Consider the following 260,253-nt stretch of genomic DNA (forward strand, 5'->3'; position numbering starts at 1 on the left):
TACACAGGTAAAATTGATTTGAACTTATTAAATATATTATTAGGAATTTTTAAATTTTGTCAGAAGACTATGGCTGCTATGAACATGACCATATTTTTTCTATTTGGCCCTATCAATATGTTAAATTATATTGATAGATTCCTTAATTGTATGCCAGATTTACTCTTTTCCTTTTCTCCCTCTCTCTCTACCTCTCTCTCTCTTTCTCTGTCTCTGTCTCTCTCATACACACACAGAGACAAAACTAGTCCTTTCCAATTCATATACTACCTTTAATTGTTTGCTGTGCTGTGATTACATTGGCAAAAATCCCCTAAATCACTGTTAAACATTAGTGAAGAAGGTGAGCATCTTGCCTTAGCTTTAGCACATAAGGCTTTAGTGTCTCCCTCCTAAATAATAGGCTAAGTGTGGCTGGTTGTGTTTGCTGGAAGCAGTCATAATATTTTCTCCCCTCCAAAATTCATTTATGCAACATGACCTTACCAACCTCCCATCAAGGGAAGGAGGCTAATTTCCTTCTCCTTGGATCTGGGTTTGCTAACCAGATACTACAAAAGTAGAGCTGCATGACTTCTGAGGTCAGATTAAAGAAGTCGAATAAAGCTGATTAGCTCTTGAGATGTTCCCTGTCATCATGCACATGCTCAGAACCCAGTCACCAAGCTCTGAGAAGTCCAACCAACCAAAGAGGACACTCAGCATTCTGATTAGTGTCCGCAAGTGGGCCTGGCTTCTCACTTGTCTTAGTCTAGATGCCAACCCTGTGAAAGCAGAAACCCTTTGATGATCCCAGGGCCCTGCCTTTGAGTCATTCTCACCCATTCTGGTCTCCAACAGAGATGCAGTTTTCAAGCTGTTGGAACAAATCACCACTGTGGCTGGTCAGCATTACTGAACCACAGGATTTGTGAGTGTCATGAAGCCATTAGTTTACACAGTAATATTGTTTCTTATTTCATTAAATTCTTATTAGGAATTGTTAAGTTTTTCTCAAGACTGTGAACTTCTACAAAGATGATCATTTTTCTCCTTGTATCTATCAATATGTTAAATTATATTGATAGATTTCTTAATACCAAACTAGCATATTTATGAAATAAATCTTACATGATATATTATACATACAATTGATTCTATTTGCTATTATTTAATTTAGTATGTTTGCATTAATATTCATATTGTTCCCTGATTTCCTTTTATACCATCTTTACCAGTTTCAAATACCAGTGTTACACTTCTTCATATGAAGTATTTGAACAAATTCCAAACTCCAAAGAAATTTCTCTTTGTCTATGTTCTAGAATAGGTTAAGTAACACTGGCATCATCTTGTCTTTGAGAATTTGTACAAATATATAAGCCTGATGCTTTTCTGCTGGAAGGGTGAAGTTAATGATTAATAATTTATATTGGGGCTGGTGCTGTGGTACAGTGGGTTAAAGCCCTGGCCTGAAGCGCCGGCATCCCATATGGGGGCCAGTTCTAGTCCCAGGTGCTCCTCTTCCAATCCAGCTCTCTGCTGTAGAATGGGATAGCAGTAGAAGATGGCCCAAGTCTTTGGGCCCCTGCACCCACATGGGAGACCCAGAAGAGGCTCCTGGCTTCTGACTTCAGATCGGTGCAGCCCTGGTCCTTGCGGCCATCTGGGGCATGAACCAGTGGATGGAAGATCTCTTTCTCTGTCTCTACCTCTCTCTGTAACTCTTTCAAATAAATAAAATAAATCTTTAAAAATAATAATCATAATAATTTGTATGGAAGTTACTATTTTTGGAACTTTCTATTTCTACTGATGCCAATTTTGATCAATTATATTTTCCTTGGAAATTAGCCATTTTAACAAAGTTTTTAAATTCATATATGCAAGAATATGCAACAATGTTCCCTTTATAAATATATATTTTGTTTCAGTGGTGCTTAATGGTCATGTCTTACATTGTTTATTTCTCCTTCTTGATTAATTTGCCAGCAATTTGCCTCATCTGCTTATTTTTTAGTTTATTTTTCAGTTCTACCGCACTTTTCTGTTTTCTGTTTAATAACTGCTGGATTTTGTTATATTATTTACAGTCTACTTTTAAAATATTAAATTACTATTTTTTGCTTTTTGAGTTTAATATTTATTTCCTTTATTAAAGTCTTTATTTACTTAATTGTTTATTCTTTTTCTTGCTGCTTTAATAGAATCCCCAAGATTCTGTTATGTAACGTTTTCATTATCAGTATTTTTGAGCATTTATATCTCCAGTTTCACCCAAAAGCTGCTTAATAGGGAGTTTGATGGGTTTCTAGATAAGAAAGGCCATTGGAAAGCTCTATTATTAACTGTATACCCCTCTACATTTGTTCACAGAATGTTATTCCTATCACTGCTCTTTTATAGAACTTGGTGAGACTTGATTTACAGTCAAAATTAATGTGCATTTGAAAAGATATTTTCTCAATTTTTAGGTGCCAAATTTTAACATAATTCATAAGATTAACTGTTAATTTTCTGACTTAGTCTTCCACAGGATTATATACTTTTTATACTTAAAAGGACTGTGGGTAGCATGCATAAAAACTCATATTTAAAGGTGTCTGTCTTTGCATGGTCTGTAGCGATTGTGTTACTTGGCACATATATATCCATAAGGATAATGTATATTTTTATTTTGACTTGTAGCTTCGAAGTTAACAAAAGTTCTTTAATGATTTGTTTAGCATTTTCTATCTTGCACTCAAGTTTGTCAAATATCTAGAATACAATCTCTGTTTTGTTGTTGTTTGAGTTTTTCCCCTTGTCTAACACCAAAAACAAAGCCTGAGACAAACCCTCCCACAAAGCTGAAGTAAATGATGGGTAAAATAAGGAAGGAGGTGAGGACAATAAAGTCAAATTATGTTGACTTATCAAATTGGTGTTAGTTACACATAACTGATCCTTAATCCTGCAAGACATTCTGAGGAGACTTGTAGAACCATGTCATATGTACTCATTTAAGAGCTGAAGAAGAGAATCATTTATATATATATTCACCCATTGGCCCTTGGTCGAATGTGGATCCACCAGTATTAACTCCCATAAACTGGATTGTTCCTGAATGCTAAGCAGATTGATTTAGGTTGTCCTTCCATGGTATTAGAGATGACCTTGTGTTAGAAGTCAGGGAGGTCATACAGGTTTAAAGTGAGGCACTGCCAGGCTCCAATAAGTGAAAAGGCTAGTTGGAGTTCATATCCAGAGCCATGATTACAGTTAGGAGAAGAACTGATAAGAACAGAGGTGGGACACAAAAGTGCCTAACACATGAGTTACACCTTTGCTAATATTATTTATTTGTAATAATTTGAGTCACTTAGCTACAGGTGCATCACCTGCATTTGGCAAACTTCAGTTTTGCACTGAAAGCCAATTTACAAATCTTTTTGAACAAATGGTTAATCTCATTTACATATTTTAATATGATTGACATATTTGAGGTCAGTTCTGATAGGCATCTATAGATTTTTACTATTTACTGTACTATAATATATTTAGGTTTTTTTTTACAAAGTTTCTTTTTTAATGCTCTTTATTTTTGTATTATTTTGGTAGTTAAGATGATTTGTATTCTTTCCTACAGATTATATTTATATTAATATTTTTGTCTGTTATACCATTCTTCCATTTCTTTCTACTTGTTTTTTAAAGTTGTATTTATTTGTTTGAAAAGCAGAGCTACACAGAGAGAGGCAGACACAGAGAGAGAGGTCTTCTCTCTGCTGGGTTATTCCCCAGATGGCTGCAACAGCAGGGGCTGAGCCAGGCTGAAACCAGGAACCAGGAACTTCATCCCAGTCTCCTACATGGGTGCAGGGGCCCATGTACTTGGGCCCTCTTCACTGCATTCCCAGGCCCAATAGCAGGGAGCTGGATTAGAAATGGAGCAACCTAAAATAGAACTGACACCCATATGGGATGTCAGGCAAGCAGCAATTTAGCCTGCTAAGCCACAATGCCAGCCCCTTAAGCTTCTATTTGGATTCTCAGCATGAAATAATAATTTTTGATTACAACATGTTACATGATACTTCATAGGCTTTTCCTAATTTACATTTTCTTTTTAGTTGCATCATCTATACTTTTCTAAACACTTATGGGAATTGTATGTGTCTCTTCCATATTTATACTCATTTAAATGTTTTCAATATTCACTATTTGCCAAAAATTCTTGTAACCAATAAAGTTTGATAAAAATTTGCTCCATAGCAGATTCCTCACAAAGGAATTGTGAGCCTAAATCTTTTTTTTTTTAAATTGCTCATGGTTAAACTGCTTTTCTTTAGCGTTATTCTGAGAAGACAGCTTCACTGGGTACAAAATATATCTTTTGTTTGAGAGATTTTGGAAAACAATGTTTCATATTCATGATTTCCATTATGCTATTAAGAATCCTTATGCCAAAGTAGCTTTATTTCCTTTTTAAAAAGTGACTTTCTTTAAAATATGAAAACATGAAGCTTTTTGTTTATTCTTAAAGTCCAACAGGGCATTTGGTGTGGTGGTTAAGAAGGAAGGAAGGAAGGAAGGAAGGAAGGAAGGAAGGAAGGAAGGAAGGAAAGAAGGAAGGAAGGAAGGAAGAAGGGAAGGGGCAAAAAGAAAGAAAGAGGGAGGGAGGAAGAGAGAGGGAGGAAGGGAAAGGGAGAAAGTATCATATAATGAGAATTGTATCTATGAACTACTTTGAATTTGTTCATTGTATTAATGTTACAGTAACATGAGAATTGGTGTTATTACTTTATCTTTTACTTCAAGTATGCCCTGAGTTCAGTCAGTTATTCTGCACTGTTCTGATATGTGAATGATTTTCTTTTAAATTTTGTGACTTTTTATTATTCAAAATTGTTCAGATTCATAACTGAGCATTTTCTTATTCCCACTAGCTTTTTATCAGCAAGTGTTTTCTTTCACAGGAAAGATTTTAATTAATACCTCTCACTTCTACATTACCATTCTCTTTCTTAAATATAGTTTCTTCTCCAAGACTTCCCCTCTTCTGGTCCCGAACACTTCTCAAGCCCCTTTCTTTCATTTAATCCACCAGTTAGCAGGCTAAATATTTTCCCATTGGATGTGAGACTCTGTTCTACAAAGTTAAACACTAGCTGATATGATTGGGTTGTGCCCCTAATAGGATTCCTCCTCACTTTTCTTTCTCTGTTCAATCCTTGGTTTTCCTGCTTTCTTGAAAATCCCTGTGCTTATAGGCATCTGTTTCTTAGTATGGCTAGCCATGGGCTATGTGTAACACTCTTTACTGTTGTTTATTTGTATGGATTTTTAAGACACTGAAGAAAATTTGACTTAAGGATTCAGCAATTATCTTAAAGGAATTATGACATTCCAAGCAATACAATATGAATATTACCCTAGAACATAGGTATTTAAAAAAATTCCTTTATTGGGAGAATGGATGTTTGAGTATTAATTGATTTAAACCTGATCTATAAAAGAGAGTAATAGTTTACCATTTTGGGGTAGTACAAAAAGGTTTTGAGCAACAAATTAAGTTAATGTAGTCACTTTTCACATAAGTCAAGAGAAAAATTGTATGTAAAAATGTATTAAATTTGAAAACAGGGCCGGTGCCATGGCTCACTTGGTTAATCCTCCACCTGCGGCGCAGGCATCCCATATGGGTGCCGGGTTCTGTCCCTGTTGCTCCTCTTCCAGTCCAGCTCTCTGCTGTGGCCTAGGAAGGCAGTGGAGGATGGCCCAAATGCTTGGGCCCTGCACCCACATGGGAGACCAGGAAGAAGCACTTGGCTTCTGGCTTCAGATCTGTGCAGCACTGGCTATGGCGGCCATTTGGGGAGTGAACCAACAGAAAGAAGACCTTTCTCTCTGTCTCTCTCTCTCTCACTGTCTATAACTCTACCTGTCAAATGAAAAAAGTTAAAAACAAAGCCAATATTTTAATTTAATAAAAGGCAGCAACTTCAAATGGCATTGCTCTTATTTAATAGATTGTTTATAATGCCTATTGATGAATTTTCTCTAAGGGTGTGATAGTAGACATATATTAAAAATTCCTACCACTATATAGGAAATATGGTAATCAATAAATGCATTCTCAAACCAGGGACTCTAAATTATATTTTAGCTTTGTTACATAAATATTAAATGTGTAACTTCTAAATATAAAATAACATTGAAGTCAAGGAACACTTTTTTCATTTTTTTATAAAATATTAACTGAACAGTGATAAAGTGTTGATATTCCCTAATTAATGCTGCTGAAAACTTGACACTCAATTTCTACCTCAGGATCTGCTTCTTTTCCACACTCCAGTGTTATAATTCAACACACCTTGACCACACTCTGAAATCTCATTTCCAGGACTCTTCATATGCATCTTCACCTTCTTTAGAATTTTTTTTTTCATTCTTATTTTCCTGGTGAGGTGTCACTCATTCATGCAGTTTTTGTTTAATTGTTTTCTTATATGTTGTGTTCCTGGTTTGATTTCCCCAAATTCGAAGATTTTGTTTTTCTCCAAGACTTTGGAGACTAAAGTATTAAAATTCTTTGCAATAGAATGCACCTTCACAAAGTGTATCATACAGAGAATTACTATTTAGTTATCATATACAACATTCAATTGAATTGATGAATTTATTCAAAATATATCACCTAATAGTGTTAACATCTATTTGATAATACTCAATCTTCCTTTTCTTGGGCATTATTGTAGAAAAATCACTCCACTGTTAAAAAATTTATGAATATATGACATCTGACTCACAACTTTAAAGTCTAAAGTACAGTTCTCTGAACCCATCACATTCCATGTTGATCAGAAGAAATCACTAATTTATTGACTATGTAATAATACTATCTGTACAATGGAATAGAAGATACTCTTTAATCTTATGGGGGAAAAATATACCTGTTATTTGATTATTACTGCCTCCCATGCCTCCTCCTTCCCCCATCCCTACCCTACTTCCAGCAAGTATCTCAAGAGTCCAGCATAAGGGTTGAGAGAGTTGCTCCTGATTCAAAGGTAGTTCTTGGTCTGAGAATGTCACGGAGCTGGCATTTTTTTAACCTCCTCCCTTAACATGTGTCTCATGGGCTCTTTTCTGTTCTGCTTTGGTTCTCTGCTCACACTGGATTCCTTTTGTGGTTCCCAACCATCTCTCAAAAATTTTGCAACAGGTATTATATAAATATGAGCTGAACATAAAGCAGGGTAGGAATCAATAGAGGACTATGAGCAAATTTTTCTTTTCTTTTCTTTTCTTTCTTTTTTTTTTTTTTTAGAGATTTATTTATTTATTTCAAAGGCAGAGTTACAGAGGGAGACAGAGAGGGAGCCCTTCCATTTGCTGGTTCACTCCTCATAAGGACACAATGTCCAAAGCTGGGCTATTCCATAGCCAGGAGCCAGGGGCTTCTTCCGGATCTCCCATGTGGGTGCAGGGGCCCAAGGGCTTGGGCAATCTTCTGCTGTTTTCCCAGGCACATTAGCAAGGAGATCAGTCGGGACTTGAACTGGTGCCCATTTGGGATGCCAGCACTGCAAGCAGAGGCTTCACCCACTATGCCACAGAGCCAGTCCCCCAATTTTTTAAATAGAGATTATAAGTTGTAAACATAATCCTGGGCTTATTCATAAACATTTAAAATGCTAATGATCCAAACCAAGAAAGAAATTAATGATCAGGAAATCTGAATATGAGAACAACAATGTGGCTCAGGAGAATTCCCCACTTTCAAAAAATGAAGTACTGGTTTTTCAATTTGCAGAAGAATCTACTGAGCTTCAAAAATGGTAAACAAAATGCCAAAAGCCTCACTGGAGAAGGAAAACATTGCCTCAGCTCCTGTGCCATTTTACAATGCTCTTACCCCTCTACCTCTAACACAATAGTCACCTTAGTTTAAAATCAGTTTTTAGAGATAACTTCTTAATGTGTTATATACTTCCATGTTAGAAAATTAGAATATAGCAAATAAAAACCAATTTGTTAAACCCTACCAAAGATACATAGATCCTACTTATGAAAACTATTTTAAATAAAAGTTGTGAAATAAAAAGTACAAACACTTTTTTATTAAAAAAGGAAAATGATGTTTACAAAAATAAATTCAAACTGAATTTTTTTTTTAATTTATTTGACAGGTAGAGTCATAGACAGTGAGAGAGAGAGAGAGAGAGAGAGAGAAAGGTCTTCCTTCCATTGGTTCACTCCCCAAATGGCCGCCACAGCCAGCGCTGCGCAGATCTGAAGCCAGGAGCCAGGTGCTTCTTCCTGGTCTCCCATGTGGGTGCAGGGCCCAAGCATTTGGGCCATCCTTCACTGCCTTCCTAGGCCACAGCAGAGAGCTGGACTGGAAGAGGAGCAACCGGGACAGAACCTGGCACCCATATGGGATGCCTGTGCCGCAGGTGGAGGATTAACCAAGTGAGCCACTGCTCCAACCTCAACCTGAAATACTATTAACATGTGTGACAAATGTAACTAAAATTCAGTATTTGAAATGTGAATTTAATACCTTAATGGCTAAGAAGTTAGGACTTACTCATTTTAAAGTATATTAAGAAAGTCATCAAAGAAGGATATCAACAAGGCTACAAGGTGGATGCAGAACTAGTTGACCAAATTAATTCATGATGAATCCAAATGTAGTTATAAAGAGTAATTTGTTACCCTTAATAATATAATATGGGCAACAAACACAAAGCTCTATATAAATGGCAATAATTCAGGCTTAATGTATAATTTAATTGAGAAAAGCATTGTCAACATTTGCTTTATTGTCTCAGAATTAAATGCTAAATGAATAAAATGTATTTAAAACTTACAGTTAAATTATATCAACTCAGTGAGTACTATTGTTTTGGATGGTTTTCTTAATGTCAAAAATTATCATCTCAAATTTTAAAGTATTCTTTTTTTAAACTCTTGAATACCGTGAGTTTTTAGTTTAGCATCTTTGGGTACCTTACATAAAGAAAAATGTAATTATATGCAAAATTATTGCAGACATATTGGAATTTAAAAACAAAGAATTCCAGTGAAATAAAAGTCTGTTTTTGTCTCACATTATACAACCTCTACAAAAAGAAAACAATGTGCCCTGTCCTATAACTAATAGATTCACTTTTAAATAACCGATTTGTGTAATTTGAATTACTAGTAAATAACTTATCAAAGCAACTGACTCCTTATTATAGGTGGTCATGAAACCATGCATTATGATTTTTAAATTATTATTTCTTTTAGAAAAACATTTAACTCCACATTTTTAAAAAGAGGAAAAGGAGTGCTAGTAGTTTTCATTTTATTTATTTATTTTTTTGACAGGCAGAATTAGACAGTAAGAGAGAGAGACCAAGATAAAGGTCTTCCTTCCGTTGGTTCACCCCCCACAAATGGCTGCTACGGCCGGCGCACTGCACTGATCCGAAGTCAGGAGCCAGGTGCTTCCTCCTGGTCTCCCATGCTGGTTCAGGGCCCAAGCACTTGGGCCATCCTCCACTGCCTTCCCGGTCCACAGCAGAGAGCTGGACTGGAAGAGGAGCAACAGGGACAGAATCCTGTGTCCCAACCAGGACTAGAACCCAAGGTGCTGGCGCCGCAGGCAGAGGATTAGCCTAGTGAGCCGCGGCGCGGACCCAGTAGTTTTCATTTTTAAAAATCTTTTTTTTTTAACTTTTATTTAATGAATATAAATTTCCAATGTACAGCTTATGGATTACAATGGCTTCCCCCTCCCATAACTTCCCTCCCACCCGCAACCCTCCTCTTTCCCACTCTCTCTCCCCTTCCATTTGCATCAAGATTCATTTTCAATTCTCTTTATATACAGAAGATCAATTTAGTATAAAGATTTCAACAGTTTGCACCCACATAGAAACACAAAGTGAAGCATACTGTTGGAGTACTAGTTATAGCATTAAATCAAAATGTACAGCACATTAAGGACAGAGATCCCACATGAGGAGCAAGTGCACAGTGACTCCTGTTGTTGACCCAACAAATTGACACTCTAGTTTATGGTGCCAGTAACCACCCTAGGCTGTCGTCATGAGTTGCCAAGGCTATGGAAGCCTTCCAAGTTTGCCGACACTGATCATATTTAGGCAAGGTCATAAAAGACAGAGTGAGGATAGTAACCAATGATCCTAAGAGTGGCATTTACCAGGTTTGAACAATTATACAGCATTAAGTGGGAAGAGGACCATCAGTACACACAGGTTGGGAGTAGAGCCATTGGTGGTAGAGGTTATGATTACAAAGGAATGAGGCCCAAGTGCGCTAGACAGGGTCTAGAACAAAGGACAGAGTCATTATTAGAGGAGCTAAGAAAGGTGCTGTCTAAGCTACAATTAAGTTTTCTGATTGAGAGGCAAATAGAACCTGATAGAAGGGGCTTGATAATAATCTGGTGGGCTTTAGGCCTTGTAAGTTAAGAGGCCCAGACCTACCTATCTCTTCACATGGGGTATATCCTAAGGGAGGTGTGACCCTCCTAGGGGAAGGCACTCTGTTGACTTTCATTACTTGGCTGGCCTGGGAGGAGAGCTGGCCAGGTAAAGGCAGGGGGCATCTCTAACAAGAAATTTGCAGTTCTGCCTGCTATGTTGCTGACCCTACTTGACCATCCCCTCAGCTGCAGTGGTCACTTTGGAAGTTGGGCTGAGTGAAGGGCTTTTCAGCTTAGAGCCAATAAGATCTGTGGCTCTGACCTGGGCATCCTTCGACTCCAGGGCAGGTCCATTTCCAGTGATCCAACTCTTGGCAGAGCTGCCAGGGCTCTTCACAAGCTGACTTCTGCTGAAGCCCAGGCTTACCACATTGAAAGCCACTGCAGTGGACTGTTTGAAATGCAGAAAGAGAGAGGGAGAGAGAGACAGAGACAGAGACAGAGAGAGAGACAGAGAGATCTCCAATCCACTGATTCACTCCCTTATACATCCCTCAACAGCGTGTTCTTCACCAGGCTGAAGCCAGGATCCCAGAATTCAATCTGGCCTTCCACGTGGGTGTCATGGCACCACACAACTGAGTTACCATCTGTTACCTCTCATGCTGTACACCAGCAGGAACCTGGAGATTGAGCGATGCCAGGACTCTTATTCAGGACTCTAATACCAAGTGCAGACATCCCATGTAACGTGTTAAAAGCTACACCAAACGTCTTCCCCTGAACTCTAGTGGATATTTGTGATTTCCAGAAAAAATATGAAGTGCAATAATGATACTATGGCAAAGTTGGCATGTCTTCCATTCAGAGTCATGTCACTGAAGCAGGCACCACTGAGACTTTTTAGTAATCTGCAAGAAAGTATTTGAGATACACAGATAGCTAAAAGCCTACTACTGAAGTAGGAGAAGCACACGCTAAAATTAAATAACATTTTCAAGGCAAAATCCACAGGAAGTTAAACTAATACAGCATTAAATTAAAAATGACATGGGTGCATCAAAACTGAAAGAATAGGTATATATTATGGTTTTTAAATATGATCTTGGAGCAATTTTCTATTGTCACTTATGTGTCCTGTGGGGATTTGAACATAATAGCATTTCCTGGGCTTTTTTGAATACTACTCCGTGAGAGTCTTCTTTCCACACATATTTACTATGCACTCTGAGAGACATGTTCCCTGTTCTAGAAAAATGCATTCCAAACTTCTGAACCTATCTCCTCTGTGTTCTTAGTTAATTTTTAAAATATTCATTTTTATTATTGCATATTTGACTACATTTCATATTACATTGAATAGTTTTTTAAAGATGGAGATTCTAACACTTTCATTCAAGTGATAAAGCTTTGTACAAATCCAAACCAAAGCCTGTTACTGGACCTGTGGTGTGAGGATTGTGGACTTCCTGGATGGCTGATTGAGCCAACTGATTGATAAAGGAGCTGATGTTACTTAGCCTGAGAAGGGTGCAACTAAAGAGACAAGAGTAGCTAAAATAGGCATGGAAGTTTGCTGTTCATAGTTGAGTAGCAACCAACGCATTTCAAACTTTTCTGGAAACAGAGTAAAAAGAAACATTAAAATAGATTAGGACTGTTTTACAACTAAGGAAAAGCAACAGACATTTATCATTAGGAAAGTAATTAAAACAGACTTAGAAATATTTTTGAAATCTAAAAAAAAGAAGTGTTATATATATATATATATATATGAATCCCATAAAGAATAGTACTACATTGTCTCTATTTCACATTTTATAATTTTGAACATTAATTGATGTATTTGATCAAAAAATATTTGATTTTTCACAGAATCCCTGAGCAAAAGAAGGGAAAATGGAGACTATGGCCATCTCATTTTTAGCATCTGCCAAAGTACCCCAGTTTAGATGAAATTATGCAGATATCATAGGTATGAAGTCACACTGAAATCTAGATGACTGAATATATATGTCGAAAATAAAGACCTGGAACCAACCCAAATGCCCATCAACAGTAGACTGGATAAAGAAATTATGGGACATGTACTCTATAGAATACTATACAGCAGTCAAAAACAATGAAATCTGGTCATTTACAACAAGATGGAGGAATCTGGAAAACATCATGCTGAGTGAATTAAGCCAGTCTCAAAGAGACAAATATCATTTGTTTTCCCTGATTGGCGACAACTAACTGAGCACCAAAGGGGAAACCTGTTGAAGCAAAATGGACACTATGAGAAACAGTGACTTGATCAGCTCTTGTCCTGGCTGTTGATGTACAATGTAATACTTTATCCATTTTAGTATTTTTTTGTTCTAGTACTAGTGGTTGAACTCTGTAATTAACACACAATTATTCTTAGGTGTTTAAATTTTAACTGAAAAGTGATCCCAGTTAAATATAAGAATGAGAAAAAGAGAGAGAGGAGATGTACAATTTGGGACATGCTCAATCGGACATGCCCCAAATGATGGAGTTAGAAACGTGCCAGGGGATTCCAATACAATCCCATCAAGGTGGCATGTACCAATGCCATCTCGCTAGTCCATGTGATCAATTTGAGTTCACAATTGATCACACTGATAGGTCTAAGAGTCAAAGGGATCGCACAAACAAGACTAGTGTCTGCTAATACCAACTGATAAAATCAAAAAGGCAAAGAATGATCCAACATGGGAAGGGGGAGACACAGCAGACTCATAGAATGGCAGAGGTCCTAAATAGCACTCTGGCTTCAGAATCAGCCCTTAAAGCAGGCGGATCTGGCTCAAGAGCCTATGAGAGTATTTTAGGCATGGAAAGCCAAGACACTCTGGAAAAAAAAACAAAGAAGAAGAAGACCTAAATGGAAGATCTCAGCAAGTGAGATCCCAGTGGAAAGAACGGGGCCATCAAAGTAGGAGGTGCTTTTCTCTAAAGGGAGGAGAGAACTTCCACTTTGACTATGACCCTGTCGGAATAAGATCAAAGTCAGCGAACCCTAAAGGCTTCCATAGCCTCAGCAACTCATAACTAGAGCCTAGGGAGATTACTGATGCCATAAACAAGAGTGTCAAATTGTTAAATCAACTTCAAGAGTTACTGTGTACTTAGGTCCCATGTGGGATCTGTCCTTAATGGGTTGTCCAATGTGAAGTAATGCTATAACTAGTACTGAAACAGTATTTTTACACTTTGTGTTTCTGTGTGGGTGCAAACTGATGAAATCCTTCCTTAGTATATACTGAATCGATCTCCTGGACATAAAGATAATTGAAAAGGAAAAAAAAATCTTGGTGTTAAATTGGAAATTACATAGAAAATTAATCAATTTTTTAAAAAAATATCATGTAGGATCTCTGTCATTAATGTGCTGTACACTGTGATTTAATGCTATAACTAGTACTCCAACAGTATTTTTCACTTTGTGCTGCTATGTGAGAGCAAGCTGTTGAAATCTTTACTTTATATATACTCAACTGATTTTCTGTATATAAAGAGAATTGAAAATGAATCTTGATGTGAATGGAAGGGGAGAGAGAGTGGGAAAGAGGAGGGTTGCGGGTGGGAGGGAAGTTATGGGGGGGAAGCCATTGTAATCCATAAGCTGTACTTTGGAAATTTATATTCATTAAATAAAAGCTTTAAAAAAAAGAAAATAACATAACTGACATTTAATAAATCTGTGATTCCTTAGTGTTAAAGATACCGTTTTGCAAGGAATAGAACTAGATAATTTTCAGAGTGTATTTTAATTTTTAAACACAGAGATCTTTCCTAATAGCATCGGTTGTCTTTGGTAAGCAAGTTTTAAAAATTTTACTGTAAGAAAAATTTGGACATACATCAAGAGTCAATTTTTGTGGACTGGCCAATTAGAAATGACTAAAAGGAGACTCTTCCCATGCTGAGGTGACTCTATGATCAGTGACGTTGAATCTGGGTGGGCACTGTAACTGCTCTAATAGAATATATCAGAAGTGTTCTCAAGTCAGTGCCCAGTTCAAAGCCTTGAGTCTTCTTGACTTCCTTCTCTAGGAACACTTTCTCCAGGAGCTTTTAGCTGCTACTGTGTGCAGCCCGTCTACTTGAACATCTTCATGCTCACAAGTACAGATGGACACATTGTATTCAAAAGTTCCAGATGAGAGGAGCTAATTGGTCCCACACACACACATCTGGCTGGGCATCAGACACTGGTAAAGAGCCATTTTAACCCTCCCCAGCCATCCTGTGCGCTGGCTGATGCCTACCAACTGCATCTTTCAATACCAGATAAAGCAAACCCCACATATGGGCCAGCTGAGTTCTGCTCAGATTACTGACTCACGAAATCATTGTGTTAGTCTTCTAAGTTCTGAAGTAATTTCCTATGTTGTACTAGATAACTGGGACAGGATTTAATGCCTAGTTAGTGTGCTCTGATAACACAGATTTTAAAACCTAGAACATAGACTGGCAGTGTACAGAAGTCAGGGGGAACTGTTTGAGAAAACTTGAATGGCCTGAGGGAAACTATTAGACCTTCAAGGACAATCATGGAACCATTACTGGAGGCTGGTGAAAAGGGCAGCTAAGTTATACACAGTTAGCAAAACTGTGGCCTACAGCAATATGGAAAATAGAAATGCAATCTAATGATCTCAGAAATCTTGCTAAGGAAATTTTCAAGAACAAGTTTTTCTAGTTACCCATGACAAAATGAAAGATGAGAAAGACAAACAAAAGGACAAACCTTACTGTTTTTTAGCACAATGGAGAGGGACGACTAAGATCTCAGGACAGCCTTTCCAAAAACAAACAAACAAACAAAAACCGCTAAAAGTCAGAAATAACCTCATACAAAAATATCAAATTCATATTCCTCTCAGTAAAGCCTGGTCTGCAGATAAGGACAAGATAAAGAGTGAAAGTGAAAACCTTTTTCAAGACCTTACATTTAAGGTGGTGTTTAATGGACCAGTCCAGGTGGACAAAACAACTCATAAGGACAAAAAAAAAAGCCTTTTTAGGCAAATCTTGGGGACTGTCCTTTTTAAGAAAAATATTGGACTTCTGAGAATTTTGAGGGCATTGTATTAGCCTCATAGGATGTCCCTATTAAAGAACAGCCTATTTGGAAGATATTAATAGGCGTGGTGTTGTCTATTGGAATGGATTGTAAATTAATACATATGAGGCCTAGAAAACTTTTTAAAGAATGATAGTGTTTATATTTTTAAAATAATGATATTATAGAATGAAAGAAGCATTTGGACCTTTAATTGTCTACAGGCAAAAAGAAAGCTGAGAAGACTATTTAACTACAAGTACAGACTATTTCTCATAGAAAGGAAAGGTGAGTCCAATGTCAGAACCAAAATCTTACAATGAGAAGCCTGAGAGTTATTTCCATGTAACAATAACAGATTCAGTTTTGAAAAAGTGGCAATGTGCACCTGACTGGATTTTAGGGTTGCTAAGGACCAGTGATGGATAGGAGCTTTCTGGTTTTCTCCTTTTAAACAAGGGAGCCTGTTGTTGTTATCTTGTGCCAACTCACCATTGTATATTGTGTGTGAAGAACAGATAACTCATCTCTTGTTCATAGGTCAAGATCAATACAGGAAAGAAGCTAATATATTCTTGCACTTGATTTAAAGGAATCATATTTTGAAATTCACTATAATGTAACAGGATAAGAGTCTGTGGGATTTAGAGAAAGTAGATGTATTTTTTGTACTGAAGAACTATAAATAATTCATGATTCAAGACAAACCATGATGGGTTTAGGATGGTTGCATATTCTTCGAAATTCTTATTCTTGAAAGTGAGTCATTTTTTTTCTCTTTGATTTAAGTGGAATCTGGCATTGTTTTATGAGTTTTAATTTTTTTGACTTTTGTAATTTTCAATTATTTATTTACTTACCTATTAGAAGGAGGGAGAGAGAAGAGAAGGAGAGAGGGGGAGAGAATGAGACAGAGAAAAAGCTCACGTTTGTTGGTTCACTCACCAAATGTCCAAAACAGACAATGTTATACCAGGCCAAAGTGGCAGATGGCAACTCATTCCAGATTTTCCACATGAGTGGCAGTGCCCAACTTCTTCAGCTCTCACGTTCTGCTTATTGTGGTGCACAGTAGCACAAAGTTGGAGTCAAATCCAGACCTAGCACTCAAACCCAGGAATTCTGATATAGGATGCAAGTGCCTTAACCAGCAGCTGAACTGCTAAGCCAATAACTGCCTCTCATTCTTTTAACTCATAGAATTCATTGGAAGTGACACTAGGACTATTTCAACTCACTAGACTTTTTCAAATCAATAAAGAACATTGGCAAAAAGGCCTATAGTAAGCATCATATCTAGTTGTGAAAGAATACATACTTTCCCCATAAGGTTGGGAACAAGGCAAAAATATCCTCTTGTTCTACTCCTTTTCAACATCATCCTGAAAATTATACCAGTTTAATAAAACGAGAAAAATAAATAAAAGAATAAATAAAATGATGAAATGATTGCCACATGGAAAATTCCAAAGAACATTTAAAAAACAAAACAAAAAAAAAACCTTGGAAATAATAAGTAAACACCTCAGGTTCTAAGAAGACAAGGTCAATACACAATACCCAAAGTAATTACTTTCTTATATCCCAAGAATAAACAATTGGAATTAGAAATTATAAAGCAACAATATTTCCAATACAACCAAAAATGCATTATTTAGGTACAAATTAAAAAAAACTATGTACACTGCGTTGAAGTAGAAAACTACAAACCAGTGATGAAGGAAATCAAAGAAGACCAAAAAATGGAAAGATATTCCATGTTCATGGATGGGAAGACTTAATATCATTAAAGTGCCCATACTTCCAAACTTGATCTATAAATTCTTCAGATCCCCATCAAGGTCCCCAGAAGCTCTTTTGTAGATATAAACAAACTGATTTTAAATATTTTATGTAAAGGCAAAGACCTAGATTGGTGGAAAAATATTGAAAAAAGAATAAAAATAAAAAAATGACACAAATTTCAAGACTTACTATAAAGTAAAAAAATTTAACACAGCATTGTGTTGGCAAAATAATAGACATATGAAGTGCTGTAACCAAATGTAGAACTTAGAAGTCAACCTTCACATATATTGCCAACCAATGTTTTATGAAGCCTCAAAGGCAATTCAGTGAAGAAATAATTTTTCGACGAATAGCATTGAAAGAATTGGATATCTATTTGCAAATAAGATGAATTTAGATAAAGCCCTTATCTCTTACACTAAAGTTAACCTGGGAACTGGGCAGTAATTAAACAAGATGAGTTTGGAACATCGTAAAGTAAAAGAAGGAAGGAAGTGCTCATGCCATAAGAAGAGTATGTTCAAAGGTACAGGAACCAACTAACAGAAGTCCCAATGGCCAAAGCTAAAAAAAAATTTGAGCAAGAAAATAAAATAATTAACATTTGAGTATTAACCAAAGTATAAAATAAATATTCATGTGCCCATACTGATATAAACAAATGATTTCATAAGCAAATGGGACAGAACATCCTAAGTGGAAAATTTTCTAATAATTTGTTGTAATACTCTCTTATTATGGAAGTGGAATTTAATGAAATCAGGAACTCAAGGTTAATACCATCCATGACAAGTCACATTCACCAGATGAGCCCTTGATATACATAGATACATTGATAACCTTGATGGGTAAATTACATATACAGCACATACTCTTGATGTGAAGAAAATGGCATTTTACCACTGTGTCTTCTTCCCAAAAACCACATTATATCCATGTAATCATGAGTATTTGAGATATAATCTAAAAAACACATGATGAGTACAACTCAAAATTTTCCTGGGGCTGGCTTGTGGCACAGCAGGTTAACTTGCCACCTACAACACCCAAATCCTATATGAGTGCTGGTTCAAGTCCCAGCTGCTCCACTTCTGTTGCAGCTCCCTAATGAGCCTGAGAAAGCAGCAGAGGATACTTAAGTACTTGGGCCCCTGCACCTACATAGGAGTCCTGGAAGAATCTTAGGGTTCCTGGCGTCGTCCCTGGCCATTGCTGCAATCTGAGAAGTGAACCAGAGGATGGAAGATCTCTGTCTCCCTGTCTCACTCTCTCTGATGATTTCTTTCTGTGCGTAACTCTGACTTTCAAATAAATAAATAAATTTTTAAAAGAAAAAAACTTTTTCTCAAAAGTCTGGGAAACTGTATTGTGTAGCCAAAAGAAGCCTAAGTAGACATAACTGCTAAATGTTATGTCGTATCCTTCATGGGATCATGTAAAAAAAAAAAAAAGCAAACAAAAAGCACTGGAGGAACACTAAGGAAATGTAAATAATGTATAAACATTATGGAATAATAACATATGAATATTATATCATTAATTGTGACAAATATACCACTCCAATGTCAGATACTAATGATGGGGAAAATTCCATGTGGATATATGGGAATTCTCTGTACTATGTTCTCGATAATTCTGTACACCTAGAAGTATTTTAAACTAAAAAGTTTTGTTTTTTTTTAAGTAAGAATAAGTTTTCAAACTAAGATCATGACAAATGGAGTTAATGTAAACTAAGGAGCTATATTAATTTAAATAATGTGGTATTAACATTAAGATAGACACACAGAACAATGGGACAAGATTAAAAAGTCCAGAAATATACTCACATTAATATAGCCCATTGATTTTCATCAAAGGTGATATGGAAATTCAACGAGAAAAGATTCTTTCAACAAATGGTGATGGAAAAATTGGAATATACATGTGAACGAAATTGAACCTTGATCCTTACTTCCCATCTCACATAAAAGCTAACTTGAAATGGATTATAGATTAAATTATGTGAACTTAAATAATTAAAATTCTAAGATAGAATATAACACAAATGTTTCCTTCAAATGTATATATAAATTATGATGATATTGATGTTGGTACACATAATTTTTTTTTAATACTTGTTTATGTGAAGAGAGACACTCATCTGCTGGTTCACTACCAGATGCCTGCAATGTCTGGATTTGGGCAAGACCTAAAGCCTGGAGCTGGAAATTCAATTCAGGTCTCCTATGTGTGTATTAAGGGACCCAATACTTAAGCTGTAACTGATACCTCCCAGGGTCTGTTTTGGCAGGAAACTGGAGGCAGGAGCTGAAACCAGGAATCGAAGCCAGTTACTTTAATGTGAAACATGGGCATTGCAACTGGTAAATCAAACACTCACTCTTTTTAGAGAAAGAAATTAAATACTGCAAAATATTAACAATTGGAAAATTAATCTATAGGGTATATAGGATTTTTTTTTCATTATTCTTGAACATTTTCTCTAGGTCTGAAAGTTTTCAAAGTTGGAAGTTTGATGTGGGGAGATAATAAAAGAATCAAATCAAAACTGGAAGATACTATATTGTGTGATTTGAAATAATTAAATTTGGTTGTGTTAAATATTGTAGCTGTAGCAACAAATGCCTTAAAATAAGACAAAAGAAAGTGGGAAACAGTGACAAACACACAAGAGATTAGAGTAAAATGAAGACAGCATAAAAATCCACTGTATCTATCCACTGGAAAGCCATCAGAGATTTAGACTAAAATAGTTTTAATGGGGTAGTGAGAGTAGAAGCAAAATTAAAGTGGACTGGAGTGTAAATAAGCATGGAAGACATGGAAACAGCCCTGTCACAAACCTTCTAAGAGATACAGCACACCACTTCCTTTGTTACAGGAGGAAAGAGGAGGAAATAAGCGCAAAAGTAAAATAAGGGCTTGGACTATGCTGGGGAAATGACAAATTTTGCATGCATTGAATGTGGTTTTTTTTTTTTTCAGTGAAGATTAAAATAAAGGTCTTCATCTAAAATTAATCTTTTGGGATTTATTTATTTATTTGAGAGGCAGAGATACACAGAGAAGGAGAGTCAGAGAGAGAGACCTTCCATCCACTGCTTCACGCCCCAAGTGAATACAATTACCAGGGATGGGCCACGCCAAATCTAGGAGCCTGGAACTTTATCCAGGTCTCCCACATGGGTGCAAGAGCCAGAGGCTTTGGGCCATCTTTCTCTGCTTTTCCCAGGCCATTAGAAGGGAACTGGTTTCGAAGTTGAGCAGGCAGGACAGGAACTGGCACCCATACGGAATGCCAGCACTGCAGGCCTAGACATTAACCTACTATGCCACAACGCTGGCCTCATTCATCTGAAATGTAGTCTGGGAAGTTGGAAAATTTAAAAGGGTAGGAAGTTAGGCTGGCGCTGCGGCTCACTAGGCTAATCCTCTGCCTTGCGGCGCCGGCACATCGGGTTCTAGTCCCGGTCGGGGCACCGATCCTGTCCCGGTTGCCCCTCTTCCAGGCCAGCTCTCTGCTGTGGCCAGGGAGTGCAGTAGAGGATGGCCCAAGTCCTTGGGCCCTGCACCCCAGGGAGACCAGGAGAAGCACCTGGCTCCTGCCATCGGATCAGCGCGGTGCGCCGGCCGCAGCGCGATACCGCGGCGGCCATTGGAGGGTGAACCAATGGCAAAAAGGAAGACCTTTCTCTCTGTCTCTCACTGTCCACTCTGCCTGTCAAAAATAAAAAAAATAAAAATAAAAAAAATAAAATAAAGAAATTTAAAAAAAAGATTTAAACACCTAAGAATAATTGTGTGTTAATTACAGAGTTCAACCACCAGTACTAGCCATCTGCACATTAATGTTTATTGCAGCTCAATTCACAATAGCTAAGACCTGGAATAAGACCTGGAACCAACCCAAATGCCCATCAACAGTAGACTGGATAAAGAAATTATGGGACATGTACTCTATAGAATACTATACAGCAGTCAAAAACAATGAAATCTGGTCATTTGCAAAAAGATGGAGAAATCTGGAAAACATCATGCTGAGTGAATTAAGCCAGTCCCAAAGAGACAAATATCATTTGTTTTCCCTGATTGGCGACAACTAACTGAGCACCAAAGGGGAAACCTGTTGAAGCAAAATGGACACTATGAGAAACAGTGACTTGATCAGCTCTTGTCCTGGCTGTTGATGTACAATGTAATACTTTATCCATTTTAGAAAGTAATATTTTTAGAGAAAAATTGATATTACAGATCATGCGAAAACACAGAATTGATATGCAAATATAAGAAAAATATTCCAAATACAAATTAAAATCAATTGCAGTTATTGTAATAAATAAAAGCAAAATTTTCAATAAAACGGATGGGTTTCTGAGTGAGGTGTTTAGTCCAGCAGTTAAGCTGTCATTTGGAAAGCCCATATTTCATATCAGAGTGTCTAGGTTTAGGTACCAGCTCCACTCCCAATTCCAGATTCCTGCTGCTAATACACACCCTGGGAGGCAGCAGGTGATGGCCCAAGTACTTAGGTACCTGACAGCCAAATCAGAGATATGGATTGCATTCCTGGCTCCTGGCTTGGGCCTAGCCCAATTTTGGCTATCATGAACTTTCAGAGAGTTAAGCAATTCATAGCAGATCTCTCTCTCCTTTTCTCCCTCTCTCAGATAGATAGATAGATAGATATGCATAGAAAGTTATTATATTTCTCTACTTGTCAAACAAAAAAACTTATTTTTTTCTGTGATATTATTAATAAATCCCCAAACTAGAAAATCTGAGCAAAGCATTAACCAAAAAAGGGAAAAATGTATCAAAAATTAAACTTAATGTTCCCATGTCTCCATCAAAGCTATGTAGTGTTAAGCTAAAACTCTCTTGTTGTTCTCCATATTTCCCTAAGCTTACAGCCAATATTCATTATTTCTGGAATCACAACCAAAACATCAATTTTTGTGAAGAAATAGTCCCAACCAAGCTTCTATTAATATTATTAATTACTTTGGCCTTTGCAAGCCTGCCACCTCAGTAATTTAAAATAACACATTTTTTTAAAAGAAATTGTCTTCATTTTTCAAAATAAAGAAGCTTTCCCATTCCTTGGTGAATAGATGTCATGATATGTGAAGGGAAGTTACACGTGCTTGGGAGGAGAAAACTAGTTTGAGAATATCTTAAGCTAACCAAGCTTCTAGAGGCTTGAACGATCGCATGAACATGAACCCCAGGAATTGCCAAGTGAACCTGTTCAAAGAGCTTGTCTCCAAGTTCTCCTTCATCACTTAACAGCTCTGTGCAAAGAAATGTCAGATGACTTGAAGTGTTGAAATAGAAACTCCCTCAGCAACCTAAGTTGTGTTTTCTCAGATTTAAATCATTCCCAAGTTTCTGACAAAATAAGAGGAAATTTATTTTTTCTCTAAACATAATGAAAGTGTAAAAGGGAAGATATATTTGCTTCACATATGCTGACAGACAAGCCTCTAGTTGTCATCAATTAGGGGACACAAGAACGTCTATGATTGAGCAAATGCATTTCTGAGGGTGTATACGGTGCTGGCAAAGGAACTACAAGGAGGTACGAAGTCATTTCCTTAACAGAAAAAAAATGTTTTAAAAATCTGGGAAGAAAACCACAATAGCATGACAGAAAAGGAAATGCTAGAATCACCTAAAAGCATCCTCGGTTTTTGTTCCCCCTTTTTCTATATTAAAGCTTTAAGAATGAAGGGTAGATTTCAAAATTATCTAAGATAACAAACAGATTCAATTGATAGAATCTGAAGATTTTTTTAGTGACTGCAGGAATGGAGATGAGAACCAAAGCAAAGCCAGGTAAAAGAAGCAAAATCAAGAGAACTCCATGCATCTTTAGCAAATGAAGACCGAGGGACAAATACTAAGGAATAAAGTTTGAGTATGAGGGATTTCAGAATGTATAGACTATTCACTGAATAAGTATTTGCCATGTGTTCTTTATATACACTAAGTTCCTTTTTCATGATGGAAACGATATGCTAATGAGAAGAATCTCCAAAGATCCTGAGAGGGGAATTGAGGTTGGAAAATTAGCAGGGGAGAAGCCAACAAACCTCATTCCTATGGGTAAACAGACATGGACTTTTAGTTATGGAATTTGATTCTTATCACATATTGTGTTAAATTGTCTCAGATAACTGCAGTATACACAATGTTTTAAAAATATTAAACAAAAATATTTTGGCATAATGTGGCAAGAACAAAAAAGCAATAGAAGGGTTAGCTAACCATCACATACAAGAGTACCATTTAAAAATGAGGTTTGATCATAAATTTTCAAATGAGTCCTATATGGGGTAGGATTTAACAATATTCTAATATAGGATGATGATATAATTTACAATTTTAATAACACACATGGCAAATTACGAAATACTAGAAACAGGTTCCTAATATCTAAATCCAAGGAAAGACATGACTTTACTCATCCACCAAATATTTACTGAGCACTAATGCATATCATAGTTCCTATGATAAATATGGCAAATTGAAAGTGAAAAAAGATTTATTCTGACATGGATTCAATAGACTAAGACAGCAGTGACCATAGTTTGGAGGAAAACGAAACACTTCATTAGGGTTGGAAATAAAACATTAGAATGTCTCTTAGTGTTTTTACTCCAGAAATACATAAGATGTGAGGCTCTGCTAATATTTAATAAACAAATTGGCAAGGACAGCCTCATCGAGCTCACATGTGAGACCATCTCAAGTGCTATGCGGTTTATCAGGACATCTTGTTGTAAAAGGAGTTCAAAAAAACAGGTGTCCTCTGCTCATGCTTGAATTACTTTAATTTCAGTGCACCAGTTAAGGAGATGCACAGATTATATTGTCTAGTGTTGACAAAATTCCCCTTCACAAAATGAACAAAAATTTAAAAAGACAAAAGTATCCACAGATGGAAGCCAATTCTATTAACACAAAATACAACTGAACAATTAGAAAGTGGCAGTGCTAAGATCTCTACTCTGCCTTAGGCCTACAGCTCTGCGGGTTAACGCCCTGACCGGAAGCGCTGGCATCCAATATGGTCACCGGTTCGAGACCCGGCTGCTCCACTTCTGATCCAGCTCTCTACTATGGCCTGGGAAAGCAGTAGAAGATGACCCAAGTCCTTAGGCCCTTGCACCTAAATGTGAGACCCAGAAGAAGCTCCTGGCTCCTGGCTCCTGGCTTCGTATTGGTGCAGCTCTGGCCATTGCGGCCAATTAGGGAAAGAACCATTGGATGGAAGACCTCTCTCCCTCTCTCCCTCTCTCCCTCTCTCCCTCTCTCCCTCTCTCCCTCTCTGCCTCTCTGCCTCTGTGTAACTCTGACTTTCAAATAAATAAAAAATAAATCTTAAAAAACAATATGTTCTGTGCAAATAGGTGTTTTATTATGTTGTTGAAGGAATCATGGCTAGGGAAAATGTCAATCATGTTTAGTACTAATGCAATTTTCTTATTCCAAATATTTTCAATCTCCAATTGGTTGAACACACAGATACAGAGGGTCTACAGTGTCTTTGAGTGTATCCTATTGGCTCTGTTTCTCTCAATAATTCTGATTAACACAGTTCCCTCAGCCCCAAATCTCTAAGGCAGTGTGATCAGTATCTGTGACATCTGCATATATAGTGGGGTGCATTACAGAAAAGAAATTTTGAGTTTAGGGAACCTGAATATTTTACATGGAGTGTGAGCAACTTTGCCTGACCTTTCCCCAGTCGGGGAATATTATCTTTATTATACTGGACAGTAAGTAAACCTGCCTTCATTCCAAAGGGAAATAGATACTAGCTCTAACTTTAAAGGCTCTTTGCTGTGCAAACATCCTTGAGAGGATAGTGCACAACAAAAAGGCAATAAATGACTTTGCTCAGAAGACACACAGAAACGTGAGAAACACATAAAGAGTTGTCTCCTCACGTGGCCAGCTTCTCCCCTTGTCTGCTTTAGCCCATCCTCTATCATCTATTCAAGAACCTTGCTCAAGGCAGGCATTTGCTGAAGCAACTAAGTTGCTGCTTGGAATGCCTGCATCCCATATTGGAGGGCATGGAATAGAATATCAGCTGTACTCACAACCCCAGCTTCCTGCTAATGCATGTTATGGCAGGCAGCAGGTGATGACTTCAGTATCTGGGCCACTCATGTGAGAGACCCAGATTTAGTTCCTGGCTCCTCATGTCAGCCTGGCCCTGTGCTGGCAGTTTCAGGCATTTAGGGAGTCAAGCAGGGGATGGAACTAACTGTCTAACTCTGTTTTTCTATCTTTCACATAAGAAATGAAAGTAAATAGATTTAAAAAATGAATTTAAAAATACTTGCATTTATAATTTCCTCATATCCTTCATGTTTTTCTTTCTTTGTTGGTCTATTTCCATTTATATAAATTTCTCCCATCTTAAAAAGTATGGAATTATTTTCATTTCATTATAAAACCCATTTTTCACCTTTCTTTCATAGACAGTTCCCTGCAGAGGATTCACTGTCCCCAAGTTGTCTTCTCCTGTCATCTCCAGAACTCACTCTAATTAGGCTTCTCCTTGCCTTCACTCCACCAACCCTCTCCTCATCAAGATCCATTGTTCCTAGCCCAGGCTGTTAAGACAAAACGCCATAAGCTAGGTTGCTCTTAAACAACAGAAATTTACTTTTCACAAATCTAGATTCGGGGAAGTCCAAGATCAATGTGCAGACAGATCCAGGATTTGCTAAGGGTCCACTCTCTCGTTCACAACCTGTAGACAGCCCAAGCTGGTCCTCTGTGCTCTTTTTTATAAGGGCACTGATCCCAGTATTGGGGGCTCTGCCCTCATGATCTAGTCACAGGCAATGGATACCACCTCTTAATACCATTATCATGGGGGTTAGGATTTCATCAAGAATTCTAAGGGGATACACACTCAAATCATAGCCATCACCAGTGACTTTTATGATGTTAAATCTAATGGTCAATTTTTAGTTCTCATCTTGAATTTCAGCAACATTTGAAAGAAACAGTTGTGACTGCGTTATTCACCTGGTTTTTAGAAAACTACCTCCACCACGCTTTGCACAGGTCTCTGGCCATTCATCTGCAGTTTCTCTAATCTCTAAATGTAGTAGTGCCCCAGGGTTTAGTCTTTAATTACTCCCATATCCTGTCTTCACTCATTCTTTTTGGTAATTCATCTAGTTTCATGATTTTAAATAGCATGTACTTTATGCTGTTGACTCCGTAAGGTATGTTTCTGAGCAGCATCTCTTCCTAGAACACCAAACTCATACAGGTATATCCAAATGCCTAGATAGTATTTTTTTCCCTGAATATTCACTTGATCTCTCAAACTCATAATCTCCTTACATTTCTTCCGTACCTTATTCCTTCCATACTCTTGCCCATTTATGAAAACAGGAGCTCCATTCTTTAAGTTTAGCTCAGGCCAAAAATTTTTAGGTCATCCATGACTTCTCTCATATTCTGCATCCTATTCTTCAACTAATCCTGCCTGCTCTTCCTTCAAGAAAATCCAGAAGAGAACTTACTTTTACTCCTTCTACTGCTATTACCCTTATCCTAGTCCAAGACATTAACAACTTTCCACCCCACCCCCACCTTATCCCCCAGAAAACCAGATTTTGTTCTTTTACTCATGACCAGCTTTGGTTTATTCTCAACACAGTCCTAAAATAATCCTATTCCAGTATGAGTCATACCACATCATTATTCTACTCAGAACCTTCATGGGCTTTCCAGAGAGTTCAAATTTCTCACAGTGACACACTAAGCCATATTTTCATTCTCAAATTCCATCTTAATCTCCTTTTTGCTAACTTCAGCTTGGCTGTACTATTCTCCTCTTGTCCCTTCAACACATCAGGTACCTGGTTTTCAATCTGTTCCATCCCTTCCAACTGGAATGATCAACAATAAAAAAAGTCAAATTGGTCACTCTTTTGTTGATCTGGATTTCCTATTTCACTTTGCTTTACATTTTTCTTTATAATGTATTTATTAGCATTATATATACAAATAGATATAATTTATCATAGTTATTATATATCACAAGTCAGTAAAATATCTTCTTTTATAGGCAGAAACATGTGTGTTTTATTCATTTCTCTATGTCCAGCACCTACAAAGAGCTGGAATATGGATGGCAATCAATATTCTTTTATGGAGTGGATTCATATATCATTAAATGGGGAACGATTTAATAGAGATGCTTTAGAGTTGGATGAAAAAACCATAAAAGACATGCATGACATGATGTTAAGTGAGATAACCAAGTCACAGAACAAATACTGCATAGTGCCATATATAAGAAGTATCTAAAGTAGACAAACTCATGGAGGCAGAGAGTAAGATGGTGGTTTATAGGGTCTGGGAGTAGGAGGAAACATGGAGTTGCTTTTCAATGGGTATAAAACCTCAGCTATGCAAGATGAGTAAGGTCTAGAGATTTGCTGTACAACACAGTGCCCATAATTAACAAAACTATGTTAACCATTTACAAAATTCATTAGAAGGGAAATTTCATGTTAAGTATTTTCACCGCCAAAAAAAGTGTAGGCACAAGGAAACTTCTAGAGGTGAGAAATATGTTTATTACATTCATTGTGGCAATGGTTTCAAAATCATGTATAAATTAAATATATACAGTGTGTTGTATACCAAAGTCCATTTTTCATAAATAAAATAATTGAGGCTGGATAGTTTATAAACAAAAGAGATTTATGTAGCTCACAGTTTCATAGGCTCAAGGGATGGCAACAGCATCAGCTCAGCTCCAGTCACAGTGGCAGGGCTGTGTGTGTATGGGAGAAAAGATCACATTTTGAAACAGGAAACCAGAGACAAGAGTCCCATAAACCCTTCAGTTGACCTAAGGAACTCTCACTAGACCCACCTCTTAAGGGTCCACACACCTCAATACTGCCATACTGAAGACCAAACTTCCAGCACATGAACCATTGAGATACACATTAAACCCATATCCAAACCTTAGAACTCAGTCAGTTGTTTTTGTATATCTATGAAAGCCAGAAGAAAGCTGATTTGGTCGCTGTCTTGCAATTCCCCATGTATAATATGTTTTTGGACTCAGTGCTTCTTCTCCTGCCTCATTCCCTTTGTCCTGCCATTCATTGCAGGTTTCAGTTACTACAGCATATCTCTTTATAAATCGATTACATTCTATGTTGGAATGCCTCAGCAATATGTTCATACATCTACTTTTAGTCTTACTACAACATGCTGTAATTATTCTCCTTGTCTTTCTTCTTATAAGTTATGAGCTCCTGGATGTTAAGATCCATGTCTTTCATACCCTATATTCAGATTTATATTTTTTCAAATGAAGTGAATTTATGTTTTATAAAGTAGCTAAGCAAAATAAGTTAAACCAGAAAGACAAATATCATGTTTTCTCTTGTGTTTCTTGCATTAATACATAGAGAGAAAGAATACACATTGTGTGGAGGTCATATTACTTGGTATATAGTTAAAAATATTGCTTCAGGGGCTAGTACTGTGACGTAACAGGTAAAGCTGTTGCCTGCGGTGTCAGCATCCCATATGGGCCCAGGCTTGAGACCCAGCTGCTCCACTTCCAATCCAGCTCTCTGCTGTGGCCTGGGAAAGCAGCTGAAGATGGCCCAAGTGCTTGGGCCTCTGAACCTGTGTGGGAGACCCTGAAGAAGTTCCTGGCTCCTGGCTTTGGATTGATCTAGCTCCGGCCATTGTAGCCATTTGGGAAGTGAACCAGCAGATGGAAGATCTCTCTCTCTCTCTTTCTCTGCCTCTGCCTCTCTGTAACTCTGCCTTTCAAATAAATAAATAAATATTTTTTAAAACTATTGCTTCACTGAATTATATTATGCATATAAAAATATACCCTTCTTTCCCCATTTTATGATCATTGTCATTAATCCTATATCTTGGAATATTAATATCCCTGTTTGCAAGACAAATAGTATATATCTGTATTGTATAATATCTACATATGATGTGAACATGGTAAAATGTTAAAAATTTCCAAGTCTTAGAGAAATACTTTTTTAATTTAAAAACTAAAATACATTGAAAAAGTATCTAGAATGATCTAATTTCAAAAAAACTTTAGCATAAGTCAATATCCATTAGCTCAACTATGGGAAACTGGATTTCTAGTACTGTGCACAAGACACTGCCACATAAGAGTGAGAGCCTCCCCTCACTAGAAGCAGTTGTGTACAGCCTGGAAGACAAAGGCTCAGGGATCCTTAAATCACAGCACAAGTTACACTAAGAGAGCCCTCACAGCCTCTACAAACCCCAGTATCTCATTCTCTGTTTCTTTTTTTGTTTTTTTGCACTTTATAGGAGTCTGTGATTTTTAACATACTGTACAACCATTTGTAACTATGTACAATTAGGATAGAATGTAAGGATTTTAAAAGCTCAAATATAAATCTGCATTAGATATAAGTAATCTGAATGATTTTAAGTCAAAATATATTCCAAATTGAAGGATCTCTCAGGGGGAGGTTTTGTGGCACAGCAAGTTAAGACATTGCCTGGGACACAGGCATCCAATATGGGCGTCGGTTCAATCCCAGCTGCTCTACTTTTGATCCAGCTCCCTGCTGATGAGTCTGGGAAAGCAGAGAGAGATGGCCTGAATGCTTGGGCCCCTATGCCCATACTGGAGACTCTCATGAATCTCCTGGCTCCTGGCTTGCACCCAGAGGTTTTGGCCATTTACAGCAGTTGGAATGTCTCTCTCTCTTTTTCTTTCCCTCTCTCTGTAACTCTGCCTTTCAAATAAATAAATAAATCTTCAAAAAACAATTGAAAGATATCAATCTATTTTCATGTCAATCTACTTTTTTATTATAAGGTTATATTCCAAATAATACAAAATATTTTTGTTATTCTCAAATATTATACTGATAATGCTTTCCTGTGTTCTTATTCCTTATTTCTCCTCCTCTCCATTTTCCCTTTGTCTAAATTTTAAATTTAAATGCATTTTTGTACTTCTGTACATGTTTCTATGACTTAAGAATATTTGGAATAATAGAAGTATCATTTAATATGGAATATTCTTTTGGAAAACAGCATTTAAGTATTATAGTATAAGACTTTATTTTAGAATACTTTAATGACTACTAAGACATAAAAGTCTTGCTGCTATTAATACTTTAGCATGCACCACATTTTACTAAGTAATTACTATATTTTCTCATTTTCCACTAAGAATAATACCAATTTAGAAAAGACAGATTCTGAGGTCTTGCTTTTAAAATACTTGTGCAAGATCACATCCACATCATGGCCGACTCAGAATTTCTCCTGGTTTTAGCACAGAATCCTGTGCAGCTCAAACTTCCATGTCTAATTTCCAGAGCCTATTTGATGGGTGGGTATTCTTTAGAATTTCCATCAATTTAGTTAAGATAGAAATGTTTCATGATATTTTTTCGTAAATCAAGCAAAGAAAAGGTGTTTTGTATTTTTAAAGTTGAAATTCTTAAATTTACTCTTTATTCACACAGCAAGACTCGACTCTTAGTCAATACAGCATTCTGTGCTTGAATTGCAGTGCCCCACCACTACATTGTTTTTTTCCTTCAAGTTGCCTTCCCCTGCATCTCATCTCCGGAAAGATGCCTTCACATATGAATTCCTGCTGTCAGGACGCTTCACCTGCTCCTGGCTAGAAAGGCACTTGACACAAGTCTAAATCATTCCAATTCCAAAAGTACATTTAGGTTATTTGAGAAAACTTTCTGCTTTTTAAAACAATCAGGAATGCAATGTCTTCTTTATTTTCATATAAAATAACTCAAATCACTCTCTGAGAATCAGTCACTATTACCAAGAAATGCACAAAAATGTGCCATGACTTTCAGCTGCTAACACAGTAAGTATTCTCTAAGGGCTCACTTTTGAAGTCAGGCAACTTGCAGAAACTGAGAAAATGTTCCTTAAGAGTACACGTCTTACGATTTCAAATTCCATTTACTATGTGACCAATCCATATGCATTTTCTACAAGACATTTCCATCACACTTATATGCATATTTTTCTGTGAATCACATAATATGAAGATGATGATGGTGGAAACAAAGATTTTAAACCTGATAGCTATGTATGTTGCCATTCACTAAATCAAAATCTCCCTGAATAGAAACAGAATTCTATGAGGAAATTTCAATCATTCTATCTAGAAAGATTAAACATGACCAGAATCAAGCTTTAGCACAATTTGAACATTTGTAATTAAGAAACCCAAAATCCACAATACTACAAAATTCGAACTTTTTGAGTGCCTTTAGAACACTAAAAATTTTGGATTTTGGAGATTTTCAGATTTCACATCTTTTTATTTCAGATGCTCAATTGGTAATGTTTATGAAAATATATCAAAATCTGAAAAACTCCAAAATCTGAAACTCTTCTGGTCACAATTATTTCAAATAATAAAAAGAAATACATAAACTGTACTTGAGTACTTAAGCTAGAGAGCAATTAACAAAATACAGTACCTGATCATCTAAATAAGGTTTTCATATGGAAAAACACATCTCAAGAAAGTGTCTTTTTTTGAGCTTATGTGCAGGGGTACTATAAATACTTCAAGGAAAGTGGAATTAAAAAGATAAGTTCATTTTGGTGCAACAGATTCTGAAATGCATGCTTACCATGGGTCTTCAAAAAAGCTTTGGAAAAATGCATATTACAAAAAAACTTTACATGGAGTTCAAAAATGTTTTGCATTAATATATTTTAACTATATTTTAATGAATTTTTAAGGTACCTTCATAGATACATATATTGAAATGTATATATATATATATATATATGTATATATGTATGAGGAGGTCTTCAGAAAGTGCTTTGAAAATATGCATTGTCATTTAGTTTCATTTTCCATGAACTTTTTGAAGTCTTCTTGGATACTAAAATATCATTTAGAAAACATAGTTCTCTCAAAACTGAGACATTCAACATGCTTGCTTATTTAAAAAAGAAAGTGTTCAAAATTCTTGGAGCTTAAAAATCTCCTTAAATTTTTCACTGTACATAGAACCTGTGTGAATCATGTTCACAATACAAATTTTGCAGAAGTAGGCATATGGTGATTTCCTGTAATTCATTAAGTGTAACATAGAGGTAGTACACACCTTTCAATTCTGTAGGTAACTACCACGGAAGGAACCTAAATCACCAAAGTGGCATTTTATAATGTTTATGTCTCAATAATGACGATGGAAGCTAGGAAAGAAATCATTCATGCCTTGACTGTTTGAATCAACTGAAACATTCTAATCTCAGGCTGTATGTGGCACAAGGAAGGACGTACCCTGAGCTTCAGAGGTTTTGTTATTTTGCCTAGGTTTGTTTCTTTCTATTTTTTCTTTTTTTCTTTCGTGACATTTCTTTTGTCCTTCCCCTGTTCCTTCATCCTTTTTTCTCCTTTTTCCTCTCTCCTAATTAGGCCACTTCTTTTTTCTATCATTTTTGCTCTAAGTGTACTTGCTACATCTATCTCTCTCTTGCTTCTTTTCCACATTATCTTTTTTTAGGCACAATGCCAGTGCCATTTTTCTTGTGATTTGTGAAAGTCTTTCTTTCGTCTGTCCCTGCCCAGGCCTCCTACCCCCTGCCTAAGCTTTTCCTTTTTCCTCTATTATCTGGTAGGCTCTCTGTTATATTTCTAGCCCTTAAAGTTCACAGGGCTTGCAAGAAAAGAAAACTACAACTGCAGTGAAACAACAGAGGTTTGCCCAAAAACTACCTTTGGATATTTGGATGTCGTTTACCATATTGCTTCTAAACAACAGTTTAATTGTGTAAGAAAAAAAAAAAAAAAAAAGCAAAAGCCCTAGAGAAAGCACTTGTAATCTGTTTATCCTCAAGTCTTTGGGCTTGAAATGTGTCCCTATCCCTGCCTCCCTGTGATAAAACAGATACATTGACGTTTCCCCCTTGTTTACAGTAGAATTGGAACAAAAAGCTTCTGTCCATCCAATTACATCTCTTAGAAGTAATGAGGTAACAAATGATGCCATTCTAATCTGTAAGTGACAAGTATAAGAAAAACACTCTTAATCTGAATGGGATATCTGCAGTCTTACCCAAAACACTGGGAAGGTGATCAAGTATCGGCTGCCTGAACTTTAGTGCCATGTGGAGAATCTCATGGGCTGAGAAACTCCCTGAGGAGAATTCTGGAAAATGATAGGCAGTTTGGGTTTCTACATGTGACTCACTTCTTTGCTGAGATATGCAATGATTTTAAAGTCTTTAATTGTCACAGGATTTTGTTTTCCCATAACATCCTCTAATGTTCATTTTGATGGCTTGTTTAGTTGCCTAAAAATATTTTCCTTATTGTATTGTGTGTAGGTACAAGATTCCAGGTGAATTCGCTTCAGTAATGATAAACATCGTTATTTCCATTTCACAAGGAAATACTTTTTTATATACTTAAAAAAGAATAAGTACATTTAAAGTCTTACTAGCCAAATTGATCATTATAAACATAATTATGTCTTTTGCCTTTCAACTTTCATTCCAAATGCATCAGTAGTAGGCTACTGAGGTGCTGACCTACAGAGGAAAAAAAAAAAAGATCTTTATGATTATAATTGGAAACATTAAAATTTCCGTATTTTCAAAATCAAAATCACCAACAATGTTAGCACTGGGAATATCAAATGCAATTCACTGTAGGCTATAGCCAGAAGTTAACAGGACAGTGGCAGTTAATGAAACTGAAGTTTTAAACAGAAACCTTTCATAAAACCACACCTGAATTAGTCTTCTGGGATGGAAAGGAAGTAGATAATATATAGATTCTAAATAGAACATTAGGAAATTAAATATGGTCAGAATAGCAAAGAAAATATATGAAGAGGAGAAAATAAGAAATAGAAGTGCTGCTATTTCCTTAATGCTAACATATAGCCATGAATGCAGTACAGATAGAAATTCATACTCTAAGAATGTTTTGAAGAGAAATACTGCTGTGATAAGAGAAAATAGAGCATTAACTCTGACCAGCTTTTTAATAGTCATATTTTGCCGTATGAAGTTCTGTGAAAAGTGCACTGTTCTAGTAATATTTAATTGTAGCATAAAAATTAAACACCATTTACTTGATACAAAATAGGGATAGTATGTAAATGAAGTAGGTTTCAATTCATGTCTTCTTACTCACATCTGTTGGCAGTTTAAATAGTTTTAGTGTCATTAATTGTTATAAAAGTGCAAGATTTGCTGTATGCTTGCCACTTAGGACCAAAGGCACAAAAGTCTAATTGAACTAAGTAATTAGTAATTTGTCATTTCCTATTGTCAGCAATTACTTTCCATTAGAAATCCTCACTGAAAATTCTAATTTGAAGTGAGGTTTGCATTTTATTGCTGTCCATCCAAATTAGTTTAAAATTGACAGCTACATTTTCATTTAAAAATTTAAAGATATTAAATATGCTTGAAGAAACTGGAGCATACGCAGCTCCACATAAGCGCACATAAGCACATGCACACACACACACACTCAAAGGAAAAGACAGCTAACACCAAAGGAGGTGCCTTTCATTTCCCAAAAGGGGGTTGCTGTGCACATATAAAATCATCATTGCTTCTATAAAATCTCAGATTTCTGACTTTCACATTTACGCACAATCCCCTGCCGCGGTGCTCTCACCTGCACGCAGACGGAGAAGGAAACAGCGTACTATTAGACTTCTTTCTGGGGTTCCAAGCTCCCTCTGGGAGATGGCAGTTGCATGGTTTTTCATTTGTTCTTTCTTCATGCTCCACTAGCCAATCAACACTTTCCTTCCCCTAAGTTCTGAGCATGGTATAACGCTAAGGGGGAAAGTATATCAGCCCTGAAAAAAACCATAATACTAAGCAGGGGTTTTATAGTTAGCATGAGTCCACTGATCTACTTTAACTAAGGGCAACTTGGTGAGTCACGCTTATGCTTAGTTGCCTTTGAAAAAGTTGGAGCACCACATGTTTTTCCAACTATGTACTCTTCCTCTTTTAACACCATGTCTTTTCCCCTTAAAGTACAGCTGGGGTCCTTTAACAAATGGACTAGGTTTTCAATTGTCAAAATTAAGAACATAGAAATGAACATATATTCTTCTCTCTAAACCATGGCTAAAATTCTGAAATTGTACAACAAATCTTTAAAAAACTTGAGTTAATATACATGTACCCAAGAGCCCAGAGTCTTAAGTGAGGCCAGAAAAACTGCTTGGGATGAGGCATTTTCATATATTTGTTATGATAAAACCAGCCATGTCCCTAAAGAACAGATTTGATTTCTTAACCTACAGTTAGAATTACATTAAAGGACAAAAGACAATGAAATTTCATAACCACAGATCTGATAATTCAATAACTAATAAGGGTGGGGTTGAATCCATCTCTATATTAATTTAAATGATATGGTTTACTAATTTCCTTTTTCCTAAATCATGTACATGTTAAGATTGACTTGTAACACTGGAAATGATAATGAACTCTTATTTTTTAAAATGACACTCTAATCATTACTGTAAATTCATGTACTTTGACAGAATGAATTTTATAGTTACCCCTTTAGCTACTAACTAGATATATCACACATCTGCAACACTTAAGTGAACATTAATTAGTGCTAATTTACAATCAAATTCCAACGGAGAAGCAAATTATGCTTTCTTGAACAACAAAAGTCTTTATCATGACCATTATGATGAAAAATACCAGAACATCTTAATTATTTCTGCGTGTAAATAATGTTTCCCACAGACCTTCAATGCACAGAGTACTTCAGAAACCTAGGGAAAAATGCTACTCTCATTATAATTTGATTTTAACTTGGTACTAATCCAGTTTATTTCATTGAACATCTTGCAGTCTTTCCTTCATTGCAATAGAAAAAAGATTGCCTGAAAATTCAAGTTCAAATTTTCCAATGGGCATATTGTTTAAGATCTATTAAAACTGATATAAGAAATTTTAATACACTGATGCAATATTTTACTACATAATTTCTAGAGTATCTATAATTTACCAGTTTTATTTGAGCCCGAACTTATTTAAGCTCTAAAACATTTGCCTCTTTCCACATATCGTAATTCAGTAACCTCACGTAGTTCTAAAGCAATAGGTTTCACGGAAGCAAAAGCAGCAACAGACATTGAGAAACTCGTATTCAGCTCATTCAAAAATTGTGTATAATTGCCAATAAGGCACTGAAGGGAAGAGAGAATTAAATTAAAAGTTCAATAAACACTGATCAATATGCTTGTAAATACCGACTCTATAAAACGATCTTCCCTTTAAATGTAGTTATACCACAGGTGCATGTTCTGTATTTTGGAATTCGAGGGATCATTTTTAAATCTCGTTAAATTTATGTCTAATAGAAACATGCCAGAAACCGAGGAAGACTGCCTGAGAGGATTTTTTAAAAAGCAAGAAAGAACACAGCCGTCTGGATTGTCAAACTCTTGCTGTTTCGTGGTGCAGCATTAGCTCACAACCAGCTGAATAAAGAAGTCATCTCTGTCTCAGATGTAAATAAATCACAAGCCTCAGTTACTTTACCACTAGCTGTTTGTCATTCAGGAAAATAATGGTTAATCAATGTCTAATCAATGAAGATGTGTAACATATTAGTTTGCAGTCCTTCATCATCCTATTTTCTTCAATTGCCTGGGGGTTTGTGTTCAGTACTTACAGAATCGATTACAATTGAGAGTGATCATTCAGCTCATGTTGAGAGCTGTCAGCTGTGCTTTCCACGAAGCAGCTTTGCTCTTGTGTTTAATATGAGATGCTAATATTTAGCTGCGTCTGACAAGCTAGGTTCCATGGTGGAACGTTTTATGAGAAGTGCTTAAGTAACTAATTGTATCACTACATGTCACTTGATGAAACTAAACTTTTCCTGACTTCACAATAATCATAAGCATTACTGGCTTGCTGTGGAAAATTAAAGGGAAATAGCTGTCTGCTTGAGTCTGATCATGCCTGCAGGGAAGGTCTGAGAAAGGCAACTAGCAATGACGCCTTTATAAATAACCACGGGTCGGGGAGATGACTCCTCAACTTCCATAGAAAGCAACACTTTCCCACACAAGACTGGGGCATCCTCATGTGCAACTATCCTTCAATGCCCAGAACGTCTCAGAAGCACTGTGGGAAAAGTTGGACTCATAGCCTCTCAATTCCTTTCTTTTAAGAAACAATCTTTTGTGGCTATGCGCACTAAAATTCCTCAGAAAATGTTCTTTTCCTGACAAGTCCATTTTGCTCATCATTTATAAAAATGCAACACCAATCTATGTATCCTGAAGAAAAAGTGCGAGCTTATTAAAAAAAAAAAGGGGGGGAATCTTGACTTCAACCACAAATAATTGTCAAGTTTGGGGGTTCCTTCACTGCTGTGCTGGTGACAGTCACAGAGCCCACTGTTAAACGCCATTAATGATATAAGATTGCATTTGGAATATTTTTGGATCTTGATAGTACTGATTGTGAAAGAACAAGTTGAGGCGTCTCATTGTCAGTATTAGTTCCAAGAGCACCCTCTAGTGCCCACAGCTTTGAAGATCCTCGTGGTAGGGAGAGAAATAATTTGTATGCAATTTGAGCTCATTGACACTTGCTTTACAGCCAATATTAAGAAACTTTAAAAAGTATATCTATCATCACAAGTGACTTAAATGTGCTCTTAAACTTAAAAATGTTTTAATATCATTCTGTGATCAAGCATACTGGAGAAAGTTAAAATGATCTAAGGTTTTTTTTTTTTTTTTTTCTTAGTTGTTCAGAGTGCATTCATTCTATCAGAGTATAGCTTCAGTGATCGTTGTTAAATTTTATGGAAATTTCAGGATACATTTTCATTATTTAAATTGCTGGGATAGCTGAGAAAATCTAAACTAACGGCAACACCATAACGAGAAAGGCTATTTCATGTTCAGTACCATAATGTATAATGAAATATTAAATTTACATTGTTTCCAGTAACAGTGGGAAGAAAATGAACTTTATCGCTGAATCCAAATTTTAATAAATCTGGCTTTTTTAAAACAATCCATTTCAAAGGTGACCAAGACAGCTCCTATCAAATAATTGTGTTAATTTTGTTTTCTGTTAGTTTCAACTTCCTTCATTTTAAAAATAAATCCCATTATGGTGTTGAGTACATCTGACCAAATTGGTCTGATAAACTTGAAAGAGCATCTGCTAAGCATTGGCTTTAATAATATTTTGAAATAGGATTTCATGGCCAAAAAGAACACATACAGAGAATACATACATTCAATTTTAAATAATGGATAGATCTTTCTGGGATGATGGGCTAATGTGTAGTGAAGGAATTGAAAATCATGAATTTATAGTAATAATTTAGGCAGGCATAAACAGTATTCATCTAAAAAGGCCACTTAGATAACCCGACCTAAAAAGCAAACAGAAAGCTCACCCTTTAAGTGAATTAAAACTGTCAAATGATAACAGACTCGTGCTTGGAGACATCTCAATAAGAGACTAAGGTCACAATTGCTACAGGCACCCAATCCCAGAGAGATTCCCAGTCTACATATTTCTAGAATTCTCCCAAAATATAAATGATGCTGTTTTCCTAATCTACACTCAACTTTCTCATGGAAAAACAGTTCCCACATGTACATCCTGTAAATTTTACTAAATTGTTTCTTATATGTCTTCCTAGTAACAATTAGAAGACATAAAACTAAAAAAGCCTAACATTTATCCAGTGCCTTATATGTACTAGTCACTAGGCTGGTCATAAATATATGTGTTATATCACACAGAATCAAATCAAAGTCTGCAAATCACTGGATCAACATTTCCTAGAAGTTACTCATTTTCCTACCACTCACATTACTTAGAATGTGGAAAACCCTGTTAGCTGGATATGCCAGCTGGGATCACATCACTGGCTGGGCATGTAGCTATAGACACCTAAAATTACATTTTTACCATCAGTGGTTCCTAAATCAAGCACATACATTAAAAAAGGAAACCACCAAAGAAACAGGTAAAAGATCTTCGTTCTATGTCTGAAGGGCTCCAGGGGAGGTATGTTAGCCCCATGACTGAAGCACTCTGATATGAGAGCTGTGGTAATGATGAGGAGTTAATAGATTTTTATCCATATCAACCTGATGATCATAGACTTAGCTATTTTTATTATTTTTTATGAAGGGGATTGGTGCTATGTGAATATGAAGGCGTATATTCACAGAATTTCTTAGATTTAGTGGTACAGGGGCTACAAAGCCTTCTTGCCATCCTGAGGTAGATAAATTGAGTTCCATGCAGTTTACTATGTAGGGGTCTTTCAAATGAGACCACAAAATTTCAAATCCTTCTCTCCTGTGTGGACATTAAAGATCCGGTAGCAGTTTTCATAAGAGAAGGGGCTTGTCACCATGCTACTGCACAAATTCCTGGGACCCACCTTAAAGTCTGGCCGCTTGCTAGCTTCTCTCCACAGGGTATTCATATATCAGATACCCTGAAAAGTTCAGTATATTTACCCAATTTATTAAAAATGTTCTCTTAGTGGTCCTAAGGTATCTTTTTTTAAGCAAAAAAAGGAACCAAAGGTCTCCTTAGGTGAAGATACAGTAATGTTTGTTACATGAAATCAAACTTCCTTCCAAAATATTTGATTAGTTCCTTTTGAACAGAAATGCCTACAGTATTAATTTTATTTAAAACAACAAAAAACAACCAATATATAATAAAAAAATCTTATAATCCATGATCCATGCTTTCTGATACAGGTAATGTAAAATAAATGATATAATCTACAAAACAATGACAAATGAAAGACTTGGAAAAGGTTATGGTTTGACAAGGTAACATTTTTGAAATCTGGACACCAATCAAATTGATGTAACTATTGGTGATGCAACAGACTCTGGCACTAAAGTCTTTACCACTGTCTAAAACATATAGAAGAGCCTATTTTGATTGTTTAACGTCAGCTTTTGTTCATAAGCTCTTTCATAAAACTGAAACCAGGAAAATGATTTAAAGCAGTTCAATTTGTCTATTTACCTTAATCTTTAACTATTCCCATATGTCTAGCTACATGATGTATGACTCTTCATAAACCAATTTTTCAAAGATATACACGACAGAAAAAAGTCAGGCTCCTAACCTTTTATGTGCTGAACTTTTATAGAGCTCTGGAAAACAAAATGCTGTTAGGTTAGAGAAAATGAAAAAAAAAAGTGGATATCTATGCGGGGAGGGGTCTTTTTCTTGTTCTTTCTTGTAAATGTGTGCATCAGTGAAAGCACATCATGTACTGTTTTCTGGGGATGTGAGGAGTCCTTACCAAGATTCCACCCATAAACATCAACAGTAGAGGTCTTTGTTTAAAAAAAAAGAATTGCTTAAGAAATCGGGATCTGTAAATGAAGATCATTAGGTTCCCACTGGTGCAGTAGTTGAGGTAGGATTATTGTGCTAGGTATAATAACATTTGGCAAGGGAAGACAGAGATGCAGATGAGGGATTCCGTAGTATAAGGAGCGTGAGTCATGATCATATTGGAAGTGCTCTAGCTTCAATCTCAGAAAAAAACAGTAATTGAAAAATTTTGGGCCGGCGCCGCGGCTCTATAGGCTAATCCTCCGCCTAGCGGCGCCGGCACACCGGGTTCTAGTCCCGGTCGGGGTGCCGGATTCTGTCCCGGTTGCTGCTCTTCCAGGCCAGCTCTCTGCTGTGGCCCGGAGTGCAGTGGAGGATGGCCCAAGTCCTTGGGCCCTGCACCCCATGGGAGACCAGGAGAAGCACCTGGCTCCTGCCATCGGATCAGCGTGGTGCGCCGGCCGCAGCACGCCTGCCGCGGTGGCCATTGGAGGGTGAACCAACGGCAAAGGAAGACCTTTCTCTCTGTTTCTCTCTCTCACTGTCCACTCTGCCTGTCAAAAAAATAAAATAAATAAAATAAAATAAAAAAAGAAAGAAAAATTTTGTCTATGTTGAAATAGTGTTCTAATTACTTTGGAAACATCACAAGATCATTACAGCGATTTTCAATTAATTTGCATGTCTTTATAAAAGAGGAAAATAAGAAGACATATGGAGTTGTCTTCATTCATTCGTGTAACCAATATTTATTGAGCACTTACCGCGTGCTAGGAGCTGGATAAACAACTGTGAACAGGACAGAATTCACAGCCCTATCATCTGGGGCCTATTTAGTTTTAAACTGAATGAGCAACTTCAGAACAGTTACTACTGGGTTATGATTTTGAGCCAGGGCAGAAATAAACTTTTCCTGTTACTTTCTGTTCTCTAACCCTCTTGAGCTCAGTTCTTAGGCAGATTTTGTTATATAGTCTGTTATTTTTAAGGTACACTAAAATTTCCCAGCTGGTTTGCCTAAATTAGAAAATGTAGTGCTTTCTCATAAAAGGCACACAACATTGGAATCAATTTGATGAATATAAAATGCAGAACAGAGGAAGAAACTTAGTATTCGCTACATATCTTACTATGTGTCTAGTCTAATCCCAGACACTTTGCACATGTTACATACAGACGTGCTCATAATATGCAGACATTAGCATTTTTACTGCAAACATTCACAATTTTTTAAAAGATTTATTTATTTATTTGAAAGTCAGAATTACACAGAGAGAGAAGAGACAGAGAAGTCTTCCATCCACTTGTTCACTCCCCAATTGGCCGAAATGGTTGGAGCTGCCTCTATCCAAAGCCAGGAGCCAGGAGCTTCTTCTGGGTCTCCCATATGGGTTCAGAGGCCCAAGGGCTTAGGCCATTTTCTACTGCTTTCCCAGGTCATAGGAAGGAGCTGGATTGGAGGTGGAGCAACCAGACTCAAATCAGCACCCATATGGGATGTCTACACTGCAGGTGGCAGCTTTACCCACTATGCCACAGAGTCGGCCCCTACATCTTTAAAAAGTAGATTAAAATCAGCTAAAATTTCTTATTTCTTATAAAATAATAATGATACAATAATCTTCATCATAAAATAGGAAAGCATCAAATATAAAAAACATGAATCATTAAAATAAACTGTCATTGTGTTGTGTGAGTCAGTAACTCAAATCATACCACCATTTCTCCATCTACACTTAGTAAAGTTGTATTTTTCTTATGCAGATTCTTTGAAGGAGTTTTTTGTTTTGTTTGTTTGTTTGTTTGTTTGTTTTTGACAGGCAGAGTTAGACAGTGAGAGAGAGACAGAGAGAAAGGTCTTCCTTCTGTTGGTTCACCCCCCAAATGATTGCTACAGCCAGCACGCTGCACCGATCTGAAGCCAGGAGCCAGGTGCTTCCTCCTGGTCTCCCATGCAGGTGAAGGGGCCCAAGGACTTGGGCCACCCTCCACTGCGAGCTGTGGCACCAACCTATTCCATGAAGGAGTTTTAAAAAGCTACTTTACTGATAAGCCATAAGATTTAATGAAACTTCCCAGAATAGTAGTTTATATGCTGAAAAAAGGTAAACCAATCAAGCTATGTAGAGAAAAAAATCACATTTGAATTATTACTGTTACCATCAAACACTTCTGAAGTCTAACATATAAAGAAATTGCATGCCAAAAATCAACAGGATGCTGTCTAAGGATTATCATAGGATGCTTCTGTGATTAGTCCATATCATTTAGACAAATAACCGTAAATGACGAGCTATGATTTTAGCACCAGTTTCTAAGGTGTGTGGAATTTATGTCTCATTTATATGTTTAATATCCCCCAAGTGAAATATTGAAGATATATCTTTGTACATAAATATGCACACCGAGACATTATCTATCTATATATCCATAATATTTATTATCATACACTTAAGTATTCTTGCAGTTCTTAAAATGCAAATGTACTTATCTTTATAATTTTGAAATTAAAAAAACTAATATTTACAAAATGCGTGCTAAAATTTATCTTAGGTGATTCTATTTCAGTGTGTATTATCAACTTAATAAAGTTTTGTGAAAAGACTCAGTGAATATATGAGGAAGACATGATTTTTTTTTTATTATCAAGTTAAGTGTATTCCAATTTATGCTATTATTTCTATTAGTAGGAATACTAATTTCTAATCTCATTTCAATTTCAAACAAACAAAGTTGTAATCTTAACACAGTTTGTAATAGCTACACAAATGGAATAATCTATAATTAAAGAATGTAAAGTTGCTGTGTATTTTAACAAAATATACTGGCAATTCTCAGAACGTAGGAAAAAGCAATACGTTGGTGTGACATTTGGTAAATGGCTATACTCTGTTTACACGGAAATCTTGCCACTTTTATTCTGAATCCATTCATAAAGGATAATAAATGTAACAGAAATCAGGCAGCACAGGATTTGTGTTTATACGTGGCTGCTGGCTGCTTGATAATCAGAGAATTTTAAGAGAGTAAAGTAGATGAGCAGTTAGCTACACTTATGCAAATAGAAATATTGGTAAAAACGTCAAATTAGTTTAAATTATTTTAACACTTTTAAGAATGTATTAGATTATTTTAAAAATCAAGTAATTTTAGATATGTCTAACCTAAAATATGTGTTTAAATTTTTCCATTCAGCTCATTTAAACTGATATATTTAGAAGTATTTCAAACCAACACAAAATTCGTTTAAAATAGATTTTCAAAAATTCCTTGCCTGTTTTGAAAACGATGCTTTTTAAAACTTCAAGTAGGCTTGAGAAACTGACTGTGGATCATGTATACAATGTAGGGTCAATGCTGTATTGAATTTCCAGACCATTTTCAGACTACCTTCTGGCAATGGAAGCATTTTGACCACTGACACTCCCTATGGGTATATCTGACTATCCTGGTACAATACACCATTCCCCATTATTGAATCTACAACAAACTGCTGTAGGTTATTCATTGATTGAGTGTTTAAGTATATTCTTTAGGAGCAAATAAAGAACTAATCTGTAAGCCATCATATAAAATAAAAAAATCAGCAGAATTCCTGCTTCAAAGATGCTTTGAGCTATAGTACTTAATTATGTGCATTCTTTGATTATATTGTGTCACATTCAATAAAGATATATAGAAATTCCATTTCTCTATATCACTGTAGATTGTTCTCAACACTTCATTGTACCATCCAAGGAAATTAAGAAAGCACCTGCCAATACAACCAAACCAAGTTAAAGCATACCTAGTCTCTTTTTATAGTCGTTTTTTGGCCTGGATCAATCACAATATTTCCCAGATTCAGACAGACAGTGATTCTATAGTTACTAATATACATAAAACCAAATATCAGATAACCGCAGTCTCAAAACATACATAATTATAAACTCATAGTCTATATTTTAAGCCAGTTTATATTTCAAGAATTAGCTTAAGGATCCCTTGCATGGTCTTTTTAAACAATGCAGAACCTGAGTGTGTGTGTGTATGGTGGCATGTGTGAGAGAGCAGACAGATCTGCAGCCCCTCTCTCCATCTCTCTGTCAGTGTGTATTTAGGGCAGCTTTTTTAATGTGAAATCAGCTCAGTGGCAGTGTGGATTTTAGGGGGTTCTGAGAGAGAGAGAGGAAGAGAGAGGCACAACACTTCAACTCCTTCAAATACATTTGCTATTCATCATCTCTGAAAACCAGACTGCATTTTCTGATTTCCCAAAGAAATGACTTTTTGAGAAAATATCTGCCTTAACTAACTGACGTCTTCTTTTTAAAATTATGTCGGTAGGTTTTGTATATTTTAACAAATAAATATCTGGAAATGTTTAAGAACAGAGCAAGATGTTTCCAAGATAGATGCTTTCAAAAAAAAAAAAAAAATAGAAAGAGAAATGTATACCTCAACACTTGGCTTTTCAAAAAAGGAAGTATGGGAAAAAATGCAGTGGAAAAATTTTTGACAGTGAAATATCATGTAAAGAGTTCTGTTTTTCTTTTGTAAAGTGTACTTTTGGTTGGTTATGTCTTATCTGTTTTGTTTTGTTCCCTGCCAGGAAAACTCATTTAATACATTTACATCACAAAAGGAAGAGAAAATAAAAGAATTAGTATCAATAAATAAATACTGAAAGGCAACTGTAGCACTGCTTTGATACTGATGGTTTTTATTTACCTGTTTTCCCTGTAATGGCTACTTGGAAGGCCTGTGGAATAAGCTGCCACTGACTGTTGCCTTGTTAATGTGAGCATTCAGAAAAACCTAGAGTTTATTCCAACTAATGAAGACTTAGTTTTTTTTGAGAACATACTAACTATGGAAGTAGTTAATTTCTAATAAAACATTTCTGTAACACTGTTTTTAAAATGGAAAATAACCAGGGAATAGAAAACAATTTTAAAATACAAGCAAACAAACAACAAAAGAAGAAAATGCCATGGCCAATGTCACATTTGCACTCACCTCTCTGATGGAGTTTACAGAGCTCTTCAAGTGTAACAATTAACGATTCAGGTCAGTTAATCTGCGTGATTATGCTGTGGGGATCAGTATGTATAAGAAAATGTGGCCCATTCACCGAGGACTTTTCACTGCGGAATAAGAACATAGAAAAGGAAGTCAGTTGCTTATAAAATAGTAAAGAAAAATGCTTATGGTGTGGGAGGTTAAGAAAAAAATGCATGCTATTCTCTAGAGCTGTTCCCTTTTAACTTATGAACAATGTTAAAAGTCTAAGAAAAAAAAGGGAGGAATACAGTGCAAGTATTTTTATAATCTTTTTACAATCACATTTAGAGGTTTGTTTTATTCCCTGATAAGTTATACTTTTGGTTGGTTAGGTTTTGTAATGATACTGGTAATAATTTCCAACTTGAGGTCAAGCTATTACTTCTATATTTAATATTTTTATTGTATGGAATTTATTAACTATGTGTTTTATATTCTAAACAAAGGCATACATTTAACCAAGATACTCACTCAGAAGGGCATTGGAAATCTCCCCAATAGTTTTTAATAGAATTATTTTGATCCTTCCAAGGAAATGTCTTTCTTCCATCTAAGAAAGACTCTTGCTACCACTTACACATATATAGAAATATTCACATCAAACAAAATTTTAAATTGGAAAAAATATCAACTAACATTGTTCTACTGACATTTTTGTTAACACCATACTTACACACTTATCAGTATGAATTGTCATCTTTTTATATCCCTTATAGTAAATAATCAAGGCTTTAAAGACTTGAACCATATTTCATTCACGGGCCGGCTCCATGGCTCACTTCATTAATCCTCTGCTTGCGGGTGCTGGCATCCCATATGGGCGCTGGGTTCTAGTCCCAGCTGTTCCTCTTCCAGTCTAGCGCTCTGCTGTAGCCTGGGAGGGCAGTGGAGGATGGCCCAAGTGCTTGGGCTCTGCACCCGCATGGGAGACCAGGAGAAGCACCTGGCTCCTGGCTTCAGATCAGCGCCGTGCGTCGGCCGCAGCGCGCCAGCCACAGCGGCCATTGGGGGATGAACCAACAGAAAAGGAAGACCTTTCTCTCTCTCTCTCACTGTCCACTCTGCCTGTCCAAAAAAAAAAAAAAAAAAAAAAGTCTAATTCAAAGAGAAACAAGTAAAAAATTTGCGATCAGTGTTTGTGGAAGAAGAGAATGGTGAGGAATGAAAAGAAAAAAGGAGAAAGGTAAATGGACTTGAATAAGAAAAGGAGGAAGATGTAGACCCAAAAGAAAAATAATAGTATAAAACATCAAACAATATTAAGATAAACTGTCTTTTCTATCACACATGGAATAGCATTAATCTGTAATTGAGTAATGCAGAGATAAATATTTGCTGAGCTAACAAATTATCAATTACGAAGAAATTCAACATGGAGTATTTTATGATATAAACTCACTTTAATAAAAAAGATTATTTATTTGAACGAGTTACAGAGAGAGGAAAAACGGAGAGACACAGAGATCTTCCATCTCCTGGTTCACTCCCCAGGTGGTGGCAATGGGCTGGACCAGGCTGAAACCAGGAGTCAAGCATTTCCTTCAGGTCTCCTATGTGGCTTCAGGGGCCCAAGCACTTGGATCATCTTCCACTGCTTTCCTAGGCACATCAGCATGGAGCTGGATCAGAAGTGGAGCAGCCAGATCTCGAACTGGTGCCCATATGGGATGCTGGCATCATAAGTGGCAGCTTTACCCGCTACACCACAGTGCTGGCCCCCAAACTCAGTTTTCTACTGTAATACACAATGATATATTTTATGAGGGTGAGGTTTTTTTTGTTTTTGATTGTTTTTTCAAGTAGAGAGATCATATTCCCCCCATCACTGTCTATTTTCTGAACCGCAATGTTACACTTGAGATTCCCTCAACAGCAGACTCATGAGAATACATGAATCATAAGTAAATGACTGTCTTGGAAACTGTGGGCCAGCAGCAGCTGCAGCACACCTGGACCCACAGTCCTGCTGCATGAGGAGGTGCTACTAGCCAGTGTGTCAGACCCTCCTCAGAACTTGCATACAACAGGCTATACTACAGGCAGGATCATCGTCCCGGTACAATGTGGAAAGGAGTAGCCCTTGGCCACACCAATGAGCAGTCTTTATGCGTTCCATGAATGACAAAGATGGCAAGGTGTTTGAGTCCTGGCTACTCGCTTCAAATCAAGCTCCCTGCTAATGTGCCTGGGAAAGCAGGAGATGAAGGCCTGAATACTTGGGTTCCTGCCAGCCCCATGGAAGACTGGGATGCATGTCCTGTCTCCTGGCTTCGGACTGGCCCAGTTCTGGCTGTTGTGGCCAGTTTGGAATAGACCAGAGGACAGAATATCTCTCTATCTGCCTCTGTCAATCTGCCTTTCAAATAAATATATACATATATATATATATATACATATGTATCTTTTTAAAAATCCCAATGTTTCTATATAAAATCTATTAGTATATTAAAAGGTGAAGATGTTACAAAAGTATAAAGGTTTGGGAAAAAATATTAGGGTAATTCTACAAACTCAGATAAGAGAAAAGATATCTAACATACTTTGAATCTATGAAAAAAGAGCACAAAGGAGTTTAATTATATGTCTGAGAAGAGAGGAGGAATATATTTAACTTCTTTTGAGTTCACCTAGTTCTAGTAATCTTTAGACAGATTGGGTAATTTATAATACAAAATCATTTATTAAACCCTACAGCTCATGTAGGTCAATTGTATCTCGCTTGAGAACCGGGCACTTTTTTTTCTTTCAGTTTCTGGTCCTAATGCTATGTGTACACAATACAGGTCTTGCTGAATTTGTCAAGTTTATTTGAGTTGAATGAAATGTTGTGTAGCTTTCATCTAGTTCACAGATGATGATAATGCAAGCTAAAAATAGTGCAGATTTTGAGAATTTGTTTGTGAATAGAGAGAGAGAGAGGTTGAAAGGAAATCATTAGCCAGATAAGCTTTAAGCTTAGCTGAGAGAACCTCACTAAAAGATTTCATGAAGGTTTACTTGGTATTGACAGAGACATGTATTTCCCTCTCAGCTGGAATGACTCCAAAAGGGCTGTCACGGTTGGTTGAGTAAATAATACTTGCTTTAAAAACAATTATAAATCTGTATTCACCTGATGGACTTTGTATTCATTCCAGCCAATTGGGCATATAATACTCGTTTAAAAAATAAGTACATATAATGCATTAAAAACTGCTTAAACGCCCATTTAACCGGAGGGGCCAGAATGGCTCTAAAATGGAGCATGTGATTAACGCTAATGGAAGTTATGCATATGTAATGAAAGGAGAACCCCAAACCCTTTTAAAGAGGGTTAGGACAGGAGAATGACAGCTGGGAAACACTAAGATTTAAGGCTTCTGTTGCTTTCTAAAACAGGCTTTACCCTCAAAGCAACCAATAACTCCCAGAGTGGTGAATCTTGGGGCCCAAGACAATAAACGTATTGATATTGAAGGTAAAACAATGCCAGGGGGAATGGCAGGAACAGCCTACTGATAAATAATGCAGCTCTATAATTGGATTGCATCTCTGTACTTAAACAGTTATTCAGACCTCTTCAAAGTCTTACCCATGATTCCTTCTTTTTAATGTCAAATACAAGAAAGAGCTATATTATATTTTAAGTGTTTAATGAGTATAATTTCAAAATTATCTCACAATATTTTAGATTCACAATCTTTTAAAAAGAATAGAAGGGCATATGCAACAGTTGGCATTAAAAGCAGATAAGATTCTGTCTTTGGTTGGAGTTTCAAGGTAGTATTTCTCAGTTGGCCACACAGATGTTGAGATTTGCAAAGCAACTAAAAGACTGTCAACCAAATTTCTCTGTTAGTGTGAACAAAATGTTTGAAAGGATCAATAGAGGTCCTTTGTAGGGAGTTTAGATGGGATGACAGAGTTTCCCTATTGGAATACAAAGAGGGGCTGGCATTGTGGCTTAGCAGATAAAGGCACTGACTGTGACCCCAGTATTCCATATGGGAGCCAGTTCCTGCCTCAGTGGATCCACTTTCAGCTCCCTGCTAATGGCCTGTGAAAAGCAACAGAAGATGGCCCTGGTGTTTGGGCCACTGCTCCTCCTGTGGGAGACCAAGCTAAAGCTACTGACTCTTGGCTTCAGCTTGACTCAGCCCTGGCCATTGTGCCCACATGAAGAGAGAGTGAACCAGCAGATGGAAGATTCTCTCTCTCTCTCTCTCTCTCTCTCAATACATGTATGTGTGTGTGTGTGTGTCTCTCTATTAGTATTTCAAATAAATAAATAAACCTAAAAAATGCAAACACATTACCTAACATAACAAGTCATTCATTCATGAGTACTCCCCACCCCATACCTTTACTTCCCAGATAAAGTATCCATGACCTAGGGAAACACGGTGTCCTTTTATGAGGATGGGCTGCAAGTCAGAGCAGGTCAGACAAGCACCAAGTTCAGGAAATTTATAGTGCGTTCAGAGGGAAGACAAGAGGAGGCTGTGAGCAGTCAACAGGCAGAATGAAAACATGGAGCTGTCTCGAGCAACCCTAAAAACACACCTCAGTACTCCAGTAGGTGATTTTGTTCATCACCTTAAAACTAATATCACTATAGAGTATTAAGCCTGTGATTACAAAGTAAATTGAAAGTACATTATTGTAGAAATGTAACAAAAAAGGAAGGGGAAGAGAGGGAAGTATTCTTATGTTCTTAAAATTATATCTTTGAAATACATGAAATATGGTATGCTTATATTTTAAAAATTACAAATAAAATTTTAAGAGTAAAGGAAAAAGAACCATTAGTCTAAAAAAAAAAGAAAGAAAAGAAAGAAAATGGAAAAAAAATAATACCACACTGGTAGTTACTAGAATTCTATCTTAGTCTCAGTATATATTTAGTATGTTTTTGCAGTAATTTATATGTTGCAAGACCACAAGTGTCTTGAGAGCAGGGACTTTTATGTGTATAGTATTTAGGCATTATTAGTATCATGAAGAATTCCTGAAATGAAGGAGATGCTAAATGAATATTTGTTAAATGCATTAATTGAACTAAAAAGTGAGTGAACACTCTCAAACTATGCAGAAGTACAGGATGACTTATTAATTTCAAAATAAAATGATAAGTCTTAACCAACAAAAAGAGAAGAGAGAAGGCTAGAACAAAGGCTGGCATGGAGTGCCATTAGCAAGAGAACACAGAAAGGAAGATACACAAAGTTCATTTCAAGATTCCTGGATCTAGGTCCATCCTCTGCAAAGCCTAGCAAGTTATGTTCACTAGCTTTGTATTCCCACGAGGTAAATGCTGCTTCCCCAACTGCTGGGTAAATCCCTATAACCTGAACCTGGCAAACTCAAGTTCTTGGACCTGCAGAAGTGACAACATATGGATTCCACACGGAGGACAGAGGATATCCTTCCAAATTCTGTGCCACTTTTTATCAATCAGAGACAGTGCAACCCTGAAGAATTCTTCCACTTCTGCTTCTTTTGCTATAGTCCTCTTAACCTAAGCACAGAAATGTGAATTGGCAAAGGGGTTGAAAACGTAATTCCATTTCATTTCCCATTTTCCTCTACCCTTTCTATGTTATGCACTAAATTTCTCCTCTACTGGTAAGAAAATGTAGCTTCAAAATTTAGGAAAATAAACAAATACTGGAGGGTAGACAGTGAGGGAGAAATATAGTAATCTAAAATAAGAATGACATAAAAATGTTTCACTATACAGCATCATCTCATGTAATCCTCACCACTTCCCTAAGAAGTTACCCTCATCTTGTTTTCTTAAAGATTTACTTATTTTTTGAAAGTCAGAGTTAGAGCGAGAGCGAGAAAGAGAGAGAGAGATCACCTACCTGCTGGCTAACTCCCCAAATGGCTGCAATGTCCAGAGCTGAGCCAGGCTGAAGCCAGGAGCCAGAGCTTTAGCGTTCTCCCACCTGTGTGGCAGGGGCCCTAACAACTGGGCCATCTTCCATGGCTTTTCCCAGGCCATTAGCAGGAAGTTGGATTGGAGTGGGGCAACCAGGACGTGAACTGATGCCTATATGGGATATAGATGTCACAGGTAGCAACTTCACCTGCTATGCCACAACGCTGGCCCCATGAAGTTACCCCCATCTTTGAAATGTGGAAATGAGGCTAACTTGAGAGAAAAACTAACTTGCCCAGGAATGCATTGAGCACCTTCCTATATGTTAGCACTAGACATCCAACAAAGACAATGTTACTTGTCCTCATGAGACATATTAAGTAGAGAAAGTAAGAAAGAGTGTAAAAAGTAATCATTAAATTGAATTAAATATTCTATAGAAGTCAACAGAGCTTCTAACTCAGTTTAGGGCAGTAAGAGACAATGTTAGCTACAATGAGTTTTAAAAGATGAACTGGATTTAGTCAAGCAAGGAGGCAATGAAGAAAATCCATGTAGAGGAAATGGTATGTGGAAAGAACAGAGATAAAATGAGCAAAATTGCAAGTGTGGAAACTTGCAAAATATGACACTGAAGAAATTAACAATGTCCAGCTCATTCAGGAACTTGTAGGTCTCAAAAAAGGAATTTGGACTTTATCTTGAGGACAATGGAAGACCATGAGAAGGGGCTGGGAAGGGCAAACTGTGATTAGAGTTGTGTCTCTGAAATAATTCTCTAATTGGAATGCAAAGCAAATGAATTTGATAGAGAAAAATGGAAAATAATTTAGATTGGATTTACATCTTTGTTAGTATATTATTTTTATTTGGCAAAAGTGCTTATTTCATCTGGTCCTGCTTAATGATTACACAGCTGTTCTTCATACTAAAGTAAATGCAGACAGATTAGAAAGATGTGTGTGTGTGTCTGTGTGTGTGTGTGGCTTCTGCAGTTCTTTGTGAGAAAATAGAGTGGGCACTTGAAGACTGATAAGATGTGGCTAAGGGAGGGGAAAGAGATATCCAGATTGACCCTCCCACTGAATTTCTACTTAAAGCATCTAGGTAGATAGTGGTGCTAACCATCTTTGTAGGAAAAGGGATGAATGAACAGGGGAAGAACATGAAGAAATGGATTGGAAAGAGATTAATTGTTTCAGGAACTCACCATACGAACAGGAGAGAAAATGCTTTAAGATGAAAACTGTGATTTAACAAAATGAAATAATAAGTTTAAAAAATGAATGATGTTGTTAACGTATCTATCAACTTTTTTAATACTTAAAAATAAAACCCTTAAGCTAAATTTCCAAGCCTCATCTTTCTATAAAATAGGTTTCACTCTCCACCTATTAAAAAGTAGGCTTTTATTTTTGCATAGATTCATAATTTGACCTTCTCCAGGTTGCGACAGCCTAAGAAATAGCTTCAAGACTATAGATTAACCTTTATAGGGTGTACTTGACATGAATTTTTAAGAGATATAGTGTCTTCAAATAAATGATTCCAACACAAATTCAAGATTCAATCAGCATTAATGGTGGTATTAGAAATGATAACTTCAATTATAAGCATAATGCATTTTCCTTTGGGACATAAATTTATGTAGAGTAGGTACTTGGAGTTTGGCCTGGTCCAGCCATACTTCAAACCTGCTTGTGACCAAGGAAAGGCATTTGTGCAAACTTGATTTCAGATACTAGGAAATGTTTGAAAAACTTAATGTTATATAGCATTAATAGGTTTTCTGGAAAGTTATTGTTGCTGGCCATATGAAGAAAGGAAGTGTAGGTTAAATACTAAAGCAAATAAGATATGAAATTAATAAAGAATTCATAATTAGGTCTTTGTGTTAATTTTATATTTTTATTAAATCTATTTTCAAAGAAATAGCCATAAAATATTGTGCTACATAAGAATATAACAGCAAATTTACTTCAGTATTATTTTTCAATTCACTTTTTGAAAGAAAAAGCTTCTACAAGATACATAATGGAGGTCGACACTGTGGTGCAACAGGTTAATCCTCCACCTGCAGTGCCTGCATCCCATATGGGCGCTGACTTGAGTCTCAACTGCTACACTTTTGGTCCAGCTACCCTGAAAATGACCAGGGAAAGCAGAAGGTGACCCAAGTGCTTGAGAGACCCAGATGAAATGCCCGGCTCCTGGCTTTGGCCTGGCCCATCCCCAGCCATTTCATTTGGGGAGTGAACCAGCAGATGGAAGATTCCTCTCTCCCTTGCTCTCGCTCTCTGTGTATTTCTATATATTACATATATAGAAAGTAATTTTTAAGGTTGTTGAAAGCTGTTTCATAATGGTTTGCGGGTTCTCCTGAAAATGAAAACAAAGGTATCTATAACATTAAACTTTTCTAAACAGAAAACTTAGAAAAATGTTCTTCTCTACATAATCTAGTGAAAAAAAATTCCTGGAGACTTCAACAAGACAAAGTAGAAAGATATACTATACAACATATGGATACTACAAAATATTGCATGTACTACACAGAGTACACTATTAACTATATGGAATAATATATAAGCATATTATAAATATATGGATTTTATTCCATATATTATTTTAAAATAATGTTCAATTAACATAATTAAACTCTAGAAACCCTATATTGTTAATAATTACAGGTAAAATTTATTAACAATATTTTTACATGCCATGAAAACTATATCAAATGTGTTAGATTATTTGAGGTAGGTCCACTTACTAATCTCATTTATAGATGAATAAATGAATCTTGGGGTTTAAGTTGCTCCTTTGAGTTCTCTCAGAGGAGCAGTGTCCAAGATAGACCTAATGCCCATTTGTGTGACCCTAAAGCATGAGCTAAACTCCAGCATGGTATATACTGCCCCCCAGGAAATCCTATATCACTGTTTATTTTAGATTACTCTGTATTTTCACTGACCCTACTGTGGGAAGGGATGGCACTCAAGATGAAAATGGGGAGGTGATATCAGTTACACATCTGCCTTTCATGAGTTTACACCCATTGCATCATGTATGAATTCAGGTTTTCCATCTGTAGAATGAGAATAAGCCCAGATCAGACAAGTGCATCATTTAAAGTGAATGATATTTTGGATGCAATTATACAGATTCATCAAGTTATTTTAATTATTTCAATAAAAACAGCTGCATAAAACTTCAGTTTCAAATAGTCCAATATAATATTTATTAATTCATCCAAACACATACTCATTAAATAGTCAAAATACTTAGGCAGATACTTTGAGAAAAATCAGTCAAATAGTCTATGATTTCCATGAAATAACAATCTCCTTGGAAAGATACAAAACACATTCAATCAATACAAAATTGCTAATAAATATGCAAGCCAGTACAAAAATAATGTTTTAAAAATAAATAAATAAGTTCACCTAAGTAATGAAGAAGCATGGAAGAAAGGCATAGTTGTGGCAGTGGAAGAAGATTAGGAGGCTGGATTTTGAGCCATAACATCAAGAAAGTGTTGAAAACACATATCCTAAGAGAAAAAGTAAGGAAACATGAAAATTTGTATTTGGGGCTAATAACAGTATTAAAAAACTAAGAGCTGGAAACTTAAGAACAACTTATAGATGACCTTGAAGATCATACAATGTAGGTTTAAATAGAATATTACCAAATTTTGCTTTGTAACTTGTAAAATAAAAGCTTTAATCCAATATAGTGCATATTATTTTCCCAGAATTTGCCTATACTATCTGTCAAATCAGTGTTTTGTGATTATTTGAGTTTCACATTAAACATATTAAGTGAGAGAACCAAACTCATATATTACTAATGCAAGTTGAAAGGTAATTATTCTGAGGCCAAAGATGTCTTTGATATGCATTGGTAGATACATAGATAGATAGATGATAGGCAGATGGATAGATCTATTTTTTACATAGACACAGACTTTTAGATCTTAAAAATACATATTTTCTGTGGTCTGCTTTGTGGCACAATGGGTTAAGCAACCACTTGCAACAATAGCAGCCCAGATCAGAATGCTGGGTAGAGTATTGGCTGCTCCATTTCCAATCCAGCTACCTGCTGGATGTCTCAGAAGTAAGCAGATGATAGCTCCAGTGCTTGGACCCCCACCACCCATGTGGGAGATCAGGATGGAGCTCCTGGCTTCTGGTTCCTGGCTTTAACCAGGCCTAGACCTGGCTATTGTAGCAATCTGGAAGTAAACAGCAGATGGTCCATCTCTGTCTCTCTCTCTCTCTCTGTCTCTCTCTCTCCCTCCACCCCTCCCTCCCTCCCTCTCTTTCCCTATGTCTCTCTGTTGCTCTGCCTGGGAAATAAATAAATCTTTTTTAAAAATATACATTTTTCTCCATCTCACTTTAATGTTGTCTTAATAGCAGTTGTGTTTTTTGTTTAAATTAATTTCCCTTGTGTAACTTTTAATGTTTTCTGCAAAATTCAACAGTTCAATCAGGATCGAAAGAAACAAAACCCTGATGACTCTTAAGGAGTTTAAGATTAATACAGGAAAAAATTACCTTGATTAGTCATGCCTATTCCTATTTGTAATCATAAATTTGCTTTTGCTGAAGAAGAAGTAGGAGTTTGATGTGAAGCCAGGACTCAGTGGATTATGTTACGTGATTTGTTTTTTAATCACTGAATTAAAGAATTTCATTTTGAACTATTATATTTTATAAATGCTATCAAATAATAGCAAATAATATAGAACATTATGGGGCTGATGCTGTGGCATGTTAGGTAAAGCTCAGGCCTGCAGTGCCAGCATCCCAGCCAGTTTGAGTCCCGGCTGCTCTATTTCAAATCTAGCTCCCTACTTTGGCCTGGGGAAGCAGAAGATGGTCCAAGTCCTCGGGCCCCTGCCCCACCTGGGAGACCCAAAAGAAGCTCCTGGCTCCTGACTTTGGATCGGCATAGTTCCCCTCATTGTGGTCATCTGGGGAGTGACTCAGCAGATGGAAGACCTCTCTCTCTCTCTCTTTGTCTCTCTCTCCCTCTCCTTCTGCCTCTCTGTAACTCTGCCTTTCAAATAAATAAATAAATCTTTTAAAAAAAGAACATTAACATGCACAAAGTAAACAGAGAAGAATATCATTCTTACTTGGATTGTATTAACAAAACATGAGAAGACTTTATTTTTCAGAAAGCAATTTAAACAAAATTTTAATGGAAGTCCACATATTAACTGACATGCATTTCTTTCTAAATACAAATATTTTGGCCAGCTACTGAGCATCCAGACATCTGTTACACTGGGGAACTTGTAATTGTTCTCCTAGAATATGCTATGAACACTGCAGTGTTTAATCAATTAATCATGAAGCTGCTTTTGTGCAAACCTTCCACCAGTTGAGCTGTGAGCGCATCAATTTTATGTATATGAACTAAGAATGAAAACACCAAAAAATGTCTCTTTTAACCCATTTATCCTTGTTCAAGGCAAAAGATGGCAAGGCCACCTGGAACTCTGAACTAAGAACATTCACCCACACCATTAGAGAATGAATAGCATCTCCTAATATCTGTCTTGTTTAATATTTTTATCAATGGGTAAAAATAATATCTAGTATCTATGATATACCAATACCATAGAACCTCATTATTCCCACTGTAACATTATTAAAGTGGTTCTCTACTGTAACCATTCTGACCCTAGGAAATATTTGGCAATGTCTGGAATCACTTTTGGTTGTCAGAACTTAGGGAAATTGGTTATTATATGGACATCTAACACATATAGGCCAGGGATGTTGCCAAACTTCCTTCAATGCACATGGCAGCCCCCACAACAAAGAATCATTCTGTTCAAGATGCCAATAGTGTGAAAGTTGAGAAACTCTGCCCTAGTTTTATCTTCATTTAACAAATCAGAAAAATGAGGCATAAAACGGTTAAGTAAATGGCTCAATGTCACAGAGCTAATGAGTGGCTGAGCTGGGACTCAAACCCAGGACAATCCAACTTCAAGCCTACACTTTTCCACCAGAACAATCCAACTTCAAAGCCGACACTTTCCCACCGTATCACACTCTTGCTGCATTAGACCTCATGGTGAAGTAATGTGTCTCCCTGCACACAATTTCATATTGCAGCAAACCTAGGGCTTTCAGTCAGAGGTCTTGTCTTTTTGCTTAGATAGGGCTGCTCACTACTTTGATTTTCATGAGTCATTCAGATCCTCACCAGCAGTTTGCAGCTAGAGCTTTCCTTTTTCAATGATGTGCCTTCTAGAAAGGTTACCTGATTGTCTCTCCTGGGTGTTAGATGAGGCTTCCTTTAAGGCTTTGCTCTTACTCTGTTCTCTGCTTCTCAGCAAGTGGCAGAGGATTCCCTTGAGTGCCCTCAGTCCCCAACTCTTCCATCTTCTCTGTGGACTAGAATCGTGCCTTCAATGATGCCATGGACAATTCTTCCACCCCCAGGGAACAACCCAAACACCACTGGGGAGGTAAGGGAGATTTGGCACTGCCCTTTCTCTCCAAATGTCTGTGGAGCATCAGACATTCCATAGGGAAGCCACTAGGAGTTGACTCCCACTCCCACTCTAAAGCAGTAATGATTCCTAGGGGAGAGGATTCACAGCCTGACCTCCCAACCAAATAGCTGAGAACCCAATGTGTGTTGCTCAGTTACCTGCATGCACCCCAGGGACCCATCTAAAACAGCCCAAACAAAGCTAGCAGTCAGCATGAAGCTAGAGTCATCATGCCCTGGGTCATCTTATTTTTACACACATTACAGAAGTAATAAACATCCCCAAAATAGCAATTTCACTAAACCACCACAGCAGGAGCTAGGACTTGCCTCTAAATACAGATTTGAAATAAAATAAACAATGCTTCCTATTGCTTGTCCTTTTGAAGATTCATTTATTTCTGTGTAAAATGGGTTGGGGATGAACATGCTGGAATGCATGAAGTTATCAAATGAAACCACACCCACTAGTGAGGAATCTGCTCCCCAGCACTTATAGATCTTATTGCCAGAAGGATTTCTGACTCGAAACCTACCTACGAGGATGTTTCAGTCCCAACTGAAACATACCACCTTCACCCACTGATCAAGCCACACATACTAATAATAGAAAGGTAGAACATAAGTAGTCATCAAAACAAGGTAATTGAAATTTACAGCAGAACCTAAACATTCACATTTTTTTAACCTCTTTAAGTCTATTAGGCCTACAAAGCTCCAAATTATCCAATGTCAACTATATTTATTCTGCTTTTTTCCACCAAATCAGCTTCTCCCCAGGGATTGTTCTAATGAGGATGAAATTCCATGTAGCAGAATGAGAGCACAATAGGAAACTTAAAATATCTAGGAACTTGAAATTTCCTGTGAGTTAGTGCAAGTGAATTGTATCATAATTACCATGCCATGAACTCTCCCCTATCTATTTCTTCCCCCACTATCTCCACCAACCCGCTCTGCTTCCTTTGGCTTGGTTTGTGTTTTAATCCTTTCCGAGAGAAGCAGGGCATTGCTTCTTGTAAAGGTCACTACAGTTCAGGAGTACAGGCTTACTCCTCATCAGAAAAACAATCGAAGATGAGAAGATGATAAGCGCCTCACCTCTAGCCATGTTACAGTCAAGTCCCCTGCATCCCTCAGATTAGGTGAGTGAGTGCTGAGTGTAGTGTTACTGGTTAGACTCAAAGTGGCCCCTCCTTTGCCTCAAAGTCAATCAAAGGCCTTTGAATTAAAATACAAGATCTCTCTATTCTTTCAGATTTAGATACTACAGAATTGGAATTAACTGCTTCTAACAGAAAAGCTAATTTCATTCTAAATCATTCATTTTTTTCCTGACCTTCCCTATCTAACACATTTCCTGAACACCCTCCCCCCCATCACCACCACCACCACACACACCCCCAAACACACACCACTTTTATTTCCAGCTATTTCCAAATATTCAAATGGAATGAAAGTGAGCTGGCAAAACCAGACTGGAGCCTAAGCAGCTGAAGCTGTCACAGAGCTATCTCCCCCTGACATGTAAGTCAGCCAAATTGCCATAGCCCACAAGCAATCATTTGTCTTTTCCCTCATCACCTGGGAGCAAAGGCTGATGTTTGGGGTGGTTTGAGAATATGAACAGGGTCCCCACAGCCCGAAAAGACATATGACACTTCCCTCTCCCTCCCCTAAGCCCTGTGCAATGCATTTGACTCCTCTGAGGCTTGGATGCAGGTCTCGAGAGGTGAAGGGAGCATGGATTAGCCCACTGTGCTGCCTTGCCCACAGCATAGTATAATATTAATTAGTCACCTTCCTTATTATTCAGTCAAAATATGCCAGACTGAAATAAATTACATTCTTAGCACATATTTCACACCCCTGGATCAAGTCTTGCAAGGGTTTTCTTTTATTATTTATAAGATCATGTGCTGTCTTCCTGTGGAAAATGAGATGGCCTGCATGAGGAAAAAGGTAAAAGAAATGCAGAGAAATGAAACAATCAGATATTCCCTAATGATATTTAAAAATAGAAAATTTGCTACTGTTACATACAGCATGTTCCATCTTTTGAGATTTAATGGCTCTCTTGTGGTTTAATGGAGAATTACTTTCAGTAATTGATTATTAAAATTTAAAATTGCTAACCATCTTCATTATTAGATGAGCGAACATGTTATCCTTGTAATTAAAAAAGCCCGAGACTCACTTTCATCCTGTTGACAGAGCGGGCAGACTGTCTCCACACTCAGACTGGATGGTTTCAGGCTTCTTGTTTGACAAAAATAGCCAGCCAGTCATTTGATGATGAAAATGCAGAACATCCACCGAGACTGAGCAGAAAATATAATGAACAAAAAATAAAATAATAAAAAGCCCTACAAGCTAATTAAAGTTTTCAGTCCCGACTCATTAAATGTTATGCATCACTTATGTGATATTTCAATGTGCTGTGCTCAGGTAACACAGGATGCTGTCACATTTTTTTCAGCCTTCCCAAACGTGCCCTCAAAAAGCAGCATAATGGTTCCACCTCCACAAGCAACAGTGCTTGCCTTTTGGCATCTAACCTCCAATGTTTACCATTACAAATTGTTGGTTTCAGCAACACACTGCACAGAGTAGACCAAAAAAAAAAAAAAATCCAATTTGATTCCCTGTTCTGTTGAATGTGTAGAGGGGTCCTTAGACTCTTGCCTGGAGAGCTCCAAGGCTTAAGTCCCCTGCTGAGTCAAAAGGGGGGTACCTCCAAATTCCTTGTGAAGTCACATCCTGAGAAGCAATGTTGCACCACTCATCTGGGCTGTGAGATTTGTCTGTATGGCACCTTGCATTTTCTTGAAAGTTTTCATGATATTAGAGTGTTCATTTTGTAAAGGCAGCAGTCAGTGAATTCCAAAAGGAAATGTTACAACTGTCAATGAAAAGAGCCTATCAAAAAGGACATTTGTCACCACTCAGGTATTAGACAGACGTCAGCCTTCAGGAAAGGAAAGGGAAATCTAACAGACAGAAAAAGCACAAATATGAGTGAAGTGAAGATTTTTGCACATGAAGATATATTCTGTGAATCTTGGAAAACCTAGAATCAGCATTCCTATAAAGTCTCATTCATTTAGCTCATAAAATCCCTGCTTCCAATTTCTTAACATTCACTTATCCAGTGGCTTGCCAATATTGCCTTAAGATCCAGACCTTCAAGGATGTCTTCTTTGATTCAACCCAGCCAACCTTGATTATTCTTTAATGTAAATCACCACTCTATCCTTTGTCCACATTCAAAGACTACTTTATCATTGGGCAATATTTAGATCATGCTGTAAAGCAGTTCTCAGAAATGTGTCCTTGTGTTTGTCTTTCCAATTAGATTACATGACCCTGAGAGTAAGAGCTATCCTTTTTTTTTCTTTTGCTGTGTTCACTTACCTACAGCCTCTTAGCTGATGTCAAACTCAACAGACATCAGGTCTACCACCCATCTTATTTGCTTAGTGAGTTCGATGTGGAGGTTTGACAAGAATCTGAGTTCTTTTCTAATTAAATATAACCTTGAATTTAGATTACATATAAATATAACCTTGAATCTAGGACCCCTACAGATTTGATCAGCCTTCTTTAACCATTGATAATTTTCTCAGTTTTCCCAAGGATGATACACAGCTAACTCCATTCTAGATACATCTGAGGTAAGTAAATACATTACATACGATGAACAGTAGAATTCTGGGACTGTCTTGAGAAAGCCTGGTCTAGATTGTTCTTTTAGACTACCTTCAAAATTTTCACAAAATTATTAACAAGTAATAAAATGCCTTCCTCTTCCATAATCTTTCTGGAAGATGTGAGAAGTTCATCCAGGAATATAAAATGTCAACCCATTTTAAGGCCTTTTCACATGCCACCCCCTCCAGTTACTTTCCTAAATCCAGACATTAGGGCACCTTTTTTGTTCAAATGAATCCCATTTCTACCCTTTACCAGGTAAATATTAAATTTTATAGTGTTAATGGCTTAATTCATATTTGAACACTTTTCTGTTTCTCAGAACCCAACAGAGTGCTTATAATGTGTGAGAGTTGTACTTTTATTAACTGAGTGAATGAGTGAAACCAAGATAATGGCTTACCCTGTATTTTTCCCTTTCTCAATTTCCTATCTTAAATTTAAATTTAATGAAAATAATTACTTAAAATTACACTAATTAACAATTTAAAAAATATTTCTTTGTCCTTATGTATCACAAATTCACATCTGAAAATAAATGCCTGATCTTCCCACCATAATTCATGGCAATGTCAAGCTTTCAGTTTCTCAGGCCATAACCACTGAGTGATCCCATACTTATTTCTCATATCCTTTATCCACTCATTGACAAATTTTTCAACAATTCTAGCAAAATAAACCCAGACCATTCCTCATCATCTCCATCACTATTCTTGTGTTGCACAATACCATTTTCTATCCCCTGAACTATTCTAATTGGCTCTTAACTGGACTTCTTACTTACTACAGAAATATAGTACTAGAGTATCATTTGGCTAAAGTAATTCTATTGCCCAAACTCTCCAATGATCATCTATTTCATTACAATGGCCTACAAAGTCCTGCTCCTTCTTATCATTAACATAATTCTCTCCTACTTCTGTCATCAATGCCAGGTACACTGGCCTCTTGCTATTCCTTCATCATTGCTCTTTACTTCCTCAAGAAATGCCTCAAGAATTTTGCACTTGTTCTTCCCTCAGCCTTGATGCTCTTCACCAACATAAGTACCAATAGAGGCTTGCTCCTTTGCACTCTTCAAATTATTATTCAAATACTACCCTATTATTAAGGCATTCAACTAATTTGTCAAAGCAGTTTTTCTTTAAAGATTTATTTATTTATTTAAAATTCAGAGCTACAGAAAGAGCAGGAGAGACAGAAGGAGAGATCATCCATCTGATAGTTCACTCTCCAAGTGGCTATAATGGCCATGGCTGAGCCAGGTCAAAGCTAGGAGCCAGCAGCTTTATCCTGGTCTCCCATATGAATGCAGGAGCCTAAGTGCTTGTACCATCTTCCACTGCTCTGCCCATGCCATTAGCAGGGGGTTGTATTGGAAGTATAGCAGCAGATACTCTAACGGGCACCCAAATGAGATGCTGACATCGCAGGTGGCAGGTTTACCAGCTACACAACAACACTAGCCCCAAGCAAAGCAGTTTAAAAATGGAGAAATAACTAACCTTGCAAGCTGGTTATTGAATAGTATATTTCAGAAGACTATCCAAAGGTTGACATTAGGTGCATAATATGAGCATATAATATGGAAGCATATGATTTCCTAGGAGAGGACTGCTAAAAACATGTTTTTCTGCTGTAATTTTTTGTGTCTCAACTTTGATCTTCCACAAATGATGAGAAATAATGAATTCTCAGAAAATTATTGACTACCAATAGATATGGTTTATAATACACCAAACTAGTTTCTATTTTATTTGATTGACTCTTTTCTCTATAAGGGATAATGCTGATCAAATAAGGTTGAAAGGAATAAAGGGAGGAAGGAGTTGAGGGGAACATTAAAAAGATAAAAACTTTTCATTTGTTATCTCTGTGTGGACAGACAAATCAGAGTGGAAAAAAGCATCCATTAGCAATGAAAGATTTTCCCCAAACTTTTATTTTTGTGTATATTCTTAGTTTTCACTGGGTCTTCCCATACTTTATAATGTCTTGGGAACAGTACAGTTAATAAAAGTATGTGGCAATAAAACAATATGTCAGTTTTCCCACATTCCTACAATCTAACATGACATGGGGTGCTGAACCAAAGTTAATTCTTATGTCTGAAAATAAGTCTTTGTAGTAGAAACTTTTCTCTTTTCTCTATAAGACATTTCATATTTTAAAAAAATTCCATGATTTTCTGAAAATTAGAGTTGGCTGACACACCGCCTCATTTTACAGATGAGTCCTCAAAGAACCCGTGAGAGTGGATGATTCGCCCATGGCATGAGGTTTTTATCAGCAGAACTGGGAATCAAATTCAAGCTCCATTGGTTCATTCGGCTGTGCTGTTATGCGCCTTGCTCACAATTGTGACATTCTTCTACTCTCAGTGAAAATCCAACAATGTCAACCCTGTTACCTTAGAAGTAATAACTCAAAATTTTAAAATAAGCAAATAATATGAAAAGTTACACATGTAATTTATAAAATGTATCTTCCAATGTCTATCTTGTACTCTTCAACATATTGTCACATTTCTCACCTCAATTTATCCTCTAAAGAATGCTTTACAGATTATATAAGAGAAAACATCAGATACACATTAACAGCTACCAATTTAAAAATCCAGTAGGCTCTATGGGGTATGGGGATGGTCAGGAAGGCTCAGTCACTGTGGCTTTTTATATGTGTGAATGAAATGGTGCTCTCACCACTTACACTAACTTGGTTTGATGCATCACCATTTCCATAGACATATATATATATTTATACAAATGTATGTAATCCCTCCATGTGTAATTTTCTTCTCTGTTCTCATATTCCTATTTGGAGTTCACTAATGCTCTGTGCTATATTCCATGTGTCAGCATAGATGAATGCCATCTCAGAGCTCTGGAAATGGCAGACAGTGAATAATTAAGATCAGGCATCAAGACATTGACATGTCATTCACTAGTAACACAGAGGGACGGGATGCCAATAGTATTTTTTTAAATATGCCTCCAATGGAGGGATTTTCTAGATCCTTAATAAAATTGGCCCCCATACATAATGGATACTACCCATCTGTACCTGCTTTCCACTGCATAGCTTCTGTCAAAATTATGAAGGGGATAAGAGAAGGAAATTACATTGTACTTTTGCTTATAGAATAGACAACTCTCTGTTTTGTGAAATGTGAATAGAATCAGGCAGGGCCTCTGGCCAAAGAGTATATCCTTCAATATCTGTCACTCTGCCTGAAATTCCATCATCACTGACTCAATCCTTGGTGTCTTAAATAATTTTTAGGCCTTAACCAAACCCATTAAAATACATATACTCTTAGGGGGGCCACAATCTTCTCATAGATCACTCTTAATTAAGGAGACCCAGGATAAAAGAGAGATAAGGAGAGTGATAGTAGAGAGTTTTTAAAATAATACAACATAAATATATTTCTGTACATGCAAAATTTTCCTAATCCTATCATACATATTAGAATGCTGAGAGGGACTTCTTTGGTTGCCTCCAAGTGAGCACCAGGATTCACCACTGAAAACAGCAAATAAAAAATGTCCAAACTCTAAAGAATTAACAAAAGTCAGGGTCAGAGAGCCAGATGCCAGGATCACAGGAATTTGGCATACAAATAACTACCGGAGCCTGCCTCTGGGGAAAGGGATGCACCATGTTAAACTGGTCTGCCCTTGTCGGAGGGAGGAAGGCCATGATTTTTTTTTAACCTAGCTGAGTCTGAGGTTCCGCACACCTATCAATGAGTTTTAAGAGCCGATTGTGCTGGAGCCAGTGTTGTGGCACAGTGGGCTAAGCGGCCATCTGTGTTGCCGATATTACATATGAGCACCAATTGGAGTCCCGTCTGTCCCCTTTCCAATCCAGTTTCCTGTGAATGTACATGGGAAAAGAGCCAAAGATGTTGTCAAGAGCTTGAGCCCATGCCACCCACGTGGGAGACCTGGATGGAGTTCCAGGCTCCTTGGCTTCAGCCTGGTCAAGCCCTGGGCATTGTAGCCATTTGGAGAGTAGACCAGAAGATGGAATTTCGATCTCTAAGTCTCTCCTATCTCTGTAACTCTGCCTTTCAAAAAATAAACAAATATTAAAGAAAAGTTGTGCAATCATGTATACTCCCCCTTTTTTTTTCTCATAAAAATAAAATGTTGTGACAGGCTCACCAACTGGATAGACCTAACTCTAAGCTTACTCAATACCATTAATGATCAGATTCTTAAAATCTACTAGGTTTAACTAACATGTTAATGCTTAGATCATAGTCACTAAATAGTGTAAAATTAAGAAGACAAGGGGAAGGCAGAGGTGGTCATTTAGCACAGGACTTAGGACCCCAGGGGATGCCTGCCTCATCTTTGAATGTCCAAGTTCAAATCCTGGCTCCATTCCTGATCCCAGCTTCCTGCTAAAGCAGATCCCTAAGAGGCAGCTGGTGGTGGCTCAGGAGGTTGAGTGTTTGCCTCCCACATGGGAGACCTATATTGAGTTCCCAGCTCCTGGCTTCACTTCTCCACCCTCCCAACCTTTTTGGATATTCCGGAAGTGAACCAGTGGATGGGAGCTCTATGCATGTGCGTGCCTCTCAAACGAATACAATTTTTTAAAAAGAAGACAGCATAGGAAAAGAAATGCTATGAAGAAACACTCTGAGGAGGACGTAGCAGTGAAGTCATTGTGAGAACTGCTGTGATCACACTACCCACCAAACCACCATGTGTCTCCCAAGGTTGTGATCTCAGCGGACTGTGCAAGGGGACTGCAGAGGCCTGGAAGACACTAGCAAGCTGCTCTGCTGGCCAGTACAGAGACAGGAATGAAAAACTCTACATTTCACTGTATCTGTTCATTGAAGCATCAGTGAGTGGGAGAAAAATTTTGTCCCAGGCCCTCAATAGGGAACTGTACTTATAATTGGATGCTCTTGGCTGGGTTTGAGGAAAACTCACAATATTGCAGAAAAAGAAGGAAAAGATAGTGAAAATCTGAAGTGCTACGCAGCCTACTACATACACACTGCTTCTGGAAAACACGTCAGTGATATTGAACTGTAATGCATCCCAGGAAGCAGCAGCTCCTTTGGAGCAAAGATGTTGTATGACCCCCAAGGGGACAGTATTGCCACTAGGGACAGATTCTACAAACCCAGATAGAAAGAATGGGGAAAGGCTCTATTCACTCACTAGAATTTCCTGCCTCTTCCATAAATGTCAATAAACACTGGTCTAAGGGGCATATGATGTTCCAATATATTTTGATATAAAGTTGTAACCAGGAGAGTCTTAAAATAAAAGTACTGGGGTGAAATGGGTAAGTCTATTGAGGAAAGCCAGGACATTCTGAAAAGCAGTATGTAACTGCTGAGGGGTGCTCCAGTCCCCCAAAGCCAATTGAATAATCTGTTTCATTGACACAATTATTAAATCATTGATTAGTGTGCTGAGTGGTCTGTATCCGTTGTCTTTATTACAGGTGAATTGTAGCCATTGCCAGCTGTTTCTGTGGCAAGTTCTTCAGCTGCAGAAAAGCTGGCGTTGTGCCCAGATGCAGTCTGGGAGCCTCACTGCTTCAAAGTGTTTTTTCTTTCCCCCAGTGAGCGCTTCTCCCTGTCATTACATGGTTTCCCTATGCTCTCATCATGACAACAATAGAATCCATAAAACCAAATGCAGAAACAGAGGGATAACTTATTGGCACGTAATGAAACTTAGAAAGATTGCTCATACCGTATAAATGAGAAAGGGCTTTTAGCCAGTTTCAATGATCTACTCAGGTTCCATCGCCCCATTGTTAACACAGGCATGAAGGCAGTGTCTTGACTTTATAAAAATTATACCATCTTTGCCTTTAAAGTTTGCTGTTATTGCCACTGGTGTTTTTGGAATGCTACTTTGCGTTCTGTCTACTTGTCCAAATTTTACCCAGCAATCAAGAGAGACTCACACCTAATTTTCCTGAAAAAGTTTCCCTGAGCACTTCAGACTCTGCTGAGCTTTCCCCCATTTCTCCAATAATTTAGGTGTGTGCACTAAGTTAGCAGACATAGGAATTGTTGAGAGTCCACACTACATCACAACTAGAACAAAGCACGTCCTTCTGATCCCAGATGAGCTCTGAGAAACTTTCTCAATCAACATTCCAATTACCACTATCAATGACCCAGCATTGACAGACGGGATAAAACCTGTTTGCTCTCCCTGGTGCTGAGGGAATGCAACAGGCCTTGGTGTCAGACCAAAGAGATCTCACTCCAGATCAAGAGCTTTCTGGATGTGTGCTTTTTGCTTTTGCTTCTATAATACCCTTAGATTCACATTCGGAGTTATAATCTATAGAATAGAAATGACATCATCCTTGTCACAGTGAGAGGTGTGCCCAGTACCTGGTACACAATAAACAGATAATTTATGAACATTTTCTGTGCCCTAGACCCTTACCAACAGTGCTCATTGTCATGCATTGCTAACCATACCTTATCTATCCAAGAAGATTGTTACTTGAAGATAGGGTTACAAAATGTTCTCTATTGTAAGACAAAAGTGAATATATAGAATATCGTTTGTAGCCTTTTGTCAAATTAGGAGGCATAGCAAAGGTATAGAGTATAAAATATTAGGGATAATGTTGTAGTGTAGTGGATTAAACTACTGCCTGTGACCCTGGCATCCCATATGAGCCCTTGTTCAAGTCCCCGAGTGCTCCACTTCCAGTCCAGGTCCTTGCTAATGTGCCTGGGAATGTAGTGGAATATGGCTGGAGTGCTTTGGCCTCTGCCACGCACATGGGAGACCCAGATGGAGTTCCAGGCTCGTGGTTGAAGGCTGGTCCAGCTCTTACCTTTGCAGCTATTTTGGGAGAGAACCAGTGGATGGAAGATTCTCTCTCTCTCCACCCCCTTTGTAGGTGTGTGTGTGTGTGTGTATCCTCTATCTGTATCTCTGCATTTCAAATAAATAAACAGCTACTTTTAAAAATCACCTAATGTCTGCTGTTTTCCCAGGCTCATTAGCAGGGAGCTGAATCAGAAGTAGACTTGAATTGGCATCCATATGGGATGCTAGCTTAAGCAGCTGCACACAATGCCAGCCCCAATTTACATTATTTTATGAATAAAAATATATTAATGAGATAATGTTTTCATATATTTGATTCCAGAAATATAATTGATTTCTGTAGATGTTATGATATAAAAAAGTTATAGGATAAAATAAAGCCTTGCCTATTTGTGGCCCACATATATAATAGCCTTAATCTGGTTGTAGATTCCTATAAGATAGTTCTGACCCATTGGTTTAATATCCTGATAGATTCTGTTCAGATTTGGGGAAGATCATCCTGATTTGATCAGGTGCAGTTTTGACAAAGAATATGTGAGGGACATATCTACTGTATTAGTTTGATGTGTTTGTGTCAAATTGTGTTTGAGAATCATTTTGAAAGAGATTTGGAGTTTTAGCACAAACACCAGGTTATGTATTCAAGAGAATTAACCCATCATGAATACAAAATTGTTCCTCTAACCAGGGCTGTAGGGATTTTCAATGCGTTAATGCTCCCCGCCATCTTGTCAGGGTGCCACTAAATGGGCAGGTTATTGCATGCAGCTCAAAATAAACCAGATATCAATTTCTTTAATTCGAGCATCTTTACCCTATCTCTGTTTTGATTTCAAGCTTTTGACTCTAATAAATTTCAAACTTTTCAAGTTAAGTTTTCTTTGTTTCCATTCTACATATAGTAAATGCAAAACCTCCAGCAACTAAGAAATATATTAAGTAATCATCGAGTCATAGAATTTTCAGTGGTGGAAGGGACCTTAAAGATCGTGTAGTCCAACCCCTTCATTTTAACAGATGAGGAGACTGACGTCAGTGGAGAATTAGTCTCAAGGTAAGGCGAGTTCATTAACTCATCTTAGGAAGGAACTGTTTTTGTTATTAGAATAAAATATTAAATGATTCCAATTTCATGCCATCTCCTTTATTCAGAAAGTTTACCATTCGCTTTCTCCTTTTGTCCGTGTAACCATGACAATTGCTGGGAATAATATAGCTATCAGTATAAAAATAGCCTCATTAGCATCCACAAGGAGCTCACCAATCAGCTTGAACCTATTAAAGGACTGATAACCACCTCCTCTGCCTTCCAGTTTGCAACACACACACACAACACACACACACACAACACACACACACACTTGCTGACTCTTCCTTTAGGATGGCTCTCTCCACTTCTGCAGTGATGTCCGTCACAGTTTGACAGCAGGGATTTATAAGTGGAATCCTACCTGAGAAAGCCCTGCTCTCAAGCAGGCTCAACTGGATCTTGCTCTGGGATTTCTGGTCTGCCTCTGCTTTTCAGAACCCCTAATGTCAGGTCTAAAACAAAAGTGAACATTCTCCCCACTATGTATACCACAAAGGATAGAGAAAAATTAAATAATTTATAAATGGACACCTTTATTAGCAGGCATCCTTTAGAAAGGGTGTAGCATTTTTGGGTTCATTTGATTTTTTTTCAGCCCACCATGATTAATTTGATGGTTTGTGCTAATTTCTGTAGGTTTGTAGCAACAGAAAGCTGACTGCCAATGCATTTCCATCATTTCTCTACCCTATCCCACAAAAAGCACAAATCCAATAAAATGAAAACTGGAGGGCAGACTTGGGGAAAAAGGAAAAATGTAAAAAAAAAAAAAAAGCTTTACACCATTTTATATTTTTAAATGTATGCATTTATTTGAAAGAGTAACAGAGAGAGAAAAACAGACATACAGACAGAGAGATCTTCCCTCTACTGGCTTACTCTTCAAAGGGTTACAATAGCCATGTCTGGACCGGGTTGAAGCCACAAAACAGAAACTTCATCTGGATCTCCCACATGGGTGGCAGGGGCTCACGTACTTGGGATACCTTCCACTGGCTTCCCAGGCACATTAGCAGAAAGCTGGATTAGAAATGGGATATCCAGGACTGGGACTAGCACTCCCAGATGCCATCATCACAGGTGGCTGCCTAGGCTGCTGCTCTATAGTGCTGGCCCATTTATACCATTTCAAATCATTGGCTAAGCTCACTTTGTCTAATTTCACTAAAAAAGGAAAGTTAAATTGAGATGTCCAGCTAAATGGAAAGAGGGGGAGATTGACAGAATGGCACTCAACAAACTCACTTGAGAATTAAAAGCTTTCAAAATTTACTGTGGCCTTAGAAATAGACAAATAGAATAACGGAACTAAATGCAAGAGAATCCAGAAATAGGTCCACATATATATGATCAATTTTTTACAAAGATGCAAAAAGCAATCAATGCAGAAAAATGCTATCAAAACAATTTAATATCCATATCCAAAAAATAAATATTGATTCATACCCTTCAAAATATTCAAAATGGATCATAGAGCTAAAATAAAATCTATACAACTTCTCAAGGAAAATATCAGAGAAAATTTTATAATCTTGAATTGGGAAAAGATCTATGAAAGACAAATTTGATGAACTGGATTGCATCAAAATTACAAAATTTTCTTCAAAAGATATCAGAAAGAGAATGAAAACACAGCCACCTATAATATAGGAAGAAAATATTTGTAGCAACCTTTATAGTAAAGGATTAAATAAGTCTCATAATTCAACAGTAAGAAAATAAAACAATCTAATATTTGGCTTCATGAATCAATCCTCTCAAGAAGATGCTTGCTGCAGTATATGATCTCCCCTTTGTGCAATCTGACACAACACATCCCACTACAAAAATCCTTAACGGAGTTCACTATGCAGGACATAGGTAGAATGAGAAAAGTTTTCTTATCCTGATAAGAAAATTTAAAGACACATTAAATCATATATAAACCTAACCTAAGTAAATAAGCAAATATAGCAAGTGAAGATAGAGAAACGACAGACACTCAAGGATTCCATGTACAAGTTTGCAATTTGTTAACTGTACAAAGGCATGTAAATAAAGGGGCAAGTGTGGGTTCATACCCCAATTCCATTTACCATTCTCTGGACTGTGCCCTTGCTCAGGACTTCACTGACAGAGAAAGAGCCCTTAAAGATGTGCACAGAGCTGAAACAAGCTAGGAGTGGCTTGATGAACAGAATTCCTTTGTTTGTCTTTTGTTCTCCTACTGTCTTCTAAACTCATAGCATTATATTACTGCTTTCCATTCTGCATAATTCATGTCAAATAATCTGCTAACTAATGTGTCCTAGAAGGCACAATCTGAACCAAGGTAGCTCACATAAAAAGGAAAAAATAATGGCATAAATGATAAATGAAATAAAGATTTTTAAAGAAATTTTATGGTATTTAATTAATCTACCAGTTTTACTAAGTTGCTTTCAAGTGAAATGGCTCTTTACCAGAGCCTTTTGAAAAGGTTAGAAGTGAATTCCCTGAGCTACAATCATTAGCATATAGATGTCTCTAAGTGTTAATTTCTGTTTTCACTGAATGAATGTAATTTAAAATGAGGCCCTTTCAAATCAGTTAACTTCGGCCATTTGAGAAAGATAAGAAAAATGGACTCAAGCATGAACCCCCAGCAGAACCTGCTTCTTTGGGATAAGTACCATGTGTCACAGCCACGCATTACTTTGGGAAATTACAGATCTGCTCAGAAAGAGAAAGAGGGTTTGAGGTGAGAAGGTTAAAAGGACCCCAAACATTTGCTTTCGATTTTCCTAATCATGAAAAGGAAATTGAAAATGAGTGAAGAAATCAATCTGAAAAATATAGCTGTTATGTCCCAACAGAAAAACTCAGTAATATTGTTGATAAAACCCAACAACATCCACCTTTCTATTTCCACACATGCTGGGCACATAAAAGTTTACACAATACCCTTTTGTTGAGTTGCATTATATAATTTCAAAGAGGTATCTAATGGTGATCTCAGAGATTGTAGTTTCTAATGTTCCCTTTTCATTCTGTCTTAATCTCTTTGTGCTGCTAAAACAAAATACCTGAGACCTGAAAACAATAGAAAAGGAAGCAACAGAAACTCATCTGTCCAATACTGGGTACTGAGAATTCTACGTATGATGTGTTGCTGTGTCCTTACACAGCAAGGTAAGGTAAGGTCAGAGAGTGCAAAAAGGAGATCCTTAAGTTCTCATCTGATAGAAGAGCAGAAAAACCAAAAAAGGCCCAAGGAAGTTCAGTCCAACTCTCTTATAATCAAATAAGCCATTCTGAGTGCAGGGACCAAGGCCCCACCACTTAATGCTATTAACCTAACCCTAAATGGCAAGATTTGCTGTAGAATCCAAAAACTGGGTGTGCTCACCCGATGCACAAGTAGCCAGTCACTGACATCAGGGTGATGGAAAAAAGCCAATGTTTATTGCAAAGCATACATTAGAGTCAGGCTGCTGCTGATTCATTCTAAGACTCTCCAAGGGAGTAAAGGCAGTGAATCTCATATACAAAGCTGTATCTAAAAGTGCATCATCAGTTCCCATGTGGGCCTCTGGTGGGTGTACAGTGGGTGTGGCCTTCTGTGGCGTGCCAATGATAGGGCTTATGTGATTCCTTTGAAATCGGACATGACCCCCTAACATTTCTACAAAAATGTGGCCCCTTATAGTTCCCTAGAAGTGCTATCTGGGGTGCCACATATGCTACCGGAATTTGAGGTGCCATACGATTTCACCATATGCTTATTAATAAATCCCCAATATTAATAAGCCCACAAGTGTTCTTGCCTAATATTTAGAGAAGAATTCTAAATACCGGCACAGATAAATAAGGCAGCATGGCACATTTAAAGCTTTATTTAGTGTGAAAGATGCATAGGAGAGTGAGAGCTTTATTAAGAGAGAGAGGTAAATATAGGTTCATACCAAGCACCAGGAACCAGCCACGTGGAGGAGCATCCAGGCCAGGAAGCCTAGAGCACGTGGCCCGAAGGCCATGCGCCCTGGAAGCACAAGGCTATAGCAAGCCCCCTCCCGGCAAGAGGCCAGGGAAGAAGGGCCAGACACACAGTGTCTGGGCTTTTAACCCGCTTCCAAAGGGGAGTGGTTAATTAACCTGACTGGCTGGTGGGCACCCAAGTGTGGCCAGGTAGGGGCATGAGGTCACACAGGAGCATGGCGAAGGTATCAGGTAGGGTGTGAGGTCACACAGGGGTGTGGCGAAGGCGAGGTCTTCCAGCTCACAAACCTAATCAATTTAAACCTATATGCCTGCCTACTTCACCTTTGGAATGGCAAAGGTGGGACACTGTTTGTTTGGTTCTGTGGGGTGATGGGCTATTACTTTCCTTGACAGTGGCAAAACTGTAAGAATAGAAGACAATTTTGAGAAGTTAACTATAGGGGCAGTTGAGTCTCTATAATTCATTCCCAAACCCTTGGGGAAGAGATATTGGGGATCAATAAACACCAAAGGCATTAAGGGTAGGTGTGTGGCTTCATTCATACCACAGTGAAGAAGATCAAGTTTGAACATAGAGATTTCGGAGAATATATTCAGACCATAAGACAATCCATTCTAACTTTCTTTAAAGCAATCCTTTAAGAAATGTAAATCAGGGGTCTTAGCTGTGGCATAGCAGGTAAAGCCACCGCCTGCAGTGCCGGCATCCCATTTGGGCACTGGTTTGAGTCCCGGCTGCTCCACTTCCAATCCAGCTCTCTGCTATGGCCTGGGAAAGCAGTAGAGGATGGCCCAAATCCTTGGGCCCCTGCACCCACGTGAGAGACCCGGAAGAAGCTCCTGGCTTCAGATCAACGCAGCTCTGGCCATTGAGGCCAACTCGGGAGTGAACAAGTGGATGGAAGACCTCTCTCTCTCTCTCTCCTCTTCTGTGTAACTCTGATTTTCAAAAAATAAATAAATCTTAAAAAAAAAGAAATGTAAATCAGAGCCTATCAATCTAATGCTTACAATTCTTCAACAACTTCTCCTTGCTCTTTCTTAGTATAAAATACAAATGCTGAGCCCCACTGGCAGGTCCTCTGAGAAGTTCCTCTTTGACCTCCTCTCATTTCTGTCCCTACTTGACTCAACTATACCAGCTTTTCTGGGTCTTGCACACATGGCCCTGTGCTTCCTAACTTTTACCCCTCTCTGGGTGGGAGGCTCTTCCTCTCACTCTCCCATGGGAAGCTCACACACAGACCTCAATCTCAAGTCAGATGCCACCTTCCCTAGGGAAGCCTCTCCTCATTAACCATCCTACATACAGTGATCTCCACCTCATCCACTAATGGTTCCGTGTCTTACCATTCTCTTCCCATCAAAGTACTTGCCAAAATCCAACATTAATATGCTTATTTAATGTCTGCCTTTCTCATGAAGGCAAGAGCACCATGGGAGCACAGAAACCCTCTCTCTCATTCACAGCAAGGCCCCAGTGCCTAGCATGGATGGCACAGCCCTGATCTTTTGTAGATCAAAAGATATTCCCTGACTTAATGGGTAAGTGAATGGCCCACAGATGGATTTACCAGACCATGAGGTAGATTTTAGAAATGGCATATAGATTTTAAGGATAAATAAAGCCCGTAAAGTAGAAAGAGTATAAAATCACTGCCTACAAAATGTTATTTTAAAAAGCCAAGTAAAGATTAGCATTGTGGGATAGTGGGTAAAGCTACCACCTGTGAAGCTGGGGCCGGTTCATGTCCCTGCTGCTCCAATTCCAATCCAGCTTCCTGCTAATGGCCTGGGAAAAACAGCAAAAGATGGCCCAAGTTTTTGGGCCCCTGCCACCCACATGGGAGACCCAGATGCAGCCCCTGACTCTTGGCTCTGGCCTGGTCCGATCCTGGCCATTACAGCCATTGGAGGAATGAACTAGCAAATGAAAGATGTATATCTCTGCCTCTGTCTCTTCTTCTCTCTATAACTCTGACTTTCAAAACAAATAAATAACTCTATTTTTAAAGCCAAGTAGCATCCGTATTCCCCCATATCACTTATAGCAAACATTACTTAATGCTATCTACCACACTCACACTACACTTCCTGCTTGTAGGACCACTCCCAGATCCTAAATTACAAGATGTGTCAGGGAAAAAGATCAGATCTTGCTCACTTTGTATCTCTCAGAGTCCCCTGCATATAAAAATGCATATTAAATTTTCAATGTCTCCACCTTTACCAGAATTCAGATACACTGCCATGTGAAAGCCCTTCTCGAAATTGGCTTTGCATTCCCTCCTCTGCCAAGAAAAGAGAATATTGTAGAGGCATTATTGATGGATGCTCATAAAAATAGGAGGTTACTGGCTTAGGGCTCCAACACATGCAACTGATTCATCTAATAGATCTCTATGAGAGTAAATTAGAAATATCGGCTCATTCATTCTTCATTCAAGAAATGTTATTGAACACCAGTAAACACAGTATGTTCTACGAAGTATGCTGTTTGCTATGCTGTAATACAAAAGGCAGGTTTAGAGTCCCTCTTTGAACTTACAGCCTATTGAAGAAGAAAGGCCATAGCTAGTATCATGAAACTTGCACAAATCACAATTCACATTGCAAAGAGTTTTATGAAGATATTAATAAGACTAATGGTTAAGCATAGGGTGCACAAAGGTGAGGTGGCCAGGAAAGGCCTCTGAGATGAAATTTAAAAGGAAAACTTAAAAGGATAATGAATGGAGTAGGCATTTGGCATAACGGATAAGCTGCTGCTTGGGACATGTGCATCCCATATTAGAGTGCCTGGTTTCTAATTCCAACTTCCAAATACTATGCACCCTAGGAGGTAGCAGGGGTGGCTCAAGAAGTTGGGTCCCTGTCATCCATGTGAGAGATTTTGATTGTGGTTCTAGGCTTCTGACTTTAGCCTTGCCCAGCCTCAGTTCTTATGCTCTTTTGGGGGGTAAAACAGCAAATATGTCTTCTATGTGGGTGGCAGGAATTAAAGTACTTGAGCCATTAACCAGGTTCCCCAAGGTCTGCATTGCAGAGAAGCTGGAGTCAGAAGGCCCTTCAAGAAATCAAACCCAGGCACCCTGAAGTCAGACATGGATATCTTAATGACTAAGCTAAATGTTTATTACTCAATGGCATTTTTTTAAGGCAGAAACTACAGACCCTGGGCCAGAACTGTGGTGTGCTGAATTAAGCCTAAACTTGCAGTACTAGAATCCCTTATTAGAATGTTGGTTTGAGTCCTGGCTAACTTTTAATCTTGCCAATGCACCTGGGGAGGTAGCAGGTGATGGCTCAAGTACTTGGGCTCTCACCACCCATGTGTAAGACCAAGATGAAATTCCTGGCTCCTAGTTTTTGTACAGCCCAATAATGGCTATTGGGTCTATCTGGGCAGTGAACCAGCAAACTAAAGATTCTCTCCCCCCCCCCCGCCCTCAAATAAATAATCAAATAAATCTTTAAAGAAGTTTAAGATTCTATATGGCCGGCGCCGCGGCTCAATAGGCTAATCCTCCACCTTGCGGCGCCGGCACACCGGGTTCTAGTCCAGGTCGGGGTGCCGGATTCTGTCCCGGTTGCCCCTCTTCCAGGCCAGCTCTCTGCTGTGGCCAGGGAGTGCAGTGGAGGATGGCCCAAGTGCTTGGGCCCTGCACCCCATGGGAGACCAGGAGAAGCACCTGGCTCCTGCCATCGGATCAGCGCAGTGTGCTGGCCGCAGCGCGCTGGCCTCAGCGGCCATTGGAGGGTGAACCACCGGCAAAGGAAGACCTTTCTCTCTGTCTCTCTCTGTGTCCACTCTGCCTGTCAAAAAAAAAAAAAAAAAAAAAAGATTCTATGATGGCTTTTTCTCACTACAGTTCTCACGTTGCTTTTCCAACCCTTACGGACAAATGTAATGTGAGGGTCACATTTCTGTACACATATACACCCATACCATTTGAGTGGTAGAGGAAGAAAACCAAGAGTTTTATAGTTTTGCTCTGCTTTTGTCAAGGGAAAAGCCAGAATAAAATCAAATCACGAAGGTCAGGCAGCAACTTGATGGCTCAGCTCACCACTCTACGATAGCTTCTTCCTTCTGCTTGAGGAGCTATTTAAAAGACAAAATTTGGTCAAGGTCCATTCTTCCTTCAGTTGAGAAAATGCCAGTGTATAAAAAAGCATATTTGTTCCCTGTGTGCTAAATAATATCATAGGTGGGTTGAATTGATGTGTCAACTAAGATGACAAATGGATTACCAAGGAGGACCCAAAGCAACAAGATAGCATAGTTATAGGAGGAATACCTCTCTGTATTAAAGGTTAAGCTTCAGAGTTCAGGAAACAATCTGTCAGTAGCTGGTAGACTCAGAAAGAAGTCTGTTCCTCTGTGCAACAAACACACATCTATACTAAGATGTATATATAACATATATCTATACTAAGGCAGAACTAAATTTAGAAGATATAGATGGCTATTATTATAATAGCTAATTTACATTGAACAATTATGTGACAATACACTTAATTCTAATCTTCTAATAAACATTTAACATAAATTTTAATTATAATTCTAATATAACTTTATAATGAATCAGCTGCTTTTTTTTTTTTTTGAAGACTTATTTTATTTGAAAGGTGGAGTTACAGAGAACGAGCAGGAGCTACACACGGAGAGAAACCTTTCAACAACTGGTTCACTCCCCAAAAGGCTACAACAACCAGGGCTGGGCCAGGAGGAAGACAGGAGCCAGGAATCCCACCCAGGTCTCCCAAATGGGTTCAGGGGCCCAAAGAGTTGAACCATCTTCCACTGATTTCCCCTGCACACAATCACGGACATGGATTGGAAGTAGAGCAGCTGGGACTTGAAGCTGAGTTCATATGGGATGCCAACACTGCAAGCGGTGGCTTAACCTATTACACCATGATGCCAGCCCCAAATCAACTACTATTATTCCCATTTTTCAGATGAGAAAAACCCACCTAAAATAGGTTCGATAATTTGTCAATATCACATTTTTAATAAATTGTAGTCTTAAGATTGAACCCCAGGTCTGTGCCATCCTAGATCCAAACTTTTAATGCTATGTAATGTTTCTTATTGAATTCAAGAAACTCACACCGGGATAAACTACAAAGAAGTCTATTAAAATTCACCATGGAGTATTCCATACATAGTGATCTGGTGCGTGCTCAGAAAGAAACTACCTGACCAGGAAAAGACTTGTCAGAACAAGTAATTTGGGCTGAATCCCGTGGGGTGCAGGAAAACACAGAATTCACAATATCCTGCTTAGGAGATACATTGTCGGGGCTTTAATCTGGTAATTTGGCTTTGTTTTCCTGAATAAACTATTTAATATTTCAATGTTTTACTTCTCCCATTTATCAAATGAGGGTGATAATACTGCAAACTTCAAAAAAAAATATTGCATACTTCACCAGTTAGTAGGAGAATATCATGAGTTAAATTAAGTCATGTGCTTATAACAGTGTTTAGCATATAGTAAGCATATAATAAATTTTAGTATTTTTAAACAAAAAATGTAGGAAGTTATAAGGGTGGAGTAGGTATATGCAGGAGGAGGCATTCAAGCTGAAGGAACACATACAAAGGCCTATAACAAAGAGTGTGACAGAGTCAAGGAATTACAGGTTTCTATGTATACAGGAAGGAAGTATAGCCCGTGACAGAAGAGGGAGGCAGCAATGTGACATTAGAATGATCTTGCATGTAACCTACAAATTAGAGAAGAACTTGTGCTTGGTTTTCTCATCGGTCAAATGGCAGAATTTGATGGGGTGATCATGCAAAAGCCTTACAGCTCTAGTAATTACCCACAAATACAATTCCAACTCTATCGATGTAAAGTTATTTTAGAATGCATTACTGAGTCTCAGTCTAGCTGGCCACTTGGCACCCTTCTATCAGAATTCTTAAACTATTGAAATAAATAGGTAATTTACACTTAATGTCAACAAATTTAGTAGTGATCATACACCTGTAAATAGACAAGGTTGAAATTTTTGTGACTTTTCTGTTTTGGTCAAATTTCTGGTAATTACATTTTTTTTACTGAAGTATTGTTAATCTTATCTTGAGATCTTCTTTAAAAATAAGTCTGTGAGAAAAATATAAGTAATTATTTTAGAAATAATCACAAAGAGAAACACTAGGGACATCCAACACTAGCATTAGTTAATGTCAAAGAGTAATGTTTACCTAACAAATATGCGCAGATTGTTTGACGTTTCCCCGGTATCAAATTTTATCATTTTTGGCACTCCAAGTGCATTTAAATAGTAAATTTGCTTTATTCCTAAAATGTTTGCATTCATCATAAGTTCATATACATCTTGTTTTAATATCACATTGACACATTTATTAGAGATGGATCCAGCACCCTATATCCATCCAAACTCTGCTCTAGGAAAATCATTTGTTTCCAGTCAGTACAACTGGTAGAAAAAGAGGTATTGCATTATGTTGTTTATGAAGTGCTGCAGTGGAACAGAGTAATGTCATCCATCAGTATCCAATCAGCACTGAAGTTGGCAGAGGGAAGTGGGGTGTACAAGAATGCATTGGCACACACCATTTAAACTGGCAGATTCTAGAGCTTGAACTTGGCGGTAGTTTTTGAAACTAATTTATTTGTTATTTGCTGGAAAGGGTTACCACTTTGAAACACACTCGAAAAGTTTCCAATTTCAAGACATTGAAGAATCAAACAATGCAACCAGTATTCTTTGTGATTTCCTCCCAGCACTCTTTTCTCCATCCACATACCTGATAATATGTCATTTCATTCTCTGCCATGGTTACATTTTTTTGCTCATTTCCTATTTCTGTTTTTAAAATTGAATCCTCTCCAAATTCCTTTCCATTTTTAAACACCACCTGCTCTTCTTTCTAAAGTACCTCCAATACAGGTTCACATTTCTTGAGAATGCCATTAGATTTGGAAGTGATGCATACACGCTATTGTTCCTTAACATTAAAAGATAGGGTATGTACTGATTCTTTATTCAGGTACATTACTACAATGTAAGAAAGTCAAAATGCCATGGACAACTATAAATTCAATGCAATTCCAGTCAAAAGTACGGTAGAAATTTTAACACACTTTGACAAACTGATTCTTAACATCATCTAAGAAAACAAAGCTTCTAAAACAAGCCAAACATTTCTGAAAAAGAACAAAGAGCAATGAGGTCTTGTTAACTATAAGTGAAGATTTTTATATAAAGTTGTGGAAATAATAGAATGTGTTTATAGAATAGAAAGAAAGACAACTTGATAAATGGAAAAGAGTCCTAGAGACAGAATGCACATAGGTGAACTTGCTTAATGCTAAAAGAGGCATTGAAAATATGCTATCACAAAACTATTCAAAAATGGCACTGGTACATTAGCTTCCCATATTAAAGATAATTACAAAAATAAAATAGGATTATTAACCACTCTATACACATGTAAGTTCCAAGATGATTAAAACTTGCATATATGTGCACAATGCTTGGGACATTTATATCCCATATTGAAGTGCCTGTGTTCAAGTCCTGGCCCCACATTCAATCCCAGCTAATGGAATAACATGAATGCAAAATTTCCAAATTTTTGGTAAAGCACATCCTGGGAGCAGTAAATGATGACTCGAGTAGCTGAGTCCCTGCCACCCATGTGAGAGACCCAAACTGAGTTCCTGGCTCGTGGCTCCTGGCTTTGGCCTGGCTCATCCCTGGCTATTGAAGGCATTTGAGGAGTGAACCAGTGAATGTAAGATTTTCTCTCTCTCTCTCTCTCTCTCTCTTTCTCTCTCTGTCTCTGTCTTTTGAGTCAATCAAATGAATTAATTTTTAAAATCTTACATATAAAAACAAAAAATATTTGTGGCTTTGGCTGTCAAATTATTAGGAGTTACAAATGTATAGATGGGTTAACTTGGACAGATCAAAACATAAACTTATGCACTTAAGATCTATAAACAAGGCCTACAAACACATCAGGCACTGGAAAAAGACATCCGAAACACATATCACAAGGGAGAATCGAGAAAATATTTTTGAACTCCTCTTTGTGATATAAACATAAGAAAACAATAACATGAGTAAAGGATTTGACAAATCCCAGAACAGGACAGTTGAATTTCAAGTTAACATTAGTCCCTGAAAACACATTCACACTTAGTTTTATTGAAATACAAACCTACATCAGACTTGCAAAAAAGGTCTTTTAGCACTAAATGTTGATCAGGATTTAGGTCATTCTCATACATTGCTGGTAGTCACAAAAAGCATAAGGACCAATTTGTAAAGTGTTTTGGCTGTCCCTTGTAATACAGAAATCTTCAAAATCTACAATCCAGCAATTCAGCTCCTAGATAGATAATCTAACAGTAATAAAAACAGCACAAACAAAACTATCATAAGGGGGCTGGCACTGTGGCACAGCAGATTAACGCCTTGCCCTGAAGCACCAACATCCCATATGGGCACCAGTTCTAGTCCTGGCTGCTCCACTTCCAATCCAGTTCTCTGCTATGGCCTGGGATAACAGTAGAAGATGGCCAAGTCCTTGGGCCCCTGCACCCACATGAGAGACCCAGAAAAAGCTCCTGGCTCCTGGCTTCGGATTGGTGCAGCACTGGCAGTTGCAGCCAATTGGGGAGTGAACCATCGGATGGAAGACCTCTCTCTCTCGCTCTCGTTCTTGCTCTTCCTCTCCTCTCTCTGTGTAACTCTGACTTTCAAATAAGTAAATATTTTTAACAAACTATCATAAGAAGATGCAACTTAAAATATTCTGCAACATTATTTGGAACTGCAAAAACTTTGAAGAAAATCTAAATAAATAGCATACAAGAAATGGATATATTTTGAGATAATCTTTTTGTTTTTTACTTAGAAAACTTTTATTTAAGGTATAAAAACTTCGGCCGGCGCCGTGGCTTAACAGGCTAATCCTCCGCCTTGCGGCACTGGCACACTGGGTTCTAGTCCCGGTTGGGGCGCCAGATTCTATCCCGGTTGCCCCTCTTCCAGGCCAGCTCTCTGCTATGGCCCGGGAAGGCAGTGGAGGATGGCCCAAGTCCTTGGGCCTTGCACCCGCGTGGGAGACCAGGAGAAGCACCTGGCTCCTGGCTTCAGATCAGCGAGATGCACCAGCCGCAGCGGCCATTGGAGGGTGAACCAACGGCAAAAAGGAAGACCTTTCTCTCTGTCTCTCTCTCTCTCACTATCCACTCTGCTTGTCAAAAAAAAAAAAAAACTTCCATAAATTTCATATATTCAAATCTAGGAACATACTGATTCTACCCACCCTTCCTCCTCCTCTCTCTCCTATCTCCGTTCTTATTTTCTATAAAGACCTATTTTCAGTTAACTCTATATTTATAAAATTAACACTGCACTAAGTAAAGAGTTCAACAAATAGTATGGAAAAAATACACTGTTCTTCAACAATCGAGTCAAGGGCTATTCGAAATCATCGCATCTCAAAGTGTCAATTTCACTTCTAAAGATTACCTTTTAGGTATTCTATGAACTACACACATACAGCTAGATAGAATGATAGATTAATAGAGTTATAAGAAAATAGACAATCAATATAGAGAGATCTCAAATTAGTGTTTAGCTTTTTTGTATAGTAGTTATAGGATATATGTGTAGAATGATAGCATTACATTTTTTTCAAGCATGGAAAATAATATATCTCTTATGAATAGGTCCATTGTAGCAGTAAACATAAAAAGTACACATTAAATTTGTGAATGTGATTGCTTTGGGAAAAGAAACGACATAAAGAGTTGTAATGTTTTATTTCTTCAAAACAGCATGAAGCAAATGTGACAACATGTTATTTATTAATTTTGGAGGGTGTGTTAAATGTCTGCAGTGGAAAATGAAATTGAAGGGAGGAAGTACTAATAATTCTTCTTCTCACTCATGGGGTTTGTGTTAGCATCAGGATTCACTTTCCCAAACTAGAGTTATGGTTATTTTTCATGTTAATTCTTGAATAAATTTTACTTCAAAGTATTTGCCATAAGAAGCAATTGAATCCCATATGTGGTGCCGATTTGAGTCCTGGATGCTCCACTTCTGACCAAGCTCCCTGCTAATGACTTGAGAAAAGCAGAGGAAGATGGTCCAACTCCTTAAGCCGCCACATGCACATAGGAGACAGGGATGAAGCTCCTGGCTTCATATCATCCCAGCTGTGGCTGTTGCGGCCATCTGGGGAGTGAAGCAGTGGATGGAACATCTTGCTCCCTGTCTTTCCCTCTCTCTGTAACCCTGCCTTTCAAATAAATAAATAAATCTTTTTAAAAAATAAGAAGCAATTGAATTCTGAGCTTACACAGACATGGCTTGGGATTTAGGAAGTGCAAGCATTTTACTGAAATTAGACAGAAATGAGGAAGGACTTGGCACTTTGAATTAACTCCCTCCACCAGCAACCATTGGTCTCTGATACTTTACTAAGTTATTTCATTGAGTGACAGTGTCCTTATTCCTAATCACCCTGGCTTTTTTTCTGTCCATCACCTTCTTTTCAACCACCAAGGGGTAGCTGTATGTGTTATCATTTTCATACAAATGGAATTTAAAAAAAAAAACAACACCTTCCTAATCTAAAGGGGCAGCCAGACAACAGTAAGCTAAAACTGTCTAGTGTATAGGATGAGTAAGGGGTATGAAATATCCTGTATCAGAGCATTCAATAATTAAGTGGAACTAGGTTTTGTTTAGTAGAAAAGTAGCCTAAAATAATATTAACAATCTAATTGGTTAACATAAAGATATTTCTTTCTTATCCATGTCATAGGTGCAGAGCAGATCAATGAGGGGCTCTTTTCCACCCAGGAGTCCAGATGACAAAAGTGTCACCACGACTGTGCTAATGTCATCTCCATGCCTTTGACAGGGTCAGGAGTAAATGGAATAAGACACACAGGCTGGGTCCCGTGCTGGCACAGCAGGTTAAGCAGCCACCTGCTGCTCCAGCATCCTATATGGGCACTGGTTTGAGTCCCAGCTGCCCCACTGCTGATCCAGTTCTCTGCTAATGTACATGGGAAAGCAGAGGAAGATGGTCCAAGTCCCTCAGTCCCTGTGCCCATGTGGGAGACCCAGAAGAAGCTTCTGGCTCTTGATTCTGTCCGGTCCAGTCCCAGTTGTTGCCACCATTGGGGAGTGAACCAGCATATCAAAGATTCTCTCTCTCTCTTTTCTCTATAACTCTGCCTTTCAAATAAATAGATAAATAAATCTTAAGGGGAAAAAAATGGTGCAATAGGCTTTTCACCACCATGCTGCTTCTTTCACCAGAAAGAGTTCCAGTGTTCACTCATTTCAAGGATTTGTCCTCCATATGCCTGGCAGGGGAGAAAATTGACTGTTGATGACTGCTAGTAAATTCTACCAAGGTTTAGGTCTGTGTTACTGCTGGATGGAGGATGACAAGGACACCATGGGAGGACAGTCAGCTTAATGTTAGAAACAGATCCGAGAAGGCACAGAAGTAGCAGACCACAAAATCCCTGCCAAAAGTCACTTCATAGATTCAAATACACATAACCTGGGGTTAGGTAGGATAGCGTTAATCCAGTGCAATTGGCATATAATGTTATGTGTACTACGTACAACATGCTCTTAATCAGAAATACAGAAAATGCATTTCCAGGGCTTTTTTTCCTCAGACAATTCAAGTCAGATATATTTTATTTTGCTGATGACTACAAGGAGTAAATAGGTGCCAAGTTTTCCATCATTTAATAGATTTATGAGAAAACACAAAATCGAAGAGGGATGATTCATTCTCATTGTTTCATTTCTCTTTATTGGATGCAGTATAAGAAAATGAAAATTTGTTGAAGCCCTTTGTACAGACTTAAAAAAATCTTATAAGGTGATTATTTTGTTTATCTGCAATGATGCCAGTGTTTGTACAATTATGTCTAAAAATTAATCACCTTAGGATGAGTCCTTTATGAAATTCAGTTACCATACTGTTGATTCCATAATATATTTGATTCTCTTCTGGCTTAGTTAAATTGTAATCATCTATATTGGCAGTTCTCTATGTAAAGCTGTATACCAGGTATTTTAAAATGCAAAGCAATTTAATGCCAAAATGTATCCATGTTCTGTAACAAGCAACTCTTATGGAGCTTGTCTGCTTCCTTTATCTTTCACAAAACTATTGGAAGCTGCAAAAATAACATAATCTGTCCACAGATACAATATTTAACTATTGATTCATAATTTTATTAAGTTTGATGCAACAAATGAGTTCGTATTCAAATTCTGCATTCCGAATTGAGAACTAGAGATTAAATAATCTTCTTATATTCCTGTTCATAATTAAAATGCAAAATAATGATATCAATTTGATAAAGCATGAGTTATCAAAGAAATTGCTGTGGTCAGCCATATCTATATAGTCTTGATTGTGATGGCAGAGATAGGATTCCTGAGGAATTATCTTCTTACATTTATTTTCAGGCCTGTCTTTGATCGCAAACCCAGAACACCCCCCCCCCCCGTTTCCTTTTTGATAGAGAAAGAAAACAAAGTAAACGAGCAGCCATTCTACTGGAACAGGAGCAGCCGGGCCTTTTAAAGGACCTTCGTTATTTTATATGGTAAGTGTTCAAGCTCTCAGGTTTATTGGTACAGCTGTCAACATGTATATTAAGTTTGATACTAATGTTCCAGCATAACGAGGCCTCTTGGAATTATTTATTATTAAATTTCATTACTTTCTGCAAATGTCCGTGCTGATTAAGCCCACCCTCTCAGGCTCTGCCACACTTACACCAATTACAGTATGACGAGATGGTGAAATTTAAGCTACTGGCTGAACACAGGACTTTTCAAATCTTTAAATATATTTAAACTTAAATTGTGTGTTGATGTTACTATGGAAAGTGGAAAAACACATTTACAAAATCAAACATCCACACTTGAAGTGCATCGGCACTCCTTGACGTGACAAGAACTGCTTAAATATTTTGGACGGCCTTTGTGAAGAAAGAATTACTGTGTATGCCATTTGCCAAATATTCTGTCCATTGTACTTGGCAATGAACATGACAGATCTTTGCTGAAAAATTTACTCCTAAAACTGATATCCACATAAAAATACATTGAAAAGCATCAAGTGATACAGAAATACTTATATAATTCATTATTATCTTAACGGGTGCTGACATTAAGAAAATACTTTGTACAAATTCTTGATGATTTTGTACAGTAATAATAAGGGCACATCATAGGAATATGTTTGCCACAATGCCACACAAGGGAACATAGAGAGTTTTCTGTGTAAGATGGAGAAAGTCTGAATGAAGTACACACATACATATGCACACATATATGTATATGGACATATACATATGCATATGTTCAAAATGGAATATTAAAATACTAAAATTTTCTGAACTAATTCAGTAGAAAGTAAAGCATGGAGATAAGACAAAGTGTATATTCCCACTGCATCAAGACCTTCGTGGATAAGACCAATTTATTTTGAAAATAATGGCAGGGGCCAACGCTGTGGTGCAGCATGTTAAAGCCCTGGCCTGAAGCAGTGGCATCCCATATGAGCACCAGTTCAAGTCCTGGCTGCTCCAGCTCTGACCCAGATCCCTGCTAGTGCACCTGGGAAAGCAGCAGAAGGTGGGCCAAGTCCTTGGGCCCCTGCACCCGCATGGGAGACCCAGAAGAAGCTCCTGGCTCCTGACTTCAGATCAGTGTAGCTCTGGCCATTGCAGCCATCTGGGGAGTGAACCAGCAGATGGAATACCTCTCTCTTTCTCTGTCTCTACCTCTCTCTCTGTAACTCTTTCAAATAAATACAATAAATCTTTAAAAAACAAAAAGAGAAGAATGGCAGCCAAAATCAGACTAAATTTTCCCATTTGGGATGTTTCCCTTATACCTACTATTTCTATCACTGTACCAATCATATGTTCATACTTATCTGTTAATAGATTTGTCTTCCTCACTTTCTATGAGTTCTTTGAGGACAAGGGTCTTGTCTGTTTAGTGTTTCACTTCCTTAGCACCTAGAAGAATTCCTAGGACATGGGAGATGACCTACAAATGTTATATAGATTTATTGGAGTTTAAAGCAATCATGGACAAAAAACAACTTTGAAGATTTCCTTACATAAACATTTCTTTCAAATTACTTTCTTATCCCTCAGTAAAGAGAGAGAGAGAAGAAAAAGGAAAGTAGGATTGAAGGAAGGGAGGGAAAGTAGAAAGGAGGATGGAAGGAAGAAAATACTGGTAAAGATGGAGAGAAAAAATAGCCAAAATTACTGATAAAATTCTGAAAAAATAGTTTTATATTATTTCTTTCTGATATGACTTGGTTGGAAATGTATCTATTATTTAAATCAGCAAATATTTGAATGCCTAGCTTACTAGGTAGCATCAAGGGGACAAAACATACCATATGAAATACATTCCCTGCTCAAGAGGACCTCATAGTCTGTTTCAAACATATGCTAATTTGACAAAGCCCATCTCAACATATCCTCAGAAATGTAAAATTGTGAGAGAACTGCTTGCTGTATGCATCTAATTTTTTTCTTGGAAGACTTCATGGAAAAGGCATATTTTAAGTAGTACTTTGAAGTACAGCAAGATTGTGAACAGTGAAGGAGGCCTTGGGTGAGGAAAAAAGTCTACATCTAGGAAAGCAGATATGAAAAGTGGGGCCATGAGAGTCTACCAAAACAAATGTAGTAATCAGTGGAAGCAAAACTCATAGAGGTTTTTGAGACAACAGGATCACGGTTTTGAAAAACGTAAGGCAGCAAAGGAATTTGATAAGGATGGAAATGACAATGAATGGATTTAAAACTTGCTTATGCATTTGTAATAGTTTATCCTTTTTTTTTTACATTTTTTAAAACTTTTATTTAATGAATATAAATTTCCAAAGTACAGCTTATGGGTTACAATGGCTTCCCCCCTCCCATAACTTCCCTCCTACCTGCAACCCTCCCCCCTCCCGCTCCCTTTCCCCTTCCATTCACATAAAGATTCATTTTCAATTCTCTTTATATACAGAAGATCAGTTTAGTACATATTAGGTAAAGATTTCAACAGTTTGCCCATATAGCAACACAAAGTGAAAAAACTACCATTGGAGTACTAATTATAGCATTAAATAACAATGTACAGCACATTAAAGACAGAGATACTACATAATAGTTTTTTTAAAAAAAATTAATTAATTTTCTATGCCATTTCCAATTTAACACCAGGTTGTTTTTTTCATTTCCAATTCTCTTTATATACAGAAGATCAATTCAGTATATAATTAGTAAAGACCTCATCAGTTTGTACCCACACAGAAACACAAAGTATAAAAATACTGTTTCAGTACTAGTTATAGCATCACTTCACATTAGACAACACATTAAGGACAGATCCCACATGGGGTGTAAGTACACAGTGACTCCTGTTGCTGACTTAACAATTTGACACTCCTGTTCATAGCGTCAGTAATCTCCCTAGGCTCTAGTCATGAGTTGCCATGGCTATGGAAGCCTTTAGAGTTCGCTGACTTTAATCTTATTCTGATAGGGTCATAGTCAAAGTGGAAGTTCTCTCCTCCCTTCAGAGAAAGGTACCTCCTTCTTTGATGGCCCCGTTCTTTCCACTGGGATCTCACTCACAGAGATCTTTCATTTAGGTCTTTTTTTTTTTTTTCCATGATATCTTGGCTTTCCATGCCTACTATACTCTCATGGGCTCTTCAGCCAGATCCGAATGCCTTGAGGGTTGATTCTGAGGCCAGAGTGTTGCTTAGGACATCTGCCATTATGGGACATGTACTCCATAGAATACTATACAGCAGTAAGAAACAACGAAACCCGGTCATTTGCAACAAGATGGAGCAATCTGGAAAACATCATGCTGATTGAATTGAGCCAGTCCCAAAGAGAAAAATATCATTTGTTTTCCCTGATCGGTGACAACTAACTGAGCACCAAAGGGGAAACCTGTTAAGTGAAATGGACACTATAAGAAACAATGAACTGATCAGCTCCTGTCCTGACTTTAGATGTACAATGTAATACTTTATCCTTTTTAGTATTTGTTGTTGTTGTTGTTGTTCTAGTACTAGTGGTTGAACTCTGTAATAAACACACAATTATTCTTAGGTGTTTAAATTTTAACTGAAAAGTGATCCCTGTTAAATTTAAGAGTGGAAAAAGAGAGGGAGGAGATGTACAATTTGGAAGATGCTCAATCTGACTTGCCGCAAATGGTGGAGTTAGAAATGTGCCAGGGGATTCCAACACAATCCCATCAAGGTGGCATGTACCAATGCCATCGCACTAGTCCAAGTGATCAATTTCAGCTCACAATTGATGGCTCTGATAGCTCTAAGAGTCAAAGGGATCACACAAACAAGACAAGTGTCTGCTAATACTAACTGATAGAATCAAAAAGGGAGAGAAAGATCCAACATGGGAAGCGGGATACACAGTTTATCCTTTTAATAAAATTTATTGAATGATCACTATGTTCACAAAAAGAGAAAAGGTAAACAAAAGGATTTTTTAAAATAATATTTATTGAGTTATTTAGTTCTAGGTCCTAGATCTCATGTTTTGCATATATGATCTCAATTTTTATGACAATTAATTTTGTAAAAGGAAATAGAAATACAAAGAAGTATTCTATCCAAAGTCACCCAGGCAGGAAGTTGGTCTTCCTATGCCTAACACTCATGATGTTTTCATTTCACCCTCCCCAACGCATCCCCTGACACATACTGCTTCCCACGGGAGCCTTCCAACTGAAACAACCAGAGACAGGTTTTCTCAACATAAATTATAGATGATTGATAGATACATAAATACATAGATAGAGATACAGAGGTGCATATATAGATTGGTGTTAGATAACCATTAAATAATAATTGAAAATTGCATGTATAAGCAATTGCAAAACCGCTTTTTCAAAATACTAGACACCAATAAACAATCCTGAAATAGGAAGGAAATGCAAACAAATTATGCCACCAACATATTTACTCTATAAATCTACAATCTTAGTTCCTGAGTCATTTAACCTTGGTTCCTAATCATTTTAAATCATTTTACAATTGACATTTCATTCACACACAATGTGTACCAACAGGTATAATTGTATAATTCTATCCTATGTTTAGGATGATGTGAGAGCACATAGTTAATGATAACCTAGGGAGAGGGGAAACCCTGTGGTTATGAAATGAATCTTCAGAAAAATGATCAGACGATATTCAGGGCCCAACATATAGTCACTGCTAGAGTTAAATCTGGACTCTGCATATGGCCTTGAGGCTAATATTTACATTCATCATGGTTGTTTCATCTCTCAATAACACTACAAGTATCTTCTTCAATTTCCTGTCTTCAATAATGCTTCAAAGCCTAACCTGTAAACATGAATGTTTTACATGGATATGACTCCACAGTCTCCAAAGTAACTATATTCAATTGTGCAGTCAGCAAAGTCTCAACTCACTTTAACAGACAATTACAAGAAGCTTGGCAGCTCTGATGCTCACACTGAGGTGAGCACTCCCAGCCCTAAGTCGACTTGGCATATTACTCAGTGAGTGTATTCAATGCCAAACCTGGGTCTTAGACAGCATGGCAAAAGAATCAGCTACTGAAAAAGAGTCCATCTGAAAAACATCTTGGGGGTAAGAAACCCAATGTTTTCAAAGAAAGCTTCTGCACTTTATTTCTCTGTTTTCTCTTTCATGACATCAGAATAGCACAATTTCCTTTGCACGACTTTTAAAAAATGATTAAATGAGGTAAACTAAGCAGCGCCTATAGTGCTGCCTCACACTGAGCATACCCCTTGCAATGATTGTTATCCCTGATGCGGTTCAATTTGCCAACATAGCAAAGAAACAGAGGCAGAACCAGTTTAAATGTCATTTGTGCTATCACACAGTGAAAACTCCTAGACTGACTTCAAATTCACATGCACAGCACAGAAGAATCCACGATCTAGAGAAAAATGCATTTTGAAACTTAATTTTGGAGGTCAGAGTTGCTTAGGGCAATTTCGTAATCTTATAATTAACTAAAAATAGCTTTTTGTAGGCTAAGGGATCTGAGTAACAGCCTCAGTTTGATCTGGACATCTATGCTTCACTCCTTAGACTTCACAACAAACCTTCAAATTGCAAAATTCACTGAAGTAATTAAGATTTTTAATTGGAGATAAAGGTATACAATTCACAAAATGCATTTAATTAGCCCTCAGACCACTCACTGAACCAAGTAATTTCCAAAAACAATTGTAGAATTGAAAACACAGAATTTGCTAAAATGGAATCATATTTTAAAGAAAAAATAGCTAAAACTACCCTAAATTGCAAGTGTGTTCTGATCAGGTGATGTTCTTACCTCTCGGCTTTACCCTGATTCCTTTTAATGCATCACTTCTTTCTTTCACGTTTTCAAGCTTTTTTTTTTATTAATTATACAAATCATTAGTATCAAAAGGCAATATAATAGTTTCAAGAATAGCTTCACACATTATCTGCATATTTAATCAACTGCCTCTAAATTTTTAATCATTTGAGTGCAGGTTCTTGTCTTGAAGCTTAACTTGATAACAAACCTACCAACTGGTAGAACTAATTGGCACAGAATCTGTCAATAATTCATAAGGAACAGAAAAAAAATAATGCATATTGGGAAGGTATAAGATCAACAGCCAGTTATTCCTGGCTTGGTTCTGCAAATTCATGGTGCACTGGTGACATCCACTGGCTGTCCCTTAACATAGTTCTACTTCTTTGGATTTATAGGACAGAACTTGAAAAAAAAAATCATTAAGCTTTACATATGCTTTTCCATAATATTAACTTTAGTTGGATTAACCAATACTACATTACATTTAGTGCATCAATATTCTAACATTTAAAACTTTGAAATTCAATAATACATGAGAAACATTCCATATATGCTGTGTTAGAACAACTCCAATAGAGATCTTCACCATTGCAAGGTTGAGAGAAAACAACTGCAGTGCAGTGAGAGGAAAAAACATCTTCACTGGCTCTGTGACCAGTGAAACAAGATTCTGCCATTTTCCACTAACAGGAATCTGGTGAATTGATTTTCTTGATAATTTTGAAAATTGTGAAGCATTTAGAAAAGACAGTCACTGATAGGAATAGTCATGTGTGCTAAGTTAGTGGTTCTCAAAGTTTGGTAAGCATCAGAATCATCCTAATGCTTATTACAAATACAGATTTGAGGGCCCCAGTTCAGAGTGATGACAGATTCTTTGAAAAAATTTTTGATGCATTTGAATAAGAAATCATGCTTTCAGTAACACTGCACTAAGATTGAATCTCATATTCAGTACTGATATCTTAAAATTCCAAACAGGATGCAAACACAGTGTTTTAGGCACCTTATTGCAAGCAACATGAACATTTATCAGAGGGATACATTCTTCACAAATAATGTCTTCAGCATTTTGCCATTTCCAAAAATTTCACCATCAAATTAATAAAAATATATTTTAAAGGAGAAAACATATCCTCACATCTTCCATGCAGTGTACATAAGACAGGAATAATATATGATTGCTTATAAGTCAAATGTCCAGAAAAGAATGAGACAAAATGGATGTGAGATTGCTAATATAAAATGTCCAAGGAAAATGTAGAATTCATTTTCACCATAAATATAATTTTGTTGTCAATGTTGTATTTGTTACGGGTTGTAAGATTATAGATGATTTTTTGCTAATGTCTAATTTTTCAGTAATGAAGATACACCATTTAAGATGTTTATTTTATGTAAACACACGCTACAAATTCTTGGGGAAACCATGGTTGTAAAGAAAGCGCTCAATGGTGCATTCAGCAGTCTTGATGATATTTAACCAATCATGATCAAATCTCTAAGCCCCACAACTAAGCTTTCAAAGAACCAGAAGCCTCATGGATGATTTGAGTTATTACACAAAGAGGTTGGGTATTTACTTGGAAGCCTTGATTTAATAACTTTAAGTTAATAATTGTGATATGGAGTAAAGAACAATTTTGAAAAGCACCAAGAAGCTAAGATACACAAGGGCAAGAAAGCACAAAGGCTAAGCTATTTTCAATGAGAAACCAAAGAAAAGGTGTTATAAGGATGGGGTCATCAAATGGTAAGAGCAGGAGAGACAGCATCTAGCACTTAGAAGGGAGAAAAACTATTTCCCATTTTTTGGAGGGATGAAAAATCTACCAGGTAGATTGTAATTCCAGGTAAATTACTTTCTTTTACCATAGTAAAATGTTACAATATTTAACAGACAGCAACAAGAAAGTAGTGCCCTTTTAGAAAATATGCTCAAACAACCTTCAGACGCCCCAGGACCTGTGTAGTAGTCATGTATGTCTAAGATAACGCTGCTGGAAGAGGACTAGGGAGTTTGATGCTGAAGCCACTTTGTAATCTTTACCAGTCAGTCCTTCAGGATAAAACGTGGGAGCTAGCCTAGCCTCGGAAGATAAAAACAGGTCTCTTTTAATGAAAAATTTCTAGTTTCTTTGAGTTACAAGGACTACAGCTTACGGAGACAGCCTAAATTTAGACTTCTTTCCTGAAGGAACAGGCGAGATTTTACCCAGATGTGTATTCTTTGTCCATTGATAATTAGTGGGGAATTATTATGAATCCATATGTTTTGTCAGAAGAGCAATGTGCTTAGATTGAACTAATAGGTTGGATGGACAAGAATGCAGATATGTATTTTTCTAGAAAAGAATATCAGTTCACATTAAAAAATAACCAAAAGTAGTGAAATGTAGGAAATTGGAGAGTATAAAAAGACTTAAGTGATTTTTTCCTATGTAGAGAGTCCCTCTTTTCCCTAAAATGAAGTTTTTTTTAATTGTAGAATGTATACTAATTCATAAATACTGCATATAAAAATGACCAAATGAAATATAAATTCATCCCAATATCTCACTGATTTTATATGATGGGGGTGAGTGAGTTCAATTCTATCTACTATATTTTTTGTGAACATTCTTCCAGTGTTTGCACACACACACTCACATACATAGCTACCCATCCATGACATACTTCTCAAAAATTGTAGGAATTTTCTCATATCAGTATATGTAGATTATGACAGCCTATTATGATTCAGAGTAATCCCCTATTGAAAAGTATTTGTTGTTTTAAAATTATTTTTGTTATTATAAAGGATGCTACAGGCAGCATCTACTTCCATTTCCATCCCATTATTTACAAAGCTCCCAGAGTGAACTTGTCCAAATATAAATCCTGTTTCATCATTTTTATTTGCTTCTTTATAACCCATTAGTGACTTTCCATTACCCTTAGAATTACACCCAAACTCCTTTACATGGCTAAAAAAGGCCCATAGAATCTGAATGTTACCTGTACCAGTGTCTTCACTAATATGTGCAACAACTCCTCCTTACCCAACTTACTCAGTGATGATGGATCTTCCTTTTGTTCTTCAGATATTTCATTTTATTTTTTGTCTTGGAGTTTTCATACATATTTTCTTATGGCTTGGAAAGTTCTTAACTCACACAGCTCTCACATGGCCAGATCTTTTCAACGGTTTGTCTCCCTTTAAACGGCATGATCCTAAGAGTAGGATATCTTATCTAACATACAATTGCCATTCTCTTGTTTTTGTTATTAGTTCCTTTAAAGTAACTTTTAAATATCTTAAAAATGCTTGCTATGGTTTACCAGAATGTAAGTTTCATAAGCTCAGTGAATGTGCCTTACTATACATTAGTGTTTTTGTAGTCAAACATAAAGTGGACATTAACAAAATATCCACTGTGTGAATGAGTTAGTGAACAAATGAATCAATTTATTTTCTCCTTAGAATAAATTTCTAGTAACAGAATTTCTTGCTAAAAGACAATCCATATAAACTATTTTTAAAATACTATATTTGAAAGACAGAGAGAGGGAGGGTTCCCATCTTCTGGTTTACTCACCAAAAAATGGCTAGGGCTGAGCCAGGGCCAGAGTCATGAATCGGGGACACAGCTAGGTCTCCCACAAAGGTGGCCAGAGTCAGTACATAGGCCATAACTGCTGCATCCCATGTTCCTCACTGGCAGGAGGCTGCTATCAGGAGCAGTCAGGTATAGAACCAAGGAACTTTGATATGGGATTTCTGAAGTGCCGATTATCCATCATAACTTAAAAATGGATTGTTTTCTAATTCCATGAAGTGTCTTAATTCTTTTCTCTATTTTTTTCCATTTTAAAGAGCTAGGAATTTGCTCAGTGGCACCTGAGTACAATTAATTTCATGTTATTGAAATTCAAAGCATGGTCCCAGATAATGAAGGCTGTAGCTGTATATATATATATATATATATATATATATATATATATATACACACACATATATATATACATATATACATATATAAAGAGAGAGATATACATATATATATAGAGAGAGAGAGACTATATATATATATATATATATATATATATATATATAGTCTGTTTACTTTCTCAAAGGCCATCTTCTCAGTTCCAGGCTTCTGCTATCTTATTAGGCCCTTTGAGTCACTCTCCAAATGCTATATATATATAGCAATAAGCACCATTTGATCTATTTGCTGAAAACGTTGTATCAGATGGATCAAATGTGTCATCTGCCATCACCTCACCCTTGGTACTTTGGACAGTCACATTTTAACCATGCATTCTATCACAGAAGCCCTGGTCTCAGCTCTCATCGATAAAATACTTGGAGGCTACTCTCCTAGGCATCCTCCTATCATCCACCTAGCCACAAAACTGTGCACAGAAGGGATCCAGATTTCTAATTCTCAGGAAAGCCCAAGTGACCACCTTTTCCTCAATTTCACCTAAACTACAACTTTCTCCTTTGGTTAGGCCACTTCCACTTGTTGTAGTATAGAAAGATCATTCCACCTCTTTGGACAATGTAGATGTTAACATCCTTCAATGGTCCCAACAGATAAGCTTTTACTATCTCCCTTGAGGTTGATAGGTGACAAATGTGTAAGGTGGCACAGCTGTTTACGATCATGATGTTCGTCTCTACTTCCTGAAGTCAGGACAGGAAAAGGAGCTTTCTTCTCTGTAGATCCCTCAGCAACAACAACAGAAACCTGTCAAGTTAGCTGATTTACACGATGACCATATCATTCTATTATAAAATCATTTTTGTCACTCTTGCTTAACAATGCATTTTAATTAATTTTTGTAGTGACAATCCATCATTTTCTAAGTGTTCCTGTATATTTATTCTTCTAGAAAATGTTAAAAACATTACATCCAGGGAAAAGCTATGTTAGGATTTATTAATTGTTGTATAGATTTCATAGATTTGGAATCCTTAGACACTAGCATTTTTTAAAACAGAATTGAAAAGATACTTTATTATTGACCCAGGAAATGTGATAGGAATTCTTATGTGTTTTTACTGGATTAAATGTGAAAGTAAATTTTAAATGAGGTTTAGTTCATCATAAATTTTCAATGGAGGAAAACAAAGTAGGAAAGGAGGGAAACTGAAGTCATCATGATCATGATCAAGTGAGTGACCACAGGGTACATTTGAATACTGATTTTAATGTGAGATCTATTCATATCTACCTATGCACACATCTTCACTGTTGGAACAACTGGCCAACATGACTTCTTCTACAGAGTTTTTTTTCTCTCCGTTTTCCTTCCCTCCTTCCATTCTTTCTTCTTTTATTTTTTGTATAGTTTTATATTTCCTTTCCTCTGTTAAGCTTACAATCACATTTACAAAGGCCTGGTGTCATTTTCTCAAAGGTATCTAACCAGGAATCTCAGTTTCAGGAGGTCAAGAAGTGACTTCATGTTCTTTGCAAATTCTACTTCTTCTCATCATAGTGTGAATTCATTTAACACATCTTTATTGAGTACTTAATAACATCCTTAGGCATTTTCCTGACTTCTGAGCTAACAATCATGAACAAGATAATCTTTATTTGCCAGGAACTTATATTTGGTAGGGATAACAAAAATTAATAAGTAATTTATTAGAGTATGATGAATGCTACTGAAGAAAAGCTGGAAGGGCAACTCATCTTAACTTGTAGTCGAGGAAATTGTTCTAAAGAAAGTGGTGTGTTACATAAAGCTCTGAAAGGTTAAAAGAGTTAACGGGATCAGAAATAAATGTAAAGAATTACAATTACATTGAAGATAAAGGGAACTAACTATATGTGTCAAAGCCACAGTTAAAGAAACACATTTCAGAATAGAATCTTTTCTGGAAAATAAAATCTTTTCTGTAAAGAAGAGTGGCTAAGGGGATCTTGAAAATTCAAAGGCCAAAACATGGAAAAACCTAGTGGAAATGATAGGAAGAACATACTTTTTCCAATGGTAATGTGGCACCATAGAAGCTTTCAGGTAAGAGAGTACTATGATGAGATGAGTATTTGGAGAGATCTTTTTGCATTAGAGTGGAGGAGGAAGTAAAGATCATTCAAAGAGTCTTCTATCATTGTCTAGAGAAGAATGTGGCCCAGACTTATGTAATGGCAACATAGGTGGAGAGTAGTACCTAGCTGTGACAACGATACAGCGCATGGTGTTCTTTGGATGTGAAAGGCGGTCATCTCTTAATGCCTTCCTGATTTTTGTTTGGGAAACCGAATGGTAATGTTGTGTTTACTAATACTTGAATACTAATACTCTGGCGACCAGACTTGAAAGGGAAGAAAGAGAGACCCACAGAAATGTGGAGTTTTATATAATTATAAACTGTACCAAGAGAGATTTTGACAAAGTAGCTGAACACATAGATTTAAAGTTCTGGAAGATGTGCAGGTTTACAAGCTATTTAAGATATACCACATAAGATGGTATTTAGGGCCATAAGTATAAAGTAGAGTCTACAGGTGTAGAATAAAATGAGAAAGGAATTAAGCCTAGGATATAGCTAAGCATAATAATAATATTCAATAGGTGAGTAGGGAAGGTAAATTCTATAAAGGAGATTGAGAGTAGGTGTCCTGAAGGACAGGAAGAATATGAACACCTTGTTGGCATGGAAACCAAAGGAACAGGGGGGTTCAAGAGAGATTAGCCAATGGCACCAAAATTGCTAAAAGGGCAAATAAGAAAAGTCTAAAAAGTTATCTTTTATACAGCTTCACAGTTTCTTTAGGGTTGAAGACACATCAATGATTTTTAATTGGTAGTACAGAGATGGTGATGTATAGGTAAGTGAAGGAAAACATGAGGTCTGAGTTAAGAGTTTTTGGTAAGGCAATCAATCAAAGAGTGATTTTTAAATATATATATTATTACAGAAAGGGCAATTTAGGAGCAGGTGGGTAAGATCCCCACATACTGCCATCAGAGTGCCTGAGTTTGATCCCTAGCTTCATCTCCTGACTCCAGCTTCCTGCCAATGCAGATTTTGGGAGGTACCAGTGATGGCTCGAGTAACATGGTTCCCACCACCCTTGTGGGAGACCTGGATTTTAATCCTGGCTTCTAGTTCCAGCACTGGCTCAATTCTAGCTTTTGGGAGCATTCGGGGAATGAACCATTGGGTATGAACTCCCTTCCTCTTGCTATAGGTCTCTGTCTTTATCTCATATAAATTTATATATAAACTATGAGTAGTTTATAAAAAAGTACAAATACATGCTAGCTGAGGGCAACCTGTCTATGCTAATGTATACACTGGTTTTAGTTTCTGTTAAACTTTGTCCATTTGGAAGACCAATGATAAAATCATAATTTCTGTTACTTGGTCTTGCACTTTGGATTTCTTATTCCTGCCAAACTTTCAGTTGCCTGTGTTCCACCTTTACATACCACCTGAATCTTGAGGTGCAAGATGACTTTCCATAACTTCTTCTTTTTTTTTTTTTCAACACCACTCTCTTGGGCATTTTTTATGTGCAAGGACTATCATTTCTCATTTCTCAGGTGTGGAAAGATGAAAGGTGGTTAAATTATAGTACTACATAGTAAAGATCCTTAAAAATGTGGACACAGTACCCCTGTTCTTAAGAATGTTTTTGCCACTTAGTCTGTTTACTTTCTCAAAGGCCATCTTCTCAGTTCCAGTCTTCTACTATCTTATTAGGCCCTTTGATTTACTCTCCAAATATCTCCCTTCTTCACCTCTGTGTCCTAATTCTTAACTTCCTATGAAAAGTATTCTGTAATTATTTTCATTACCATCAAGACTTAAGACCTAATCTACAAATAAAAGCAATTATTGCTGTAAGAACTCTGATGACATGTGGCCGCCCCTGTGGCATAGCAGGTAAAGCTGACATTAGCAGTACTGGTATCTCAAATGGGCATTGGCTGCTCCACTTCTGATACAGCTCTCTGCTTATGCCCTGGGAAAGCAGTGGAAGATGGCCCAAGTGCTTGAGCCCCAGCAGCCACATGGGAGACCTGGAAAAAGCTCCTTGCTTCAGATCAACCCAGCTTCAACTATTGTGGCCATTTGGGGAGTGAACCAGTGGATGGGAAGACCTCTCTTCTCTCTCTGCCTCTGCCTCTCAAATAAATAATCTTTTTTTAAAAAAAATTCTGATGTTAAAATCAACAATTTTCACCCATATAAATATTAATCCTCTTGGTCTCTTTGCTTCTCAATGACCCTTCTTATCTGTTACCTTATGATAGCCCTGAAGAGTTTCCCTCTGGAATATCTCTTCCATGTCCATGGCTCCAGAGCAGGTTCTTCTGTTTGCTGCCAAGATTATTTCAATAGCTCCTTGCTGGGTGATTGTCTTTTGGTTTCCTTCCCCACCCTTGGTTATCTTTATGCACTGGTGCCCTTCTAACTATAGCCATTATAAGGCTACTTATACTCTTCAACCAGAAGTAAAACAAATTCACTCATTCATTTAATATGTATTTTGGAAAATTTATCATGTGCAGGGCAGAGGCAAAAAGCTAAATAAAGTCCATTCATGGTTTCAGCCAGGTAAAAATTTAATGGGCAAAACATTGAAGTACCTCACTATAGTTTTCCTTAAATATAAACTGCTTTTCTTAGCATTAAAGCTCTCCTTAATGCAGCAGGAATTTGCCTTTCCAGTCTCATTTGCCATAACTCTCCTCTTTTGTTTTAATTCCCTCCATATTTCACTTACAATAAAGTTATCATTCGCTGAAAAACTCTTAAATTCAATTGGTGCCCTTTCCACATTGCCAAAGCATTTCCCCTCTCCTTTGATGACAGCATACAGTCCTTTCTCCAGGGCTTTGTAAATCTAACTCCTAGAGATCTTCCAGGAACCTACTTTATTCCTTCCATCTTTCAGCAAGTGTAATCAGTATCCCTCTCTCATTGTATTCATAGCATAACACTTGCACAGTCTGCCTTCTAAGATAGACAGTTGTAGATCTATACTACTATTCCACTTTGCATCTCCAAAAGTGCATTTCACGTGATAGGCACACAATACTTGTGAGAGTGAAGTTAACAAGCACATCAGGAAAGAACATCATCTGCAGCTCCCAATTTCTAACATTAAAAGAGCTTCTGATGTAAGCAAGAGCTACTGAGCATATAAGCAACCATACAGCTGTGTGAACCAGAGGTTTATTAATTTCTTAGAGATGTACCAATCACCTAGGAAGTTTCTTCATCTTCCCCACCCAGCCACACATTACTCAGTTTTTCACACTGTCCAAGCAGGTTCTCTAAAATGAGTTTCAAACCTTCTATATTTTCCATCCTATCTACCATTGCGATTTTGGGGAAGAGCTCTAGAGTGTGAGAACCCGAAATCACATTTTATCTTCTTAAATATCAGGTGAGAAAAGAAGCCTGGGAGTCTATAGGATTTGGTACAGGTGTGCTCAGTACAGTTCTCCACACAGTCCATACAGATGGACTGGTCAGCTCTCCACTGTAGTGTTCTTGGTTACTTATATAAAAGCAGCCTTGCACGAAAGACTATACCAAGGGCAGAAGCATAATATATACTGTGCAATGTCACATTCTTGGCAAGAAGGGCAAATCAGAAGTAGCACAGTAAAGGCACTCAATGAAAGGGGGACGTGGAGGCCCTGGGAAATGAAGGCCCTAAGCACATAATCATTAGTGCAAGAAAAATGCCTATCAATTAATTCTAGGCAAGTCACTTCATATGAATGATATACTTCACTGCCAAGACAACTCAAGGAAGGGTGACGATGGTGGTGGTAGTGGTGATCTCCTCTATAGAGGTGAAGAAACTAATTTGTCCAAGGCTACATAGTTACTGAGTAATGGGATAGAATTCAAATCCATCAAGAAAGATGGCAGAGCTACAATCTTACCTCCAGTTTCTAATGCTGTATGTAATACATGGAGTTGAATTAGAAAGTGATGAATTATTTATACTTACAAAGGATATTGGCATGGCAAAGAACTACTCATATGATAACCCAAATGCAGACACAAATATTTATGATGGTTAGAAATTCACTTGGAGGATCTCTGAAGTGTACATTAGGTGACTATATGTGTTCAGCCTATAGGTTGGCCTTTCTTTTGTGTAAATCTTTAACTTGTGGCCTCAGAAATACGCTGTTAGAAACATTATGAGCAGCTTCTCAATTATGAACATGCCTAAACATCACAGAGGGTAAAAGTGTAAGAGCAGAGACTGGCACAACTTGATGCATCCCATCAAAGGCAGACACAGGTTTCGTTCAGTCAGTGTTCAATGAAGGTTACAAGAACCTTGCACCTCGAGCAAATTATTGTACCCCACTGGCAGTTTGGGCAACTTTGTGAATCATCCATCTGGTTCCCTACAGAAGACAGAAAACTGGACACCTTACAGGATCAACAGTCAACACAGCCAGGAGATACAGCAGGTAAAAAATAGAGCAGGATTTCTGCCTAGGATTGCCACGTACACATGCACTCACAGAGTTATGGTTCTATATAATTAATTTGCTTAGGAGTTCTATGTATTTATTTTAAACATTTAAAGATACTCTGTGCAGTGAAGCCTGGGCGACACCGGGCTACTGAAGAGGTCCACGGCACAGCAAAGATTCATAATCCTTGGCAGTAGAGAGGACAGCTTTCTAAATGGTGAAGTCAGCTTGGGGCACCTAGCCTCAACCACTCAGTCCCCAGTGCCAATCTTTCCTCTTTGGAGAAGCTGTTATCCACGGAAGTCTGACATCACCATCAGAATCTGACCACCATGTGTGGAAGTTCCAATGTTGTATTTCAAAAGCCAGAGACAAAGGTAACTCTGATTAACTGACACTGACCAACTTAGAACAAAACAAATATCTCCATATAAACTAATCAAACCAGTCAAGGTTTATACTGTTATACAAATGAAGCAAGTAATTATTCTGAATGGAAACATTCCTATTAATTATTTCCTGTTTGATTGGATTCTAGATGCTGGGTCTTAGTCCACCCGTACAAGGATGGACTGGGTCCGAGGAAAGGTAAGTGCACCGCTCGCCCGTTCCCCAGCCTCCCGATCCCGGAGACAATCAGACGCAGCGGGGAGCCAAGTCTAGCAAGGACTCATTTACTTCCTGCGAAACAGAACCTTTTATAGCACAAAACTGCAGAGTCATTGGGGCAGGGCTAAGGACCAACCAATCACTTAAACAGTCATTTTACGAGGGGATTTCTATAGGACTAGCCATATGTCTATACACTTGTTACTAGTTTTGTTACCTCCCCTGATGTTGCACAGCCAATTAGTTTTAGTGGTAAACAACTTTGGATTCCGCCCACCTGACTTCCTTTGGGCACCATCATGTAACTAATTTCCCCACACTAGATGTTTCAAAGAATTACCTAATGCTTCAATACTCATACAAAGAAATAAAAAATAACATGGACCAAGTGGTCTGCTGAGTTCTTTCTGGTAGAGTGAAGCTCCAATATGTGAACAAAACTGAAAGAAAACAGAGCTTACTTATTCAATTCCCCATTCAAGATGGTACAAAGTAACAGAATATAGCCAAGTCCAGTTGCAAAACAATCTAAAGGTTATTCACATTTTTCTAAGGAATGCATTTTAATGCTGTAGTTAATGGTGATGTGTCTAACATTCTCAGAGATAGTGCCATATTAGACTTATGCACACATACATGAGATCCTTTTTTCAGAAAGAAAAAGGAAAACAGTGACTTCCAGCCATCAACCTTTCTTCAATAATTTTTCTTGATTCATGCTTTAAGACCAAAATAAGAAATTATATACAAAATTTAGGTCCCACAATAAAAAATTAGATTATGAATGTTAGAGAAGCAAGTAATAAAGACAACCACAAACTGGTAAATTGCTGAGAATTTAGTATTTAAAATATTTCATTTTCAGACTCTGCCTATTTAAACTGGGTACAAAATAAGAAAATGCATTCCATTTCAAAACACAAACCATTTTTATAAATTGGAAATACTCTGGGCCATTCTGAGAGGTTGAATGGGGCAAATGTGTCTACCTCCTGCTGGTCCACTTAGAAGCCATAAGTGTCCTCCAAGTCTTGTGGATACCATACTGGAAGTTTATAATAGAAAAATGTTTCAAGTTTCAGTGTTTAAGAATTGGGTTTTCGTTGGTTGAAACTAAACTTAATATTTTAAAATTCAACAATTATTTTTCAGTGATAACTGATTTTATTAGCATTTTCTGAATTTTTCATGTTTTATTTTTTAAAAGATTTATTTATTTATTTTAAAAAAGCAGTTACTGAAAGAAGAAAAGATAGAAATCTTCCATTCACTGGTCCCCTTTCCAAATGGCCCTAAGTGTCCAGACCTGAGCTAGGCCAAAGCCAGGAGACAGAAGCGCTTTCCAGGTTTCCCATATGGATGCAGAGGTCCAACTACCCTGGGCATCTTGCGTTTTTTTCCCAGGAGTATTAACAGGGAGCTGGATTGGAAGTGCAGCAGCTGGAACTCCAAACTAGTGCCCATATGGGATGCCAGTGATGCAGGCAGCAGCTTAACTCACTACCCCACTATGCTGGGCCCTTTATATACTTTATTATAAACAGTTTATGGCTTTGGCTTAAAAGCCAAAAGTATGCATTTTGAAGTAATATATTTTTAAAGATTTATTTATTTAGTTGAAAGAGTTACACAGAGAGAAGGAGGGGCAGAGAGAGAGAGAAGTAGAGATGTCTCCCACCCACCGGTTCACTCCCCCATTGGCTGCAATGGTCAGAGCTGCGCAGATCTGAAGCCTGGAGCCAGGAACTTCTTCCAGGTCTCCCACATAGGTGCAGGGGCCCAAGGAATTGGGCCATCTTCTACCGTTTTCCCATGCCATAGCAGAGAGCTGGATTGGAAGTGGGGCAGCTGGGACTCAAACCAGCACTCATATGGGATGCCGGCACTGCAGGTGGTGGCTTTACCCACTAAGCCACAGTGCCAGTCCCTGAAGTAATATTTTTAAAAAAATTTTTTAAATTTCCCATGTTATTGTTATAAAGGGCAGTTAGAGGAGATAGTATTTTGTATGACTTTAATGCTTAATTCATGTTTGCTTTTTCTATTTTTTTAAAAAAAATGAATACCCTCAACACAATACAATGGAAACAGTCATCACAACCTCAAAATTTCCCAGCTGATCTCACAGAAGTAAGAAGGAAATGACTGTTAAAGCTTTCAAAATGTGTGGCTTCCATATTGAAGCGGCCATGGTAAGAAACTGAAAAGCAGCTAGGCAATAAGAAAACAAGCAGTTATCTATGCGGATCTTTCTAGATTTTGAATCTTTCATTTCACCTGTTTTGATTGGGTTAATATTCTGTTACTGACTGTCTAAAGTGTTCTGAAAGTTAGAGTATGGGGCAGATGTGAGCTATCCAAGATGACAATGTCATACTGTCATAGATTACATGCTATACCTATGTTCTAATAGGCAGAATACCAGTACAGATTTCATAGTATAATAATTCAATAATGTAATAAGTTATCCAGAACAACTCTATATATCTCAAAATAATTTTAATATACTATGTAAAAATATGATGCTATTTGAAGATTATAATAAATCAGAAGATACATAATTTGAAGTAGTTTAGTTTTATTAACAAGTTGTGGATAGCTCTTTTTAATTAATAACTCAAGTTTTTCTCATAGTTCTTAATAATAAAAAATAGTATAATTAAAGCTCAGTCTGCAAATAATTCATTTTGAACCCCATTATTTTTTCCTAGTTTGCATTTTAAAGTTATAATATTATATAGTAGAGAAGGAGAGATAGATGTACATCTGTATGCATATTTGAAAAAAGTATAGTAATGTAAAATAACACAGGAACACATCAAGCCAATTTTTTTCCTAAGGTTTAATTTTAACTAATGAACTTTAAATGATGAATGTAATGTCAATCCAAGTCTTTGCTTATTTGCAATGTATAACTCTTTCTTGTAACTTGAGATGAAATACATTCTTTTCCCCATGGTTAAAATTTTCACCCTTATTTATGGTCTCTCTCTTAATTTTCTTCTTGAGTTCTTTTTCCTTCAATAGTTTCACAAGTCACTTCTGGTTTGGTTAAAGAGCCATCCTAGCACAATAATGCTTCAATTTGCAAGGAAGAACACCCTTATTGAGTTGATAGAACTCCACCAGCTGAATTAGATCTGTAAATCTTGTGTGGCCATCATCCAGTGTATGGAACATTGCACCATCATCTTCAACCTGCACGAGGAAAATCAACAAACTGGTCAAGATTTGGTCAAATTACCCAGAAGGACAATCTTATTTTATTGCACAATTTTTCCCCATGTTTTACCATGCCAAAATTGATAAGTTCATATAACTGAATGATAGTGAAAAGAATATTGTGGCATGTCCAGTTCTTTTAGGTAACATCAATTGCATTTAAAAGAAATATAATCTGATCCTCATTTAAAGCAGTGTGATTCCACTTTATTAACCTATAATTACGCCAACATTCTGTGTAGTTAGGGTAGTATGACTATTTTGAGTCAACAAAGAGAAAGCTGTAGTACCCAGCGCAAAAGTAAACAGAAGATTTTAATTCTTCCATTTACAAAAATTAATTTCCATTTCTAAGTGTGGTCTACTTAACAGCCTCACTTAGTGTATTTAAAATGAATATTCACATAATTTCCATCAGCAAATTGATTCTGACACAATCAAATATTACATTAATGGAATGTCAATTGTCTTCTTTTTGGCAGTGAAGTCATCTGGCATTAAACAACTCACACTTGCTGGGGACATTGACCACATACTCAATGAAGTAAGGAGGATATTGTTATACCCTTTATATAAGTACAAAAAAAAAAAAGCAATTCAAAAGGATGCATGAACAATTTAGTAATCTTAAGAAACCCTATCATGGGCCGGCGCCTTGGCTCAATAGGCTAATCCTCCGCCTTGCGGCGCCGGCACACCAGGTTCTAGTCCCGGTCAGGGCGCCGGATTCTGTCCTGGTCGCTCCTCTTCCAGGCCAGCTCTCTGCTGTGGCCAGGGAGTGCAGTGGAGGATGGCCCAAGTCCTTGGGCCCTGCACCCCATGGGAGACCAGGAGAAGCACCTGGCTCCTGCCTTCGGATCAGTGCGGTGCGCCGGCCGCAGCGTGCCAGCCACGCCGGCCATTGGAGGGTGAACCCCGGCAAAGGAAGACCTTTCTCTCTGTCTCTCTCTCTCTCTTACTGTCCACTCTGCCTATCAAAAAAAACAAAACAAAACAAAACAAAACAAAACAAGAAACCCTATCATGAAAGTAGACGGAATCTTTCATATTACCTGGTTCCAATATGAAAGTCACATACATACACACACACACGCGCACACACACACAACAGTGGTGGCAGCAGCAGCAGCAAAAGCAACAAAATCCCATAGCAAACTGTGGCACCCAGAGGCAGAACTACAGAACATTTTAAAATGTGCTCAGAATAGTTTCAATATCCCATTTTCATAGCACCTGTGTTTTTATCCATAATGATTAAAAACAAAACAATGAAAAATCAATTTTGAGAAAATGGAACAGAAAGAGCTTTAAAATAATGTTTTCTAAAGAACCATTAGTAGAATTTAGGAGAACGTATCTTTAGTGGCCTTTTAACAATAGGTGGCATGGGGTCTATACAATATTGCTAAATCATATTTCATGGAAAAAAGAAAATTTAATTTTTACAATTCCTGTATTTCTTATATTAATTCAGGCTCATAAAACCATTTCTGCCAAACTTAACTTTAGTCAAAGCACAAGCTTCCAAATTATATTTAATAAAAGGAACAAAAGAAAACTAAAGTTTCCAAAAGCTTATGCATTAAGATCATCTCTAATATACAAATGTGAAATCACAAATTACTTACTGGTATAATTTGAAAGTGCTTTATTTTTTGTCCATGACTCATTGATAGTACGAAAGTTTTGGGGTTACTCTGACTATCCCGTACCAAGAAAACTCTAAAAAGAGAGAAGAAATTTCAATATGTTTTTACATTTACTCATGGGTTTCACAGAAAACATATTCATAAATTATAGTTGGGGATCCTTAATTGTGGGTGCAATGGGTAAGATTACCCAAGTTGGTAAATGATATGGTATAATGTATAATAGAATCTTATACTTTAATACTGGCTTGGGTGCTATACAGCTTTAATAGGACAAACATACAGCCCATTTGTCACACTGTTTGCTCCCAAAAACCAATATAAAAATATGCTAGCATCAGTAATTAGTACTATGTCCCTTTTCCACAGGAAAATTGGATACTCACATATAGCTTTACTCACAGACTAAGATATTAGCACATTGTTATTTTAACTTCTGGGTCACATTAGGCCCCCTTTCAAAGAGATGGTTATTTAGAATTAAGTCACTTTATTCTACCCTTTCCTGTACACTGGATACTCTTTCTTCATTTAAGTCTGATTTCCACAGTTACATACACAACACAAAGTAAGAAAAGAATATATTCTGAACAATCAGTCTTGAGATCATTTATTAAGTATTTAAACACAAATGTTTTAAGTAAAAGAAACACCCAAATAACATGCATTTTAATCTGGAAGAATGCAGTGGAAAAGCCTCTATGATGTCAGGCTGGACACAGCCTAATGATCTAAGAGAAAAAGGCTGCCAGACACATATTCTTATTTACTGGCAAGGCAGCATAAAATCAGTCTTGTACTAATTGTTGGCAAACACACTTTGTAAATGGTCCCCACTGGTGACTCCAGTACTAATCTCACTGTGCCTAGGCAGAGAGGAAGCCAAATTTGAAGGATCACATATGTCTGAAGAAATTACCCATTTCCTTTGTGCTGTGTTAGATTCTGACATTGCACCACTAGGAGTTGGGACAAAGAGCATTTCACTGGGAAATTAATCTGCAATTCTCTCTCCATTCCCAAACAGAACATCACTACCACCTAGTGGACCACTTGACACCATCTTTCCAAAGGATTGCCATTAAGAAATAAAAATTTAAAAAGTTGTATCATTCTTTGGATAATTATTTAGTTCAGTTTACAAAAACAGGGCTCAGAAATAAAGGAAATTAGAATCCTCCAAACATTTTAATAATTCTTTGTGATTTCTTTTCTTGGTCTCAATAGATTGTAGTTATGCTCTTGTTCAAATTTATAACCAAAAAGACTGCACTCCATGGAGAGAAGCATATTAAAATCTTCTCTTATTTAGAGTCTAGTGAAATGCTGACTCGCTATTAATAATCTTCCATGTGAAGATGCATTTTTATCCAAATGTCAGTATTAAATCACTTCAAAACCTTGTCATCATCTTAAGCTAACCTTTGAAGATAAAAGATCCCATCATCACTTATTTAAATTGATATTGGTTTTACTTCTCATCCAAACCTCAATAAAACCTCCCATCTTTGTTCTGCACACAGGAAGGAAATTTAGCAGGTTTTATAGAAAGCTTCCGAAACACTGAGAAATTTGAGAAAGAAATTAATTTTTCAGATTATAAATATTCCATTTTGTATTCATTTATGTTACTTTATAAATTTGTGTTAAAATTTAGACAAAAGACTGGGAGGTGCTGTGGTGTAGTAGGCTAAGCTTCTGCCTTCGTTGTTGGCATCCCTTATGGACACTGATTCGTGTCCCAGTTGCTACTTTTCTGATCCAGATGGGCTGAGAAAACAGTGGAAGATGGCCTAGATGCGTGGGCCCCTGCACCCACAGGGGAGACCCAGAAGGAGATCCTGGCTTCTGGCTTTGGATTGGCCCCACTCCTGCCATTGCGGTTATTTGGGAGAGTGAATCAGCAGATGGAAGACCTTTCTCGCTCGCTCTCTCTCTCTCTCTGTATGTAACTCTACCTCTCAAATAAATAAATAAAATATTTAAAAAAAACTAAAAGACAACAGGGATGTAGACAGAAAAAAAATATTTATGTGTGTGTATAGCTTTTTACTTTATACACTCTGCAACTCTGCCTAAAAAAAAAAATGTAAGATAGGGTCATGATATAAACCATACTTGGTCTTTAATTATATGTTTAACTCAAAATGGTGACATCCAAAAACAAGTTCAGTTTTCCCCCACCAATTAATATCTGAGAAGCCAGAATTGGCGCAGAATTGTGATATTGGTTAAGAACAAAGCATCCTATTGTGCTATTTGGTCATTTATACACAAATACTAGTTACATACTATGTACAGGTATTACAAAGATACTGCTAGAATAAAATGGCACCACCCTTATAGAAAAAAAAGCTCTTTTGTATTATAGTAAGCCAAAATCAAAACCTCTTTGGGTATGTTGTGTTGAATAAATAATTACTATCTGTATAATAGATGTGAATCACTATCTTTGAGATTAAAAATACCAAACATACCCATCTACAAGTCCTTGCTGAATAATCAGTCGCTGAGCTTCATCTCTAGAAATTTTGTGGTGAAACCAGGGTTGGGAGCGGTGGATAGCTGAAGAAATAAAATGGATGAATGCAAAGCTTTGTTTGAAGTGATAACAATTTCATTGCATGCTCTTTCTACAACATCCACTTAGTGACTACATGTAGAGGTTCATCTATCAGTTCAGTCACAAAACTATCAACAGACGTACCCATGTTTGCGGCACAGCTCTGCGAAGAAGCAGTGGGGCTACCATGGACACCCAGGCGTAAACATCCTTTTTTCTGTGCAAAGAAGAGGAAACGAATTTCAACTTTTTGGGTGAAGCAAGCTCAAATTATAAATGTTTTGAGGAAAATGAAGCTCTGTGTACCCTCCAAGCAAGTCCTTCTTCGACTGCAACTGAAAGGGCTTCTGTGGGATTTTCGATAACTCTGCTTTTCTGACCTGAGAAGTCCATTGCTACCAGAGAATTCTCTGATATACTTCTCTGGAAAAAGAAGACACATTTGAACCATGAACATGTTTTTTAAAATTATCTTTTATCTATTTACATATTTATTTATTCTAGAATGGGATTCCAAAAGTGGCAAGAGATCAAAAAGTTAATATATTATATTCAAGATAAAATGGTGCTGTAAAACATTTTGATTAAATAAATTACAGTTATTTGTCAAGATAATTGAACTAAGCACCGAAAAATAGTTTCAAAGCTTTCCAAGTAGGCATGTCTTTCTCATGGGACAACCCTATCTTCGTATTCCCTGGAACAACAGGAAGACTGAAACAGGAATGACCATTCTGAAGGTTGAAAACAGCCATTACTTCTGAATTCATCTATTAAGCTTTGACATATATCAATTACTAAATAAATGTCAAATCCACCTATTTATGGAGCATGAGAATCAAGATGTACAAAAACTATAAGTTAGACTGACATACAATATCTCTTTAGAAATAGTACTCTTGTTTCATAACAGGGCAAGCTAGAATATATTTTAAAAGTTTATCACATATCCCGGTCGGGGCACTGATCCTGTCCCGGTTGCCCCTCTTCCAGGCCAGCTCTCTGCTGTGGCCCAGGAGTGCAGTGGAGGATGGCCCAAGTCCTTGGGCCCTGCACCCCATGGGAGACCAGGAGAAGCACCTGGCTCCTGCCATCGGATCGGCGCGGTGTGCCGGCCGCAGCGCGCCTACCGCGTTGGCCATTGGAGGGTGAACCAACGGCAAAAAGGAAGACCTTTCTCTCTGTCTCTCTCTCACTGTCCACTCTGCCTGTCAAAAATTAAAAAAAAAAAAAGTTTATCACATCAACCTTCATCTTACTTAGAATATAACATTTGTGTGTAATAATTTGATTATTCTATATTAAGATTTCTATGATTTAATATACGAACATTTTTGTTTTTTAAAGATGTATTTACTTAAAAGGCAGAATGACAGAGAAGGAGTGAGAGTGAACTGGTTAACTCCTCAAATGCCTGCAACAGCTGGAGCTAGGGCAGACCAAAGCCAGAAGCCAAGGACTCCATCAGGATCTCTGTGTGACTGGTAGACACTCCAGTACTTGAGCTATCATTTAGGGCCTTCCATGGTGCACATTAGCAGGAAGCTGGATCAGAAATGGAGCTGGTACTCCATCCCAGGCACTCTTCTTTTTAATTATTTTTTATTATTTTTTTGACAGGCAGAGTGGACAGTGAGAGAGAGAGACAGAGAGAAAGGTCTTCCTTTGCAGTTGGTTCACCCTCCAATGGCCACCATGGCTGGTGTACTGCGGCCGGCGCACTGCGCTGATCCGATGGCAGGAGCCAGGTGCTTCTCCTGGTCTCCCATGGGGTGCAGGGCCCAAGCACTCGGGCCATCCTCCACTGCACTCCGTGGCCACAGCAGAGAGCTAGCCCAGGCACTCTTTTATGGGATGTGGGTACCCCCGGGAGCAGTGGCTTACACCACTCTGCTACCAGTGCCTCCCCCAGAACACTTCTTCATCTTGTGAGGATATAACCAAATGGGAGTTGAAAAAATAAGCCTAAATGATGAAAGAAATGACACAGATGAATACATTTTTAAACAAATATGATTTAAAGAAATAATGAAGTCATTGTTTTATTGCTCATTACATTTTTTATTCATATTCTCAGATGAAAGTAAAATATCCAGAACCTGGGTCTTATTTTTTTGTTTGTTTGGGGCATTACTTGACAATCATGTTTTATAAAGTGTAACAATGAACACTGAGTCATGAATACTAAGAATAAAAAAGACAAATGTCAAAATTACTAGTCAGGAGTCTCACTCAGTCTATATAATATGAAGAGGAATTAAAAATCCTCAAAAGGAAAAAAAAATGGGAAATATTTAACAGTTATTTTCCACCAATTCATTGAGGACCAAAACCAAAACTGGAGCTATAATGGTGAAGTATGAACCATCCTGCATTAGGGAATGTGGGGCTTAAACTCTCTTATATCTACATGGATTCAGTCATTTCTAGATTGGTCAAACAGACTATTGTCAAATGTAGGCTTCAAACAAAGCTTTACACACACATACACACAAAGAAATTTAGGGGTCCGTTATCGCTGCATCACACATCCCACTTACTAGCATTTCTTATTTTCTCTTCAAACCATGCTGGAGTGGCCCACAATCTTATTACGGTTCATCTATATTTCTAGAGATCTGGCGTGCAATCTTTCATTTGTTACAGGAGCTTTTATAACTGACAGCTGCTCTTTCCAGACAGATGCTGTCTCTGTAATCTCTATTTGCTGTCACACCTTTGTTTGCCCTTCTCACCCCATGATCTTCTGTGCCGGGCTGTGGACTAGTTGGATACACTTTTGCTTTGCCAACATTAATGAAAAGCGTCCACCTGTCCCAACCACAGAGTAACTAGCCTCAGTCGTAATGATCGCTTTATCCTTATAATATCTCTACCTCCACATGCCAAGATGGATTCTGCAATCGCAAGTCCCTGATAACATAAAAACACTGTTAGGAAAGAAAAATAAACATAATCAGTCATTCCTTTTTTTAGGTTTCATTCAGTACAGGAAGCCAAAATGTAAAACAAGATCTGTATTCTATAATTATGTGACATAGCAGGGAGACTACACTACAAATAGGAAATATTTTCATTTGTTACATTAACACCACTAAAGAGAAAACACGGAAATAAAGCAACTGTTTTCTACTGAATGGCAGGTGGTGGATGAAAAATTAATAGTTTACCTTTGGTGGACAAAGAAATGGAAGTAAAGCGGAGTCTGACTTAAACTCAAAAGGTCATCGTCAGCTCAATTTCTTTCTCATAGGAAAGTAATTTGGTTGGACTTCAGAACTGGTTGTGTTCCTCAAATATGTGTCCCTTTTACCAGCTCTTTCTTCTTAGGGGAATAACAGGGCAGACGCGAAAAAAGGGTCCGTGATTTTGGTAGCCTGGCTTTCTCTCTAAGAAGAGGCCTGGGTACATCCTGGGTTATCTGGACCATACCATGAGGTTAGATGCACTCACTCTTAGGTTTGCCAGTAAAATGCTGACCTTGGGGGCTCCTAGTAGCCACACACTCTGTCATCCTATTTGAAGGGTCTAGAAGTTCCCCAAACACTGCTTCATACAGAGGCCCGGGACACCAGAGATGTAACGTTCTCTAGAGGTTATGAAACCATCTCTCTTTGTTCACACTGCATGGTGCCAATGGCTCGACCATGGTGTCACAGACAGCTTGTGGTAGAGGCAGTAAAAGATATTACCTATCTAGGGTTCTGTATGTAGCAGAGTGGGGGATACAGGAAAAAAAACTGCAGTTTAGATCTCTAGTCCACGGTCAACAGTGAAGGAGAAAGCATGAGTGGCCTTTTCCCCAGCGCCCAACTTGCAGCTCTGGCGCCGTGTTAACAGCGCCCCAGCCAGGGCCATACTAACAACTGCTACTTGTCAACAAACACTGTTTTCCCTCCCTGGGAGAAAACGTCTTTGACTTTCTGAAGTTGCTGCTGCTGATCCTCATTTTCAAGGCTGATCGTCGTGGCTGTTATGTGCTATAGAGAACATAGCTCATTACCATATGTCTTTCTCTTCTCCCTCCTCAAAATAAACAGCTAGAACAATTTATAAGTGAATATTGTTCCTTTCAAAACATAGCTAAAATAGATGAACTTTCTGTGTTGCTCACTGAAAATGGCCCCTGACGAGTGACAACAGAGGCAGGTGGGGAGAACTGGGATCTATTAGGTCACCACTTCTTCCATGTAGAAAAGTACAGATTGTCCAGAGACAGCAAAGCAAGCACAAACACCTCACAGAACAGGGGCATTATTGTGAACAGCGGAGGTATGATTCTCAACCTCTGCCCCATTTGATTATAAAAATGCCCATAGAGGTCAGGTCCTTACCACAAAGGCACCAGACCCTTTTCTCCTATAATCCAGACTCCAGTTAGTTTCATTCAGTTAGTGTCTTCCAGTACTTGGTGTTGAGCAAAGCCACATCAACCCAACTCCAAAACACATCTGGCCAACAGCAGATCCCTTTCCACGGAAAATGGCAAGAATAACACCATACCTGTGTGCTAATGACAATGATGATAATGGAAGGTACTCCATTTAGAAATTTTTCCTATGAATTAAGAGGATACTAAACAATAATTGCCTCCAAATGCTTGGCTGTGATTAATAAGTTCATCCTAACAACATTAGACTCTAAAAGAAATTTGGAGGGATTTAGGAAAGGATTAAGATAATAAAATGCATTACTCTTTGTATATACATATGGATTGAAAGATAAGTAAGCTGACAAATTATAAAAAAAAATTCACTTTACAGAGACTGCTTTTATAAAAATTCATTACATTTCCTAGTTTCTGATTTTAGGGTTTAAACATAATATGATATGAAGATGAGAAGTTATTCTTCCATAACTTAAAGCAACATAACTACAGAATTGGAGTTATTTTTCTCTCTAGTCTATCAGTCTTCATAATCACCATTATTTCATGCCTCATTCCTAGAACTGAGCATTTCATCTGCTACATTGCATGTGGGATAAATGCACCTTCCTTGGTCACAGCCATGAAGAGCATATTTTTAACCTAAGTGGAAATGCAGTTTTCAAAAATACACATGAACTGATTTGTAACACAGGCACATACATATGAATTCCCAATATACTCAATATTAAGGAGTGCAGCAAAAAGAGTGGAACATAAACTTTGAGTTCATAAATAAATTTTTTGTGTTAATGCACAGGAAATTAAAATTAGATCTGAAAGAAGGGAAAAGATGTGTCAGTGTGTGTCTGCAAATAAATATCCAAGTTACATTTAGCATAAATCTGAGAAGCAGTGCTGGAGTTAATGTAATGTATGACCTATATTTTGGCTTGCAGTTTTGGGGTTTCCTGGAAAGCAGTCTGCTTTATAAGGACCTAGAACTTAAAAACAGAATTATTGTTAGAAGGCCAGAATGCAGAGGAGCACATACTGAAGCTTTCAGCCTTTCAAATCACTAGCATCTTTTTACTAGATTGTGACATTCAAAAAAATTCAAAACCAAAAATTAAGAAAAGCATAATCTTCAATAACAGGGAAAATATCCTACAAACAATCTTATTAAGATCAAAGCCTCACATGTTGTAATGATAGAGAGTAACACACATGATTCTTCCAAATCTATAAAATTTTCTTTAATGTATAACATTATACATCTCAGTGAAATAATTCATATATATGTATACCTCAGTGAAATAATTTATTATGATTTTATCATATAAGAACATGTAAACTCAAAAACAAAAAGTTCAATATAACATCATATAAGAATGTTGTTAGTTATTTTACTTTATAAAAATAAAATGATAATGTACTATAATATACCTTTATGATGGCAAATTAACTATATGCAACTAAAAAATACAATATAGATTCAAAAACGTGGTGCTTACCATGGGTGATATACTCTGAGAACTGCAGCCACTTCTACCTTGATATGGATGCATATAATTCTGGTAGAGCTGCATGCCATACTGCAGAGTAAACAGAGGAAAAACACTGATTATCTAGGAAAATCAACATGTTCGCTAATTATACATTACCAGTATAATAAAGAATTATGAGATTCTCTTAAGGCAAATAAGCAAAACAGCAATAATTTTGAAAGATAAACTTTGATGCCCTGAAATGACATATTTAAAAAGAAAGTATTTCTGGGGCCAGCGCTGTGGTTAGGGAGTAAAGCGGCTGCCTGCAGTGCCGGCATCCCATGTGGGCGTCGGTTTGAGTCTGAGCTGCTCCACTTCCAATCCAGCTCTCTGCTATGGCCTGGGAAAGCAGTAGAAGATGGCCCAAGTTCTTGGGCCCCTGCACCCATGTGGGAGACCGAGAAGAAGCTCGGACTTCTGCGAGTCCAATGTTCTATTCCCTGTCTTGACCTTCTTCTCATGGCTGGCACTTGGTGCACTGCCAGGTGCCAGCCCATGAACTACCCACTTGCTTGCCTGCCTAATTCCTGGGCACTTCCCACTCTGCCAAGGCCTTGAGTGTTCACATGGGTGTCCACCTGCCCATTGCCTTAATTAAGTTAGGTCTCATATATAAAGAGAAAGATACCTAGGAATCAAATTACACCAGTACAATTAATTCCATTTAAACATACCAACATAGTTGTTTCTCCACTAGGAACTATTTCCTTAAAAAGCAGTTTCAGCAAAGTAGATACATTTGGTAATTAGGCAAAAAAAAAAAAAAAAAAAATCAGAGGGAATCTCAAGGAGTCACTGTTTTCAAGATTTTGCTTTTAACATGAATACAAACCCACATTCATTTAAAATTCTCTGTGCTGACTTCTTTATCCAATTATTTCCCAACTTCTAAAAATTATTTTTTAATTTAAGGTTTGATTGACATTAATGGGACTTAATGAAATTTGCTTTAAATCAACTCTTAGCCTACAATAACTTTAAAAAGAAGACAGAGGAGTTTAATTTCTAGTCAAGTTCATTTTGGAGAATATATAATAACCTCAGGCCAACACTTTCACAAGAAACATGCTGCTTAGCTACCTTTTATTTATCTGGATTGAAAAGCCTTCTACCTACTAATCAGACTGTTTTCTTCAAAGATGTATTGTCCTAGGTACCTGCCGGTTAGGTAGCTGCCTTTGTGCTGTTGGAGGCGTTTAGTAGGCATTTAACTCTGGCCGAGGGGTAAGGCACGGGTCACCTTAACATTCCCTGTCCTATGGAGGGGCAGAGAGGGGACCAAAATATGTTAGAGGGAAGCTGGCAGAGTTCTAAAGAAAGGGGAGGGAAAGAGACAACGTGAGACTAGGACACTACACACGAGCAAATCTCTTATTTTTAAGTCTCAGATTTTCTATAATTCTATATATAACTAGATCTCCAGAGAGAAAAAGAGTACCTCCATCTAACCTACACTAAGATTTTATACATGAATGTGAAAAAAGAAAATGAATCAAGAATTAAGAGGCCACATTCTTGGTGGTAAGCTGTATCTAGTAAATCTAGTGTAATGAAATTGAAGGCATTTCTAGTAAAATCAACATAATGCAGACTATCTCCCTGCTCCTTCCCACTAAGAACAATGATAAATGTTGGAAATAACACAATAGATAAAGGAGGTATTAAAGCTGCATGAGCCAGGGGGACCAAACAGGAGCCTAGCTGTCAATGAGCGGCCACTCCCTCCTCTGTTGGAACACCACTGGGTCTGCCCTGGCCAGCCTATGGCAAGCCTCGGCCTACTGTGACCTGGATAACAAAGTGCGAAGCAGTTCACATCACTTTCCTGTCTGGTTTCTTACTGGCTCCAGGATAAAGTTCCTCACGGATTCCCACTTCCATTTCCTGCTTCATCTGGAAAGTGAAATGAACAGGGCAAATGGATGTGGTAGGTAGAACAACACTCCCCTACAGACGTCCATATCGTAATCCCAAGAACCTGAACATACATTAGGCTACAGGGCAAAAGGGATTGAAGGCTGACTGTGAGATGAAGGTGTTTATGCTGGATTGTTTAACTGGGCCCAATGCAACCACAAGGGCTTGGGAAACAGAAGTGGGAGACAGAAGAAACAAAACCAGGTGGACGGCAGGGTGAGCAGGACTTAGACGTTGCTGGCTTTGAAGGCAGAGGAACAGCCATCAGCCAAGGCATTTGGGTGGCCTCTGACAACAGGAAAGAACAAGAGAACAGGATTCCTCCCTGGAGCCCCCGAATGGACCACAGTCCTGGTACACTGGTGACAGCAGGATTTTAACAGAACATGACTTTTTCAGACTTCCAAATTAAAGACGTGCAGGCCAAAGCTTGTTTTAAGCCATAGCGCTGGCAGTAATTAATTATAGCTGCCATAGAAAACTAACACCTCAGAACATCTTTGAACTTGGAATCTGTGACTTTAAGGGGCTTTGAGATCTATCAGATGAGACATAAAAGTTAGACAAGACAAAAAGAAACTAAGTATCCCAGAAATAGAAGAATTTCATCAATTCCTGGACATGCGTTTCAAAATTCAACGTACATAAACTCGGCTGCACCCTACAATCTATACCATATTGACTGTGGGCCTAGTGACTCGTCCTTGCCTGACACTTCAGGTGAGATCAAGAAATCACCAGCATCAATCCTTGCAGAAAGGCTGTCAGAGGCTAGACAGACAACCCACAGACCATGCCAGAGCATGTTTCTGAGAGGTTCTGCCTCCACAAAGCTCTTGACGGCACATGGCAGGATGTCCTCTCAGCACCCAGAAAAGCAGACTTACAAATGAGTAAATGTTTTTAAACTCATTAGCTTCACGGAAAAAAAATGCACTGACTTATTTGAAAGGCAGAAAGACACAGTGAAAGAGAGAGGGAGAGACAGAGAGTAATCTCCCATTTGCGGGACCATTCTCCAAACGCCCACAAGACCAGGGTTGGGCCAGGCCGAAGCGAGGAGCAAGCAGGTCTCCCAAGCTGGTGGCAGGGACCCAAGTGCTTAACTCAAAACCACTGCCTCTCAGGATGCACATTAGTAGAAAGCTGGATCTGAAGAGAGGCCTCGAAGCAGGCACTCTGATATATGATGTAGGCATCCAAGTGTAGGGCCAAACTCCTGTCTCTATGTCACAGTGTTCTTGGTATCATATATCTTTTTTTTTATTACTACAAAAAAATACTAGTCTATCCTAGTCCAATCAATGGTGCCTCAATCTCACTGAAACACTAATTAGAGAAAATGGGCTCACCTCCTGGTTCCGAGGTGAGTGTCTAACGCTGAGCCTAAAGTAGAAGGGAGAAAGACCAGGCTAGCAAGGTTAGAGAGGATCCTCTCTCTAGCCTATCCTAACTTCCAGGATTTTGAAGCCAAAGAAAACCAGAGACCGGCAAGGGATTCCTCCTCACCTCTCCCACCCCCATAACCACTGGCAGGAGAGGGCTGGGGGTGTCAGCAGGTCATCACCCCACAGACACATGTAACTCAGGAACTCGGGTTCCTCCAGGATGGGGCTGGGTGGCATATAGCTTCAGAAGGCTTCTCGGGTGAATCCATGATATGTCCCTGGTCACCTATAGTAGCTACTCCCGCCTCAACAACTTTATCTCCAAGACCCTCTGAAGTTATTTTTTCTTTTCTTTTTTTCCACATTTTATAATAATGACATCAACACATTAGCCACTATATTTCATGAGAATTTCTACTAATCACAACCTCCCCACAGTGGAGTAGATGAGAAACAAACATCTCATAAACCATAGTAGATACCTGCCAAAACAGCAAAAATAAATAAATTTCACAGTTAAAGCAAAAGCTTTATTTAAACCATTATAAAAATAAAACTTCTGGGGCAGTGTTGTGGTACAGCAGTTAAACCACAACCTGCAGCACTAGCATCCCCCCTGGGCATTGGTTCCAGTTCCGGCTGTTTCATATCTGATCCAGCTCCCTGCTAATGGTCAGGGAAAGCAGCAGAGAATGGCCCAAGTATCTGGGTCTCTGCACTCATGTGGGAGATCTGGAGGAAGCTCTTGGCTCCTGGCTTCAGTCTGGCCCAGCCCTAGCCATTATAGCAATTTGGGAAGTGGATGGAACAACTCTTTCTCTCTCTGACTCTCCTACTCTCCCTCTGAACACTGCCTTTCAAATATATAAACACTGACTTATCATATCATCAGCGATTATATTTACCCCTGAAATAGAAAACTGATACTCAAACCAGTGCAAGTACACAATATGCTCATAGCCGTAGTTTAACAATAGCCAAATGTTAAACACAACCAAAATGTCCATGAATAGGTAAATGGATGAACAAAATGTTTATCCAAATAAATATAAATGCATATACATAAAATGGAATATTATACAGCCATGGAAAAGAATGAAGAGTTGAGACAAGCTACATTGTGAGTCAACTGCAAAACATTATACCAAATAAAAGTCAGATACAAAACGTCATACATTCTATGATTCCATTTACATGAAAGATCCACAACTGGTCAATCCATGGAGACAGATGCAGACTGGTGGTTGCCAGGTCTCGGGAGGAACTGCTTAGAGTATAAAGCTTCCTTTGGAGGTGATGAAAATGTTTTGGAATGAGATTAAGGTCATAGTTGCAAATATTTAAAATGCATTAAATGACATGATTTTATGTCATGAGAATTTTATATCAACTAAAAAAATAAAAGAATGCAAAATAAATCTTTCCTCTAAACCTGGCATGATAGTTAAAATTCTGATTCTTCTTATTCTGCCCTTTTTTAGGGTGAGTTCTCTCTTTTGCCTAGGATGCTGGCAGAGGCTAACAAATTACAGGAGAGTAAAAAATGCAATAGAAGAAGGAAAAACGTGAACAAACTAAAAGTCAATTAATAAGTTTGCTACATCCCCTTCTTCAGGTTAAATAACATGGTAAGACCCACAGGCTTCACAAGATCCCACTGCTTCTGGTTTTTACTTCTAAATATATCAAAAAGTTAGCTTTAGTACATACAATATTAATAATCTGACTCTTTCTATGGTAATAAATAGATCATGTATGTAGTATATCTATAATATGCATACTCTACACATTGGCAATTTATATATCAGTGCATAGGCATGAATTTTAAAGAGCACTTTGGAAAATGCTGAAGATTCATTTTACACCAAAGATGTTACAGTTATGAATGATGTATTTTTGTTGACTTTAGCAGCAATGATACCAACTATAATGTGGATAAGCACTCTTTAGATTGTAGTTTTTTAATAAAATTTTTTCTCGGTTGGGACTATCAGAGAATTGTCTTCAAAAGGAAATGGTTGACAAATTTTATAAATTTAAAGTTGTGTTAAATTTACTGGTACACAGTTTTCAAAAATAAATACGTGTCCCTTGTACATTCTGGAAGAAATCAATTTTGTGTTTTTACTCATTTCAAAATGCTCACCAACAAACTGTACTTATAGAAGTTGTAGTTTCTACTTAGCACAAAATTAAATGTTTTAAACACATTCATAGGGCAATTTGTGCAGTAATTTACATCATACTACTCTAGAGTGAAATTTATAAAACACTTAAATGGATCATAAAACAATTGTATTAAACACAGACAGGTGGTTATATTTTAAACTACACACTTGATCGCTGGCAATGTTTGAAAAATGCCGCCTGCCATGAGCAGGAACCATTTCCTTCAGTTATGCCAGATATGCATGTAATCCTCCCACAAAAATAAAAATCAGCACATATCTAGAATGGAATATCTATTCCATGCACAAAGATCAATTAGGTTATGCCACTCTACTTGGGGGTAGCTACTTTCCTTCTTTCTCATATTGCCACACAGATTCACGGTGAGTGTTCTCATCTGGAAATACAGGCATTTGCCAACTTTTCTGGTACTCACAGCATTTAACGTAAATCGATGCCTCGGGCAACATTACCTTAAGCAATCGAATGGCAGTCACCCAGCACGTCCTGCTCTGCTCTTCTTCTGCACAGAGCATTTTCAGGTCTCGGGGCCCTCCTGCTTTGTTAGGCTAGAAGGCCACAGCACATTGTTTATCGTTAATGCAAATCTCGAAGGTAACACCTGTTGAAATAAAAGCCACTAAAATTTTCCTATATAGAAGAGAAAGCTGTCTCTTTTTGAAAAGAAATTAAAAGAAACTCAAGCTTACCTAAAAGGCTGAGGCTTGTTTTATTCATCTATCAAAATATTAAGCCTGTACCTTAAAGCAGAATCCATAGTGAGTCGGTGCTCCGTGTTTTTTTCTGCCTGCCAGTGACACATATATATCACTACTGCCAAATTCGCTGAAAAACTGCAAATGTCGTGGTTCCTTAAAAATAAAAATACATGTGAGGATTGAATTGGATATATTTTTATATTCTTTATAATTCTATCATATTGCATAATTTATACCTCAAGCAAAAATTAAAGGATTTTAGCATAGTGTCACAAAAAACAAAGGAAAGACAAATTATGTCACAATGTCCTTAAATAACCAGGAATTGGAAACAATTTTATGTATTTATGTTGAAAAGTAGAAACTTGTGGCCTGTGCCGCAGCTCACTAGGCTAATCCTCTGCCCGTGGCGCCGGTACTCCGGGCTCTAGTCCCGTCTGGGGCACAGGTTCTGTCCCGGTTGCTCCTCTTCCAGGCCAGCTCTCTGCTGTGGCCCGGGAAGGCAGTGGAGGATGGCCCAGGTGCTTGGGCCCTGCACCCACATGGGAGACCAGGAGGAAGCACCTGGCTCCTGGCTTCAGATCGGCACAGCACTGGCCGTAGTGGCCATTGGGGGGTGAACCAACTGAAGGAAGACCTTTCTCTCTGTCTCTCTCACTGTCTAACTCTGCCTGTCAAAAACAAAAAAAAAAAAAAAAAGAAAAGTAGAAACTTGTGATTTAACATATATATTCGTTCATTCCTATTTTAAACTTCCTATTCTCTTTAACCTCCATTTCAAAGAATCTGAGAGAAAAGTATAGTAAAGAATGACTTTTAAAAATATTTTCCTTATCCAGGTTTCAAATAATGGTAGTTGAGCAAAGGGATGAAAGTCGGTTTGTGCTTCCATGGAAGTGAGAAGAAAAAGGGAGGGCGAGGATCCATGATCCTTTGGAAGCCATCTTTCCTTGCATTTGTGAGCTGCACAACACCACACAGGCAGCATTGACATCAGTTGCCTGAGTGCCTGGCCTTACGAATAGAAGGGAACCTGTACAGACACTTTCAGAGAAATTATCCGGCAGTGTAATGTACCTGATTTTCAAGATAAAGTGGAATCACGAGTGGTTATTTCTTCTCTGGGAAATCCAGGAGATTTAGAGCTGGTCATGGGAAATCACTGGGTCCTATTATTCTGTGATAGGTTAATAACTTGGAGAAGTTCTTAAATCTGGGGTTGAATGCATAATCAACGCTGGCCAAAATGTATTTGTTCTCTGAAACCTTGTTACAAGTAGTGAGGTCTCAGGCCAGCAGCACCAGCAGCACCTAGGAGCTTGTTAGAAATGCAGAAGTCTCAGGACCCACCCTAGAACTACTGAATCAATATCTGCATTTTTTAACAAGATCCCAGGTGATTCATATGTACTGAAAGTTGAGAAGCAATGTTCAAAAAAAAAAAAAAAGTCCACAGAACATTCAACAATATGAGCAACCTATTCAAATCCAGAGAAGGTGCCTTGGCATTTACGGGTAGGCTATATTCCATTTCTGATAACAGGTAGGGTAGTAGTTTCTCTGTATATCACTATTCTTAAGTATTTTAATCTAACAAATCACTGTAGTTCCTAACTCCATGGAAAATAAGGCAGAAAAGACAACTGTATAAAAAGACCCAGTTTAGGTCCTTGGAACAAAGGAGGAAAATGGAGAAATGTATTCTTATTGCCATAGCCTTTCTTTTTAAGATTTATTTATTTATTTATTGAAAGGCAGAGTTACAGAGAGGCAGAGGCAGAGAGAGAGAGAGAGGTCTTCCATCTGCTGGTTCATTCCCCAAATGGCCGCAACAGCTGGAGCTGCATAGATCTGAAGCCAGGAGCCAGGAGCTTCTTCCAGGTTTCCTACTCAGGTGCATGTGCCCAAGGACTTGGGCCATCTTCTACAGCTTTCCCAGGCCACAGCAGAGAGCGAGATTGGAAGTGGAGCAGCTGGGACTCAAACCAGTGCCCATATGGGATGCCAGTACTGAAGGTGGCAGTCTTACCCGCTACACCAGCCCCTGCCATAGCTGTTAAAGCCTGATTCCTTGACAGAAACGGAATTGTTAGTAAAAGCGTCTAATTTCTAACAGATGAAATAAAACCATTCCTGTCCACTGACAGGAGGATACTTCAGAAAGTTTGTGAAAAGGTAGAATTAAAAGGCAATTTTATATTGATGCAAATTTTTAAAAAATGTATGCATAGTTTTTTTCATAATATGCATTTCCTATGAGGCTTTTAAAAACCCCTTGTACTGCAAAAGTCAAGATAGCTTAGAAATTTGAATGTGATTAAAAGGCAGCTTGAGAGATATTGAAAGTTAGTTAAGAAATATAATTAGTTTCTTCTCTTGATGTATTTCTGTTCTACTACTACAGGCCAGAAAGACTTACGGCATGGTGTGCTGGCATTGTTAGCAAAATCTTAGCATGCATTTGTGTCTGGGATAGAGCGGTGATGGAAAGGAGGGTCCTTATAGGTTCCTTTGTAAATATAGTTCATAGCCACATCTGTAAGAATCATAGCTCCCATACAGCCTGGACGTTTTTGAAAGTAAACATCAACCAAGACCTCATAGACAAGGAAAGGAAGGGTCTTCTTGCCGGGTAGAAATGGCATAGTAGTCATTAGATAACCTGCCAACTGTGTATTGAGACCATAATCATGGAGGGTATGAAGAAAGCTTCATTTGTTTTTCTTTGAGGGGGTACTTAAAATCATTTCCATATGTAGAATATAGAATATGAGTTCATTGATGGAAGGCATATATTTCTTACTATGTTTAAGAGAGCTAAAGTATGTTTCGAGAATATAAATTATATGCTCACAATTCTGCCAAGGGAAAGTCCATTGCAGGAATGAGAGCATGGATCTAGGAGAGGAATGAGGACTACTTTTGTATAATAGCTGGCAGTAGAAGGAAGTGAAGGGTGAAATAGAAATATGATGGGCGGCTTTACAAAAAAGGAGGGGGTGGAACTGTGAGACAGTGAGTTAAGCCACTGCCTGAATTACCAGCATCCCATATGAGTGCCAGTTCAAGTCTTGGATGCTTCATTTCCAATCCAGCTTCCTGCTCATGTGCCTGGGAAAGCAGAAGAAGATGGCCCTGTGCTTGGGCCCCTGAACCCATGTAGGGGACTCAAGAAGCTCTTGAGTCCTGGCCTTGGCCTAGTCCAGCCCAGGACATTGCAGCCATTTGGGGAATGAACCAGCAGGTGGAAGACCTCTCTCTCTCTCTCTATTCTCCCTCTCTCTGTAATTCTGCCTTTCCAATAAATAAAATAAATCTTTAAAAAAAATTATGGGCAGTGGATTTTAATGAGAAAGTGTTCAAGAAATAAGAGTTTATGATTTTAAGAGATATTATCACAGCTTACAGTGAAGAAACACTGAAATGAGAATAAGACAAGCATGATTTAGGGATTCAAAAGCCATCTTGCTCTGATGTTAAAAGTAAAAAATGATACAGCACGTACTTATTTTTAAAACAGTTCATATGTTATCCATATATTAGAAGCACCCTGAGAAACAGTAACTTCATTAAAATAATTAACAGTATAAAACCTTAATATAAAAAAGGATAAATATTCACCTTAATAATTATCATAGAAAATTCTGCAAATTAGGTTGAATATTCAAGAAACATTAAATACACCTGTATGATGGAACACTAGTATCCAAATTATATATACTAGAAGCATTTCTTCAAGACAACTGGTTATTAAATTAGTAATATGGTTCCATGAAATATTATACCTGAAGGAAACACACACACCATGTGTATATCCATGCAAAAAACAGCAACAAAAGAATATTGTACATAAGAGAAAGGAGGAAGCTATGCAACCATAGTTTGGGGACAACAGAAAAGAATCAAGTATCACTCCTTTAAGGCCCCACATCCCCTTTCAGAACCATTAACCAAATACCTGATTCTCGATCATTAGCTATGTTCTGAGTATTTCCATTTAGATGCTTCACCCTGGATTACTGAAATAGTCATTTAATTAGCATTAGTGCCTCTAATCAACTTTCTCTGCCCCCCCCCCCCCGCCCTGTCTCTTTCTCTTCCCCAAACTCCTCTGCCTACCTTGGTCCCACCCTATCAATCTGTCTCTCCTTGATATTTTAAAGTTCCGTATGGTCATATAAATCTTTTTTAAAGACTTTTATTTATTTGAAAGACAGAATTACAGAGGGAAAGAAGAGAGATAGAGAGAGATCTTTCATTTGTTGGTTCACTCCCCAAATGGTTGCAAGAGCTGGGCTGGACCAGGCTAACGCAAGGAGCTAGGAACTCCATTTGGGTCTATCATGTGATTGCAGGAGGGGCCCGAGGACTTGGGCCATGTTACGCTGCATTCCCAGGTGCATTAGCAGGGAGCTGACATTGGAAGTGGGGCAGCCAGGATTTGAGCCAGTTCCCATAGCCTATATGGATTAGCAGACATAGACTAGATAAACAGAAACATAGTGCTGAGCACTGTGGAACACACAAATGTGTTTGATTACATGTATGCAAGCAGAAACCTGTACCTACATGTGTAGCAACCCTGTTCCAGGTGCATATACACAGTCACACAGATAAACACATCCGTCCCTGATCACAAAATCATAACTTTCTTGAGGATTTACAATCTCATAAGGAGACAAAACAATATAGAAAATGACTACAAAGCACTAATGACTTAGTTGAGTGTTATTAATTGATCAACAGAAGATCAAAAGTGGTCAAGATAAGTCATCTGACCTGAGGGAAAAAGAAAGGGCACAAACTCTGTCAGGCCTGTGCAGCTAGGATAAGGTGAAAGAAGGAAGTTCGTGGTGGGGGGAAGGAGCAATAGATGTGGTACTGAAACAAAGCATCCAGATCCCAACAGAGACTACGCTCAGCAACAGAAGGCCCAAAAACAGTGTCAGCTCTGCCTCGCTCAACTATAATGATTATAACACTTGTTTTTCTACTTGTCCAACAATAGAAAAAAACAAAAAGACCCAAACTTTAATTCCATGCTTAGGTGTCATCATTACCCTATTTACAGCTATCTGTGTTCTCAAACAAAATAACATTAAAAAATGCTGCATTTTCCACTACAAGTCAATAAGGATTAATAATAGTTACTACTGGCATTAAATAACACACTTAGAATTTCTCCACATCTGAACACATACATTCTTCAAAGCCATATTATTTCATATACTCTGGACCTATTATCCACAATTTCACTGATGAACAAGATGCCCCCCGCCAAAAAAAGTCCTAAATATAGCTGAGTAGTTAATATTTAAATAGATTATGTAAAATGTTTGAAATCCCCTAAAACTACCAACTCTCCATATCAATTAATAGAATAAAATAAAGCTTGTTTTAAATTTACAGCTAATATACCATTCACAACACATCACTGCTATTTCAATTTACCTTTGATGTCCCTTTAGTAGAAAAATATAAACCAGATCTTCTCAGAAGGAAGTAAATTTTTTTCCAGGACTTCTTTCCCTGTTCTTTTGCATGTAAGAAGCCATGGATTTCAGGATATGTACTTGAACTCAGAAACATCTGGAAGAAAATCAGGCACTTATACTATTATTGAGTCCATAATACTTTAGCTTTATACTAATTATGTTAGAATTTCAAGTATAAATGTGTAAAATCAAGCAGCATCAATACCATTACAGAAATCACAATGCATATACAACAGAAATACATCTTTCAAAAACCTAAAACAAATTCCAAATGAAAATATATACACAAAATGTACATTTTTAGCAATCACTACTTAGGCAACCACCAAAATTATAAGCTCTTTTAATCACCATACAAAATCTTGGTCACATCTAGGGAGTTATTAAGTCCTGCTACTTTTCACCATTTTTCATGGTTTGCTCTTTGGTTACAGGTTTACTTAACAACTTCATTATGATGCAATCATTATGACCACAATCCTAACTTGGATGGCTGAGCAGGAAGTTGAGCCAAGTTCACCTCCTTGATGAGAGTGAAGTAAATACTCTCTTCTTTATCTCCTGTGGTTGGATAGGGCACCTTTTGTTTTCCAAAGAGGACTGAAACAATACACCCATCCCACATGTTCCTTTACAAAGTGATCTTGCCACTGAACCATGGAGAGGTGTAGTCTGATTCTAAAATCCTCTGTTTGGGCAAGCCTGGCATTGCTTGGACCAATAGGATATGGTGGAAGTGATTATCTGCTGGTTCTAGATGTAGTACTTATTTATCCTGAGAGCATCCATGGATGATTCTTGGAAGTTTGCTGTCACATAAGAAATGTGACTCACCCTATGGGTGAGTAGTAAAAGGGAAAAATCCTGGGGTATGAGACACCATGTGAAGAAGGAGAAAAAGAGAGGCTCAGGAGCCCTGAGGCATATGTAAAGAAAACACTGTCTTTGAACAGTGCCCAGCCATTGATGCAACAGGATTCAGAGATGACCCACCCAGCTCAACTCTTCCCAGGTTCCTGCCTCTCAGAACTGGTGGCAAAATGTGAACGGGCATTTTAAGTCATTGAGAGTTGAAATCGCTTCTCACACAGGAGTAATTAAGTGAGACAGTGGGCATGTGTTGGTCAGGAACACAAGAATGAAAATGCTAGGAGTCTAGAGTGGCTGTGTTTGGCGTCTTCAGAAAGACAGTGGGAATGCATTAGTGTCTTACTGAAAGAAGGAAATAGAACAGACTATGAATAAACAAATGCAAAATGGAAAAACTGGAAGAGAAATTATTATCTAAAACAATGTAACATACTTTAAAAGGCTACTCAGGGAAATGCTGATAGTAGATATTTACATTTTTTAAAGTAAATTATTAAATTTTTTTAAATTTAATGAGCCACAGATATTAATTAATTGACATGCAAAACAGGCAAGTAGGTTTTCTAGTTTGAGTACTTTCCAAGTTATTAAACCAAACCAATTAAATTTTAAAAAGAGAGTCATAGAGGTCACACTAGAAAAAGAAGAAACCTTTTAAAAAGTGGAAACATTGCCTCAGTGGAGAGAAGAGGTCAGGGGCACAGGCAGGGCTCTCTGATTCCAAAGCCTGCCATTTCTCTTGTTTTTATAATTTAACATTAAAGCAATATAACCATATTATAGGAGATTTGGGAAAGGAGGTAGAAAAACAGTATTCCAAGCCACCACAGTGTGGTACTATAGTAGGAAGGCATCTAGAGGGCTGAGATCTGGGGTTCAGGGCACAGCGGCTTACCCACTCACCCTATATTCTGAAGGGGTACCTCTGAAAACCCAGCTGCACATAGCAGCAGCTTTTAGAAAAATCTCTTCTGACAAATCACATTTCTAAGAATAGTCTGAGGAGTGAATATTAAATAAAACCTATTAAAAAGAGAACAGAAAACAAATCTGTGATAGACATATCTACTTAATAAAGTCATACATATATTGGAAATATTAAAAATTGCCTTCATTAAGATCAGAGTATATTGGGCTGAAAACGAGGTGCCCAGGGTTTCACTCAAACAGCAACTTTATAAAAACATTGTGCAGTATCAACCTGTGAAAAACAACTGCAGAGCTTATGATGTAAAATCTACTCGTCAATCAGAATAAAATAAATACCTGACATTGTTCTTTTATTGTACAGACTGCAAGTTATAAAATGACCATCACAAACCACTCACTGCCCATTTCGAATAAATGAGCCCAATAGACATAAAAAGATATTCTTTGACTAGAAAATTAATATTTATTTTATTTTATTTATTTATTTATTTATTTTTTTATTTTTGACAGGCAGAGTGGACAGTGAGAGAGAGAGACAGAGAGAAAGGTGTTCCTTTGCCGTTGGTTCACCCTCTAATGGCCGCCACGGTAGCGCGCTGCGGCCGGTGCACCGCGCTGTTCCGATGGCAGGAGCCAGGTGCTTATCCTGGTCTCCCCTGGGGTGCAGAGCCCAAACACTTGGGCCATCCTCCACTGCACTCCCTGGCCACAGCAGAGAGCTGGCCTGGAAGAGGGGCAACTGGGACAGGATCGGTGCCCCAACCGGGACTAGAACCCGGTGTGCCGGCGCCGCAAGGCGGAGGATTAGCCTGTTGAGCCACGGCGCCGGCGAAAATTAATATTTTAATCCAGCTTAGAATTTTATACAATTAAATGCAAGGATTTCAATCACAACTATAAACAAGTACAAGAAACCCATATATTCAATATATCTTTTTCTCCTATAATGCTCAGTATTTTAAACCTAAGTAGGATTGAGTATGCTTATTATGAAAGTTAACACTAAGTATAAGTTTTGAAATGTTATAGGGGATTTTTATTTTTCTAGAGGCTAACATCTTAACACAAATCACCGAGTAAAACTCTCAAGTTTTCTTTCATTACACATATTATAAAATGTGTAAAAGCATTTGACAATTGGCCAAAATTAGGAAAAAGGATATTGTTATAGGGTTTTATCGACTTAGAGAAATTTTCTTCCAGGTAGTTTTTCCTGCAGCAAAATGTCATCACTCAAGGTATTATGTTTCAAAATCTGGGAGAGTATAAATATGGACCTCAAAATTTCCGTTATTTTGTTATTACCTACATATTTTAGTGAAAATATATTTTACCTGTAAAATCTGCGTGGGGGAAATTTCACCGTTGGTTTCAGTTGCGAAAGACACCATATGCTCTGGAAAAAAATACTGACGAAAAGATACAGGTTAAATGATCCCCAACCCACTGCAGGAAAGTCAGTGTGATTGACCAATATAGTAGTCTAAAGCAAAAGTCCTTTCAAGCCAGTCTAAAATTCATTCAAAGTGCTTTTGAAGAACTCATCCCTGGACTCACTCTCTGGCATCTTACTGAGAATGGTCTGGAATTGAGGCCACAAGTTAGTGAACACCCCCAGATGCTGCTGCCGCAGGAAGTTCCAAACCAGTGCACTCACATGGACAATGTGCCTGCACCCACATCTCTAACTAAATCCTGCCGCGGTCCTCCCACTTACTAAGGCACTGTAACCCTGCTTTATAAAGGGCCAGAGGTATGCCATGATCTTAGTCCACCATATAGAAGAATGAATACTTAAACTGGGCAAGGGAGCTAAGAGTCCAGTCCTTTTCACCTATAGTTTTTTCAAACTTGTTTAATCATAAAACTCATTCAGGGCAATTGTTTAAAATAGGAATCCCCAGTCCTCATTCCTGAAGGTTCTGATTCAGCAGGTCTGGGCAGGTCCTGTGTTTTCAATAAGCACTGGGACTCCCATAAGTAAATTTTATGGCCAGACAAGTTTGGGAAAATATATTCTAGTATTCTTCCTTTAGAAAAGAGGTTTTCAATAGCTTTTCTACTAACATTTTGGTCTAAAACTTCTGTGTTGCAGAAGGCTGTTCTGTGCATTATAGCGTGGTTAGTGGCATTCCTATCTTCCATCTATGAAGGCCCCTTCCCAAACTGTGGCAGCCACAAACGTCTCCAGACACTGACAAATCGTCCCTCAGTTGAGAAACACTGTTTGGGGTCTTCAAGGTGAATGTCCAGCCTTGTTTAAATAAAAAAACAAATAAAGTCAAAAGTGGGCACTAAACCATATTTCTTTAAATATTACTTTTAAGTTCTTGCTTTTAATAAAGACTCAAAAGAAGATGCTTTCTCTTTAAATTGCAACTCTATTTAATTTTTATTAGCACTCCCATTTTCTTTGTCAAAGATCAGCCCATTATGTTTCTATTTATAGGTTAAAATAAAAGAGAGCCTACAAGGTCTGCCAGGGTTTGAAAATATTCTATTATGGTGCATATTATATATTTTTCATAAAGCATCATTTCAATCCAATTATCCAAAACTTAGTGTAAAAATATACTACAGTTGCAGAGACAAAAACAATTTAAAATAATGAGCCCAGAGGCAATTCTGACTCCTCTAGATTCTAGTCTTCATTAGAATGTGACATATGTTTATTTTCTTTTAAAGAGAACTGTAATGAAAGGAATATTTACTTGATAATGTACTGGTCTTTATCTTATTTCCACTTACCTTGGAAATTATTGCACTGAAAACAAAATAATTTGAAACAGCAAGATCCCTGTCAATCTCAAATATCTGGCTAAATTACAGCAGTCTAAACAATCACCAGTCTGTTTTTATTTTACAAAGTTTTTCATTTAAATTTCCTAAGTTCTATGAAAAGTTTTAAAATACAGGGGCAGGTGCCGTGGAGTGGCAGATAAAATTGCTGCCTACAGTACCAGCATCCCATATGGATGCCAGTTTGAGTCCTGGCTGCTCCACTTCCAATACAGCTCTCTGCTGTGGCCTGGGAAAGCAGTAGAAGATGGCCCAAGTCCTTGGGCCCCTGCACCCGCAAGTGAGACCCAGAAGAAGCTCCTGGCTCTTGGCCTTGGATCTGTGCAGTTCTGGCCATTGCAGTCATCTGGGAAATGAACCGATGGAAGACCTCTCTCTCTCTCTTCTCTCTCTCTGCCCCTCTTAACTCTGTCTTTAAATAAATAAACTTATCTTTAAAAAAAAGAAAGTATTAAAAATGATTTTAAATCTTCTCAAAGACTTATAATAATCCATTTCTAAAATATGTTTTTTTTAAAAAAAAGAAGCAATGATTCCCCAACACTAGTTTTCTTTGCACTTTCAAAGGAACCATATTTGTCTCAATTCAGACTTTGCCAGCATGGCTAAAAAATATTCCTGAATTTCTGCCTATCATATTGACTAATTATTGTTCAAATAGAGAGAAATATGAGTATAATTTTGAAGAAATCAGAATCATTACCTATAATTTAGTAAATAGGATTCTATTTTATTTAAAATGATTCTCTTCTTTGCATGGGATTTCACTGATTCATCTACTTTCCATAAGTGTTAATGAGATTTTACTTACCATTGGATTTCTAAAGAATTCATATTTGGCATAATTTTTTCGAAAGAATAACTTATTTTCTTCTTCCATTCCCCAGTTGGATAGCACTTCGGTCACTAGCTCATGGTCTTCTATTATTCTTTCTGAAAAGAATAATTCAGTGAGTATGTTGACAGATACATAGACAGAAAAACACACACAAAGGGGCTTCAAAAAGTTCGTGGCAAAATGGAATTAAAAATAATACAAAGTTTCCTTTGAACATCTAAAATTTGATTCATAGATATATGTATACAAATATTCCAATACAAACATGTAAAATATGTATGTATCTTTAGTCAACATAAAAATTCAATCAAATTCTGAAATATCCAATTTTGAATTAGTAATATTGATGGTTAATACCAAATAGACTCTCATCTGAAAGGAAAAGTACATTAAAATATCATATCACAATGCATTTTTTGTCAATTCTCAATTTCTTTTGGTTACTCTGCAAATTGCAATTTAAGTTTGACAACAAGCCTGCAGTAAATACATGGGAGCTATTCTTTTCCTCTAACTCATCATGGTGTCAAAATTAAAATATTTGTTTCAAGGTTGACTGATTTACCTCATTAAGGGATGAAGAATTTTGACAGGTTCAATATGCATTTAAAACTCATATCCTGGATAGCTGAAAAAAAGAATGGATGCTTCAAAAGGAAAACTGTAACAAAGGCAGAAACAGTTTTATAAGGAACACAATTCCTGTGGCACTTTACACTTTTAAAACTAATATTAAGGGAAATATATTTTGTATTAACAATGAAAATAATTAGGTATGGTGGGAAGACATTTAAATGAATTAAGCAAGGGTAGCTTTAAAGAGGTGAAAAAAAAATACTAAGTTTTAATAGGAACTATGATGATGTTCATAACAGTACTATTTGCAATAAACCTAAAGTGGAAATTATCTAAGTGCCTATTGACATGGAAATGAATAAATTGCATAAAAAGTTCACAGTGGAATATATACTACAATAACCCACAACAGTATGGGTGAATTTCACAAACGTAATATTAAAGGAAAGAATTCAGACGCAAATAGTACATATTGTGTGAATCCTCTTACACAAGATTCAAAACAGGGACACTTAACCTATGGTGCTAAAAATCAGGGTCAAAGAGACACTGGGTAAGTGGAGGCATACAGGGAACTTCTAGTGTGAGGGTGATATTTTAGCTCTTAATGTGGGTGTTGGATACCCAAGCATATGTAATATTTGAGAATTCATCAAGTTGTCTATATATGTTTTGCTCAATTTTTGTGGTATGAAATATGTCATACTTCAGCAACACATTAAAAAAAAAAAAAACCTGTACAATTTACAAGAGGAAATGGGGAATAACCAAATAAGGAATATGGAAATTTTCTGCATTTTTAGTGTCTCTAGGACCTTTCTGAAAAGTATCTGTGTCTCAGAAATTCAACACTTGGTAATGATCTGTGACCTCCAACCCCCAAACCCTTGAAAGTAATGTCATACTTAAAAAGAAGCTTATTCATCTGGAAGGAAGTTCTTGTAGGAGTGCTCAATGAATATGGATGAGTGTGAGCTCAGTGTGCATGAACACTTGGGCTTCTGTTCCTAAGTCTAATCGTTCCTTTTCTGTCTCATGGACTGGCTCCCCTCACTCCTCTCCTAAGCCTCAGTCCTTGGCTCAGCTCTTTCCATCCTCTTTTCTCTTAACGACTTCAATCTCTTCTTTTCAGCCATTACACCTGGTGAGTTTTCGATGTGAAATCCCTGTCTACAACTGCTTTCACTCTGGCTCCATCCCTAACTTCAAGATTCTCTACCACCTGAGTTTGTCTCAAACCAACATCAGTATGAGGCTTCCTTAAAATAGTAAAACAGAATTCCCTTAATGAGAGGCAGCAAGTCCATTTCTAAGTATATACTCAAAAAGGTTGAATGAGATACCTGTAAAGCTCTGCTCACAGTGGCATTATTTACAATAGGAAAACTTGGAACCAACCCAAGCGTCTATAGTGTATGAATAAAAAATGCACACATACAATGGACTATGCAGCCTTAAAATGAAATGCAGTTCTGACACGTGCTGCAGTATAGATAAACTTTAAAGATAATATGCAAGTAAATAAGGCAGATACAAAGGACAAATACTGAATGATTGCACTTATTTGGGGTATTTAGAATCATCAAATTCATAGAGGTCATTGAGGGGAAAATGGTAGTTAAGGGGAAGGAGAATGAGGGGTTATTATGAAGGAGTTATTATTTAAGTTATTATTATTTAAGAGTTTCAGTGTGGGAAGAGAGAAAGTTCTAGAGACAAATGGTCCTGATGGTGGTACAACCATATGAACACATATAATGCCACTTATAAATGGCTGAAATGGTAAATTTTATGTTATGTACATTTACCAAAAATGAAAGGAATAACTTCAAAACAAAATCATCTTCCTTTTTCTTTCTGAAACTCTTTATCCCCTAAATTCTCTTAACTCTGCATTTGTTAGAGTCATTTTTAGCCCAGTCTCTTGAAAAAATGCAGAATTAAAACTTGTCATTGCATTTTTTTTTCCCAGTTGCACTTCCCATCTCCCCCAGGTACTAGGTGTTCTCCCCCCAGGGTCTCTCACACAGGCAGCACACACCCCTGTCCCTACGGTCCCCACTCCAGTTGATGCCTTCACGCTTTTCCTTCTCAGCCTTGAATAGTTTGAGTCATAGTCCCAAATGTAAGAATTCCGCAAAGATAAAAATCCCTAACGTCTACAAGTGCAAAAGTCCAAAATCCTGAAAATCTAATTCCTGCATAAATAATTTAAAAAATTTTTAAAAGCCATTTGTTCATATGTTTAAAAGGGGATTTATTCAAGAAACAAAGACATGCTTGAACACGTCATAGGCCACTTTACATAATAAAATTGACAAAAATAACATACTTTTTAAAAAGATTTTATTTATTCGAAAGTCAGAGAGTTACACAGAAAGAAGAGAGGCAGAGAGAGAGTGTAAGGTCTTCCATCTGCTGGTTCACTCCCCAGTTGGCTGCAATGGCCAGAGCTGCGCCGATCCGAAGCCAGGAGCCAGGAGCTTCTTCTAGGTCTCCCACATGGGTGTAGGGGTCCAAGGACTTGGACCATCTTCCACTGCTTTCCCAGGTCACAGCAGAGAGCTGGACAGGAAGTGGAGCAGCCAGGTCTCGAACTGGTGCCCATATGGGATGCCGGTGCCTCAGGCCAGGGTATTAACCCACTGCGTCACAGCGCCAGCCCCAACATACATATTTTTATAAGTATAAACACTCAGTTATAGTTAATGGTAGGTGAACCATAGTCATAACAAAATGTGTCAAAAAGTGAAATGTACAAACATGTCAGTAGGGTTGGTAAATGTGTACCCAGCTTTATAACTGTGGACATCTGATGGAAAAACTGAAGACTGGTGACAGTGTTGATCAAAAGCAAGAATGAATAACCATGATATACATATGCTATTGCCCAAAAGCCAAGATATTAAAAAATTATTTCCTTAAGAAAGGAAGTTTCAATATTTTTATGTATATGCAGAATACTCATACAGAAAATCAATATTGTAATAATGTATTTTCACAGTTAAATATATAAAAAATGCATAAAACAAATTAGAACTGTCTAAAAGTCTTACACAATGCATGCCTCTAGTATTAATAAGAGTGCAGAGATTAAATACATAGCATAGTGAACTATAAAAAACCAATGCTCACAACTTTACCTTGGAAACATCCTCACAGACACATTCAAAACTATGCTTTACAAAGTTTCTAGGCTTTTGTTCCATGATGCAACTACCTACATACAACTAAAAACTCACCAATCCCTCCAAGCAACCAGCTTTGCACCTCTATTATACAGCCTGCTTTAAATGGGAATTGTGGCTTTCAGGATTTCAATAGTCCAGATTGTAACCCTTATGGACTATGATTTTTGTGATTTTAGACTTTAGGGATTTTTGATCTCTTGATATTCTGGTGTTCAGAATTAAGACCAGCACTGTCTCTTATCTCCAAACCTTTAGCTTTTTGTTCTTCCAATCTGATCTGCACATATTTTTCATAGCAAACCTCCTAAGACATATGTATGTGTGAACTCTATTCAAACAGCTTATCTACTTTTATTTGTTATAAGATATATCCATGGAGTCTGGCAATGAGAACTTATTCATTCAACCATCATTCAACAAATATTAACTGAAGGACAATAATGGGTCAGACAATCATCTTGGGGCTAGGAATTTTTTAGTGGACAAGACAAGAAGCAGAAAGAACCAACTCTCATTGAGTATTCATTCTAATGAGAAGATAGACAACAAATACAACGTGAATTTTAAAAGGTATTGACAAACTATTAGAGAAAAATAGATGAGAAAAGGGGAGAAAGTGCTGAGGGCAGTGGGAAAAGGAATTCATTGTCAATAGATTGCCTGGAAATGTCTCATTGAGAAAGTAATGTTTAAACAAAGACCCTAAGGAGAAGAGGGCATGAGCCAAGCAGGTTTAGAGGAAGAGCAAGAACAAAGTCATTGGGGCTGATGCTGTGGTGTAGCAGGTAAAGCCGCCACCTGCAGCGCTGGGATCCCATATGGGCGCTAGGTTGTGTTCCAGCTGCTCCACTTCCAATCCCAGCTCTCTGCTATGGCCTGGGAAAGCTGTAGAAAATGGCCCATGTCCTTGGGCCTCTACACTTGTATGTGAGATCAGGAAGAAGCTCCTGGCTTCTGGCTTCAGATCGGCCCAGCTCCACTGTTATGGCCATTTGAGAAGTGAAACAGCATATGGAAGACTCCCTCTCTCTCTCTCTTTTGCTCTGCCTCTCTGTAACTCTGCCTTTTAAATAAAGAAATCTAAAAAAAAAAAGAGTCCTTGAGGCACAGCAAAGAGGATAATGAGCCCAAAGTTGAGTGAGCAAAGAGGAGAGGCCATCAGAAGAGGTTAGAAAAGTGATGGTGAGGAGATTGGAGTCTTACAAAGCCTTGCAATCCATGGGAGACCAGGAAGAAGCACCTGGCTCCTGGCTTCAGATTTGCACAGCGCTGGCTGTGGCAGCCATTTGGGGAGTGAACCAAAGGAAGGAAGACCTTTCTCTCTGTCTCTCTCTCTTACTTTCTATAACTCTACATGTCAAATAAAACAAACAAACAAACAAACAAACAAAAACAAGCCAGATGGCTTCCAATAAAGTTTCCTAAGACTCTCTTCTTTATCCCCATCCTATAACCATGCAAATTTTAACCAAATAGGTAAATCCCACTAAATAATTATACTATATTTTTAAATACCTAAAAGACACACGATCAATCCTACAATAAGGGGGTCTTGGTTGCAATGTTCAAAGCATAAAATAAATCCAGACAATTTTTGACTTACCATTTGGGAAATGATACCATATAGCCTTCACATAAATTCATCATTATTATTTTTAACATGTTATTTTTAAAGCTTCATAAAATCTATCTAAAATACCACATTAAATACATAATTAAAATGTCACAGAAACAAGCCTATTTTTAAAAATGAATTATAATTGTCAAATGCCACTGTTATGTAGGTGAAAATAACAATCAAGAATGAGGGAAAAGGAAAACAAAGCTTCAAAAAGAATTCTAAATGCTTTTGAAAAATAAAAACAGCATGTAGCTTAAGTTTTATTTTTGTTCCTAATGGAACAGTGAGGTATTATGGTAAGAGAAATATTGCCAAATAATGATAACTAAATAATTTTGTTTTCTGTTAAATTTTCAGGAACTTCTTGTTAAAAAAAATACAACAAGAGAAAAAGAAGAAGAAAGAAGTTTCTTCTGAAACTGTTGATTTAACTTCAAAGTCTTTTTAAAAACCTCAATCCTCCAAGAATGGAAAGTGCTCACCTGTGACCTTCTGCCTGGATTTCTTGGCTGAATCTACTGAAAGTACAGCGTGGGGCTCAAATAGAAACCTGAGTCCCTACTCTTCTCATCACTTGATAAGAGAAGAAACAAAAGTGGCTTTTACCTCTAATTCACCCAGAAAACAATTCTTTGTATACCTTTGTTACAGGAAACTCCAGGAGACAAATGCTCCTTGTACTTCTCTGTGCTGGGTAGAAACTACATACATTTTGTCAATCTTATTTTCAGATAAAAATGAACAGCCTCTGACCAAGCAAAACAAAAACTGCAGAAGCAAAGAATAAAACAGGGCTCAATTTCTAAAAGGTTCCTTAACCTAAGAATACTACTTAATGCCAGCAGGATCCCCCAGAAAATTGCCACTGCCAGATCAACTCCCCTAGTGCAATAATAGGAAAATCGTGACACTTCAGCATGATGGTTATAAAGGCCTTGCAGTTCATTCTTCAGCAAATCAAAATAGTCTTTGTATTAACTCAGAACCAACAATCACAACTTATATTCATAGAAAGCTGTATTTTTCCAGAAAGTGTTTGCATATACATTATTTCTAGCGGACTGGGTAAGTATCTATAGAGTTTAGAAACAGCTTCCTTAATTTCCAAGTTACTCAATGCATCTTTTAAGGACTCAGAATAAAATTCCATCTGTGCATGATGTGTGACTTCTTTAGCTTTGTTTCCAAGTATCTTCCTTCCATGTACTTGGGTAATCCATCCTGAGAATAACTTGATAAGATACCTCCCAGTTCAGCGTAACTTAGCTCAAAATACATTTATTTGTCTTAAACCCTAAGCTACAATGATGCACACATGCAGGCTCCCTGCTGTCATAGAATCATCGTCTGGCAATGCAGTCACTACTAAGATAGCTGTAGAAAATGTTAAAGCATCAAAGACAACAGATATTTTGGGCCCAACTAGGGGCCTCTGGAAGATAATCTGAGTTTGAGGAATTTCAAATATCATGCTTATTTCTTTTCTGATTACTAAAATAATATATTTCCCTTCGAGAAAATTTTACAAAAAAAGCATACAACTGATAGCACATTGTTAAACCTTTCAAAAAGAAATAAGCACTCAACCTTTCCATATATTCCTTTCATGCCTTTTTCTGTGGATCTATTCATGCATATGTGTATACAACTGTTGTAGAATTTAGGAAACATTGTACATGATTAGTCATTGTAGTTATTCAATTATCATCATTACAGCCTTACATTTGCTCCCATCAGTCTTCAAAGGAAGCACTTCAAAAACATGATCAAAAGCTGCATAATATTACATTCTATTGAATGTAATGTACACCATAATGTATAGCACTCTCCTATTATACATTAGGTTTTTCTTAACTAAATGCTGTTGTAAATAATCTGCTTTAAACAGCCTTATTTCCTTGCTGCACTACCTACAGCAGTCCCTGCGGGAGTGTCACCCTCCCCAGACACAATTCCTTGCTAACACCCTTCATTCCTCTCGCACCTCTCTGTGGTTTTTCAGGCAAGGGATGTATGGGAACAGGTGGTGCCAGCAAGTATCCTGAGCACCCCACGAACAGCTTCAGAAAGCAGTAATCTGCACTGAGAGGCTGGGCATGCGGAAGAGGTAGATGTGTCTCCCTATCTGCTCTCAGATGGAAAAGGCCATCCAACTGCACAAGGATGAGTGCGGGATGCCTCCAACTGCCTTTCTCTCAACTCTGCCCAGACTGTGGCACCAGGTCAGCTGGCACTCAGCATGGGCGACTGAAGGTCCTCTTGTTTATCTTGTTTTCACAGTTATTTTTAAGAGATGGCTAAGGGGTTATACTTTCCTACCATTTGAAAACTACAATAACTAAACCTTGGAAGATGCGCTGCAGTTAGCCAGGCAAAGATGGACAGGAAACAGCTTCTCGAAAATCTTAAAACATGAACAAAGAAACATAGCAGAAACTGTGATTAATGAAAGAATCTGCAAACAACTGTCTGATGTATAACATGAGGGAGGGGGGAGTGAGAAAAGGATGCAGATGTGATGAGCCGGCAAGCCTCAGGGCGCTACAAGCTCCACACAGGATCCTGGACCTGAATGCAAAGAGAACCAGGTCTGCATTCAGATGAATGACCTTGGTATGGTCAGGGGCAAAAAGATTAGTTGCAATGCTAATAACACCTTGAGAAGAGATGATGGGATGGAGGCTGTGAGAATTAGTGGAGGAATAGTCAGTTGAATAGGAGGTAGACTTTTTTTTAAAACTTTTATTTAATAAATATAAATTTCCAAAGTATAGTTTATGGATTACAATGGCTTCCCCCCCCATAATTTCCCTCCCACCCGCAACCCTCCCATCTCCCGCTCCCTCTCCCATTCCATTCACATCAAAATTCATTTTCAATTATCTTTATATTCAGAAGATCAATTTAGTATAAATTAAGTAAAGATTTCAACAGTTTGCACCCACATCGAAACACAAAATGTAAAATACTGTTTGAGTACTAGTTATAGCATTAATTCACATTGTGTAACACATCAAGGACAGAGACTTAGTTATGGGTACTTGTCACATTAGTTACTAAACATTTTACATTTCCAGTGCATGTGCCACCAGGACACCATGTGTCCTCAAAGTGCAAGGGGTCAAGGCATAGGATTCCCTGGACAGAAGCAAACACAGGGCTACACGTCCCAAAGGCTTTGTAATTATTTCAGCTGTTGATGATGTTGTCACTATGTTGATGGCTGGTAGATTATAAACAGCACAGAACTACAGCCACAGATCAGCTCCAGATAAAAGGAAAACCACTTGTGCCTCTTCGGTTAAAGAAAAAAGAAGAAACAGCTTCAAAGCAGATGGCAGTGAACGTGTCCCTCACTGCCCAATGTATTGCTTTCTGTCTTAAAGAGAACTTCTGGATATAGATGCACACAAAACATAAAAATGGTTTCATTAAAAGCCTCCAGTCATTCATTTTGCTTATTAAAGCCACTCCACAAGGACACTCACAAAGGAAATCTCAGCCGTCCCTAGCAATGATACTAAAATACAATGAAGTCCTCTTCCCACGTAGTCTAAAGCTATGTGCTTGAGATACTGTGTAATTGTCACTGCATCATACTATGTTTTCAGTTAGGAATAAAATGGGGGCAAGATAACCATGGACCCCATGAAGTTTCCGAGGACTGGAAGCTGAAGTTCCCTGCCTCAACTTATTTCAGTGACTCTAATAGCAGAGGATTCCATCTGGGGAGCTACAGTGACACCCAGTGGCTGTGAAGGAAGGCACACCAGCTACAAAATCTGGTTCATTACATTTTCAAAGAATGAGAAGTGTTGTGATGCTGACATATCAAATTCAACATCTAATCATCTAATAAGCTATGTGTACAACCAGGACCATATCATATATTATCCCAAATCAGAAAAATCAAATATCGGTAACAGAGTCAAGATATTAGCTACCTGGAATGATTTGCTCTGTTAAGATTCTTAGCAGTATACATTAATACTTCTGGGCAAAAGATATGAAATATTGACAGTACTCTTAAGGTGCCAAACCTAACAATGTTTCTTTGTATATGAGTTTAAGAACTTGCAATTTCTACATGATCCTCTTGCTCAGCCGAAATAAATATGAAGATACTTCCAAAAAATTCATAGAAAATGTAATTAAAAGACAATTTTAGGGGCTGGCACTGTGCTTCATCAAGTTAAGCTGTTGCCTACAACCCTGCCATCCCATATAAACACGGGTTTGAGTCCTGGTTGCTTCATTTCCCATCCAGCACCCTGCTAATGCACCTGGGAAGGTAGTGGAAGATGGTCCATGTACTTGGGCACCTGCCACCCATGTGGGAGACCCAGATGGAGTCCCAGGCTCCTTGCTTCAACCTGGCCCAGCTTTGGCCAGGCCATTGCAGTCATTTGGGTAGTGAACCAGAAGATGGAATATCTCTCTTTCTCTCCCTCTCTCTCTCTGTAACTCTTTCAAATAAATATTTTTAAGACAAATTTGGTACAAGAAAGATTTGAAATTCATTAATTACTCTCCATAATATGCACTTCACTAAACTTAGAAAAAAATTTTAAATTGATTTGAGGGGGGCCGGCGCTGTGGAGCAGCAGGTTAACACCCTGGCCTGAAATGCCGGCATCCCATATGAGCGCCAGTTCTAGTCCCAGCTGTTCCACTTCCTATCCAGCTCTCTGCTATGGCCTGGGAAGGCAGTAGAAGATGGCCCAAGTCCTTGGGCCCCTGCACCCATGTGGGAGACCTAGAAGAAGATCCTGGCTCCTGGCTTCAGGTCGGCCCAGCTCCAGCCATTGCGGCCATCTGGGGAGTGAACCAGCAGATGGAAGACCTCTCTCTCTCTGTCTCTACCTCTCTCTAACTGTTTTTCAAATAAATAAAAATAAATCTTTAAAAAATTTATTTGAGGGGTGGGGGAGAGAGAAGAAGCAAAACAGGATCTTGATTCTCTCCACAAATGCAAGGCCAAAACCCCAGGAACCAAAATGCAAACCAGACCTTCCATAACAGTGCAGGAAGACTACTACTTGAGCCATTACAGCTCCCTCTGAGGTCTGTATTGGCAGGAAGCTGGAGTCAGGAGCTGGAGCTGGGAACTGAACTGAGGTACTTTGATGTGGGATGTAGGCATCTTAACTGCTCTCATTCCATGAGTACTTAATTTTTAACAATTTTACATTTTCTTTGAAATGCAGAGACAAAATAAGGCAGAGATCTTCCATCCACTGTTTCTCTCCCTAAATGCCCCTTGCAGCCAGGGTTGGGTCAGGTCAAAGTGAGGAGCCCGGAAAATTCCATCTGGCTGTTCCACAGTGTGACAAGAATCCCAGTATTTGAGCTGTCACCTAATGCCTCCCAAGGTGTGAATTAGCAGCAAGCTAGATCAGAAGCAGAGTGGGAACTCAAATCTGGACAGTCTGATATAGGATGTGGGTGTCCCAAGAAGTGTCTTAATTGTTATGCCAAATGCCTGTCCCTAAAAATATCTTTTAAAATGCTGTATACCACCCCTTCGTTTTTAGAATTCTATGCACTTAAAACTGATCATTTTGGTTAAGGAGACATCACGAATGTCTCCTGAACAATATGCAGAGCTGACCGGCTGGTTCTAAGTACCCATAGCACACACAGAAGACACAAATCAAAGTGTCTGATGTTCAGCTGCAACTGCACATTATATTTAAGAAGGAAAACTGCTTTAGTGCTTTTCATTCATTTAAAATACAAATGGAAAAATGTTACTTCACACCACTTATTTGAATACACTATGAATATTAATAAGCAGTACAAAACATTTTTCAAAGACACATCCATTTTCATTTGAGGCTGGGAAAAATCTACAGCACCTCAACAGTGGTTACTCTGTAACAGTGTTAGACAAAAGAACTGTAAGCTGCTAAACCTAACACATATTAGAATCGGGGCAGAATTACTGTCTGCAACTTTTCTGTTTAAATGCATAACCCAAGTGTAAGAAAAAAAGGAAATGAACATAGAAAGCTCTGAAATTAAAACTCCATCTCAAATGCTTTGGTCTAATGATGCATGGTTGATGATGCCAGAACACAATATTCTCACATCTTTGATTTTATTTCAGAAAATACAGTGATGAAGAAGTATACTTGCATTATTATTAAAAGTTTAAATTTATTATGTCTCTCAAATTAATTCTCAGTGTTCCATTTTAAGCATTTGTATCAAGACTTATACATTTCGTTACTTAATATGAGTAACTCACAGTGTTCTGACTGAAAAACGCTCCCAGATTTACAGAGTAGGTAAACTAAACTTCAAAATGGTTTGTCACAGATAAATTGTAGTAAATATATTTTAAAAAAAAGTTTTTAAAGTGCCCCCAAAGAAAAACTTGAGTATAAAATACTGCAGTTATACATAATGCAAACTAACAGCTATATTTCTGCCCGCATATAAGAAAATGAATAATGTGGAAGATGGAAAATACCCACGGAGAATTAACACCATACTTCCAGGAAATCAATGATTATGAAGAGAAGTTAAATTGGCCACAATGGCAACGAAGACAATGCATCTAGAGATCAGCCTGCTCGGGAAGGAAGGACAGCATGTCACACAGGCCAGCACCACACACATTCAGAAATCCGGCTTTCTCTGCAGCAAGGAATGATCTGGGCTCAGCTGTCACCAACAGCTGGCACTACTGTGCTCGCCAGCTCTCAGCTGGGGAGCTGCTCGGGTTCAGAACCCCTGGGGAGATGGCGAAGGACTTCAGCTTCGTTTCCACCGGCTTCCCCTGTCCTCTCCCTGATGCTCTGACAAGTTCTAGGATGAGTCATCAAATTAGAAGCAAACCAATGAGTTCTAAAGGGCCCAGGGAATGCAGGAAGAATTAAGCAAAATCACTTTCTGAATGTTTTCAAAATGAATCTTCGTGAGAAAACACTTTTTCTGACAGCACCATGTTTTTTATGCCACTTTATAAGAGAAAAGGAGACTTATCCTCTGTAGCAAACCTTGCTCTGGCATATTGCTCTGGGATATAAACCCTCAAATGCATTAAACAAAGGAACAATTTTATCAGCTTGTATTGGTAGCTATGTGAGAAAGCAAAGGACTAACAGCTAGGTATAAAATTATTTTGCATTTTTTTAACAAATTGAAAGGAATAATTGAACTGCTACTGATACATTATTTAAAATAATTTGATGACTGATTATTAAAGTTTTTAAACATATAATGCAAAGAAGTTTGTATTGGGTTGACAGTAGTCTCTAAAAGGTAACCACATCTTAATTTCTGGAAGCTGTGAATGTCACTTTTTCTGGCCCCCAAAATAAAAACAAAAACAAAAAACAAAAAAGAGGGGGTCTTATCAGATATGATTAAATGAAGAAATGAAATGAAACTGTTCTGGATTATCTGGGGGACCCTTTAGTGTTAGTGTTTTTATAAGAAAGAGGAGACTTGATGCAGACAGAAGCAGAGAAGGATCTCTGACCCAGAGGCTTGGATCAAGAGATGCAGCCCACACCAAGGAATAATGGCAGCCACCAGGAGCGGGGGAGGCAAGGAGCGGATTCTCTCCTAACGCCTTCAGAAGAAGCACAACCCCCAAGCACACCTTGACTTCGACACTGATTTTCAACGATGATGACTGTGGACAAATTTCTGTTGCTTTGAGCCACCATGTTTGTAGTAATTTGTTATAGCAACCACAGGAAACTAATACAGAGTTCAAAGAATCGAATGGCATTGCCATAGCAACCTCCTTTTCTTATCTACTTAAATGTGAGCCTATTTTCTAACATTAATATCTATAAAAATAAGAAAGCAAAGAATAAAGTCCATGCAGAATCCTGTCTCATTGTGGAGGAATGGATTCTTTATAACTTATAAGGAATTTTTGAAAAATCTCCACAGTTCACAATACAGAGATGCATTTACAATGAAAACTTTTAAAAGGGTTATTCTTAAATTATGTCTTAAAAATGTGGAGGAGATAGTAATTTCTTCAAGAAAAATTTAGGGTGTGCCCTCCCATAAAGAGAACCACCATTATGGTTACTACTATCAACCCTAAAAGTAGTCCAAATGACAACTTATTTTATCAATTACTCATAAAGTGGCCAGCGCCGTGGCTTAACAGGCTAATCCTCCACCTTGCGGCGCCAGCACACCAGGTTCTAGTCCCGGTTGGGCGCCGGATTCTATCCCGGTTGCCCCTCTTCCAGGCCAGCTCTCTGCTGTGGCCAGGGAAGGCAGTGGAGGATGGCCCAAGTCCTTGGGTCCTGCACCTGCATGGGAGACCAGGAGAAGCACCTGGCTCCTGGCTTCGGATCAGCACAATGCGCCAGCCACAGCGGCCATTGGAGGGTGAACCAATGGCAAAGGAAGACCTTTCTCTCTGTCTCTCTCTCTCTCTCACTATCCACTCTGCCTGTCAAAAAAAAAATTAAAAAAAAAATTACTCATAAAGTTTTCAATATGCTATGAAAGAGTATTATGAAATTTAACTTTCCATTAATTTGAACTCTGTTTTACCTCCAAAATTCCCACAGATCATTATTTACATGAAGCGGTGTGGGATATATAACACCTCTATCCTTGTTTCCATATGTGGTACTCCATCTCTCAACCACCAACAAGCAATAATGAAAAGATTAAAGAAAAGGATTATTCACAATTCCCTTCTAGTTATATACATCTGCAGGAACTTTTTTCCAAGTGATTTACATTATAGGACGACAATGATTTGATAATGTAAAACCATGATTCTGTGTCCTCACCTACACCTATGTGAGGCAGATGCTCAAAGAGTGTCCAGCTGTGGTCATCGACGTAATGATTCTTTAGAATCAACAACTGGCAAACATCTCGGGCTGTTATGTCACTGGGAACCTCTAGAGCCCTGCTGGTTTCATCTTCACTGTACACTTTAATCACCTGTGTAAGCAGAAACAACAAAAGGTTAATATTCTTGCTTTATTTTGTTTTTAATAAAACAAAAATACACATAGATACACATAGATAGTAGAATGGTTATGACAGTAAAACATATTAACACATTCACTATCTCACATAGTTACTGATTTTGCATGTGTGTGACAAGATCGGCTAAACTCAACTCATTTAACAAAAATGCCAAATATAATATTATAACCTAAACTAACTACTCTTACCATATAAATCTCTAGATTTGTTTTTCCTGTATATCTGCTACTTTGGCCTACAACTCTTCATTTCCCGCCACACATCTCCCTGACCCTGGAAACTCTGTTTTTATTCTCTATCTCTGTTTATTGGACTTTTTAAAAGATTACACGTTAGATCATCCATGCAATATTTTTCTTTTGGTATTTGGATAATCTCACTTAGTAGGTTTCTAGGTTCATCCATGTTGTGGCAAATGGCAGGATAATCTTTTCTAGGGTTGCAAAACATTTTATTGTAACTGCATGTATGCTATAGAATATAGACAAATACATCTTACATGTACATATATATGTATATCTCACTTTCTTCGTTCATTCATACATCCATGGCCACACACATTGTTTACATGCCAAGGCTCTTGTGAATGATGTTGTGATGAACATAGAAGATATCTTTATGAGGTAGTGATTACTGGGTCACCAGTATTTCTATTTTTATTTTTTTAAGAAAACTCCTGTTTTCCACATGGTTGTGACAATTTACATTTCCATCAACAATGTATAAGGATATCCTTTCCATTACACCCTCAATAATATTTGTTACTTGTCTTCTTGATAATAGCCATCTCAATGAGTATAATGTGAAATCTCAGCGTGGTTTAAACTTGCATTTCCTTGATTAGTGATATTGAACACCATTGCATATACCTGTTTTTCACTTTCATGTCTTCTTTGGAGGAATATTTATTGAAATATTTTGCCCATTTTTAATTGTTATTTTTCTACCTTTGAGTTGTATGAACTCTTTTATAAATTTTGACTATCAACCCTTATCAGATATTTGGCTTAATATTGTTTACCCCATCCATGAGTAGACTTTTCATTAAGATATTCCACTAAAATATAATTTTATTAAGCCCACAAACTTATTGCATAATAGTCCTTTATACAAGGGAACATCAAAACATTCATGGAAAAATGGAATTAAAAGACAAGTTGAGGGGCAGGTATTTGGCCTAGCAGTTAAGATGCTGGCTAGGATGTCTGCATTCCACATTGCAGTAACTGGATTCTACTTCTGACTCCAACTCCTGATTCCAGCTTTCTGCTAATGGAGATCTCCAGAGGCAATAGTGAAGCTCCACGTGGGAGACCAAAATTGCTTTCCTACTCCTGCTTTGCCTTCCCCCAACTCCCTAGCCTTTGTGGGTATTTGGAGAGTGAACCAGCAGATGTGAGCACCCATCTCAAATGAATGAATAAGTAAATAAATGTGAAAAGATAACTTTTTGGTACAAGAAAATTTTGTAATCTATACATAGTTTTTTCATAATACATATTTCCATGAAATTTCTGAAGATTTCTCATATATATTCTACTTCTAAGTTTATTACATTTTGAATGATTGCTGCCTATCCAATATTTATGTGTCAAAGTCACTCTGGCCAACAACTTCCACTTTCTTTTCTTCAGTGATCTATGGGGCATTCAATGATTATTCAATATCATTTTTCCACCACTCTGGTCTGCTAAAAATTTATCTAATTTATGGATTTTTTAATTAATTGATTTGTTTGAAAGGCAGAGCGACAGAGAGTCAGAGGGATCTTCTGTCTGCTGGATCACTCCTCAAATGTTTACAACAGCCAGAGCTGAGTCAGGATGAAGCCAGGAGCCAGGAACTCCATCTGGGTCAAGCACATGGGTTCTAGGCGTCCACACCCTTGAGCCATCATTTGCTGCCTTCCCAGACACATTAGCAGGAGCTGGATCTCAGAAGCAAACAGCCGGGACTTGAACTGGCACTCAAATACGGAATGCTGGCATCTCAAGTGGTGGCTTAATATGCTGCTCTACAATACTAACCCTGAGTCAGCAATATTTTAAATTTTTCATTCCTTATTTAACTTCTGTACATGATCCAAGTAACACTGGTGATTTATTCCCAGATATCCCCCAGTAGCAAAAGCAGGGAATAGAATAAGACTGCATGAAAATATTTCTTCATTTCAGCTATGAAGTTTGGGCAAAGACTGGCTAGATGTTGACCAAATCTGATGGAATTTTAGTCAATGGAATGTAATCATATAGAATGTTTAGCTTCCAGGTTCAGCCCAAAAATATTTCTTATAAGCATTCTCCACTCTCCTGCCACCCTCTCATTGAATGGAAGTCATGACAAGGATCCAGAGAATAAGGAAGCCATGGGATAGAATGAACCTTTGTCCTTAAAAGAGTACATAGAAGATTCCTAACTAGTAAAACTCATATGGTACTTTAACATGAGCATGTAATGAACTTCTATAGTGTTAACTTACTGTGATTTAGGGTAAGCAGCCACTGTTATCCTTAATTACACAGAGTTTAGAGTTTCATCTAAAACCACTCTTCCACATTTACCAAGCTGTGTTATGTATTAGAATTTCCACTATTATGTGTTATTTAAATTATTGCAGAAAGATAAATACCAATACAATAGCACAGGAAGGCCAACACAAAAATATATGTACACATTGGTGATAACAAGAAAATTCTATATAAAAATACATAACTTACAAAAACAAATTCTTTTCATATTTAAGAAATTTAAAAACAAACTATAATGATACATCAATTGTGTCCTACCAATGTTTAATTATGCTTAATGACAGTGCATCAAAAAGCTGCTCTTTTACATTGATGAGGTGATATAAAATGCTAGAACTATCTTGTACATCTATGAGAGAAAATTTCTCAAATGCATTAAAGGCCCACTCCCTTAAGAAATTCTACTAAATTTTTTGATCCAGTAATTTTACTATCTCGATAAATCCATCCTCAATGTGGAAATTGCTTTAGGCATTGACATATCCAGCAAAGCACTATAGTCAACTCTCTTTATTCACAGGTTCCATGTTCATGGATTCAAACAATCATTGATTGAAAAGATTCAGGAGAAAAAATTCATCTCTCCTGCATTAAAAAATGTCCCTTGTCATTATTTCCTAAATGACACAATATAACAATTACTTACATAGTGTTTGCAATGTATTAGGCATTAAAAGTAATCAAGAGATGATTTAAAGTACACAGGAGGAGGTTACTTTGTATAGGGACTGGAGCATCCACAGATTTTGGTATATGAAGGGAACAGTGGAACAAATCCCCTGCAGGGAATTAAGAACAACTGTTATTTCTAATTCTATAGACCTAAATATTCAGCAATATAAAAATGGCAGACTACAGTACTTTCATAGAATGGAATATTATATGGTCCTTAAAATCTTCTCTTAGAAAATGACATAAGAACATTTAAAATTTTCTAATTTGTGTTCATTTGTTTGAGAGGCAGAGAGATAGAGGGAGAAAGAGCAATAAAGATTTCCCATCTCCTGGCTAATTCCCCAAATGCTCTCAACCACTAGGAAGGGGATAGGTGGAAGGCAGGAGGTGGAAACTCAATCCAGGTCTCCCCGATGTGTGCCGGAAACCCAATTACTTGAGCCATCACCAATTCAGGAAATGGACTCATTACTTGAGCCATCACTAATTCAGGAAATGGACTCAGGAGGAATCTGGAATCAGGATCCAGAGCCAGGGCTCAAGCACAGGCACTCCAATGTGTGACACAATCATCCCAACCACTGCGACAAAAGCCTCCCTCCAACTTCCTAAAATCTTTTATTTTCAGGGCCAGTTTATTAGTGTGTTGCTGCCTCAGCTCCAGGGTGGAAGATGTTTGACAAATGAAGTCCAGAGTCCCCCTGGAGACTGATTATTTCACAGATGGGCATCAATCTAGATATCTGCTCACATAATCAGAGTGGACTCTCTTTCCTCCTGGACCTCAGTGGAGTAGTTCTACTTTTGTACTGGATGTGGTGGAAGTAGATGCCACTGCTCACCAAGACAGCAGCTATGGGAGAACTGGCCTGTTTGGGACAAGCCATGCTGCAGCAGACTGAATGTTCATGACCCTGCGAATTTGTATGTTGAAACTCCAAATGCAGGGGATGGTATTTGGAGGTGGGGCCTTTGGGAGCAAATTGAGTTAAGGGAAGAGCCCTGCCAAATGGGACTATGCCTAATTGAATAGGCCATTCTGTGAGCCTCACCAAACACAACACACATTTGCATCCATTCTTTCTTAGATGTGCATGTGATGCCTTCTGCCTAAAGCACACTTCAATGTTCCACCACCAACACCACACTTCTTTTGAGAAATTTTTACCCACATTTGGTCCCAGCTCCAACAGCACTCTCTCTAGAAAGTCCTCCCTGAGTGTCCAAAGCTTTGCAATGTGCCCTTATCTTGTGCTTTTTCTGTTTGCATGTCTTTCTTTTCAACTATGCTAGCAAGACCTTTTAAGGCAAATCTCTACTTGCCGATTTCATTGCATCATCAGGACCTAGACCATACAACACTTGGCTTCACAAAGATCCACAGACTGAGTGAACCTCATATATTCTGCAAAGTGGTTTATCACAGTGGTTTGCACATCACTGGCAATCAATATGTAGTTGTAAATTGACTCTCAAAATACTTTCTGGCAGGAAAACTATACCTCACATTTTTATGCTCAGGAAATTAAAATTCTTTTCAATGAACAACAGACATACAATTTTTCATCATAAAAAATCCTAGGTAAAATGAATGTACTACAGCAGTTCTGGAGTAATTGAGGTGGCCATAGGGCATATCAGAAAGGTGATGACAATGTACTGTCAAAATCAGATGTGATTGTCTCTGAATTTTTCTCTTAATTTTTGTTAAGACACACATGTAGTTCACTATGATGCCAAGATCCGTTGGGTGGGGAATCTTTTTTTCTGCCAAGGGCATTTGAGATATTTATGGCATCAATAAAATTATTAACTTAAAAATTAGCCTGCTATGGACTTATTGAATTTTGAGTCTCATCTGCAGTTGCCTTGGCTGGGCCAGATTACAGGTTTTCACAGGTCTATACAGCCTGCAGGCCAGACATTCCCCACCCCTAGTTTAGAGTCTCAATATTTTTCTGTATCTACATCTAAGTAGGTTTTTGTTCCGAAGGGTGTGCTTTTAGTGTTTATATCTGTGTTAGAAAACTGGTGGAATGCTAAGGATGCCTTTCCTTACATGGCCTTGCTGCTGTGTTTACAACTGGCAGGACCAGCTCCTGGGACTGCTCCTCCACAGGAGGGCAATGCTGAGTCACCACTTCAGTTCTCTAATACACAGGTCAGGTCAGGACATGGGAGTGGGGGGGATGAAAGCATGACTGGTGGCTGCTGAAAACGTTCCTTGTACCTCCACACTACCTGCTTTGTTTCAGAGAAGTGAAGAAAATGAAAAATTGGATGGGGCTGGTGTTGTGGTGCAGTCAATTAAGCTGCTGCCTGCTATATTCCAGCATCCCATATGAGTACCACTTCAAGTCCTGGCTGCTCCGTTTACCATCCAGCTCCCTGCTAATGCACTTGGAAAAGGAGGATTTGGGCCCTGTCACCCAAAAGGAAGATCCGGATAGTTACAAGTTCCTGACTTAGGCCTGGCCCAGCCCCTACCATTGTGGCCATCTGAGGAATAAACCAGTGGATGGAAGATTTCCATGTCTCTGTCTCTCCTTTTCTCTTTGTAACTTTGTTTTTCAAATAAATAAATAGTTTTTTAAAAGAAAATGAAAAACTGGAGACATTCTAATGCATGTGCTATATACTCAAAAAGAAGGCAAGGATAGAGCAGTGGGTAAAGTTAGAAAAATGAAAAACTAACCAATTGTGAAATGCCGTTATAATGTTCAGACTAAGTCACTGCAAATTAGAAATAAAAATTGTAAAGAATTGAGACACACAAATTTAAAGGGGCTATGCTCACTTAAATGTCTGGAATAGATGCATGTATTCATTTTTAAAATAAATAACAGCTGCTGAGAGAAAAATGTTTTGTTTGAACTCCATTTCAACCGCTTATACTTTAAAAGATCTATTTAATTCTGACACTTGTCCAAAATACACATTTCTCTATGAGTGATATTCTCCAACAGTAAATCCCTGTAGACTTTTAGATCCATCCAGTGATTATGCAAATTCCTTAACCTACCAATGGGGTGCCTTTGTTAAAAAGTCTCATTTTATTCTATTTCTTCCTCCTTAAAATATATGGAAAAGGAAAAGACAATCTAAGCCTTAATTCTCTAGTAGAGCTGAACCGGCCTCCTGCCAAAAACCTTGCTTCAATAAACGTTCCTGCATAAGAAAAAAAGTCAACTCATTACAAAAACTACATGACTAGTGTGGATTAAAACCATGTGGAAGACTTGTGACCATGTGAAAACCGAATAGTAGAGCTGTTCTTAAGAATCACTAAAATTACAGCAAAATATTGATATCCTATTTCTTCTATATACGGAGAGGTAAACTGATTTACAGTTAATATAATCATGCTGCTTAATAAAGAGATATTATAACTCTATAGTTCAGTGAACAAAATTCCCAGTTTGCTTTATAAAGCTAAAAATATGGGTGAGAAGAATATTGTTCTTTTTAAATATGTATTCAATTATTTTAAAGTCAGAGTTAGACACAGAGAGAAGGAGAGGCAGAGAGAGAGAGAGAGAGAGAGAGAGAGAGAGAGAGAGGTCTTCCCTCCATTGGTTCACTTCACTGTTGGCTGCAATGGTGATCCAAAAGCCAGGAGCCAGGAGATTCTTCTGGGTTTCCCATATGGGTGCAGATGCCCAAGGACTTAGGCCATCTTCTACTGTTTTCCCAGGCCATAGCAGAGAGCTAGATAGGAAGTGGAGCAGCCAGAACTCAAACCAGTGTCCATATGGGATGCTGGCACTGCAGGGGGCAGCTTTTACCCACTACGCCACAGCATTGGCCCCAAGAATATTATTCTTATCCATTTATCTACAAGATCATTTGAAATTGTATGCAACAGGAATAAATCCTGCCTGGACCCTAAAGAACAGGAATGAACTTTGTTTCATCAGTGGCCTGAAAGTTGACTAGCCAGGGACATGGGGCACTGATAAGTCTCTTTATAACATCCCAGCAGCTGAAACAGATAGAGTGCCCAGAGAAGGCCAAGCATGCACACACTGTGTCACTGTAATCCTAACAATCAGAACAACCTTGGCCTTTGGAGGAGTTTACAGCTTCAAACACTGCTCTCTTGAAGCATACGGCATTGCATGAGGCAGATTTAATACACGGTCACAGCTGCTCCTGCAGGGATCCACTGGAATGTGAGTCGAGCAAATCTCTGCTTTGGCTGACATCCTATCAGGACATGTTGACACACTTTATACATGAACTCCTCTCCTAGACTGTCCTCCTTAAAAAGTAAGTGGAGGAGAGAGACTAAAAAATTAATACAATCAATTTTAAAGGAATAGACACAATAATGTTAAAATTAAGACAACAATAAATGGTACCTGTTCAGAATAAAAGCTTGAGAACCTTAAAGCTTCTAGACTAAAAGACAAAATATTAAAAATGTAAAGTATAGGCTATTCTTACAAATATATACATGAAGAGATAGAAGTTGAAAGTCAATTCAATATGTAACATCTTTCCTCTAAGGCACACATAACATTTCTCGGCAATACTCAACTGAAATTCAGAGTCTCAAAACCAATTCTGTGAAAAGTCCTAAGAACAAATGGAGTGAAGATCACACACTCAGCCTTCCCCCTCCTTGCTGGTGCCCTGAAGGATTGGGAAGATATTGATAGCCATGTCCTTCTTCAATCTGGACCATTCTAGAATATCTGAAACAAGCTCAGGGTTGCGAAACAGTCATATCACCATGCCACAGAGTTGAAAGGGGAATTCAGAGCTGCCATGATTGGCAAGCAATTAATTATTCCCTAGGTGTGCTCCACTTATTCTGTGTTTCTTCAGAGGAGGGAGGGGAGAAATGCGATTGTCATTCATCAGGTAAAAAAATGAGCACAGACTAAATCTACATAAACAAGCAAGAATCCACATGGTAAAGTGAGAGCAAGAACAAAAAAGAGAAAAAAAATCTATCTGAAGCAAGATTATCTATGGTTATCTTCCATGTTTGCATTTTAGGAAAATTTAAATTCAATTTTAAATACATAAAAATTAAATAATATTTAATCTAAACACCACACTTAAGTATATTACTGTGATGAAAAGTAGATAATATTTAATCACAGAAAAATTCACTAATATATTTTCTATTAATTATACATTAAAATTCATATAACTTACACAGTTACATAAAAGATATATTCATATGTATTACTGAGATGTAACTCAGAAAATAAGAAACATGACCCTCAGAAGTTTGCTCTGAACTAGGTAGCAAAGTGGAGCTTAGTTCTATAGCTCTTCAAAGGTTTGTTATTAAACTATAGTATGATTATTATAAAACATCCTCCAATGTTTCAAGATTTTTTTCTTTGTAATAAAAGATAGGCAATGTACCCAAATCACATGTAATATTTTTTTATCGAGGTCACGAGCAGCCCTGGGTTTTTATGTTCTTCCAAATAAGGAATGCAGTGTTTTCAGATAAGAAGAGACTTTTCAGATAGTTAGAATTAAGAAATTCAATGTGTTCCCTTGAAGGGAATGGGAAATAATATATTCATTATTTCTTATTCCAAATCTCTAGCAGAGATTTGAAATGTTGTAGTTTAAAAACAAAGACTATTCCAAAGGACCCCAAACCACTGAGGAAAAGCTGTTGCTTTCTTATTTCCTCCCTGTATTATTTTGCTAGATGTCAAATATTTACTAAGACAAAACAGTACATAGTTTAAAGAAATCAGGTAACAAAAGAAGTCTTAAATTATTTCCATCCAGAGGGATTTTTTTAATATCTATTTATTTTCATTTTTATTTGAAAGCCAGAGTCATAGACACAGAGGAACAGACAGATCTCCCATCCACTGGTTTACTCCTGAAATGTTCACAACAGCCAGGGCTGAGCCAGCTGAAGCCAGGAATCCAGATTTCAACCCAAGTCTCCCATGTGGGTGGCAGTACTTGAGCCATCACCTGCTGTCTCCACTGGTGCACACTAGCAGGAAGTTGGAATCAAAAGCAGAGCCAGGACTTGAACCCAGGCTGTCTGCTACAGGATGTGGGCATCCCACGTGGTGTGCACCAAAAGCCTGATCCTCAAAAGCGATCTTCAAAAACATGTTTTACTTGTGAATGTTACATGTTTAATTAATTATATGATACTAACTCAACACAGATTTTGTCAGCAACAACAGAATTACAGGAATTGATTGACACAACTTTATTCCCTGAAATCCCTTCCTTAGTCTCTGGTTCCAGTCAGGGTTTTTTCCCCTCAGTTATTTTTTAAAAAGCTGTACTCCTTCTGGACACAGGAATATTGCACTGCTGCTCCTTCTGACGAGAACACTGTCTCCCCTCCATCTGTTTCTCTGTCAGATCTCAGACAATCCATTGTTTCTGTGGGGAAGCTTTCAATGACCTCCTCCTGTAGGTCCTGCCTTTCGCTCAGCACACACATGTGTATATACTTCTGTGCACTGTCCATCATCGCGCACTACTCAGAACACTGCATGCCAACAGGACCATGATGATGCTTAATGCACTGTGGGGCTAGCACAGCGGACAACCAAAAATATTCTTCCAATGATGGTGAAACCATCACATCTAGCCCCACACAAGACAATATCAGGGATTCCAAAAGAGTAGCACTGAAACTTGATGGAGTATCACCACCACTAGAAGAGAAGAGACAAACACAGAGAAAAGAGCAAACATAGGTGAGGTTTCATGAAATTTGTTAACTGAACAAGGGTAGACCAGGTGATTTCTGTGGTCATTTCACATCTGGGATTCTGTCAGAGTCAGAAGAGAAGGCGGGGCCGGCGCCGCGGCTCACTTGGCTAATCCTCTGTCTGGGGCACCAGCACCCGGGGTTCTAGTCCCAGTTGGGGTGCCAGATTCTGTCCCGGTTGTTCCTCTTCCATTCCAGCTCTCTGCTGTGGCCCGGGAAGGCAGTGGAGGATGGCCCAAGTGCTTGGGCCCTGCATCTGCATGGGAGACCAGGAGGAAGCACCTGGCTCCTGGCTTCGGATCGGCACAATGTGCCGGCCATAGTGGCCATTTGGGGGGTGAGCCAACGGAAAGGAAGACCTTTCTCTCTGTTTCTCTCTTACTGTCTAACTCTGCCTGTGGAAAAAAAAAAAAGGCAGGAATGCATCAAGGTGGGACTGATGTTAAAGCAGACATACCAAGGAAGGAAGGAGAAAAAATGTACAGGGAGCAGTAAACAGACTACTTCACAAAGATCACAGCAGCTAAGTTATGCAGACAGTGAGGAACAGCAGGTGCAGGAAGTCCCAGGGAAGGGGACCACTGAACAGAGCTCCATCACTGCATGCCACCGAGGGGCACACCACAAGGGAGGATACTCTTTAAGGTACATAAAGGAAAAGGGAACAATTTGGAAGTCAGTTTTAAAATGAGTTTCTCGTGAACATGATTGCAAGCTTGTCAAAGAATATGGATACAGAACCACACGGTGACTTCATCATTCAGGTACAAGGAAGGGGAAAATCTGCCCTCAGATGCCTTCACCAGACTGAGGCTTGCTCTTCCCCTCACACTGTGGCAAACACGGGCAGCAGGTTCAGGGTTTGGGGAGCAGTTCTATCCAGTCTCCATGGACCCAGGTCCTTCTGCTCTCACCTGATCCTTGACATGTGGTTCTTATCCTAAAGCTCACGACATGGCTCAACCTAAGGCGCCACATTTCTGCAGCAGTTCTGGACATACACTCAAAATGCATGGGCATTTTGATTTTCTGATTCTGTGTTGGGATAAAGAGGCCCAGGACAGCCTCACTACATGAGACGCCCAGAATTTGGCATGAGAGCAACTTAGCCTGGCCACACCTGACAGCTTGGATCAATGACACTGCAGAGTCACGCCTTGTCCAAGCTTCCAACCAAGAGAAGCCTGACAGGCTGCAAGCAAGAGGAGGCTGAAAATATCTCCTTAAAGCTTCTGTACTCAACTTTGATTCCAAGTCTGTTCTGCACCCTTTCTGCCTGCCTTGTGCAAAAGCCCTGGGGGTTCCCTTCTCACCACGGGGTAGAAGCAAGGCTGTAAGATAACAGGAGGCTCAATTCTACAAAGATAGAAATGGAATTCCTTTGTTTGTTCTGTTGTGTGGCAGGGAGGGAAAAGCAAAAGGAACAGCTCCAACTTCATTATAAATGGAAGGAAAACACTAAGTCATAAAATACCCTACCAACCCCACAAACATAAATCTACACCTGGTACTTTGGCACCTAAATCCAATATAATTTGGAGTGGGTCAAATCACAATTTTGCAACAAATTTTTTTCTTTTTTTATTAAAAGATTTATTTATTTATTTGAAAGCATTACAGTGAGAGAGAGAAAGAGAGATCTTCCATCTGCTGGTTCACTCCGCAGTTGGTCACAAAGGCTGAGGCTGGGCCTGGCCAAAGCCAGGAACCAAGAGCCTCCTCCTGGTCTCCCACGGGTGTGCAGGGGCCCAAACACTTGGGTCATCTACTGTTGCTTTTTCCAGGTCATTAGCAGGGAGATGGATCAGAAGCAGAGCAGGCAGGATGCGAACCGGCACCCCTATGGGATGCTGGTGTTTCAGGCGGCAGCTTCACCTGCTACATCACAACGCCGGCCTCACCAGCGTGTCTAATGATCTTCCCCAAGAGGTGTTCTCTGGTGCTTCTGTGTTTTGAAACCTCATGAAATTCCTGCTAAGACATTAGGACTGACTAATTCATCTTCGGAATGAAAAAAAAATTCACAAATGCTAATGCATATTCATATTTAAAGTATTTAAAGTACAAAATGACAAGTCATATTTATGCTGGACACACGATTTTTCTAGTATCTCACTTAGTCTGTAAGCAACACTTTATTCCAGAATAAGTATAAGACATATCTAAGTTAAAAAAAAAAAAAAAAACTAGTTCATTCGGTGAGAAAAAGGCAACTTGGGGAGGGGTAGAGGGAGAAGTGTTAGAAGAGAGATGGGTAAAACATGAGGAGGGGAAAGATACTACTGTTGACTAGAAGCCAGGAAGCATCAGTCTTTCTTTCAATTATTGACCTGTCTGACATCAACAGAAAAACTTTTACGGACAAACTTATTTCACTGATTTTTAAGGTACTTTTTTTTTTCACATTTCACTCTCTGAATCTTAGGGGTATGCATCGTTAACATTATATTAAAGTTTAATTGAAAACATAAAATAATGACACTTCTTATAATTGAAGTTGCCACACAATCAATGACGGATACTATGTTCAGTCTTCCTGGGACATTTGGGGGTATCATTTTTTTCAAACTTATAGTAGCACATGCAACATCACTGTTTAGATCCTGACACTCCCATGCTATGACAGCTGTAGGAACAACTGATTTGTACCCATATCATTTTAATTTTCTTTCATCTTTCTAAATATGTTTTACTTTAGTGCAAGACCTGTATAAAGCATAGGAGTTTTCCTGTCAAGGAAGTGGATTCAATACTGTTAGAATACAAAACAACTGCCGACTCACGTCCCAGCTGTTCTACTTCTGATCCAGCTTCCCAATAATGAATCTGGGAAAGCAGCAGAAGATCCATGTGGGAGACCTGGAAGAAGCTCCTGGTTCCTGGCTTCAGCCTGGCTCAGCCCTGGCCATTGTGGCCATTTGGGGAGTAAATTATCAGATGGAACAACTCTCTCTTGTCTGTCTGTCTGTCTGTCTGTCTCTCTCTGTCTCTCTCTCTAACTCTGCTCTCCAAATAAATAATCTATTTTTTTAAATACAAAACAATAAAGTTTAGAGAGGTTTGAGGGAAAAGTCACTAAAATTATCTTGTCTTACCAATGATGAAGCTAAGGCTAGGGAGAGATTGCCTTGTCCAGTGAACTCAGGTCAGCCTTGTCCAGAGCCAGCCAGGGTACCCCATCCCTGGGCTCCAACCTGAAGCTCTGTTCTTTCTAAATTGCTTGTCCAAAATTTGTGCTGCTTTAAGCTGCTGCTTCTATACCACATCTTGGATAAAAATATTAGGTAACTAAACATTAGAACATAAATATACACAAATGTCCCAAAGCAGCTAGCTTTTTGAATGCCAAGGTATGTTGCTTTAGTTTTTTTTTCCCCCCACTTTTCTCAGCATCTTCCTAGAAAAATTGCAAATCCTGAAACAGCCAGGAGAGGGAGCCTTTATCTCTCAGTTGATGGAAACAGAAAAAGGGAAAAATACTAAGACTTCAAGATGCAATGACTTTGAACAGCCCTTGTATAGACTGTTGAGGCACAGTGGTTTTTTTTTTTTTTTTTTTTTTCATACAATTTGTTGAACTCTTTAATTAGTATAGAGTTAATCATATTGTACAAAGTTAATTGAAAATAGATCTTAGTAAAAAATTAAGAGTGGGAATAGGAGAGGAAGAGGAGGAGGGGTGGGAGTGTGGGTGGGAGGGTGGGTACAGTGGGAAGAATCACTATATTCCTGAAGTTGTATTCATTAAAACCATGAATTTTGCATTCCTTAAATAAAAGGTTTCTGGGAGGAAAAGAAAATTATAACCATAACATTGTTAATCCTATGAAGTTTCTGCTTGATACAACTGTAAGCCTGTAACAAAGTTTAAATCTATTTTTAGAGATCTTAACTATGTGAATTATTATGACAAATAAATATTAAATCTTAAATTCCAACAAAGAGACATATAGGAGTATGTGATTGTACTTCAAAAATTCATGGAAAGTGGAATTGAAAGTATGAATTTAGTCTGGTGCAAACAAAGTTTGGTGCTAAAATATTTCCTTTGGAATACACAGAAAATATACTGCGATAAAACTATGCAAGGATTTGAAAATTGTGGAGACTCAGGCTTGAAGTTATCCCTGGGATTTAGAATGGTAATGTCAAACTTTTTCTTCAAATTTTGATGGACTAACCATGCTAATTTGCCTGTTGAAACTAAAAAATAGTATTCCTTAACTGTTCCAAACACAACTGAATGTGTATGTCCAAGCTGTATGTCAGATTAGGCGGCTATCATCACTCTCTGACAATGCTGTTTGTGCCAGAACAATATTTGAATTCCCATTTTGGAACTGTCTTAGCAGCAAGCATTTTAAATATTCTACAGAGGTGGAAAAATCTTTATCCTTTCGGGGGGGGGGGGGAGGCTAGCATTTGAAATTGCCAGAAGTCTTTCTCTTTTCTCTGCCAAAAAGAGACTCTTACTTTCAAGATTTGGCTTAGGGTGCTGGGGCACAGCCAGGACAGCCAGCCCTACAGACTGCCCCAAGCAAAAGTCTCAGACTGTTCATCAGCAGAGCTATTTTTAATCTCCTTTCTCTGCCAAGCATGGACCATGCATTGTAATTTACCAAATAATATGAGGCCCAGTGTCTGTTCTCATGGAGGTTCAGCCCAGGTACCCACAGTAGCTGGGACTCTGGAGTCTGTTCTAGGCACGACCAGCTTATTATCAGTTATGAGTCTAGATTGCTTATAATGTAAAGTGGGCAAAATGCTGGCAAACTGATATATACCATCTAAAGTCAGTGATTATTATTGCAATTTTTTGAGAGTAAAATAAGGCATATATGGAATAAGTTCCAGGAGACCCCAACAGTCTTGTTGAGCTCTAAGGAACGCTGACACGTTGAGTTAGTCATCACATTTTGAGGAAAGACTCAAAGCACAGCAAGGAGAAACAACCAGAAGCAGAGTGGCAGAAAAGCAAGATGTATCGCCGTGCTAGCCTGTAGGTGCAAAGAGAAGGCATTGCAGCTACACTGGGAAGTTCGGCTTTGTAGCACCTGTGGCCCAGCCATCTCTCAGGCATAGAACTGGCACCTGGATCCCTGTCGCTCCTCTGTCATTTCTCAGTGAGTGCCTTGGGGAAGACACGAAACTCCTCCAAGCCAATTTTCCTCACCCCAAAATGGGTTTGGCCACCTTCCCTTTAGGGCTGTGTTGAGAATTAAAGAGAATGTGTAAATACTGACCAGAGTGTAGTTGTTTTTATTTTTAGTGGTCTGTGTGGAGGGCAGTGAGTATACAAAATTGCCCATAGCAGTAAGTTGGAGCTGGATGACGATAATGAAAAGACTTGAATATACAGCTTTTCACCCCAATGAATGAAACTTGGGAATACACGAAGGAAAAACAACAGAAAGACAAATGTCGAAAAAAGAAATGCCAATAATAGGTCAGTATCTAGGGAGGTCCAATCTTGTTTTCATAAAAATCTTATTTACCCAACTAATGGTAAATTTACCAACCCTTATCCAATACTCTTGGAACCAGAGGTGTTTTATATGTCATTTTTTTCAAGTTTTGAAAATATACTTGCATATGCATAAGCTATCTTGGAGATGGGATGCAAGTCCAACCACAGAATTCATTTATATTTCATGTAACCTTAACACACATAGCCATAGACAATTTTATACAATATTTTTAGTGCATCTGCCTTTAGACTGAGACACATTATGTGAGTTCAGGTGTGAAATTTCCCAGTTGTGGCATCATCTCAAGAGGTCAAAGTTTCAGATTAGGGGGTGGGCGTTTGCACACTAGGTATGACAAAAGTTAGGACACCCATATCCCACACAGGAGTACCCGGGTTCATTTTCTAGTTTAAATATATTTTTTAGAGTTCTTAACTATATGAATTATCATGAAAAATAAATTCTATGTGCTCTGGTTCTTGATCCCACCTTCTTGCTAATGCAGACCATGGGAGGCAGCAGTGATGGCTCAAGTACTTGGGTCCCTGCCATCCATGTGGCAGACTTGGACTGTGTTCCTTATTCCTAGCTTTGAGCTGGTCCAGTTTGGGCCATTTGGGGTATTTGGGGACTGAATCAGTGGATGGGAGCTTTTTCTGTCTCTCTCTGCCTCTCAAATAAATAAAATAAAAAATAATTTAAAAAAATAGCTCAATAGGCTAATCCTCCGCGCCTTGTGGCGCAGGCACACCAGGTTCTAGTCCTGATCGGGGCACCGGATTCTGTCCTGGTTGCCCCTCTTCCAGGCCAGCTCTCTGCTGTGGCCCAGGAGTGCAGTGGAGGATGGCCCAAGTGCTTGGGCCCTGCACCCCACGGGAGACCAGGATAAGCACCTGGCTCCTGTCTTCGGATCAGCGCGGTGCACCGGCCGCAGCACGCCGGCCACGGCGGCCATTGGAGGGTGAACCAACAGCAAAGGAAGACCTTTCTCTCTGTCTCTCTCTCTCACTGTCCACTCTGCCTGTTAAAAAAAAAAAAATACCAAGATCTCACTTTAAAAATACTTCAGATTTTTTTTCAGATTAAGGATATTTAATCCATATATACAAACTTTGTGCCTTTTCTGTGCTGGGTGTTTGGGCCCAGCAGTGATCTTCATATAAACAACCTTGCAATCATGCCTCTAGCCTATTGAAACCATGTCTGAATGCTAGGCAGCGTTTTAACATGGGGAAATACACAACACACACAACACCATGCCTAACACTCTTGAAAATATTCAAAACGGAGTAATCTAACCTTCTATCTTTGTTGTATAAAAATCTATGTTCCTAGATTTAAAAAATATATATCTGACTGCAATAGCTGGATTAATGTTTAAAAATTCAAATTAGAGTCTTCTTAAAATTATAGAAAGGCAGCAACAGGAAAAACGTTTGAAAGTTTTATCAACAACCACTTTTTATTTGATTCATTCTCTATAGGGAAACTTTTAGGTAATGACTTCAGTGGGATGGGACAAGGCACAAAAAAGCTAAATTTTTAGTTACAGGGCAATTTCAAGCTGTTTAAAAGATAAGTAAATGATGTTACTTCACAGGTAGCAAAAAAAGAATTTATACTTGTTGGGCTTCTACCGTGTGTCAAATTCTTTTACATATTTATCCCATGTAATCCGTACAATTTTCCCTGATGATGCATTCTTATCTCCTAGATAAATTGATTCTCAGAAAGAATTTTAAAAATGTGCCCAAAGTCATACAATGGCTACTGATAGAGCTGCGTTCAAACTCAGAACTTCCTAGCTCTAAAATATACAAATGATTTCTACTATACCACATTTCATAAAAATTCAATTCTCAGGAGAGGAAACGTTGTGTGAAAACACCCAAATCATTCTTCTGTGTGGCACCTTCCAGAGTCAGTATACAACTAGGTTATCCTGTATAAAAATGAAAAGGGCACAAGAAAAGTCAAGGTTTAGAGGGAATGAGAACTACAGATAAAAAGCAGTAACGACATCCATTGCCACAGCACTCGCACCTTCTCGGCAAGTCCACCCTGAGACTCAGGCCACTGTCTGTGGACTTTCGTTACCCTTCTCTGCTCAGGAAATCTGTTCACTCCCCACTTACCACACCTGCCACCTCCATGCAAGAAAGGGTATATCTGTTCAAAAAGCATGACCATATTTCTTTTTAAAAGTTATTTTTATTTATTTGAAACGTAGACAGACAGGAATAGAGAAATCTCCAATCCACTGGTTCATTCCTCAAATGTCTGCAGCATCCAGGGCTGGGCCAAGCTGAGGCCAGGAGCCCAGAACTTAATCTGAGTCCCCTACATGGGTCTCCAGGGACCTCAGTACTTCAGCCATCACTTGCTGCCACCCAAGGTGCGCCATTAGCAAGGAGCTGGATCAAATGTGGAGGCAGGATTTGAACCCAGACACTCCAATATGGGATGTGGGTATCCCAAGTGGTGTCTTAATCACTGTGCCAAATATCTTCCCATAACCATATTTCATCACTAGCATCACAATAACAAATCCAAGAGTCAAATATTTATTGAATGCCTAGTAAGTTCAAGGCACTTGTGGCAGAGGTGGCTAATGGCCGAGCAATGGTCACCCTTTCCTACTTCCTTCACAATGAATTCTGATTCTGTTGAGGGGGCAGTGTGCTGAGCTTGAGGCCTGCATTTCCTAACTTCCTTTGTGTCCAGAGTTGGCCATGAGACACAATCCTGGACAATATGATGGAAGGCAAAGCTCCTGGTTACCCAAAGCAGCATGTTAACAAGGGATGAAACTAGCCAGCCTGCCCTTGGTCCTGCCCATTCTCCATGCCAAGAATGTGAGCAGGATGACTGGAGATTTGCATTTATCTTTCCATAAAAGGGAAAAGGACTCCTACTAGGAAGATCCAACAGAAAGCAAGAAGTTTTGTTGCCTGAGGTTACTGTGAAGTGCTACATTAGCTTTGGACTAATCCTTCTTGCAAACTGAAAGAAAAATGATTCCCTTCCTGGTTAATTCTACTGTCCTTTGAGTTTTCCACTTACATGAAATTAAATTCTGCTTCCAGATGACAAAGCACAGCACTGTACTTAAAGGACTGTTCCTTCAAAAATAGTAAAATATAGTTGCAAGAGAAAAAAGCAGAAAAGGAGACGTTTTCAAAACTGAATAATAAAACAAACAAGACACAGACACAATTAAAAGCCAAATTTGAGAAGCCAAGAAGCAAAATATACACACATAGGGAGAGCTAATAAGTTTTAAGCACTATAAAAGGTAAAAATAAAATTGATGGCATAGGGCAATGGCTGTTGACCTGACAAATGAGTAACAAAGGCGTGTTATTGAATATCATACTGAATATTGAATAACACACTGAGAAGACAAATGTGAAGAGAAAAGGGCTAGAAGTCTTTAGGACAATGGCCTGCGCCACAGCTCACTGGGCTAATCCTCTGCCTTGCGGTGCCAGCACACTGGGTTCTAGTCCCGGTCGGGGCACCGATCCTGTCCCGGCTGCCCTTCTTCCAGGCCAGCTCTCTGCTGTGGCCAGGGAGTGCAGTGGAGGATGGCCCAAGTGCTTGGGCCCTGCACCCCATGGGAGACCAGGAGAAGCACCTGGCTCCTGCCATCGGATCAGCGTGGTGCGCGGGCCACAGCACGCCTACCGCGGCGGCCATTGGAGGGTGAACCAACGGCAAAAGGAAGACCTTTCTCTCTGTCTCTCTCTCACTGTCCACTCTGCCTGTCAAAAAAAAAAAAAAAAGAAGAAGAAGTCTTTAGGAGCTTTTGGGAGCGGGAGATCGGACAGTGCTGCTACAGGAAGCCCAGGGAGGATAAGTGTGCTCCAGCAGAGGTTTCCTGTGCAGCTGTGGTCTTGCATCATGTTGTATGCTAGGAACTCTTGGACTGCCTGTGTTTAAAAGTTCCTATGGAAAAGTGATATGATGATTTGTATTCTTTACAAAATCATTTGTAGAAAATCAGCAATGACTCTGATCATATGAGGAAGGAGGAATTAGATTTTCTCATAGATGGTATCTCTCCTTGTTATACTCATACATTTATATTTTTCTAAAGAATTCAAATTTTAACAAAAGTCTATTGGAAAAATCATGCTTCATTTTCTCTAAGATTTCAGAAGATGCTTCAAGCATCATGTGTGCTGCTGAACATCTCATAGTTTTCCTGTGGATAAAGAATGCAAATATCCTTGCAAACATTTGCAAAACAATGTTAATCCAATAGAGGTATAAAGCATGTAGACCCACAGAGTTAGGATATAGACAGCTAACTCTGCAGTCTTTTTATAAAATAGCATCCATTTTTTATAGTATGTAATTCAGATCTTGCAATCATTTGGAGTCTTTTGTTAACTCCCAGGGACCTTGCAATGTTTTCCTGAGGTGATGTAACAATCTAGAGATTCAAGTATAACTTATCTTTCCATTAGGGGCACGCACACACACACACACACTTAACATTCACTTGGCCACTTACAATTGCTTTCTGAATAAAATGTTTTCTATACTAGAACATATGGGAGTTGGTGGAGATGCAGAGGAAGATGAAAGGATTTGCCTAAGCTAATTCCAGACTTGGAGTTGAATGGTAATTATACATACCATATGGCAATTTCATTAACATATTAATTTCAGGAGGTAACACGTATCTAGGAGAAACACACTGGAAGTCACAAGACCTAGATTCTATTTCTAGCTTTGCTACTGACCTTCTGGGTGACCTTGCTTAAGTCACTCAACACCCAAGAGCCAAGAGACTCAGTCTTCTCATATATATATATGAGTCTTCTCATATATATATATATGTATATATATATAAAGAAAGATATATATATATATATAAAGAAAGAAAGAAAAGAAAAAAGAAAAGAAAAGAAGAGAAAAGAAAGGAGGGAAAAGGGAAAAGAAAAGGCATAACCCAATAGGTATCTGAGAAAAATGCTATGAGGTAAACAATTCATCCTGGATGACTAATGAGGATGTCATCATTTCTGAGGGATACAACTAAACTTTCTTTATAGAACCTGATGCACTAGAGCCAGGGAACTTGAATTCTAACAGAATTAAAAGTAAAGAATTGATAGATAGTCTAACAAAGTACCCTGCCACCCAAAGACCAACAAGTTGTACCACACTGAGGACCATGTATAAAATTCAAGAAAGATCAGACACACTAATAGATAAGAAAACAACTCAGTCATGCTACTGAGCAGTTTTAGAAAAGCTCTCCACCCTTCAAATGATTAGGATTTCAGTTGGTAAAGTGTCTTCTGAGAGTCACTTGTTCAGGATGAGCAAACTTCATGCCAACCTCAAGGAAAAAGCATTTACCTTGCTGGGAAAATGAGAAGATCCCTGAAATATTTGATAAATGGCTGAACTGACTTCTAAGATCTTTCTAAATTGTGCAGGCATATAGAAAATGATACATGAACTGCAGGAGTGGAGTAATTTCTTGTCTTGAAGAAAAAAAAAGAAGTCATGATATGACCAGACTAATATGGGTATTTTTTCATAAAAAAATCCAATTACTGGTATGAAAAATACTAAGATTTTCCAGAAAAAAAGTAATAGACATATGGGTCCTCTATGGGTTAAAATGTCAAAAGAAAGAAATAGCAAATGAGTTATTTCAGTAAAGAATAGAGTGCTAAATTATATGAGCATTTAGTTTGTGAACTCGCTAAAAATGAGTAACACAGATTTGGGCTTAGGGTACTTTGACTTTTATAATTATTGTAATAAAAACCTAACAAGAAGCTTATTATTAAAAAATGAGGAATCATGGGCCGGCGCCGTGGCTCAACAGGCTAATCCTCCGCCTTGCGGCACCGGCACACTGGGTTCTAGTCCCGGTCGGGGCACCGGATTCTGTCCCGGTTGCCCCTCTTCCAGGCCAGCTCTCTGCTGTGGCCAGGGAGTGCAGTGGAGGATGGCCCAAGTGCTTGGGCCCTGCACCCCATGGGAGACCAGGAGAAGCACCTGGCTCCTGCCATCGGAACAGCGCAGTGCGCCTGCTGCAGCGCGCCTACTGCGGCGGCCATCGGAGGGTGAACCAACAGCAAAGGAAGACCTTTCTCTCTGTTTCTCTCTCTCTCACTGTCTACTCTGCCTGTCAAAAATTAAAAAAAAAAAAATGAGGAATCACAATTATGCATCATTGATAGCTCAGATCTAACATAAAAATCACAGCTTTCCAAAATAATTTCGTTTTGCTACTTAGAAATCAGTACTAGAAGTCATTCCTAGTCAAGTTCTACTCACAGCAATTTCCCCTAGATGTATTGCCTACATTTCCTGCAAATGATACCCTCATTCCAAAATGTTTTACAATCTATCTTTAAAAATTATTTAAATTTTACTATGACCATGAAAATATAAACTATTATTTGATTCACAGAATTATAGATACAAATAAGATAGAAGAAATGTTTCATTAAAAACCTCTCAGCTATTATTGTACAGGGTTGGAAGCAAAGACCCCTAGAGTTCAAATCATTTTTCCAAGGCCACACAGCTACCAAACAGAGTCCAGATGGTATGCTTTCTATCATACCAATATGTCGTCAAACACAAACCATGCAGAGAGTTTCTTGGTCAATCTAAACTGCACTAAACGCAAAAGCACGGGTCTGATATATATTAATAAACCTTTTCACATCCCCCAACAAATCAGAGAACTTAGATCGCCATTATTCTTGCTATGCTCATTTCAATTCAAAATAAAGACACAAGCTCAAAGCAAAATATTTTTAATTAAATTTTATTGAGAGAAAGGCATCAAGTAAGATAAAGAACATATGTTGGCAAAACTGCCATATAGCCATCCCAAGCCAAGTAAAATGCTCCAATAATAAACGATCAACTGGTTAAAACAGTAACCTGCAAACTTGAAAGTCAAAGACAATACAAAAAAAAAAAAAAGATATTTCTTTAAAAGAAAGACACTTTAGCTGTTAGATTTTTCATGTTTCAAATAAATTACAACATGACCTTTGACTTAACGGAATGTACTAATAGTTAACAGTTAACTATTAAAAGCTGAATACAGTTTCACCAAAACCATTCAAAACCACATTGCCCAAAATGGGTTTCAGTGCCTTCCCTTTCTATGCAACAGATTTGATTCTTTAATGAGTTCGGTGCAATGTTTATGTTTGTAGTGTACTTACAAGAGAAATTTAGTATAGCCATATCATATGGTGTATTTACTATCTAGTATAAAAGCAATGCTACAAGTAAGACATGAAAATAATATTTATAAAGATATTAAATAAAGCGTCTAATAAATATTTTCATACATATGATTGATTGTGTTAATAATTAACAGAAACCCTTTCAGAAAGGAATTTAATGGAAAGTTTTTCTTAAGAAGTTAGGGATAAAATCAATAGAAACAGATAGAAATTTGAGGGTAATAAGTTTACCTAAACAGTAAAACAACTACATAGTCCATTCAACAGTGAAGAGATAGATGTGTTAAGAATTATACAAAACAAACTATTCCATAGTAAGAATTATAAAACATAATTGCAAGCAGATTTTCTTTTGAACTACAGGAAGAGACCTGAAGTCGCAGAAGAAAAAACAAAACAAAACCAAACAAAAAGCTTCAACAGACTCTAAATCACAATGACCTGAAATTGAGACCAAACTATTTTTACATGGATTTTTTTTTTCTTACTATAGCTGTGTTCTAGCACAGAATTTTTCCCCAGTTCAATGCCAATAATATATCTTTCGGTTACTTATAGCCTCAGTGAATTATACAGCCTCTCTCAAGAATATGAAACTAAAGCTACCAACATATTAATAAATACACAGTAACCAAAAAAGTAAGCGAAATGAAAAGAGAAAAAGGGGAAAGAAGTCACATACCCTTTTCTGTAGAACTAGTGGTGTTATTGCAGGCAGAGTCACTCTTCTTGCACTCAAACTCATGCCTGCTCTTCTGAGAATGATTTCCCCTTGCAGGTCATAGACGAAATGAAAGAAATCTTTAACGGTTACTCCTTGGGAATCTCAGGGCTCAGTGCAAAGAAACAACCAGGGAAGTAAGAAATGTCACCCTGCTTATGTGATTCCAATCGACTCAAAGCCAATTAAGGATGGCTGTGGGACAGGACAAGGCAGTGACCAATCAAAGCCCAGAAAATTTCGCCTTTGTCCTTGGAAACACATTCTGATACTTTTGTTTATGATATTTAAAGAACCAGATTAACAGGCATCTAGTTCGCTTAACTTTTTTTTCCAAAACAGTGCAATTCAATGCCATCTTTGTTGACGAGGTGGTTATGTCTAAACTAAAGAATTTCAACATTTGGCAGATAAGCAACTGTTTACATTGGTCTATTTAAAGTATATAAATATGTAAATGAACTACATTTACTTATGCTATTCATAAAATTGATGAATGTATTATTTCACATATATTACATGAAGCAAAAAGGGAATTATAAAGTTAGAATTTGTAGAAAGTGCTAATTTAAATTTTCATGATATAATAAAAGATTTTAATGTATATTCATACATTTCACCTCTGAAATAGATAGAATTTTTGCACTGAAGACTTTGCAGCTATCACTGAGGTCACATACTGTTAAGTATTACCTGTTAATCATCATATTGACAATCAACTTAAATACCACTATTAAATACAAAGGAGGGCAATCAAACTATAACATGAATTTCAAGCACTTGCATTTTTCAAAAGCAGAAATGTGTCATTTTTTATTTTATTTCATTAAAATGATTTTTAAAAATAGTCACTTCTCAAAGTATCTCAAAATTTTAATGAACACTTTGTATTGTACTCTAATGTATTTAGGGAGTTGGAGGTGATTCACGATTAAAAATATTGATGGATAAAAAGAAAATTTTCAGTGAGAAAATAGACAAAATGGCAAAAAGCACTGCAGTATTGCAATGTTAAAATTAGCGTGAATTTTTACACTGGGGATATCCCCTCTTGACAGATGGACAGCTTGACAAGCTTTACTAAACCTACTCAGTGCTCCTCAGCCATGACCCGCCCAGTAACCCACTGCCTTTGGCAGAAGAGGAGCTCCTCCTAATGTCTACACTACAACATGATTGTTGTGGTAACAAGGCAAAATGAAATATTCTCAGCAACCTAGGTACAAACCTTCCATTTAATTATCTAGACTGCTACCAGGAAGGGCTCACTTTACTGCTTCACACTTGAGCGTGTTTTATACCCATGCTGAGCTCAAACTTCTCAAGAGATGGAGACAGAGAAACTCCAACTTCAAGTTTCCCTACTTTGAATTACAAAACCTCCAACCCTTCAATCCTTTAAAATGGAAGTGGGAGCAGGGGTTAGGGAATAGACTGAATAACTTTAAAAAACACTGAGAGATTTAGTTTGTAACATTAATTTGCTCCTTATTTATTTAGGCTTATTGTAGTCTTTTAAAAGAAAACTACTTACAAAATCCTATGAATACAGGCATGAGGTTACCATTTGTGAGGTAAAAGATCCTGCTCTAACTTTGAGCCATTTTGTGGCAAACCAACAATAAGAAATCCCATGGTAATTATACAATTTTAAGAAAATTATCCATAATGTTTGGCTTTTGTTATTCTTCTTTTCTTAATTTAGACAAAGTGTTGTCTCTGGTTTCTAATACCCTACTGGGTTTCCATCATAACCAAAGCAATTCATTTCACTAAATCATTAAGCAAAGTATCCACTACACGACAAGTACCATTGATTAAGATGTGGCACTGTTTCAGTATTGGCTGAGACAAACTGTGATTAAATGTCAAGTATCAGGGGTTCACCAAAGTTCAAAAACTACCCATTACAGATGAGATCAGGGTAGGCTTCAAGGAAGAAATGAGATTTGCTTTGAAAAGTGATTTAGGGAAAGAATACACAGACCTTGCAAACTGATGTAGATAAAGAGTAAAGGTCTCGAAACTGACTCTGTGTTTAAATTGTAAGCAATTGAGAAATTAGAAATGTTGTTTCTCTATAATACTACTGAGCCTGATAATGAAATAAATTATTTAACTCAAAACAATGTCCAAATCTTGTTATTTATTAGAGTGAAGTATGCCTGCTCTATAATGGCTTTAAAAACACTTGGCAGACAACTAACTGTTGAAGTGAGATAGTTTATCTCTTTGGAACACTTGAAAACTGAAGTTCCAATTCTTCAATAAAATCACAAAGAACAAAATTTGGCAATTATGACTCATTGTAGCCATAAAGGTTTTGAAAAATGAACCATGAACTTTTCATAGTCAAAACAGTAAGAGACTAATGAGATAGCACGTGCATTCTGACAGGGTGGGGGGGGTATCCTTTTCCACTAATCCTTTTCAAGTGTCCCTATTGACTATGCTTTATTGTACTCCCATGCTATGTTTTAAAATTCCTTAGCCTATTCTTTTTTTAATCGTGTTAGTCACTTGCTTCTCCCTAACTTTGTCAACTGAGCCTTAATTTCTTCAGCTCAATAATGGGAATAGAAAACTCAGATTAATACTTTCAGAATTATTGTGAGGATCAAGAAAATAAACCTTGAATAAGGCCTGGAATAGCTCAGGTAAGATGCTGGAAAAAAAGAAAGAAAGAAAGAAAAAAGGACTCTTTTCACTTCAGAGAATTGAGTCTAAGACTCATTCTCCTTGAAGATCAAAGGTAGGACTTGTATCGCCAAAAATCAAATTCACGTTTTTTTTGAGAAGGTGGAGCCAGATGGCAGAAGACTGAGGGCACACACCAACAGCCCGGGAAAAGATAGTTTAACAAAAGTGGAGTTACTGTAGCCTCAGGAAGAGACAAAAAAAAAAAAAAAAAAAAAAACTGCAGAGGAAACTCTTCCGGATCTAGTGGATGTGACACAGAAGACCTTCGAGAAGAGCAAGGTCACCCACCGCTGAGCCACGCCGTGCCGTGGGAATGGAGCCGCGAGAGCTGGGAAACAAGGGAGCCCAGGCACAGAAGCCCAGCTGCAGAATTTGAGTGCCAGCGCTGGAATGAGAGGTGAGACAGGGACCTCTCGGTAACCCAAGACATTGGTGGGGAAAGACAGAAAGAGGCCTGAGGTCCCACTGGGGAAAGTGCACCAGGCTGATTGGAGGAGAGAAAAAAAAGTGAATAAATAGAGGGAACCGGCAGGGTAACTAGCCTCTCTCCCCACTCACCTTACAAAGCCGAGCAAGACAAAGAGCAGGCGCCATTTTACATATGTAAAAAAAACTGTCTGCACATTAATGTTTATTGCAGCTCAATTCACAATAGCTAAGACCTGGAACCAACCCAAATGCCCATCAACAATAGACTGGATAAAGAAATTATGGGACATGTACTCCATAGAATACTATACAGCAGTAAGAAACAACGAAACCCAGTCATTTGCAACAAGATGGAGGAATCTGGAAAACATCATGCTGAGTGAATTAAGCCAGTCCCAAAGGGCCAAATATCATTTGTTTTCCCTGATTGGCGACAACTAACTGAGCACCAAAGGGGAAACCTGTTGATGTGAAATGGACACTATGAGAAACAGTAACTTGATCAGATCTTGTGCTGACTGTTGTTGTACAATGTAATATTTTATCCATTTTAGTATTTTTTTGTTCTAGTACTAGTGGTTGAACTCTGTATTTAACACACAATTATTCCTAGGTGTTTAAATTTTAACTGAAAAGTGATCCCTGTTAAATATAAGAATGAGAAAAAAAGAGAGGGAGGAGATGTACAATTTGGGACATGCTCAATCAGACATGCCCCAAATGGTGGAGTTAGAAACGTGCCAGGGGATTGCAATGCAATCCCATCAAGGTGGCATTTACCAATGCCATCTCACTAGTCCATGTGATCAATTTGAGTTCACAATTGATCACGCTGAGAGGTCTAAGAGTCAAAGGGATCGCATAAACAAGACTAGTGTCTGCTAATACTAACTGATAGAATCAAAAAGGGAGAGAACGATCCAACATGGGAAGTGGGAAACACAGCAGACTCATAGAAGGCCAGATGTCCTAAATAGCACTCTGACCTCAGAATCAGCCCTTAAGGCATTCGGATCTGGCTGTAGAGCCTATGAGAGTATTTTAGGCACTGAAAGCCAAGACACTCTGGGAGAAAAAAAAAAAAAGAAGAAGAAGACCTAAATGAAAGATCTCAGCGAGTGAGATCCCAGTGGAAAGAACAGAGCCATCAATAAGGAGGTGCCTTTCTCTGAAGGGAGGAGAGAACTTTCACTTTGACTATGACCCTGTCGGAATAAGATCGAAGTCGGTGAACCCTAAAGGCTTCCATAGCCTTGGCAGCTCATGACTAGAGCCTAGGGAGATTACTGAAACCATAAACAAGAGTATTAAATTGTTAAATCAACATCAAGAGTCACTGTGTACTTTCGTCCCATGTGGGATCTGTCCTTAATGGGTTGTCCAATATGAAGTAATGCTATAACTAGTACTGAAACAGTGTTTTTCACTTTGTGTTTCTGTGTGGGTACAAACTGATGAAATCTTTACTTAGTATATACAGAATCAATCTCCTGTATATAAAGATAATTGAAAATAAAAAAAAAACTTGGTGTTAAATTGGAAATTACATACAAAATTAATCAATTTTTTTTAAAAAAATCATGTAGGATCTCTGTCATTAATGTGCTGTACACTGTGATTTAATGCTATAACTAGTACTCCAACAGTATTTTTCACTTTGTGTTGCTATGTGAGGGCAAACTGTTGAAATCTTTACTTTATATATACTAAACTGATTTTCTGTATATAAAGATAATTGAAAATGAATCTTGATGTGAATGGAAGGGGAGAGAGAGCGGGAAAGGGGAGGGTTGCAGGTGGGAGGGAAGTTATGGTGGGGGGGAAGCCATTGTAATCCATAAGCTGTACTTTGGAAATTTATATTCATTAAATAGAAGCTTTAAAATTAAAAAAAAATCAAATTCACACATACAGAGATTTTTCTTTAATATGAGAGGATCAATAATATCATATTATTTAATAACACTATATATTATTTAGGTTATTTCTCAGTTATTTATTGACATTTTGGTAGAACAGGAGTATACTCTGTCACCAAAATATTTGTATATTCATGTGTGTCATTAAGAATAATAGAAATAAGTATTATTATGATCATGAACAACATAAATGTAAGCACACAATATGTTCCAAGTACTGAGCTAGTTTTTTTTATAGATTTGTTTAAGAGGCAGAAGGAGAAATAGAGAGAGTCTCCATTCACGGATTTGCTCCCAAAATGCCCACAATGGCCAGGGCTGGGCCAGACTGAATTCAGGTAGCAGGTACTCAGTCCAGATCTATCATGTGTCTGGGAAGATCTCAACCTCTTGAGCCATAACCTGTTGCTTCCCAGAGTCTGCATTAGCAAAGAGTGGGGGTCAAGAGCCAAAGCTGTTTGTTAAACCAAGGTACTCTGATGTGGGAGGCAGGAGCTCTAACCAGAGTCACTATCATCATGTCAAATACCTGCTTTGGGGTAGTTTTCATTTAACTTCACAACTCGATGAGGTAGGCACTAGCCATTCAATATTTAAGGAAACTAAGACCAGAAGAGCAGACAGCTAAGAAATGGTGTCAGAAAGAAGTAGATACTGCAAAAGAGCTCAGCTAAAGCCACAGTCATTAACATCAATAAGACAGGGAGAAAACCACACCTGGCCCTCTCTAAGAAAGTCCAACGTTTTCCTCTCCAATATCATTCTGACATTGTACTGTGAAATTTGATATACAATATTAGCAAAAAAAAATCATCGTTAATCAGCCTTTGCTTCTGATGTACCTAAGTATGTGTTTTATTAACCCAGTTAATAAATAACATATTGAGGGCCTTACCCCATGTAAATTCCTACACTATCCACTATGGGAAATTCAAAGTTAATCACCTCCTGATCTCGCTTACCTGAGGATCTGAAGCATGGCAACACAGAAGACAATTAGTCAAACAGTGTACAAGCTGGGATCTGGGCAGAAGAGGAATGCTACATAGGTTCCAGAGAAGCCCCAGGTTCCAAACCTCTTCTCCCACTCAACTTCAAAAACTTGCTGAAACTCCTCAAAACATGTTCTCTGCTTCCACCTCTTTGTTCATAATGTTCATTAGCTCTTTAAGCCCCACTGATCATTCACGGCCAAGTGAATTCACAGTTCTCCTGAAAGTTTCATTTGGAATGCATCATTCAAGGATCTCCCCTTTTCATAGCATCAGTTATCTTTAGAATTGAGAGGTGGAAAGAGGACGAAACAGCAAGTATATCAAACTAAGTGTTAGGCATTTTACATAATGAGATATTATCTCACACCATTTAGAATAGCTGTAATAAATCAAACAGTAATAAATACTAGCAAAGATGCAGAGAAAGGAGAACCCATATTTGATTGGTGGGAATGTTAACTAGCACAGCCATTATAGAAAACAGTATAGAACATCCTCAAAACACTAAAATTAAGGAGCCCAGCATGGTGGCACAGCAGGTTAACTGCTGCCTGGCGCACAAGCAGCCCATATCAGAATATTAGTTTGAATCCTGCTGCTCTATTTCTCACCCAGCTCCCTGCTAATGTACCTGGGAAGGCAGTGGTAGATGGACCGGCCTAACACTTGGACTTCTGCCACCCATGTGGAAGACCCAGATGGAGTTCCTGGTTCCTTGCCTCAACCATCACAACCATCTGGACAGTGAACTAATGGTTGGGAAATCACTTTCTCTCTCTCTCTCTCTCTCTCTCTCTCTCGCTCACTTGTTCGCTCTGTCACTAGATTAAATAAATCTTTAACCAAAAAACTAAAATTAGGACTACCATATGATCTAGTCATCCCACCTCTGAGTATGTATATAAGAGAATGGAAACCAGTACAACAGAGAGACATCTGCACTCCACATGTATTACATCGCTATTCACAATAGCCAGGACATGGAGCAAGGAAGTGTCCATCAGTGTGTGAATGGATAAAGCAAATATGGTACAGATACAAACACAAATACATAACAGAATATTATTCACTCATAAAAAATGAAATTCTGTCATGTGTGACAACATTTATGGAACATCACATAAAGTTTAATAAGTCAGGCACAGAAAGACAAATAATGTATGTTCTCATATACAGAAGCTAAAATGTTGATTTCATAGAGGTAGAAACTTGTTTAGTGGTCATTTGAGGCTAGGAAATGTAGAGGAGAAGGGACAGCGAAAGAATGAATTACAGGTATCAAAATACACTTAAGGAATAACTACTAGTATTCAGAGCAGGCATTGTGGCACAGCAGACTAAGTCACCACTTGGGATGCCTGCAGCCCAAACTAGAGTGCTGAGTCAAAGCCCAGTTCCTCTACTTCCAGTCCAGCTTCCTACCAATGTACCTGGAAGGCAGAAGACTATAGCCCAAGTATTTGAGTCCCTGTCACCCATGTGGGAGACCAAGATAGAGTTCCTGTCTCTTGGATTTGGTCTGGCCCAGCCCTGGCTGTTGCAGTAGTGAACAGTGGATATATCTCTTTCTCTGTTTATCCTCTCTCTTTCACTCTGGCTTTCAAATAAATAAATAATAAATAAATACACCTTTAAAGGAAACAATTCAAAAGATGGAAATGCTAACTGCCCTGATTTTATCATTACAAATTATATATATGTATGAAATTGTCATAATTTACTCCATAAACATATATAATTTTAAAAATTGATTCTGATTTTACTCAAGAGTCCTGTAGAATTTGAATTATTTAATTTCACTTTACATATTCAAACAATATCTGTCCTTCTACCATCACTATCATTTGCTAAATATTAGTTTAATCAAGCTTCAGCTGCTGTCTCCTAAGTGTGTGTACTTTCTATTATTTAGAATCTAGGTTTCATGAGGGCAGGAGCATTTCTAAGTCCTTGTCAACCAACACACTGTCCATACAGAAACATACAGAGAAAAAACAAGCTGTAAAGTAGAAGAATATTTTTGGATTTCCAAGTCCTACAAATTCTTTTTTTAACCAAATAATTTCCTGCCTTACACAAAACACACCTGCTGTGTCCATCCATCTCCCCCTGGACACTGTTGTGTACCCACTCAGTATAACTCATTGCTCACCAGGTTCATTATCTTCACTGAAGGCAGATCAAAATTCATTCCACCAGGAAGTCATCCCAGCCACTAAATTATATCAGTCTTTGTCTTACACATTGTTAGGATTTCGACTTTACATTGCTCACATCTTGTCCTTTACTTACTAATGCATTGCTTTTGTAATTCCTTTCATAAGGCCTAGTTTTCTTACACACACCCCCATGGCTCCCACCCATTGCCAAAGAATCCATAAGGGTTAGACCCAGCTCTTATATCCTGTTTCTCCCAGGATACTTAGTAGAGTGCTCTCCATACACAGTACAATCAATGTGGAAAGACTAGTCACTCTGATTACATGGCAGACAAGACTTTCTCATACCGACAATTGTTAGCCTTCTGGTTTATTCTGAACAAAAACACATGGTCTCCATGTAGGAACATTTGGATATTCTTTCACTATCTGACACAGTTCTGTTAATGATCACCAGTGTGAACACTACGTCTCAATGTAATCCTGGGGACTCCAGTTTCAGAAAAACCTTAAAATAGATTGTTATGGCAATTAATAGTTTGTCTACATTCACAGAACTAAAATCAGAACCTCTAGTTCAGCTCACATCACTTTACTAAGACCATTCATATCTTTAAGTGTGTGACACTGTATCAATTTATTCACATTTGATGAGCTAGATCTGATTTGCAGCCTTCCCATTTTGCCTTTACTCTAATAGTTCTTTTTTTTATTTTTATTCGACAGGTAGAGTTATAGACAGAGAGAAAGACAGGTCTTCCTTCCGTTGGTTCACTCCCCAAATGGCTGCCATGGCCAGCACTGCGCCAATCTGAAGCCAGGAGCCAGGCTCTTCTTCCTGGTCTCCCATGCAGGTGCAGGGACCAAAGCACTTGGGCCATCCTCCACTGCCCTCCCGGGCCACAGCAGAGAGCTGGACTGGAAGAGGAGCAACTGGGACTAGAACCTGGTGCCCATATGGGATGCCAGTGCCACAGGCGGAGGATTAACCAAGTGAGCCATGGCGCCGGCCCCCTAATAGTTCTTTCATACTATCATGAACATCTAGGATTCACACCAATTTCAACTTTAATATTGTTTTTTCTTTCAAATATACTACTGAATGACTTGGGAGCTGCAGTGAAGACAAATATTACCAAGCCAGAGTTCATTCAAGTATTTTAAAAATGCTCCTGTCTATACTATACCTGAAATTGTTGTCTAGGAACTTTATCCCTGCCTATCAACAAACTAAAACCATCGCTCATTGTCTGTGGGGGATTGGCTCCAGTACCCCCCCCCCCGAGATTATCAAAATCCCTAGATGTTCTAGTCTTTTATATAAAATGTCACAGTATTTCAATATAAACTATTCATATGTGAACTTGAAATTACATTTCCTAGTACAGTGAAAATGCTTTGTAGACAGTTGTTAAACTGTACTGTTTGAGAAATAATGACAAGGACAAAACGTATACACATCATCTTCACAAACACATTTTTTTCCAAATATTTTTGATTCATTATTGACTGCATAGATGTGGAACCCACAGGTAGAGTGCCAATCATATCATCTAGAAGAAGGCAGACGGACACTTAAACACACTTGCAACAATAAGGGTCTCTAACCTCATGGTTAAGACGTCTACATGTCACATTTGAGTGCCTGAATTTGACTCCCAGGTCTGACTCCTGACTCCAGTTTTCCATTATTGCAGATTCTGAGAGGTAGTGAGGATGGCTCAAGTATTTGGGCTCCTGCCACTCACACAGGACACCTTAATTGTATAACAGCCTCTAGCCCTGGACCAGCACCAGCCATTGTGGGCTTTTGGGATATGAACCAGCAAACAGAAGCTGGGAAATCTCTAGCTCTATCTTGCTCTCTTTTTCTCTTTGTCTTTTTACCTCAAGAATAAATATAGACTTAGAACAATGTGATAAGGTTTGTAACCAGCTATAAATAAAGTGCTGGAATCATTAACAAAAATAGAGGTTAACTCCACCATGAAATATCAGATAAGTTCTCCCAAAGATCCATGAATGATAGTAATTCCAAGCTAAAACAAACAAAAATATACACAAAGATGAATTTGGAAATACAGGGAGGAAGGATCCAGATGACATGGTCATTCTATGTTAGGCTGAGGAGTTGAAACTCATCCTCAAGGGCAGAAATACTTGGTATGAAATGAATTTCATCTCAGTATGGAAGATGAACTATATTGTTTCTAAGAATGCTGAACAAAGGCAAGAAGAACCACCAGGAACATGTGCAAGAGTCGAAGAGAGAAATAGAAATGACAGGAACAGGAAGAAGGCAAGATTTCAAAGACGGCAGGGAGGTAGAATTAGCACAATTGGCCAAATATATATGAAAGCCATCAAACTGTTTTCCTGTATACAATCTTGCAACTTAAGTTGTAATTAATAAAAGTATAGGCCAGAAAAACATACAGGCCTTATCTACACAATCTTCAAATTTCATAGTAATTAAATCTAACCTTAAGAAAAATAGTTCAAAATTTGCCTACCTTTCTTCATAACTCCCCTTAAAATCAAAATTATAAGGAAAAGAGAAGGAAGAGAAGCAGGAGAATAACTCCTTCGTTAAGACAGAAGATACTCTCTTCCTTTTTCTACATGGTTGGAATAAGAAAGGTACTTTCAGCAGACCATAAATCAAAAGGATTTCTAGAATCTACGAAGTCCATGGGACTGGATTGATAAAAACATACAGAGTGGCAGAGTCTACACACAAGCAAAATGATGGTGAGGACAAATTCAGAAAAACCAGATGAGAGACAGTGAACTACATGAGAAAGAGCAGGGCAGAGAAGTGGGAGTCTGAACATCGTCCAACACTCTCTCATCCTAGTATAAAGGTTCTCATACCCCACTTAAAATTATAGGAAGTTTTAAGATACTGGAATGCAGAGGCTGAGGAAACCCAGAACCTGTGACAATATTACCCACTCCCCCCTAGAAAAATACCTAAAATATAAGTAATCTCACATTGGTAAAAATAATAGGCAATAAGAAAGAAACCTCAGCTGCTCTGCTTTGAACTTTACAGTGCATTCACAGTTGAACAGCAAACAAGAGAAAATCAGTCAACATGAGCAGAAGTGTTTGAAACTTAAGAAGCATTAGACACAAACAGAGATGTAAAAACAAGTAAAGGAGATCTAAGTTCATGTAACTGAAGTCCTCACAGAAGAAAATCAAAACCCTGGAAAACAAGAAACACGCAAGATAAAGTATAAGAAAAATTTTCTGTAATAAAAGACATACTGAAAGGTCATACAATTTCCCAAGCAAATAGTCAACACTAAGACTGCCTCGTGAAATTACTGGAGTCCTGTGAACAGCAAGGCAAAAACTTCGAGTGGATTATTAAGGGGTACGCGTGTAGGGCAGATGGTATATCCTAGTTCTCTACACCAACATCCCACAACAGCAGACAACACTGCCTTCTAGTTACTCCGCTGGATGTGGTGAAGTTAATGAATTCCTTGAAGAAAGAAAATATCGATGAGATGTGCAACTCAGGCAAACATTAACTATAAAATGTTCAACATTTTACAAACATGTCAAATTTTGTTCTCATGGGATCTTCTTGAGTAATTTACTAAAAGATACATCTAAGAGATGGCTAAAAAAGAGTGAAAGGAATTATGGGACTAAATTTCAATCAAGCATAAGTGTGAAGTTTTATCATAAAAATAAATAATATAATCCATAAAATATAGAAATGATAAAACTTTTTGATAAGAAAGAAGACAACTGGAGAAGGAAGAATGGGAGTACACAGTATATCAGCTGACTCTCAGTAAGTAAGGGCCAAAAGATGATTGAAAACTGATAAATCACATAATAATTTTAAGTAACTTATCTTACAATGCTAAAATCAGTCAGTACAAAAGAGAAGATGAGGAGAGAAAATATTAGCTTTATTATTACTTCTCAGAGAGAAATAATAAATAGTTTTAAAGAAATAAGAGGATTAAGCATTTTCCTACAGTATTATATGTAGTGATGTATAATATATTATATAAACATAATGATAATATAAATACAAACTTTTCAAGGACTGCCATTGTGGCGCAAACTGCCTGTGATGCAGGCATCTAATATGAGCACTAGGACCTGGCTTCTCTGCTTCCAATCCAGCTCCCTGCTAATGCACCTGGGAAAGCAGTGGAGGATGATCCAAGTGCTTGGGCCCCTACACCCATGTGAGAGACTTGGATGGAGTTCCAGGCTCTTCTGACTTTGGCTAGGTCCAGCCCTGTCCTCGCAGCCATTTAGGGAATGAACCAGTGAATGTAAGATCTCTCTCTCTCTCTTACTCACTCTCTCTTTCTCTCACTCACCTTCTCTCTCTCTGTAACTCTACCTTTCAAATAAATTAATTAATCTTTAAAAAAAAAAAATATTCTGGACCGGCGCCGTGGCTCACTTGGCTAATCCTCTGCCTGCAGCACCAGGATCCCATTCGGGCGCCAGGTTCTAGTCCCAGCTGCTCCTCTTCCAGTCCAGCTCTCTGCTGCGGCCCGGGAAGGCAGTGGAGGATGGCCCAAGTGCTTGGGCCCCTGCACCTGCATGGGAGACCAGGAGGAAGCACCTGGCTCCTGGCTTCGGATCAGCGTAGCTCAGGCCGTAGCGACCATTTCAGGGGTGAACTAACGGAAGGAAGACCTTCCTCTCTGTCTCTTTCTCTGTCTATAACTCTACCTGTCAAATAAATTTTAAAAAATATTCTATTGAAAAAAAAAAGCAAAAACAAAGCCAAGAAAAATATTTTTCAAAGTCTCTAAATTGGAAAACAAAATAACAGAACTAACATTAAATTTTTATGTTATCTAAGAAACATTACAGAGCTAAACACACCTATGGAAAGGAAACAAACTGTCAGCTGAATCATAAAACAGACTCCATGTACGGGAAAGAGAAACCCTATAGTTGAGTAAGTCACAAAGTTTGAGAACAAAAGAATAGGAGAAAAATAGGCCAAGGAAGAAAGAAGATAGGGACAGGGAAGCAGCAAAGGTGGTGAGCAGCGGTCAATATCATGTAACATTGAACTCATGACACAAAGCAGTAAACAAAGAAGAAAACACCATAATGCTGAATGGTGTAAGGCATAACAAAATATAGAATTATTATGGATATCTATGCATCATATAATACACATTTACAAAGCAAACTTTACAGTTAATACAGATGGAAACACAATATCAATTATGCATTATTCAACTCTTTCTCAAAGCATGAATAAAGACAATTAAAAATTAAGTATAAGTATAGAAAATATGAATAGGCTAACATAATAAGATAAATTTTGTAAGTATTGAAGCCTGAGGTGAAATCAGGGAATATACTTTCTGAGAAGGTTTTTAAGAAAGAAAAAATAAAAACTTGATCATATCTGAAGTGGAAGATAAGATCCTTCTAAATTCTAATAGTGGAAGGAAGACAGGCAACAATTTCCTGTCACAATACAATAAAAGGAATAATCATTAATTAAATCTGGAGTTAGGAAGCTCATAGCATCTGAAATTTTTAAGACTCTCCAATTAACTGTTCTGTCAAAGGAAGCAATGAAAATTGAAATTGTGAAATATCTATGTAATAATTTTAATTTGACTTGAAAATATGTATCATATTGTATACTGCTAAGGCAGTTTTCAGAGTTTTATTCCCAGCCTTAAACATATATCTAGTAAACAAGGATTTAAAAAAATTCATTAACATGCCAAATTTAAGAAAATATCATTAAATTAAACATAAAGAAAGCAGAAGGTAGAAAATAGAAGGGATAAAAGTAGAAATTAAAACTTGGAAAAAAGAAAAAATGATAAAATTAATACATAAGTATTAGATCTGTTATTTTGGGAAGCTAATAAAATAGATAGTGAAACAAATTGGGGTGAGGGGAATGAGTCAGAGAGAGTGGAGGAGAGAGTATCAATATATAAAACAAGAAATCATTCCAAGAAAATGAAGAAGAATTTGAAAGAATCATAAGAAACTATATTTTCCGATTTCATATAAATAAAACTTGATTAAACGGATAATTTTCTAGGACAAAATAGTTTATATAAATTGACTCCAGAAAACAGAAAATTCAAAGGTACAAATTACCTTAGAAAGAGAGAGAGAAGATTGTTAAAGAGATACTCCTTCAAAATATGACACAGTCCTAGATGGTTTAGTTTATAAAGAAATTCTACATAACCTTTAAGGATAATCATTCAAACTGCTTCAAAGTACAGAAAATGTGCAATTATATAGGAAAATTAAACAAATAAGATCAACCAGGAAAATCTTTACACACCTGATGACCTAACATAACCCAAGTTTTTAAAGGGTACTGATAGTGCTCGCTTTGGCAGCACATATACTAAAATTGGAATGATACAGAGAAGATTAGCATGGCACCTGTGCAAGGATGACACGCAAATTCGTGAAGTATTCCATTTTTTTTTTAAAGGTACTGATAGATTCTTGTGTGTGTGTGCGTTTGTGTGTGTTTTACTGAAAATCAATGCAGGAAGATTAGACACTCAAAACTGGATTATCATGCATTTGAATAAACAAAAGATACAGATTTTTTTTAATCTAACACTATACACTAAAATGGGCTCCATTATTAGAAAGCTAAAAAGAAATTTCTAAAAAATAATTTATAAACATGTTAGAAGAAATAGCTTAAGAATGCTTTAGTAATCTTGTGGGAAAAAAAAGCCTTCTTGGGCAAGATCTTAACACAATTTAAAAAAATGAATGTTAACTCACAAATATCTTAATATTTATGGCATAAAAGATTCCATCCATAAAATTCAAATATAAATCACAGATGCAGAAAATATTTATGAAATATATTTTAAAACAACTAGTCAGCAGAATACATAAAGTGCTCCTAAAAATTAACAAAAAAATCCCAAAAGAAAAACAAAGGACTAAGATTAACATATAATTGATATACTCAGTATAACACTGAACATAAGCACTTGAAAAGATATTCAATCTCGTCAGTAATAAAAGAAATGCACTTAAAATAAGCAGCCTATGGCGCTGACATCCCTTAATGGAGTGCTGATTCCAGTTCTGTCTGCTCCACTTCTGATCCAGCTTCCTGCTAATGAACCTGGGAAGGCAGTAGCAGCCGCCTATATGGGAGACCCAGATGGAGTTCCAAGTTCTGGCTTTTTCTTCGACCAGCTACAGCTGTTTTGGCCATTTGGAGAGTAAATTAGAGGAATGATCTTCCTCTCTGTCTGTCACTCTGCCTTTCAAGTAAATAAGTCATTTTAAAAGTAAGACCCTCCCGGCCGGCGCCGTGGCTCACTAGGCTAATCCTCCGCCTTGCGGCGCCGGCACACCGGGTTCTAGTCCCGGTCAGGGCACCGGATTCTGTCCCGGTTGCCCCTCTTCCAGGCCAGCTCTCTGCTGTGGCCAGGGAGTGCAGTGGAGGATGGCCCAAGTGCTTGGGCCCTGCACCCCATGGGAGACCAGGATAAGTACCTGGCTCCTGCCATCGGATCAGCGCAGTGCGCCGGCCGCAGCACGCCAACCGTGGCGGCCATTGGAGGGTGAACCAACGGCAAAAGGAAGACCTTTCTCTCTGTCTCTCTCTCTCACTGTCCACTCTGCCTGTCAAAAAAAAAAGTAAGACCCTCCATTAGTTGAGAATTTAAATGACTGATAATCTTAATAGCTGGTATGAGTGCCAGGTGAGAGTGAAATTCTCCAATACTGATAAAAAGGTTATAAATGGCAATAAACTTTATGAAGTAAATTTGCAGTATCTAAAAATACTGAGAAAGCACACCCTTTGATATAACCACTCCCTTTCTCTAAAATCCAGATTCACCAGCACAAATATTTAGAATGGCATCTGGAAGAAAGTTCACTGCAACACTGCTTACACTGAAAATGATCACATATTAATTAAATGTGGCACATCAGACTAGGAACTCTTAGGGATTATTAAGAGAACATCTGCCATTCTATGAGTCTGCTGTGTCTCCCACTTCCCATGTTGGATCGTTCTCTCCCTTTTTGATTCTATCAGTTAGTATTAGCAGACACTAGTCTTGTTTATGCGATCCCTTTGACTCTTAGACCTCTCAGTGTGATCAACTGTGAACTGAAATTGATCACTTGGACTAGTGAGATGGCATTGGTACATGCCACCTTGATGGGATTGCATTGCAATCCCCTGGCACATTTCTAACTCCATCATTTGGGGCAAGTCCGATTGAGCTTGTCCCAAATTGCACATCTCCTCCCTCTCTTATTCCCACTCTTATATTTAACAGGGATCACTTTTCAGTTAAATTTAAACACCTAAGAATAATTGTGTGTTAATTACAGAGTTCAACCAATAGTATTAAGTAGAAAAAAAATACTCAAAGGGATAAAGTATTAAATTGTACATCAACAGTCAGGACAAGAGCTGATCAAGGCACTGTTTCTCATAGTGTTTCCCCTTTGGTGCTCAGTTAGTTGTCGCCAATCAGGGAAAACATATGATATTTGGCCCTTTGGGACTGGCTTAATTCACTCAGCATGATGTTTTCCAGATTCCTCCATCTTGTTGTAAATGACCAGATTTCATTGTTTTTGACTGCTGTATAGTATTCTATAAAGTACATGTCCCATAATTTCTTTATCCAGTCTACTGTTGATGGGTATTTGGGTTGGTTCCAGGTCTTAGCTATTGTGAATTGAGCTGCAATAAACATTAAGGTGCAGATGGTTTTTGTTTGCCAATTTAATTTCCTTTGGGTAAATTCCAAGAAGTGGTATAGCTGGGTTGTATGGTAGGGTTATATTCAGGTTTCTGAGGAATCTCCAGACTGACTTCCATAGTGGCTTAACCAGTTTGCATTCCCACCAACAGTGGGTTAGTGTCCCTTTTTTCCCACATCCTCTCCAGCATCTATTGTTGGTAGATTTCTGAATGTGAGCCATTCTAACTGGGGTGAGGTGAAACCTCATTGTGGTTTTGATTTGCATTTCCCTGATTGCTAGTGATCTTGAACATTTTTTCATGTGCCTGTTGGCCATTTGGATTTCCTCTTTTGAAAAATGTCTATTGAGGTCCTTGGCCCATCTCTTAAGTGGGTTGTTCGTTTTGATGTTGTGGAGTTTCTTGATTTCTTTGTAGATTCTACTTATCAACCCTTTATCTGTTGCATAGTTTGCAAATGTGTTTTCCCATTCTGTCAGTTGCCTCTTCACTTTCAGAAGCCTTACTTTATGATCTCTTCTATTTCCAACCTTGCCTGAGCCAGATGCCTCTCTTTGGTACTAAAACATACTCAAGCCCTTTGTTGCTGTTGTTGTTGCTGTTGCATGTTCTAAATATTTATTTTTTGTTGCTAAACATTTATTTATTTATTTTTAAAGCTGGAGTTACAAAAAGATTGGGAAGAGACATACAGAGATTTTTCCACCTGCTGGTTCACTCCCAGACGGCCACAATGGCCCGGGTTGGGCCTGGTAGAAGCCAGGAGCCAGGAGCTTCCTCTGAGTCTCCCATGTTTGGGCAGGGACCCAAACACTCAGGTCATCTTCTGTTGTTTTTTTTTTCCCCAGGGCATTAATAGGGAGCTGGATTGAAAGTAGAGCAACTGAAACACAAATGGCACCCATGCAGGATGTCAGTATCTCAGGCAGTGGCTTTTCTCTGTAGGCCACAATGCTAGCTCCTAAAGATTTATTTAGTTCAGTTGAAAGGCAGTGAAACAAAGATAAGGAGAGAAAAGAAATTTTCTATCTACTGGCTCACACTCTAAATTGCTGCAACAGCTGGTGCTGGGCTAGGATGAAGCCAGGAATCTAGAACTCCATCTGTGTCCCCCAGGTATGTGGCAGGGTCCCAGGTACTTGGGGTCATCTTCTGTTGCTTCCCAGGCACATCTGCAGGGAGTTGGATCAGAAAGAGCAGCTGGGATTCAAAGCAGCACACCAATATGGGATGCTGGTATTGCAGGTGGGGGGTTAATCTGCTGTACCACAATGCCAGCTCCACACCTGGGTTTAAAAACAAAATATAATTCTCAAACATTTGTATTAATAGCATTTTCCGTTACAGAAACTTAAAATTTAGTACCACGTCACATCTTGACAGTACTTCTAATATAATCCAAATAGCCTGATTAGTTGGTGTCTCTATAAGATGAGAGACATAGGTCCTTCGATTTTTTCAGTTGGGCCCAAACTGGAAAAACCAAAGTCCAAGATTTACTGGAAATTTTAGAGTCCAGATTGTTTGAAACTTTGATTTTTTGAATGCCTGTCAAGAATGCCAAGAAGGCTCAAAATCCAAAATATCTGGTTGAAATAAGATTCCTTAAAATCATGACATAACATAGACCAAATTTGATCATTGTTACAAGGTGATTATTCAAATCTTTGAAAATAAGCACATGTTTAAATAACCCATAGCTCTTAATAAAAATTCAGCTGTTTTTGAACAATTAGAATTTAACAGACATCAAGAGAACATAATAGATTACTTTAACACATTGCTTTAAGAGAGAATCAGATTTTAACACTATGTCAAAGAGAAATTGAGCTTCCTATGATCTTTTGCTGTGAGGTTTCCTTCCTTTACCTTCTTTCATATTGATGACTGTGTTTCTGTGTTACTGCCTGTAACACATCTTTAAGCATCTTTTGCAGGGCAGGACAAGTGGCAACAAATTCTTTCAATTTCTGTTTGCTATGAAAAGTCTTTATTTCACCTTCATTCACAAATGAGAGCTTTTCAGGACATAATATTTTGGGCTGGCAGTTTTTCTCTCTTAGTACCTGGGCTATGTCTTGCTATTCCCTTCTAGCTTGTAGGGTTTCTGATGAGAAGTCTGCTGTGAGTCTAATTGGAGACCCTCTGAGAGTAATCTGATGTTTCTCACTTGCACATTTTAGAATCTTTTCTTTATGTTTCACGGTGGTGAGTTTGATTACTATGTGTCGTGGTGAGGATCTTTTTTGGTCATGTTTATTAGGGGTTCTATGAGCTTCCTGTACTAAGAAGCCTCTGTCCTCCAAACTGGGAAATTTTCTGCTAGTATCTCACTGAAAAGGCCTTCTAATCCTTTCTCCCTCTCCATGCCTTCAGGAACTTCCAGAATCCGAATGTTAGGTTTTTTAATAGTATCCTGTAGATTCCTGACAATATTTTTTAGATTTCTAATTTCTTCTTCTTTTCTTTGATTTGCCTGTTTCCTTTCTTGTTCTCTGTCTTCTAAGTCTGATATTCTCTCTTCTGCTTCACCCATTCTGTTTTTAAGGCTCTCTAATGTGTTTGTCACTTGATCTATTGAATTCTTCATTTCATTATGATTTCTTGTCACTATCACAGTTTCTTGTTCTACTAGTTGTTTCATTTCATTTTGATTCCTCCTTAATATTTCATTTTCCCGAGAGAGATTTTCTATCTTGTCCATTAAGGATTTCTGTAGTTCAAGAATTTGTTTTTGAGAACTTCTTAATGTTCTTATCAATTTTTTGAGATCTGCTTCTTGCATTTCTTCTATCTCATCATCTTCATAATCTTGCATTGGGGTGTCTTTTTCATTTGGGAGCGTCATAGTGTCTTCCTTGTTCTTGTTACCTCAGTTTTTGCGTTTGTTGTTTGGCATGTTGGAGATATTTGGTTTCTTCACTGTGGTGTTTTTTCTTGTTATACTATGGCTCTATATTAAGTGGACTGTCTGCTTTCCGTGGAGCCTTAGAGGCTTGAGATGAGTGTGGCCTGAGAGCTGTGTTTGGTTCCTCAGGGTTGAGGATGTGCCAAAGGTGACATTCCCAGGTTAGGTGTGGTAAATCTCTCTTCTTTTATTCTTTTTTTTTTATTCAAAATGGAAGTAATTCCGCACAGCTGAACATAATTGGAGGTAGTCAGCAGGGGAATGATAGACCCACAGGAGCCAGATATCGAAAGCTCTTTCCCAAGGACCACACAGGGAATCTCTGCTGCCCTCCGTGTGGGCTCCAATTCTCCTGCAGTATCCCACTGGGTTGCCAAGTTAGATCCTAATCTCCTGTTATTTCACCCCCCTAGAGTCAGGTTTTTCTGCTACGCTCAGGGCTGGTGCAGACCTGAGGTCGCCCTGCTTATGACGTATGTCCAAAATGGCACCTGCTCTTTGTCTTGCTCGCCTTTGAGGGGTGAGCGGAGAGAAACTCGTGTCCATATCGGTCACTTTTTTTTTTTCCCTCTCTCTCTTCTAGTTAGCCTGGTGAACTTTTCCCCACAGAGTTTCAAGCCTCGTTCCAAATGTTTGAGAATTAAAAAGTCTAATGATCTTATGTTACTAGACATGATAGTTATCTTAATGAGAAAGCCCCAGAGGCCTAAAGGGTTAAATACTTGTAAAATCCTACAGGTACTTTCAAAAATACTGTGAAGTAAGCAAGTGCCTCTTGTTGGTTGATGAGTTTATAATTTTAAACATGGCAAGTTAAACTCTTTTGTCATCCACAGTCACATATGATTTGCTGCTCATAAAACTAAAGTGATGTTGGTTCTGTGTTTAGCTGTCCTCCTATAGGTTCCTATGGACTTTTTCCAGCCACTTCTATTGTATTCAGTACTTTGGGATGGCTCTGTAAACAGATGAAGTCAATAATGTACTAACAGTACCAACTAAGAGAAAGTATGGTTAACTGAGGTTACTAAAAACAAAAAGCAATTCAAATCAATTCGCAATCTACAAAAAGAGTTAAAGATTTTAAAAGCTATTATTACAATTGCTATATTGGTCTATTATGTTGTTATATATGAGTACATACTGTATGTCCACATGGGAACATTTTATTAAGAATTTTATTTTAATTGGCTTATAGACCTGGTTAATGCCACTCTTAGGATCATTGGTTACTATCCTCACCCTGTCTTTTATGACCTTGTCTAAATATGATCAAAGTCGGTGAACTTGGAAGGCTTCCATAGCCTTGGCAACTCATGACGACAGCCTAGGGTGGTTACTGGTGCCATAAACTAGAGTGTCAATTTGTTGGGTCAACAACAGTAGTCACTGTGCACTTGCTCCTCATGTGAGATCTCTGTCCTTAATGTGCTGTACATTTTGATTTAATTCTATAACTAGTACTCAAATAGTATGTTTCACTTTGTGTTTCTATGTGGGTGCAAACTGTTGAAATCTTTACTTAATATATACTAAATTGATCTTCTGTATATAAAGAGAATTGAAAATGAATATTGACGTGAATGGAAGAGGAGAGGGAGCGGGAGAGGGGAGGGTTGCGGGTGGGAGGGAAGTTATGGTGGGGGGGAAGCCATTGTAATCCATAAGCTGTACTTTGGAAATTTATATTCATTAAATAAAAGTTAAAAAAATAATAATAAAATTTCTCTCCATCTAAAATCTCTCTCTTTTCTTTCTCTATCAGCAAACTACTAAAAGTACAATCTAAGACCTCTACTGAAAAGGTCTTAATTCATCCCTTTCATCAACAATCTTCATAAAGTTAAGCAAAATGGATACTCTCCATCCTTCACTCTATTTGCTCTTCAGCACTATGTTGATATTGTTGGCTATCCTCTCTTTTGGCCAACCTATTCAGACCCAAGATTTTACTACCACTTTATAGACAGATGCTTGCAAATTTCTATCTCCTGTACAGATATTTCTGTGAAGCAAACGACTCATGTATTTACCATCTGCCACCCAAACCTAGTCCTCTCCCCGTTTCTAGCTCAGTGCATGGCACTAGAATCTATCGAGCTGCATGAGTCAGAAATCTGGGAGTCATTTTTATATGAACCACTGTTCATATCCATTTTCCATAACCATTCTAGTACCAAGTTCTAAGCTCTCCCAAGTCAAGTTCTTTTCATCTCTTATATTATAAAATGAAACCTAAGCACCTCCATGAATGTAGACTCCCCCTGGCCTCCACAGGGTCATTGAAACAGCTAAGAGAATACAAAACTCTGTACTAGTGAGAAGATTTTCCTTCCTTCCAGTTTCAACAAGACTATCTTGAGTTTCTCACCACAGATCTCTATGCAATTCCTCCCCACCCTGCTGTTAATGTTTATCACAGGTATCCATTCTTAGGCCTCATAATCTCTGCTAAAGGGCAAGTTCATCATCATTTCTTACCTCCTCATCCACACTGCCTCAACTACTAACATGCTTTTACTAAATCTTTAAATCTCACAATTACTCATGAATAAAATCTCACAAAAGTCAATCTCTTCTCTCAACTTCTACATCATTATAACAGAATCCTGACTATCACTGAAGATCACTGTTTTCTTTATGACACTCTTACATTGTATCTGTATTCTCTCCCTCACTTCTCATGGCCATAGTGGACAGAGGTGCTTTTTTTAAGGCCTCCCTTCCTCACACTTAAATTTGCATTGCTTTATATTGCATCATTAAGCTACATCACCCAGTGTTCTTCCCTGTGGCAATTATCTTTGGTCATATGAGCTACTCTCATAGCTAGGCTGAGGCTCTCTTTCCAGTCAGGCAATCGAGTGAGTATCCTGAGGAGAAAGATGATTTGATCTAAAACTTTACTTTTATACACACAGTGTCCAGTATTTGATTAAAAATCAACAGGATAACAAAGAAATAGGGTTGGAAAGAGAACTTACAAAAACATCTAGATCCTAGAGTTATGAGATACGGACCTCAAAATAATTGGAATTAATGTGTTCAACATAATAGATGGCAAAACTCACAAAGAACTTAATATATAAAAATGAATAAAATGGGGGCCAGTACCGTGGCTCACTTGGTTAATCCTCCACCTGTGGCACCAGCATCCCATATGGGTGCCAGGTTCTAGTCCCGATTGCTCCTCTTCCAGTCCAGCTCTCTGCTGTGGCCTGGGAGGGCATTGGAGGATGGCCCAAGTGCTTGGTTCCCTGCACCTGCATGGGAGACCAGGAGAAGCACCTGGCTCCTGGCTTCGGATCAGCATAGCTCCGGCCGTAGCAGCCACTTGAGGGGTGAACCAGCAGAAGGAAGACCTTTCTCTCTGTCTCTCTCTCTTACTGTCTAACTCTGTCAAATAAATAAAAATAAATAAATAAAATAAAAAATGAATAAAATGGATATTTTAGAACTGAAAAGTGCAATTACATAATTCAAAACTCAAAATATGACCCTAATGCATACTGTGTACAGCCGAAGAGAAGATTAATCAACTGGAATATCTCAACAAAAACATTCACACCAATAGAAGGGCAAAGGGAGAGGGAAAAAGAGCACAAGGTATATTTGAGACAAAGTCTTAAGGGTAAAAAAGAACTGGAATAAAAACAGTATTTTTAAATGTTCTTCATATAGCCAAAACATTCCAACACTGAGGAATCCCAGAGAGAAGCACTACACATGAAGCAGAGAAATGTAAAGAAAACCATTACTAGACACAATCAAAGACATGAAGAAATCTTAAAAGTAGTCTGAATAAAAAAATATCCTTGAAGAGCCAATAAAATGAATGACATCTGATTTCTGAACAGAACTGAAAGGAGTCAGATCAAGAAATTTATAAAAATTCTAGGAGAACAATAATGCCAACCAAGAATGTTATGCCCAGTGGAAACATCTCTCACAAAAAAAAAAAAAATACATTTCAGGGCCAATGCTGTGGCATAGCAGGTAAACGCACACCAGTTTGAGTCCTGACTGCCCCACTTCCGATCCAGCTCTCTGCTATGGCCTGGGAAAGCAGTGGAAGATGGTCCAAGTCCTTGGGCCCCTGCACCCGAGTGGGAGACCTGGGAGAAGCTCCTGGCTCCTGGCTTCAGATTGGCACAGCTTCTGCCGTTAAGGCCAGTTGGGGAGTGAACCAGTAGATGGAAGACTTCTCTCTCTCTCTCTCTCTCTCTCTCTCTCTCTCTCTCTGCCTCTCCTTCTAGCTCTGTGTGGATCTAACTTTCAAATAAATAAATGAATCTTTTAAAAAAATACATTTCCAGATTTTAAAAAATCCTAGAGTTTTTTCCACAGAAGAATAGCATTAAATAAATATTAAAGCAAATTCTTTAAGTAGAAGCAGATTATTCCCTGGAAATGAAAAAAAAAAATGAAGTAAAAGCGCAAACAATGGAAAAGATAAATATATGTTAGTAATTCACAATGAATTGTAATCAGGCATATTATGGTATTTTAAAGCTTAAATTAGATGTGGAATTAAGATACATGACAATATTAACATAGTGTGGAAGAAGAATAGTTAAGTAGTGCAACAATTCCACTTCAAAGAGTCAAGGATGAATTTACAATGTCTAGGGTAACCACCAAAAAAAAAAAAACAGTAAAATACCATACAGCCACAAGCTAATAGTGTAAAATAATTAAATAATTTAAAAATACTTCAGTAGTCCAAAAGAAGACAAAGAAAAACAAGTAACATAAAAAGGTGAGAAAATAGTAAAAAGATATTTAATAAGCCATCTGAAATTGTAAAATACTCATTCTTAATATCAAAGTAGAAATCATTTCTTCATAAATTGTTCAGATTGTAAACATTCCAGATAGGTTCAATGGAATAGAGCTTCCCTATTTGAGGGAGAGCCCCCTCTCCATAGGATCTGAAAATATAGGCTGTATGTGTTTTTGACAGGACTGGGAGGTCTCAGGTGCACTTGAACATTAGAATGATATTCTATACAATGCCTAGAATTTAGAACAGATTGCATTTCATTCAATTTACAGTCTACACTTCAACTTTCAAGTTGCATCATATTTCTATTTCAAGTAAGAAATTTTAATCAGCACTATAACAAAACAGTTGTGTTTATGAATTGTAACACAGGTATGCTCCACAATGAGATAAAATAATGTTTAAGAAACCTTTTCTAATACTAGTGTTGTGATCTTGGGTTTAAAGCTAATCTTTATTGTCTTAGAAAATCTGTATACATTAAAAAGCTTCATTAGAAAGTGAAATCAAAGTTGATCACATTTCTGGGTTTCACTGACAGGCTAAGTCAGACGACCAGAACTGGAATCCCAATTCTTTTTTTTTTTTTTTAACTTTTATTTAATGAATATAAATTTCCAAAGTATAGCTTATAGATTACAATGGCTCCCCCCCATAACTTCCTCCCACCCACAACCCTCCCCTTTCCCGCTCCCTCTCCCCTTCCGGAATCCCAATTCTGACACTTAATGAGAACGTGATCCTGAGCAAGCTACTTACTTTCTCAATGCTTCAGTTTCTTTATAGTAGTAACGGAAAGAATATATGGTACGTGCACACATACACACACCCACACAAAGTCCCTGGCTTGCAATGATTTGACTTAACAAATTTTTTAAAAGATTTATTTATTTATTTGAAAGTCAGAGTTACACAGAGAGAGGAGAGGAAGAGCGAGAGCGAGAGAGAGAGGTCTTCCATCTGATGGTTCACTCCCCAACTGGCCTCAACGGCTGGAGCTGCACTGATCTGAAGCCAGGAGCTTCTTCCAGGTCCCTCACGTGGGTGCAGGGGCCCAAGGACATGAGCCATCTTCTACTGCTTTCCCAGGCCATAGCAGAGAGCTGGATTGGAAGTGGAGCAGCCAAGTCTCGAACTGGTGCCCATATGGGATGCCAACGCTTCAGGCCAGGGCATTAACCTGCTGTGCCACAGCACTGGCCCCTGACTTAACAAATCTTGAACTTTATAATCCTACTGTTTTTCACTTCCAACATAGTAGTCAATAAATTATATTACAGATCCAAAACTTTTTCCCCACTGTAGGCTAATGCACTAATAGTGTGTTGTTGTTGTTGTTGTTGCTAATATTGTTAGAATTTAATATTGTTATAATTAAGTGGAAAGACTTGACTTTTAGTGCCAGGTCCTCTACTAATTCTCAGGGCTTCTACCTAATGTATAAAATTAAGTTTAAAATGGTATTTAAGTATTTATCCAGTTACAAGGGTAAAAAATAAATATATAACTCAAAAACATACTCATTTTCTGAGTTTGCATATTGTTCAGAAGGATGACTGAGAACAAATCGTTACAATTCAAAAGTCCTCAGAAGGCTTAAGTACAACCATCACTACTGCCAAAATACAAGGGAATATGCTGACTTGCCACAAGTCAGTCATCCTAGTCACTGAAATCACAAAATTATGGCTGATCTGCCACGTATTTTCAGTCATGTATAATAAACTTCCATACAATGTCTTACCCTGCACTTCTTCATATCTTGATTTTAAAAAGATGTATTTATTTATTTGAAAGGCAGAGTTACAGAGAGACAGAGGCAGAGAGAGAAGCACTGCAGGCTGAGGCTTTACCCATGACACCACAGCACCAGCCCCCATATCTTGCTTTTTAGATATCCACATTGCAAGTTGAGTACCCAGGTTCAATTCAAGATTCCAGCTCCTGATTCCAACTCCCTGCTAATACAGACATTGGAAAGCACAAGTGATGTCCCAAGCAATTATGTTCCTGCTACTCACACGGGGACTGAGTTTCTGGCTCCTAACTTTTGCCCTCACCCAGTCCTGTGGCCATTGTGGGCATCTGGGAAGTGAACCAGAAGATGGGAGCATTGTGTGTCTGACTCTTTTTCTCAGTATCTCTGTCTCTCCTTCTCTCCTTCCCTCTCTGAATAAATAAAATTTTAAAAGTATATTGGATAGTTAAAAAAAAAAGTGGAGAGAGCACAGTCTCAGAGAAGAGTTAAGGAGAAAACAGCAGAGGAAACTCCATGCATATGAGAGGCACACTGTGGAACTACATGGAGGGTGTGGATACACACAATTTAAGACCTCAGCAGTTAAGAACCTCTTCACCAGGTTTGAAGTGAGGTGAAACCAGACTGCAGCAGCCCAAGCCACTTGCAATAAAGCTGGGGGAACAGCCTGATGGCGGTCTGGTTTGCAGCCCTGTAGGGGACAGTGTACCTGCCAACCTAAAGGACAAAAAAGGGGGCATATTTCTCTCTCCCCAACCACCCAGCACCAGTGTCCTATAACTAGCCAAGAGAGGGCAGGTGCCATTTTTGATAAAAACAAAGCCAGGGGCATCACAATACCAGACTACAAGACATACTAGAGGGCAGTTATCATCAAAACAGCCTGGTACTTGTACAAAAACAGATGGATAGACCAATGGAATAGGACAAAAATGCCAGAAATCAACCCACTCATCTACAACTAACTTACCTTTGACAAAGGAGCTAAAATCAATCCCTGGAGCAAGGACATTCTCTGCAACAAATGGTACTGGGAAAACTGGATTTCCATCTTACACAAAAACACACTCAAAAATGGATTAAATATCTAATATAACCTGATACCATCAAATTATTAGAGAACAATGGGGAAACCCTGCAAGACACTGGCACAGGCAAAGACTTCTTGGAAAAGATCCCAGAGACACAGGCAATCAAAGCCAAATTGACAAATGGGATTCTATCAAATTGAGAAGCTTCTGCACTGCAAAAGAAACACTCAGCAAAGTGAAGAGACAACCAACAGAATGGGAGAAATTATTTGCAAACCATGTAACTGATAAAGGATTAATAACTATAATATATAAAGAGATCAAGAAACTCAACAACAAAACAACCCAGTTAAGAAATGGGCAAAGGACTTAAGTAGGCATTTTCTAAAAGATGAAATCCACATGTGCCACAGACACATGAAAAAAGTGCTCAGTATCACTAGCCTTCAGGGAAATACAAATCAAAAGCTCAATGAGGTTTCACTTCACCCCCAATTCAAATGTCTCTCATACAGAAATCAACAAACAATAAGTGTTGGTGAGGATGTGGGGGAAAAAGTACCCCAATCCATTGTTGGTGGGAACATAAACTGGTACAGCCATTATGGAAGAGAGTACAAAGGTACCTCAGAAATCTGAATATAGACCTACCATATGACCTAGGCATCCCACTCCTGGAGATTTACTCAAGGGAAATGAAGACAGCATATGACAGAGTTATCTGTACCCCTATGTCTTGTGCAGCTCAATTCATAATAGCTAAGATCTGGAATCAACACAAATGTCCATCAACTGAAGAAATTATGGGATATATACACCGTGGAATACTATACAGCAGTAAAAAAAGAAAAAATAAAGAAATCCTGTTGTTTGCAACAAAATGGATAAAACTGGAAAACATCATACTTGGTGAAATAAGCCAGTCCCAAAAGAACAAAAAATATCATATAAATATCATATGTTTTCCCTGATCTGTGATAACTAATAGAGCACCTAAAAGGTCATCTAGAGAAGTGGAATTAGCACTTCAAGATGCAATGACGTTTAATAGCCCTTGTCTCGACTGTTGAGGAACACTTGGTTGTTTTTTTTAATACAATTTTTTGAACTCTTTTCTTAGTACAGAATTAACAGTATAAAGTTAATTGAAAATAAGTCTTAGTAAAAAAATAAGAACGGGAATAGGAGAGGGAGGAGAAAGAGGGTTGGGAGTGTGGGTGGGAGGGGGGGTACAGCAGGAAGACTCACTATATTCCTCAAGTTGTATTTATGAAAAGCATGAAGTTTGTATTCCTTAAATAAAAAGTTTCTGGGGGAACAAAAAGTTTGAGAACCACAAAAGAAAGAACACTGGCTGTCAATATTTTCAATTTCATCAGTGGAAAAGAAACAGAAGAGAAGATGCATTTTGAAATAGACTTCAATTCTCAGCAGAATTATTGCCATCAATCCCATGTAATGTCAGTATTTTTAAACTACTTCCAAGGGCAGAACAAGTCAGATGGTACAAGAAGTTTCATTAAAATGCACAATATTTTCAGTCACAGTAGTATTTTATTTAATTTTCATTTTTTTCTCATAAAATATCTTGACAAGAATAGGATTGAAGCTGAATAACTTCTACCCAAATATCTGACAGTATCCCTGTGTCATTAGCAAGTGCATCTAGCTACTTACAAAAATCAATATTTGAAATTTACAAAGAAGATCAACTGTAAGAGTTTTAACACATATACATAAAAAGGTAACTATACAAGGTTATGGGATTGGCTTGCTTGTGTCAGTCCTGTCACAGCATATACCTACATGAAAACATGTACAACTTAAAGATACACAACTTTTATTTGTCAGTTACATCCCAATTAAGCAGAATAAATATCAACAGCCACTAATCAGTGCCATTAAAAAACAAACTGTGGGCCGGCGCCGCGGCTCACTAGGCTAATCCTCCGCCTTGCGGCGCTGGCACACCGGGTTCTAGTCCCAGTCGGGGCACCGATCCTGTCCCGGTTGCCCCTCTTCCAGGCCAGCTCTCTGCTGTGGCCCAGGAGTGCAGTGGAGGATGGCCCAAGTGCTTGGGCCCTGCACCCCATGGGAGACCAGGAGAAGCACCTGGCTCCTGCCATCGGATCGGTGCGGTGCGCCGGCCGCAGCGCGCCTACCGCGGCGGCCATTGGAGGGTGAACCAACGGCAAAAAGGAAGACCTTTCTCTCTGTCTCTCTCTCACTGTCCACTCTGCCTGTCAAAAATTAAAAAAAAAAAAATTAAAAAAAAAAGAAAAACAAACTGTGAATCCACTTTGCTCAATATAAAACATTACAAGGCAGCATGGCTACAACATATCCACTCACTTATCCATTGAACCAAATTTACTGAATGCACAATGTACATGAGTTATGGTTAATATGACATAGTTCCTGTGCAAAGTTAAACCAATGTAGTATGTTAAGTAGTTTAAAAGTTGCACAAATCATGTGCATATAGATTGATAAAAGCTTTTTTCAAAAAAAAAGATTTACTTATTTATTTTAAAGTTAGAGTTACAGAGAGAGAAGGAGAGACAGAGAGAGAACTTTGCATCTGCTGGTTTATTCCCCAAGTGGCTGCAAAAGCCAGAGCTGAGCCAGGCTTAACCTAGGAGCTTCATCCAGGTCCCACATGGGTGGCCAGAGTCCAAGCACTTACATCTTCCAGTGCTTTTCCCAAGTTATTAGCAGTGAGTTGGGTCCAAGCACTTCACATCTTCCAGTGCTCTTCCCCAAGTTATTAGCAGTGAGTTGGGTCAGAGATAGAGCAGCCAGGACACAAACCAGTGCCCATATGGGATACCTGCATTGCAGGCAGTGGCTTTACTTGCTACACTACAACAGCAGCCCCATCAGTGAAGGTTTTTAAGAAGGAACATGACATGACCAGAGCTGTTCTTTTGGGAAGATGAATCCAGAAGTCATTCATCGAACTACAGATACCAATGCTTTCTTTATAGACTACATTAAAGTAAACTCTAAGAATCACCCTGTTATTTAACATTCTCTCATTTCCACATTTGCTTTTCCCTTTCCTATGGTGCTGAATCTGTCATATAACTAAGCTACAATATCCAAAGAAGCTTTCATAAATGAGGCAGTGCTACCTTGAAGAAGACAGAATCACGTCCAATAACCTTCATGCTAAAAACAGCCTAGACATCACTTTAAGAGCCAGAAGTCTATATTTAGATTCAAGTACCTTGATCAAAATGATAAGCTTAAAGGAACAAGATATATGAAGGAGAGAAAATAATTACCATATTGGGCACTGGCCTCCTGGTGATTATAATTTCCACTTCATAATAATGCAATTGATGATCAAAGATGTGAGAGGTTAACTTGCTCAAAGCCATAAGGCTGACATAATGCTTGGCAAAATTTGGACCCAGAAGGGGAAAACAGAAGAGAGAAAATAATGAAACACATAATGTTCTCTTAGCTGAATAAAAGACTGCAGGCTTGAGAATAAATGAGCCCACCAAGTACAAAGCAGGAATAATTTTCTCCAAAAAGACAATGTTAAACATATTTTGATGAAATATCAAAATCCTAACAATAAGAGAAAAACTATGATGCTTCCAGAGGAAAGAATGAAAACTACTACCAATAATAATAATAAAACCTCTTACAAATAAGCAGGAATCAGGTTGCAAGCTTTTCATCTGAAGGCTGGATGCTAGATGACAATAGATTAAAACCTCAAAGTTTTGAAAATCAAATTATTTTTAACCTAGAATTCTATATGCAGACAAATGAATAAACAAGTGAGTGTCAAGTGAAGCCATTCTTTAAAAAAGAGCCCCTCACTAATGAACACCCTTTCTGTTTCAAGCACAGTGATGGGCATTCATTAGCTCAGGTGAATTACTCTGTCCAGTGCAGTTTCTCTGCTATGAAAGTTGTCCATTAGTTACTAACAAAACAAAATCCAGTTTATTTGAATGCTGTATTCCCCAAACAAGCTTAACTGCAATTTCTCTATAATCCTTGTCATTAAAAAAAGATATTGCCTGTAATATGGGAATTGACATAACCATCTTTTATGCTTACATCTGCCAATTCTGATGTCATGACTAACAAATAATATTACTGCCAATAAAAAAGGAAGTGAAGAGGAAATCAGGCAGCCAATTAGTTTAATTTCTAATAAAGAACTCATGACAAACATTTTCACCCCCCTTTTATTTTCCCAGTTCAGAGTCTGCTAACCTTACTGATCAGAAAATGGCATTTTGTATTACCACCCAAAGCAAATTTTCATTCTAGAAATCAGGACCAGTTGGAAAGGAAACCACCGGACATCAAACTTCTCACAGAATTAAAAGCATGCAAGAGTGTGGATAAAGTGGAATCAATGCAGTAGACCCCAGAAAGTGGGTAAGCAGGAACGCTCTTTAATGATGGTGTTTGTCATGGCAACTTCTGCAAGAAACATCCGGTTCCAAAGGGAACTTCAGCATCGCTCATGACCTCCAACCTACTCATCCCTACCTTCCCCAGCAGAACCTCGGTGATCACCAAAAGTGTGCTTTAGCCAAATAAGATTATCAACTTCTCATCAAATGATAACAGATAAACCCAAGTTCCCAATGTTCTAAATCTCCTTTTAGGTAACAGGATTTAAACAGAGTTGCCTCTTGAAAATGTTACACCACATGGAAAAAACACTTTTATTATTGACATGATCCCTTATTTGGTTCTATAGAGATAAGAAAACTGACAACAATGCCCAGCTATGAGTACGTAAGAAATGCAGAAATGCTGCCAATGCACCTCATCTTAACAGCAGCATCCTTATGTTCTCTCATTAGACTCTCCTGAGCAGATTGGCTAGAACTACTGAATTAAATAAGGGCCAAAGAATTTCTCTGCTCAAATCAACAGACCATCTGTTCTGCTCTGATGCTTCTGCCAGTGGTCACAGCAGAAACTTTGAAAAAGCAAATGTGGACATCATTACAGAGTTGTATGTAGGTGGAGAGAGAAAAGTATTCTTAACTGCAATTGTGGGAGAATATGCATTTTTTTACCTCAAGTTCAAATATTTATGAAGTGTGACTATGTGATAATGATACTGATTTAACAAACATACCAGAAAATACAAATGCAGTGAATGCATGAAATGTTTCAAAAAATGTTTGTCTCAGAAGTTATTAAGTAGGTCTCATTATATGGAGTTCCATTATAAAATGTTTAAAATAAACCTATATTTTTATTTTCAGCCTCCTTTATCTATTTGACAGCTTAATCACAAAGTAAAGACTATTATTTTCTGGCATAAATGGGGAGGAGTTGAAAGCTATTCTTAGTAGCATGGTTCTAAAATCAATATAACAGTTTGGAATGCTCAGCTTGCTGCAGGAAAGGCTGTATGGGGAAAGATTTGGATTCCGTTTAAACTTTTAAATTTCTTTTGGATTATATATATTTATTGGTAGCTATGAGTATAAATCCAGTATATTAGCTCCATGTTACATTTTCAAGGTAGAATTATCCATTTTGTATGTTGAATATATACATCACACACAGAGGTTTCTCCTGCAATCAATGAATCATTTATAGAAATTTTATAGGTGTGAGGGCTGGTGCTGTGACATAGTCGGTTAAGCCTCTGCCTGTAGCAATGGCATCCCAAATGTTTGAGTCCCAGCTGCTCCACTTCCCGTCCAGCTCCCTGATGATGGCCTGGGAAGTCAATGGAGGACAGCCCAGGTGCTCAGTTCCCTATACCCATGTGGGAGACCTGGAAGAAGCTCCTGGCTCCTGGCTTTGGACTGGCCAGCTCCAGCCATTGGCGCCATTTGGAAAGTGAACCATCAGATGGAAGAGTTCTGTCTCTCCTGCTGTCTGTAACTCTGCCTCTCAAATAAATAAATAAATCTTTAAAAAATGACATTTTATAGGTATTAAAATGTATGATCAGTATATAACTGCTATTTATAGAGAATTATTTTTTTAATTTATTTGACAGGTAGAGTTAGACAGTGAGAGAGAAAGACAGAAAGAAAGGTCTTCCTTCCATTGGTTCACTCCCCAAATGGCTGCCATGGCCGGCGCTGCACTGATCCGAAGCCAGGAGCCAGGTGCTTCTTCCTGGTCTCCCATGAGAGTGCAGGGACCCAAGCACTTGGGCCATCAAGAGGATTATATTATTATATTTTCAGTTTCAAGAAACTGTCCTACTAGAATGCATTTAATTCAATGACAACTACAATAATTCTTTTATCATTTAAAAAAATACAAGCATGTTTAGAATGTTCTACTTTGCAGCTCAACAGAAAATGTCACAGACAAAAATTCTGACTATATCCTTATTCCATCAATGTTCCCATCTTAATCAGTTTGGACTGCTGTAGCAGAGTACCAGCAGTGGGCTTACAACCAACAAAAAATTATTTCTCATGGTTCTAGAAGCTGAAAGTTCAAAACGAGGGTGCTAGCATTGTTGGGTTCTGATAGGAACCCTCCTTCTGGTTGCAGATACCCGGCTTCTCCTTGAGTATTCATACGGTGCAAAGAGAACTAACTTTATCTGTAGGGTCCCTAATCTCATGTCCTACATGTAAGAGATGCAGAGCCTCAAGACTATCTTCAGATACTTGCAAGTCAGCCCACTTCATTCCTTAAAACTAACTGTAACCAACTTTTTGCTCCCTCTCGGCAGCATATGCTCTCAAGAAATTAAGATCAGTCGCAAAAGGGAATGTTTAAGACTGTTGTCAATATCTAAAAATAAGTGTGCTCTTCCAAAATTATGAAACAAAAACATCTCCCAGTGACTATCTTGAATGAACTATACTTATATCAATTCTGCTATAAAATAAATGGCACAACTTTAAGCCACATTCAAATAGAGCAAGTACAACAGTTTGGAGGAGATAAAAGCAACAAAAGCATTATTTAGATTATAATCTAACATGAACCAACTCTGAATTTATGCCCTATAGATACGAGGCACTCTGACAATGGATGAATTCTGTGAGACTAAACATCTCTCCTCCATAGTGTTCATCATCTGAACCTAAGTCTCAATCTACTTGGATACTGACTTATAGAAGTAGTTTCAACTCTCAAAAATTTCAAACAAGACACAATAGAGCCTTCACTCTATCAATAGAAAACATTAATGCCATTATTTTGATATTAAAGCTCACATTATTCCAATGCATATTTATAGAACTGCCACTTTATTTATTTTGAAAACAGCTAAATCACATGTGTATTAACATGCAAAAACTTGGCTGTAATCTTACATCAGTTATGTAGTTAGCATAGTCAAATTATCCAGCATCATGAGTTTCTATCAGCCTAAGAAATTATTTTTTATCCTAACATCAAATTGGTTGGAGACAATACATAGCAATTTCTGTCTATGGACTTAACAGAGTTCCTCTCCATCCTAGCAGTTAAATAGATAAGCTGGTAGTTAAAAACAGTCTTTCACATCAATCTTCTGTGCAGAATGTGGAGACTTTCTAAGACTAAGCATGGAGAATGAGCACATGAGATGGCGCTAGTATTTGCTTCCATGGTCATCAAACCAGTGAGACACTTTCCACCCCAGGCCATTAAATAAGGGATTCTGACCAAACTCCAGGATGCAAGTGTCTACGCAGTGAGTGACAAAAGTGTCCAGAAGCTTCATGGCCAAAAAGAAAAATTACTATTCCTTACCCATCCCTCCAACCAATAACACCTCATACAGAACCTCAGGTCCAAGTGCCTTAATAGTCCTATAAAATTTATTTGTTCATTTATTTTCATTTTTATTTGAAAGAGAGAGAGGCAAACAGAAATAGACAGGGCAACAATGTCAAGGGGAAAGGCCATTCTGCTCAGATACACCTGGGTCCTGCAACACCATCCTGCTGTTTTGCTAAGTCTCAGAGGGCAGACACAGGGAGACGCAGTCTCCTCCAGAACTGGTGCACTGTAGCCCATAGCCTTCCAAAGGCCTCAGGGCAGTTTACTTCCCTAGCATTCCTCTCTAATCCTCAGGAACTATTTCCTGAATCCACTGCCTTCTCCAAAACAGTACTTGCTGTTCTGGGAAGCTGAGCAGACATACTTGGTAAACTTGGCACAGAGTTTCTGCCTCGTAGACAACTGATCTCAGTGGGACCTTAGGGATCTAGCCCTGAACACGCCAGCTCTGATTTGGAGGCCCTGCCTCTTGGATGCCACCAGGCTTGGATCCAAGCATGCAGCTAGTGTCAGTCACTAGACACACTGCATTCATACAGTCTTTGTCTTCACAGTCTGAATTTATTTGCATGGCAATCTACTCACAATCTGGAAAATTAAAAGAATAGGAACATAACTTAATGACCTTACAGAAAGACTAACTCCCTTCTATCTGCTCACTCTGTATGTGCTTTGTATAGAGCATTATGCTATACAGATGACTTTCCTATATGTGCACATAGTCTTCAGTTAATGAAAGTTGGTCTAACCACTTACCCCCAGTTTTCTTATTTCTTTCAATTCTTCTGCTTCTGTTGTGCTTTTCAGCTCAACCTCCATGCCCTTAACTTTTGTTTGGTCTATGATTCTCCAAGAGTTTGCATTTTCCCATGTTAGGATTTATGTTTAATAAACATGTGATTGCAGAGGTGCAAGAACCAATTCTAAATATAAATTAGTACAAACTACCTCATGTTATATAGTGCCCCACACTTTTTTTAAAGTGCTTTCAAGTAAAGTTGTTGAGAAACTGTTAAGGCCAAAGGCAAAGTAAATAAAGCATACCTATAATAATTAGACCTTTAGAGCTATTAATATTTATAGCAAAAATACATGAGGATGCTTAAAAGACATTGATAAAAATGAATCTCTGCAAGGACTTAGGGAGGTACCATAGGCTAATGAAATCAAGAATGGGAACAAAACTTGTTTATGAATAATTTAAAATAATTTAGTATTGTTACCTTATGCATTTCTACATACTAAGAAGAATACAATTCAAAATCAAATGAATTAGTAAATATGTTTTCATTGGATTTAAAGGTTCAAGGTGACAAAATAATAACCAAAGCACTTTATCTTCTTCCTCTTCAAATTCATGCAAAGTGAGAAGAACAACAAACAAAAACAGCAGGGAGCAGTTATTGTGGTCAATGGGTTAAACTACCACTTGGGAATCCTAGTTTGAGTCCCAGATAGACACTTCCTACCAGCTCTCTGCTAATGTGCCTAGGAAGCAGCACCTGATGGCTGAAAGTACTTTAGTTCCCGCCATCCATGTGGGAGACCCAGATGGAATGTCTGGTTTCTAGCTTTAGTCTGGCTTAACCATGGTTGCTGTGAAAACTGGGGGAGTGAAGATTCTCTCTCTCTCTCTCTCTCTCTCTCTCTCTCTCTCTCTCACACACACACACACACACACACTCCCATCACTCTTTCAAGTAAATAAATAAGTAATTTAAAAAGAAAAACAACAACAAACTTTATCTATGAAGACATCAGAAGGCAGATTTAACCATGAACTTTAACAGGTGAAAACATAAAGTAGATGGAAACTTGAGAAATATTTAGGAGAACAGAGGGAGTTGAAACCCAAGAGTAAAAGCAATGAGCAACAATTCACCAAGGCTTACAAATCCCCAAAATATTCAGGAACTAGACTAGACCTTAAAAAAAAAGTAATGGGCATGAGTATCTGTCCAATGGATCTTTAATGCTCCACATTCCCTTGTTCCCATCCTGCAAAGTGAGGCCACTCTTACTACCTCCACCAAAGGCAGATAAAAAAGAGGCTCCAGGGTCAGAGGAGATGCAGGTGAAAAATCTACATCCCAATACTGAGATACCCACCCTCCAAGCACTCTGTCCTCACCTAGTTCCCACACATTAAGCCACGACTCACCTCCACCTGCAGAATATTGGAGAAGGCATATGCAGAAAAATTAAATGGCCTCCAAGAAGAGAACTACTCCCTTGTGGATTTCCAATAAGCTTCATTAGCACTGCCTTACCATGTAAGCCATTAGGTAGAAAACAAAGCTTTCAATCATCATTTTATGTCCTCATTTTGAAACATGAATAGGCAGCCAAAAGCCAACATTTGATGAGTATCTCCATCAGAGAAATAAGGGAGGACAATAAAGAACAAAGATAAGAATCAGACACAATGGATGGACAAGGAATCCACAAATAATCTGAGTTGGCAGATATAACATCATGATACTATGAAAGTTTAAAAAAGGAATATTTAGGAATCAGAAAAGAGTTCTTACATATTAAAGATAATCATTGCAACAAAAAGATTATTTCAAAAGGAAACATGAATTGAGAAAATCACCCAAAAAGTATAAGATTAAAAAAAAAGGACGAAAGCAAAAAAATAAATAAATAAAAGAAAGAAACAAAATGAATTTGATTCAAGAGGTCCAAACTCCAAATCAAATAATTACAAAATAAAGAAGAAACAAATAGAAGGTAGGGACGTACTACAGAAATAATACAACAAAAGAAAATCAAAAGGCCTAGTCTCCAGATTGAAAAAGTATAAAATGTCCTGCACAAGAAGTTGTTTTTTGATGTTCTACACCAAGACTTTCCAGAACGTCAGTGATAATGAGATGAAATTAGGGCCAGCTTTATGGCACATCAGGTTAAGCTGCTGCTGGCAATGCAGGAGGTATCCCACCTTGGAATGTTGGCTTAAGTTCTGGCTACACTACTTTTGATCCAGCATCCTGCTCATGTAGCTGGGAAGGCAACAGAAGAGGGCCTGAGGACTTGGGTCCCTGTCACCCATGTAAGAGACCCAGATGGAATTCCCGTCTCCTGGCTTCAGGCTGTTGCAACCTAGCTGTTGCAGTCATTTGGGGAATGATTCATCAGATGAAAGATTCCCACCCCCTTTCCCTTCCTTGCTACCTCTCTCCCTCTTTCTCTGTCACCCTCTCTTTCAAATAAATTTTTAAAAAGAGATGGCACTAAAAGCTTCAAGAAGAGGAAAAAACAGTTCCCAGAGAACTAAAGTTATTAATGAATTGGAATTATTAACAGTTTGTAAATAAAAACCTACAAATAGAGGCTTTCAAAAGAGTAAAAAAAAAAAAGACAAGAATTCTATATTTAGCAAAACTACTGCTAAGGTATTATACTAAAGGTATTTTCAGACTCGTAAAGATCCCTAAAATTGTTTTTACACCACTGAAAGAGGGAAAGAAAGAAAGAAGACTAAGAAACAAGGAATACAATACAGAAGAGACACAAAAGGAATTCTCAGAATAAAGAAAAAGCAAAATCCCAAATGCAGAACAGTGCTGTGGCAATTCTAAAGAGCAACCTATCTAGACAGCAGCCAAATAGAAGCAGAAGGATGGAAAGTTCTGGAAAAGCTGCCGCAGGACGAAGAAGCAAATACAGACACCTGCACAGTCACCACATGGAAACTGTTAGGAATGCTCTCCTGATTTCCTGGGGAGAGTGATTAGATTTGGTCATAAGATCAGAGAGAAGGAAGCAAATGAAACAAAGTAATTACTAACCTCAGGAATAATGAAAATTTTCACAATAAAAATATAATCATGGCGCTGGCATGGTGGCATAGCAGGTAAAGCTGCTGTCAGCAATGCCAAAATCCCATATAGGCACCCGTTCTTTATGTCTGGTTGCTTTACTTCTGATCCAGCTCCCTGCTGATGGCCTGAGAAAAGCAGCAGAAGATGGCCAAGTGCTTAGACCCCTGCTACCCATGTGGGAGACCCACATGAAGGCCCTGGCCCCCAGTTTCAGCGTGACCAAGCCCTGGCCATTGTGGCCATCTCGGGGGTGAAGCAGCAGATGGAAAATATCTCTCTGTCTTTCTCCCTATATAACTCTGACTTTCAAAAAAGAAATCTGATAAAATATTTATAATCATAATACATTATATAGCAATGAATGACATTTACATAGTCATATTAATAAAATTACCAAAACGTGTATTATGACACTGAAGGGGGTTGGAGGTAAAGAGAGGCTGTCAAAGATCTAGACATCTTCAGTTACAATGATAGAAAGTCAATAGATAAGATCTAAAACAACTTGTATCTATAGCCCATCCAATTTTTAGGATGTATAGTTTATTTTCTTCCACTTGAAGGCAGAGTGAGAGAGAGAGAGAAAGATATCTTTCAGCCACTGGTTCACTCACCAAATGCTACAATAGCCAGGGTTAGGCCAGGCCAAAGCCAGGAGCCAGGAATTCTTTCTGGGTCTCTCCCCTGAGTGGCAGGATGCAAGCAGTTGAGCCGTCACTAGTTGCTTCCCAGGATGCATTAGCAGGAAGCTGAATAGAAAGCAGAGGTGCTGGGACTCACACTGGCACACAATTATGGGATGTGAGTGTAGCAAGTGGCAGCTTAACCCACAGTGACACAGCACTCACCCAATCTAATTAAAAATATCTATCTTTTTTGGATTCACAAAACAGTGTTAGCTATATATTGATTAAATATTCTGTTAAGTAACAGGAAAAAATGTTGAAATCCACGCATTTAACAAATCTTCATAAAGTTCACAGAAATGTGTATTATGAAAAAAAAAACTATGCAAGGATTTAAAGAATTTTTGGCACTAAAATACACTTACTTTTTGATTCCATTTCCATGAACTTTTAAAAGTAGCTTTGCATTACTGATAATGTAGTGTCTGCTGATACCAAAAGCTATCTAGCTAATGAGTGTAAGATCCATGTGTAACACTTTCTTGCCTCCAAGATGATATCAACTGTATTCTTTCTCACAAAGTACAGGGGTTGTGTGTAATTATTTACTCAAAGACTTTTAAACAATGTTCATTAACTACCACAGGTGCACAGAGAACTTTGGATTCACATACAATTTGACAATCACCAGTGTGTTAATTGAAGTAGTCTTAATTAAGGACAGAAAAAAGCAATCAATTTCCTCTAAAGTTTCTTCCTAAGTTATTTTACAGCTATATATTCTTACCATAAATGTTTTATACATTTTCACATATTCATTAAAATTTTTCTTTAACTTTTAAAATAAAGGAAAATCTGTCAAAACAAAAGCAGGATTTAGAGAAAGAGGAGAAATGTACCCTTACTCTTCTTCAAGATCATACTTCACAATAAAATTCAAAATCAGGCCTTGGATACAAACTCCTCATGAAAATGGTTTTACTCCTCAAATGCCAGATTCCAATTCTACATCCACACCCACTAGATCCATGTGTATATCATTCACCAGAACCCAGCTCAGTGTCTGTATGTAAAAGAAACAAAGTACGTATTTATTAGACAAACCACTGAAATAACTGAACAAGCCCAGATGACCAGAGAATTGAGGGCGTGCAAATAAATCAATAAATATGTAAACAAATGGATAAGTTTTCAGTTTAGTAAGCCTACTTTCTTTAATTTAACATTCTTTTTTTTTTTCTTTTCAACTTTTATTTAATATAAATTTCCAAAGTACAACTTTTGGATTATAGCAGCTTTTTCCCCCATAACCTCCCTCCCACCCACAACCATCCCATCTCCCACTCCCTCTCCCATCGCATTCTTCATCATGACTCATTTTCAATTATCTTTATATACAGAAGATCAACTTAGTATATACTAAGTAAAGATTGCAACAGATTGCACCCACAAAGACACACAAAGTATAGAGTACTGTTTGAGTAGTAGTTTTACCTTTAATTCTCATAGTACAACACATTAAGGGCAGAGGTCCTACATGGGGAGCAGGTGCACAGTGACTCCCGCTGTTGATTTAACAATTGACACTCTTATTTATGACGTCAGTAATCACCCGAGGCTCTTGTCATAACTGCCAAGGCTATGGAAGCCTCTTGAGTTCACCAACTCCGATCTTATTTAGACAAGGCCATATTCAAAGTGGAAGTTCTCTCCTCCCTTCAGAGAAAGGTACCTCCTTCTTTGATGGCCTGTTCTTTCCGCTGGGATCTCACTCAGAGATCTTTCATTTAGGTCATTTTATTTTATTTTATTTTATTTTTGCCACAATGTCTTGGCTTTCCATGCCTGCAAAACTCTCATGGGCTTTTTAGCCAGATCCAAATGCCTTAGGGGCTGATTCTGAGGCCAGAGTGCTAACAAACATTCTTTAAACCCTACTGTGCCAAGGGCTCCATTATAAGGTTGGGCAAGGAATGATCCCTACTCTCAAGAATCTGATGGCCTAGATTTGGTGGTTAAGAGGAGAAGAAAGAACAACCTTGGAGATACAGATGTTACAGAACCTTTGAGAACAAATGCAGTAGACACAGTAGGGCACACAGAGAATGTTACCCTTTTCACTCAAGGACATAAAAATATGCTGTTTGGTTAGGGGATGATTTATTCTGGCATGGCTAGCTATTCCTGGAGCTGTGGAGAGAGAGAGAAGATGGCAAACAAAGGAGTGTGGTTTAGGAGTTAGATCTCAAAGGACCTTGTAAGGAACAGAAAAGAGCTAGGACTCCATTCTGTAAGCAGTGGAAAGCCGTCCAAGAATTAGCATAGATGGAAATCATGTTCAGATTTACAGTTTTAGAAGGAGTTCTTTAGCAATGACAAAGGAAAAGAAGAGTATGATCTAGGAGACCAGTGGAAGACACTTAGACACTATTGCAATAATGTATAAATATGATCATGATTTGCATCAGAATATGCTCAGTGGAAAATATAAACAAAAGTGATATTCATATTTGTACCTAAATGTGAACTCCCAACTCGGAGTGTACTAGAGGCATTCTGCTCCGTAAACAATTAAAAATTAGTTTTTCCCAAACATAAGTGATTAAACTTATAAAGGAGCCAGAAAACAGTTACTTTTTAATAAAATCTGGAACAGAAATAAATCATTTCGACAAAGTAAAAAGTCTTATTTCATCTTTTGAAACATTAAGCTCTTCAAAAATGTGTGCCTCAATGAAAATATGACCAATTCTGAAGCCTAACATAAGAAAAAGTAATAGCTCCTTAAAATGTCAGCTTTCCTTTAAAAATGGGAGGAGGGAATAAAAAACAAAATCCTTAACAAAAGCTCCCTTATATTATTATTGTAAGTTTCTCTTAAAATTATTATCTAGGAGTCTCACATAGCTCTGTTTTCCTTCTTGATGACTAGAGGAATTATTTAAAGTACATTTGGCCTAAGAAGATAAAAATAGCAAATAGTTTGGAATGACTAGGTCAAAAAACTGATAAATACACAAAGATAACATTTTGTAGAATAATTTGTTCTTCAAGTTGGGACTTCTTGGCATCTTCTCTTTACTCTTCAAATCAGGCTCAAGGTAACACAAAACTCAAAATTACCTTGAACTTTTTCAGTACAATTTTGTCTTATCCTTGGGGAAAGCTGGAACTGTCACAGTGCAAATTATTCTGTTTTAATGAAGAAAAATAGTTTATTTGTCATCAAAACAATTCACTAGGAAAAAAAATGATTATTAGATCTAGTCTTTAATAACACAGACTTTGAATAACCTACAAAAGCTTGAACTGTTTAAGCTGACATGAGGGAATAGAGGCATTTAATTTCAGATACTCCCTTATTACCAGCTAACTAACCACATCAACCTTTGTCATTGCATGGTTCCACTATTGGATGGTGTCCTAGCAAGAGAATCAAGCCACAAAACCAGAAAATCAGTGAGAATGAAAAATAAAGGTGAAACAGAAAGTGAAAGGCAAAATTTCAGATTAAAATTTCACATAGACGCAGGCATTTAAAGTAGCAGTTAAGAAGCCTGCAAGCCACATCCCTTCCTGTGGACACCTTCTTGCTAACGTGCACTCTCAGAGGCAAAAGGTGATGACTGAAGTAGTGGAGACCCCTGCCATCCACATGGAATATCCAGATTGAGTTCTGGGCTTTTGGTTTGGGCCTGTGGCAGTCGTGGCCCTTTCGAGCATTAGAGTAGTAAACCAGCTGGAAGATACCTCTTTCTCTTTCTCTCTCTCTCCCTGTCTGTCTCTCTCTCCCTCTCTCCCATCTCTCTCTCTCTTTCTCTCTCTCTCTCTACCTCCTTCCCTCCCTTCCTTTCTGCTTTCCCTGCTAACTCATCTCTCAAAGAAAATAAATAAAATGAAAATGAAAAATTTCACATACCCTGTTTACAAGCAACAAATGGGCTAGAAACACAGAGCAATATGCAAGCATTTGAAATGCATAGCTGTGATCTCCAAACTTCATCCATTTAAACAGATATTATTAAAAATTTCAAAATTATATGATATGAATTATAAAAGAAAATGCGATGCAGTCCCTCTTTTCCAAGGTGTATTATCGAGTAGAAATACTTAGGATTAGTTTTAGTTACATAAGCAGCAAAGATACAGAGCAATGCTACTCACTTTCGCTAAATATAAAAATACCTGAGGAATTTGGATAACTATACAGGCTAACAATTTCATGTCATAAAAGAAATTGGCCTTATTTTAAGAAAAATAAGAAAATGGGTAGAGAGGAAGGAAGGAAGAGGAGAGGGAGGGCGGGAAGGAAGGAAGGAAGGGAAAAAAGGGGAGAGGGAAAGAAGAGAGGGAAGGAGGAATGGGAAAGATAAGGCGGGAGAGGGTGGAAGGAGGAGGAGGAGAAGAAAAGGAAGGAAGAAGAGCAGAAACAGACAAAACAGAAGGCAAAAAGAAAGGAAAGCAAAAGAAAAGGAAACACGGTCTCACAATTAAAACATTCAGAAAAATGGAAAGACTTTGTCCTACCGTCTAGTGACCTTAAGAACTGAGACCTTTGAATGAGGAAGCTACTGGGAAGGCGAGAAAGAAAAGCAACTAAGCCAATCCCCAGGATATTTAGAACAGGAGGAGAGGGAAAGCACTAGGAGCTGACCTGAACTAACAATTTTTTTTTTTTTTTGGACAGGCAGAGTGGACAGTAGAGGGAGACAGAGAGAAAGGTCTTCCTTTTTGCTGTTAGTTCACCCTCCAATGGCCGCCGTGGTAGGCGCGCTGCGGCTGGCGCACCCCACTGATCCGATGGCAGGAGCCAGGTGCTTCTCCTGGTCTCCCATGGGGTGCAGGGCCCAAGAACTTGGGCCATCCTCCACTGCACCCCCTGGCCACAGCAGAGAGCTGGCCTGGAAGAGGGGCAACTGGGACAGGATTGGTGCCCTCAACCGGGACTAGAACCCGGTGTGCCGGCGCCACAAGGCGGAGGATTAGCCTACTGAGCCACAGCGCCGGCCTCTGAACTAACAAATTTAATCAATAAGCAGTCCTGAACCCTGCTATTGCTCCCCTGCTTCTCCTCTTCACGAAGTACAGCCACTCTCCCAGGACCCTCTTTCCCTTCATTCTGAGGACTAAGAAAACATCTGCCACCAGCTGGTGCTAACAGCAAGGTGAGGTGCTCTCCCCCATCACTTAGCAAACAGAAGTTCTTCTGCCAAAGTCAAACAAACGAATGGTTGCACTAATGGGTTCACAGATACTAAGCTGGAATCGAGAATGTTTTTCTCCATAGAAAACTGATAAGGGTGATTATTTTAAGCACTATACTTTAGATGTGTTGTGTATTAAATTGAATTTTGATTATCATTGCTTCTGCAGCAAAGTGCATTCCAAGTTTCCAAATTTACCAGGGAATTTGGGGCTTACAAATCGCATAACTGTAGAAATTGCCTGTGTATGATATGAGCATACTTTTTTGTGTATGTGATTATTTTTCTAGTATCATTTACTGTAGTTGATACTAAATGAAACATAATTACACCGGAATATAACATTTTCTAATAGTAGTTAAGCAATACAGAATGGTTGGGCTGAATTTTTTTTTAATTGCAAATGTTCTTCGTCATAGTAATTCTTTAACTATGTCTAGGCTACATACATATGTCTTTTCTTAGAAAAAAAAACAAATAGATAACTTTTAAAAGACTTAGTCATTTATTTGGAAAGCAGAGTGAGAAAGAGAGAGAGAGAGACCTTCCATCTGCTGTTTCATTCCCCAAATGACGGCTATGGTTGGGACTGAGCCAGGCTGAAGACAGGAGCCAGGAACTCCATCCAGGTCTCCTAGTTGGACAGCAGGGAGTCAAGTACTTGAGCCGCCATCTGCTGCCTTCCCAAGGCATGTTAGCAGGAAGCTGGATAGAAACTGCAGAAGCCCAGACTCAAGCCAGGCCCTCCAATATGGGATGCAGGAGTCCCAAGTGGCAGCTTGACCTGCAGCACCACAATGCCTATCTTCACTCACCAGTTGTAAAGCATAAATTCAATGATCTTACAGGGTCTTCTAGAGACAAGGATAACAGTCAGATTGAGACTATACTGTTTAGATGACCTTGAGCATGTCACTACAAAAGATTTTTCCTACAAAAGGGAAAGGTTAAATAAAATCTTTCCTGTTGCTTCCAATTTCTCTTATCTCAAGAACTTAGCCCATCTCATGATTTTCCTGGTGGCCCCAAGATGCAGCGACTGACAACAACCCTTTGATTAGATCTCATGGTTTTCCTGAATGGGGAGACAGGGTTACGTAGGAGATTCTGCTCTACACAATGTTGACGAAGGTCATCTCTAACTGTTGGCAGGGATGGCTAATGAGTTGGGCTTACCTGACATTATGGATCAGAGAATTCACACGTGGCCTCTCCAGCATGGTACTCTCAATATTGTCAGGCAAGGCTCAGATGGGTCAGCTCAGAGTTCTCACGAAATTGGAAAGGGAAGCTGCTAGTCTCTCAAAGCCTACAGCCACACGGCCACTCCTGCTGTATTCTACTCCTTAAATAATTAGAGCTCTTCATGGTTCTAGAGGATTTATAGTCATCTTTCATTCACCATAGCCTGCATCTATTTGTAACACCAATGATGACACTTTTAAGTGCAGTGTTTCATAGTAAAAACAGGAGAGATAAAAAAGCAGTTTCAACCTTCAAAAAAAGTTGACAGTTTAAGATAAAGAATGACAAAGAAGGCATTTCTTTCCTGTTTAACCTAGTTCAAGTCAATTTAGTCAATTGTAACTCACAGCAAATTGATAAAAGCATGTATAGGAAAATGCTATGCAAAAAGGACCCCGAATTATAAACAAAATATCTGCATAGGAACTCAATTTGGAAGAAAAGAGGGCAAATGACATAATACATGAGGGCTTCAAATGTTTGTGGGGGAAAAAACGGAATTAAGAGAAATTTTCCATGAATTCTTTGAAGCCCTCTTATATACTCTTATATAGTCTGAAATAAACCTTTAATTCTTAGGCAAACCCTATGACATTTTATTCCACAAATAACCTGTAAGAAATATCTGTCGATGTCTAACCCTTTGACATCAGAATCTCCAGTCTTGCAACTAAAAAAAAAAAAAAAATCCAACCCAGAAGAGATGTTAGCTACAGCCACTGTTGACAACAAAATATGAAAATGAACCAGCACTGTTTAAATATAGGTTTGAAAGAGACCTTTAAATTAACTTACAAGAATTTCAGATTGTCTCTCTTAAACAGACCATTAGTTTCAATGAGTGATAGTTCTCTAACAGTCTCAATGAGATGAATTAATAATGCAGTTTAGAATAATTGAAGTTGAAACTCTCAGGTCACTGCTCTTGGAGTTCTTTACAGCATGCTCCCTCTGCTGTAAGTATCTGGAATTCTTCACAGGCAAAAACGTATTTAAACAGCTCCCCCCTGTGCAAGCTACTTCAGCAACCACTTTAGAATACAAGCAAGGAGCACTGACAATTCCTGTTGATTAGTTCTTTAGCAAAATTTAATAATTAATATATTTTAATTTAAAAGACACCACAAAACTCAATCAAAAGCTCATCACCTTTCACACAAAATATATTTAGATAAATGTGATTCTTCAGAAAAAATATTATGCCACCACAAATTTGTATAAAGTACAAGGGTACAAGAGTAACACCTCCTCCCATGATAGCAGATTCTTCTCAATCCTTCCTCTGTGGGAAAAATGTTCTTCCAAACAGTGACTCAATAAAATCATGCCACGAGGTTTCTTCAAAAGTGGTCTTCAATCTGCACCAGAACTATAAGAATCTCCCAGCAAGTGCTTGTTAGAAGTTCTCATATCATGACCTATGGAAATAGATTCTGCAGGGATGAGTCTCGGGAATATGCACTTTTATCAAATTTTCTAAGTGATATTATGTCCCCTGAAGTTTGATAATTGATACCGTAAAGCATACATATAAAACAACCTTTCTAAGATTGAAGGATAATTATACTGATAACTAAAGTAAAAGGTTGTCAATTTCATTTTTTAAATGGAACCTAATTCAATCTCTAAATACTTGAATCATCTTTTGATTCCATGCTTTAAAAATCAGTATTCTCAGCACTGATATTTATAGCCCCACATTTATTCTAATGATGAGTATTTGACTTGCTTATGGTGATCACACAGTGGCAAGGCAGGTCCACTGCCAAATCTTTGTTCTCTTCAGGTGACTTGGCTTCTGCCCAGTGGGGAAAAAAAGGATTGAGAAATCCATTCCTCTCCAGGTCATCTACTTTGTCCATTGGTTTTCTAGGCCACAGGGCAAGATTTTTACTGGCTTAAATCTCAATTAAATCCCAGACAAGGAACTTGTCAATGAAAATTTAACACCCCATGTACAGTTAAGCTTTTTTAGTCAGAATACATCCTGATCTTAGAATGATCCAATTTCCCTAGTTGTTTTTAAAAATCAGTCAAAATCTAAAAATTAAAAACAATATTAAAACTTTATGACATTTATTTAAATAATAAGAAAAAGGATTTTTTTGTATTTCTTGAAGGCAGTGTGCCAATATCAAAGGAAAAACATTACAGAAGTAGAGAGGGATCAGAATAGATTAAGGTTAAGTTTCATCTTTTTTATTATCTTTTGTCATTTTATTATCATCTTTTACTATTATCTCAATACACATTTCACTATGTTAGTATCCACAATATTGAAAGCACAGAGGAGGTATTTTGTGTGAGGTAACAGGGACTGAGGTGAAATACGAGAACTTGGGAGTAAGTACTGGCTGCCAGGCATCATCTGTATGTTTTAACCCTTGATCTTAACACCTATTTTCTAATCTCCAAAATGGGATAAAACTAAATATTCTACTTACTACAGTAAGATGATACAGCATAAGAATAATAACATTTGAATGTATCCTGAAAATGGTATCATTGCTAATGTTGTATTATGATACTGTTATTAGCAGATATAAGAGAAAGGAAATAATATTGCTTTATACTATACAAACCCTCACAATTCAGGGTTCTGTCTTAACAGTTTTGAAAAACCACTTTTCTCAAGTAAGTAACAAACATTTTCATATTTAAACTTTGTACTATTACTGTACTTTACACTTCAGAAATAAAGTAAGCAAGTCCAAACTAATATTGGGGAAAAAGGAACCCATGGATAAGGATAAAACTGATTCTGTTCCATTAAGCACCGTGTTAGACCTTGTAAGATGGGAGGCTCAACAAAGTCCTCCTCTAGAATTCTATTCTGCAGTAGTAACCACAGCGTGGGCCTGGCCTGCTTACAAAATCACTTTTGTTTCCAATTTTTTTTTTTTTTAAATGAAAGGAAGGAGAGGAGAAGGAGAGGGAGGAGGAGAGGGAGAGGGAGAGGTGGGGGGAGGGGGAGGAGAGGAGAGAAGAGGGAAGGGAGGGGAGGGGGAAGGGGGGAGGAAAGAAAGAGAAAGGGAGGGAGGGAGGGAAGGAAGGAAGGAGAGAAGAAAAGAATAGAAAAAAGAAAAGAAAGGATTGATTGAGGGAGAGATGAGAGCATTATCTGAACTTTGTTCATTGGGCAAATATTTATGGAGGATCTAGAGTGTGCCCAGCACAATGAGAAAATACAGAAATACATTAAATTCCTGAGGAACACATGGCTTCTGCTGCCCCCTGAGAGCTTCCTGAATCATGAAACACTGATAAGAAAACAGATTGATACTGCAATGTAACTGACTTGCCCAAGCAGGGCACCCAACGTATCTGATAGGGAAAGAGAAGCCTCAAGCCATTCTTCCAAAGGACATAACTGGAGCTAGCTATTTAAAGACTGAGAAGACAGGCAAAAGGAAATTCAGCATCTTTCTCATCCTCATTAGGTCAGGTAAGACAAGGACACAACACAAAACTAAAAGAAGTTCAATATAGTCAAAGCACAGTGGGTAAGGAGGAAATAGAGAAAGATTAGCAAGGTGGTCCAGCTACACAGGGCCTCAAGGACTCTCTTAAAGAAGTATCTGAAGAGTGATGGGGGATCCATGGAAGGGCTTTAAGAGAACAGTGACAATGGTATGCCATTCAAAAGTATTACTTCCACCTAAATAAAGGGCATGATTGAGGGAAAAGAAGGAGTAATGAATAAACAGTGCTTGCATGAATGGCTATTCATTTGAAAAAATTGATTCCCATCATACATGAAAATAAATCATGTTATATGAAGGGCACCAGTGTGAGAAGTAAAATGTTAAGATAACTAAATGAGGGGCCGGCGCTGTGGCACAGTGGGTTAACGCCCTGGCCTGAAGCATGAGCATCCAATATGGGCGCCGGTTCGAGACCCGGCCTCTCCACTTCCTGTCCAGCTCTCTGCTATGGCCTGGGAAAGCAGTAGAAGATGACCCAAGTCCTTGGGCCCCTGCACCTGCATGGGAGACCGGGAAGAAGCTCCTGGCTCCTGGCTTCAGACTGGCACAGCTCCAGCCATTGCAGCCATCTGGGGAGTGAACTATCGGATGGAAGACCTCTCTCTCTCTCTCTCTCTCTCTCTCTCTTTCTCTCTTTCAAATAAATAAATAAATCTTTAAAAACAAAAGATAACTAAATGAAAATACATTCATGAAATAGAGAGAGAAAATCTTAAATAAAATGTACAAAAGCACACAAGATTTAACTAAAATAGTCAATGATAAAAGGTACTGCAAACAAAGTGAACGCTAATAATAATAACTGAGAAAAGATAATCACAATGTATATAATCACAAAAAGATTACTACCAATATCATATAAAAAACTGTGACAAATCATCTTTAACATTCAATACAAAAATATACATTGGGAGTGGATGTTTAGCCTAGCCATTAAGATCACCATGTCCTACATTAGTGTACCAATATTCAATTCTTAGCTCTGGCCCCTGCATTCAGCTTTCTGCTTATGAAAATGCTGGGAAGCAGCAGTGATGACTCAGTAACTGGGTTTCTGCTATCCACACAGGAGACTTGGATTGTGTTTCTACCTCCCAGCTTTGTCCCCGACCTATTCCTGGCCATTGTAGACATTTGGGGAGTGAACCAGTAGATGGTTCGTTCTCGTTCTTCCCCCCCCCCCCCGCTCTCTCTCCTTCTTTCTCATCTCACCTCTCCTTTCCTCTAATAAATAAATAATTTAAATGATATATAAATAGAAAAATCACAAAGAAGAATGACTAATAGTCAAAAGCAAATGAAAAATATGTTCTACCTTACAAGTAATAAAGGTAATGCAAATTAACACAGTAATTAAATTTTATTACATTCACCACATTGGCAAAAGTGTTGAATTCTGAAAAATACCAGCTGTTGATGAGAAAGTGTGGAAATAGAGATGCATATAGCGGGTACAATTGCTTTGGAAAGCGATTTGGCAAGGTCTAGCAAAACTGAATGTGCACCTGCTCTATAGCAATTCCATTTCTAAATACATACAGTAGAAAGATCCTTGAACACAGGCACAAGAGCATACACTAAATTGTGGGTTCTTATGATGGGTATTTTCTTCAGTTGGGAAACAAAAATTTACGAATAGATGTGTACAATGATATAAAATTAAAATGAACTAAATCTACATTCTTTAATACAGATTAAACAAAAATGTCAAATGAAGACAACATGTTGCAGAAATACATATACAAAATATTTTTACATAAGTCATTAAAACATGCTAGGGTACTCTATGTTGTGAAGGTATCGTGGGAGGAAAGGATACTCAGAACATTGGCTCCTGAACTAAAAGGAGAGGAGAAACCAAATAGGATAGAGAACAAAGGCAAAAATAAGGAATGATCACATACTAAATGAACAATCAGCTCTTAAAAAGAAAAATATAGTTACTTCTCTACACACTTGGAATTGTTTCATGTTAAGAAACATCTTATTACATGCTACAATATGGATGAACTTCAAAAACAGGTCAGGTGAAAGAACATAGACACAAAAGGTCACACATTATATGATTCCATTGTTATGAAATGTACAGAACAGTTACTCCAGAGAGACAGAATATAGATTAGTGGTTGCCAGGGGCTAACAGGAAAAGGTTGATGAGTGACTATTTAATGAGTACAGAGTTTCCTCTTCGGTTGATGAAGATTTGAAACTAGAGAAAGATGATGGTGGCAAAAAATTGTAAATGTATTAAATGCCAGTGAATTGTACATTTTAAAATGACTAACTTTGTGATTTATGAATTTTACAATAAGAAATTTTTTTAATAATATTACACTTCCAGGAGTAGAATAAGACTAAAAATAGAGTAATCAGTGAGGAGGGTTTCAAAGAAGTTATGAAAGAGATGATTTGGCCTCCTTGCAGCAATGGCAGAGAGCTTATAAAAAATAGGTAAATCCAACAGTTGTTTTTTCCAAAAAGACTTGGTATCCAACTGGAAGAGGACAGAAAGGAATAGAGAGAAGTCAAAGATTAACTAAGGTTTATGATTTTCTAGTATAAGAGATTATTCCATTCCCAATCAAGGGAAACACTGGCGAAGGGGCACGTTAAGAGGAAAACTATTAAGCCGGCGCCGTGGCTCACTAGGCTAATCCTCCACCTTGCAGTGCCGGCACACCGGGTTCTAGTCCCGGTCGGGGCGCCGGATTCTGTCCCGGTTGCCCCTCTTCCAGGCCAGCTCTCTGCTGTGGCCAGGGAGTGCAGTGGAGGATGGCCCAAGTGCTTGGGCCCTGCACCCCATGGGAGACCAGGAGAAGCACCTGGCTCCTGACATCGGATCAGTGGGGTGCGCCGGCTGCAGCACGCCAGCCACAGCGGCCATTGGAGGGTGAACCAACAGCAAAGGAAGACCTTTCTCTCTGTCTCTGTCTCTCACTATCCACTCTGCCTGTCAAAAAAAAAAGAGGAAAACTATTAAAGCAATTTGAAATATTCTGAGTTTGAAATGTGTTTGGTTATACAAGCAAAGATCTCTGTGAAACAGCCCAAGAAAAAGATCTAGCCCAGTCTTAGACAAGTTATAACTGAGGCCATGGAAGTAGAGGAGATCACTGTGGCAGTAAAATGAAAACAAGTTCTAGGAAAAAATTCTAAGAAATATCAATATGGCATCCTACAACAGAGACCTGTAAGACATAGAAGTCAGGTGATTCAAGAAGGAAAGAGTAGCCAAAAACGTCCAGAAATCCTGAGACATCGAAACAAGGACTGAGAAGTAGAAATTAGGTGGTCTTCAGACTCTTCTGCAAGAGCAATTTCCTGCAAGGCACATGGAAATGGAAGATACTGCAAATGTTTAAACCCCAATGGCTTCAACATCAATGATGGGGGTACCAACAAAATCAAAGAAACTCCAGAGAGAGCACTTGGTTGGAAAAGATACAAGAAGGAAGATGATCAACAACTCTCCTGAGGGTTAGAAAGCCAGACCTCCCAAAGCACTGAAAGCCACACCAGTGTTTCTCAGGTGTTCCTGCCAGAATTTCCCAAAATTACTTCATGCAGAAGTAATTACACAGCCTTTGCCATCTCGTAGTAGGCAACAACCCTAAGAAGTTTAATTTACTCCAGAAAATTCATGGAGAGGATTGATACGTGGCGTAGCAGTTAAGGCAGCACTTGGGACTTCTGCATTCCATATCATAGTGCCCAGGTTAGAGTCCCAGCTCTGCTTCCTGCTCCAGCTTCCTGCTAATGCACAAACTCTGAAGCAGCAGATGATTGCTCAAGTCCCTGGGTCCCTGCAACCCATGTGAAAAACCTGCATTGAGTTCTAAGTGCCTTGCTTAGGCCTGGCCCAGCCCCAAACACTGTGGGCATTTGGAGAATGAATGAGTACACTGAAGATGAGTATTTCCCCATTTTCAATTGATATTAACAAAGGAAAAAAGTGTGCAGTGTTTATCATCAACTTCCCATATTGGTCTTCTAACACACACCCTATGTGCATGTACACATCATACATGTATAATGTCACTCCGGCAATATTATGTAGGAGGCTCTTCATTCCTTAACAATGGAATGAATCCATTCAGAAATTATAGGAAATCTCTTCAGAATGCATCTGCCAGAGTACAAGACCCACAAACTGCAACACGTTCTGTAAACCTTTCTTCCTTTCATTTTTCTTAAAACCACATTCTTCAGCCTTCAAAGCAGTCTTACATATCACAGGACTTGGAGACTAAATCCATGTTGAAGAGTGTAATGAGGACTTCTCTTCATCTCTCGCCACTAAAGAGTCATCATTTTTTAAATCCTCCATACATGGAGGTTGACCCAGTATTTTAAAATATTTAGTCATTTTTCCCTGAGTCTCTCCCACATCTCTCCCAAGGTGCACACATGGTTTTGTAAAGGGGCCCTTATGCCTTTGGGACAAAGGCAGGTTCAGCCTAAATGAGGTCATTAAAACAAAACATCGAGTTCCAAGTGCCCTAAGATTTCAAGCCAATGACCTACAGACTGTTCCAGCTGATCTTAATTTCCTTGGCACAGCACAGTAAGAGTACTGTAATATAATGCAAAATGGCTCTAAAGAGAAACCAGATACTGGCCAGAGTCTTGCCAATACACAGTTAAATAATACCAAAGTAGCCTTTCATCTGAATGCTGTGCTTGACACACATATGTCACCCTTCACAAGAACGAAAGTCATCTTCCACTGTCAATGTGGCTTGATTGAAAAGCATGTACTGGACTCAGTATCACAAAGTACATGTGCTTTTCACTGGCTTGAGTATGCTGGTAAGACTGAAAACACAAGAGGACCAAAGAGACAAAGAACTGATTCTGAGCAAGAATAATCCAAATTTAGAATGTGCTTAGAGTGGAAAATCAATACTCAAACATTTATCCTGACCAGGACCCCTTTTAACATCTAACAGTATCACCCAGGTGGGAAACCCAAATTCAGTTCTCAACTTCTGACTTTGGCCTGGCCCAGTCCCAGCTGTTGTGTGCATCTGCAGAGTGAACCAGCCAAGGGGATTGCTCTCGCTCGCTCACTCTCTCTCTCTCTCTGCACCTCTGCTCCTCTTACCAGCAAAAAAAAAAAAAAAAAAAAAAAAAAATTAAATTTAGAAAACAACAAGTTGGAAACTACTCCCTTGAAAATGATTTGTTACCCAATAAAACTCATTTCTTGAAAACTTATCAATAAGACATTATCATTAATGATTTATTTCTCTTTGTCCTAAGTGCACTTTTATTCATATGGCTTTTTGCAAGATTTCTTTCTTTTTTATTTTACTAAAATGATTTTGTCTCGGCGCCGGCGCTGTGGCGCAGCGGGTTAAAGCCCTGACCTGAATCACCAACACCACATAGGGGCACTGATTCTGGTCCCGGCTTCTCCTCTTCCACTCCAGCTCTCTGCTATGGTCTGGGATAGTAGTGGAAGATGGCGCAAGTCCTTGGGCCCCTGCACCGCGTGGGTGACCTAGAAGAAGCTCCCGGCTTCTGGCTTCGGATCCGCGCAGCTCTGGCCATTGCAGCCATCTGGGGAGTGAACCAGCGGATGGAAGATCTCTCTGTCTCTACCTCTCTCTGTAACTCTGTCTTTCAAATAAATAAAATAAATCTTTAAAAAAAAAAAAAGTACCATGGCTTTAATGGCATTCAATTACCTATCTTAAATAAAAAGAGATTTTGCCTCAAAATATATCATAAATATAATTTCATCAAAAGCTTAAGATCCCATATTTGGTTTATTGGATTTAAGGAAAATGTCAAACATACAAACTGAGAAGTGAGTCCTCACCCTCAAATCAGCCAATTCAGATTTACAATCTATCAGATAAAATCCAACTTTTTCAATTACAACAGAGGTATAAATATACATCCTGAGAAAAAATATTTAAAATCAGGGAGAAAGTTATAGATTATACCTTATAAGACAAATAGCTGAATGCAGTAAAAAATTAACACAGAACTAAGAATTCTGGGGAGTATGAGGAAGAGATAGGTAACATACAGAATTATTTTGATAATTATATCAATAAACATTTCTCTCAATTTCGGCTGAATGTAATTAAATACAAAACAACTATGAAATTAGAAGTATTTGTCTTAAATGTAGTATTCATCAAGATAAAAATTTCCCCTTGTTAATGAAAGCAAATGGTATTCACTCAAAACATTAGCCCAGCAGCCAGCATATAATTTTTTAGGAAGTGGAAAATATTAAAATATTTTATGGTGAAGTGGAATGGGAATTGGCTGGAGTTTCAGTAAATAGTTCATAATATGATTTGCTAACATAGATTTAACCACAATATTGAATTACATACACAAAATTTGGAAGAAATCATGTACAAGTTTCCCCTTCAGTTTTGTCTAGTTTATCGTGAATACTTCCTAACTCCCAGAAAAGATTTCTATTACATTAAAAGAATCAGCCCCTTACTGTAGTAGATGCTGTGGCACACCACGAAACCCACCCCATCAGGGCTGCTATGCCTGTTCTCCCAGCTATTGAGAGGTTCAGCCACGAAGAACCTGTGGCTAAGGTCTCCCGGCAGGCCTCAACACTCTGCTAAAGAGAGCAACCATGCCGCAGGTCAGGCATTTCCTAAGCAGCTCATCTGCCCTAATTCTGAGTAAGTCTGCAGCTCCAGAGTTCCTATGGGATAGGTGAACATCTTTGAGGGGCTGCACTACAGCCCAACTCCTCCCCATGCCCACTCCTCCAGGTCTTGTTTCTACTAACTCTTTTGTGAACACTTCCTGCACCCACACCTAGATTTGTTCCAAAGTCGGCTTCCCAGGTAACCTCACCTGCAGCACTAACCTATGTCATGTCAGAGTTTATATGTGCACTTTCTTCTACCTTCTAATGCACCCTATAAATACATATTCAGAATCATGAAAAATACATATACATACATGACAAAATGTCATTTTCAGCACTTAATATTCCTCACTGATAACCCTTTCAATTCATTCCGGAAACTCCCTCACAAAGGTTTTATACTACATTCTTTAACAACAGTCAGCAGTGTTAGAAGTGAAATTGAAAATTGGGAGTGGGGATTTAGCCTAAATGTTAATATATCTGCATCCCCCTTCAGAGTGCATGTGTTTGATCCCCAGCTCCTGACTCCAACTTCCTCCCAATGCAGACCTTGGGAAGCAAGAGTAATGTCAAATAATTGGGTTCCTCCCATCCATGTGGGAAACCTGGACTGCGTTCCCTATCCCTGGCTCCAGGTCAGGTCCTGTTCCACCCATTGCAGGCCTCTGGGGAGTGGACCCGCAGATAGGAACTCTCTCAAATAAAGCTTTAAAAATTAAACTTTCAGTTACTACCATCACGCTATCATATATCTGAATGCAAAACAATTCAACATCAGTTAAAATCTTCAATTCAAGCTACAGTTCACCATTTGTAGAAGAGGGTGAAGGCATAAAAAGAAAGCAACTCTTCTGATTTGCAGTGCTTTGCTTAATCATTAAGGGAAGCTTTCCCTACATGTGATGCCCTAGAGGTTTCCCTGCCCCAGGGTAATATACCAGATGAGAAGGTCATGGTGAAAACAGGTGCATTCTCAGGACAATAATTTTTAGGCAAAAAAGATGACGACCCAGATGAAACTGACTCCTGTAAATCTATGAGTTTGAACACCTCTTGCTAAGTCCTCATGTATATTTAAGGGGTAAGTCTCCCCATTTCCATGTGATGGCCTAAATAATTCACCAATAACATTAATAATTAATAATTAAGACATTTGCCAGCATCTACCTCTTGCTCTACCAGACTCATATAAACCCAACTGATATTTCCACTTGAGTTTTTCTAAGGGGTGGGTTTTGTGAACACACAGCAAGCTAGAAAAAAGCATAGCAGCTCACTGAGCATCTCTCATCATAACTATACTAAGATAATAATATATAAAATCAGAAAAATGGCCATTAATTTCATTATACATAATGAAAATTCCCTATGTAAAGATAAACCAAAAGATATGTACTGCTAAAATCCAATTCGTCTAGGAGCCTACCATATATCTGTTTTTGTAAACAGTCTGTTAATAGAATTAGAAATAATTTTAAGAGTTTAATGAAGAAGAATGATCATGATTACCGAAGGTCAAAATCTAATTTGATAGAATTGATTTTATCCATCTTTTTAAAAGATTTTATTTGAAAGTCAGAGTTACAGAGAGAAGGGAGAGACAGAGGCAGAGAGAGATCTTCCATCTGCTAGTTCACTCCTCAAATGTCCTCAACAGCCAGGGCTAGGCCAGACCAAAGTCAGGACTTCATCTAGGTCTCCCACAAGGGTTCAGTGGCCCAAACATTTGGGCTATCTTCTGCTGCTTTTCCCAAGCCAGGGAAAAGCAGAGAGCTGGACTGTAAGTGGAGCAGCTGGGTCATGAACTGGTGCTCATATGTGATGCTGGCTTCACAGGGGGCCAGGGAGGGATAGGGGACTTTAACTATTTCTTTATAAAAAAAAAGATTTATTTATATATTTGAAAGGCAGAGTTACAAAGAGGCAGAGGCAGAGAGAGAGAGGTCTTCCATCTGCTGGTTCACTCCCCAGATGGCCAGAATAGCTGGAGCTGTGCTAATCCAAAGCCAGGAGCCAGGAGCTTCTTCCAGGTCCCCCACGTGGGTGCAGAGGCCCAAAGACTTGGGCCATCTTCTACTGCTCTCCCAGGCCATAAGAGAAAGCTGGACCGGAAGTAGAACAGCTGGGACTCAAACCCGCACCCATATGGGAGGGATGCCAGTACTGTAGGCAGTGACTTTACCCGCTAAGCCTCTGGTGCCTGGGCCCCTATTTCTTTAATCATCCATTTACTCATTCATTCTTTCAATGAAAGAACCCAAGATCAATAGATCCAAGATAGTCCATTTGAAGAAAGGAAAAAACAACAAATGATTAGAGCAAACAGATAAATGAGATTATTCCAATTATGTTAAGTATAGGCAAGGAAATAAACCCAGGAATGTACTAGGTAGGAGGGTTTTAGATAGGCTGGTCCAAAAAGGCCTCCTCAAAATCAGCATACAAGAGTTATCTGTACCCCACTGTTCATTTCAGTTCAAATACAATAGCTATGGAATCAACACAGATGTCCATCAACGGAAGACTGGATAAAGAAATTATGATATATATACACTATGGAATACTACACTGCAGTAAAAAATGAAATCCTATTATTTACATCAACATGGATGCAACTGGAAACCATTATACTTAGTGAAATAAGCCATTCACAAAAAGACAAATACCATAAGGTCTCTGATTTGTGGTAACTAATAGAGTACTTAAAATCTAATCTATAGGAGTGAAACTGACACTTTGAGATGCAATGATTTTGAACAGTCCTTGCCTTGGCTGTTGGGGAACAATGTTTCTCTTATTTGTTTGTGTGCTTTTGTTCTTTTTTTTCTTCATGCTAATTGGTGAACTCTTTATTTAGTGTAGACTTAATCTTATCAGTAAAAAAATTAACTGAAAATTGATCTCTCTAAAAAATAGGAATGGGAAAGGAAGAGGGAGGAGGAATAAAGGCAGGAGTATGGGTGGGAGGGAGATGGAGGGGAAGAAGCATCATGTTCCTAAATCTGTATATATTAAATGTATGAAGTTGTATTCCTTAAACAAAAGAGTGCCATATGTTGAGATCTAAAGTATAAAATGGAGCCAGTGAAAGAAGTTTCTAGCACAAAAACATTTACGCCTAAAATTCTGAAATTAAAAAAAATAATAATAGTGTTTGCCAAGTTCAGAAATAGATAGGATTATGGCTAGAATATAATAAACAAAGGGTAGAATGCAGATGAGGTTTAAGAAGCAGCCAGGAGCCAAACACATGTAGGCCAAAGTAAGATGTTCGGATTTTATTCTAAGTTATCAAAATATTCTTCAACCAAGGAGTTAACATGATGTGTTTTACATTCCTTAAAGTTCCCTGACACAACTGTGTGGATAATGGACCAAGACAGGCTAATGTCGAAGAAAGGGGACCCCTGCATGTGGCTCCTAACAGTACCAACACAGTAGCTGCAATTAGAATACTGGCAGCCAGAGAGAAAGAAGTACATAGATTCAAGTCCATTTTGATGAAAGATGTGGCAATACTTAAAAAGACTGGAAGATGTTCTCCTTGGTGTTGTGCTTGAGCAACCAAATGGATGATTTGAGGGTGGAGCAAGAGGAATTTAGAGAATGACATAAAGGCTATGATCACTCCACACCCTTCAAGCCAAGAAAAGCCAAGTGCACACTGGAACTACTCCAGCTTCAAAAGTTCGCATCTCTCTGCGTGTTCTTACTTCTTAAATGCTTGCCTTTGTACTTTACCTTCAGCATTCAACCTGGCTCCTCCTACAAGTGATGCCTTCTCTGATTTTTTTCTAATACTTCAAACTTGATGTTAATGCACAAGTTCTCATTCAACCAGACCCTCCTTTCCCCCATAATCTCCCTGAAGGTAGCCCCAATACCCTTTGGGTCATGCACTCCTAAGTGCTTATCATCAAAAGAGGCTTGGTAACCATGTGGGAAGTCTGAATAGAGGCCCTGCTCCCCTCCTCACACACACACCAGTCCTGGATTTACCACACAAGACTTCTGATGCTTCAAGAGCTATCAGAATCACCTGCAAAAGAAAACTGCAGAACTCAGTCCAAGAAGTGTGGGCAATGGACTAACATCACATCTAACAAGACCACATTGGAAACTGGGTTTGTTCATTTCCAATCCAGCATCTTTCAATCACATCCTACTGACGCATATCTTTTCATAAAAGCAACATTAAAAATGGTGCACAGGATGTTGAAAGTGCATTATTCTTTGAAGTTTCCAGGGGCTAAAACACTTTAGTATAACCACCTAACCACCACGTGCAGCATTACATCTATGAAAAAGTGTAAGATCATTTTTAATGATCTCGTGGAATATAAGAATTCGCAAAGTGGTTAAGAAGATTAAACCTATTTGTGTATTTTCCCTCTATGGCCTTGAAAAAATACTAAATAGACCAAAAGAAAGAGCAAGAAGTCAGTTCTCCCATTTGTCTTATAAATAAGTCCCATTCTCCTTCTACTCCTTTGTATTGGCAAAGGCTTGTGGCTACTTTCTAGCATCTCCCTTGAGTTGTTCTCTATCTAAAATGCCAAAAAGATGACTCTCAAGTCTGCCTATCCCCACTCAAGTACATGTAACTATATACTTGTACAACAGAATTTATTACTATTCCAACTATATTGACATCTTCCAAAGTAACATCTGTGACTGAAGAAATCTTTTTTATATTAATTAAGACCCAGTTTATATTAAAGCATGATGACTCCAATTTTCCATCTCTTAATAGAACATAAAGCATGCCCCTGGGGAAAAGCAAACTAAAAGCTGAGCTTTCAAAGAAGTGAAAAATAAAACCCATATTATAGATAAAGGTTTGACTGCAAATGTATCTTGGGAAGTAACCAAAAATTAGAGGTGACCTTCACACGGGAAATAAAACCTTGATAAAGAACTGCTAGGGGATTTAAGTTTTAGAGTACAGGTAGGTGTGTTCTGCTGCAAATGAAGGTTTGCATGAGGCGATGAGTACCCTGAGCTATCTCCTATCCTCTGGGCTAAGGGCCCTCACTAAGCTGTAAGCTGAGAACACTGGCCAAGGAAGCTGATTATCTTGAAGGGCTGGCATCATGCAAAGTAGGTGGACTGAGGCAAAGGAACTGGACACTATGAACTGGTTAGGCTAAGTCAGACAAACCAATCATTGGATCATCATACATTTGTGCTAAGAATCAATTTTTGTGCCCTCTTAGTTTCCATTTGAGATTTTCTTTTTTCTCCTACGGCACTATCTGTCCATTGTGTCTTTCCCTGTCCTCCATATGCCACATGAATGGCCTTCTCAGAAAATCTATCCCCACAGCCTTGTTTAGTGAGCAAGGGTTCAGGTCCCTCTGTCCTTTCACCATTAATGACTGAATAAGTGCTGGGCACACCAGGCTAATGTCTCCCTCCAGAAAGAGACTCTAACTAGTTATCTGAACAAGAAAACTCAGGATGGCCATGCAGGGCCACAGATGCTGACATGAAATTAGGGCAAGCAGAACCGCCAAGCAACGTCAGAAAGCGAAGTTGCTTAGCAGGCAGAAGTAGTGACTATGTGCTGTGCATGTAGGTAGAACGAGCGGGAAGAACAGAGGAAGGAGCTGCTTAGATTTTTGCTGATTTCTAGTTCCCAATTCCAGTCTCTCATGAGAGCAGTGAACTTTTGGTCTTCAGGTACTAAAACACAACCTTTGAGGTAAGTTCATTTGAGGCTCTGTTTCTACTAAACAATCAATACCAATTCATGTCACCTCCTCTCAACTAAATACAGGTGTTCACAATTTTGAAAGGTCAGAAAGTCTGAGGCTTAAAATGGTAAAGCACCAGAGTAGCACTGACTTTACATATACACTTGAAAGAGAAAAATATGTCCCATGCCTGTGTCCTTCCCAGGAGATTATTATTCAATGGAATTTGCAAGAACTCCAAGTACCCTCGGGACAGTAGTTTCGTGACCACACTTTGAGAAGCGCTGCTTAGCCTGCCTGCTTCAACCCTACCACAAAGATCTGTATTCTCTCAAATGCTTCTCTCGGAAAAACTGATATTCATCAAGTGCCAGCATGCAAAAGTAGCAAATGACTGTTGGAAAGATAGATTCGTTTGAATCCCTAATAGGAACAAGTACTGTTTCTATTATTCTTTCTGCATATATTTTTGTTTCATTTCCCATTAAATAGAACAGTGTAAAATAGCTTGGAGGGCCAAAATACAATTTATGATGTTGTTTCCAGCCGAAAATGAATTTAAACTTCCAAAGAGCTAATTTGCAGTCTTCTGAAACATAACCAGTTTGTAATTTGAAGACTTTATGTGCCATTCCAATGGAGAAAATTTGATTATGAATGGTTTTAGATGATACCAAGGAATTATTGTTATTTTTGTTAAGGCATAATGACATTTGGGTGATTTAAGAAAAACATATTTTTTTTCAGAGATACAAATAAAACTAGGTAGGGATGCAATGACAGGCTGTACAAGATTTAATTCAAACTACTTCAAGAAAGAAAATAATTGTTTATAAAATGAACACACGAAGTAAATGAGGTGAAAGCTTGATCATCTGACTCTGGAGACATGAGAATATGGGGATAGAATTTCTTTATTTCTACTTCTGAGTATACTAGGGAAAGGAGCATATGAGATGTCAACTAATGTAATAGTCACACAGGATTCCTACAGGATCACATATGATATACAACTTGAGCACATACAAACTGAGATAACTACTGACATCACAGAAGACAGACATAAGAGGCCTTTAATTTGGGGGACAGAGATCTACTTATCCTCTTCAAATTCCTAACATAGTTGAGGGGAAAAATATCATAGACAGAGCCTATGGAAAACTAATCACTTATTTAGAAGATATATTTTATTTTTCATAGTAATAAATCATACTTGACAATATAACCTATTACTTCATATTTTTATGCGAATCGTAGGGAGATGGAAAAGAAAGAAGAGGACAAAAACACAAAGAGATAGTGATATTTCAGGAAGCGGAAAAAACAGAGACCCTGAGTCCTTAGATGAACACTTACAAGGGCCTTTGTCACCCCTGCTCTTAGTCTATTAGGGGCCAAGTTGAAACTAGCACCACCAACACACATTCACTACTGGTACTACTCTATGGTCCTCACTCCTAAACAGGGACCCTTAAAGCCTTAAGAAATTCACCCCTTGGATCCTGGCTGTGCCACCATCAGCCACAAGGTGTTGCTTACACTCATTTTAAACACTTGTTTGAAAAGATCACTACACTGGGTAATCTAAAAGCCCTTCCCAACTCAAATATCCCATGGCACAGTTTTCCACAACTTTGTGCTTTAATCTTTAGAATCCTCAGAGACTTTATTCTGAATTAGTTATACTGCATGGTCCCAGGAGGCAACTGACACTGTGTCCAAGCATAAAAACTTCCTCCAGGTTGACAAGCATGAGACAAAAACTGATTCTGCTGCCAGGATTAAAGTTCTGTTACTCTTTCCTTTTCATCAAATAATAGATGTTTAGGGCTTATTGTTAAGGGAAATTTCCTAGTAAGTTTCTATCTGAAATTAACATATAAAGAGATTAAATGCACAATTCAATTCATTTTTAATACAAGTGACTTTTGTGAACCATGTATATAGAGAAAGGTAACACTTTAAATCTGTTCTATTGGTAAACACAAAGACATAGGGCTAGAGAATATTTCTGGCCAGCAATATAAAAAGAGAGAGAGAGAATAAGGAGTATGGATTCTCTCTCATTCTAGCTCTCATTTTAAACCAGTAATACTGAAAGCCTACAGTGCTGCATGCTTTGGGACATTTTATTTGTGAAAACAGATAAAGCACATTCTATTTGCTGCTTCAATATGTTTCACCTTTCATGCATTATACAGCCATTTCAAATTGTAAAAAAAGAAAAAGAAAAAAAATCCATGGTTTTTACAGAGATTTTTGACTGTGGTTTTGAAGGGCCAGATGAAATTCAACATTGCAGTCTGGATTCTCTCAAAATTCCTTGTCATTTACTTATAAATAGCAAATATACTTCTTCACTTTTTCTATCAGCAGTAAAGAATTTACTGAAATGATCAGATGGTTAAACAAAACAAACGAGATAAAATATAAAGAAACAGACATCTTCTCCTGTCATGTTTCAACCACAAACAATATTCATAAAAACCTGTCATATCCAGTCACTTATACCATCTCAGCTGAAGGTTAGAGATAATTGGGCCAGACAGACCATCTTATAAAAGGAGAAATGTGTGTCACAAAGATAATGAGATTAGAGAAATTACTGACTGACAGAGTCATCTATTCTCAAAATCTCTCTGATTCCAAAGAGTTGAGGATATACAAAGAAATGAAAGCTAGGGAATCTGTTCTAGATGCAAAGTTTAGAAGGAAGAAAAAGGAAATACAAAAGAAAGTAAACAGAAACTTTCCTCTTTTGCAAAATTAGGATAGCCTTCCCCTCATACAGACCCCAACCCTTGGGCCAAGGAAGAGATCCACAAGAATGGCCATTTTAAGGTGGGTACAACCCCCTGGAACTGGTCCTCACAAGCTAGGCCAAGACCCTCTGTTCAGGAGGCAGCACAACTGTCTATGTGGGTACAGTACTCTCTGAGAAACTCCCTGTAGACACAGGACATATGGCCAGCGCAGAAAATGACTGAAGTCAATAGCAACATCTCACCATCTTCCCAGTTTCCAATTCACTAAACATGATCTAAAGAAACACCCTCATTCTCCAGGTCTTCCTCTAGTCTGAGGACCATATACACTTAGGCACATCCTGCTCTTTTTCTTCCAATATTGATGTATATTTATCAACACATGTTCTCACTCTTCTGTCCAATTAACGCATCTCTTAGTCATGGGCATTCTGTTAGTGTCCACTCACAGAATTAAGGTGAGAGTCAGCTGACACCTCTCTCCTTCTACATCTCTAACCCTATTCATCTCCCATTCCCTATCTTAACCCCAAAGAAAACCCCACTTCAGGAAACACTCCTTGAATGGCATTTTTGCTCAACTGGGTGCCATAGTGCCTAGAATGTTGCGAATAACATAACAGGCACTCTATAATTAACGAAATTATCTACTGAATTTCCCTAGATGATTATATGTCATTATCAGATATCTCCTTTTCCCACTACGGCATGCAATCAAATCTATTAACCTTCCTTCCAACTTATAACCTCACCCAAAAGGAAAATCTCAAGTGGCTTAAGACAGTAGGGCTGTTTTTTACTTGGGGTTTGACTTTAAACCTCATCCTGGTAGCAAATCTTTCAAGAGAATCTCTTCTTCATCTATCTTCCCAACCAAATGTATAGGTGCATCCCATAGGGTTGGCCTCCCCTATCAAAGATGCCAACTCAGAATATTCCTATGTGCTTGAAGAATAACTCCCTCCAATCCTTATGCAAAACACATGTACCACTTAGATTTCACCTCCCAAAAAAAGTATATATACCAGACTTCCCTACAAGCACATATCCTCCAGTTTCTATTACTGTGAGTTAGGAAGAAATCATCTACTTTCTAGGTTATTTCTTCCATTTGCAAAAATATAAACACACATTGTTGAAGCCATCAGAGGTAACAGAGATGTGGAAAAGGGAAAGAGAACAGTAGGTGGGGAAAATGACCAATTGTCTTCTCCTCATTAGACCCCTCTTCACTGGTACCTGGTTGCCTAAATCTGTCACTTCTACTCCTATAAAAACAAGGAGAATTTTTATAGCAAAATTTCTCTTTACTTTGCTGGTTCAAAACTGGGAAGAAGTGCATCATGAGATGAATTATGCTAGAAAACCTTATTTTTATTGTTCATGAATGCATCATCATGATTTATCTCTTTTCGGTTACTTGGTTCTTAAAATCTTAATTGCTGAAGTAAGTCCAAAACGTCAGAAAAGCAAAGTCCACCTTCTGACCATTCCTTACAGGTCAGCTGCCTTCTGTGCACAGAGCCTCCAGACTGAGGCAGTCACTGAGATGAAGAAGACATACGCAGTCCTAAACTCCAGTTGCCTGTGCTACAGATTCACAGCAACACTTGCCTTAGCAAATGAGATTGACTTTGAAAATACAAATGATTACACAGGCTAAGAGAAATGAGCCAAGCCTTTTCTTACCCTACCACCACTTCCCCACTCCCTTCCAAGCCTTGACTTAAAATTGATACTCTATGGTCACTTACTGTTCTCCCTACTCACCTATTCAGCAAATGATAAAAACTCCCAGACGCTGCACTCTGCATATATTCATGTTCTCTTCTAACCCATCCCAAGACTCTAAGAGGTAAGCTTTAACATTCCTGTTATACAGCTGGGAAAACTGAGGCCCTAAAATTAAAAGCAACACCAGAGGACGGTGCCAGTCAGTGAAATGATTAAGATTAGACCATGCTAATCCTTTGTTAGTACTGTAACTTACTGGAATTCTTCAAAGACCTTATGGATTTAGAACACCTAAAATATTTTCATTAAAAAATTTAGCAATGCATACCTGTTTTTTCCTTGAATTTGCTTTGGGAAAGAGGCCTGCTGACAACACAGATGTAAATGGAGAACAGCATAGCTCAGGAAAGGGGTTTGGAATAGATGGCATTTCCAGAACATCAAGATCTTGCTTTTTTCTCCTACAGCAAGAGAACATAGGATGTAATTTACATAAAACAGAATGTAAAAGACAAATGCTGTCAGCATTAAAAAGTGCATGAAGGCCAACACACAGCACTCTGTGATGATGCTAATATTACATAAAGTATACAGAAGAGGTCCGTGCTGTCCTTTCTGTGGGTAAAAATAAAATATGTTAACTGACAAAAAAAAATAAATCTCTTATAGTATTCCTATCTTTTTTTAGGGAAATGTGCAGGACTTCGAATAAGTCACCAAGCACGGAAACTCCATGTTCAGCACTTCTGTAATTTTCCTGAGGCAGAAATGTGGATTGTGTAATTATTACTGCAAAGAAAATCCTGAGAAGGTAGACACTGCCGCGGATCCGTGCAATGGACAAAGTCCCTAAGTTACACCAAGTGAATTCATCCCTATGATATTTTACTAATCACTTCTGGAAGTTATGATCTATTAATTATAGCTGTGGTTCATCTCACTTCAAATTCCATTCACAATGTTGCCCACACACAGTCTGTTGATTTTTCAAGTGCTCAGAGACACTCAACAGCGAGGCAGTGTTTTTGAGGAGGTAAGTTAACAGAACTTGCTGGTATAAATGTTCTCTAGTCCACTGGAGAGTAATGTTAACTTCACATAAGTTGGAGCACTTTGAAAATCTGGGGGGAAAAGTATCATTTCAATGTATGAATACAAAGGACTACAGACTTTGGTATTGTTCTAGCAGGTTTTCGTCCCTGAAGTACGTGCAACTCTGAAGGCACTTAGTGCTAAATGCTATGGAGATGGGAAAACCTTTTAATGCCTCTATTCTTTTCTGCTGAGCGGCAAGACTGCTCAAATGTCAATCCATGCTTTGCTTCCTCGCCGGGGTCTAAGACTCTATGTGGGAGGTGAACTCCTTTATGCTACGATTTTTTTTTCATAATAAGAATTTTTTTTTTTTTTAATGCAGGGTCACGCAGAAGGGGCAGAGGGTAAGGAACCTAGAGTCCACTCTTCCCACCACGCTGCTCCCCGCCCCCCGCCCCGCTCCACACAACTCCCTGCAGATCACACGGATGGGCAAAGGCGAGAGACCAGGAGCTCTCAATGAAACGGTGATGCTATTTATAAGCTGTGAGATCGCAATGTCCTGTTGATCCGGCAGGAGCCAGCTCCAAGAGAATTGTCTTCGGAGACTTTCTCTAACTTGGCCCAGCTCTGGGCACATGGCTCACCCCCTAGGACCGCCTCCTCACCCCCTCGGCCGCTGCCAAGCCAGGACACTCCCCCGCGCCCTCCGAGGGCTGCCTACCTGTCTGCAGCACAGCCGCGGGTCCCGTCCGGAGCCGGCACCAGAGCTCGCGCGTGCAGCCAGGGGGCCCGCGCCGGGTCGTGGGCGTCGTCCCTTCCCTGGGCAGCGCCGCACACCTGGGCGGCCAGCGGCGAGTCCCGGGCAGCCGCCCTGTCCGCGGCGCTCTGCCCATCTTGCAGGGAAGTGGTCATGGTTGCCAGCCGGGGGGCTCGGGCGGCATGGGAGCCCCGGCGCCCAGGCTGCGGGGTGTCGGGAGGCGGGAGGCGGGGTGCCGGCTCGGCGGCCCGAGCGCCCAGCAGGTGCGGTGGCCTGGCCGCCTGCGCTCCGGCCCCGGCGGCTCAGCAGCTCGGCTGAGCAGTCTGCGAGGCGGCGGGGGAGGGGAGGGGGCGGAGGGGAGGGTGGGGAGAGGGGAGGAGCGGCCGGTGGGTGGGGGCCGCGGGCGGCGGGGCGAGTCGCGGAGGGGGCGGGGAGGGCGCGCGCTCGGCGGCCCGGCGCGCTCGGGGGAGGTGGCGTCGGTCCTCGGCAGCCCGCCCCAGGACCTCAGCTCGCGGCTGCCCGGGCGGCCCCGGCCGCCGCCTCCCCAGGTGGGCGCCTAGTGCCAGGCTAAGCCCGGGCCAGGGCGGGCCCAGCGCTGCTCGAGGCAGGCTCGGAGCGGAGCCCGTGCTCCCCGCGCGCACGGCGGAGCGCGCCGGCGAGGCAGGGGTCCGGGCAGCGCTGACTCTCAGACCCTTCCATTCTTCCAGCTCTGCGATCTGAGATCACCTAAGCTGTCTCTGGGCCGCCATGACAGGCGCTACCGGGCCAGGAGGCCAGGGGTCCACGGGGCCAGGTTTGCCCTGGTCCGTCTCCATGTGCCTCTTCATGCACTCTGAAGCCAAGGATTGGGGCGCGGGTGGGGAGAGGAGGGAGAGCGAGCAGGGAGTACGCTCATAGGCAACTACTGAGATTTTGAGGAGCCTCAGTCAGTCATGAGTAAACCAGGAGGGGTCTGGAACTGGAAAGATTATTGTCTTTTCTCGAGAGCAGCTTTCATGTCACGAGTCCCTACTCTGCCTTTCCCCATTCCACGCTCACAGCAGCTCCCGAAATTAAACACGTACCTTCTTTTGCGCATCAGGAAATTGGGGCTTCACACAGAGTACTAGTAACTGAGGCAGTCAGGATTGCAACCCGGAAGCCCCTTCTCTAAGACCAGGACCTCCTGAAATGGTAATGACCTCACATGCAGCCGCCTCCGAAGTTCAGGGCGATAACCGTTCCTGCTCTTCCCACACCTGACCATATCTCCACGCACTGTTGAGCGTTTGCGAATGTTTTACACACTCTGTTCTTTGACCAAATTAGGTAACGTCTGTCCCTGGCATCAGTTTCACCAGTTTGTCTTAACCTCCGCAGCCTCTGTCCAGGGAAAAGCCAACGCCGCCATCCTGAAGAGACGGCAACCCATGCTGCCATGTGGGGTTATGTAACCCCCTGCAGTGCCCGCATCTCATATGGGCACTGGCTTGAGTCCGAGCCACCCCACTCTCCATCCAGCTCCCTGCTAATGCTCCAAGTGGCGGAAGCTTGGGCCTCCGCACGCATGCGCGACCTGAGACCCGGAAGAAACCGCTGGCTTCTGCCGGGCCCAGCCCTAGTTGTTGTGGCTATTTGAAGAGTGAGCCAGCAGATGGATGAGCTTTCTCTCTACCCCTTTCTTTGTAACTCTGACTTCTAAAGAAATACATCTTTTTTAAAAAGAGAGAGAGATGGCAACCTACACCCTCATCTCTGCGTCCCCTTCTCCACCGGGACACCGACCACTGGCTGCATCTAGGAAGTGCTTAACTCCTAGCAGATAAGGAACCGGGGATATCCCTTGAAGAAAGAAAACCTTTGAGTCAAGGAGTTTATAAAAATCAAGTTATTCTTTTTCCAAATGTCAAAGTAAAGAACCAGAAAATGGCGGGTGTGTCCTGGGTGTACTGTCCAAGATGCTTTATACAATGCAGTGGCCAAGCCAGGACACAATGGTGGCGCCCCTCGGGGATCTAGTTAATACTAATCACCAGAATAGCCAACATTTATTGATGCTCTGTGCCAGGCAGAGCCCTCGTTCATATCTAATTCTCTGAATTATGGTCTGGATTCTAAGCACAGGTTTTAAATGAGTTTAATGTGAAAGTATACAGTTATATTGTGTTTACTCTAGCAAAGCAAAGGGAGCTATATATTTGCAGATAGCTTGAACTAAAGAAACAAAGAAGCTTTAGTTGCCACTATTATCCTAATTTTCTGCAAAACTGTCCAGCAGCCCTTTACTCTAAGAATGAGTTGATTGAGGTTTGGGTGTTCTGACAGCAGGGTGAGGCAGGCAATGGCTGATGTTTGTTCCTTCCTCACTCCCAACAACTCTCTCTCTCTCTCTCTCTCTCACACACACACACACACACAGAGCAGACTCTGGCTTTTTGTTGCAGAGTAGGATGGGTGGACACTACACATTTTTTGGCCACTGGCCATATTATCTCCCACTAGTATGTCCTGCTTCACTTCCCAGCATAATATCCAACCCTCAAGGAAGAGTATCTGTTGGTTGGAATAAGATATCAAGTGTATTTCTCCCTTCCAGGCATTCCAATTATTGAAAATCCAGGGACAACTCATTTGTAGGTGCTTCCTCTGACCGCAGTGTCAAATAGGAAAAGAGCAGGTCTCCAAGAATGACAGTCTTAGAGGTTTTATTTTTTTTCTTTTTTTTCTTTAGATTGACATTAAATATGGAATTTACTACTGGTCATATCTTGAGTATATGTACCAAGAATTATCGGAATTAGTTCATTCAGTGGTGGGTGCTTGGCACAGTGTTTAGGATGCAGCTTGGAATGCCCGCATCCCATAACAAAATGCTTGGATGCAAGTCCTGACACCACTTCCAATCCAGCTTCCTTGTAGTGTGCACCCTGGGAGGCATTGGGTTGTGACTCAAACACTTTGGTTCTACATGGGAGAACTGAAGCATTTGGGGAGTGAACCAGCATATGAAAGATTTCTCTCTCTTCTCCCTGAATAAAACAAAGAAATTAAAATGTAAAACAATTAGCTCATTCATATTTTTGAAGCTAGCCAATAAAAGAACTAGTTTTTGTATCCAAGAGGTTTAGAAGAAATTATTATGAATAAAGAACTATTCGATATGGAATAGAGGCAGCCCTCCTGCTGCCTAAAAAAACAGGCATTTTTCAATGAAAAGGAAGTTAATATGGGAGATTTTCCTCCCTGTACCTGACAAAAGAGTTCTAGAACCATAAAGCAGATCTGTTGGTACCAAAGAGCAGTACCAGCCCCCTAGTGGCTGTCATCCCTTTGGACTACAGCCTCTAACATTGCAAAAGAAGCAGTTTGTCTCTTGGCGCCTTCTCATGGTGGACCTTTTCTGCCCCTTTGCACCTCTCTTTCCTGCCTCTGCTCAGGAATCTCAGACTTCTTACTCCTATAGGAAAATGTTCCTCCTTGTTTTCCTGTCTCCCTCTGCTCGGCAAATCAAATTTCTAAACCCTTTGTGTTGGGAAAGACAACACACAAACAGAAAAGGTTTCACAAGCAAAATGTATGGTGTGCTGCCAGCCTTGTAGTGTAGCTGCTTAAGCTGCTGCCAGGGACAATGGCATCCCATAACAGAGTAGCAATTTGAGACCCGGCTGCTCCACTTCCATTTCAGCTCCCTGCTAACATGCCTTGGAAGGCAGAAGATGACCTAAGTACAAGGGCCCCTGCCACCCACATAGGAGTTCAAGACGCTTGGCTTCAGCCTGGCCCAGATGTGGCTGTTGCAGTCATTTGGGAGTGAACTAAAAGATGAAAGATCTGAATTAGCAGATGAAAGATCTATCTATGTCTGTCTCTCCTGCTATCTCTCTGCCTTTCAAATAAATAAACAAATCTTTAAAACAAAAAAAAAAGTATGATGACTTATCACAAGGAAAATACTGATATCCCATCATGAAATGAGTTATTGTCAGAGCTCCTAAGTTCTCTCTTGCCCCTCTCTACAATCCAGATTTTCATAGAAATCAAGTCCTTTTTTTTTTTTATTTGCAGTTTAGCCTTCTAAATATCCATCAATAAACACAACGGATTAGGTTTTCTGTTAATGGAATCCTACAGTTCAACCCTTTGTTGTTTGACTGGGTTCCCTTAACATTACATTTGTGATATTCTTCCAGGCCTTTGTAGTACCTATTCATGGTCCCTTCTTCTTCTACTGTATGTAAATACCACAATGCATTTATTCATTCCACTACAGATAGACATCTAGACTGTCTCCAACTTCGACTATTATTTACACTACTGCCACAGATATTTTGTACACTTCTCTTAGTGCACATGCATGTGCATTTCTGCATGGTATCTATGTAGAAGTGGCATTGTGAGGCCATAATATTTGCACACTTTTGTAGAGACTGCCCAGTTCCCAAATTGATTGTACCAGTTTTCATATCATCAGCAATGCCTAAGCTTAACCCAGTGCTTCACATCCTTGACAATGAATGTATTATTGGAATTTTCACGATAGACATTCTGATAAACACATGGTAGTATCTTATATTAGCTTTTGGTTACTCTAACTAAAATTTATTGGGGAGGAAGGAAAAGAGTTATTTCAGCTTATAGTTTGGAGGTTACAGTTCAGGATCAGTCACCTGCACAGACTGGGATCTGGCAGGAACTGGCAACAGCAGAGTGGGTACGCATAGTTGATCTGTGAAAGCAAAGAGAGACGATAGGCTGAACTTGGCCTAAGTAACCAATATTCTTGTGCAGGTAAGCCCCCAATGATCTAAAGACTTCCTACCAGGCCCACCTCTCAGACACCATAACAAGATCAAATCTCCATCTTTAGTCCATCAACCCTTAACATATGACTTCAAAATTTAAACATATACATGAGTTTGGGGAGCCAAGTCCTGCTCAACCCATAACATATCTCATTATGGAATTTGATTTTTTAATTATTAATTAGGTTAAGCGCTTTTCCTTGTGATGATTTGTCATTTGGATGTCTTTTTATTAAGGGCAATTCAAGTCTCTTTTTGATTCTATTAGCCAGCTTCTCGTTATTACAGTGAAATATCTAAGGCAACTAAATGTATAAAGAGAAAGTGTGGCTTTTATAAACAGAAATTGGCTTTGGTGGTTGGTGTCCAAGATTAGGCTGGCCTCATTGTTTTGGCCATTGGTGTACCTGCTGGCAGAGTCTGGAGGTGGCATAGGGCATCACAGGGCAAGAGACAGCAAGTATGTGTGTGTCCATGTCTGTGTGTCTCATAAAGTCACCAGGATTGAAATCATGGTGGGTCCCCCCAACAACCCAACCCACTTCAATCACATCCCGAAGAGTCCACTTCCAAGCATCATAATCGGATGAAGTTTCTACGCTCTTATCAACATGAGACTTCAGAAACCAAACCCCTGAACTCAAGGGAACAAATATTCACACCATATCCTCTGTTTTTATAATGAATTATTTGTCTTTTTCTTACTCATTTATATATATATATATTTTTGTAACTAGCTGTTGGTTGATTATAGGATTCTGGGTATCTTTTTCTTATCTAGGGCTTACATTTTTGACCTCTTAATGGCCTCTTATAAGCATAAATTCTTACAGATAGCCAAATTTATTAATTTCATGAATGTATTTTTAATATCCTGAGTAGAAATTTTCCTATAAATTCTTGAAATGTATTGTTTTGCCCTTCATTTTAAATCTGTGGCCCACCTGAGATTCTTTTTTTTTTTTCTTTTGGTGTAAAGTTGTACAAGTTGTTTTATTGTTTTCTACATAATTAGGTCATTTGACTCAGTGGAAAGATTATCTTTTTTTTGCTCACAACTTTACACTACCTTTTTTGTCATAATTCGATTGTCTATTCTATTGGTTTATCGATCAGATTTAGCCAATATTATGTTGCTAATTACTCTAATTTATAAGGTTCAATATTTAATAGAGCAAAGCTTTTTATTTTGTTCTTCAAGATTGTATTGTTAACTTTAGGAATAATTTCTCAAGTTCTACAAAGGCCTGCTGGGATTTTGATCAGATTATATTGAATCTGTGAAGTAGTATAGGAAGTAATAATATTCTTTAAAAGTAAGTTCCCATGAAACTGCCATTTCCTTCCATTTACTTAACTCTAATTGGTTGCAATTATGTTTTATGGTTTTCTGCGTAAAATACCTTGCATATCTATTATGAGACATGTTCTTGGATATTTGATTTTTATACTAATTTGAATACATTTTGAAAATTAGATTTTCTATCATTTGTTGTGGTAACACAACTGATCTTTGTGTAATGATCCTTTTATCCACATTATCATTTTCACAATTAATCTTTAAAAACTTATCTGTAAACGTTATCTGTAATGTTATCTGTAAACGTTTTTTAGTTTTCTATAGATATAAATTTATTATCTGTGAATAATGAGAGTTTTTTAGTCTTTTTAATTCTAATTTATATCTTTTCTGTCTTTTTTCTGGCCTTTCCACACTGCCTAAGTATTTGAGTACAAGGTTGGGAGTAAGTGTCAATAGCATTTTATTCCTGATCTCAAAGAGGTAAATACTAAATATAATACCTTTATTATGGATATCCTTTATTAGGTAAGAGAAGAGAGTTCCCCATTTTTCTCTATTAACTGATAGTTTTTATCACAATGGATAGTGAACATTATTAAACTATCTTTCTGCCTGTTATGAGTTGATTATGTAGCTTTTATTCTTTCTTTTGAATATGTGGAATTTTTAAATGATAATCTTAACTGATATTCACAGAATAAGCCCTATTCATTCTCTTTTTATATATTTTGATAAGTTCACTTGTATTTACAGCTATGATCATGAATTAGATTTCTCTGTAACTTTCCTCTTTTTAATTTTAAGATTTTTTAATTATTTATTTTAGAGGTAGAGTTACAGACAGTGAGAGGGAAAGACAAAGACAAAGGTCTTCCTTCCATTGGTTCACTCCCCAAATGGCTGCAATGGCTGGAGCTGCTCTGATCTGAAGCCAGGAGCTAGGAGCTTCTTCCCGGTCTCCCATGCGGGTGCAGGGGTCCAAGCACTAGGGGCATCTTCCACTGCTTTCCCAGGCCACAGCAGAGAGCTGAATTGGTAGAGGAGCAGCCGGGACTAGAACCGGTGCCCATATGGGATGCCGGTGCCACAGGCAGAGGATTAACCTACTGTGCCACAGCACCGGCCCCCTGTAACTTTCCTCTTTTAATATTCCTAGGAGATGTTGGCATAGAGTTATAATGGCCTTGTTAGAAATGGAGAATGTTCCATTTTTCTTTCTTTGAAGGGTTTAGGGAAGTTTGATATTATTTCTTCCATATTAGTTGATAAAATTTACTGGTTTTTTAATTTATTTATTTTTATTTATTTATTTTTTATTTATTTATTTTTTTTGACAGGCAGAGTGGATAGTGAGAGAGAGAGACAGAGAGAAAGGTCATCCTTTTTGCCATTGGTTCACCCTCCAATGGCCGCTGCGGCCGGCGCATCACGCTGATCCGAAGCCAGGAGCCAGGTGCTTCTCCTGGTCTCCCATGCGGGTGCAGGCCCAGGGACTTGGGCCATCCTCCACTGCCTTCCCGGGCCATAGCAGAGAGCTGGCCTGGAAGAGGGGCAACTGGGATAGAATCCGGCACCCCGACCGGGACTAGAACCCGGTGTGCTGGCGCTGCAAGGTGGAGGATTAGCCATGGCGCTGGCCAATAAAATTTACAGTTAAGCCATTTGGCTCTGTGGTTTTCTTTGTGGGAAGTTTTTAATAAGTGACAGTATCATTAATAGCTACAGAACTATTTCAAATTCTTATTTTTTTCTACTATAAAATATGAGAAGTGCTATTTTTAGGAATTTATCATTTTATTTTATTTAAGTGTTTTAGTAAAAATTATTTCTATTTTCCTCTTACCTCCTTAATTTGAATGATTTTTTGGGCTGTCTTATTCCTTGTTACTGACATTAGAAATTTTTACCTACTATCTTTTTTTCCTGATTATATTCATTAGTTCACCAATTTTTAAGCTTTTCAGCAATGATCTTATTTTGATTTGCATTCTACTCTGTTAATTTCAGTTTTTATCTTCTCTCATTCACTCGTTTTTTTAAGATTTTATTTGCTGTTCTTTCTTTTGTCATGGATGCTTATGAATCATTGCTATTTAGCTTTCCTTACTTACTAATATTTACATTAGAAGATATATTTTCCCCTCTCCAGACATTATTTTAGCTGTGGTTTTTAAGATTTAGTAACTTGTATTTTCATGACTTTTAAATTCAAAATATTTCATATTTTCCATTGTGATAGGGATTGTGCTAGCTGTAATTTGTTCTGGTTTTTCAAAGCATATAATTTAATTGTTTTATTATCACAGAATATGCTCTACATTATTTCTGTTATTTGAAATTTGTTGAAGCTCGCATTATGGTTCAGCATGTAGCCAACTTTTAAAATATTTGGTGAATATGTGAAAATAAGGGATGTTCAATTGTTTGATTTATTGCTGTATGTGTAGGCCAATTAGGTCAAATGTGTTTACCTACTCTATATACTTACTGATTTTTTTGTTAGTTCTATCATTTCCTGAAACAACTCTCCCATTATAATTCTGAATTTATTTTTTGCTGTTGTTTTATTTCTATTTTTGCATTATATAGTTTAGGCTGTATTTTAGGGATAAATTTTAGTATGGAATTTTATAAAAAGATCTTGATGAATTGAAGCATTTATTATTTTTTTAAAGATTTATTTTATTTGAAAGGTAGAGTTTCAGAAAGGCAGAGGCAGAAAGAGAGAAACAGAGAGAAAGAGAGGTCTTCCATCTGCTGATTCACTTCCCAGATGGCCACAACGGCCACAGCTGCACCTATACGAAGCCAGGAGCCAGGGGTAAGCCACCGCCTGCAGTGCCAGCATCCCATATGGGCTCCGGTTCAAGACCCCGCTGCTCCACTTCCAATCCAGCTCTCTGCTATGGCCTGGGAAAGCAGCAGAGATGGCCAAAGTCCTTGGGCCTCTGCACCCATGTGGGAGACCCGGAAGAGGCTCCTAGCTGCTGAATTCAGATCAGCGCAACTCTAGCTGTTGCGGCCAATTGGGGAGTGAAGCAGCATATGGAAACCTCTCTTTCTCTCTCTCTCTCTGGCTCTGATTCTCTCTGTGTGTAACTCTGACTTTCAAATACATAAATAATTATTTTTTTAAAAAGTTGTCAGCTGGCAAATTGAGTAAAGTTTCAGACTCTTCACCATTCTTGATATACTACCTCTTTTTGTTGAATTGTGTTATGTTTTCTTTAAACTTCCTCATACCTTTATAAACTGTTGCTTTATTGAACTCTCCTCAAATTACTCAATTTAAGCATGCTATTTTCTGTTTTGTTATCTTGAAAGTAATGTATATCTTTACAGTTCTTTTAATGATTTTACCAGAGATTACAATATATTTTACTGATTTGTCAAAATATATAGTAATTTGACCATGGTTTCAGATAACGTGAGGATCTTATTTACCCTCTTCTGAGTTTCTATGCTACTGTTGTGTGTATAAATCTCTCCCAAATGTGCTGTGTATTATGTCTCCACAGATCTAATTATTATTTCACATAATCAATACTCATTTGGTTTTACTTGCTATTTATCCTTGTATTATTCTTCATTCTTTCTGAAGTCATCAAACTTTCATCTACAGTATATGCCTTCTATTGATGAGTATGCTGGTGACTAATTATCTGCCTTTTTCTGTCTGAAAATATCCATTTTTGATTTTCATTTTTTCTATATTTAATAATCATATGGAGATACAGTTCACATATCATGCAATTCATTATTTTAGTGAATAGTAATTCAATGCTTTTCCAATTTTTATTTCAATTTATTGGTTTCTAACATATATACACACAATTGTGCAACCAACACCATAATCCTCTTATTGTATTTCCTTATTTTTTTAAGATTTTATTATTTATTTGAAAGGCAGAGGAATAGAAAGATGAAAAAGTAAGAGTAGGAGAGACAGAACGCTCTTCCATTCACTGGTGCAGTCTGCAAATGGCTGCAACATCCTGAATTGGACCAGGATGAAGCCAGGAGCCAGTAATTCCATCCAGAACTCCCACATGGTTGGCAGGAACTCAAGTTCTTGAGCCTTCATCAGCTGCTTCCCAGGCACATTAGTGGAGAGCATGATCAGAAGTAGAGTAGCTGGGGCTTGAACTGGCACTTAGATACTGGATGCAAGCATCCCAGGCAATGGTTAACTCACTGCCCCACAATTAATTGAGGAATATTTTCATCACCCCCTAAGAAAACCTATATCCATTAACAATCACTTTTCAATACACCTCATTCTTTCCAGCTCTAGCTAAGTACTACCTACTTATATCTATGGATTTGCTTATTCTAGACTTCATATGAAAGCCATATAATATGTATTTTGATATGAATCAATAATTTCACTAACCATAAAGCTTTAAAGTTCATATTGTAGCATGTCACAGGATTTTTTCCTTTTTTTTTTTTTTTTTTTGACAGGCAGAGTGGACAGTGAGAGAGAGAGACAGAGAGAAAGGTCTTCTTTTTGCCATTGGTTCACCCTCTAATGGCCGCTGTGGCCGGCACACTGCGGCTGGTGCACAGCGCTGATCCGAAGGCAGGAGCCAGGTGCTTCTCCTGGTCTCCCATGGGGTACAGGGCCCAAGCACTTGGGCCATCCTCCACTGCACTCCCGGGCCACAGCAGAGAGCTGGCCCCGAAGAGGGGCAACTGGGGATAGAATCCGGCGCCCCGACCGGGACTAGAACCGGGTGTGCCGGCGCCGCAGGCAGAGGATTAGTCTATTGAGCTGCAGCGCCAGCCCGATTTTTTCCTTTTTTAATAGTGTTCTATTAGGTGTATACATTCTGTTTAATCCATTTATCGATTCATAGACATTTATATTGTTTTCACTTTTCGTGAATAGTGCCACAATGAACATTTGAGTATAAGTTTATGTATAGATATGTTTTCATTTCTGTTTGGAAATGGTGAATTATATTGTAACTCCATTTTCAATCTCTTGAGGAACTGCCAGTATATTTTCCAAAGTGCATGCACCACTTTAATTCTTCACTAGTCATGGATGAGGGTTCCCAACAGTTATTATTATCTGTCTTTTTAAATTATAATCATTCCAGTGGGTACCAATTGGTATCTCATTATGGCTTTATCTTATTATGGCTTTAATTTACATCTCCCAAGTGGCTAATGATAATGTTTTCATGTCCTTTTGACTGCTTGTGTATCTTCAAACCGAGGTTGCTGAGGCCACAATACAGAGTACTAACCACCATACAATCATGGCAAGCTACCGGGATGCCTGCTTGTGTATCTTGTCTAGGGAAATGTCAATTCAGATTCTTTACCCATATTCTCTGATTGAGTCATTTGTCTTTTTATCATTGACTTTAGTGCTTATTTACATATCATAGACATAAATTTCTTATCAGAATCATAATTTTCAAATATTTTCTCCCATTTTTGAATTTTTGTTTTCACTTTCTTGATGGTTTCTTTGAACCATTTTTTTAAAATTTTTATTAAAGTATGATTTCTTTCTTTTTACACATGTGATTTTGGCATCACATCTAAGGTGGCTTTCCCCCAGCAATGTCACAAAACTCTACCCCTTTATTTTTCTCAAAGAAGATTTAGTTCTTCTATTTAGGCTAAAGATACATTTTGAGTTAATAGTTGTACATGCTGTGATGAAAAATTCCACTTCATTTTTTTGCATGGTGCTCCAGCATCAAGTATTCAAAACACTATACTTTTCCCACTGAATTGTCTTGGTAACTTTATCAAAAATCAGTTGGCCACAAATATGAGGATTTATTTCTGGAATAAATTCTAGTCTATTTATATGTCTATTCTTATACTATACCACCATACTTTTATTATTGTAGCTTTGTAATAAATTTGAAATTAGGACTTATGGGTCTTCCAACTATGTTCTTTTTAAAAGACTTTTTTAAGTTATTCTGAGTCCTTATAATTTCCTCATGAATTTTCAGATTAGCTTGTCAGTTCATGCAATGGCATTTTTACAGGGAGTGCACTGAATCTGAGGTTCAAGTGGCAGAGTAGTTTCCTCTTAATAATATTAAGCCTTCCAATTCATGAATAAGGGATATTGACATTTAATTATGTCTTTAGTTTCTTCCAACAATGTTTTGTACTGTCCATATTATAAATCTTGAGTCACTTTTCTTAAGTATATGCCCAAGTATTTTGTTTGTTTGGTAAATGGAATTATTTTCTTAATCTCATTTTTAGATTTTTTACTACTTGTTCATTAAAATAAAGTTGATCTTTGTATATTGATCTTACATCCAGCAACCTTGTTGAATCCATTTATAAGTATTAGCTTTAATTGTTTGTTGTTTGTTTTAGTGGACTCCTGAGGATTTTCTATACATCAGAACATGTTATCCACAAACAAAAATATCACTTCTTCATTTTCATCCTACATATCACTTATTTGGTTACTTGTTCATTTTCCTAATTGCCCTGATTAGAACCTCCCGTATAATGTTGAATAGAAGTAGTAAGAACAGATATTCGTGTGTTGTTTCTGATCTTAGAAACTCAACATTTCAGTATTGGGAATGAATTTAACTGTTGAGTATAGAATTATTGGCTGGGGTCAGCATTGTGGCATAGTAGGTGAAGCTGCTGGCTGTGACACCTGCAACCCATATATAGGCCACGGTTTGTGTCCTGGCTGCTCCACTTACGGTCCAGCTCCCTGCTAATGGCCTGGGTAAGCAGCGTAGAATGCTCCAAGTGCTTGGGCCCCCTGCAACTCTGACAGGAGACCCAGATGACGCTCCTGACTCCTGGCTTCGACTCAGCCCCAGAGCTCTCTGCTGTGGCCAACTGGGGAGTTCATTCATTCTCTTTTTTTCTCTCTCTGTCTCTATAACTCTGACTTCCAGATAAATAAATAAATCTTTAAAAAAATTATTGGCTGACAGTGCTCTCTTTCAACTCTCTTTGAGTGCATTCTTCCACTGCTCTAGCTTAACTGTTTATATTAAGAAATCAAGTTCAGCCAGCGCCGCGGCTCACTAGGCTAATCCTCCGCCTTGTGGCATGGGCACACCGGGTTCTAGTCCCGGTCAGGGCACTGGATTCTATCCCGGTTGCCCCTCTTCCAGGCCAGCTCTCTGCTATGACCCGGGAAGGCGGTGGAGGATGGCCCAAGTCCCTGGGCCCTGCACCCCATGGGAGACCAGGATAAGCACCTGGCTCCTGCCATCGGATCAGCGCGGTGCGCCGGCCGCAGTGCACCTACCGCAGCGGCCAATGGAGGGTGAACCAACAGCAAAAGGAAGACCTTTCTCTCTGTCTCTCTCTCACTGTCCACTCTGCCTGTAAAAAAAAAAAAAAAAAAAAAAAAAAATCAAGTTCAGTCTTTCATTTGTTTTCAGAGTAACTTGTCTCCCTTCCTCCATTAATCTTAATGTTTCCTTTTTCTTTGTTTTCAGCACTTTTGCTCCAATATATCCAGAGAAGATTTCTTTTTATTTTTGTAGTTTGTAAGTGTTCTTGAATCTGTGCCTTCATTTTATCAATTTGCAAATTACTTTAGCTATTCTTTCCAAAAAGTGCTTCTTCTCCTGTCTCTTCTCATTTTTCTCAAGTTTTTGATGACATATGTATGTATTAAATATATATATATATATATATATATAATCATTTCACTGTGCCTTCCTATTCTTTTGTCATTCATCATGTGATACCAGCTTTTTTATTTTCCATGCTTTATTCTAGGTATTTTTTATTACATAACTTTCTTTTTTTCTTTTAGATTACTTTCTTTTATTTATTTAAAGGGTAGGGAGAGGGGGAGGGAGGGAGGGAGGCAGAGATCTGCCATCTGCTGGTTCTCTCTAAATGCTTGGAAGAGCTAGGACTGGGCAATCCAAGTCTCATGTCGGCAGCAGGGACCCAATTACTTGAGCCTTCACTGCTGCCTCCCAGGTTGTACATTAGCAGGATGTTGAAATTGGGAGCAGAGGCAGAACTTGAACCCAGCCACTGTGATCTGGAATGTAAGTATTCCAAGAGGATACCTTGCCAAATGCCTGCCCCTTCTGAAAGAATACCTTTTCTTAGCTGACTCTCAGATGTTGATAAGCCCATCCATTAGTACACAATTTTTGTTATTCTATTTTTAATTTCTAAATAGCTGTTGAAATTCTTAATTTTATCTCTAATCTTAAAAACAATAGTGTTATCTAGAAGATATGTCTGATAACTGCAATATCCAAAACCCCTGTGGGTCTCTTTCTATTGTTTGCTATTTTGGCAAGATTTTATTCATGCTGTGTTGTCTCTTTTAATCATCACATTATTTTTATGTCTTGCCTAACATTGATTTACAAACCAATTTTTACAAATACTTGGAGGGCCCAGCCTTGTGTCATAGTTGGTAAAGCCACACCTGTGACCCTGTAATCCCATTATAGACACCAGTTCATCCTGGCTACTCCATTTCCAATCTAGCTCCCTGCTAATGGCCTAGGAAAAGCAACAGAAGATGTCCCAAGTGTTTGGGCCCCTCCAACCCATGAGGAAGACCTGGATGAAACTCCTGGCTCCTGGCTTCAGCCTGGCCCAGCCCTGGCCATTGCAGGCATCTGGGGAATAAACTAGCAGATGGAAGAGCTCATTCTGTTTCTCTCCCTGCCTCTATCTCTGTAACTCTGACTTTCAAAATAGTAAATAAATCTTTTACAAAAGGGGGGGAGGGGAAGGGTAGGCACTGTGGCACAGCAGGTTAATACCCTAGCCTACAGTGCCAGCATCCCATATGGACGCTGGTTCTAGTACAAGCTGCTCCTCTTCTGATCCAATTCCCTGCTATGGCCTGGGAAAGCAGTAAAAGATGGACTAAGTGCTTGGGTTCCTGCACCCACGTGGAGACCCAGAAGAAGCTACTGGCTCCTGGCTTCAGATCGGCTCAGGTCCAGCTGTCATGGCCATTTGGGGAGTGAACCAGCAGATGGAAGACCTCTCTCTCTCTCCATCTCTACCTCTCTCTCTAACTCTTTCAAATAATACAATAAATCTTTTAAAAAAGGAAGAAAAGAAATATTTGGAGGTCTAGGATGGCTCTAGTTTTTTGTTTTTTTTTTTTTAAGTTTTATTTGAGAGGAAAAGATACAGAAGAAAAATGAAAGAGAAGAAGAACTGAGAAAAGCAGAGAGAGAGAGAGAGAGAGAGATCCCCAAATGCTCACATCAGCTGGGGCTGCTCCAGGCCAAAGACAGGAGGTAGGAACTAAATCTAGTGTTCCTGTGTGGTTGGCAGGGATCCAACTACCATTACCCACTACCTCATAGGGTACCTGTTATCAGGACACTGTCATTGGAAGCATGGCTGGACTCAAACACAGGCATCCCAACCGGCAGTTGAACTTCTGTGCCAAACACTTTTGCTGATGTCAGCTTCCTTTATAGTGGATTATATTTGCTGCTGCCTAGCTCCTGGAAGCAATGGCAGTCTGGAGTCACCTCACATGGAGAAGACTCAGAGCTGAGGTCTAGGTCCTCTGAATACTTAACCATTATTCCTAGATCCTCAAGTGTTAACCAGGAGCTTCCTTTACATAGGTAATGCCCTACCCTCGTAGCCTCCACAGAATGTAAAAATAATTGTTCATCCTTTTAGCCATTCCTGGAGTTGACAAATGTTCCTGGGATGGGGCTAAGAAGTTTCATCAAGTCTTATTTTAGTGTCTATTTTATTCCCTCAAAGGAAGACTACTTTAGCCTCCTCAGTTATGGCTACCTGTTCCAGCAAAGAATTGTGGAGAAGGCTTAAGCATCTTGTAGCTGATTTAAGAATCACATTTTTTTTTGGACAATAACATCCACAATTGAGTAATACAAAGTATATGAGAAAAATATTTGCAACTTCAGGTTTAGGTGAGCAGTGCTGTTGCCAACTGGAGAAGGCCTTATTTTAAAGCGCAGTTTATTGGAGCTCCCAACAACTACCTTCTGTAAAATAGACATCCTCCACGAGTGTCCATTTTAAATAATCTTTGAGCCTAATTAAAACAGAAACTTCTAGGAGCAATAATGTGTTGACAGGATATGTTACCTGCACTAATTAATTCACTAATTTCTCTCACACCAACTTCAGTTGCTCTGACTGGTTTATAAAAGGTTTTTGGTATTATGAATTCCTGTATTGCACACATTATGTCTTTTAATTCATGATAATACAAAAAATGCTTCAGCACATTTATAATATCCCTGCCTGTGCTTCTCTTGCTATGCAAAAAGAAGAAATTTGAGGCTCCAAGCCTGTTAGTCTGATGCTTTTATGAGCTACATTCAGTTAGGATATCATTTTTTTAAGTGGAAAAGGAAACCACAACAGTACTCCAGGGAGCATACTTTATTCTCCAGCTCTAGAAGCACAACTTCAGTGAGAGGCTGTCAGCACACCTGTGCATGCCTGCTTTATTAGATCAAAACTGGGCATGTTCTTAGACCTCTGAGCTCCACATGGCCCTCGGTGATCCTGCCACCAACTTTTAATATGAAAGTGTAAGGGGTTGCTATTTTATATTCTCAACTTTCATTACTTTCAGAGGCTGGGTGTAGTTTCCTTCGCATTGATGTTTTTTGAAGTATGAACAAATTAGATATCTCTTACTTTAAACAGCAATTCCAATAAGTGCAAGGACTAGCCTTTACATGAATGTCTTGAAGGAGCACCAGGATTGGATTTTCAAAAGAAAAAAAAAAAAAGAAGAAATAGCAAAAAGATTGAAAGAGTGTCAAGATAAATTTGAAATGAAAATTCCCTCATGAATCATTCTTCTGCAATTGAAAATCTCATATAACAGTTTTTCAAACAGAAATGCACCAGTGTTAGACCTAAGGAAATAGGACAGTATAACCACAGAAATGCTAATGTATCCCTGCTTCCCTGAAGATTCTGTCTTAGCTTTATGTTCTAAGAAACTTGGATTTTATAAGTAAATCAGAATATACCTATAGAGTAAAGATCAAATGATTGTAGAAGTGGCTCAGTATCACTATCGTACCCCAATTATAGCAAGTAAACAGATCCCTAACTCTTGCATTCTGTGAATGAAAAAAAAACCTCTTGGCTTTAGTTTATTCTTTTTTTCTTATTCTCAGCATTGACCTTGACTTCCTTCTGTATATTTTTTGTTCCTGTTATTTACTGTTGTCTCACTGTATTTGTGAAAGCCACCTCAAATCCTTTTTAGAATAAGCCAAGTAATGAATAGATGCCCAAACAGTTTGTTATGATTACTATATACTCTACCATTTTGTGAGGGGCTCAGTGACATGCAGAGTTAGTGTGGGCAAAGCCAAAGAAACATTATTTTTTCAAGGCTGTTATGACTCTGTATATCCCTTTCCATTTATGATCAGCCAGTAGATCTTGGGAATTTCTCTTTTATTGGACATTTCAGTATCAAAGAGATAGGATAAAGATAGAGATAAAATTTCAACCTCCTATCTGGTGATAACCTGGTATTATTTAAGCCTCTTGCCATCGATGACCTATATTTCACATTCTACTTTCCAATCCCCAACATCTCTCTCATAAGGGTGCTTACTCAGTATACAGATGATGCTCAGTTAAGATATATCCTCTTAATTTAAAGACAAAATATGTCATTCCTTTCTTTCTTAATTATTAATTCGGGGTGTGTTATTTGTAGATCACGATGTTCATTTTAAAAAAAAATATGTATTTATTTGAAAGCCAGAGTTACACAGAGAGAGAAGGAGAGGCAGAGAGATAGAGAGAGGTCTTCCATCCACTGGTTCACTCCTTAGTTGGCCACAACAGCCAGAGCTGCACCTATCCAAAGCCAGGAGCCAAGAGCTTTTTCTGGATTTCCCACGTAGGTGCAGGGGCCCAAGGAATTGGGCCATCTTCTACTGCTTTCCTAGGCCATAATAGAGAGCTGGAGTGGAAGTGGAGCAGCTGGGACTCGAACCGGCACCCATTCAGCATGCCGGCACTGCAGGCAGCGGCTTTACCTGCTATGCCACAGTGTTGGCCCCAGGTCATGGTGTTCTAATAGATATTCTTGTCTCAGTCTTCAAGAAATTTGGATAATATATTGACAGAATTCCAGGAGTTATGGAGGAATGAACATTTAGTGTTGCTGTTAAAATGCTACCTGGAATGTCTCCATCCCATATTGTACTTGAGTTCAAGTCCCAGCTCTGCTCCTGACTCCATCTTTAAGCTAATCTGCCCCTGGGAGGCAGCAGATGGCTAAAGTAGTTGAATCCTTTGCCCTTTATGTCGGAGATCTGGGTTGACTTCCCAGCTTCTATCTTCTGCTTGGTCTATACTCAGCTATTTGTGTATTTGGAATTTGAACCAACAGATTGGGAGATGTCTCTCTTTCTCCCTTCTCCCTTCTCTCTCTCTCTCTCTCTCTCTCTCTCTCTCTCTCTTCCTCTTTCCTCTCTGCTTTTGTGTCTCTCTGCCTTTCAACTAAATATATTTAATTATTTTTAAAAAGAAGTGTTTTTGTTGACACCGAGCTGCTATCTTACCTAACACAAGATATTCAGTCAAATTCAGTCTCTGTTATCCATAGATTTCTGTTTTCCATGTGGGGATCCACAGGTTCTGCTCAAAATTTAGTTCCAAGTCCTATCTCTTCCTCTAGGAACACCCTCAACCTCACCATGAGACAAAACCTTCCAGAGATTCATGGAAAGTGTTTCCTTCTTTACCTTTATGATGTTTGGGGAGCTTTTCTACAAATTCTTCAGTGAATTGAAGAAAAAAGTACAAAGGAATTATTCTAGGGACTTACTTAACTTGGGCTTGATGCTGTCTCCCTACTAGCATGTTTTAAGAAAGAACATCTATCTTTCTATTTGGCTATTTTATTTTATCTTCTTCACTTGGCTATTTTAGCCATTGAAGATTCAAATATTTTCCCCTTCTCATTCTGATTCCTATGGCTACCTGGTTAGATCAACATTGAAAGGTAAGCTTGTTTGACAACTAAATCTTCAGTATAATAAGAATTGTTATTCTGGCTTCATATCCCAGTCTGAAGGGTTTCATGGACAAGAGGCATATCCATTAATGCAACCAATGCTAAGTCAAGTTTCTGAATTTGCAGAGTAAAGGGCTAGCCTCTGGGCTGTGGTGAATTTAAACCGCTAAGACTATTAGCTCCAGGAAGGCAAAAAATGTGTTCATCTTGCTCAGCACCGTTTATTTTAAAGTACCTGGTTCACAGTTGGCATTTGCTGTATCTGTATCTGACTGAATGAGAATTCTATTCTCTGGCTTTTTGGAAGTCATTCTACCAATTCTTTCCTGGTGACATCAATTACATCACACAGGGCTTCTTTTCAACTCCTGGGTAAGTTGTATTATTTCTATTTTATAGGTGATAATATGAAGATATAAAGTAGTTAAACAATGCTTCTATTATCCCAAAGCTATTAGAATGACTTTGGAACCCAGCTGTAGAGAACTCCAAAGCACATGCCCTTTCCATTATCACATGGTGCCCATTGAAAGAGATATCACAACGAGTTGGACTACCATATAAAGCTTCATGGAAAAGGTGGAATTTGAACTAAATTTTGAGGTTTTTGTATACTTCAACCTAAAGTCAAGATACAATACCTCAGTAAAATATGAGGAAGCTTGATATCACATACTAAATTGGGGGAAATATTTCATATAGTAATAAAGTTCAACTTTGGTCTGTAAGTTATAAATCAGAAAATGATGATGATAAACCTGGAAAAGTTGGACAGATTTTTAAATCCCTGAAGCCCAGCCTGGGGTGTTTGATCATTCTTTTATAAATAATCAGAAGCAAACAAAAGTTTTTTTTTTCATTTATTAAACTTTTATTTAATGAATATAAATTTCCAGTGCACAGCTTATGGATTACAATGGCTTCCCCCTCCCATAACTTCCCTCCCACCCGCAACCCTCCCCTTTCCCGCTCCCTCTCCCCTTCCATTCACATCAAGATTCATTTTCAATTCTCTTTATATACAGAAGATCAGTTTAGTATATATTAGGTAAAGATTTCAACAGTTTGCCCCATATAGCAACACAAAGTGAAAAAACTACCGTTGGAGTACTAGTTATAGCATTAAATAACAGTGTACAGCGCATTAAAGACAGAGATCCTACATAATATATTTTTAAAATTAATTAATTTTCTATGCCATTTCCAATTTAACACCAGGTTGTTTTTTTTTCATTTCCAATTATCTTTATATACAGAAGATCAATTCAGTATATAATTAGTAAAGACCTCATCAGTTTGTACCCACACAGAAACACAAAGTGTAAAAATACTGTTTCAGTACTAGTTATAGCATCACTTCACATTAGACAACACATTAAGGACAGATCCCACATGGGGTGTAAGTACACAGTGACTCCTGTTGCTGATTTAACAATTTGACACTCCTGTTCATGGCGTCAGTAATCTCCCTAGGCTCTAGTCATGAGTTGTCAGGGCTATGGAAGCCTTTAGAGTTCGCTGACTTTGATCTTATTCTGATAGGGTCATAGTCAAAGTGGAAGTTCTCTCCTCCCTT

The 260,253-nt window shown here is 38.3% G+C and overlaps 1 protein-coding gene and 1 non-coding gene across 4 annotated transcripts; one reads left to right on the forward strand and one right to left on the reverse strand.

The window, feature by feature from the left end:
• Positions 1-105,812: 105,812 nt before the first annotated feature.
• On the reverse strand, positions 105,813-239,891 carry GRB14 (growth factor receptor bound protein 14). 3 transcript variants are annotated; one of them, XM_062187513.1, is made up of 14 exons: positions 239,564-239,891; positions 238,133-238,265; positions 147,876-148,032; positions 133,684-133,805; positions 131,408-131,482; positions 128,230-128,367; positions 122,821-122,931; positions 122,533-122,628; positions 116,550-116,630; positions 110,976-111,092; positions 110,814-110,886; positions 110,584-110,671; positions 108,086-108,179; positions 105,813-106,433 (listed from the first exon to the last, which is right to left on the reverse strand). In XM_062187513.1, exons 1-14 carry the CDS (start codon positions 239,752-239,754, stop codon positions 106,287-106,289), a joined length of 1,623 nt encoding a protein of 540 aa, XP_062043497.1. In that variant the 5' UTR covers positions 239,755-239,891; the 3' UTR covers positions 105,813-106,286. The 3 variants fall into 3 exon arrangements, with proteins under 3 accessions (XP_062043497.1, XP_062043503.1, XP_062043510.1); XM_062187519.1 differs by lacking the exons at positions 238,133-238,265; positions 239,564-239,891 and adding an exon at positions 171,390-171,585; XM_062187526.1 differs by lacking the exon at positions 110,584-110,671 and having other exon boundaries at positions 106,343-106,433.
• Positions 185,992-186,098, forward strand: LOC133768435 (U6 spliceosomal RNA). The gene has a single exon (XR_009866962.1). It is a non-coding gene; the product is annotated as a U6 spliceosomal RNA (small nuclear RNA).
• Positions 239,892-260,253: the final 20,362 nt, after the last annotated feature.

Source organism: Lepus europaeus, chromosome 1 (genome assembly GCF_033115175.1).
Source record: "Lepus europaeus isolate LE1 chromosome 1, mLepTim1.pri, whole genome shotgun sequence".
Classification (NCBI taxonomy): domain Eukaryota; kingdom Metazoa; phylum Chordata; class Mammalia; order Lagomorpha; family Leporidae; genus Lepus; species Lepus europaeus.

What these genes read in the sequence shown, in the direction of transcription:
- GRB14 (XM_062187513.1), bottom strand. Translation starts at nt 239,754, where the DNA reads ATGACCACTTCCCTGCAAGATGGGCAGAGCGCCGCGGACAGGGCGGCT. An exon ending in AATTCTTTAGAAATCCAATG is followed by an intron (nt 131,483 to 133,683) that starts GTAAGTAAAATC and finishes TCTTTTCGTCAG; the next exon opens with TATTTTTTTCCAGAGCATAT. An exon ending in CTGCCATTCGATTGCTTAAG is followed by an intron (nt 116,631 to 122,532) that starts GTAATGTTGCCC and finishes TTTACTCTGCAG; the next exon opens with TATGGCATGCAGCTCTACCA.